General features: G+C 43.6%; 2 long non-coding RNA genes and 1 pseudogene across 14 annotated transcripts; 1 reads left to right on the plus strand and 2 right to left on the minus strand.

The window, feature by feature from the left end:
* Window positions 1-46,078: 46,078 nt before the first annotated feature.
* LOC143682123 (transcription termination factor 1 pseudogene) lies at window positions 46,079-47,235 on the minus strand (annotated as a pseudogene).
* Window positions 47,236-71,410: 24,175 nt separating this feature from the next.
* LOC143683495 (uncharacterized) lies at window positions 71,411-222,683 on the plus strand. 8 transcript variants are annotated; one of them, XR_013175483.1, is made up of 7 exons: window positions 71,411-71,587; window positions 87,276-87,463; window positions 131,579-131,786; window positions 132,162-132,345; window positions 150,038-150,134; window positions 201,744-201,824; window positions 222,086-222,683. It is a non-coding gene; the product is annotated as an uncharacterized LOC143683495 (long non-coding RNA). The 8 variants fall into 8 exon arrangements; XR_013175481.1 differs by lacking the exon at window positions 201,744-201,824 and adding an exon at window positions 214,693-214,841; XR_013175480.1 differs by lacking the exons at window positions 201,744-201,824; window positions 222,086-222,683 and adding exons at window positions 214,693-214,841; window positions 216,255-216,726.
* LOC143683497 (uncharacterized) lies at window positions 146,486-233,462 on the minus strand. 6 transcript variants are annotated; one of them, XR_013175490.1, is made up of 4 exons: window positions 233,064-233,317; window positions 232,581-232,819; window positions 231,130-231,876; window positions 146,486-146,686 (listed from the first exon to the last, which is right to left on the minus strand). It is a non-coding gene; the product is annotated as an uncharacterized LOC143683497 (long non-coding RNA). The 6 variants fall into 6 exon arrangements; XR_013175487.1 differs by lacking the exon at window positions 146,486-146,686 and adding an exon at window positions 233,345-233,462 and having other exon boundaries at window positions 230,099-231,876; window positions 233,064-233,250; XR_013175486.1 differs by lacking the exon at window positions 146,486-146,686 and having other exon boundaries at window positions 230,099-231,264; window positions 231,763-231,876.
* Window positions 233,463-288,358: the final 54,896 nt, after the last annotated feature.

The raw sequence follows: 288,358 nt of genomic DNA on the forward strand, positions 1-288,358 counted from the left end.
CTCTCTTTACCAGAGCACTTACATGACGGTCTTGGGTAGTTAATTCAGGTAGACACTGGGCTTGAGTTTTTATTTATACTAGAAGTGGAGAAAGGGCTTGCCACATTAATTCAGTAAATAGGATTGCAAAGGGACGTTTATGGAGCTTGAGCTCATACTCTTTAAGCTCTTAATGAACACTAATCCACAACCGTACCCTTAACAAGGCATTTAAATAACCCTAACGACTTGTTGAAGCAGTTTCTCTAGGAACATGTTAGAAGGGTTGGGCAACATGCTTTCTATTTTTTTCTGTTTGCCTCCTGTTCTTAAAAACAGAGGATTGTATGGAGCAGCACACACACACACACACACACACACACACACCCCTGAGGTTCCCAAGTTACCCTTGGATTAATGGTATTTTATGATTTTTAAAGCAAGTCATTACATCCCAACGGAGCTGATGTGGAAGTGCAGGACTATAAACTCAAGTGAGTCTCCGGGGCTCAAACTCTTTCAGCAAAAATGTTTCCATGTCCTCGTTGTGTTTTAGCCAGCTGGACCCTCCCAAAGGGTGGCAGGGACTTCGGGTGTAGGAAAACGGGGCATTTAGGGACGATGGATTTAGCTATCAAAGATTATTGCTGAACTTTATTGTTTTTAATGAAAAAAAAACAGCTTTGGAATTTTTGGGGGGACATTCCCATCTTAAAATGTTAGTAACTAACGAACTATATCTCTCTGTCTCTGTTCCATCCCTCCATCATCTATCTGATCTGATCTGTCATCGTGACCTACCATCTTTCTATCTCCTCTCTACCTTTCTTCTTAGCTACATTTATATATAAACGTCAACAAAACGGGCAGGTGGCCCAGACAGAGCACACACACCTGTGGTCTAAGAGAAGGGACGAGGTTGAGGAAAGTGATTTGACTGTTTTTCTTAGCTTAATTCCCATATGACTCCTGTTTTCCACTGCCCGGTGAGGTCATCTTTTGGAAATCAGGCATCCTGACATAACTATTTTAGTTTTTGGTGGGTGTGCCAGTTGGAATGGATTTATGTACCCTAGAAAAGCCAATTTTGTGGGAGCAAGCTTTTCTTCGAATCCCTATTCAGTACTATAGGTTGGAAACTTGATGAGATTATCTCCACGGAGATGTGAGTCACCCAGTTCTGGGTATTAAACTTGCTTAGATGGAGCTGTGACTCCACCCATTCCAGGTGGGTCTTAACTACTCTACTGGAATCCTTTAAAAGAGGAAGCATTTTAGAGAAAGCTTGAGAATGGCAAGAGCAGAGAAACATGAGAACTACAGAGTTCACCAGCCAGCGACCTTTGGAGATGAAAGAGAAAGCCCCAGGGGGAGCTTCATGAAGCAAGAGGCCTGGAGAGGAAGCTAGGAGATGCCGCCATGTTCACCATGTGCCTTTCCAGTTGAGAGAGAAACCCTGAACTTCATCAGCCTTTCTTGAGTGAAAGTAACCCCTTGTTAGTGCCTTAATTTGTACTGTTTTATAGACTTGCTTTAACTGGAACTTTTTCTCAGCCTTAGAACTGTGAACTTGCAGCTTAATAAATTCCCTCTTTAAAAAGCTGCTCTGTTTCTGATGTACTGCATTTCGGCAGCTGGCAAATGGGAGCAGTGGCTGTCGGTTGACTGTGGACAGTGGGTTCACACTCTCCGATGTATGATTCCAGGATAGACGGGCAACCTTCAAAAGAGACTCGCTTCTCAGGCACTTCCCTCTGCGTCTCCTGAGCCACTTCAGGTGTGCTTTTGATTTCCTTTGACAACATCAGCAGGGCTGTTTAGGTTGAGAACAGGATTGCCATGAAGGGAGACGTGGGTGGAGGTGTATATGAATGTAAACGGAAAGGACTTGGTATAAAAGCAGTGGTAGAAATCATTGAAAAAGACTTTAATAGCTTCTTTTGTATTTTAAAGCTTCCGAAGTTGCCTTCGATCATCGTATAAAATATTTGCACCCTTGGATTCAGATTCAGTCAGAAGCTGTGATTTCCAACTCTCTGCTGCCTAATCCTTTTTGTGTGTGTGTGGGGGGGGTGCATGGTCGGGGAATTGAACCCGGGTCTCCCGCATGGAAGGTGGGCATTCTAACTACAACGAACTACCTGTGCACCCTGCCTAATTCTTTTTAAGGCTGGTTGGAAACTGTCATATCCCCCAGAAAGACTATGCTCTTTAATCCTGATGTAATATTGTAGGGTGGAATCTTTTTTATTAAGTTGTTTCTATGGAGACGTGACCTACTGAATTGTGGGTGGGGCTTTTTGATTAGGTGGTTTCCATGGAGACATTCCCTACCCATTCAAGGTGGGTCACTTACTGAAGTCCTTTAAGAGGGAACTATTTTGAAAAAAGCTTCAAAGCAGTTGCAGAGACGTTTGGAGATGCAGGAAAAAAAACACCGCCGGGGAAGCTATTTGAAACCAGGAGCCAAAGGACCAGCAGATGCCAGCCTCATGCTTCCCAGCTGAGACAGGTGTTCATGGCACCATCCACCTTTCTTGAATTGAAGTATCTATTTCTGGATGCCTTGGTTTGGACATTTTTATGGCTTAGAACTGTAAACATGTAACTATAAGTTCCATTTAGAAAGCCAACCCATTTCTGGTATATTGCATTTCCGGCAGCTTTAACACACTCAAGCAGGGAGGAACAGTGTTTAGGGGGAGTTGAAAGGGTTGGAAGGCAGTTCAGTTCTGCAGAGGTGTGAGCTGGGCTGTGTCTCTTGATCACAGGCTTGACAAGAGCTGGCAGCTTTGGGGTCCACACTGCTCCATCCCCTACAGAGTTGCTTTCCCAGGAGTGTCCTCAGGACGCATCATTGCAGAAGCATCCGGCTAAGCCCAGGATGAGGTGACTAGGGATGCTGCTGTGTTCCTTGGAAGCCTTCATAGCATCCACCAGGGCATTTCACCCTGAGCCAGGATCAGCTTTGCTTCATCTAACATTGGGAGAACAGTGTCCTCTTCATGACTTGCTCTAGGGCTTTGAAATTCAGGACCACGTTTTAAATTCTTTTGAATCATGCTTGGGACCTTAGGATGTTGCTTTCTGCTTGCTAAGCTTTCCTCCAGGCACCTAGCACAGTGGCTAAGATGGTGGACTCCAGAGCCAGACAGCTGGTTCAGATGTGGTTGCAGCATGATCTCGAGCACGTCAGGGGCTCTTGAGACCTCAAGAAAAAAAAGTTTCTTTTTTTGCAAAATTAGAGTAAAATGGTACCTTCCTCAAAAGGTCGTGGGTGTTAAATAAGTGCTGTTTATCTGTCCAACTCATTTAATTCCTCACAACTGTTTTCAGAAGTATTCATGATCACAATCCCTATTTTCCAGATGAGAAAACTGAAGCTCAGAAGGGTGAAGTGGCTTTCACAGGGAGCCATGGGAGCTGGATTTGGAGCAAAGTCTTTCTGTCCCCAGAGGGAGAATCTCCTGGTGTAGAGAGAGGCTACAGCCAAGGCGGTTAAGCTCATGTACCCACCAGCAGGAGAACGGATGCACAGTATTCCCGTGTTCATGCAGAGAAACACTAATCAGTGCTGCATAGTAATTGGTTCTCCATGTTTTAACAGTCCATCAAAATATAAGGTCCAATACAGAATTTAAAATTTAATTGCCAGAGCATACCTACAGCAGGATACTTTTATATACAGCTTAAAGTATGCAAAGTGAATCCACGCATATCTATGAATACATAATTGCTTAGTGCTCTAGATAGTAAGCTGCCAGAATGTTATATACCAGAACTGGAACAGCTTTTAAAAAGGGGAATTTAACAAGTTATAAGTTTACAGTTCTAAGCCTATAAAATTGTTCAAACTAAGGCATCCAGGAAAAGATACCTTAATTCAAAAAAGGCTGATGGGTCAGAAACACCTCTGTCAAATGGGAAGTCCCGTGGCTGGCATCCGCCGGTCCCTTGCTCCTGGGCTCTGTCCTTTCAGCCTCTGTCCCTGTGGGGGTTCCTCACTTTGCTTCTCCAGGACTGGCTTTCTCTCTTGGCTTCCCTTGGCTCTCTCCAGGTTCTGGCTTGTTTAACATCTCATGGCGACATCTCCTGGGCACCAGTCATCTCCAAACATCCATGTCTGTCTTCTCCAACTGTTGGCATCTGTGTCAGCTCTGCTTTGAAGTTTCTGTTGGCTCTGTTGTTTCTGTTATTTCTCTCTCCAAAATGTTTCCTCTTTTAATGGATTCCAGTAAACTAATCAAGACCCACCTAGAATGAGTGGAGTCACATCTCCATCTAATAAAAAGCCACACCCATAATTGGGCGTGTCTCATCTCCATGGAGATAATTTAATCAATGTTTCTGCCCTACAATATTGAATTAGGAAAAAGAAATGGCTGCTTCCACAAGTTTGGATAAGGATTAAAACATGGCTTTTCTGGGGTACATAATATTTTCAAAGCAGCACACATAGTAAAAGTATAAAATATAAAATATACATGGAAACAATTCAAGTATCAGGAGAGTGGTTATTTGGGGGAAGGACAGGGAGTGGATGGGATCCTGTGGGGGTTCCCAGGGGATGTTAGTATAAGTTTGAATCTTATTTCTTAAGTTGGGCAATAGGGATGTGAGCATCCCTATATAATTCTCTGTACTGTTTAACCCAATGCATTTCATCATGATAATTTTTAAATACTGAAATACAGCGGTCATGCTGCCATACTTTGTGCAGACACCAAGATAAGAGGATTTTCTGGAGGTGGTCAATGGCAGAAATGTGAATTAACACTTGCCATGGCCTGGGTTAGGGTATAAGGCACATTAGGTGTTCAGACCACTGGGCTGATTTGCAGGGATGGCCCTTCTGGGAGGGCAGGGCTCTCCTTGAAGCAGGTCGAGTGGAGCTGCTGGTGCTGCTTGGCTCTGATAGAATCAGACTGCTGAGAATGCTGTGCTTAAGTGTGCTTAGTGTTCCCAAGTCAAAAAACAGAATCCACACCACATGCCTTGACAGCTCCGGGGGAAAAACCCAGGGAGAACAGTGCTGAGCCTGGGATTAGAGAGTGCCGTTCATTCATTCCTTTCACGTTCGAATACCTACAGTTTGCCAAGAATTCTCCTAGGCACTGCTGATACGGTGGGAGGCAATAGAAATGCGGTTGCTGTTCTGGTGGAAATTATAATTTATGAAAAAATAAAAAGTCAGCACATCTATAAAGACAACAATTGAAAACATTGATATTGTCACAAAAATAAGTGTATTTATTGCAAAGTGAGATTTGATTATAACGAAATAAGTCTCACCAGCAGTCAATCATTTATTAAATATTGAGCACCCACAGTGTGTCAGCTGCTGTGCAAAATACCCGGTGCAGCAAAAATCCCAGGGCAGCCCCTCATTGGCCTGATTAGGGTCAAGGCTCATTCTTGGACCAACCACTGTGACCTGGAGGATGGAATGATACTCTGATTGGCTGAGCCTGCTCTTATGCCCACCCCCAGAGCAAATGGTTCCACCCAAACACCATTGACTGAGAATGGTTTCCTGGAAGGAAAATAAGATTTTATTAACAACAGAGCGAGCATGCTAGATGTTAGGTGATGAGATGCTACCAAAACTGTCTCCCAGATCCCCTCTCTTCCCTGCAGCCCTTCCTTTTGCCTCAGTTGTTCTGGAAACATGTTCTGAATCAGAAATCACCCCTCCATTTGTACTTGCCAAAGTTTGGCTCCTGGCTGGATGGTTCTGGAAACAACCTGCTGCACAGCCTGGACTCACGGGAGAAATAAAATCCACCTTTCCTGGCTGCCAAGTGGTTCCTTTTCATGGGATGGTTACTCATACATGAGCCTGTGCCAGGTCTGTCTCCATGGCAGACAGATGCCCCCTGCCATGGTGCAGGCAGGTGGGATGGAGGCCCCATGCTGTCTCACCTTTAATGTTCCTGACCTGCCAATCGAGTGGCATCTAATCCACATCTGCCGCAACCTCTGCCAGTCTCTCTGCAAATCTGAGCTTATCAATTCTTGAGTCTCCCAGGAGATGGACAAGCGCTGTCACTGGGGTAGAACTGATATTCTCTCTCAGCCTGCACTAGTGTTCTGTTGCTGCTGTGACACAGTGCCACAGACTTAGCAGCTAAAACAGCATGAGGTCACTGTGTCACAGTTCTGTAGCTCAGAAGCCCAACAGGTGTCTCACCAGGCTAAAACCTGGGTGTTGGCAGGATGCTGGAACCTCGAGGAGAGAGTCCATGTCCTGGCTCATCTGCACGGTTGGCAGAAAACAGTCCAGGAGGTCCTGAGACTGAGGAGCCGCTTTCCTGGCTGCCTTTGAACTGAGGTCCCTTCCCAGCGGAGCCAGACCTCGGTCCCAGGCTCCTTCCTCCGACATCAGAGCCAGCAAAAGCAGCTTGAGTCCCTCTGCTGCTTACAGTCATGCCTGCCTCTTTTCTGTTGTCCCATCTCCATCTGACTCTTCTGCTTTCTTCTTCCACTTTTAGGGACCCTTGTGAATTTATTGGGCCCACCTGGATAATTTGGGCTAATTGCACTATCTGAAGTCTCCTAACATTAATTCTGCCTTCAGAGTTCCTTTTGCTGCCTGGTGCAGCCTATTCCCAGGGTCAGGGGATGAGGGTGTCCTTGGGGGGGATGGGGTGCCTGCCACAGAAGCTCCTCAGAAGCTGAAGTTGTGCATGGCTTGTGTTGGGTGAAACCTTGAGGTCATGGGGTCCACCTCTGATCTGACTTCCCGACTCCTGGTCCGCCCATGTGCACCAGGAGTCTGCTGCTGGCACAGAAGGTGCATTTCCACCCCATTCCAGGGGCGATAGAAAGACCGCCAGGGCCACACCCAATTATGGGTGTGCCTTTTTTATTAGCTGGAGATGTGACTCCACTCATTCTAGGTGGGTCTTGATTAGTTCACTGGACTCCATTAAAAGAGGAAACGTTTGGGAGAGAGTCAGAAATGACAGAAACAGCACAGTCAACAGAAACTTCAAAGCAGAGTTAACACGGATGCCCACACTTGGAGAACAGAGATATGGATGTTTGGAGATGCTTGGAGCCCAGGAAATGTGGGTGGTCGCCCTGGCTGGGCAAGGTAGGCAGCGTGGCTTCTTTCTGAATCCTTCCCAAGGCTGGTGTGAGCCAGAGCAGTGTCATGGCTGGGAGCGCCAACTCCGGACTTGGACTGCACAGTTTGGGACCTCAACACCAGCCCACACTCACTGACAGGTTGCTTGGCTTCTCTCCACCTCGGTTTCCTCACCTGCAGCGTGGGCAGGTTCAAGGGCCTCTGGATGTAGCAGTCACCCCACCAGTGGAAAGTGATACAAAGAGTATGAGCCCAGTAATCTGTGATAAAGCTATAAGCAGGCGTGGGGTGGGGGAGGTGAGCCATGTGGAGATCAGATCCAAGAAGGTTTTCTTAAAAGGTAAGGGTTTGGAGCAGAAATTTGAGCAATGCAAAGGAACCAGCCATGGAGAAGTCTACAGAAAGAGAATCCCAGGCAGAGGAAACCATCGTGTGCCAGGGCCTGGAGGCAGGAGCGTTTTATCGGGGTGACCCAGGCTGTGAAAGAGGCTGAGAGTGCAGAAGAGGGACACATGGACTTGGCCTGGGAGGAGGTGAAATTTGACCAGGACCTGCGGGGAGGATTTCACCAGCTGCACTCGGTGGGGTGAGGACCAAAGCACACAAGGGCAGGTCCATCGAGGGGACCAGTGCAGGCTGTGCAAAGGCAAGAGCCCAGGGCTTTGGGAGGCCTGCGTAGGGCCGGGTGGGGCCTGCCAGAGCATTAGCTGAGTAAGTCTGTAGGCGAAGTGGTGTACCTGGTGGCTTTTCAGGAGCACAGTAATAAGATCCTACCTTCGTGGAAAAATCATGGTGGCCGGATAGGGGTAAGTCATTGGTGGGAGTGAGTGAATGCAGAGAGACCGGCCAGGAGATGTGACACCAGTCCAAAGGCAGAAAGGGGAGGCGTGGGAGAGGCTGCGTGCAGCTGCTCTGAGAGGTGGGCGCAGTCGGATCTGGCTGACCAAATGGATCTGGACTGGGAGAGACAGTCCAGAGTGACTCCGAAACTCAGGTTCTGGGTGGATAATGTCATGTTAAATGAGCCAGTGAGAGACCCAATGAGACAGGAGGCAACAGACAGGGAACAGGGCTTTGGTTTAACTTTGGTGGAACTTGCTGTGGGACGTGTCTGTGTGTGTGTACACCTGGGATTCAGGGGGTTGAGTTAAGCAACCCCCTCAGTCAATGGCGTATTATCATAATTAGCCAACACAAACACACTATGATCTCTCTCCTTTTTTTAAATATTTTTATTATAAACAATGAACTGACATACCAGCATTCTTGACGTACATTCTTGACACAGGAAAGGCCTTGACGTGGTATACAATCAGTGGCTCACAATATTATCACATAGTTGGGTATGCATCGCCACAATCATTTTTTTGAACATTTGTATCTCCAGAAAAAGAAAGAAAAAAGAAAAAACTCATACATGCCATACCCCTTACCACTCCCTTTCATCGATCACTAAGCTATGCTCTCTTGTTTCAGTCATTCAGCTATGCATTCATTCATTTTTTTTATACTCATTCTGCATTCCCATTTCCCCCATAGATAACTATTCTCATGCTTTTATGATGTGTGTTTTTGTGTAGATGTTTTTTGTAAAATGTATATTGTTGATTTTTGGGTCTGTATTTGTAATTTGTATTTGTAATTTGCAATCAGGGTGCTTGGAAATGTCTGGATTTTTTTTTGTAAAGCTGTGCTTTGTTCCAGACCCAACAACACCAGGGTCTGTTAGTTGGAAGGAGAGGTGAAATGGATATTGGATAGGCGGTTAGCAGTTATTGATCTATAGAAGGGTATTGATTCATGTATTAGATCCATCTAACATTGGGCTTTTGACACACACCCCTCTTTCCATGGTATAACCATTTCTTCTGACTGCTGCACAGAGCTCCATGGGCCTTACCCCTCAAAAGGGACCCACAAATCACCTCAACGCCATGCTCCCCCAAGTAATGCTGTGATGTGTAGCCTCATACCTTACAGATGTCTGCAAAGACCTATTTAGTGTTTCTCCAGGAACCTTTCTCTGACTGCTTATTGATTAGAACAGCTCTTCAGATTCATCTTAGACTTGTGGGTTTCCCTTTATTTCTATATCCCAGATCCATTTTCCTTTTAGAAACTACTTACCTTTTTTGTTGATTATATAGTCTGGATTTGAATCATTTGTTAGTTATGGATATTTCCTTCTTGGGCCGTATTTCTTACTTGGGTACTTAGAAATTCACCTGGACAGAGCTTTTGTTACCTAGTCATCTTTCTTGACATTTTTAAGTCTTGTGGAATCTCCCATTCTCCTTTCCAGCATCCTTTCTGTGACTATTTAAAGCACTTATTGGGCCAGACACTAGCAACTCTATGCAGTAGGAATATGGCAAAAGGGGACAATCTCTGCATTCGCAGAGCTCACCTCTGGTCATCAAGACAGATATTGAACAAAAAATTTGAACAAGAAATTCTGACTGCTCAGTGAGTCTTCTGGTCTAGCTAAGAGGTCCTGGTGTGATGACAGGAGATTAACAGCTGGCTCCCCGAGGAAAAAGCCAGAATTTGCAGCTTTACCAGGGTCTGCAGTGTAAAATTTCCACCAAGGCTGATCTCAAGCTCCCAGTGAGTTATACCACTGCTTGGGGGTCAGAGAAATTCTGCCTGGAGTTGATGTTTGATTTGAGACCTTAAAGGCCTGGGAAGCAGTTGCCTAAAGCTGCAGGCATCCCCTGCCTGTCCGTGCAGGCAGGACAAAGGAGGAAAGGATGGGGACAAATGAGCGCTCACCAGCCAATCTACACCCCTCTAAGGCTCTTTCCCAAGGGCCCCACCCAGCACCCATTGCCTGCCTCCTGGTGGTGTGGACTGTGATACACGGTCTGTCTTACAATCAGGGTGCTTGGAAATGTCTGGATTCTTTTTTTGTAAAGCTGTGCTTTGTTCCAGACCCAACAACACCAGGGGTCTGTTAGTTGAAAGGAGAGGTGGAATGGCTATTGGACAGGCGGTTAGCAGCTTCTGGGACACAACGTGTGATGGAAAATACGGAGACAGAATCAATTTGTTCAACACATTTGGTGGCAAGGAAACAGTTCTAGGCTAAGAAGCCTATAAGTGGAAAGGGGCTCTAATTCAGATATTGTTTTCTTCTTTCATGAATGTGGAGGGAAAGCTGACCCTTTCTAAAGGATGAAGGAAAGCTCCGAATTCCGGAGTCCTGGAGGAGAAGATTCTGCTATTCTCTGAGAGCCTGAAAGAATTGCTTACTTTTCCTTGTGGGTGTCCAAGAAATCACTTTACAGATTTCCCCATACATATATACAGTACATACATGCATACATAACCTAAAACCGGTTGTCTTCCTACTAGATCTAGCCCATCTAATTGGTTTATATGTAGGTAGTGACTGAATTTGCCTCTTCTACTTTTTACAGTTCCTAAGCAGTGACTTGTGCAGTAAGTGATTTTAAGGAAACTCAAATTAACAGTGTTAATCAACGATAGAAAGTAGACTTTGTGATCCCCTTGTCCTAACTGGAAGATTATTGTTCAGTGACAATTTCACTGAATTCTATACATGGAGTTTTCCATTTATCTCTATTAATTCCATTTTTTTGAAAGCCCCTACCTCTGCAATGATTTAGGTTGACTGCCTCTTGCTGTCGTTTAAACAGTAGACTTGAGGGGTCGCTTAATTAGAAAATAAGGTATTGCATGCTGGTATAATTTATAACCCATATTTTTAAAATCAGATTTTTTTTATTTTGCAAGACTGTGTGTTTTCTGATCCACAAGGCTCTCTGTAAATAACCATCCACACCACCCTCTTTGTGCTGTCTTTATTTCATTCAAACACCAGGACATATGCTGGTAAATTAGCATCATCTGAATCTGCGCTTGTCTCTTTGCTGATGTGTTTCTGGTACTTCGGGGCGGCTGACTGCCTCTCTCTGCATTCCTGGTAGCCGAGCCAGGACTGGCAGCTTGTTAGAACTCATTCAATATTTAGTAGATTGAATTAAATTTGAAATACTGTCTAAGAATTCTTGCATCAACCTTCAGGGTCCTGAGCATTGAAATCTTTTCTTACCATGGCAAAGAACTTGCATTTCATATGAACAAATATATTGGAGCTGTTCTTCTAAATGGAAATAAAGACTTTAACCTGGTCCTTGTGCTCTATTGTGTGCAGATGAAGGAGCTTTCTGCCTGTCCCTTGGGGTTGGGACATCGGGATCAATATCAGGAGCCATTTCTGGGTGGAAAGAGAAATTTTACTAAGCCAGCAAAGTGACCATTTTGAATAGGTGGGGAGCTGGTACAATGAAAGTTTTAACATTTGAAATTTTGCATGGGTCTAAAGTAGAAAGTCAGGTGTTTTTTTTTTTTTCCTGCAAATTTGAGGGAGTCTTGATTATAAACAGGACTGGGAAATAATATCAGAATAATGCAAACCCCATGCTCACAAACTCAAGAATTTCCTCAAAACATTGCTTATCTACATAACCTCTTATGATAACACTCTCCCCTCTCCTTCCTAAATTCTAGCCACACTGACCTTCTGCAATCTCCTGGAATCTCCAAGCTCCTATCTCAAATAGTTTTTTTTCCCTTGTATATTAACAGAAGGCAGTTGGTTTAAGCGTAATGATAATTTAACAATCTCTGTAATTTGTCATTTCCCTTAATTCAAGATGTTTCTTGCTAGGGCTCACCTTGAAACATTGAGCAGGTTGGAAGACTTTCTCACCAGGGGACTCTCTGTGGGATTCAGCCTTTCTAATTACACTTCTACTGCACAGCCCCCCACCTCGTCTTTCTTCAGTTACGGCTGCTTCAAAATATTTTGAAGTTTGTGATAGTCAACTCTTACCCCATGGTGCTCAGTAGCCAGTTACAATTTTGTGCTGGGAAGGAAATGAAGGGGGAAAGGTGAACATTTGTGGCTGGATGAGAAAGGAAGAGTAGGCAAATATTTATAATGTCTCATACAGAATAAACTTGGTAACTCAATTTTGGTGGCTTCATGTTGCAGGAAAAATGCCTCGAGGAGTTAGATTTCATTTTGCAGCAGGACTGGATTGCCAGCTGACATCTTTAAGATCAGATATAATATTTTCATCACTGAGCAGGATAATAAAGCCCTAATAGAATTTGCTGACCATAAGAACCTCAGACCAGGCCACAAAATGGGTTTATTTATTTGCCATCTGTATGTCAATTTCACTTGTGATAATAGATATTATATCAGAAACGTTATTGCAATTAGATCATACAAAATGTACTATAACATTTGAACTAAGCTTCAAAAAAGAAAAGACACACTGTTTGTGCATAAAAAAAAATCTGGATTTTTTTTTTGCTTTCAATAAGAAACCAATCTCAGATTCTGAATCCCATCTGTGAGCTCAACCCAGTGGATGAACTCAGTTAATATAATACAGCAGGCACTCAAAAAGCTGGAAGGTGGCAGCGAACTTTCAGTGGAGAATAAACATCTAGGCTTTACATTATTAGAAGCTCTTAGAATGCAACTACAAAGTATTTTCCCAAACACTCCCTAGCTGTCTATATATATATATATATATATATATACACACATACATATATAAATAAAAAATTCCATCCATGTCTGAAAGATATTTTTGCAGTTAATTATAGCTAGTCATTGAATAGAGAAACACCATACTTTGCTTTTTTATTCTTAAAAAACAGAATTACAGAAGGAAATCAAACAATTGGGATTCAGGTGTGTGGTTGTCACCTAGTTACATAATTAATCCCTGGCAGTAGCGAAAGAGCTAGTGGCTGCCTACTCCTTTTAAGAAATATACATCATACTCCACAAGCTTAGCTTGCCATACAGTTATACTGTTTGAACTTGAGAAAGTGGTAGACTCACTTTGGGTGAGACCAGCACATGAATTAAAGCACCTTCTACATCCCCCTGTGTTTTAATCATTTCTTCCTCATTCCTCCAAAAGTTATCTGGTTTCAGATTGCTAATAGCCTTGGAATTAGTTTCAGTGCTGCTGGCTGTAAGAGATATCTGATCCTGGCTTTAATTTCACAGATGAAGAAATGGAGACTCACTGTTGAAATATCTTCACCTAACCCTCCCAGTTTATAAGTGTTAGAAATGCTTTGACTGCAAGTAAAAGAGAACTCAGGTAATTAAAAGTGATAGTGCTTTATTTTCCTTACTTAGAAATATGTCTGGAAGTAGGCAGCTGCTGGTAACTTCAGTTTTTTTTTTTCAAAAAATCAGATCTGCCATCTCTACGATTGGCTCAGCCTTTCCCTCATGGTCACAGGATGGCTGCCATAGTTCCAGACATCACATCTGTATTCAAGGCAGGAAGAAATGAGGAAGGGGGTGACACTGGTGATATTTGTCTCATTTATTAGGAAACCAAAGGCAGTACTAGAAGACCCTGACAGATACCTGTTTCCGTTTCAGTGGCCCATGATGATTCATGCAAGCACCTGGAAAAATGAGGGGAGGTGAACAAGAAATACTATAATCGGGGATAGGTGTTGGGTTGTAAGCCATCAGTGACTGCCACATTGCTCTTTTTAAATCCTTGCTCTAAATGGCTCCACCGTAAACTTGTCACACTGCTTCTGGGGCTCACTCACTCAAGTGAAGGAATGTAGTATGTGCTAAGTGTGGGGGCCACTGATGAGCCAGATGCTGTGGAAATGACAGATTTTTAAGGGAGGCGTATCGTAAATAACCAATTACATGATTAAGTTGTTTGGTTACAGTTTTGTTATACATGGGGGGACAGGACTGTATGCAATCAGAAAGGGCTTCTCTGAAGAAGCGACACCTGAGCTGCCTGCTGAAGGAGGAATGACATAAGTGTGGTAGGGGGTGGGTCCTGAGGTGGGCAGCACAGGGCAGAGGGAAGCGAGGGAAGGACTGAGCGCAGCTGGTGCCCCCCTCTTGGGGAAGGGCAGTGGTCCTCAGAACACCTGCTGAACACCGACCCCAGGAGGCCAACACTGGCCAGGTTGGCCTCTTGCCTCCCAAACTTGCCAAACATGTTTCTGCAGCCTCAGTGTTTCCAGTCGCTGATGCAGCAAGGTTCTTCTCTTGGATGTGCCTTTGTGGTGGTCCAGGGAATCTCCTGGGACAAAAAGTCTATCCTGTTCTGCAGGAAGGCATTAGGGCAGACACATCAGGGATTTGCTCAGGGTGGGAGTGGGAGGGAGGAGAAGCTCATGATTTTCTGCCTGAGTTCAGGCAGAGTGCCCAGGGGGAAGCAGAAACCGGCAGAACTCCAGGCCAGAGAACCATGTGCACAAGTTGACAATATCCAGGAGGGACAGCTGACGAAGGCTGGCTCCTTCAGGGGCAGGGAAGCAAATACATTGTGTGTGGGACAGACACGTGAGGACTTTCATTTGGGCTCCAGAAGACTCAGAGAAAGTAAGGGAGTGAGACTGTGATTTATGAGCTTAGCTGCCTTGCTAGGGAAGCATGCTTAGGGTCACAGGAGCTGTGGTCCCTGGCCAGGAAGTTCTGAGAGACCTCCTGATCCTTGCTCTGTACAGCAGCTGTCTTCACCTTTGGTGCAGCAGGAGTGATATGCATCTACTGTGCACTGGCAGGGCTGCCCTGGCTCTCCCCAAGCCCGGACTCCTCTCTCTTGGTGTGCAAACGGCCCCTTAGCACACTTCCTGAGTGGCTGCAGAAGGTTCCCCCAGCCCAGGCTTCTCCCAGGGATGCTGTGGACACCCATCCCCAGAGCCAGCAGCTACAGGGATAGAGCAGCACGGGAGGCCGTCTCCACATCCCACCTGGGCTGCTCCTGCCCCAGCTGTCCTCGGTCACCCCCAGCTATGCCAGCTAGTATCAACATGGAATGTCTCCTTGGATGGGGGCAGAGGGGAAGGAAAGAAGCAAGCAGGAAAGAGTGCTGGTTTTGGAGTTGGAAGGTCCAACTTTGAATTTTTAACCCCTCCACCCCTACCTCCCCCTGTGGGTCTCAGAGCTCTCATTGGAAATTAGGGCTGGCCCTATAATAGCCCCACTAAGTGGCAGCCTCGATGGCCAAAGGCTTGTCAGCTACTAAAGCAGAAACAGGATGGTGCCATCGACACAGTGGTGGTGGTGGGGGGCTCTGCCCCGCTGGACACATGCTCTAGAACATTCTCTTCAGTTGTCATCTCAGCAGCAGGGTGGAATGGCTGGCAGCAGGAAGAGCGCAGGTCACCCCTGCTCACGGCTTGCAGACGTTGACTCCGGGGGTCATGCTGTCATCAGTGGAAGGGAGCTACTTGGATCTGGGGGACAACCAGCTCCTGATTCCCATGGGAATCAGCTTTAAGGGAAAGAGCCCAGCAATTGCTCAAGGCACACCCACCAGAGCCGGAGGCAGACATGTTCAGTGGAGGTTGAGGACCATGGGGGAAACCATTCAGTAGAATTTACCAAGATTCCCCAGAAGGAAACACTTCTCTTTTGAAAGATTACTCAGGTGGCTTTTTTTACCCGATACGAGGTCACTGATTGTTGTCTTGCAACAAATGGTCAGAAATTTCTTCCCCCTGCCATTTGGAGAGATTGATGCTCTACCATTAGGGGTTTATGTATTTGGGTTTTGGAAGTGGTTTGACCTTGATACATCCTTTTCTAAATTTCAAAAATTGCTGGGAAGGGTCACCCCCATGTTTGTAGCTGCAGGCTGGGACTCAGCTGTTGCTTCAAAGTTCTCCATGTGGAGGTGGGGGTGGGGATGGGGGCGTGGGTGGATCCCCTCAGCTGGGCACCTCACTTCTTTCACAGTCTATCAGCTACTCCACCTCAGGGCTGCCGGGGTCGGGTACCTCGACCTGGACACTGTAAAGCACAGGACTCCATCCTTCCATGTGCCGGGTGCCCGCCCACCCTGCATGCTGGCCACTCCCTGAGCCCAAGGCTCTCCATTTGCATTAGGTTTAGTGAAGTCCCAGCCCTTCCTGGATGCCCTGAGGCAGCTCCTGGGGACGGGTATGCTGCTCTGACACAGGGTACCCAGCCACCGTTCAAGCTCCATGGGCCCCCTTTTAGGGACCTGGGGAGAAACTGCAGACAGCCAGGCAGTGGCCTCCCCCAGCATTTCCCTGGTGGTCACAGCCCTGCTTCCAAGGAGCCATCTTTGGGGACCAGGCTCTGCCCCCAGTGCCATGCGCTTTTCTCCTGAGGACAGGGAGCTCCCATCACCTCCCTTTCACCATGCGTTCAGTGGTCCAGTCCCCACCTGGCCCTGGAGGCTGCATCTCAGGTGCCACCAGCCCTAGGACTGCCACGGCCTCTTCTGTCCCCACCTGGGGCCCAACCTGGGCTAATTCAGATTACATCTGACACGCACACCTGCCTGTTGGGTTGGAATCCTTAAGGAACCCACATAGGACAGTGAGTCAAAGCTTAAGAGATTTATTGAAGGGGGAAAGCAGGTGGAAGAGGGAGAAAGCAGGTGGGAACCAGCAAAACCTGCCAGCAGAAAGAAAGAAAATATCTCCAGCTCTCTTTCTGAGAGCTGAGCTTTTAAAGGAAAAACCGCCAGAAGGGGAAGGTTATCAAGCAGGAACCAGTCTTGACCACATGCCTGTTTATCATATCTGATCTTGCTTCATTCATCTTCTGATGGGTACAGTGCTGGCATGTCTGATAGTTGTTCATCTTGCTGCCACATCTGGTTCTACTAAGAAAGTCTGAGGGGCCCCTGAGTCAAAAAGTCCCTTTTAAATGTAATGTTCTTTTTCTAAGACCTGACATTCATGCCTTTTTCTTTTAATAAAATTGAATGAAGCTGGGGTTGGGTTTGGATTAGAGCCTTAGCTTAGCTCAAAGCAATTTTTAGAAGGAGCAGGGATATTGTGTTCTTTCTTTGGTTACTTCCTGCTGAGTACAGGCATAGCTGGGAGTGGTGGGTGGGGGATATTGCTTTGAGCTGAGCCAGGGCATTACTAATTGGGTTTTTGGACATCTTCTGTTGGAACAGGCTGATAATGATGTTTTTGTTGTGACAGGAGCAGATTTTCAAATTTCTGTTGTAGCAGGAGTATGTTTTCAGAATTTTGCTGGTTGGTCATCGCTGCTATTGACCTGTGAACAAACTTAGACATTGTAAGAGGCAGGGGACTAGAAGGAAAATCAACAAAAGGATAATTAAGAGTCCAATGAGGGGGAGTAGAATAGCTTGTAAAGGGGTGAAGGAGAATGAAAGAATATTTGAGAGAAAGGTTTCTAGCCAAGATGACTCTACATCTGCATTTGCTAAGTTATTATCTATTATGACACGTTTTCTTTTAGCATTTTTAAATTTTGTTCTACTTGACCTGTATTATCAATGTAAAAATGGCAAGTTTCATTTAGTATTGTGCATGTCCCTCCTTCTATTGCAGTTAGGACATGCGGGGCTGTTCTATTTTGGATAACTATTTCAGCTAAGCTATTTAGATTTTGTTCTTGTTCTTCTAAAGCTTGTATGGCAGCATTCCATGATTGCTGCATCATTTGGGACATGTCTAAGATAGAGACTTCTAGTAGGGGGATGCCAACAAACCAGAAAAAGCTATGGTATATAGCATGACCTAGCCCTGGGTTTTCTAGAATAGGGTTGTGGCTTCCATGGCAGCCTAATGCTGGGTTTTTATATAATTCCCTATAGTTAGGTTTTAGAGGTTTGTTGAGATGTTTCAAGAAAGGATCCAAGGTTGGGAACTTGCCCTGAGGAAGCCATTTCAGAAGGTGTTAAGATTTGGGCTTTAGGGCTAATGTAGTGATAGTACAGGTTCCTGTCCAATCATTGGGAGGTAATAGGTAAGCTGTGTTTCCACATAGGAAATAATATCCCATGCCTATCATAGAAAGAGCTAAAGAGGGTCCTCTAAGCTGAACTTGGTGGGAATTAATAGGAAGGAAGGCAGCTTGGGGGTTGAAGTTATTCCAGCCTGTAAAAAGTTCATCTTCACACAGGGGCAATAGAAGGGCTCACACGGCTGAGATGTCTGATGTACTGGACCTTGACATAGTCCTTTGCAGAAAAGGAGTTGGAGGGCATTGCTTCTCTTTGGTACTCCTATGAATGAGGCGTGAACAGTTGGGTTGGCGGGGCCTTCTGTTACATTACAGGTGTGAGTTTTACTGGTGTGGGAACAGTTAAGAGATGTGACTTGGCATGGTTTTAGCAGGAGGCTTTGACTGTTTGACTGGTTTGGTGTAATCCTTTTATTTCCAGTGGTGTTATGACTGGTTAGATTGGAAAGTGGGCCTGAGCAGGTTCCTAGCCCGAATAACAGGGTGTTATTTATAGAGCCAGGTAATAATAGGATTGTATCTTCTTTGTATTGGCCTGTAGAATTACCTAATTCGGTGCCCCCCAAATAGAATATTAGTTTGGTAAGTTAGTATGGTGAGATTTTTTAGGGTATTGGCTACTCGTTTGAGGTGGGTTGAGTTAAAAATTAGGGTATAATTGCAAAAGGAAGTATTAAGATGTCCTAAATTGGTAGTTTGGAGATTGGAAAAGTAGTGGGAGAGCATAGATAGGGTCTGTCCGTTAGCTAGGGTACTGTTTCAGTAGGACCTGGGCCTTTCAGTTTGGAGTTTTTCTCTGACTTGAGTTCTCTCATACAAAGCTTCTGGGGTTGGGGCAGCTACCTGCTTTAAATTCAGCATTTTGGTGAGCTACTTGTTTGGATTGCTCACTTGTATAAATTAAATTAAAATTGGGTTGGTCATCTTCATAAAGTATTTTAAATCTATAGGATCGGGGAGTTATTGTAGGCAGTGTTTCTAGGCTTACAGTAAAGGCTGAAATAGAAAGAGAAGTGGAGCGTATAGAATTTGGACATATCCGGCAATTTGTTTTGTTAAAGATTGTGACAATACTTTAGATAATGGGTACAAATGGGTGTTAAAGTTGAGAAGATAGTTGTGTTTATTATAAGGAGTGACGCTGTGAGCTAGAAAAGTAACCTGGTGGAAAGACACTAAACAAGCAAGAGATTAGCTACTAGGAGGATGAGAATGAAGGAGTATAAGGTAATTTGATAAGGGCTGTAATCTTGTAAATCTCCCTGAAGCGAAAGTTTGGTAATGAGTTTCAAAAGGGTGTATAGAGTGAGAGGACCTTCAAGGGATGACCAGGCTAGATTGTTAGAGATTATTTGCAGAAATGTGAAAGTGGAAGAAAAATCACTCATGAGGCTAGAGGACTGAATATGCCCTAGTGCTGGAAAGTGGAAGAGGAGTTATTTTGGTGTGGATCTTTCCACCACCAAATTAGGGTAACGTTAGTTTCTGGGAAAGAGCTAAGGTGGATTTCCTCCAGGAGGGCTAAAATTACTATCTGAAGAAGAATTGCAAATGTAAGGATAAAAAATGCTGGATCACAGACACAGCAGGCCAAAATCCTCATCCTATGTTGGGGCTGGTCTCGGAGAACCTAAGTTTAAGTGCTCCAGTAGGCGTGCACAAATATTGTTGGCTGAGGTCTCTTGTCTGGTTGCTGTGGATTTCGGGGTCTGCTTCAGCTAGTTGTTGAGTCTGCTTAAGCCTGGAGAGGTGAACCCGAAATGCTAACCCTGATAATTTAGCTGCTGTTGGGGTGGTGAGTAGACTAGGTATGGTCCTGTCCAAGAGGGGGTTAGAGATCTGGGTTGAAGGATTTTTAGATATACATAGTCACCTGGGGATAAGCGAGGATTAATGAATGGGGCTTTGGGTAGCTTGAGGTAGGTTGGTATTTTCACAATCCCTGAGAGTTGCCAGAATTTGAGTCAAAATGGGGAGACAGTTTCTATAGGAGGAGACTGGGGTAGGGAGGTTGCCAAGTAATAAAGGCCTTCCATACATAATTTCAAAAGGGCTTAACATATGGGGCTTGTGTGGGGCACTTTGAATCTTGAGAAGTGCAATTGGTAAAAGTTAAAGCCATGGTAATTGAGTTTGAGTCCTTATCTTAGTTAAATGCATCTTAATTATGCCATTCATTCATTCTACTTTGCCTGACCACTGGGGTCAGTGTGGGGTATGTAATTGCCAGTGTGTATCCTTAGGGCTTGAGACACTTGATGTGTAATTTGGGAAATAAAGGCTGGGCCATTGTCCAATAGTATAGACATACAGAGGCCAAACCTAGGAATAATGCTTTGCAATTAAACAGTGGTTACTTCAGAAGCCTTTTCTGAGGTGGTAGGGAAGGCTTCAACCCATCCTGAAAAAGCATCTATGAAAACTAAGAGATATTTAAACTTAATTGGTGGAAGATTAGTAAAGTCAATTTGCTAGTCATACCTGGGGATTTGTCTTCTTGCTTGATAGAAAGGATGGGGGCTGGTTTGAGATTGTCCTGCGGGTGGAGTGCTGACAGATGGTGCATATCTTAGTGATAAGCTGGAGCTCCAAGTAAAGGTTAGGATGATTTATGGTTTGAAATAGAAAAGAGGCTAGCGGCTTGGTGCTGCTATGAAACTGGTCATACAGTTCAGATAAAATGTTTCGTGCATGCTATTGGGGCAGGATCACTTTATCATTTAGGTAAAAACATCCCTCACTGAGGTTGGCACCACGCTCAGCCAAGTCTGTTTGCTCTAAGGTGGAGTCAGCAGGTGCTGGTATGGGCATTCCTAGAAGCTGAGTAGGGGTCTGAGCCTGTCTTTTTACTTCTTCATCCACTCTGTTATTACCTATTGAGATGGGATCCTTTCCACTTTGATGACCCTTATAGTGAATAACTGCTACCTGGGCAGGGGTTTGTGCTGCCTCAAGGAGTTTAAGGATGAGAGTTTTATTAATAATCGGAGAATTTTTAGAAGTAAGCTATCCTCTGTCTTTCCATGTAGCTAGAGGTGAATGAATAATATGGAAAGCATATTTGGGGTCAGTATAGACATTAGTGGGGGTATTTGCTGCCAGTTTGAGAGCTTGGGTGAGGGCTGTGAGCTCTGCCTGTGGGGAAGTGGTGCCAGGAGGAGAGGTCTAGACTCAGTTACCTCCTGGGCAAACACTATAGCATATTCTGCCTGCTTGGAGGGGTCTTTAAAAGCACTGCCATCAGTAAACCAAGTATTAGCTGGAGGAGGCAGAGGGGAATACTTTATGCTGGGAAATGGATGAAGGAAATGATCTATAGCTTCTATACAGTGATGCATGGGTTTCTGATGCTTTAGAGGAGTAAAGAATTTTGCTGGGTTAGGAGCTGTGGGTGAATAGGATATTTTAACCTGAGAGTTACAAAGGAGCTGTGCATATGAGCTAAGTATGAGATGGGGGGGGGGCCTAGAAATAGCTTGGAGAGTTAAAAGGGAAGGGACGTCATGAGAAGAGAGGACAGATAATTGAGCATATGGCACAAGTTTAAGAGATTCTTATATGAGAAGTGCTGCAGAAGCTAAGATTCTGAGACAAAGTGGCCACCCTAAAAAAGAGGACTCTAAAGCTTTAGAGAAATAATCAGTTGCACAGGTATCCAGCCCACTTGCTTGGGTTAAAATTGCAAAAGCAGAACCGTCTTGGTTTCTACATACAGTGTGTAAAAAGCTTGCTGGGGTCGGGAAGAGCTGAGGCGGGGGCCTGTTGAGAGCTGTCTTGAGCTACCTAACTGAGTGTTTAATAGCTAAGGGGTCATCTGGGGGTCCTGGGGATCTTCTGCAGTGGCTTGATATATGCTTTTATCCGTAAGCCCCAAATTAGGGAGCCAGGTTTGGAAAAAATTAGCTAAACTGGGGAAGGAAAGAAGCGCTTGTTTGGTCTGGGGGAGAGGAATATTTAAGATTATTTCTTTGCATTGAGTTGTAACACCTTTCTCGGTATGGGAGAGAGAAAGTCCCAAGTAAGTGACTTGAGGCTTACAAAACTGGCCTTTATCTTTGGAGACTTTATATCCCTTTTTCTGTGAATAGTTAAGGAGGGTGACTGTCCTGCAATAAGGCCTCAGAGGGACTGCAGGGTAGGAGGCCATCTACATATTGAAGCAGTTTACTGGGATGCAATTTTAATGTTTATAACTCAGAGGCCAATGCTTGTCCAATAAGTGAGGGCTGTCTGCAAAGCCTTGTGGTAAAACTGTCCATGTTAAGTGCTTACAAGTTCTGGTGATGGGATCTGTCCAAATAAAGGCAAACAGGTCCTGAGAGTTGGGTGAAGTGGAGCACTAAAGAAGCATCTTTAAGGTCGAAGACCATATGGTGTGTAGTAGTTGGGGGGGCTTGGGAGAGTATAGAGCTTGGACTAGGAACTGTAGGGGTGATGGGCTTGGTGGCTTGATGAAACGCCCTAAGATCTTGGACCAGCCATGAAGTGCCATTTGGTTTCTTTATTGCTAAGAATGGTGTATCGGCTGGGGACGCTGCTTCTGCAAGGAGTCTGGAGGTCAATAGCCTCTCGACTATGGGTTTTAGGCCCATGAGGGCTTGTGCGGTGGGAGGATATTGAAGCTTGTTTGGGAATTCTCCAGGTTTTTTGAGAGAAACTTGAACAGGGGCTTGATGTTAAGTAATGGAAGGGGTAGAGGAGTCCCGTACCCGGGGGAGGAGAGTGTTTCTCCTACAGACAGAAGCAGAACGGTTTGAGGCAATTTGTTGGCATTTGTTGGCATATGTTATTTCTGTTAATTGAAAGGTTGCTTTAAGCTTTGTTAAACTATCTCGCCCTAATAAAGGTGTGGGACAGCTAGGAATTATTCAAAGCCTATGAGAAAAGTTATAATTTTCTGTACTGCAGGCTAGGAGTAATGTTTCAAGGGGAACTGAGCATTGACCTATGACCCTATGACTGAAATTGAGACGGGAATGAGCTGCCCCGAATGCTCAGGCAGGACAGAGTACATGGGGACTGTGTCTAAAATGAAAGAAATGGGCTTAGCTGCCACCTGTAAGGGTACTCTGGGTTCCGTGGCAGTGATCACGGTTGGGGCAGTGCCTGAGCTTGGTTGGGCTTATCAGTTGTCTGCAGCTAGTCCGAGGAAGTTGCCCAGCTCTGGGGTGGGTGACACCTGTTCAGGAGGGGGAGGCCGTCCAAACCCAGCGGTCGACCCTGCGGTTGCTGGGTGCATAGTTTGGCCCAGTGGCCCGTTTTGCTGCAACGAAAGCACGATGGGTGGGGCAGCATTTTCTTGCCCCCAAATTTTGGTTTCTATTGCCACGGATTACCCTGGATTGTCTCAAGGCATTGGCAGGGAGCAAATAGCCGACCTCACCTCTGTCCTGTCTGACCCTTTCTCGGGCTGCCTCATTTTCTTCCCTTTCTTTTTCTTTTACTTTTTTGTCCTATTCTTTTTGTTTTTCTGCCTATTCACTTCATTCAAGTCTACTGTTAAACACTCTAAAAGCCACTTTTATAAGTTCTTTCTGGGATGCCTGAGGACCTTGTTCTATTATTTGAAGTTTCTTTCAAATGTCTGGGGCCGATTAGGTGGTAAAATGGATATGAAGGAAAAGCTCTCCTTCTTTGGAGGAAGGGTTAGTATTTGTATATTTTAAGATAGCCTCAGTTAAGTGATTTAGGAAGGAGGCTGGGTTTTCTTCTTTTTTCCTGAGTGATTTCTGAAATTTTATCATAATCAACAGCTTTGAAGCCTGCATTTCTCATTCCTTCAATAATACAAGGAAGAAAATGTTCTGTTTTCTTTTTATCTGGGGTTTGGTCCTGATAGTTCCAATTTGGGTCTGCTGTGGGAACTGCATTTTTTCCTTGCACATCATGGAAAGAAATGGGGATTTCTGCAAAAAGTTTATCAGCATGGGCTGTAGCCGCAGTCCAAATGTGATCTTTTTCTTCTGGGGTTGTAGTGTAAGTCATAATAACATAAAAATCCTGGTAAGTTAAGTCATAAGATTGGGGTAAATATTTAAACTCTTTTGTAAATTTAGTTGGATCTGCTGGGAAGGACCAGAGCTTTTTTCAATCTGGCTTAGGTCTGAAAGAGAAAAAGGAGTGTGAACTCTCATGCCTTCCCATCCTGCTCCCTCTCACAGAGGAAACAGTCACTTCACTGGGGAATTTACTGTAGGTGCCAGACCATGAGATTGGGGAAAAGGAGATGGAAAAGATGGGGGAGTTTGGGTAGAATCTGGGAGAGGGGAGAAAAAGTGGGTGCTAAAGTAGGATAGAGCGTATTGGAGGGAAAGGAGGGGGTGGGGGTGGAAGGGTTTGAGGGAGAGCGAAGGGGAGCAGAGGGGGTTGGGGAGAACTGTGGAGGGGGAGTATATTCAGGAGGGCGGTGGTCAGTGGGGTCAAAGGAGGAGAAGTGATTGGAGGACTCTTCAGCCTCCATAGAGGGAGGGGTCTGCAGTCTGCATAGAGGGAGAGGCTGAAGGCTCAGAAGGTTTTTCATGAAGGAGGAGGATTTGGTTGGAAGAGACAGAGTGGCACAGAGAAGGTTGAGGGTCCAGAAAGCTTGGAAATAGGGGCCTTCAGACCATTTGCCGTTGTGCTGAATAAAATGATCAAGTTTGGTGAGAATTTGCCAATTGAAAGTAACTTTCTCTGGACAGCATTTTTGTTGTTCTAAAGAATATTGTGGCCAAGCCATATTACAGAGAAAAATAAGTTTCTTTGGTCTTATTTCTCCTTCTAATTGGAGTTTATTGAGATTACAGAGTAAACATCTAGAGGAGTACAATGGGGGGGGGGGGGGGAAGAGTAGTTTTTAAGCCACCATGAGGTGATTGGGCGTTACCCATTATTACATGACAATCCAGATCCATGACCCTTCACAGCGACAAAGCGGGTGTCCCTGGTTTGTGATCAGGGACCAGGAAAGTATGTGCACTGTTTCATTCAAGGTGTCCCCCAAACTGCTTTGACAGCTCATGGGGGAAAAACACTCCTGAAGCATTAGAGAGTTTTGACTGAGCACTCAGTTTTTAGGTCAGGAGGCCAGAACACCTCATTAAAGTGGGCCAGGGTGAGCTGAGGTGTCACTGGAACACTGAACAAAGCTCCTGAGTCGAGGGAGGATCTGGACAGAAGGGCCTCACTTACCTGGGGCCAAGTTAGTTGCAGGTGTTTGAGAGCCATGAGTGTGAGCCAGTGTTGCATTAAGATGGTCTGAGCCAATGGACTCAAGCCACTGAGCCTGTGGAAACCTGAATGACTGTGTAGTTTGGGGAACGCAGTTGACTGGAAGGCAAGGGGCCCCGAGGGGCCAGGAAACTCAAGCCCCAGTCTAACCGCTGTTCCTGGGTTTTGGCACCAGATGTTGGGTCACAGTCATTAAGGAATCCACGCTGGACAGCAAGTCAGTGCTTAACAGGTTTTTTGAAGGGAGAAAGCAGGTGGGAGAGGGAGAAAGCAGATGGGAGCCAGCAAAACCTGCCAGTGAAAAGAAAGAAAATGGCTGCAGCTCTTTTTCTGAGAGCTGTGCTTTAAAGGAAAAATCATGCTGGGAGGGTTATCAAGAAGAAACTGGTCTTGACTACATGCCTGTTTATCATATCTGCTCTACTGATGGGTACAGCGCTGGCATGTCTGGTGATTGTTCATCGTGCTGCCACATTGGTTCTGCCAAGAGAAGCTGAGGGGCTCCCAAGTTAAAAAGTCCCTTATAATGTAAAGTTCTTTTTCTGAGACTTGACACTGCCCATTGCAACCCATTCAGCTCTCTGAAGCAGCAGGCGGTCAGGGTTCTGGCACACCAAGGAAACAGGAAATCGATGTGCAGTTAGACACCGGGGCTCCTGCTGCAGGGCGCTGGAACCGGGACAGGGCACTCAGGGTTGAGGGCAGCACTGTTTGCTGCCAGCCTCTCTGCATGTCCCTGTGGAGAGGGGAGCTGCGGTGGGTTTTCTTCAGGGGATCTGCTTAAGCCCCATGTTTTACTTCCTGTTTAGAACCAAATGACTTTATGGATGCTTGTGCCAATCAGCATAGTCAAGGCAGTCACTGATGTAGAGACAAAGGCAGTGAAAATCCGCAACCAAGACCCTGGGATGTCTGGGGGAAATAGATAAATGCAGCCTCTGGACCAGCTCCTCCCTCCCCTGTGGGCACCCAGACCTGCAGTGCAGGAAAGCACCAGCATCCTCTAGGGACAGGGGCGCCTGCAAGACCTGGCGAGACAATGAGGAGTAATCCTGCTTTTAGGAAACAATCCTTCGCAATTTAGCAGGTGATGTCTTCCTTTTAAGCTCATCAGCATAGCTCAGTCATACAGCTTCTGAACGGCTCCTTTACAGGGATGTGCTTTCTCTTCAGGTTTTATTCTTTGTGGCTTTTATACAGAAATGACCTGATTAGATTTGACTTGGCAAAAATTGCCTGAGTTCACATTTATCACAGAGATGTTTCCATAACATTATTTTTTAATTCAGGGTTATTGTTGATATTATATTTGGCAGTGCAGAACTGAGGACTGAAATAGAAAAAGAAATAGGAATGATTTAAGAGGCGAGAGAAGATGCACTTTTTTTATGCATGAAGCAAGGGTGGCACTGGCTGTGGAGTAATTGACTCTTCATGCTTGAATTTAGTGCTTTTACCAGGATTTCACCTGGGTATTGACTCATTACTGAGACTGAAAATATCTCTGGATTTCTGAATATTAAGCCAGGTGAGCTTTACTTTGCTGCTAGATGTTCTTTCTTCTCCAGCTTTAAAGGTTTCACTTAGAGTTTATAGGGTCGAACTTACCCAGGGGCAGGAACAAGTTATCGAGAATAACGTCGTAACAAAGCGTCCTACGAGTAGAACACCTTGTCACCCCGTGTGAAAGCCTTCTACAGAACCTTTTTGTCTTTACTTCCCCTTTTATTAGCACACATCATTTTAGGGGCTGGTAAAGTAGGAAGGCTGACGTGCTACTCTGGAGACCCTTCCCCCTTGCTTGGAAATCTCTGTGGGCTTCCTCTGGCTTCAGTTTTGGGCCATAATCACCATATATCTTGTTATACTGTTGTCTTTTCTTCTTCCCTAGGCCAGACACTCTTTTGTAGGTGGATGTAATGAATGAGATGCTCAGTAAGTGTTTGCTGGGTCAATGAATGAATGAATAAGGAATTGCACAGTGGGCTAGTGGTTGCCTTTTGCAGTGGTGGCGTACAGTGCTGCTACCTTTTTGAGAAGTAAACCTCATTCAGATCTGTCTTCTGCTCCTTTTGAAGTTTTATTTCAAAGGGAAAAACACAACCGAATGTTCTGATCCTTCCTCTTCCAAGCTCCACACTCAGCCATGGCACCTATTGGAAGAGACTTTCGGTGCCTAACCTCGTTTTACCTGTGGCACTTTCAGGAATCTCTGTCTGTTGCAAATACCCAGGGAAGGGTCCTCAAGCCTATAGCATGCTTACAGCTGAAATAATAAGTAGAATACCTGATTAGCAGGAGCCAAAGCAAGCCTAGAGGTGGGTAGGTCTTGGTTGGTTGACTCAGCAGCACAAGCACAGGGTCATCCAGATGCTTTTCATCTCTCCACTTCACCACATTAGGGGTGCTGGCCCCTCATGATCTCAGGATGGCTGCAGCTCCTCCTGTCATCCCAAATTTGCTCAGCTCCTTCAGCAAGAGGGGACATTGTGCTCTTGCATCTCCAACGACTTCTTAGCAGTCTTCCCCTCAGACTTCATTGGTTAACAATGGATCCCTGTTGCCCGGAGCAGAGAGGCTGGGAAAGTGAGTACCTGGCATTGTCTGGCTGTGATATTGTTGACCAACGCTGCTTCCATGGGGGACGAGCAGGGCACTGGCTGCTGGCAGAGCAGCCAGCAGGGCCTTTCACACTCTACTAGGACACTGTCTGGGAGGATTAGAGCTTGATTTTTCCTCCTTTTTTTTTTTTCTAAGTCGGCCCTGTATCACAATAGAAGAATTTTTCTTGGTGTTGGCATTGTTAGCAGGTCAGCTTTGTTTATCCGAGACCACGAAGTGCTATACGAATAAAATCCAACAGAAAATTGGATTAAATTTCTGTTGTAAGTGAGAAGGTTCACAGGTAGACTGGGACCAGGAATGCCTGTACCCAGATGATGAGGCAGTTTCCTTGGTCACCTGTCTCCTTGCCTTCCCTCTGGGTTGGCTTTTTCTCAGGCTGGTTCTATCCTCTGGTAGCAGAATGGCTGCCAGGAGCTCTAGGCATCCATCCTGCTTAGTCAGTCACTTCAGGAATAAAGTTCCTCTTCCCAAGTTGATACAGTGTAAGCCTTGGGGCAAGTCCTCCCTGGCTGCATTTGGGGGAGCTTGGATCAGGTACCCACCCAGAACTGATGGCTATAGCCAACCCCACCAGATCCCTGAGGCTAGGGAGAGGGTTTCTAAGTGGGTAATGGATGCTGATGGGGCAGAAACTGTAACCAGAGCTCTACTGACACCAGAGTCAGCCACAGCCCATTCCAGAGTCGCAGTCTCACCCTGGGAAAGAACTCAGGGATGAGAAGAGGGGAAGGCAAACAGCAAGGCTTATTGAAGGGAGAGCACATGCTAAAGGACTTAGTGCAGATGTGCTCGAGAAACGCCTAGAGTGGCATGGGTTAGCTTGTTGTATAGGGTTTTTTTTTTAAATGTTTTTTTTTAAACATAACAACATAAAACCATGAACATTCCTATCATATGATCACTCCATTCTTGGTATATAAACAATAACTCACAATATCATCACATAGTTGTTTGTGATCCTCTCTCAACATTTGCATCAATCCAGAAAAAGAAATAAAATGAAAAAATTTGTACATACCATACCCCCTCCACCTGCCCTCCCCAATCACCAGCATTTCAATCTACTAAATTTATTTTAACATCTGTTCCCCCTATTATTTATTTATTTTTAATCTATATGTTTTACTTGTCTGTCAATAAGGTAGAAAAAAGGCACAAGGTTTTCACAATCACACAGTCACATTGTGAAAGCTGTATCATTATACAATCATCTTCAAGAAACATGGCTTGGAACACAGCTCTACATTTTCAGGCAGTTCCCTCCAGCCTCTCCATTATGCCTTAAATAAAAAGGTGATATCCATATAATACGTAAGAATAACCTCTAGGATAACCTCTAGGATTACCTCTCGAGTCTGTTTGGAATCTCTCAACCATTGACACTTTATTTTGTCTCATTTCACTCTTCTCCATTTTGGTTGAGAAGGTTTTCTCAGTCCCTTGATGCTAAATCTCAGCTCATTCTAGGGTTTTTCTCAATCCCTTGATGCGGAGTCTCAGCTCATTCTAGGATTTCTGTCCCACATTGCCAGGAAGGTCCACACCCCTGAGAGTCATGTCCCACGTAGACAGGGGGAGGGTGGTGAGTTTGCTTGTTGTGTTGGCTGAGAGAGAGTCCACATCTGAGCAACAGAAGAGGTTCTCTGGGGGTGACTCCTAGGCCTAATTTTAAATAGGCTTGACCTATCCTTTGCAGGGTTCAGCATCATATGAACAAACCCCAAGATTGAGGGCTCAGCCTATTGCTTTGGTTGTCCCCACTGCTTGTGAGAGTATCAGGAATTCTCCACTTGGGGAAGTTGAATTTTTCCTCTTCCTGCCATTCCCCTAGGGGACTTTGCAAATACTTTTTATTCACTGTTCAAATCACTCTGGGATTTATCAAGGCATCACTCTGGACAAACCTACGAGATCTCATGTCCTACTCAAGGTTCCATGTACTTATGGTGTTCAATTAAATAACTGTCTACATGAATTATATTAGGAAATACACTAGTCAAAATATAAATTTTGTGCCAAATAAACATTTTTGCTTTAGTCTCACACATAAGTTAGTGTTAAAATATGAATCTATTTTCAACACCCTACAATATTGACATTCCTTTGTTCTTCCTCATAAAAAACATTTTTAATTTGTACATTTAGTCACTATCATTGTATACACTAGGCATTCCTAGATTATACCAGGTCAGTCTTTATTGTCTGTCTTTCCTTCTGATTTTTTTAACATATAACTGTAAGATTCTGGATTGTATAATTTGGTTGCTGATGCTCTTCAGTAAAGAATTTTAATAGTAACATAAGTCTTGAGTGTCTGGCAGTGCCATGTGCTTTAACCATCAGATGTAAGGATTATTGAACTAATAAAATATGCTGCATAGAGCCTCCGAGTGCAGACATTACTTCTTTAAAAGAAAAAATAAATTATTTTTTTAGTTACAGTCTTACTGTAGGACAAATAATTCAGAGAAAATTAGGAGACAATTATGAATTAGAACATTTAAGAGAGGGAGTCAGGAGCTTGTTATGCAGAAAAAAAGGAAAATGTTTACTCAGTTTGGCTAGATCAATTACTTATAACTGTTTAATTTTTTGCTAGATCAATTACTTATAATTGTTTAATTGTTTTTTGTATACCATATGGGGGGGTCACATTTCATTCTTTTTCAGTGTGACCATCCTGTTATTTCAGCACCATTTGTTGAGTTATTTTATTTTTTGGAAGTGGATGGGGCAGCAGTTGAACCCAGGTCCCCTGATTGGCAGGCAAGTAATTGTTTCATTTTCATGTTATTTTTCTAAGTGTTTTTATGTTTTGAGTTCTTTTTCAAAAAAAAAATTGTTTCATTTCTTAAATCCTCTTTCCCTGGAATTTCCTTTCAATATTTCCTCCCTTCTCTCAAAACGAAAGTTTTCACAGATGCTAAAAAACAAAAACAAAACACATCTTTTCATATTTCAGTTAGGAAAATAATTTTGAAATCCATCTTCAAGCAAACATCTTCAACATACAATTACCATCAAAATCAATTTTGTCCGAATAATGCTAAGTACATAAAATACTTTAGTCAATGCATTTTGAACAGTAATATATAATTTTTAAAAGTATTAATGGAATATATAAGTATTACAATCCCCCCCAAAATGATTTAATCCATGAAGATATTTTGCCTTTACAATTTTGTTAAATTTTTTAGAGGCATATCAGCTTATATATATGTCCACTGCTGTAGGGCACTGAATGAGGGAGAAGCTTGGAGCAAGCTTCACGTTCTTGTATATCAGATATTAAATCAGAGTATTTGAGAGGGATTCCTGAAGCTTTTGCCTTTTGTCACGCCAGGCCTGCTCCTCTATGCCCTTTTAATGCAATCGTAAGGCAGCCTCCTCAGCAGGTGTGGGACATATTAAGCAGACATAGGCTAAAGCCTCTGCTTTTTGACTCAAGAAGAAGTTTTCCTGATTTAATCAATTCCCCAGCAGAATATTTCCTTATAACCATGGTTTTAGTTGCAGGCCAAACAGTGCTGTAAAAGGGTCTTCATGCCAGCCTGACAATTAGCACTTTTGCTAAGAGAGTTAACTGTTGCTTAATGTTTGTCCCTTTGGGCACAACTTTCCAGGGAGTTAGTCTGGGGGAAAGATAAAAAGGCACAGTGCTGAGAGAGTACATGCAGGAAAGTGCACAGTTGCTGACAAACCTGGAAGAGCTGGGGTATGTCGGAGAAAGCAACAGCATTATTATGTTGTAATTAACCCATCCCACAACTCTTACAGTCTTCCTACCACCTCTTTCACATAAGTCCTGAGCATGGGAATTGGAGGTTTTACAGGTTTGCAGCCTGCAGTGTTGAGAAGTGAAGCCACAACTGCGATATAAACAGCAACAAGATAGACAAGTAATTAATGCTGTCAGTGTACCAATAAGGAGAGTATAACTCCAATACAGGGGTAAGGGAGTCAGCCAAGAGGAAAAGGAGTTTACAGGCCACAATGCTTGGATATGGTTTATAGATTTTTGTGAGTGTGCCAAGGCGTTGGTGATATTTGCATCCTCATCAGGCATGCATGAGCAACAAGCAGCTCCAGTCACAACACAAGAGCAACCTTGAGTGGCAGTGGGCACAATTCTAAGATATCTGCTTCCTTTTTTGCCTCAGATAAGAAGAATTTATTTTCTAATTCTGCCTTAAAATAATAAGCCCTGTCCTGATTTAGAGCCATAAAAAGCTGGACATATGGGATTTCAGATTACTTTTTTTCCCTTCCCTTTTGCAAAAAAAATCTAATTGGAGAATGGCATAAAAGCCAAGAGTGCCATTCTGAGGCCATCCTCACCACCTTCCAATTTATATTTTGGCCAAGCAACATTATCATAAGAGATTACTTTCTCTTTTTCAGTTCAGTGGTCAGTAGGTCATTCTAGCTTTTCAGGGTGCAGCCCAGGAAGCTATCAATCAGGATGCTGGATGCCTTACCCATACTTCTGAAAGGCAAGAGACACAAGGATACTCACTCACTGAGGCCCGGCATCCCATTCAGCTGAGGGAATCCCCTGTAACACCTCCTCACCCCAGGGTATCTTGTGGGGTAAAAACCTGAGACTTGGGAGATAAGAGGTGCACTCTTTGACTCCCAGAGGACTCAGAGAGCTGGTAAGCTAGACTTCTCACCTCCATGCTCTGAGACAAGCCTCTGCTCCTTTTCCAACCCTCAGGGTAGGGCATTTTCAGGAAAACTTCACTCAAAACCTGATCAAGAAACACCATAAATGAAGATTTTGAAGGGATGGAGGTCTCATGTTACTTAGACCTTCTTTGGACTCAGGGAGAACTGACTGGATGATCAGTAGACTGACAGAGGTTGCCTACAGGTGTGGCTTCTGGGCCATCTGCCTAGAAGGAAGGAGGAAGTGTGAGAGAATATCCCAGAGAATGTCTTCTGGGCACGACTGTGAGTAAAGTAGGGGACATACGAGGGGAAGACCGAATCAAGACTAGGAAGAAGTGATGGGAGAGAATGTCTGTTAGAACAGACAGGAGGGAAGGACAGAAAATGTGGAGAAGATTCTTGAGACAGGTGACAGGACTAGGCACCATAGACCTGTTACAAAAACTTCCTAGGCTGGATCTGAGTGAGAAGTCCAGGGTGTTCTGCCAAGCCCATCCATCAGGGTCACAGCAAGGAACTACTGTAAGCCAAGAAGTTACAAACATAGAGGTCCCATTTGGTTAAGACCAATAGGCCACTTGCTAAGAAGAATGTATGAGAGGAGCCTTTGAAGAATGGTAGCAGGGGAAAAGTAAGGAGGGACTGGGCAGGGTCAGGGATGACCATCCCCAGCCAGTCAGTAAGGAACGTTCCCTGGGCATTCTCCTTGTACTCATCTACAGGAAGTCTTACGTGTAAGAGTCTTGAAACAAACCCCATAGAGAGTGGGGAGGAAAAGACTGAACAGCAAAGGAGCTGGAGAAAAAGAAGCTGTGAGTCAGAGTAAGGAGAATGGAAGAATAGACGGATAGAATGTGCAGATATTTCTTGTGAGTCTCCATCTGGATTTGGTGCCAATGGGCAGTGAGGGAGAGATGGTAGGCGAGTTAATTCATACAGTGTGGAGTGAACTGTGTGTCGACTGGCACACAAAAAGACAATGGGGGAAGCAAGGACAAGTATAACAGAGGCAAGTGAGAGTAAGACAAGAAGAAATGACCAAGGGAACAGACAGGGTTCAGTGTCGATCAGCAAGACTTACACAGTGCAGATTTTGAGGGCTGGTGTCCTAAGTGGAAGATTCTGCTCTCCTGGCTGGCTCGCCAAAGAGATGTAACCAGAGTCAGCTGAGCCCTGTTCTAGGTTCGCAGTCTCATGGCAAGAAAGAATTTAGGGATGAGAAGAAATGAAGGCAAACAGCAAAAAGTGTACATGAAAAGGCTAATATGAATGTGCTCAAGAGTGAGGTGCACATGGTCCAGTAGCCTTGATTCTTGAAGACGATTGTGTAAAGATATAACTTTTACAATGTGACTGTGTGACTGTGAAAACCTTATGTCTGATGCTCCTTTTGTCCAGGATATAGATAGATGAGTAAAAAAATATGGATACAAAATAAATAAATAATAAGGGGGATAGGAGTAAAATAAATTGAGTAGATTGAAATACTAGTAGTTAATGAGATGGTGGGGTAAGAGATATGGGATGTATAAGTTTTTTTTTTTCTCTTTATTTCTTTTTCTGGAGTGATGCAAATGTTCTAAAAATGATCATGGTGATGACTATACAGCTATGTAATGTTACTATGAGCCATTGAATGTACATCATGTATGAAATGTACATATGTGAAGATTTCTCAATAAAAATACTGTTTAAAAAAGTATTGGAGCTTGAACCATTAAAGAAGAAAAGAGTGAGGCACACCCGCAGTAGAGTGGCATAGATCTAACTTGTTTTATAGGGAGGTTTTGCAGCAGTGATTTTCTATGTTGAACTTTGAACAACAGGCATCATCTTTGCTTCAGGAGGAGATAACTATCAGTTCTTGTGGAGCTCTGTCACATACTTTAAGTTTGTTTTGGGGCACACAGTTTAATCATCTTTGCCCCAGGCTTTCTGTTATTAGCTAGGAATCTGCTTCGGGCTTATGATTTTACAAGCTTTATGTCTTTGGAGGGTTTTGGGCTTTAGGGGAAATTTTTGTCCTGGGAAGTTTGTAGTTGTGTGTTAACTCCTTCAGAGCTAGCTAGGAGCCAGGGCCCACCACCTCCATGCCCTATTCTGTCATGTTTAAAGCTACGTTCACCATAGACTGGTTGAGGCTGATGTTGTGTCAGAAGAGCCCACGTGAGATTTCATGGCTCTCTGCACTTGGTCACTGCCTGGCACATAATGGTGAGACCTGTTCTGTCTGCATAAGAAATATGTTCTGTTGATCAAGTGCAATGTTCTAAAAGGGGAGGAAGGAATCCTTCATTCTCTTTAGATGGGATAAAACATTATTTAAGGGAAAAGAGTATGTAACCAGAGTTATACAAATATGCAATATTCTTGCATTTTGATTCTTGTTTCCCATCATTTCTTCTCCTTTTTATTTCTTATTTGGTCTCTCTTGGGCTATAATAAGTATAAAATTGGCTTTGCTTTTCAGTTACACTTTATGGCCAGCAAATACCTTGGAAAAACTTGTTCCAAAATATGAATTAATTATATCTTTTTATGCTTTTTTGTGTGGCTGTGATGGGGATTGCATAATCTGGTGAGATGCAGGCTCATGGAATGTGTTTGATCACAAACCAGGTGACAGTAAGAATATAGTCTTAAAACAAATAATGGAAAAACAAATAATCTCTGCCTTCTGTAAATCTAAGTGGAATAAAATGTAAATAATATAATGTCTGAACTGCCTAAAACCATGTGAGAAAACTTAAGAAGTAGTGTAAGGAAAGACTTGTTGGTCTCTGTTCAAAGGTCAGAAAAATCTTAATTTAAAACACTTTGATACACTCTCGCTGTGGGAAAATGTGAGTAATGGAGGTAAAAAAGCACACAATAGTGAGTAGTGTTGCCGAAAGAGAAGAGAATAGGAAAAAGACAAGGCTGAACCCCTTCTGCCAGGTAACCGTGGCTGGACCAGAGGAGATGCAGGCCACCTGCTAGATTTGTCACCTGGAGACCTTGGGCCACCAGAGAGCAGGGAAGTAAATTGTTCCTTGAATAACTCTGTCTGTGTCATTGGAAACTAATTCCCTGAGAAAATAGGCTGCCTGTTCTTATGTGGTCAGAAATCGTCATACAGAGCCGGCCCTGACCTACAAGCTGAGATGGAGACTGTGTGAAAAACCTACAGGCGGCTGCACAAAGACACGCGTGGGCTCCCTTGGAGTACAGAAGACAAGCACCGCCTAATATCCATTTCCTTAAGTCGCCACACGCTCCATCCTTCTTTTTTCTTTTTCGTATGCTGTATGGCAGGGTCACATTTCATTCTTTTCCCGTGTAAGTATCCCCTTATTGCAGCACCGTTTGCTGAATTTCTGTTTACTTGCTTTCTCGTTTGTTAGCTGGTTTGTTTGGGAAGTGCCTGGGCCAGGAACCAAACCCGGATCTCCTGCATGGCCGGGGAGAGTTCTACCACTCACACCCCCTCCACTTCTTCTTAATCCCGACTCAAGGTGAAAGTAAAACCACAGCCCAGGGCTCGCAGGGGTGCTCAGTGCTTGAAACTCTGCAACGAATCTTCCAGGACGTTCTATTTGTTTACATTAATTAATCAAGAAAATAAAAGCAGGTTAGTAAAACTAAGATGCCAGGAGAGATGTCATTGTAGGGATGAAACTGCAGCAGACCCAGTGTTTCATTATTTGCATTTACTTAGTTTTTGATGAAATTGAACATCATTGAGTTTTAACTCTGTTTTATAAAAACCATTGTTTTTTCTAATATGATTCTTTATTGCCTTAGCAATCTTTGTGATTTTTATGTCATGAAATCGAGTCATGGATTTCTATAAGGTGGGAACATACTGGAGAAGCAGCGAAGTGGGGCAGGACGGACCCCCTTGGGTGGTTTATCACAGTCTGGCCTCCTGTGTCCCCACCCCTGCCACATCTGCTCCGCTGCTCTCCTCTCTCCGCCCCCACCTCTCTTCAGCAGTCCTTGCTGGAGTCACAATTCATGATGGCCCCTTAGGAGGGCTGGGGCAGGAAAAATGTTACAAGCCACAGAATTATGATTTCCCCTTCGTAGGTCTGACCTTTACGTACGGATTTTATAAACCTCCAATTTCTAGATGTTAGTTTTTAGCCATCTGGGTGCTGTCTTTTAAGCTAGTGTCCCAGATGTTACCTGGGGGTGGGGGCAGGGAGAGGTGCTTGCTGTCCATCCCCCTTCCATACACTGTGTGCACTTCCTGGCACCCAGGTCGGCACGAGCCCATGGCCAGCACCCAGCCACAGTGAGCCCCTCTGGGGTCTGTTTTCTCTGCCACTCAGCCAGTGACACTGTTTCTTCCTGGGTTTCGCGTGGCCCTGACCCAGAGGGCATGTCCTGCGTGCAGGAAATTAAACCTTTCTTTCCACAGACCGCTGAGAAGCAGGGATTGTGTTACTATAGCATGAAAAGCCTGTGCTGATGCAGAGTGTGCAGGAAAAAATGCTTTCGATAGAGCCAACACCTTGGAACAAGAGTGTAGGTCTCCAGGTGACTATTTTGAAGGGAAAGGACTTAATTTGGAGGCCTGATCGGTGTGACTAGATCTTAAAGTGCCTGGTTTGAAGCTGGGAGAAACAACTTATTTGTACATTTTTGTGCAGTTGTCAAAAATGCGTCTTAGGTGCAGCTGCCAGGTCCTGTGATAGTCCATAATAGCCGGCTGAGGGGCCCACGGCTAGCACTCAGCAGACAGAGTGTTTTGCTGACTGCCAAACTGCAGTCTCTCTCCACTCATCTGTCCTGCTGCCAGCTTCCACACTCAGTTGCTCACAACTCTACTTTCACCACGTCGCCGTGGCTTCTTGTCACATATCCCAGCCAGTTTGCATAGTTGTCTTGGACTATTTCAAAGTCCTGTTTAGAATCAGCCTTCTCTCTCAGAATGCAGTGAAGGAGCCAGATGCATAGATGATAAATTGAAATACAAATAAGCTGGTTATCTAAGTGGTTGCAGGAGAAAGGCCAAGTGCAGAGAAACAAAAGATGGAACAGTTAGTTCTGCCTGATGGGATCAGGGAGGGCTTCTCAGAGAAGGTAGCATTTGAGTTGGGTCTTGAAGGATGAGTAGGTGTTCAGCTTTGGGTTTGAACATTATTTCTTCGTGACTTCTCTGTGAGATCAGCACGCGGCATCTCCTTAAATGTGAAGCTTCTTCATAGCATCATAATTTCCTTAAAAAGAGAAGATCCTGGGGCCAGACAAACTCCCCTGGGGTGGGATTCCCTGGCCCCCTCCAGTTCCCCATTGAAACCTCACTGTGAGAACTTGGGCTCTCAACCTTCATCACTGCAACGTCAGCCTCCATGTCCTGGGTGGCCGCACATCCTTTTGGAACCAAAAACATGGAAGTCTTCCATTTCATTAAGCTTTGAACTTGGCTGTGGATTGCCCTACACTTCTCGTCTGTACTCCTGCCTGGGGCACATTGCAGTTCCCAGGGCAACCCTGGAAGCCTGAGGGAAGGGGCTTCCTCCCCAAGGAGCTCACCTGGCTTTGTTTCAGAGGGACCCTTCTGTCCTCTCCGCTCTCAGGTGCCCTCCGCTTCCACTGGGTTCCTGGGCCTTGCTTGATCTCTGACCAACCTCACCCAGGATGGTGTCCAGGGGCTGGAAATGAAACCAATATGCCATTTTTTATGTTCTTTTTCAACGTATCAGGCCAGGGCCTTCTGCCCCCCAGCCTACCCCATTCCTTTCCCTCATTTTACTCTGAACCCCGGGACCCCATCCCTGTACCCACTGCATAGCTCGGCTTCCCCAGGGGACAGGCGCTGCTTCATTTGGGCAGTCATAGCCCCTGTGGGGTTTTGGAGAAAGGGCATGTGTGCCAGTTTGAAATTGCTATGTTCCCCAGAAAAGCCATGTTTTAATCCTGCTCCAATCTTGTAGGGTCAGACCTATTGCTTAGGGTGTGAGACTTTGATTGGATTGTTTCCATGAGATGGGACACACCCAGTTGTGGGTGGGACCTTTTGGTTAGATGGAGATGTGACTCCTCCCATTCAAAGTGGGTCTTAATTAGTTTGCTGGAGTCCTTTAAAAGGGGAAACATTTTGGAGAAAACTCAGTTGTAGATGCTTGGAGGACAGTTGCTTCAGAGCTGACAGAGAAACAGATGCTTGGAAATGCTTGGAGTGTTGACTGAGAGAACAGATGCCTAGACACTGAGAGAGAGAGAGAGAGAGAGAGAGAGAGAGAGAGAGAGAGAGAGATCTTCCCATGAGTTGCTAAGCAACTCCAGAGTTGTGTCCTGGAGGAGCTAAGTGAAGGCCCACAGATGTTTAGAGAGGAAACCGCTGGCTTCAGAAGCCGGAAGCAGTGGAACTGAGATCAAGGACCAGCAGATGCCAGCCACGTGCCTTCCGAGATCAGCCTTCTTTGAGCCAAGGTATCTTTCTCTGGATGCCTTAGTTAGGACATATTTATGGCCTTAGAATTGTAAACTTGTAGCTTATCCTTTTTAAAAGCCATTCCATTTCTGGTGTATTGCATTCCAGCAGCTTTAGCAAACGCAGTACGGCATGGGGGGAAGGGAGGAGCTGGGAGCATCTCCCCTTCTCTCTGCCCGGGTGGCCTCTCTGGCAGTGGCCGCGTCCCCAGGATGCCAGCTCCCACTGGAGTGCCCACCAAAGTCCCGTTCCTCTGAGTCCACGCTGGAAGCTCCCTTTGGCCTCTAGCCCGTGCTCAGAAGTCACCTTCTGTCGTGAATCCCTGGGCTTCCTCACCCTGCTGGTTTGGCTTCTCAGCTCTCACCCCTTATGTAACATTCCCCACATCACATTCCTTCTCTGTTAAATACTTGGGGTGTTGTATTTTCCTGGTTAGAGCCTTGGGGAGTCCTGGAGGAACTGAGAATCCTTTACAACTCTGAAACTTCCTTTTGGTGTAGAGACTTTTGTTGAAGCTTGGACATGGAACCAGCTGGGCCCTCACTTCACAAGATGCTGTGGGAAACCCTCGGGAAAGCCCCTCCATGGGGCCCGAGATGTCCCCCCACCCCCTGCGGTGGAGATTGTTCCCTTTTAAGGGAAGCAAAGGGACGAGCAGATCAGGAACGGCCACTGTCTCTAGCTCCCATTAGGGTTTGCCAGTGCTGCCCCTTCCGAAGTGCCCCTGCAGGGTGAGGACGTGCCAGCGAAGCCTCCTCCTTGTGCCTCCTGCCTTAGAAATGCTGCTTTCTTGTTCTTTTGAGTTGTATCTTTGGGTAGCAGAGAAGTCTGACGCTTCCAAAGGAGGCAGGTGAGGTGGTGAGTGCTCCCTCTAGGATCTGGCATCTGTGCTCCAGGAAGGTAACGGAGGGGTTGGGGTTCAGAGAGGTTTGGTGCCCCACCCTCCCTGTCCTGACCTGGAACAGCCTCCCGGTTTGTCTGCAGGAGTTCGGCTTAGACAAGTCCACCCTGGCTACCAGGAAGGAAGGGCCCGGGGCTGTTGAGAAACATCTTGTCATTTGACTTGTGTTAGCGAGCTCTCCTAGGAGCCAGGCACTGTTACAAGTACTGTGTTTCTTGCCCCCTCTCCGCCTACCCCCAAATAAAAATAGGCCAAAGTGTCTCCCTTTGGTGGAGTTTCTGCTCTGGTGGGAGAGACCAGACAACTAACACAGTGAATAAAGACAGCAGTGTTTAGTGCTTTAGATGGAGCTAAGTGCTCAGGAGAAAAATAAATCAGAGAATGGCAGAGGAGAGTATTGGTGGGAGAATTTTGCCACTTCAGAGGATGAGAACAGGGACTGACTCATTGTGCGAGTATTGCCTCAGTGAAGAAATGGAGAGCAGGAGGGTCAAGTGAGGGTCCAGGGACAAGGGGACGCCCAAGGCACAGGTCCCAAGTGTATATGCTTGGAGCCGGGGGAGCAGAGAGGCTCACTGCATGGCCCCACCCCACGCAGACCACACTGGGACAGCAGCTCCTGCTGGCACAGTCTTGGACTCCAAGACCAAGTACGTTGGAGCCATGGCCCTCCCTCTCTGTCTCAAGAGAAAACATCACATTCCTTGGCATTGTCTGTGTGTCCTTCCTACACCTACCCTGATCACTCTCCCCTGGACATGGCCTGCCATAAAAATGCCAAGAGCACTTAAAATTAGGCCTAAGAGTCACCCCCGAGAGAGCCTCTTTGTTGTTCAGATGTGGCCTCTCTCTCCAGCCAACACAACAAGCAGACTCATCACCCTCCCCCTGTCTACGTGGGACATGACTCCCAGGGGTGTGGACCTTCCTGGCAACATGGGACAGAAATCCTAGAATGAGGTGGGACTCAGCATCAAGGGATTGAGAAAACCTTCTCAATTAAAAGGGGGAAGAGAGAAATGAGACAAAGTGTCAATGGCTGAGAGATTCCAAACAGAGTCCAGAGGTTATCCTGGAGGTTATTTTTATGCATTAAATAGATATCACCTTGTTGTTCAAGATGTTGCGGAGAGGCTGGAGGGAACTGCCTGAAAATGTGGAGCTGTGTTCCAGTAGCCATGTTTCTTGAAGATGATTGTATAATGATATAGCTTTCACAATGTGACTGTGTGATTGTGAAAACCTTGTGTCTGATGCTCCTTTTATCTACCTCATCAACAGATGAGTAAAACATATGGAATAAAGATGAATAATAGGGGGAACAAATGTTGAAATAAATTTGGAGTGAAATGCTGGTGATCGATGAGGGGGAGGGGTGGGGGGTATGGTATGTATGAATTTTTTCTTTTTATTTCTTTCTCTGAATAGAGGCACATGTTCCAAGAAATGATCATGATGATGAATATGCAACTATGTGATGATATTGTGAATTACTGATTATACATGTAGAACAGAATGATCAAAAGTTATAAATGTTTGCATTCAGTGTTTTTTGGTGTTTTTAAAAAAAATTAATAAAAAACAAACAAATGGAAAAATGTCAAGAGCTTCGTCCTTGGAGCTCAACCTCCAGGTTCACACCCCAGCTTTATTACATCCTTGCTCTGAGACCTTAGCCGTGGGTTGTTACCCTCTCTAGCCTCAGTTTTGTCATCATTAAAATTGGAATAAAAATGCCCAAAGTCACAGGTTTCTTGTGAAGATTAAATAAATTAACCCAGAGAAAAAGCTGTCTCTGCCACATCAAAAACGCTCAGCCCACCCTGGTTTCCTTCTCCTCTGCATGGTCTTTGCCTTTGGTTCTTCCGCCTACCAGGCTCATGGGCTTAGGTGGAAGCTCATCACAGCAGCGGCAGCCGGCCTGGTTCCGCATCCACGTTAGCCTCCAGGCTGCTGAGGTTCCCCGCGTGATCTCACTAGGAGAAGGGTCGGGTCCATTTGCCGTCTGGGTGATTCACTCTGGAGTCCAGATGTGCTCAGCTCTGTGATGCTGTGCTGTGCTACTCGCTGGCAGATAAAGTGCACAGCAGTCATTTTATAGAGACGTTCAGCATCTGCAAACGTAATTATAATCACTTGTGGAAAAGAGAGAGACTAAGATCATTTAAATATACTGTAGGCAGGTTTACCCACTGGTCCACTCCAGAGGTTTCTATGACATAGAGAGCCCCAGGGCAGGCGAGGTGGACATGCTCTTCTCCTGCCGATTTCCAGTTTTCCCAAGATGTTCCTGGACCATGCACCTCCCCAAAATGAGTGGGGTTCTGGTGTTTAGAGGATCTGTGTTCTTAGCACATCATGTCTCCAAGATGAGCTTACTTAAGACCAGTGCTCAACAAAAGGAAGTATGATACTTTTCAATAAAAGCTATATATTATGTGCATCATGGCTAAAGGGCTATTCAAAGTTAATTTGCAATAGTGGGCAAATTGTACTTGATATACACTTGGGGACTAAACTCTTTATAAGAGGCAAGCCCATTAGTGCCTTAAGTGAGACTCTTAGAATTTAACACATTTCTTAAAATTCAGGAGGTGGATGCCATTTAACATAAGCTAATACCTATTGGAACTTTAGGTTTCCAATGATGTGTAATCTTCAAGGAGGGACAATAACAAGGTTTTGTGGAGATTGAGGCAAGCCATAGGTCAATTCTCATATAGGTACAACTCTTAGAGACTTAGGTGGAAGCCAAGCCAAGCCAGCTAAAGCTAAGAAACAAAACAAAAGTAGGAAAAAGAAAAAACAGAAAATCTATAATCACTTTCTATCATTTTGCAGGCCCATGGGAGTGCCTTGCATTGATTTAGAAAGCAAAATACCTTCTCCTTTCTAAGTAGACAAGCGGTTATTCTTTATTTTTTTCAGTTGTGAGTTACCTCGAGGCTACTGAAATATGCAGAAGACACTGTGAATACGTCTATTCATTTAGCACATTGCTTTGTCTTGATTCCTATTTTGCCATACTTGTTTCAGAGATTTTCAAAAAGTGAACAAATCATATGACAGGTAGGTTAGTGGTTAATTTTCTTCATGTCAAGAATTAACCCTTCTGCTGCTGCAGTGAAGGTCCGTTTGGAACATATGCAAGGATTGTTCTCAGATTGATTTGTTTTTTCCTTTCCTTCTTCTTGTAGCCCCAAGGACTGGGGAGACCTGTCAGAACTTCCCCACTGTTCTTGGAGAGCCAAGTCAACTTTCAGCAGCCAGCACGCCAGTGGAATAAACCCTCCTGGCTCCTCTGTCTGGTTGTTTTAACTGTATCTCCCCTGCCAACTTAGCACCAGACAGGAGAGATGAGGCTATGTGGAGTCACTGACATTTGGTTTAGGAAATAGAATAGTTACGGAGTTAAAGAGCAGGGCAGTCCCTTTGATCAACCATCCAGGTTCAGCATTTGGTGGGTTCCTCTTCCATCCATTGTACAATCTCCTGCCTCACATCCCTTAGGCTTGTACTGAAGCGAAGCTTGCCACCCTCCTGGGGTCCATACCTGATTGCTCACTTTTGACATGGCCGGGTAATGTCATCTGAGGAGGATGCTTAAAGCTGGGGTGAGTGGCATTGGTGACTCTGAATTTCAAGTAGAGCCGAAGACCTTCTATGTGGAACCCCTTCTACAGTGAACCCCCTTCTACACTTGGCAAAACACCAACTCTACACGTGGCTCAGATCACTCTTGAGGAAGTAGAGCATAACTGCTCCACAGCCTTTGACTTGCTATTGTGTCTGTCCGTCCATCCTTCCAGTGTCTCACTCACCACTGTTGATCTGTACAATCTACTGAAAATGCATCTCGTTTCTTATCTTTAAGAAATATGCCATCTTCCTCCTCTTTGCTCTTGGGCAATACTACTCTAGCATTTCTCCCTTTCAGGGAGGAGACCTTTCACATTCTCTGAGCTTGTAACTATGAGTTGAAAGGGTGAAGCAACTCTGAGATGAGTCCAGGGCTTGGAGTCAGTGCTGTCAGAAAGTGGGGCCAGTCTTGCAGTGCTTGTCGGGAAACTCTGTCCTTCAAGGACAAGGTACTGGCTGCTCACGTACATGTTGCTCACCAAGAGAGAGCTAGAAGATTACTTTAAATCTCATCTTGACTTTCCTCGTAAGAGCCTGACAGTACTGATCCATTTCAAGGGATGCCCTGACACTCATGGTAAATAATAATAGCTGGAAACAAGCTGAACCCCTGACCTGGGGTCGTCTCTGCTAGGGAGCAGGACACTGGTGACTCTGGGGAAGCTGCAACAGTGATGCAGAGTTTGATGCAGAATGCACATGTCTCCTTGGTAAGGTCATTTGCCTCTAGCTTTGGGATTGGAGGAAAAGCAGACCTTAGACCTGGCTTCCCCTGTTGTGTGTCCACACCTGGTTTGAACAACTGATGACTTGAGGCTCTGTTTCAGACCCTCAGAGAGGAGGATGGCATGCTTCATAGACAGTGTCGTCACCATGGCTCCAAGTTGACTTTGTAGTTATTTATAAATGTCTTTACAGAGACGGGACCCCCACATTGTTGGGCTCTGTGACCCTTACATGTCCCATAATCTATCTCCAGACTGGCACGTACAAGAGGCTCAGTGGGCACTGCCAAGTCAGCAGCACTCCATTTTTGAGATTCAGTGTGGTATAAGAGTATGTCAGCCGTCCTTCGTGTTTTGTGGCCTACAGTACACTGGGCAATTTTGCTGTGCTGCAGTGTCTCTTCATATCAGGCACTGGGCTGCCCTGGCATGGCTGGGAATATATTGTCCTGAAATACATTCATGTCATAATTTCTCACTTGGTGACTCTGCAATTCAAGTAGAGCTGAAGCCCTTCTACTGTGTATATATATATATTCTAAGTTCCAGACAAGACTGCAGGGGTGTTAACCCGGGTCTCCAAAGTAGCAGTGAACCTCCAGGGCCCACGGCAACTATTCATTTGCTAAATAACACAGACATGCAGCGGCTTAATTACAGTATTTTGCTGTGAAATAGGATTGTAGTGATTTCCGAATCAGAGTGTCTCATTGATGGGATTTGCTAACTGTTATTGGCAATTTGGGGGGTGGCCTTTTAGATTTTGAATCATTTTCTCCGTTGCTTATGTCATTTGAGAAAGAGGAAAGCTCCTAAACCCTCCCGTGGAGGTGAAACATTAGCACTACAGAAAATTCTCAAGGTTAATTTCTTCCCAGGTGGCAAGACTAGTTGGTGTGAAAAAATCACATCTTTGACATCTCGCTGTGTCTACAAACCATTGGCATCAGAGTATTAACTAAGCATCAGGAATCCAAACATTTGGGTCCTTTCACAGTGTCCAAAGAGCTGAGCACGCTAATGGCAAAGGGTCATACATTGGCATCCTAGCTCGGCCATTAGTGAACTATATGGCTTAGGACAAGAGAACGTAACACTTCTGGGCTCTGGTTTACTTATTTATGACACAATTGGGTTCTCTGGTTGGTGCAGTAAGTAGTTCCTGCATAGTGCAAGGTCAAGACTGGTTCCAGGCAATAGGAAGGTAGCAGCACATGGGTCCAGACAGGGCTTCTGAGTTCCAGGAGGCCACAGTATAGTAGAAAAGACCCACAGCAAGCTCATAACTGAATTCCTAACCGAGATTGTGCAAGCTAGATGCAGTTTGAACAGGTAAATCAAATTGGGTAATTCAACTGAGATGTACCTGGCTGGAGTGGCTGCTGTGGTAAGGATGGCCAGAGAAGGTTTCTCTGAAAGTTCTGACATCTTAGCAGAAATCTGAAAAATAAGAAGGAGCCAGCTTTAGGCATTTTGGAAGAACATCCCAGGCAGGCGAAATAACCATGTCAGAGCCATGACGTCATAGCTCATTGATCTTTTAAAGTGTTATCCAGCAGTAACATTTACTGATTTCCCTCCTAGGCGTTTTCAGAATGTCACATCACATTTCTCCCAGGGTGGTCTGTGACATAGTAGGTTGTCCATCTTCATGGGTTCCGTTTTCTCGTTCTTCCCTATCCTTAGATTTCTAACTGCAGCACCCTTAATAGCACGTGTGTGGGGGCAGGTCTTTTAAACCCCAGTTTCCTGGGCTCCATTTCTATCATTCCTTAGCTGGCATCTCCCCGCCCCTCTTACTAACCCACTGTGATAGTAGAGGAACAAGAAAATCCGTCCATTCAAACTTCTTGAAGATGCCTGTTTCTTGTTTTCCTTCTAATCATGAGTGATTGCCAAGAAAATGGATGAAATAGAAAGGTTATGTTTTGCCTGTTATTTATTTTTTTGCAATAATAAATTTTTAATACTGCACAATACAAATGATCATTTTCAAACTTTTCCTCTGGCCATTGCACATTCTCTAATAAACACCGATACGGGAAACAGCTTTGCTGACACGTGTATATGTACATAAATACAACCAAGCTAAGAAAAAAGAACAAGAAAATGGCCACCGCTGCTTAACTTTTTCATCTGTGGCTTCTCCTTCACTGTTGTCTTCACAATAAAAGATGTCACAAAACAGGAGGACTTGCTTTGGGGCTGCAGGAGTCTGGACTTCAGTGTCTTCTTTCTCCATCTCCTTTTTAAACTTCTCTTTAAGCAAAGGTAGACAGGTCTCATGAAGGTAATCTACAGTTTCTGGAGAAGTCTTTCTCTGCCAAAAGGGAACACAGGTAGCTTTTGGCTTATGAAATTTATTTTGAACATATGATGCAGGAACATCACCCGTGGCACTGGTAAGCTCTTTCCGATCTGTTTCATTAGCATCGTCCGCATTTATTTCATCCCACCTCTCAATAAGGTGGATTTGGGACTGTAGGGCATGATTCCATGGTATCTGTCCCCACCGTTAGTCATTCTCTTAGTGGGAATTTCAGTCCATTAACTTTTACACTGCATCCAATTTCTTGATTCCATTTTAGCTTCTACCCAAGATATACCCTTGTAGAGCCTTTCCCAAACAAGAAAAGGATTTGGGGGGGGGGGGGGCTTAGAATCTATATCCTTTAACTCCTGGGGACATTTCTTCAGAATCACTTCTTCAACAGCCTTGATTAATTTCTGGATTTCTGACTTACTGCAGGTACCACGGTTTCTTTGACAGTTTCTCTGGGAGAATTTCAGGGCAACAAAGAGGCTCCTTTTGGCTACCATCTCACCCATCTTTTTCTAATAATTTCCATGGAGGGAATGGTGCATCTTTAACTTCTCCATACCTCCTTTACTATACCTGCTTTTGTAATTGTTAATATCAAATGTCTTCTTTGCTCTGTGGTATACTGGTTTCCAGTGCTTACCAATGTGCACTCTAACAAGTATTTTCCTTTTAAATCAGTGATTATTGATTTTTCCTCTATGTATCAGTTTATCTGTATTCTCAATTCCTGTCAAGGATAGAAATTCTTCCACATTTTTTTTCCAACTGTTATTCTCTTTTGCCAAAAACTCGCCAAACTTAATAACAACACCTTGTGCTTTAAATTCTTTAAAGCATCCTAAGTCATCCAGATGCATTCGCTCAGTTATAGTGGCAGCGCGTTCCTTTATATCAGAAATAAATTCTTGAGGCTCTTTATGCAGAATCCAAATTCACATTAAAATCATCTGAATCTCTTGAATCTTCAGGTAAATATTTTGTTTCAGAACCTTTAGCCAATTCCACATTGCTCGCTTTTTTAATTTGTAGATTTTAGCTTCTGAGCCTCTGCCTCAGGCTTCTGTTCTGGATACAACTGGGTTTTCTTCTTTTTTGGCCTAGGTTTCTTGCCTTCTTTGGCCAAGGAACCATGTCCTTCCCGTGAATCAAAGACTGTGTCTGCAGAGCTCCAGTCAAGCTCTAATACCACCAACAGAGGCTACAGCACTTTCAGAAGACCTTTGCTTCCTCTTTTTAGACTTTTTTCTTTGTGCTCTCAAATTCTTGATGTCGTTAAGTGCATCTCTGTCTTCTACAGTACCAGTCGCACTAACAACCTGTGTTCTTTCCGAGTTTGCACATTCTCAGGACTCTCAGGCCCAGCCAATGCCTCATATTCCTGGTTATTTGATATTTTTGTCTTCGACTTGTTTTTATCAGCAGATACTGGTAGGTCTGTAATTTCCTCTTCAAGACCCACAGAGAGCAGGGATTCCTGCCCAGGTAATTCTGCCTGGGGCAAGGCAGTGCCTTCATCTGGATTGTCCTGTGTGTCACAGGGTGCTTTGTTCCTCTGTTTTTTTTTTTTTTTCCTTTTTCCCTAACTTTGTTATGCACTTCTTCTGACTTGATTTTACATGACGTGGTCACTGAATGCAATTCATGTGCTTCAGGTGTTTTTCCTGACTTTTGTTCGTTGCCCATATCAACATAAACGACACAGCATCCTTTTTAAAATTCTTTTTTGCCATGTTCTCCGTATTTTCTTTATTCATGTGAACATACATGATGCCTGTTTCATCATCTACTCCCAAAGCACTATTTCTTCTGGTTCAAGTCTTTTTGGATGTGGAAGTGGCCTTTTCTGTCTCTTTAGAGATTTCTGATTTTTTCAAAGGAGAAGAAATCAATTCCTGGACAGTTTCTCTTTCATTTTGCTCTTATTTATTTGAGACTCTTCATCTGCCAGAGCGGAGTCTCTGAAGCTTCCAGTGCAACACTTCTGCTGTCTTTCCTTATCTGTGCAATATTTCCTTTTTTTTTTTTTGTCAGAAAGGTGAGTGTGGATTTCAAATCTGTTAGTTCCACCTTCCATTTTATTCCTATAGAGAAACAGTCAGCTCTTTTTTTTTTTTTTTTTTTGCCTGGATGTAACTTGTAGGTTTGCCGATTGGAGGTTTTTATTCAATTCAGTCTGTGCAGAATTCAAATGCTTGTCTTTCCGAAGCTGCCACCATCTTCCTTCCAACCCAGGAAATGCTGCTGTGTGCCTGTCTGTTATTGTAATGGGATCTGAAGATGGGAAGTGGCAGAGTTAGTTTCCAGCCATCTGAGGATTTCCCTCTGCCTGTCTGTCCACCTTCTCTGAAACTTTGGGTGACACCAGGGCCGTGATGGTGCCTTGCTGCCTTGCCTGGTCCAGGCCAGCACTCGCCTGGTCTTTGGAAGAGCTTGTGCCACATTGTCTAGAAGTTGGGAAAAGCTGTCCCTTCATCCTGGTTGTTTGTCTACTGGCCTTTTAATTGTGGACAGTTTGTTGAGTGATTGATTGATCCATTCATTCATTCATTTATACATTCATACATGTATCTCTTTATCCTTAGTTTCTAATTTCTACCTGTATGAAATGTGGGCACAATATCTACCTTAATAATATACAATATTATGACAACATAATCATACCTGCGCTCTGTATTCAAATCTCTGGCTGGCCTGTCCTTGTCATGCATGTCTCTCAATATATTCTACCCAGAAAGGGCAGGGAAGGGCCCAGCGGCATGCACACATGGTCACACGTTTCCATAAAGTTAGCAAAAGTAAAACATTTTGGTGTCAGGTGATCGAAATCACCATCTCTTCGCCTCTGTCATGCTTGTCCTCTGGTTGAGTGGTGCTGAAGAGGCGGTGCCATTCTGGGGACTTGACTAAGGGGAAGCTGAGTGAGGTATCCACTTACTTAGGATTTAGTGTAGGATGTTTCTGGGGTTGACACACCCTCCTGGGTGTAGCTTAGGGTGTTGCTGGCTGTCCTGAGGGTGGAATGGTCCCCAGGTACTTGCACTGCCCACTGCCCCACGTCATCTGGTGACGGGAATGAAGGTGGATGGCCGGGGTGGGGGTCACAGCATTGACACGCCCCCGCCCACCCCCAGGGATTGGTCCTGGAGGAGAGCAGTGAGGAGGAGAAATGAGGTTGGAGAGAAGGGAGCCAGAGGCTGGTCCGTGGAAAATTCTTCCATAGCTTGCACCATAAAGAAACTTGAGAGCTTGCTCAAATTTGGCAACAGTCTTAGATTTTGCATGATATTACAACTAACAGGTTTTGAAGTCGAAAAAAAGGTGTCTAAATCAACAACAAAATACACATATTCCAATCAGTCCTGCTAGAGAATAGACTGACTCACCATTCCTTTCTCTATATAGAAAAATAAGAAGTTTGTAGTAATGTGAAGAGATTATCAAACACTTACCCAGTCAAAAATATAGGGAAGCAAAAATACTACAGCAAGGTGTCAGATAGTTAATGAATGAAAGTATTTATGGTGGTTTTAAAAATTGTGTATCTATCAGCATTTAAAACTTTGTAATTTGTTGTAATTTTTTTTCCAAATAGGAATAAATATTTATTCCTGTGCTTAATTTTTTTTTTTTTTTTTTGCATGGGCAGGCACCGGAAATCAAACCCAGCTCCGGCATGGTGGGCAAGAACTCTGCCTGCTGAGCCACCGTGGCCCACCCCGTGTTTAATTTTGTATTCATAATTTTATAAGATTTTTCTTAGAGCACCCCACTCTAAAACAATTGTGTAAGTTTCCGGTTTAATAAAACCTTGATTTTCTCTGCCCATTTAGCACTCCAGTAAAGTTCTGCTCAGCCCAGTGCTGTGGGATGGGTAGGGAGCATGTTTTAGGTCTTCCAGCTGCTAAAACACACACCATGCAACAGGTTGGCCAACACGAGGGAAGCTGTTGGGTTACGGATTCACAGATGAGCAGGCAGCTTCCTCCCAGGTGCTGCATCTTCTGGCCGGCGTGCCGTGGGGCTCCTTGGCTTTTCCGTCTCGTGGAGATGCACATGGCAGCATCTTCTCCTTTCCCTTCCGGTTCTGTTGACTTCTGGCTTCCAGCTGTATCCTGTGGCCTCACTCTGTCTGCTTTTCCTTCTGTTTGTGAAGGACTCCAGGAACCGGCTCACAGCCGGGTTGGGCCACTCGGACCACACCTTCTGAAATGGCATCTTCAGAAGGTCTTATGTACAGTGGATCCATAGCCACAGGGCCAGACAGGTGGGGCCCCCAACATGCCTTTCGGCGGGGACCCCGCATGTGTGTGGAGCCCCCCTCCCCTCCCCCAGGGTAGTTGAAGAGCATCGTCAGCAGAACTGTTGTTTCTAGGAGTCCAGGAGAAGCATGCCCAGTGGCCTCTCTGCTCCGTGACGTCTCAGGCAGGAGGCTTTGACGTCTGATCCATTTCCTGAGGCCCATGGAGAGGACTGGGTGACAGAGGCAGGGACCAGAGGCCACCTGCTGGAAATACGTCCAGTTACAGCAGGCACTCTTAAACAAACAAACCTTCCACTCTCATCAGCCCTTCAAAGGGGAAGTAACTTTTTGGTCCATAGGGAGGTCGTCATATGATCAGTCTTAAATTTTGCATGCTATTATGAACCACAGGTCCTGTAGCTAAAAGAAATACGTCCATCCCAACTGCAAAATACACATGGAATGTAGGTGGATGATGCACACGGAGTGGTGGGTGAGCTGCCACTAACCCTGAGACAGTGCTTTCAGTGTCCCTTCTCCCCTTCGCCGTCCCTGACCCCCCCCCCTCCAGCTAGCTGCCCTGCCAAGGCCTCTCTAGACACTCACACTGTTTATGCTTCATCGTGGTGTGGCTCACCTCCAGACCTCTGATACGTTGATCTGTTTGTTTGTTTATGTTCCATTTCGTTGCACAAGAAAGCCATCTCCAGACAACAGGAGCTGCTTCCGTTGCTGCTATCTCTCCGGGGTCTAGAGCAGGGACCGGGTTAGAGTCAGTGGTCAGTAAGTCCTTGGTGAACGAATCAGCCCCTCTTCATGCCTGATTGCATTTCATCACGAGGTGCTGAGAGAGCCGGGGGGGAGGCAGGAGGTAGAAAAGGATTGGAAGCAGTATTTTAGAGTGGCACCTCTCAGACAATGGCCACCTTCAGCTTTTTTTAGTTTTTTAATTTCTTTTAAAGTAAGACCCCAGATATATTAGTTCTGAACACAGTGCAGTACTGTGTGCATGCACACACACACACACACACATACACTCTCATACATGTATTTCTAGATATTTTTACATAGTCATCTTGCCTGTGCCAGCTGAGGTCACTGTTCCCCTGAAAACTCATAGCTACAGGCAGAGTGGAACCTGATTTTGGAGGGCACGAGTTTCCTTTCCTCCATGAGATGGGGGTCAGGAAACCTCCCTGCAGCACTCATGTTCTCTCCCATCGGGGGATCCCTAAGTCACTGCTGGAAAAGAGAGAAGAAGAAGAACAGGTGACCCAGCATGGGTCTCCAGGGTGTTAAAAGACTTACCCATCATTTCTTTGAAATCCTGCAGATGACGTGTTAACATTCTTAGCAATTTAAGATTTTAATTCACTGAAATCAATGACAACCTGTCCACAGGTTCCAATGTGGAAGCTCTTTGCTTTCTTTCCCATCCTGTGTTTTGTTGATGACATGGAGCCAGGTATTCAGATAGGACCCAGGAGCTGTACAGGCTTCTTTAAGTTATTTCATGTAACCCACTGCTTAAGCTTAATAAAGTCAAATTTCTGACGAATGGGTTGATTACAAATCTCCCATAAAAATAAATGAGTTTGCTTCAACCTAAGATGTTATAATTTGCATGAATATGATCTCATGTATTTGCACTAATTTATTTCCACCCTGTGGATTAAGAGTATAAGGCAACTAGGCTGATAATCGCGTGGCAGACTAATAACTGAGAACCAGGGTTGTTTTTTTTTTTTACTTTTTTATTAATGGAAAGAAAAAAAAAACAGAAATTAACACAACATTTAGAAATCATACCGTTCTACATATGCACTCAGTAATTCTTAACATCATCACATAGATGCGTGATCATCGTTTCTTAGTATATTTGCATCGGTTTAGAGGAACTAGCAACACAACAGAAAAAGATATAAAATGTTAATATAGAGAAAAGAAATAAAAGTAGTAATAATAGTAAAAACAAACAAACAAACAAACAAAAAAAAAACCCTATAGCTCAGATGCAGCTTCATTCAGTGTTTTAACATGATTACTTTACAATTAGGTATTATTGTGCTGTCCATTTTTGAGTTTTTGTATCTAGTCCTGTTGCACAGTCTGTATCCCTTCAGCTTCAATTACCCATTGTCTTACCCTGTTTCTAACTCCTGCTGAACTCTGTTACCAATGACATATTTCAAGTTTATTCTCGAATGTCCGTTCACATCAGTGGGACCATACAGTATTTGTCCTTTAGTTTTTGGCTGGATTCACTCAGCATAATATTCTCTAGGTCCATCCATGTTATTACATGGTTCATAAGTTTATCTTGTCTTAGAGCTGCATAATATTCCATCGTATGTATATACCACAGTTTGTTTAGCCATTCTTCTGTTGATGGACATTTTGGCTGTTTCCATCTCTTTGCAATTGTAAATAACGCTGCTATAAACATTGGTGTGCAAATGTCCGTTTGTGTCTTTGCCCTTAAGTCCTTTGAGTAGATACCTAGCAATGGTATTGCTGGGTCGTATGGCAATTCTATATTCAGCTTTTTGAGGAACCGCCAAACTGCCTTCCACAGTGGTTGCACCCTTTGACATTCCCACCAACAGTGGATAAGTGTGCCTCTTTCTCCACATCCTCTCCAGCACTTGTCATTTTCTGTTTTGTTGATAATGGCCATTCTGGTGGGTGTGAGATGATATCTCATTGTGGTTTTGATTTGCATTTCTCTAATGGCCAGGGACATTGAGCATCTCTTCATGTGCCTCGTGGCCATCCGTATTTCCTCTTCTGGTAGGTGTCTGTTCAAGTCTTTTTCCCATTTTGTAATTGGGTTGGCTGTCTTTTTGTTGTTGAGTTGAACAATCTCTTTATAAATTCTGGATACTAGACCTTTATCTGATATGTCGTTTCCAAATATTGTCTCCCATTGTGTAGGCTATCTTTCTACTTTCTTGATGAAGTTCTTTGATGCACAAAAGTGTTTAATTTTGAGGAGCTCCCATTTATTTATTTCCTTCTTCACTGCTCTTGCTTTAGGTTTAAGGTCCATAAAACCGCCTCCAGTTGTAAGATTCATAAGATATCTCCCTACATTTTCCTCTAACTGTTTTATGGTCTTAGACCTAATGTTTAGATCTTTGATCCATTTTGAGTTAATTTTTGTATAAGGTGTGAGATATGGGTCTTCTTTCATTCTTTTACTTATGGATATCCAGTTCTCTAGGCACCATTTATTGAAGAGACTGTTCTGTCCCAGGTGAGTTGGCTTGACTGCCTTATCAAAGATCTAATGTCCATAGATGAGAGGGTCTATATCTGAGCACTCTATTTGATTCCATTGGTCGATATATCTATCTTTGTGCCAATACCATGCTGTTTTGACCACTGTGGCTTCATAATATGCCTTAAAGTCCGGCATCGCTAGACCTCCAGCTTCGTTTTTTTTCCTCAAGATGTTTTTAGCAATTCGGGGCAACCTGCCTTTCCAGATAAATTTGCTTATTGGTTTTTCTAATTCTGAAAAATAAGTTGTTGGGATTTTGATTGGTATTGCATTGAATCTGTAGATGAGTTTAGGTAGGATTACATCTTAATTATATTTAGTCTTCCAATCCATGAACACGGTATGCCCTTCCATCTATTTAGGTCTTCTGTGATTTCTTTTAGCAGTTTTTTGTAGTTTTCTTTATATAGGTTTTTTGTCTCTTTAGTTAAATTTATTCCTAGGTATTTTATTCTTTTAGTTGCAATTGTAAATGGGATTCGTTTCTTGATTTCCCCCTCAACTTGTTCATTACTAGTGTATAGAAATGCTACAGATTTTTGAATGTTGATCTTGTAACCTGCTACTTTGCTGTATTCATTTATTAGCTCTAGTAATTTTGTTGTGGATTTTTCTGGGTTTTCTACGTATAGTATCATATCGTCTGCAAACAGTGATAGTTTTACTTCTTCCTTTCCAATTTTGATGTCTTGTATTTCTTTTTCTTGCCTAATGGCTCTGGCTAGAACTTCCAACACAATGTTGAATAATAGTGGTGATAGTGGACATCCTTGTCTTGTTCCTGATCTTAGGGGGAAAGTTTTCAATTTTTCCCCATTGAGGATGATATTAGCTGTGGGTTTTTCATATATTCCCTCTATCATTTTAAGGAAGTTCCCTTGTATTCCTATCTTTTGAAGTGTTTTCAGCAGGAAAGGATGTTGAATCTTGTCAAATGCCTTCTCTGCATCAATTGAGATGATCATGTGATTTTTCTGCTTTGATTTGTTGATATGGTGTATTACATTAATTGATTTTCTTATGTTGAACCATCCTTGCATACCTGGGATGAATCCTACTTGGTCATGATGTATAATTCTTTTAATGTGTTGTTGGATACGATTTGCTAGAATTTTATTGAGGATTTTTGCATCTGTATTCATTAGAGAGATTGGTCTGTAGTTTTCTTTTTTTGTAATATCTTTGCCTGGTTTTGGTATGAGGGTGATGTTGGCTTCATAGAATGAATTAGGTAGTTTTCCCTCCACTTCAATTATGTTGAAGAGTTTGAGGAGAGTTGGTACTAATTCTTTCTGGAATGTTTGATAGAATTCACATGTGAAGCCGTCTGGTCCTGGACTTTTCTTTTTAGGGAGCTTTTGAATAACTAATTCAATCTCTTTACTTGTGATTGGTTTGTTGAGGTCATCTATTTCTTCTTGAGTCAAAGTTGGTTGTTCATGTCTTTCCAGGAACCTGTCCATTTCATCTAAATTGTTGTATTTATTAGCGTAAAGTTGTTCATAGTATCCTGTTATTCCCTCCTTTATTTCTGTGAGGTCGGTAGTTATGTCTCCTCTTCCATTTCTGATTTATTTATTTGCATCCTCTCTCTTCTTCTTTTTGTCAATCTTGCTAAGGGCCCATCAATCTTGTTGATTTTCTCATAGAACCAACTTCTGGTCTTATTGATTTTCTCTATTGTTTTCATGTTTTCAATTTCATTTATTTCTGCTCTAATCTTTGTTATTTCTTTCCTTTTGCTTGCTTTGGGATTAGTTTGCTGTTCTTTCTCCAGTTCTTCCAAGTGGACAGTTAATTCCTGCATTTTTGCCTTTTCTTCTTTTCTGATAAAGGCATTTAGGGCAATAAATTTCCCTCTTAGCACTGCCTTTGCTGCATCCCATAAGTTTTGATATGTTGTGTCTTCATTTTCATTCGCCTCTAGGTATTTACTAATTTCTCTTGCAATTTCTTCTTTGACCCACTTGTTGTTTAAGAGTGTGTTGTTGAGCCTCCATGTATTTATGAATTTTCTGGCACTCCGCCTATTATTGATTTCCAACTTCATTCCTTTATGATCCGAGAAAGTGTTGTGTATGATTTCAATCTTTTTAAATTTGTTGAGACTTGCTTTGTGACCCAGCATATGGTCTATCTTTGAGAATGATCCATGAGCACTTGAAAAAAAGGTGTATCCTGCTGTTGTGGGATGTAATGTCCTATAAATGTCTGTTAAGTCAAGCTCATTTATAGTAATATTCAGATTCTCTATTTCTTTATTGATCCTCTGTCTAGATATTCTGTCCATTGATGAGAGTGGTGAATTGAAGTCTCCAACTATTATGGTATATGTGTCTATTTCCCTTTTCAGTGTTTGCAGTGTATTCCTCACGTATTTTGGGGCATTCTCGTTTGGTGCGTAAATATTTATGATTGTTATGTCTTCTTGTTTAATTGTTCCTTTTATTAGTAGATAGTGTCCTTCTTTGTCTCTTTTAACTGTTTTACATTTGAAGTCTAATTTGTTGGATATTAGTATAGCCACTCCTGCTCTTTTCTGGTTGTTATTTGCATGAAATATCTTTTCCCAACCTTTCACTTTCAACCTATATTTATCTTTGGGTCTAAGATGTATTTCCTGTAGACAGCATATAGAAGGATCCTGTTTTTTAATCCATTCTGCCAGTCTATGTCTTTTGATTGGGGAATTCAGTCCATTAACATTTAGAGTTATTACTGTTTGGATAATATTTTCCTCTACCATTTTGCCTTTTGCATTATATATATCATATCTGACTTTCCTTCTTTCTACACTTTTCTCCATGCCTCTCTCTTCTGTCTTTTTGTATCTGACTCTAGTGCTTCCTTTAGTATTTCTTGCAGAGCTGGTCTCTTGGTCACAAATTCTCTCAGTGACTTTTTGTCTGAGAATGTTTTAATTTCTCCCTCATTTTTGAAGGACAATTTTGCTGGATATAGGAGCCTTGGCTGGCAGTTTTTCTCTTTTAATAACTTAAATATATCATCCCACTGTCTTCTAGCTTCCAAGAACCAGGGTTTTTAATGGGAAGTTGATATAATTAGAAAGCGCTTCACTTTTTCTCCCACTCTGCATCACAGAATTAGCCAGTGTCCAGAGACCTGTTTTTCAAAATAATTAAATTTCCATATTAGTTTTGGTTTTCAGAACTCTCTGACAGTTATTTCGTGGTTAAAAATGTATAGCTGCGCGTATTTGGAGTCCTGGGAAATTCCATTTTCCCAGGAAAATGGAAAATTTCCATTTTTTCCTGGTGTTCACGGACGCTCCACATGGCAGCAACCAGGACTTCTTATATGCTGAGCCCGGTGTGGTCTGCTGTAGCCAGTTTTAAAATGGGAGGTAGGGAGTGTTCATGTACCCATTTACAGATGAGAAAACAGAGGCGCTAAAAGGTTAAGTTGGTAACGCTGGGGAGCGGATCCATGTTCTCATGCTGTTGACTCTGCTGGCCTGATAAACAGAGATCTAACTAGGTGGCCAGATGGAGGCTGCTTGGTTAGACCTCAGGCGGCCAAAGACAGGCTCCCCGAGTGGACAGAAGGGAGGCAGTGCCCTTTGCCTTCCAGGGTCACGGCTCAGGTCACACCTCCAGGGTTGCAGGTACAAGTTCCACTGTCTCATCTGGCTCCTGAACCTCTGGGTGTCTCTGCTGCTTCCTTCCTAGAAGCTCTTTCTAGAAGACTTCCTTCTGTTTCCTCAACTTTTTTACCCCTAAAAGCAACCCTAAAAGGGGTGCTGTGATAATCTGTGTCTGAGGCAACTGTGGCCTATGGCAGGCATACAACATACTTTTAATAAAGGAAGGAAGAATGGAAAAAAAGAAAAAAGGCCGTGAAGGCAGGACAAAAAACGTCGAGGGGTTACTGTAGCTTCAGGAATGGACACCCAGGTGCTCAGGGAGGGTTGGCGGGACTTTGGTGCCCTCTCATCGCATCTCTGAGCTCTCCTCCCTGTCGGCTTCTCCGTCAGGTGGTCTCCCCAGGTGTGGCAGGCACCCACTGTCACCTGTGGGCTGAGCCATCCAGGAGAAGGTACGTGGCCAGAGCTCTAGGGAGAAGGCAACAGTTGGCGCTGCTCCCGCTGGCCGGGTGGGTCCCACCTCTGAGCTGTATGTAGGGAGCTGCTCCCCCGCTGGCCATAGGCCAGGGCCCCCCCCTGCCCCTCCTGGACTCTCAGGCTGGCGTCTGCCTCATTGAACCCCCAGGTACTGAGAGTGAGACAGGAGCAGTTCTTCAGAGAAAAATCATGATATTTTTGCTGGAACAAGAAGAGGAAAAAGAGTATGTGATGGGTACATAAAAATGAGGGCAATGCTTTACCAAAAGGATTTATCCACGGATGGCTGAAAAGCAAAGATGAGCTAAAGTTGAGTTGCACCCGCATTGTCTATTGGGGTGGGAAGTGGGGGGTAGGGATGGAGGAAAGGAAGGGTTTCCCCAGTGTCCCTGCAATTTGTCACGTATTTGGACTTAGATTTATGGAGGGGGAAGGAAGCCCAGTTTTCAAGGAGCCTGCTTTTCTCTCTGATGCATAACCCCATGGCATGTTTGCCCCTGAAGTATTCTCACATGCAGTTCACCCCTGTAGTGCGGTGCCATCAGTGACATTTTTACTTGGGTTTGCAGTCCAGGATGCTAGACTTTGTAATTCACTTATTTTGATGTGTAATCCTTAAAGAAACCATAAGCAAGTTAAGGAATGCCTGTATATGTTGTACCTTAGAGGGATTTTTTGTTGTTGTTATTTATATAATGTTATGATGTGATTTTACTGTAAAGCTGAAAATAGAATATTGCCCTTAATGAAGGAACAAGATAATATTAAAAAAAATCACAAATCTCTAAATACGGTTTTCAGTTGAGCCCAGCCCAAATTTACTGAGGACCTACTATGTGCCAGCAGTAGCCTAAGCGCTGAGTGTGGTTGGGGGTGGGGGTGTTGCATAAATAGAGGTGGACGAGGGACAATTGCCACCCCCAGTCCCTGTGCCAATAGGGGAGTATGTTAGTTTGATCCTGGGTGAGCAGTGTCCAACTTAAATTATTTTTAAAAATGGGAGAATGCTTTCCTTCCCGGGACCTGAGGAAGGTTTAAACAGCCAAATGGTGGGATGAACAAAAATGGAGCACGGTCTTAGAAATGATTATGGGCCAAGAGTCCATAATCCCTTCAGTACTTTCTCTCTGTCACTGATGTTTGACCTTTGCATGTCGGTTCAATTTTCCCTCTTTGCGGACTGTCTGGTAATAGGCGTGGCTTCTTCCCAGCTTTAAAGCTACTCATGCGATCGATGCAACAAACACGCATGGGAGGATTTGGTTTAGAAGTAACAAAGAGAGAAAAGGTTGATAATCCACAAAGACAAAAGTGTTTACTATAAGTCTAAAAATATCGAAACAAGCCATGTTTGACAGCTTCTCCCATCAGTTCATGCTTGGCCCCAACATTCTGTTTGTCCTGAGTTTTTAAAAAAGTCATGCCAGATTTGGAGCTTGTTGGTTCTTCTTGGAACAGGTGTTTACTCGTGCGGGTATTTCCATGGCTGAAGGGAAAGGTCAGGTAAGAAGAATGTGGCAGCCCCCAGCCCGGCTGCATGGCTGAGCTCAGAGAGTTTCCCACAGAAAGCAGGAGAGTGCTTGCTGCGCCGTCCTGGGCATCCTCCCATCAGGCTGACAAAGTCATACTCCAAAACCTTGAATAAAACACACATGAAGCGTGATGCATGAATTCCGTCAACCCACGTCTCTATCCTTTCCCCAAAACTCTATCTTTTCTTAAATATTTTTATTGTAAAATTTAACATGCAAACATTCTTGACATCCTCTACATGATGTGCAGTCAGTGGCTTACAATCTCATCACACAGCTGCGTATTCATCACCGTGATTGCTTTTTTGTTTTTAACATTTGCATCACTTCAGCAAAAGAAATCAAAAAGAAAAAAGAAAAACTTCATGCATGTCATACCCCTTACCCCTACTACCCCTTACCCCTACCTGTCATTGGCCACTAGTATTTCAATCTACTCAATTGATTATAACCTTTGCAAAATGTTGGCCACAGCTATGACCCTAAGGAATGTTAAAGTAAAAACGAGAGAGAGACTGGGATCGGGCGATCCAGAGACATCAGTCTTCAGACAAGTTAGTTTTCAGCCAAGTACAAAATTATATACTAGCAAGAAAGGTGATAAAGGTTGTTTACATGTAAAAGCTAAAAAATGCAAAAACAAGTTCCAGGAAGTAAATACTTCTAAGGCTAGGATGTTAATTTCCCTAAGCAAGTCTCTTCCACACCTCATTGTGCTTTATCTGCATATCTCAGCTTCTGAAGAAGTTCCAGATCCTGAAAGCTCAAGTCTGCATCTCCTCATAGACTTGTAGTTTGCAAGCTTTAGGTTAAACAACAACCTTTTAACTCCTACATCAAAACACTGTCTTGAGTTCTGTAGTTTAATATTGTCTTAAAATTGAATATCAGGAGCCCTTCAAATTTGTTTTTCTTTTTAAACATAGTTTCGACCACTGTTTTACTTTACATGTCCACATCAGTTTTAAAACGTGTTTGGAGATATCTACAAAAAATACTGCTGGGTTTTTATTTGGATTGTATTTAATCTGTAGACCAAACGGGGAATTGACACTTTAGTACCACTGAGTCTTCCATTTCATGAAAATAATAGATCTCATTTATTGAGATCTTTGAATTCTTTCATTAGTGTTTTGTAATTTTCAACATACATATCGTGCACAAATTTTATTGGATTTATACCTAATTATTTCATTCTTTGGTGCTATTGTAAATTCTTTATTTTTGGTTTCCAACTTTTCATTGTCAGGATATGGAAATAGAATTATTTTTATATATTAACCTTGTATCTTGTGAGTTTGCTAAACTCTTTTACGTTTGAGAAGCTTTTTATTAGACTTTTAGGATGTTCTGTGTAGAGAATCATGTCATCTACAAAAAGAGAACACTTTTTAATTCTTCCTTTCCATCTTTATTTAGGCATTTTATTTCTTTTTCTTGCTTTATTGCACTTACAAGGATTTTCAGTTCACTGTTGCATGGACTTGACAAGAGAATTGACAATTGTCCTCACCTGGTACCTCTCTTAGGGGTTAGACATTCAGTCTTTCTGCATTAAGTAGGATGTTAGCTGTAGGGTTTCTGTATATGTCCTTTAACAGATTAAGGAAATTCCTGTTCTATTTCAACATTGCTGAGAATTTTAATTATGAATAATAAAATTCTGAATTGGGTTGAATGCTTTTTTTCTGCCTCTATTGAGATGTGTATACTTTTTATTCTTATTTAGTCCATAAACATGGTGAATTCCACTGATGGATTTTTAAAATGCTGAGCCAGTCCTGCATTCCTGGGATAAACCTCATTTGGTTGTGTGTTAATATTTTCATATAATACTGGTATTGATTTCCTAGTATTTTTTTTTTGAGTGTTTTAACATAATTGTATTACAGTTAGGTAGTATTGTGCTGTCCATTTCTGAGTTTTTATATTCAGTCCTGTTGCACAATCTGTATCCCTTCAGCTCCAATTACCCAATATCTTACCCTATTTCTATCTCCTGATGGTCTCTGTTACCAACGAAATATTCCAAGTTTATTCACTAATGTCAGTTCATATCAGTGAGACCATACAGTATTTGTCCTTTTGTTTTTGGCTAATCTCACTCAGCATAATGTCCTCAAGGTCCATCCATGTTGTTACATACTTCATAAGTTTATTCTGTCTTACAGCTGCATAATATTCCATCGTATGTATATACCACAGCTTGTTTAGCTACTTGTATGTTGATGGACATTTTGGCTGTTTCCATCTCTTTGTGATTGTAAATAATGCTGCTATAAACATTGGTGTGCAAATGTCCGTTTGTGTTTTTGCCCTTATGTCCTTTGAGTAGATACCTAGCAATGGTATTGCTGGGTCATATGGCACTTCTATATTCAGCTTTTTGAGGAACCACCAAACTGCCTTCCACCGCAGTTGTACAATTTGACATTCCCACCAACAATAAATAAGTGTTCCTCTTTCTCCACATCCTCTCCAGCACTTGTTATTTTCTGATTTGTTGATAATGGCCATTCTGGTGGGTGTGAAATGATATCTCATTGTGGTTTTGATTTGCATTTCTCTAATGGCCAGGGAAGTTGAGCATCTCTTCATGTGCCTTTTGGCCATTTGTATTTCCTCTTCTGAGAAGTGTCTGTTCAAGTCTTTTTCCCTTTTGTAATTGGATTGGCTATCTTTTTGTTGTTGAGTTGAACAATCTCTTTATAAATTCTGGATACTAGACCTTTATTGGATATGTCGTTTCCAAATATTATCTCCCATTGTGTAGGCTGTCTTTCTACTTTCTTGATGAAGTTCTTTGATGCGCAAAAGTGTTTAATTTTGAGGAGTTCCCATTTATTTATTTCTTTATTCAGTGCTCTTGCTTTGGGTGTAAGGTCTATAAAACCACCTCCAAGTATAAGATTTATAAGATATTTCCCTACATTCTCTTCTAACAGTTTTATGGTCTTAGACCTAATGTTTAGGTCTTTGATCCATTTTGAGTTATCTTTTGTATAGGGTGTGAGATATAGGTCCTCTTTCATTCTTTTGCATATGGATATCCAGTTCTCTAGGCACCATTTATTGAAGAGACTGTTCTGTCCCTGGTGAGATGGCTTGACTGCCTTATCAAAGATCGATTGTCCATAGATGAGAGGGTCTATATCTGAACACTCTATTCGATTCCATTGGTCTATATATCTATCTTTATGCCAGTACCATGCTGTTTTGACCATTGTAGCTTCATAATATGCCTGAAAGTCAGGTAGCGAGAGAACTCTGACTTCTTTTTCTCAGGATACTTTTAGCTGTTTGGGGTACCTGCCCTTCCAGATAAATTTGGTTATTGGTTTTGAAAAGTAAGTTGTTGGGATTTTGATTGGCATTGACTTACAGATTACAAATCTGTAAATCAATTTAGGTAGAATTAACATCTTAACTATATTTAGTCTTCAAATCCATGAACATGGTATGCCCTTCCATCTATTTAGGTCTTCTGTGATTTCTTTTAACAATTTCTTGTCATTTTCTTTGTATAGGTCTTTTGTCTCTTTAGTTAAATTTATTCCTAAATATTTTATTCTTTCAGCTGCAATTGTAAATGGAATTTGTTTCTTGATTCCCCCCTCAGATTGTTCATTACTAGTGTATAGAAACACTACACATTTTTGAGTGTTGATCTTGTAACCTGCCACTTTGCTGTACTCAATTATTAGCTGTAGTATTTTTGTTGTGGATTTTTCGGGGGTTTTGACATATAGTATCATATCATCTGCAAACAGTGATAGTTTTACTTCTTCCTTTCCAATTTTGATGCCTTGCATTTCTTTTTCTTGTCTAATTGCTCTGGCTAGAACTTCCAACACAATGTTGAATAACAGTGGTGATAGTGGACATCCTTGTCTTCTTCCTGATCTTAGGGGGAAAGTTTTCAGTTTTTCCCCATTGAGGATGATATTACTTGTGGGTTTTTCATATATTCCCTTTATCATTTTAAGGAAGTTTCCTTCTATTACTATCCTTTGAAGTGTTTTCAAGCAGAAAGGATGTTGAATTTTGTCAAATGTCTTTTCTGCATTAATCAAGATGATCATGTGGTTTTTCTGCTTTCATTTGTTGATATGGTGTATTACATTAATTGATTTTCTTATATTGAACCATCCTTGCATACCTGGGATGAATCCTACTTGGTCATGATGTATAATTCTTTCAATGTGTTGCTGGATTCAGTTTGCTAGAATTTTGTTGAGGATTTTTGCATCTATATTCATTAGAGAGATTGGTCTGTAATTTTCTATTTTTGTAATACCTTTGTCTGACTTTGGTATGAGGGTGATGTTGGCTTTGTAGAATGAATTAGGTAGCTTTCCCTCCTCTTCAATTTTTTTTGAAGAGTTTGAGCAGGATTGGTACTAATTCTTTCTGGAATGTTTGGTAGAATTCACATGTGAAGCCATCTGTTCCTGGACTTTTCTTTTTGGGGAGCTCCTTAATGACTGATTCAGTTTCTTTACTTGTGATTGGTTTGTTGAGGTCATCTATTTCATCTTGAGTCAAAGTTGGTTGTTCATGCCTTTCTAGGAAGTTGTCCATTTCATCTACATTGTTGTATTTATTAGCGTAAAGTTGTTCATAGTATCTTGTCATTACTTTCTTTATTTCTGTTGGGTCAGTGATTATTCTCCTCTTCTGTTTCTGATCTTATTTACTTGCATCCTCTCTCTTCTTTTTGTCAATCTTGCTAAGAGTTCAACAATCTTATTGATTTTCTCATAGAACCAACTTCTGGTTTTATTGATTTTCTCAATTGTTTTCATGTTCTCAATTTCATTTATTTCTGCTCTAATCTTTGTTATTTCTTTCCTTTTGCTTGCTTTGGGGTTAGTTTGCTGTTCTTTCTCCAGTTCTTCCAAGTGGACAGTTAATTCCTCAATTTTTTCCCTTTGTTCTTTTTTGATATAGGCATTTAGGGCAATTAATTTCCCTCTTAGCACTGCCTTTGCTGCATCCCATAAGTTTTGATATGTTGTATTTTCATTTTCATTTGCCTCGAGATATTTACTGATTTCTCTTGTAATTTCTTCCTTGACCCACTGGTTGTTTAAGAGTGTGTTGTTTAGTCTCCACATATTTGTGAATTTTCTGGCACTCTGCCTATTATTGATTTCCAACTTCATTCCTTTATGATCTGAGAAAGTGTTTTGCATGATTTCAATGTTTTTAAATTTATTGAGACTTGCTTTTTGACCCAGCATATGGTCTATCTTTGAGAATGATCCATGAGCACTTGAGAAAAAGGTGTATCCTGCTGTTGTGGGGTGTAATATCCTATAAATGTCTGTTAAGTCTAGCTCATTTATTATAATATTCAAATTCTCTGTTTCTTTATTGATCCGCTGTCTAGATGTTCTGTCCATTGATGAGAGTGGGGAATTGAAGTCACCAAGTATTGTGGTGGATATGTCTATTTCTCTTTTCAGTGTTTTCAGTGTTTGTCACATGTATTTTGGAGCATTCTGGTTTGGTGCATAAATATTTATGATTGTTATGTCTTCGTGCTGAATTGTTGCTTTTATTAATACATAGTATCCTTCTTTGTCTCTTTTAACTGTTTTACATTTGAAGTCTAATTTGTTGTGTATTAGTATAGCTACTCCTGCTCTTTTCTGGTTGTTATGTGCATGGAATATCTTTTCCCAACCTTTCACTTTCAACCTATGCTTATCTTTGGGTCTAAGATGTGTTTCCTGTAGACAGCATATAGATGGGTCCTGTTTTTTAATCCATTCTGCCAGTTTATGTCTTTTGATTGGGGGGTTTAATCCATTAACATTTAGTGTTACTACTGTACAGGCAGTATTTTCTTTACCATTTTGCCTTTTGGATTTTATATGTCATATCTAATTTTCCTTATTTTTACCTTTACTCTTAGTCTTCCTTTCTACACCCTTCTCCATACCTCTCTCTTCTGTCTTTTCATATCTGTTTCTAGTGCTCCCTTTAGTATTTCTTGCAGAGCTGGTCTCTTGGTCACAAATTCTCTCATTGATTTTTTTGTCTGAAAATGTTTTAATTTCTTCCTCATTTTTGAAGGACAGTTTTGCTGGATATAGAATTCTTGGTTGGCAGTTTTTCTTTTTTAGTAATTTAAATATATCATCCCACTGTCTTCTCGCCTCCATGGTTTCTGCTGAGAAATCTATGCATAGACTTATTGGGTTTCCCTTGTATGTGATGGATTGCTTTTCTCTTGCTGTTTTCAAGATTCTCTCTTTCTCTTTGACCTCTGACATTCTGATTAGTAAGTGTCTTGGAGTATGTCTATTTGGATCTATTCTCTTTGGGGTACACTGCACTTCTTGGATCTGCAATTTTAGGTCTTTCATAAGAGTTGGGAAATTTTCAGTGATTATTTCCTCCATTAGTTTTTCTTCTCCTTTTCCGTTCTCTTCTCCTTCTGGGACACCCACTACATGTATATTCGTGCGCTTCATATTGTCATTCAGTTCCCTAAGTCCCTGCTCATATTTTTCCATTTTTTTCCCTATAGTTTCTGCTTCTTGTTGGATTTCAGATGTTTCATCCACCAGTTCACTAATCCTTTCTTCTGCCTCTCAAAATCTACCATTGTAGGTTTCCCTTGTTTTTCTCATCTCTTCCACTGTGCCTTTCATTCCCATAAGTTCTGTGATTCATTTATTCAGACTTTCTATTTCTTCTTTTTGTTCATTCCTTGCCTTCTTTATATCCTCCCTCAATTCATTGATTTGGTTTTTGATGTGGTTTTCCATGTCTGTTCATATATTCTGAATTAATTGCTTCAGCTCCTGTATCTCAGTTGAATTGTTGGTTTGTTCCTTTGACTGGGCCATAGTGTGATTTGTTATTTTTTGCTGGCATCTAGACATTTAATTACCTTAATTAGTTTATTCTGGAGATTGCTTTCACTTTTTTTACCTAGGGTTTTCTTGCTGGATGAATTTGTTGTCTGTCTTTTCTTTGACATTCAGTTCAGCTTTTTCTGGACCTCTAGCTTAGGTTTTGTTTAACAGAGGAGAATTTTTCAGTTCTTGTTTTCTTGTTTCTTGCCCTGCTTGTATGGTGCCTTTCCCCCCACCTCCACCCTTAGGAGGGTCTACATAGGTATTATAGACCCAAGCTGGATTTTCCCAGACCAAACTGGCCTCCTATCAGGAGGAAAGAGTCACTTGCATTGGTTTTTCCTGAGGGTGAGACCCAGCAAGTTGAAAGACTTTCCTCGAAGTCTCTGGACTCTGTTTTTCTTATCCTACCCAGTATGTGGTGCTTCTCTGCCTGCAGGTCCCACCAGCATAAGATGATGCGGTACCTTTAACTTTGGTGGATTCTCCCTGCTGGGGGCGTGACAGAGACAGAGGAGGGGTTGTAGGCTGGTTTTAATGGCTTCAAATTACCAGGCCCTGGTGTCTGAGTTCCTTGAGGGAGGGATTCCATCTGAGTTGGGCTTTCCCCCTCCTCTGGGGAAGGCACAGCCTCCAGACAAGCCCTCAAATGAGCTTGTTTCTCCCTATGCCTGGGGCAGTTGCAGCCTGAGAAGTCTTGCCACTGAATCTAGAGGCAGTCAAGCCTTTGTAGAAACATAGCCACAAAAAAACTCTGTTTATTTTCTCTCTGTATTTTTTCCTTGGCACTGGGGCAAAAATGAGTGACCTCCACTTTGACCAGGTTCACCTGAGCTGGGGGCCTATTTGTAGTAGTTAGAATTTGTTAATTAATCCCACAATGGTGTTTGGTTGGGCTCAGCCCCTGCTGCTGGTAAAGTCTCTTTCCTTTCCCCTCTGGGAAGCAGCTTGAGGGGCAGGGGTGCCAGCCGCCGCGGCTTAGGGAACTCACAGTTCTGGGTGGGCTGACAGCTGGTCCAGCTGGTCCAGACTGGAGTACGCTGTGTGTCCGGTCACTGACGTGGCCCCAGGAGCTGTTCTGTACTGTTTCTGGTTATTTAGTAGTTGTTCTGGAGGACGAACTAAAACGCGTACATTGCTAAGCTGCCATCTTGGCTGAGTCCCTCGATTTCCTAATATTCTTTGAGGACTTTTCTACTTAAGTTCATGAGGAATATTGGTCTGTGGTTTTCTTATAACATTTTTCTAAATTTTTATTAAGATAATGAAAGTTTCGCAAAATGGGTTGCAAAGTTTTCCTGCCTATTCTATTTTCTGAGGTATATTTTCTAGAATCAGTAATACTTATTTCTCAGATGTTTGGTAACATTCACCAGTGAAACTATCATGCCCTGGGGTTTTCTTTGTTAGAAGGTTTTCAACACAAATTCAATTTATTTGATAGGTAGAGATATAGAGCTATTCAGGTTCTCTGTTTCTTCTTCAATGAGTTTGGTAGTTTGTGTCTTTCAGAGAATTGATCCATTTTATCTGGGTTGTCAAGTTTATGAATATAGAAATGTTTGTTGTATCCTTTGTGTTCCTTTAATGTCTGTGATAGCTATGACGCCATCTCCTCTTTCATTACTGGATCCCATAAACATCCCTGCATCCCATAAACACTCTTGCATCCCATAAACACCCCTGCATCCCATAAACACCCCTGCATCTCATAAACACCCCTGCATCCCATAAACATCCCTCCATCCCATAAACACCCCTGCATCCCATAAACACCCCTGCATCCCATAAACATCCCTGCATCCCATAAACATTTCTGCATCCCATAAACACCCCTGCATCCCATAAACACCCCTGCATCCCATAAACATCCCTGTATCCCACACTGTTGCACTGCCATCAGCACCATCCATTACCCAGACATTCACGTGACCTAAAACAGAAGCTCTGTACTGATTTTAACCTAATATCTTTATTTTTAAGTGCGTTTCCTGTAAATAGCATGTAGTTGAGTGTTATTTTTTATTCAATATGATAATCTCTGTATGTTTTAACTGTTATTTTTAGACCATTCTAAGTTAATGTGATAATCAATTTTGTTTGATTAAAATCTATTATCTTGTTAGCTTTAACTTTCTATCCTGTTTTCCTGCCTCCTCCGGTTTCACTTTCACTGAGCATTTTTTATGATTTCATTTTAACTCCTCTATTGAATTATGATTTAAAAATCATAATGGTCACACTAGATTTTATAATATGTGTGTATAATTAACCAGTGTCTACAGTCACATTATTATACCCTCCATGTGTAGGTTAAATCTCTTATTACAGTATATTCTCAATGCTTTCCTGCCATTCTTTATACCTTTTAATTTTGTAAATGCTTTAAACTCACTTTCCCAGGCCTGTCTCTCAAGGGAGGATTTCTGAGGACTCTCTCTGGTCTTTTCTGTGGGTGCCTCTTAGTGTTTGTGGAAATGAATCCTGAAGGTGGTGCAGACTCCCCCAATTCCTGGGGTCACCAGTAGCCCTACCCTCTTGCCAACGTATTCTTGGTCTCCACCAATGTGCCACCCTCCCCCCTCCCAGCTGTACGCTGCTCACCACACCCGGTAGCAACTGCCCCAGCAAAGCCACGGCTCACGTTTTGCCTCTTACACACACCTGCTTCTATTTAGACTTGTGCCCCGTTGTTTGTCCTGTGACCTCAGAGTTCTGATGCATTTTAGGAAAGTCGGTACCTTGTAATGTGCCTGAATTTTCATCATTGCAGTGCAGGCATCATGCTCCTTCCAGTTTTCTCTATTTCCAAGCAGAAGCTGGGGTTACCCTCACTTCCTTTTGAGGAACCAACTTTCCCTTCGCTTCTGTGGTTTTCAAATGGGACCTCGTACGTCCCTGGCCCAAGAGTTGTCATCTGCTCTAGGCCTGGCCACTTTTTTTTTTTTTTTAATTGACAAATCTTCACATACCTACATTCCATATAAGGTGTGCAATCAACAGCTCACAAGATCATCACATAGTTGTGGATTCATCACCATGATCATTTTTAGAACATTTGCATCACTCCTGAAAAAGAAATAAAAAGAAAAAACTCATACAGCCCATACCCCTTACCTCTCCCTATCATTGACCACTAGTATTTCCATCTACTTGATTTATCTTACCCCTTATCTCTTTATTTATTTATCCATATTTTTTTACTTATCTGTCCATAACCTGGATAAAAGAAGCATCGGACACAAGGTTTTCACAATCACACAGTCACATTGTAAAAGTTATATCTTTACACAATCATCTTCAAGAATCAAGGCTACTAGGACTGCAGACAGTTTCAGATACTTCCCTCCAGTCACTCCAGTACACTGTAAACAAAAAAGGGATATCTGTGTAACGCATAAGAATAACTTCCAGGATAACCTCTCGACTCTGTCTGAAATTTCTCAGCCACTGAGACTTTGTTTTGTCTTATTTCTTTCTTCCCCTTTTAATCAAGAAGGCTGGCCACTCATTTTTAATGCCCTGGCTACAGTGTTTCAGTAAAGCATGCCTGGATGACCCAGTTCAACCTGATGGTGCTGTACTGGGGGACTTGTGTTGTGTTTTGGGTGGATTTATTGGCTTTGGGATTGCTATGAAAAGGGCAATATGGGATTAGAGGACCCCCACAGACAGACAGAGATGAAGGACATTATGGAAGTCCAGACGCCAGCTCCACCCACCCTGGAAGATTTCATTACATGAGACAATGTGTGGCCTTTTGTATTAAAAGAATTCTAATTTGGATTTTCTCCATTTGCAACTGAAGATGCTGATAAATTTGAGTTATTTGTAATGGCTCAATGTTATCTATTCTACTCTAAAGTGCTGTACCCTCATTATATATTAAGTCAACAGAGATTTATTTAGGTCCTAAGAGGTGCTAGTCACTAAAGGGATATGTGCCAATATTAAGGAACTCCTGCATATTTAATGCTTTCTACTCTTCAGAACAATTTGGTGTGCATTTTCTTCTGTGATATAGAAGCTCTTGTGATATGATTAGGTGGGTGCATTGGTTGTTGTTTTAGTTTGCTAAAGCTGCCGGAATGCAATGCAGCAGAAATTGAATGGCTTTTAAAAAGGGAATTTATTCAGTTGCAAGTTTATAGTTCTAAGGCCATTAAAATATCCAAACCAAGGCATCCAGAGAAAGATACCTTGACTCAAGAAAGGCCAATGGCTCCAGAACACCTCTGTCAGCTGGGAAGGCACATGGCTGGCATCTGCTAGCATCTCTGGCTTCTTGTTTCAAGGGACTTCCAAGGGGCATTTTCCTTCCACATCTCCAAAGGTCTCTGGCTGTGTAAACTCTGTCAGCACTCAAGATTTTTCCAGAGAGGTTCCCTCTTAAAGGGCTCCAGTAAGCAACTCCACCTTGAACGGATGGAGGAGTGTCTCCATGGAAACCATCTAATCAATAGTTACCACCCACAGTTGGGTGGGCCACATTTCCATGGAAACACTCAAAGAGATCCCATCCAGCAATACTGAATGAGAATTAAAGGACATGGTTTTTCTGGGACGCACAAGTTTCAAACTGACACAGTTGCTATTACTGCTGTAACAAACTGTCACAAATTAGTGACTTCGAATAACATACCTTATCATCTTCGAGTTCTCTGAGTTATAATTCCGACATGGGTCTTACTGGGCTAAAAGCAAAATGGCATCAGGGCTGTGTTCCTCTCAGCAGCTCTGGGGGAGAGAGAATCTGGCTCCTTACTTTTTCTGGCTTCTCGAGCCTGCACCCCCTGCTTCAGAGCCCCCTCCTCCAACTTCACAGTCAGAAGTGGGTCAGGTCCTTTTCAGATCTTCTCACTCTGAGCTCAGTTTCTGTAGCCCTCTTCCACTTTTAAGGGATCTTGTGATTTCATTGGGTCTAGGGGACAAGGCAGGGCAATCCCTCCACCCCATCACAGGGTGAGTCACTTAGCAACCTTAATTCCTCTTTGTCACATCACCTCACACACAAGTGCAAGTTCCAAATACATCATGGCCTTTTGGGGTGGAGGTGGGGCTCTGTCCTGTCTACCCAGTGGGACAGACACAGCACCTGCAAAGCTGCAGACAAACATAACGACAAGGCAATTTGGGTCAAGGACAGAGGCTCACCTGTGCTCCTGTCCCTGTTTTCCTCCCCAGTGTGGACTCCGCTCAAAATGGTGAGCACTATTATTCTGTGCCATCCTTTCAGTAGACACCCTTCAACCACAACTGTTTAATGAAACAGCTGTCTTGGAATCAAGGGGTTTGTGCAGAAGTAAAATGCACATTATTCTTTATTTTATATCCATTTAGCGTTGTGTGCCAGAGTGCTGGAATCAAGAATTCGGTGTCATTTACCATGCCTTACAGCTCTGAGCTGTCATCCATGTTTCCCATAAGATTTTCCTGGGAGGCGGTGAAGCCAAATTTGCTCTGGGAAATATTTTTCAATTGTAGTTTGTAGGCAAGGCAGGGATGGCTACGTAATTCCCCAGCACTAAAATGTGATTTATCTTATCTTTCAGTCACCATGTATGGAAGGCATGCGTGAGTCAAAAATCTCAATTTGTTGGTTAGAGCTGGGACCCCCACAGCCAAATTAAACTTCTATGCAATGCATTGTATAAATAGGATCAGAAATGCAAACTTTCTTTGTTTCTCCTCTACTGTCTGGATTTGTGCTACTGCACCAAGATTTTTTTACAAGCTCTATATTTAAGAGCACTTTCAATTGTTATTAAATTTTGGAGAGCAGGGAACAGCAGGGAGAAATTGTAAATAAGAAATCCTAGCTAACGTCACTTTGAAAATGAGCCATGAGGGTGCATCTCATTTGGGAGATCGGCTCCCTATCTGGAATTACTAATCACTTATAGGGCAGAGAAACAAAATGGTTTGTGTCCTTTGACAATTGAAAAGTTACATTTTCCTCTGGGAGTCTTTTTTTTTCTGCTTTTGTAAGTCAGTCTCCCTAAATGGGAACAGTTGGTCTAAAAGCTCCTTCTCACAGAGGTTGAATTAAGGGAGAAAGCCCCATTTCTTGTCCAATTCAGATGAAATTGAATGGAAGCCCTTCTGTTGCAGCTGTGGGCAGCCTGGAGGTTTGCTCGTTTGCAGCGGGTCCACGCTGGCGCAGCTGCACCAGGCACGAGATTGGGCACTCCTCTGCTTCTAGGTGGGCTTGGGTGCCGCCCGCGTGTCTGAGGGTGACAGTAAGCTCCCGGTCATTTCCTCTCCCCCAGCTCTGAGGACTGCAACTCGGGCAACGCCTTCAGGTGGACCCTCCCTCTCTCTGTCTGTCTGAAGCAAAGGTAGTGTTATCTTTGGATGCCAAGCGTAGTAGCAGGTGAACTTGCTGGGATGTGAACTGAAAGTGGAATTTACTCCTAGACAATTGCCCATGAGTGGGCAGATTTTGGCCTTGCACATACATTTATATAAGTTATAAGAACTGTCGTGAAATCTTTCAACAGCGCCAAAGATACCAAACAAATCACAGTTTAGGGGCATAGAGAATAAATTTAGTGATGGTTCGGATTGGCAGTAAGCGTTCAGGTGATTTCTTCTCGAAAAAAAGGCAAGGAGTCAATTTTAGGATTATAATTGCCTCTGATTTGTTTTTGTTTTTGCTTCATGGCATACTTGCATTCAGATATTTTGTTCCCAGTGCACTCTGGGGTTTGGTGAGCTTTGCAGAATTTTGCAGAGAATCATCAAGTGAGCATTACCTCTTAGATCATATCTGGAAACAGTACCTGAGAACACCTGCTTGGTAAAACTCTTCCCTAAAATCAGGGTGTAGAAAGGTAAGCCTAAGAGTGTTAGTTTAGGAAGAAATCACCTGAATGTGTAGTGCCAGAATGTCCCATAGATGGATTTATATATGAGATGGCTGGACTAGTTAACCGTTAGATATCATTTGGTTTGGCTGAAAGATTCCCCAGAAGCTCTTGTAACTCCATATGCAGCTGGATGTGTATGTTGGAATATTCAGGTACCCAGGAGGGGGTACACCAAGCCTCAATATCCTAAGGTCCTGTACATGTGAATTTGCCTACTCACTAAAATTTATTTGTGATCCCCAAATCGATATTCACAGGACTTGTGTGATCATTCGTGAACATGTGAAGAGTGGTGAAAAATCTGAGACCCCCGATGTTACATTTTCCTATCTGACTCAAGCTCTGCCTTCTCATTTCAGCTCTCATACTGTAAACAAGGGCCCTTTCCTGGTACACTTAGCACCACAGTTTTTCACGCTTCTGGTGTCTTGGTTAGTGATTTTGCTATTTAAAATGGCCCTCAGCATAGCACTGAAGTGCTTCTTGACTTCCTAATGCAAAAAGGCCGAGACATGCTTTATGGAGAAAATATGAGTATTGGATCTGCTTCGTTCAGTTCTGAGTTTTAGAGCTGTTGGCCCTGAGTTCAATGACAATGAATCAAGAATATACATTAAATAAGGAGTCTCATATGGAAATTCACATAATCAGGGTTATGCTTTGATCCTTTGATGAAAATATTGGGACCAGAGGTTCACAGGCATCTAACCCTGTATCTCCTCTGGAGCAGTGGTTCGGTTTTTGCTCAGCGTTGGCGGTGATTTTATAGTCCATAATTGTCATGAGCGGTGAGAATAGGCTGTACACCAAGGGGGTTTTTAGATCACTTTTATCTGACCGCACTGTGCCAAGGGCTTTATGTGTTTAATTTCATTGAATCCTTGAGCAACCTGTGGAGTTTGGCGCTGCTTTTATCCCCAATTTACAGATGTGGAAACTGAAACCTGGAAAGGCTAGGCAACTTGTCCAAGGACACACAGAGGTCATGTATGGGAGGCATGATTTAAACCAAAGCCTGACTTTGTATTACAGTGATATGCTTCTTTCTGGGAGGTGAGATTGTTCCATAGCAGATGATAGTTAGGTTTTCTTCTTGTATTTCCAGCACCTGGCAAGGTTCAGGTTGTATAGTTCATGCTTAAAACTAAATGCCTATTTGCACTTCTGTTCTGGTCATTACAGAATAACTGGGGTCTAGCCCTCCCTCCTGCTAAAAACAATGGAAAAGATAAACTGGATTTATACAGCAGTGCAGTACTATGATACCCGAACGAAGGGAAGCATATAGATGAGCCCTGGCGTTTTGCACTAGAGGCCACTTCCTAACTGCAGTGCAGGGAGGGGAACCCCATTTCCCTGTTGCGTGATGACCTTGGGGAAACTGAGACTGGGGTTTGGAGAAGCTGAGGTCTGGAGGCTTAGCTGACAAAGCCAGGGGAAGCCGTAACACAGGGAATTAAGACCACCAGCTTTGGGGTGGGATGTCTCAGCTTAGAAACCGAGCTCTTTGTGTCTGATGCTCCTTTCATCCAGGGTGTGCTGATTTGAAAGGATGATGCACCCTAGAAAACCCACGTTTTAGCCCTGATCCATCTCATGGAGGCAGCCATTTCTTTTAATCCCTGTTCAGCACTGTAGGTTGGAAACTTGATGAGACTATCTCCACGGAGATGGGCCTCCACCCATTCCAGGTGGGTCTTCATTAGTTTACTGGAATCCCTTAAAAGAGGAAACATTGTAGATAGAGTGAGAGAATCGTGAGAGCCCATGCACCCAGAGACCTTGGGAGATGAAGAAGGAAAATACCCCCGGGGGAGCTTCATGAAACAAGGAGCCTGGAGAGGGAGCTAGCAGACGTCCCCATGTTCGCCATGTGCCCTTCCAGTTGACAGAGAAACCCTGAACATCTTGGCCTTTCTGGAACCAAGGTATCTTTCCCTGGATGCCTTAGATTGGACATTTCTATAGCTTTGTTTTAATTTGGACATTTTCCCAGCTTTAGAACTATAAACTTGCCACTTAATAAATTCCCCTTTTTAAAAGCTGTTCCATTTCTCATATATTGCACTCCGGCAGCTTGCAAACTAGAACACAGGGTATGGATGGATGAGTAAAAGTATATGGATAAAAAGAAAACAAATAATGGGAGGGCATAAGGAGTACAATGAATTGGGTAGATTGAAATACTAATGGTCAGTGGGAGGGAGGGGTAAGGGGTATAGAATGTTTGGTGTTTTTTTTTTATTTTTATTTTTTTTGGAGTGATACAGATGTTCTAGAAATGATCATGGTGATGAGTCCACAGCTGTGTGGTGATATTGTGAGCCATTGATTATGTACCATGTATCGGCTGTATGTGTGAAGATTTGTCAATAACAACAAAAAAGAAGCCCAGCTCTATGCTGCCTTAGCTTAGTGACCCTGGGCAATTTCCTTGACCTCTCTGATCAGCAGTTTCAGACTAGACTAGGGTGAGTAGAGGTGCCTCCCTTCTACTTGCAAGGGTCAGATGTGAGCATGGCAGCAGCCCCCAGCACACACAAGACCCTGACAGGGGGCCCATAAGGGCCAGAGGCCACGCTTGAGAGCCCACGCTCATCTTCTGTCCAAGAGAAAAGCAGAGGTTCCCAAGGGAGTTGTGGCAGAGAGTCTCAAAATTCTCAGTCCATCGCTGTTTTCATGCAAACCATCACATCTCAAGATTTTACCTACCTTCAAGACACTGTTTTGCACCTACCAGCCAAAGTCATGCTCAACAAGAAGGCTTCAGAATAGCTGTTTCTCCTTTTTTGTCCCAACAGAGCCTCCTGTGCAGGGTCACCAAATGCAGGAGTACAGGTTGTACACTGCACAACTATGGAGAGTGGCACTCATCTCATAATCACAGTAATCTGCTCTCCTTCCCTCCTGGGAGCTGTGCAGTCCTCCTGCATGATTGTGAGCTGAGAGCCCTCTTCCCTGAAAACAACATTATTGGGACAATATAAATGCTCATTCTGTATCTCACAGTTAATGGAGTGACTGCACACTTTCTTTTCTGTTTATTGTTCATAACTTATATTGAGTTACAGCTCACATATGGCTCACCCGTATTTGGGTGGTCAGTTCCATTAGCTTTGACAAATGGTACAGTCATGTAAATAAACCCAAATCAAGACGAATGTTTTCCTTCCCTCCAAGCAGTACCTCTGACTCTCGTACGATTTCCTTCCCTTATTCCTAACGTCTGACAACCACCCATCTCATTTCTACCCCAGTAGTTTTGCCTTTTTCAGAAGGATATAGAAAACATCATGTAGTATGTAGCCTTTTGTGTCTAACTTCTTTAGCATAACATAATGCCATTTTAAAAACAGCTTTATTAAGGTATAATTGACATACAATTACCTCCACATGTTTAAAATGTACTGTTTGATACTGCCACCTGTGAAACCATACCACAATCAATATAATGAAAATATCTTATTACATCTTTCACCCCTTCCTGCCTCCCATACTATCCCCAGGAAACCACAAATCTGCTTTTTAGAGATATGTTTGCATTTTTTAGAATTTTGTGTAAAATGGAATCATAAGGTATCAAATATTTTCTTGCAGTCTGTGGTTTGTCTTCTCATTCTTTTAACACTGAATAACAGAATTTCTAATTTTGATAAAGTCCATTTTATGAAGTTGTTCTTTAATGTGTTGTGCTCTTTATATTGTAACTTAGAAATCTCAGCCTAACTCAGGGTCACAAAGGTTTTCTCAGTATGTTTCATTCAAGAAGCTTTTCAGTTTTAGGCTTTACATTTGTGTCTATGATCTATTTTGAGTTAATCTTTGTATTTGAAAGATTGGAACAAGGGTCTTTTTTTTTTTTGCCTATGCCTATTAAATTGCTCCAGTACTATTTGTTGAAAGGAATATCATTTTTCCGCTGAATTGCCATTGCACAGCTGTCAAAAAACAACTGTCAGGCAGTGCGATGGTGTCTCGTGGCAAAGTTCTCACCTGCCCTGCTGGAGACCCGGGTTCGATTCCCAGTGCCTGCCCATGCAAAACAAACAAACAAACACAAACAGTTGTCCATGGCTGCTTATTTTAAATTATACTGAATGTCAAACATTACATAGCTATAGATACTAAAGACAACAGAAACTATTGCTGATCATTTTCATTTTACTCTAAAGGCTATTTCTGACACGAGACCCTCAATACAGCTTAAAATGCCTCCCTACCATCCTTTCTCTGTAAGCATGATTAGTAATAACAGGGGTTTTTGAAACTAAAAAAATGAAAGACAAGTCTCAGATTGTGGAAAAAATAACTGCTGATCATATAGCTAATAAGCAATTTGTATCCAGAATATATAAAGAATCTACAAAACCTGATAAGAAAACAAACAACCCAATTAAAAATGGGTGAAAGGTTTGAACAGCCACTGCACCAAAGAAGATATGTGGATGGCAAATAAAGGTGTGAAAAAGATGCTCAACATTGTAAGTCATTAGGGAAATGTAAATTGCAACCACAGTGAGAGACCACTACCCAGCTATTAGAATGCCCAAAATTACGACTGACCCCGCCAAGTGCTGGTGAGGATTCAGAGGCACCGGAATGCTCATACACAGACATGGCAAATGTAAAATGGTATAACCGCTTTGTAAAATGAATTGGTAGTTTCTTAAAATCCTGGACATAATGGAGTTCAAGAATTTTAAGACTATCATTCTTCTTTACAAAGGACCTCTGGAAATATCAACTCATAATTATCTATTTTAACAGACCCTCCCTCCATTCCAAGACCAACGAAGAAACCACAGCCCAGAAATTCATGTAAAAATGCAGTGTTTCTGCAAACCATGAGAAGAAGGTCATGGATCAAGGAGGATTTGATGGAAGACACCACCATGAAATAGAGTACCAACCTGGTGTATTTATTCCCCTCCACTAAAATCCCCCCATGGTAGCTCGGAGATGGGCCCCTCCACACACACACACAAGTTAAACTGATACCCAGGAGTCACTTCAACCTCTTGGTTCAGGGTTTTGTGCATAGAACTCAAATCAGTTCAAGCGTTATGTTCCTATTTTGCAAAACTTTCCAAACGTAATTAGTGCATCGTGCCACAGTATTGGAGGCGTCGCAACAAAAGCTTAAACTAAGCAAGCTGCCGTCAGAAGTCTCCCTTCTTTCCTCTGAAACCCAGGCTTTCATCACAAGACAGAGTCAGGTTTGAAGACAGGAATTCACAGATGCTGCCAGACATTAGATCCTGCTAATGAGCTGTCTTAAAGCCATGAAACAATATTTGGAGGATGCTGCAGAAGTGAACCAACAAAAACCGAAGCAGCAGCCATTGCAGGGGATGTCGGGAGAGAGATGAAAGACGTGGCTTCCATCGGAGGATTTTAATGGGCCAAATCACAGCTTTGACAGACGCGTCCAAGGACACTATTCTGTCCCCAGTTCTGCAGTGGGAGGAGGGGAGGGGCAAACAGACTTTCCTAAGACCACACGTAACCCAGATCCCGCAACCCAGTGGCCACCTCCATTTCAAAGGCTTGTTGCTCCCCCTTGATTAATTTTTCATTCTCTTGAAGCCTTCTGGCCATCTGATTTATTGACTTGGCTTACTGCCGATTCTAGAGCTGCCTTTAGAGGTTTCCTTTTTAGCTGATCTGTTTCTCAGAGAAAGAACCTTCCTATTTCAGTAAATTTAAGGAGGTCTGCTTTAAATATTGTATTTATTTTACTCAAAGTGGCCTCAGGGAAAACAAAACTGTCCATCAGATGTGCTCCCCGAAGATTCTGGATTAAAGGCAGATGAAGAGCTAAACTTTAGACTGAGGTCCAAGAATTCCTTCCCCTCCGGTTGGGGAAGCATGCTGAATTTTAGTCTTATTATAACTTTGGATTTCATAAGTGAGTCCCTCATACTATCAATAAATTTCATGTTTTACTCACACTATTCTGACTGGGTTTTCTTTTTCTTAAGGTAACAGCTTTCTAGACAAACATCAAAACTATATTCAGACCTACAATCAATATGAACACAAAAAAGCAAATTTCATTATGAAGCAAATTAAAATCCAGGGACCAAGTTAATTATGTTTAAATGTTACCAAGTGTCTTAGTAGCTGTACGTTATTAACTGAAATGGAATGAATTTAAATCTCCCAAAGATAAATTTTATTTCAAAAAGAAATACAAGTAAGGTCTTAGAAAATAATGTTGTATGTTTTACTGGGAAAGAAAAATCAGGTGAGATAAAGAGTTACCTCCCTTGGCTAAATAATTCTGCCAGATTCTCTCACGTAAGACAGGAAGATGGGTTAAGTGAGATGGAGAGAATATGTATCATAAATCAAAATAATTGCATTACTTGCTATCTGGTTGGCTCAGTTTTCTCCTGAGAAATTTTTAAAATTAGGAGACGATTGCTTTTCACTTTGAAACTTTGTATAATTCATTCAGCCCCCTCTAAGTCAAAGTAAAATATATAGCATTCTAAAAAAAGAGGGATATGAAATCAGGTTTGATTTCCAACACAGTGGGAGGCAAAGTGTTCAGGCCATTAAGACATAAATTATCATTTGCATGAGAAGATGAGCGCCGGCTTCTAATAGAGCTGGTATTAAATCAGGATTTAGGATGATGTTTCCTGTCCTGGCATCTTCTTGTGAAAAACTCTCAACACCACATGTGTAGTAAGTTTCCATCAGCCCATCAGCCCACAATGACAATGTCCTGTGAAGTTTGCTTTTATGATGTTCCATGTCAATTGTGTCTCAACACTTGCCCCAAGTCTCTACAAGACATGACATTAAATTTTCAGATTCTAGTCTACCAAGCTTTAAGTAGCAGCAGTTTCTAGATAAAGCGTCCCAGTTGGCATTCAGCCTCTGGATTAAGCTAGTGCATAGGTTATCTAAAACCCCACAACGACCTCCACCACAGCTTCTGCCCCAGCTGCAAAGCCTGCAGGCACCCCCTCCCCAGCACCCCCACCCCGGGCCCCCATCCCGGCTCCCCCCAACCAGGGCAGGCCAAGCCGGGCGCAGGGCATCCTCTCCACCCATTCCTGCAGGTGCCAGGCGCAGGTCCCCCCAACCGGCTGCAAAGTCGGGGCTCCCCCCTACTTCGGGGTCTCGCAGGTCTCGCGGAGAGCACCGTACTAGGATTCGGGCTTTACTACAGTGAAGGAGGCAAAGGAGAAGATACTGAGAAGGTCTTGGCCGCCGCCTCCCATCTCCCACCTGGTGTCAGGGCGCGGCCCCCTCCCGCACAGGGACATGCACCCTCACTCGGGGGGCTCCCCAAGCTTCCAGGTCCCCATGTACACAGGGGGGTTCTCGCCCCCCAGGTGCCACGATGGACTCGGGCCCCTCTGGGGGAGCTGGGCGGGGCTGAAGTGAGGGGTGGAGCCCCACCCCCTGGTCATCTGGTTGACCTCTCAGGTGTGGCCGCCCCACCCCCTGCTCACCTGTTGATCAGATGAGGGTTTGTAGGTCCTACAGGAGTGGGTTAGGGCAGGAGGGCTTTGTTTTGTACTGGGTCAAAGGTCATGAGGTGGGAGGTGGGGGGCTTGATTGGGTATTGGGGCCAGCTGCCTTGATGGGGATTTTAAATTTCAAAAGATGCAAAGGAAACTCAAGAGGGAGTTTCAAAGAGGAGCGCAGGGCTTTGTTTGGCTCTGAGGGGTTCCCTGGGCTTGACACTGCTTTGTCAGTAAGCAGGCGGGGGGTCCTACTGAGGGGGGTGGGGGGCCTGGTAAAGGAAGGCACTGGCATGACTCGACTCCTTCCCGTGGTGAGCACGCCGAGATCCGCCTCACCAGCCCTGCTGGGACGTAGGGTGCACGGCTACTGCTAGCATGCAACGCCCCTTTCCCCACACCTGGCTGGAGGCCGGTGGATTTTGTCTCCAGGTGTTTGGAAGCTGTTTGCTGAGCAGGGTCAGTCTGGGGAGCAGGTCCCCGGGAGCGCTAGTGCACGTCGCCGAGGTAAGCGAGCGCTCAGCAACTTTCACCCAAGTCTTGACTGATGCCTTAGAAAGAGGACTTGTCAGTTGTGCAGTTCACTTGGGGTTGTGTTTGTACTCCAAGAATCGGGCTCAAGTGATTGGTGTGCGGTTTCTAAACTATCTTTCACAGGGTGCTCTTAGGCTTCGACTGAAAGTCTCCTGCTAGGTTTCTCCACCCCGCTGGCTTTGGCTTCTTAGGAACCACTGCCCTTTGATTGGTGAGACAGCCATGCTATAAGGAAGTGTGCTGGGCAGATAGCTGGGAAAATCATTAGAAGGGTGATAAATAAAAATTTAATTTCGTTGAGGCTAAGAGTTGAAGCTTGACGTTTTGCTGTTGAGCGTCATTAGTTAGAATTGTCCTCCATATGTGTAACAAACCATCGCACCAAAACCAAAATGATGCTAGGAGAGCTGCTGCGACTTAAAACATCCCGTGACCTGAGTGTGGTTTGCAGAGGCCCCTCCCTTCTTAATCAGCCTATTAGGCTTAATCACCACTCTCAGCTGGTGAGATGTAATCATGTTTTGAATGTGAGTTATTGTCGTGTATTAGGAATAAATGGCCTGGCTTTCCAGCTGAGAAATGACTGAGATTGCACAGTAGCTTGTTACCCTGTGATGTAAAAACCAGCCTGGCCGGCCCTGTGGGAGAGGGGCGCAGCGGTCGCCATGCAGTGTTCAGTCAGTTTTGGAGATGGCCGGATTCTGTTTGCTAAACCTGGTTTGGGGGCTGCTGTTTGTCTTGGAAGACACTCTCACTGGACATGTCCAGGGCTGGGGGGTGCAACGTGACTTTGGGGTCCAGCCTTGACGCTCTGAACCCATCCTTCCTGGGAAATCATGAGCCCTGGCACCTGCCTGGTTGCACTCAAGAGGAGGGCACCGCCAACTTGTTAGCCAAGAGCCCAAATTTGGTTTTAAAATTCCCAGAGATGTGTCGTTGGTGTTTGGAGACTGGCACTTGAAAGTTGAGGCTGGTTGTATTCTGCAGGAACACGCAAAAATAAAGGTTGGAATTAAGTCATTTTGCTCCTCTGTGTTTTGTTTTTGTTTGCGCACCCACGTGGGAATCGATAATGACGAGAGTTTGGGATTGGGAGCAGGAGGTCTGGAATGGAGGTGGCACCCAAGAGATGTAAAGTCAGAGTTACTTTGTCCTGCCCTTGGGAAACCTCTTCCACGATGGTTCTGACTCGGGTAAAACTTGCGCTGAACGGGCCTTGGGTTAGAGAGACAGGCCAGGAAAGAATTTAGTGTCACAGTATTCTGGTCTGTTTTAGGGAGATTTGCTTACTTTTTTTTTTTTTTCCTTTTAGTTTGCACCTGGAAATTGTAGGGTAGTTTAGACTGCAGAATTGTGAACACCTGAAGTTTTGCTCTGCCCAAAGGAGCCGAAACAATATCTGTGACATTCTAGATCAGAGATGTAATAATTGTCACCTCCTCTTGATTGTCAGTGGATGAAGAAGCTCCCGTGAAGAGTGGTCCACGAGCGGGGAGAGGTGGCACATCCCCATTCTCAAAAATAAACTGCGCGTGGAAGGGGGGACCATGAGAGATGAACCGGTGATTGCTTTGCAGGATTGCAGGTCTTTATTTTTTTCTGTAGTGGCAGAAAAATGGACCCAGGATGGGTGCAGTTCGAGTGTAGAGGCAGGATGGTTTAGTAGAAAGGACGTGAATTTCACTCAACTTTTCTAAGCTTGATTTATCATGTGTAATTTGACAGTAATTCCAGCTTCCTCAGAGGATAATTTTGAGATAAAAATGAGAAAGGCAGCTGGCCCAGGTACTGGGAGGGGACTCAGAGGGTCGTTAGTTTAAATCCCCCAGTCTCAGGGTGGTGCTTCAGAATAATAACCTACCCTTGACTCAGGAATTTTGTGGACAGCACTCTGGAGTTATTTAAGTAGTTGAAATGTGTCTTGTTTTTAATTTATGCTAACGGTCAACCAGAGGGTGGTAAGGTCTCTGCAGCCAGAGGGGGTGCAAAGTTGAGACTGCTGTCTGGAAAAAGTGGTTGTTGCTTGAATTGCATGGTGTTTCACCCAAAGCACTCCACCGCTGATTGTCAGAGTCTCCTAGGAGCACCTGCAGAAGGGGTCATAGAGCAGCCGTATCTTCCTCCCCAGCCTCCTGCTCACCTCTCGGCTCCTGCGTTTTTGTGTATGGGGATGTGTGAGGATGTGTTTGCCTGCGAGTGCAGGGTGCTTATGAGTGCAAGGTGTCTGTGTGTGCCTGTGAGTGCAGGGTGCTTGTCGTTCGTGCATGTGTGCATGTGAGTGCAGGATGCTTCGTGTGTGTGTGAGTGCAGGGTGCTTGGTGTTCATGCATGTGTGCATGTGAGTGCAGGGTGCTTGTGTGTGCCTGTGAGTGCAGGGTGCTTGTGTGTGCCTGTGAGTGCAGGGTGCTTGGTGTTCATGCATGTGTGCATGTGAGTGCAGGATGCTTCGTGTGTGTGTGAGTGCAGGATGCTTGGTATTCATGCATGTGTGCATGTGAGTGCAGGGTGCTTGTGTGTGCATGTGAGTGCAGGGTGCTTGTCGTTCATGCATGTGTGCATGTGAGTGCAGGATGCTTCATGTGTGTGAGTGCAGGGTGCTTGGTGTTCATGCATGTGTACATGTGAGTGCAGGATATTTGTGTGTCCTTCCCCCTCAGAGAAGCTTCCCTTCACTGCTACATCTAAATTATCCTTTTCTCCTTCCCTCCACCCTTTGTTGATCTTTGCCTTTGCGTTATCTCTGTATTAGTCTTACTAGACTAGATTCTGCTGAGGTATTGGACAGCCTTAAAGGCTCAGTGGCTTTAAATGACAAGGATTTATTTCTCACGCCCCATGGGCCTCTCAGATCAGCGGGGGTCTGGGATCCCCAGAGTCCCACGGGGAATGAGGCTCAAGTGGCATCTGCCATTTTGAATGTCCCTGGGCCTTGGAGGTCTTGCATTGCCAACGACATGCTCGTGCCTGCAGGTGCGACACGGCACTTCTGTGCATAAACTAGGCAGAGAACCAGCCGCCGAGCCTCACCCAGCCACAGGGGGCCAGAAAGCGCAGTGCCACCTGCTGCCGAGAAGCCTGAAAGCTGGAGGTCGGTGGGGGAGGCCCTCGTGGCTGCTCCGTTCACCGTCTGCTAAGGAGCCCATTTATGTTTGCTTTCTTGTTACTTATCTCCTCCCACTGGAAGGAGGAGGATGCTCAGGTACTAGAACATTCTAAGACCCCTTACTTGCTTTTTGACTCAAATAGCATTCAGAATGCCCATTTGTGAGCTAATCATTACCCCCGGGTAGATTTGTAGGGCTCCCAGGGCTGGGGCCCCGTTTAGATTTGTCTTTGTAATTCCACTGCATTTGCATCAAACTTATGCTCAAGACGCGCACTTTGAACTACATTTTCTCAGTAGTTCACTTGTGTGCGTTCTCATACATGTCTATGTATATATGTATGTGCCAGTTTAAATTTGTTGTGCACCCCAGAAAAGCCAAGCTCTTTGGTCCTCATTCAGTGTTGCTTGGTGGGAACTTTTTTATTGTTTCCATGGAGGTGTGACCCACCGGTTGGGGGTGGTAACTGTTGATTAGATGGTTTCCATGAAGATGTGTCCCCACCCATTCAAGGTGGGATTGCTTACTGGAGCCCTTTAAGAGGGAACCATTTTGGAAAAGGCTTTAGGGCCAACAGAATGGACAGAGCCCCAGGGAACCCATTGAAGAAGTCTGGAGAAAAAGCTAGCAGATGTCACCTTGTGCCTTTCCAACTGAGAGAGAAAAACCCTGGACAGCATTGGCCTTCTCGAACCAAGGTATCTTTCCATGGATGCCTTAATTTGGATATTTTCATAGCCTTACCTTAATTTGGACATTTTCACTGCCTTAGAACTGTAAACTGGCAACTTAATAAATTCCTCTTTTTAAAAGCTATTCCGTTTCTGTTATATCACATTCTGACAGCTTGCAAACTAAAGCAATATGTATGTAATATAATTCCTTTCTTTAACTAGTGGGATTGAAATAATCACTGGTGATTATGGTGTTTTTAAAGGTCTGTGTGCTCTGACTTGCTTGGAGAAAGCTGGTGGTTCCTGTCACTTGTGGATACTCACTGGGCTTTAAAGATTTGTCATCACTCCGTGTTGCTACTGAGTCCTCTAAAACATGACAAGCCTTTCCAGTCTTAGCATGTGGCCACTGCCTTGCTGATGGACCCTCATTCTTGGTCATTTTGTCTTGGCTGTGATACTCCTTCCAGGCTTACATGGACCACTAAAACTTTTGAGATTAATCGGGGGTCCAGAGTGGGGGCAGTGGAGTGAGCAGACGGATGCCAGCACATGACAGTGAACAGGTGTGGTCAGGGCTAGAGAGGATCTCGGGACCCAGCTTGACCCGTGGGTGTCAGTGAGAGCCTTGGCTCCTACCTGAATGAGAACTTTGAGGAAGTGACATTCTAGCAGGCCACTCGGCTGCTACATGGAGAGAAGAGAGCAGGGTGCCTGTGGGGCAAAAGGAGAAGCCTGGAGACCGTGTGGGAAGCAACTAGGTAATTCAGGTTAGATGTGGACAAGGTGCAAGGCGGTCCCAGGCCTTTCGTGAATGAGATGGAATTCTCCGACCACACAGTTCCCCTGTTTAAAATATGCAGTTCAGTGGCTTTCTGTCTGTTCACAGAGTTGTGCATCTATTGCCACAATCAATTTTGGAATACTGGTGCTACCCTTGTTGTGGTTTGCTAAAGCTGCCAAAATGCAATACACCAGAAATGGAACAGCTTCTATATAGGGAATTTATTAAGTTGTAGATTTACAGCTCTAAGGCTATAAAAATGTCCAAACTAAGGCATCCGGAAAAGATATCTTGATTCAAGGATGGCCAATGGGTCCAGAACGCCTCTGTCAGCTGGGAAGGCATGTGGTGGCATCTGCTGGGGTCTTTGGCTCCTGGTTTCAAACAGCTTCCCTGGGAGCATTTTCTTTCTTCATCCCCAAATGTCTCTCTCTGTGTCAGCGCTGAAGCTTTTTCCAAAATCATTCCCTCTGCAGGGGCTCTAGTAAGTAGAATTAGACCCACCTTGAATGGGTGGAGACACATCTCCATGGAAACCACTCAACCAAAAGATCTCATCCCCAACAGAGTGAGTCACATCTGCATGGGGACGATAAAAAAGATCCCACCCAGCAATAATGAAACAGTATTAAAGAATGTGGCTTTTCTGGGACACACAATAGTTTCAACTGGCACAACCCCCCAAAAAAAATCATGCATCTTTAGCTGTCATTTCCCTATGAACCCTCCCCCAGCTTATCTACTTTGTGTCTCTGTGGCCCTGTGTATTCTGGGCACTTCGTGTAAATGGAATCACACAACACGTGGGCCTTTGTGTGTGGCCACCTCTGCCACTGAATGTTCTTGAGTTCCATCCAAGTTGTAGTACTTAATAACTTTTTATTGCCTAATAATATTCCATTGTGTGGAAAGCCCACCTTTTGTTTGTCCATCAGCCGATGGACATCCGGTTTGTTTCCACATTTTGGGTATTAATAATGCTGCTGTGGACATTCGTGCGACAAGTGTTTGCGTGAACAAATGTGGACTATCTGGGAGGGAGTTGCTCAGACATATGCTAAGTCTGTGTGTTCCAAAGTGGCTGCACCATTCTCCATTCTGTCCCGCAGTGTTCAAGGGCTCCAGTTTCTCCACATCCTCACCAACACTTGCTGTTGTCTGTATTTTAGACAATAACCTTATTACTGGGTGTGAATTGATATCTCGTTGTGGTTTCCACTTGCATTTTCCTCATGACCATTATGTTGAGCATCCTTTCATAGGCTTATTGTCTATTTGTATATCTTCTTCTTTGGAGAAGTGTCTCTTGAGATGTTATGCCCATTTTTAATTTGGGTTTCTTGTATTTTTATTATTGGATTGTATTAGTTATATATTTTAGGCATAAGTCTCTTATCAGATATGACTTGTAAAAATTGTCTTGCATTCTATGCGTTGTATCAATAGGCTTCCAGGCATGTTTTCTGGGTAAAACTGACAAGGTTTCCTGAAAGACTGAATGAGCTCCATCTCTTTGTCCCACCATGGTGAATTCATCTGGGCAATTCCAGCAGCGCATCTGTGGTTTTGGTCATTGAGCAGGCCCCAGGTCCAGCACTCTGCAGCCAGCCCGTGTGCGCCCTGATCTTTGCTAGGTAGGTCAGCAAAGCCTGTGACAGCCTCCTAAGCAGACCCCAGAGGCCACCATTTGTGCAGGCGGAGGTGCAGGCAGGGCAGGGCTGTCTTGGCATTAGCCTCGGCTGCAGTGGGTAGTGTCTGCTGATAAACTGCCGCTGGCAGGTGGCTGGAATTCTGGCTGCCCTCCATTGTCCGAGAAACCAGCTCACCAGTATAAACAGGGTGTGAGCCCAGCGTCCTGCCTCATTTGCACCTGTCCTTATCTGGACATTCGCACCTGTCCTCACTGTCGGCTCTCCAGGTGATGAAACCACCCTCGCTGTGACTGTCCTCCTAAGGCAGGAGTCTCTTAGCCCTGCCCAGCCCTCAGGGTCTGCCTCACGTGGAGCAGGCACATCCTGAGATGCCAAGGGCTCCATGCATGGCCCTCTTCTTTGGTTCCCTTTTTGTATGTGCCTCCACGTCTGACCCCACACCAGGCAATAGGTAAAGGGGAGAGCTAATGAATCAGTGAGACAGAGAGTTGTATTCAGTTTCTGGGGTCCTCAGAGCAGGCGGTGGACCCTGACTCCTCCAGTCGATAAGTGTTGGATCCCCCCACGCCTGATTTCCTTCTGTCCTTAAGACTGTTGAGCTGTCCCTGGCTCTCCTTGGGGACAAGTGGTAGGCTTGCACGGCTGCCACCTGGTGGTCACACAGGGTAGGTGCCAGCTCTGGTTAGAGCACTGGGGGGCCAGTGCCCAGAACGTCCCCGTCTCTCCCGTTTGGGCCGCAGATGAGGTGGAATGCACGGAGGATGCTATCTGTGCAGAATGGGCAAGAAGGAACACGCACAGACATTCGCCTGTAGGTGCACTGACTGTGGTTGGCAGGTTAGTAAAGGACCCACGCGTGACAGTGTAACCGAGAAATCAGGATTTAAGGGACGATTTTGATTACTGAACCATTATATAGATAGTCCTTTTTGCTTTCTGGTGTATTGGAGTAGACAGAGGAAATTCCTGATCTCTAAATGGTAACCCAGCTGCCTTGATCTCTGATAATGATGTACAGCCCTTATCTTCTGCCCTGTGATTATCAAAACCTTGTGTCTGACCTTCATTTGTGCCCAGTTATCCAGTTTTTCAACGTTAGAGTCTTGTAATTACTAAAGACAGCCCCTAATGTTTATTAATGAAGAGTCCTGGGTCAGCCCAGAACTAACCCACCCCAAGTCCGAAGTTATCTTGATAACCGAGACTGGATCTAACCGAAGTGAGATGACACGCCCGACACGCGCAGTGGCTGAGACTTTAGCCACAAGTCACCTGTACCTCATTCTACCATTTTCTCACACACATTCCATGACTAAGCAGGCCATCAATCTGCACATGCGCAATAATTAGATCACCTCTAATTACATCACCTGGGGCCACTGTGCTCATTATCCTAAACCCTGCCCATCTTTTCTCTAATAAAACGATCAGAATCACTGCAGCTCAGGGAGGCAGATTTTGGGCCGCCTGGCCATCTGCTCTCCTACTCCACGCTTAGCAATAAACCCTTTCTCTCTTCGACACCGTGGGGTCTCAGGAACGGGTTATTGAGTGCACGGGGCAGAGAAGTCCATGGTCCTTGTTCACTAACAACAGGAAGGGGAGGTGTTGGGAGGCCCCATGGCGCAGACTGTTCACACTCTGCCATCTTATGCTTTCAGAGCCTTGAGCCCTGAGAACGTATTATTTGTTCAAAACAGCAGCATGAGAGTGACTCAGTCAGAGTGCAGAGTCCTCACTGTGGTTCAGGCAACGGGTCCAGGGGCCGGGAGAGAAGTGTCTAAGGTACCTGTTGGCCGGGGTGTCACCAGTGCCCGCCACGTTTTTTTAAGTCAGTGAGCATGGGTTTCTCTTTTAACCTTTATGTTGTATTTAAAGATCAATGGGAGATGATTTCCGTGCCTTCATTTCCTGGGTGGGTAGGGGGCAGGTGTTGAGATGTTGTCAGCGAAATAGAGAGAAAGAAGGAATCGGGTCAACTGTTTTAGCCCCGTTCCGAAAATGGTGATTTCCACAAAATCAAATGAGCTGGCCGTTGGAATGCAGGTGAATTGCTAGAATGACAAATAATTGTACATTGGGCAGCGGAGAAAACAGAACTACTTAAAATGTTGGCTCATTATCCAGAGCTTTTGTTTTCGCCTCAGGGGAAATACTGGCTAAGCAAAAGTAAGGTCAAGGAAACCTGTTGACGTAACTTTAACAGAAAATGAAAATAGGGAGAAGGATAAAGTAATTCAATATAATTTTCCTGTGGTGGGTAAAATGGGGTTGGTGAGTTGGCTTCACTGTTGTAAGTTGGATTAGGAATCCAATTGGGAACTTTTTGGAGCATATCTGATTAAAAAAAATATATATATATATGTGGTTGAGCTGAAAACCCAGCAGTACAGTCTGCTAAACCAGAGAGAGTTGAGCTTGCAGCTTTCTGTTTTTTAAATACATCATTTTCAATTTACAGAGAAGTCTAGATTATACAAGTGACCATGAACCTATCACTCAATTTGCCAACTCTTAATATTTTACCACATTTCCTGCAATTTATTTAAAAGCTAGACGACTTGACAGATGGCAGCTGAAGCCTTAATGTACCCATTACCAGATTCCATTCTCTTTTCTACCTTACCTGAGGCAGCTATTTTCCTCAGTTTGGTGTTTTTCATTTCTAGGAACGGGTTTATATTCTTATTATATAAACGTGCATCCTTAAACTGTGTATGTTCACGTGTGTGTGTGTATGCGTGTGTCTAGACAGATAGCTACAGATAAACTGTGAATGTATTTAGCCTTTGTATAATGGTAGATTACTGTGAAGATCCATTGCAAATAGCTTTCTCCTTCAAATTTTGTATTCGCATGTGTGTGCACATGTACACATCCATTATTAAATTACACATATGTACACACGTGTGCACACACTTATACATAAGCCTGGCATAGAATGCCTGCTGTGAGGGGCAGACAGAGCTTCAACATTACTAAATATAGCTAGATTGGTCTCCAAAGAGCTACATCAATTTACATTCCCAGCAGCAATGCATGAGGGTTTTTGTCTCTGTGTAGCTTCTCCAGCACTGCTTGATATTTTCGGCTGGGCCCTGTTTGCAGTGGACTCCCTTTAGTGGAACATTTTCAGGGCGTCATGGCAAACCTTGTGCATAGATAAGCTTCCCAAGAAAGGCCCATCGGGTGCCAGTTCTGGTGAGTGGGAGCTACTCAGCCTCAGACCTGGGGAGATTGTCCCTGCGCCCCGGAAGCTCGGCCCATCAGCTGCTGGTTGAGACTCTCTCTTGTTAGGTTATCTGAAGGCTTAGCTCGTAGCACTGGAAACTGCTTGTGTTGACCCTCGTTAGGCCCCGGGGCTGCTAGGGGACGCAGCCAGGAGGGACAGAGCTGCGTGGCCTGGGAGGCAGCGCCCAGACCCTGGCGCAGTCCCGGGAGCTGCGGGGAGAGCACGGGGTGCCAAGAGGCAAAGTCTGTGTATGAGCTTAGCCCACCATTCAACTAGAGATCTTGAAACCAAAAGGCCAGACACACACACACACACACACACACACACACAAAGATTAAAAACACGTTATCTTTCAAAATTTGGGGGAAAAGAAAACAAAAAAGGCAATGCTCTTGGAAAATCTGTAGGCTCCTGGAATCTTGAGTTTTGCATGGCCTGCAGCAAAAAGAGAATTAGATTTGATTAAATGACTGTCTGAAGGCTTCAAACAAAACCCACCATAGGCACTTGTTTAATTTGTTTGTAAGGGTGTGTCTGTATACCCATATTTGTTGAACGTTTCTCATTTGCCCTTGTGTGGTTGTAAAACAAGGCATGGGAGGTTCTGTCTTATGACACTGACCTTCCATAGAAGAAAACAAATAGACAACCAGAGGTCTTTTGCCATGGCAGTAGGGGAAGGCGACTCAAACGGGTCATGGGACAGAGGGTGCTGGTAAGGGGCTGCTGTTGGCCAGGCCCCTCCCTAACGGGCTGGCGTTTTCACTGGGAAGTCAATGGAGAGAACAGCCATGGCATGTTCTGGAGAAGGTGCATTCCAGACAGCAGGAACAGCATTTTGCTTTCAGTAGAATGGAGCTGAGTTTGTACGAGCAGCAGAGGAAGGCAGGAGGGGCTGGAATGGAGTGAGCAAGGAGGAGAGAGGCAGGAAATGAGATTGGAGAGGAAAGCGGGATCAGATTACATGAGCAGCCTTGCAGCTACGTAAGTAACTACCATTTATTGGGGTCTTCAGTCTTCCAGACACTGTTCTTAGTGACATCAGCTCGCTGAAATCTCCCCAACCACTCTATAAGAAAAGGCCCATGTATAACCCCATTTTATAGATGAAGAAACTGAGGCACAAACAGGACAGGCAGCTTGCCCCACACTTGTCACTAGTGCAGAGCTGGGTTTGAAACCCAGACAGCCTGCTGCCCCCCCAAATCTTTCCACCTCATAGAGCCCAGGGTTGTCACGTTTTGTGTGTCGCAGGTTCCCTGGCAGCCAGGTGAGGCTGATGGACTCCTTCTTTGAATAATGTCTTTAAATTCATAAAATAAAATTATTCCATTAGTCTGCAAATAAATTATATTGCAACAATAAAATCAGAATTTTTTTTATAAAAGCAAGTTATGGTATAATAACGTGTGTCTCTATTAATGCTTTATATTATAAGATGCTGTGCTGTATCTAATAACTGCATACTTTTGAAGTAGTAATACATGGAAATAGTATTTCCAGTTATCAGCACCACCTTAATGCGACATATTACTAGGATTACATTGTGTGTGAGTGTTTGTCCTCCATTGACTTATTAATTGAAATACATTTCAGGCACAGGGGGGCAAAGATATATATATATATCCAGGTAGACAGAACCCCTGGCTCTGTAGCCCAGGTGAGGCACATCTGCTCCTCCCTGTTCTGGAGCCTGCAGTTACTTTAATGTGAGAAGCAGCAAGGTCTGATGTGCCTCCAAGTACAGCAGGGAAGTTGACACTGAGCTGGCCCCCTTGGGTGGCCCCTTCAACAGCTGTTCACTGACCACCAACTGCTTTCCAGGCACTTGGGCCTGGTGCTGGGGTGAAGAGTTCAGGCCAGCCTGGCCTCAAACCTCCCCCGTCCAGCTGGGAGACGTAAGCTTGCTGGAAGATTCGCCACACAGCTCGGGCAGGAAGGTGGCCAGGCTTCCACGGGGCAGGTGGGCCTTTCACACCCTCCCGTGGGTCTCCACGCCGCCGCCCGTGAGCGAGTCCACGCCGCCCCTTCCCTCCTGTTGGCCATCATGGCCTCTGAAGTTCTCTCCACGTTCTACCCGCACCAGCCACAGCCCCTCTCCAAGAAGCAGGACAATCTTCTGAAAACAGAAATCAGACTGTGTCCCTTCTCTGTGTGAGCCTCCAGTGGTTCCTGTTGGGATAAACGGAATATAATTCAGCTTTACCTTGCTTACTTCCCCAAGTTCCACAAGAAAACCCCTGCTCAACCCTCCTCACCTCCCCTCTTCACTCACCCCCTTTCTCTCTGCTCCAGGCTATTTCCCACCCCAGGATCTTTCATTCCTCAGATGCAAACGACTGCCTGTCATTCCCTTGGCCACACATGGAAAACATTCCCAGATCCCATGTATGACATGGAATTAGGGAACTGGGGGCTTAGCTGACAGGAATATTAGAGCAGCTGTGGTGGGCAGGGTGAGGCAATTTCCCTTTTTTCCCTCAATATGTGACCTCACTAGTTCCTGCGTGACAAGCAGGAGAGGGCTCTGAGTTTGGCTTAATAATTTACAAACACAGGTGCTGGTAGAGAAGCATTGACTACCAGCTGTAACCTCAGCTGGTAGGAACGAGGATTCCCAAATCAGACCGGGTCACATTTTGGCCCTGCTACGAGCAGGCCACCGAACATCTCTGATTCGTGCTTTTTTGTGTTGTCTAAGAAACACTATCCTTAGGTGAGTTTGCAAAACATCTCTTCTGTAGTTTCTCCTAGAAACTTGTGGTCCGTGCATGTTATGTTTCCTGCTCGGGGCTGAGGAAAGATGATGTTCACCTTTTAGACAGATAGGCAGGGGTTCAGCACCATTTGCTGAAAAGGCTTCCCTCGGCACCCTAAATTAGGCTTCCCTCAGCACCCTTGCCAGTGCCAATCAAGACCTCACTGGTGTGGAATTGTTCCTGAAATCTGTCCTGTCCCAATGATGATTATATCTACTTTTGTGTAAATGCAAATTTACAAAATTCACTGTAAACTGAAAGTAAGTCTTGAAGTTAGGTAAATTAATTAACAAAGTTAATTCTTCTAACTTTGTTCTTTCTAAAGATGGTTTTAGTCATTCTGTATCGTCTTTTGTGTTTCACTGAAAACTATAGGATCAGTTTGTCAGTTTCTATAAGCAATCTCTTGGAGTTTTGATAGGAATTGCATTGAATTTATATGTCAACTTAGAGAGAACAGACATCTTAAAAATACTGAGTTTTCCAGTCTATGAGCTTAGACTTCTGTTTATTTAAGACTTCTTTAATTTCTTTGAGGAATGTTTTATTGTTTTCAGTGTACAGGTCTTAGACATTTTGTTATTCTTAGGTTAGGGTTTGATGTTTTTGGTTTTACTGTATGTTTTTAAATTTCATTTTCCACTTGGTTGCCATCTGTAAGAATCAAATTGATTAATTGCTTTTTGAACATTGTTATCTTACAACCTTGGTAAATTCCCTTTTTCACTCCAGTAATTGTTTTGTAGTGTCCCCGCAGTTTTTATTATTGTTCAGTAATTATGAACAACTGATGTTTTCCTTTCTGCTTTTTTAGGGCCCTGCCCCCTTATTTTACCGCAGTGGCTAAGCGCTTTGGAACAATGCTGAGTAAGTGCAGCGAGAATGGACTCTCTCCTTGTTTCACGTCACAGGGAGAGACAGTTCAGTTTTACATGTGGGCCCTTTATCATTTCAGAAGGTTCAAATAGGGAAGCAAATATCCCTGTTTGCTGAGAGTTTGTATTACAAATGGGTCCAGAATAGGGACATTTCTAAGAAACCAAGAGAAGGGTCACATTGATTTCCAGGCATATCTCCAGACTTTCAAATTTCCCTAGAATCATCTCTAGCTCTGGAAATTGTCCACCCTTGGTTGATGCAGCAGCCCATTCATAGGTGATGAGCTAAGAGCCTATCTTCTCTCCAGGGGAGGGAGCTTATGAATGGAGGCAGCAAATTAACACAAAGAACTGCCAAGGCAGCGGCAAACCTAATGGGACAGAGCATGGCCTAATTTCCTAGGAGAGATGTGCCTCTACCTTTAGATCTCATGTCCACATCAGAACCTGCCTTCGAGTTTTGCTTTAGTGCTTCACTATTCACGTTTCCGGGGTGGCGGTGTAATGCCATTGTAAATTCTCTTTGGCTGTGGCTTGGCCGTGTGTGATAGGCTGAGCATGCTGCCCGATTTAAGGCTGACCTTAAACTTGTACCCCTCCCACCTTCATGGGTTCCAGGAGACAGGGCTGCCACCAGGTGACGTCGTACTGGCTTTTGTCTTTGTCACACCGTGTGGGCAAAACACTGCACGTGCAGTGATGTGCCTGCAGTACAGCAAAGCTGACATTCGCTCCAGAGAGTGAGGCTCTCCAGGGAGGATTTGACACTCTGAATTTCCAAATTGTAAAAGGGTAGAAAACTCAAGGGGGTCAGAGTCCCGGTTTTGTGGGTGTTAGTTTCGCCCTCTGTGCCATCAGTTCTCGAGGGGGCAGCTGAGGCCAGTGTTTGCAAAACTCTGAAGGTACCCCACGCAGGGCCGCAGGAGCAGCAGCCGGGGGGCCTGTGACATTCCCTGAGCACTAGGTGGGTTGTGCAGCTGAGCTGGCCCCAGGACGTGGAGCACAGTCCTGCCTCGGGGTCCCGCTCCTGGGCTCCCGCTGACGTCTCCACGTGGAAATGGGCATCTGGTAGTGCCACAACCTTTTGTTTCCCCAAAACAAGTCAAAATTGATTGGCCATTTTTTTTTATCATTTTTATTTTATATTTATTTTTTTATGAAACATAGTGACATGCAAACACAGTCTTCCCATATGATCTCCATTCTTGTTATATAACCAAGAACTCACAATCTCATCACATAGTTGTATATTTATCATCATGATCATTTCTTAGAACATTTGCATCAATTCAGAAAAAGAAATAAAAACACAGAAAAAAAATTCATACAGACTGTACCCCTCACCCCTCCCTTTCATTGATCGGTAGCATTTCATGATGCATTTTAACATTTGTTCCCCCTATTATTTATTCATTTATTGTGAAATCTCTCTCCTCTTTTAAAATATTAACTTCAACAGACATCCAAGGAGCTCTGCAACCTCTGAGGGTTGTGGTAGTCAATGACACCCCTCTTGGAGGGCAAGGACTATGCTTTGTTGTTTTCCTCTCTGCAGCTCCCCAGCCTGCCATCGTGCAGGGGCGAGTGAGCAGTGAGTTGGGACCCCTGTGCGCTGCTGAGCTGTGCCGACAGCGGTGGCCAACGTGCTGTGTGGCCCTGAGCCTCCCATGTGGGCAAACTCTGGGTTGGCTCAATGTATTGATTTACTAAAGCTACTGTAATGCAATAAACCAGAAACGGAACAGCTTTTATAAAGGGGATTTATTAAGTTAACTTGACAGTTCTAAGGCATAAATATGTCCTTAGGCATCCAGAGAAAGTATCTTGATTCAAGGAAGGCCAAACTTGGAGGGCACGTGGCTGGTGTCTGCTGGTCCTTGCTCTCAGTTCTGTTGCTTCCAGCTTCTGATACCAGTGGTTTCCTCTCTAAGCCTCCATGGGCCTCCACGTAGTTCCTCTCGGACATGGCTCTGGGTTCTGACTTGCTTAGCATGTCATGGGAAGACACATGGAGACGTCTGCTGGGCTCTGCCTGTGTGTAGGCCTCTGCCTGCTCTGTCGGCACTCCAAGCACCTCCAAACATCTGTGTCTCTAACAGCTCTGAAGCTGTTAGAGACACAGATGTAAAGGACTCTAGTAAAGTAATCAAGACCCACCTTGAATGAGTGGATGAGATCACATCTTGATCTCATTAAAAGGCCACACCCACAATTGGGCAGATCATATCTCTGTGGGGATAATCTAATCAAAAGTTTCCACCCTATAATATTGAATCAAGATTAAAAGAAACGGCTGCACCCTCACGATTGGATCAGGATTAAAACATGGCTTTTCCGGAGTGCATACTAGTTTCCCAGCAGCACAGTGGGGCATTGAGGGTCAGTCACCCCTGCCGACAGAGCTGTTGAAGGAGGCAGCTGAGCTGGCCCACAGTGAGCTGAAAGGAAGGTATAAAATGTCCCTAAATCCCAAAAAGGCACGGGTGACCCAGAGCCTGCTATGACATGTCAAGCAACACTGAATGTGAGCTGCCTCCTTCCTGCCTGGCAGCTTGCCTGGCTCAGTTTGGGGTGGTAGCAGGGAAATCACATGAGGGACCAGGAACCTGAGGTGGGGTGACAGAGAATGGAGACAGGGCTTCCCTGATGTCGGACCTCAACAAAGCATCTAGCTGGCACTTTGACAAGCCCTCCATGACTGTGCACTTTGATACACTTTTAGAACCTCAATCAGTACTTCTCGACCAGGGGTGATTTGGGGAAAATGTCTGGAGGTGTTTTTGGTTGTCTCAAATAGGGGCAGCTGCTACTGCTGTCTAGACGGTGGAGGCCAGGGAACTGCCAAGAGTGCATAGCAGCCACCAATGCTCCGGCCCAAAACGGCACCCCTTCCGAGGCTGAGAAGGTCTGCCCTGTGGAAAAAACCTTGCACTGCGCTGGGGTCACTCTGCCTCATTTGTGTATGGTGGCCTTGGGCAGTTTGTTGAGATTTTCAGCCAGAACTTGATGAACAGACGTTGGTGAAATCCTTGGATAAGAGACTTTTGGGATCGTTTTCAATGTCTCCCAACCAGAATCCACCTGTGGACACTCCATTTACATCTGCTGCCTTGTGCCTTCTTTTTCACCCAAGGGCAGAGTTTCCCGACTCTACTTCCTCCATAGGGTCAAGATGGCTTAAGTTAAGCAATAACTCCTTTTGCTCTCTAGGACAGTGGGTGCTGGTGACCCAGTCTTGGTCCTGCTGGTTGTGGCAGCTCCCATCTGGCCAGCCCTTGAGGGACTGTTTGTTCAGCTAGTCCAGCTAAATGCAGAGCCTTTTCCTGTCATATACGAGCACAGACCCTAAAGCTAGACTAACTGGATTCCAATATCAGCTCTATAACCTATGAGGTTTCTAGCATAGGAAAACCTACTTGGTACTGGTGCATCAGTTTCCACATCCGTAGAATGGGCTCACCATGAGCACCCAGTTCACAGGTTATAAGAGTTAAATGATTCAGTCTAAGTAGGTGCTTAACATACTGCTGACAACTGCATAGTTTATCCTATTGATTTATCATCACTCTTTTCTTCTAAAGACAGGTACTTTAACAGAGGAATTATTTGAGAATAGCCAAATCATGCCATAGTTCAAGCCCTAATTGTAGCTTTTTTTGGACTTCTCACCATTGTTGGAGAGGATCTCAGGCATCTTCCAGGGAAGACTGCAGGGAAAAGGCTCTTTATTCACTGCTGGTCTAACACAAGAAGGATTAATGTTTGTAGAGTGCCACAAGGAAGGCCATGGCCTATTGGACACATGGCATGCTTTGGGGGGGGAGGAAGGAAGCGTTCCTTCCCCTTTCTAACATCAATTCTACCACCTCCTACTGAAAAGTATGGACTTAGGACATAGTTTTAGGAAAAACTTCTGTCAAAGAGACCGCCTCTTAAAATCCAGTTAATAGTGTTAACCCTTTTCGCTAAGTCCTATAGGACACAGTAGGGCCATCACGCACGCCTGGGAGGGACTCGGGAGAAGGGTTTGGTGCTGTTTCTGCCTCAGTGTGCTGGGGACCAGTACCTGTTCATACAGCAATTAGAGAACCACTGGAAGCTGAGAGCTAGAAAGTGAGAACTCTTTTTTTTTAATCTTGATTTTTGCTATTTTGGCATTGAACTCTGCTTAGTACCAAACTTGAACCCACCGATTTAATGAGAAGGCTCCATCACGATTATTTTTAGTGCTCTCTAGATATAGATGACTTTGAAGATGATAAAGAGCATTTCCTTGGCAGCAGCCACTGAATGAAGCACTTCCCGTACCTTAAAGAGAGAGTGTTTGGATTTTTCAAGTTGCAAGGAGGGCCATTTCTTAAAATGTGAAAAATGTTGAGGGTTTATTGAAAGGTAATAAAAGCCAGCAATGCCTCTGCTTCTTTCTGTTCTCCTCACCTCCCAACTCCCCAGGGAGACTCAGACTGATTGAGTGTGCTGCTCGCTACCATCTCCTAACCCATTCGTTCATTTGTTCATCCTTTTTTTCATTCATTCATTGTTGGATCAATTTACTGCCACACCACCACGCCCCAGCATGCCCCGTGGCATGGAGAGCAGTGCAGAAGGGATCTTGGCTCTCATGGAACTAACACTGGTGAGGGAGACAGGAAATGCATGAATAAACAGCACTCAGGTCATTTCCTAAGAGCTAAGTGCCATAAGAAAATAAGAATTGGGGGTCAGCGGGGAGCGAGAAGGGCACAGTCTAGAGTCACGGAAGGCCGTTCAAGGGAGCTAAGACTCATGAGAAGTGACTGTCCATGAGTGGATCTGGGGGGAGAAGTTTCCAGAAAGGCTGATAAGCAAGGGCAGGAAAGACCTTTGCCTGTTTGAGGAATAGAAAGAAGGGGACTGAGGCTGGAGGATGAGGATCTTCTAGGAACAGCACGCCCAGCCTCTTTCCCACCGTATCCTCGATGACACCAGCCTGGGCTCCTTTGACAGATGAGAACCCGGAGACCCATAGAGGCTAAAGCTCCCCCAGTGATACCTGCTTAATTTCAAATGCACATACCCTTTGGCCCAGTAGTTCTTTCTCTAGGGATTTATTCCACAAATATTTAGCAAATGGTGCACCCACTCATATGTGCAAGGATAGTCTTCGCAGCATTGTAGTAGCTTGTAGTAGCAAAAGGATGCTCCTCCCAGAATGTCCTTTAGTAGAGACCCCTACGTGAGATGGGGGGCAGCTGGCCTGAGAGGAGAGTACAGATATTCCTTAAGCAGAGGGAGGCATCTCTTTGTCTTGATGTACAGATGTGTTGTTAATTGTAAACATCAAGATACAGAATACTGTTTATTTCTGTATAAGAGGTATTCACATGCGTGTGTTTGTGGACTCTGTATGCAAGCAAATGGAGAGGGAACTGGAGAAATGGGCTCAAGACTGAAAACGACATTTTAAGAATAAGAATTTCACATATGTATTCTATTTCTTAATATATGTTGAAAGACCATAGATATTCACTTCAATGTTTTTCCTTTCAACATATAGGAGCTTATTTTTTACTAGTGCCCTTTCCTCTGAGAACTCTGAACCTTTTTTTTAAAAAAAAAAACATGTGCAAATATTACCACACAAAAAGTTTGAAAAGCATATCCCAGACAATATGGTACCAGGAAAGATCCTTTCCAACAGTGACTCACAGGTGTCATTTAGACCAGCCTCTCTGTCACCCCGTTCCTGTGGAGCCAGGCTGCCCTCCCGAGGAGCCCAGGCATCTGTCATTACCGTGGCCTCCAGCCCTCCGTGATGGGTGAGCTGCCCTGGGCGTGGGCCCAGGAATGAGCATTGTCCCTGCTGGCGAAGAGGCTCGTGAGTCATGGCTTCAGGTCTAATGGTGCCCATGGTGGATGACACTTGGCATCTCTTCCCCAATTTTTATTTCCAAATGAATTAAGGAGCTGAAAGACAGAAGACCTTGGAACAACACACTTGGGTCCTCGGAAGCTGTCACGTTCCCTAGCAGGCAGCAGATAGGCGAGCTCTGCACTGGCCAGAACCGTCCTAGGAGCTCCCAGCGGGAGGGCAGTGAGAATGGGGAAGCTGCCCAGCACTCCCATTGGATGTGTTTTGAGTCAGCTCACCGTGTTTAAGTTAAACTCGGTTTCTGCATGCAGCACGTGGTGTGTACAAACCCAAACAGAGATGTCTGTAGGGAAACAGCAGCTTCTGCTTCCCCCTTAGCAGGAGCAGGGCAGCCCCAGCTCCCTCCAGCTCAGTTGTTTCTTCCCTGGCTGAAGGCAGAGGGGGACACAGGGACAGAAGGCTCCTGCCTGGGGCTGCTGGGAACTGGGAGGGGACCTCTGATCTGGTGTCATCTGGCCACTGTGTGCCTCTGTGCACGGCGGGACAGAGAGTAGATATGCTGCATGGAAAGCAGAGGGACGCAGGAGCACAACAGATGAGATTATATCTGGGTCCAGGTGGAACCAGCTGCAAACCTGACTTGCCACCTAGAGGCTGTGCACCCCGGGCCTGTCTCTGGAGTTCCCTGGTTTCCGTATCCCCTTCAGACGAGCAGGGACAGCCCTGCCTGGGGGTGGTAAGCAGATAAGTGTGGAAGGCGCAGTTGTTCTTACCACAGATGCCTGTCTCGCTGCATGTGACACGGGCAGTTTCAGATGCTCGGCTAGAGACACCCCGCAGATGCGTTGCATCTGGTCCCCCAGCTAGTTCTACATCTCATGATCTTGTCGAGATCTGAGTTTAGGAATTTTATTTGATGTTGAGATTTTTGAGTTATCTTGAGATGTTTGAGGATCTGCCACCTCTGGGCCTGTTGCCCACCGAGTCCCCAGCTGGGCCAGGAAGTCTCCTGAATAAGGCATCGGCTCTCGGGACACGAGGACACGATGCTCACAGCTGGTCCTTAGTGACCATGTACCCTACTGTGAGCCTCCTGGAGGGTTCCAGCGACTTCATCAGGTTGGAACGAGTGTGCCCCTTGTACAGGTGAGGACAAGGAGGCACAGAGAGGAAAGGTGACTTGCCTGGGGTCAGACATCCAGGAAGGGACAGAGCTGTGCCTGGACTCCTGACCTCACGTCTCCCAGCAGCCCCAGAGCAGCCTCCTGCCCCCCAGCTTCACTCATTCACCTGCCTGGCTCTCCTTTGCATTCGAGTATCTCTGGCTCGTACAGTAGTGTCTCAATGGCCATAATTTCACAGATGGTATTTGGTTTGACAGCAACCTTGGAGATCGTCCAATCGAGTTCAGCCTAACAGGGAAAACTAGGGTTTGTTGGGGAGGTGGCTTTTCCCTTGACAGTTATCTGGCTTGTTCTCTCCCTGGTTTATAATCAGGCAGGGGTTGGACTGACCTGGAAGCCACATTCCTAGAATTCTGGCTCTTTCCTGGAAAAAGTGTGGCCTGGTGGCAGGGAAGGGAAGGGGCATGAGGAGGACAGATGAGTGGGGTGGGGGTGGGACAGGTGAGTGGGGGGGACAGGTGAGTGGGGGGACAGGTGAGTACTAGGAGGCTGGCCTCTGTTCACAAGCCCTCACTGCCTGTAGTGAAATGGCCACTGTTGTGTCCAAGTCAGGCAGGATACACGACCACCCTTGTGGCAGGCCAGAATGTTGATTCATTTGGGGGGAAGCTGTGTGTGTGTTCTCCCCAGAGGCTCATTCTCATTTTACTGCCAGTTGGTTAAATTTTCTCTTTCCAGCCCATGTGCCAACAACCCGGTAACTCTCATAAGCGGTCCTGCTCCGAGGGCATCCTTTGGAACTCAGAACAAACTTCTCACAGGTTGATCTTCCGGTTCATTAACTGGACGGGCTGCACCGAGCTTGCGTTTTAGAGTGTACTGCATCCTTTAACTGGCAGCTTAAATCGTGAGGGGCCTCTGTGTTAGTTAGATTCAGTTGTCAACTTGGCCAGGTGAGCATACCTAGTTTTGTTGCTGCAGACATAAGCCAATGGTACGTGAACCTCATTTGTTGCCAATTACATCTGCAGTCAGCTAGGAGGCATGTCTGCTGCAATGAGTGACGTTTTACTTACTTGGCTGGTGCTTAAATGAGAGAACGCAATGTAGCACAGCCAAGCAGCTCGGCATTCCTCATCTCAGCACTTGCAGCTCAGCCCAGGCCTTTGGAGATGGAGAAAGAAGTCACCCCGGGGAAAGTTGTTGGAACCCAGGGGCCTGGAGAGAAGACCAGCAGAGACCATCCTGTGCCTTCCACGTAAGAAAGAACCTCAGTGGAAAGTTGGCTGCCTTTCCTCCGAAGAACCAACAAAATAAATCCCCTTTTATTAAAAGCCAATCCGTCTCTGGTGTGTTGCACTCCGGCAGCTGGCAAACCAGAACAGCCTCTCTGCAGTGGTCGCATGGTCTGCAGCGCTGCTCCCTTTCAGCCCCAGCTTGGCATATGGTACAAATACCTGCACAGTCGCTCTGGTCACAAAGACGGGCATCAACTCGGAAGGCTTTCTTTGACTTTACTACCCTCTCGAGTCCGTTAGCAAGTCTTGGCGGCCCTAACCAGCCTTAAAACCTAGCCAGGCTTCCCCCATTTGTCTCCATCCACTGCCGCTGTGCTAGCCCAACCCACCATCAGCTCCCACAGCGCATGGCTCAGCGTCCTGTTGCTAGTTTTAAGAATAAAACTAATGCCCTTAACCTCACTAAAACACAAAACAAACCATGGAGGGTTTTAGAAACATCTGTACTGAAAATCCTTCTACAGCCTGTTGTCTGCAGCGCGGGAAGACACCGCATCAGTGTGTGGGGAGCTGCACTGCCCTTAGTGGAGGAGGAGACACAGAATTCTAATTTGATTCTCGTGTTTGTCATGTGTGCTATTTGTAGGATGTCTTTTTCCCCAAATTCTCCTGAACATTCAGGTACCTCAATAACAAATATGTGGCATCCTTCTGAGTGCATTGATCCTCGCCATCATTCTGATTACATGTGGCTTGGGGCTTCCTAATCCCATCATTTGGCTTAAATCCTTCCTGCAGAGTTTTTATTCTTCTATTTTGTCCCGTGATCCTTTATCGTAATGGGCAAACCTTAATAGAGGGTGTGCCAGGCTGAGTCTGTTGTAGACCCCAGAAAGCCAAGGTCTTTGATCCTTATTCAGTAATGCTGTGGGGGATCTTTTGATTGTTTCCATGGAGATGTGACCCACCTTTTTGATTAGATGGTTTCCATGGAGATATGTCTCCACCCATTTGAGATGGGCTTCCTTACTGGAGACCTTTAAGAGGGAACCGTTTTTGGGAAAAAGCTCAGAGCCAACAGAGCCCACCCAGACACATGAAGAAGGAAAACACCCCCTACCCTCACCCCCGGGAAGCCTTATGAAATGTGAAGCCAGGAGAAAAAGCTAGCACGCATTGCCATGTGACTTCCCGGCTGACAAAGGTGCTCTTGAGCCATCAGTCTTTCTTGAATCAAGGTATCTTCTCCTGGATGCCTTAGTTTGAACATTTTCACAGCTTTCGAACTATGAATTTGCAACTCAATAAATTCCCCTTTTTTAACAAACCACTTCATTTCTGGTATATTGCATTCCAGCAGCTTCCCAAACTAAAACAGGGGCTTGAATTTCTTGAGGGAAGGGTTCCACTAGAGTTGGGCCCCACTTGTCTCTTAGGGAAAAGACACTGTTTAGGGAATTAGCTCCTTTCACCTGACTAGTTGCTTTGTCTCTCAGACAAGCTTAATTCCATTCTTGCCTGGAGCAGTGCTGGAGCCTGAGAAGGCTGCCACTTCTATCTAATGAGCTGTTAGGGGATAGAAACAGAGGGGGAGGGATCCTTCTCAGAGCGCAACCTCACTCCTCAGGTTTGTCAATGAAGAGCTAAAGTTGGTATGTGGCTCTGTCTGTCTCCAGGCTCTGTGTGCCCCCTCTTCTTGGGGTCCAGACTTTTTGCGGTATTTTGTGCTTTCTGACTCAGAAGTCTCAGGTGTTTGTTTGTTTTTTCATCAGCCCCACCCACTCTCTGCCAGGCCAAAAACTCTCAGTACCTTTAGCACTTACTCCAGGTTTTTCTGTGCTGGGGGCTTATTTTCAGTAGTCATAATTTGTTAATTCCCCAATCGAAGCTTGGCTGAGCTAAGTCCTTGCTGCTAGTAAAGCCTGTTTCCTTCCCCTTGGGAAGCCAGCTGCAGGGGAGGGGCACAGGCCTCTGCAGTTTGGGGGATTCACGGTTCTGGGGGAGCTCACAGCCGGTCCAGCTTGTCCAGACTGAGGTACGCTGTGTGTCCGATCACTGATGTGGCCTTAGCAGTTGTTCTGGCTATTTACTAGCTGCTTTGGAGGATGAACTAAATTCTACACCTTACTAAGCCATCTTGCCCTGCCTCTTCCATAATTGAATATTTGAAGGAAATACTCAATTTTAGCTAGAGATTCATGAACATAGAAATATTAATTTTTTTTCTACCCAAGGTGTATTAGTTAGGGTTCTCTAGAGAAACAGAATCAATAGGGAATGCTCACAAATATAAAATTTATAAAAGTGTCTCACGTGACCGTGGGAACACAGAATCTAAAATCTGCAGGGCAGACTGTGAAGCCGACGATTCCGATGGAGGGGCTGGATGAACTCCGCAGGAGAGGCTCACTGGCTGAAGCAGGAAGAGAGCCTGTCTCTTCTGAATCCTCCTTAAAAGGCTTCCAGTGATTAGATTGAGCGTCCCTCATTGCAGTAGACACTCCCCTTGGCTGATTACAAATGGAATCAGCTGTGGATGCAGCTGGCATGATCATGATTTAATTGTATGAAATGTCCTCATTGCGACAGAGAGGCCAGCACTTGCCCAACCAGACAAACAGGTACCACCACTTGGACAAATTGACACATGAACCTGACCATGACACAAAGCAATCCTTCCTTGGACCCCAAGTGCCTTTAGGTTAAGAACTCTAGGCTTATGTGAAGGCACAGTAGATAGACCAAAAAATAAATCTCTATGATGGCAGGAGGTTCTAAATGCTCCACGTCCAAACGAGGCAGGAAGAGGGGCGGGTGACAGAGGTGATGGTGCTGCTTCAGGTAGGGGGCCTGGGAAGACCCTCAGTTCAGGTTGCATTTGAGCAGAGAGCTGAAGGAAGGGAAGCACTCAGGGATGCTTTCACCTGTTAGAGAATCTTTTCCAGGGGCGGGAATAGCATGTGCAAAGGTCCTGAGGTAGGGGTGTGCTTGGGGACCAGGAAGACACTTGTGGTCATGGTGGAGTGAGTGAGGCAGGGAGTAGTAGGAGATGTGATCAGTGTTTCCCACAGTGCTGGGCAAAAGGTGTGGACTTAGTGCGTGGAGGCACAGTAAGGTTTAATGCAATTCAATGCGCTGTTTTGCTTTTATGATATTTTATGATATGATACTTTGGCTTCAATTTAATGCATGGTTTTGCTTTTATGATACTCCTTTTCAAGTTTGTTTCTATTTGTAACAAGCAATATTAATTTTCATTTGTGCAACAGCAAGCTTCCTTTAAAAACAAAAAGATAGAAGGTAAAATAAAAGTGGGATAATCCTAAAGCCATGTGAGGTAAAGAATAGACAGGCAGCCACGATCATAAAGGAAGCTGTAGGGGGTGCGGGAAGGGAGTGGTTGGGAAGCCCCGCCCTGGGCAGTAGGGGGCCAGCAGAGGGTCTTGGGCACAGATGCTACCTGTCCTTTAGGTGCTGCCTGCTCAGGAGAGGCAGGATCTGGCCTGCGCAGCTTCCCCAGCCGCACCTCCAGGGCTGCCTGGGCACAATCTCAGTCTGCTCCAGCGCTTTCCCTCCGGGCCTCCTGCCCTTAGAGCAGAGCCCGCCGAGGTACCATGGTGATGCTGGGCTCCGCCTTCCAGCTTCTCAGCCCCTCCCAACCCAGCGCAAGTTGGGAATCTCTGCAGGGCCTCACTCAAAGGCCACACTCCATCCGCTGAAGTGCCGCGGGGACGCTGGGTGGGGGTCAGAGGTCCATCCTGGAAAGGCGCCCATGGCACAGCAGGGGGAGCCCCAGAGGTCTCTGGTTCCGGGGTCCTGGTGCGGGGAGGTGCCCCCGAAGCAGCCTGGGAGGGAGGCTCTCCTTCTCTTCCAACCAAGGTCCAGCATTGCTGCTTCCAGGGAGGAACTCTACCTTGTCAATCTCGCCTCCCTCAGAGCCTCAGTTTCCCCTTCTGTGTTTGAGACCGAGCCAGATGGTTTCTTTCTTTCCATTTGTTATTTTGGTTACCCCCATTTTTCTACACCTCCCCCAAATTCACGGTACCTCCCGCCGTGAGTGTCCATCTGTCGTTTTCTTCCTGTGTGTACGAATTCTGCAGTATGGATGTGTGTATATGTAAATATGTTCATGCATATGCATATGTCTATGCAATTGACACTGCAAACATTTCGGTGGCCATCTCCAGCCTGCATGATGCAGCATTCCAATGGAAATAGAAGCATATATGTATACAGGGGTCCATGTTTGTTATTGTGATTTCATTTTGATTTTTATGGGAATGGGTTCATTCTATACTCATTTATTTACAGTTTCCATTCCTCACTTACAGCACTCACTGACACCCCACTAGAGGTCAATAATGAACCTAAATCATCCTTCTGACCAAGAGGTTTATGGTACTTTATAATTTGGATGTAACTTATTCAACTATTCCCTCCTAGTTGGACATTTAGACACTTTCCAGGATTTTCTTGGGTCATTGTTTTGTTTTGCTATTTTCTGGTTCTTTGGTCGTCTGTAAACGATGATACAACAAACCACCTTTTACACGGTTCCTTATTACGTGCGCTAGTATTTCTGTCACTCTTAGAAATTGTGTGGCTGGGCCCACAGGTAAATGGATTTTAATCATAAATGATATTGCCAGATCAGCGTTCCCATCAGCAGCTTGCGAGAGCCGGATCCCTTCCCACCCTGCCTGGTAAATCATCACTCTGAAAATTTTGCCAGCCTGGTGGCTGGGTGGCTATAAAAAGCCCCACTTATGGGGCCTCTCAGGGCTCCAGAGTGCTGTGGTGCTTTGCGGGCAAATTCATGCTCTTGGGGGGGTGGGGGGGGGGTGGCCGGGCGTCTCGCTGAGCTACCCTTCGAGTGCAGGCTGGAGGAGGCGAGCCGCGCATCGCCCGGAGCCAGCAGGGGAGAGTGCCGAGGGCGACCCCTGGGGCAGAAGCTGGGCAGTGGCGCAGAAGGTGGTGGCGCAGGGGCGGCCCGTGGCACGGGGGAGGGGGGCGATTTGCAGGGTGGGGCCGTGGCGCAGAGAGAGAGAGCATTATGAAAGGGAAGACAACACTGATACAAGACTGTTTGGTAACATGCAGAGGCCATTCCAACGTCACCAGTTATTCAGCTCAGGTGCCTTTTCTGCTCCAAGGTCCGGTCCAGGATCCCACCTTGCCTTTAGTTACCGCGTGTCTTTAGTCTCCTCCAATCTAAGACAGTTCCTAGATCTTCCTTTATCTTTTTGTTGCTTTAACAGTTTTGAAAAATAGTGGCCAGTTATTTTCTATAGTGTTTCCCGATTTTGGTCTGTCTCATTAGAGACGGTTACGCGCATGGAGCAGTGACTCGGCCGAGCGAACCTTCTGCTCGGCGCCCCACGCAGCGGCACATCGCGTCCCGCGTCTTACTGCCTGGGAGGCTAATCCTGATGACTGGGCTCAGGTGACATCTCCTGGGTTTATTCACGCTGTGGTTACCATTTTCCCTCTTCATTAACAAATACCTTGGAAGCGCGCCTTTGAAACTTTGCAGATAACCCTGTTTCTCCACGAATTTTACCCCGCTAATTTTAGCATCCATCAGTGCATCTTGCCTGCGACTGTAATTATTGTATAACTCTACTGGGGATGTTTTATTTCTCTCATTCCTCCCACATTTAATGATGAGAACGTTTCTGTAAGGAAGAACTGTCCCTTCTCACACCTCTATTTCTCCAGTTACTTTTTACGTCAGTATGGACTGGAGTGTATTCATTTTATTTTATAAATTATAATCAAGTCCTAATGGGCCTTTGTCTTTGCTCAGCTTGTTATACTTGGGTCCCTGCGAGGGACGGGGCGTGACTGGCAGCTGAACTGGGTGAGAAATGGGTCCCGGCTGCACAGTAGACGCAGGGTGGGGGGGTAGGGTGGGGGGATGGGGGAGGTGGGGGAGGTGGGGGCACTGCGTCGGCCTTTAGTGAAGCTGACAAGCTCAGTGAGGAATCAGCTGGGGTTAGCCCAGGGCCGGCAATGTCTTCTCCCTGTGTCTGCTGTCCAACACAATGACAGACCAGACCACGTGAGTGATTCCGATGGCAATGAGCCATTGAGAACAACATGGGGCTTCCACACTTCACTTTGAATTCTCTTCCTGCCAATATTTTTTTAGCTGTGTAACCTTGAACAGTACCCATGGCCTCTCCGTCACCATGAGCAAAATGAGGAGAGTGGGGACGATGCTAGAAACACAGGTGGCTAGGGCAGTAGGAAGCTGTCTTGTGCTTCTTAGCCGCATGCCGGTGTTGAGCCATCCAGAGGCACACAGGACCTGGGTGCCGGTGGATGGAGCTCTGGGTGCCAGGCAGCACTTCTAGAGCTGGAGGGTGGGGGTGGGGGGCTTCGGCTTCAACCAGAAGACATGCCGAGGGGCTGGGGTGGGGTTTGAGTCAGGGCTGGGGGGACTGCTCGCAGCCTATTCGACATGAATTCTTATGCGGCCATAGTTATGTGGTGAACGCTTCTTTCTGAGACCACGGGTTACTCATTGTCCCCCTTTGGGTTATTTAATGACCCCTCCAAGAGTCAATATTTAGCACCGCCATTGAAAGTCAGTCGCACATTTCATCATGACATATAAATGTGCAAACGAGATTAATTCCTGTGTCGACGAGCTGCCTGGTCATTATTATACAGTCTGAATTACAGCCTTCAGTGCCTCTGAAGTCATGCCTCACCGGCTTTCCCAGTGTCAGAACCAACCGCAGCATCCATGAGGGTGTGCGGGCAATAGGAGCAGCTCGGATCAAAGGAGTAAACTTGCCCGCCTGGAGTGCCGCATCTGGTCGGAATTGATGGTAATTGGTATCTGAGCTGCACACATGACGGAAATCACCGAACTGCGTTTAACACCCTGCTCCCACTTAACTATAAGCATGTCTCATTTTCCTTCCCCACGGGAGATGGAACTTCACCCAAGCATTCCCCCCCTCTGAGTTTTTAGGAAGTGACCACCCCGCGTGGCAATGAGCAGGGTTTTTATACAAGACATATGTGTCATCCCTTCCACCCTGTAGACCCTGCTTCCAGGGGTGTCGCTTACAGAGGAGAATATAATTGGCAACATTTAAAGGAAGAGAGTCATTTCTTGGGAACTGCTAAATTAACAGCCTGTTTTGTTTTGGTTTTTCCCCCCAGATGGAAGTTAGGTGGGCCTCCTCTTCCAGGGCAGAATCTTTGACAGCAGTGATGAAGCTGTTACGACTGCCCAGGGTTTGTGAGGTGCCCCATGGCTTTGATTCCTAGTGAGAGAAAAAGAGGCATCCGCGTTGCACAGTCATTTCATATTTTAAAAGTCCTTCCTAAAAACAAAAAACCAAACCAACCAGCAAATGCAAAGAGTCTCTCCTACTAGGGAGGGATTAAAGAATGAGAAATATTGAGCTTTTCCTTCAATGAAAGCAAGTGACAACGCTGTGTGGTTTTCTAAAATGCAGGGACTTCTCATTTCCACTGTGACTTTCTGTGATCCCGAGAAACGAGTCAACTCGCATATGACGTCCCTGTCCGGTACAAGGGCCACCAGCCACAGTTGCTACTTAAATATAAATGATGCCTCAGTCATCCCCGCTGCATCTCAAGTGCTTGGTGGCCATGTGGGGCCCATATCAGCCCAGGTTATAGGACAATGCAGCACGGCGGGAAGTTCTCTAGGACAGCTCTGCTCTCGAAGACTTAGGTAGAGAAATAATGGACCTGAACTTGATGTACTGCCTGACAACAAAAATAGCTTTGCAGCAGGCAGTTTCATTAATATGCATTTCTGCCCTGAAATGTTATGCACAAATGCTGGGAAAATATATCAGAATTGCTTTGAATTACAATAATTTAGCAAAGCATCTAACTTTTATATTAATCGAGTGTAATAGATTTATGTTGCTTTATTCCTTCAGCTGAAGAAAAAGTTGGTGAATAACTTGTCAAATAGAAAAATATCAATTGCCATCATCAGTCTCATAATTTATTTTTTTTAAATGAGACTGTGGAAGCATGGATTCTTGCAGGTTCCTCCTGACTCGCTCACGCTTACTTACAGTGAGGGCACGGTGGAAGAGGTGGAAAACAGAATATAATTTTCTTAAAATCCTGATGCTTGCTATTTCCATATCTGAAAGGTAGTAATTCGATTCATGTGGGGGAAACCAAAGCAATAAACCCTCCTTATGTGTCTTTATTCTTTTCTTTTCATTTTTTAAAAGTCAGCCCATAATTCAATTCCCAGTCCATGCAGTTCCTAAAAAAACAAACAAAACAAGCAAAACGAACGATCAAACATTCAACAAATGGAGCTGCAATAATGCAATGCTCTCATGGGAAAATAGTGAAATGTGACCCTGCCATTCAGCATCCAACAAAAAAAAAAATTCAAAGAAAAAGTCAAGCCGTGAATTTGTCTGCACTAGACACACTCTTCTCAGGTATGTCTTGGGTGAACATGGCAGGTCCAGGTTGAGTTGAGGGGCTGCCAGGTTGGCTGTGTTCCAGATGCAGGTCTGTGAGAGATGAGCCTTTGCTAGGATATTTTATCTATCTGTCCAGCTAACTATATAATCATCTGTTTATCTGATCTCTCTATCACTTTGCTTTGTTTCCATGCAATCTCTCTGTCCCAGGCTCCACATTGAGTTTTGGGAATAAAAGTCCATTTAGACCTCCCCTTTAACTTGAAGGCGCTCCCCTTACAGTGGAAGGACAGACAGATGTGGAGCCTGAACGAGGGACGGAGCCGTCACCCCAAGAGCCCCGGGCAGCGCTCGGTGTCACACACACCAGTCTGGCACCCGCTCCTGTCTCTCTCCACAGCACAGGGAGGTGTGTGTATTCACTTTTAAATAAAGTCATGATTTCAGGCTTGATTTCTAACCGTTGGATGCTTTTTCCTCTGGAGTGCTTCTCTCTGGAGTGCCATCTAATCAAGTTTAGGTTTTAATTAAGCGGCTGTCATTTGCTTGTTAGTCCTGTGGCAACCTGATGTTTTATTAAAGTTTAATTGCACTGGAGCTGGGTAAGAAGATTTCCTCCGACAAGCAAGTGGCTGTGATGGTCTCTGCTGACGTGCTAATAGAGTCAGGGAGAGGGAGGGAGTTCAGCACAAGCATGGGCGTCCTCAGTGCTAAGTGTTGGAGCAGTGGGGGGGGGGGGGGCGCCCTGGATAGGAGGGGCGTCCTGGATGGGGGGGGGGGGCCAGGGCAGAAAGCCGCGGCTCCCCACACCCTAGTCCAAACTCGGTGCTGTCTGCCTTGTCTTTTTCTCCTTTGACTGCATTCTCTCTCTCCCCCTCTATCTGCCTCTAGGCTTATGTTCCCCACCCTGTCCTCTCCTTCCTTCTTTTTCCTTTCTCTCTCTCTCTTTCTCTCTGCTTCTTACCTCCCTCCAGTTATGTGTCTAGTTAAGATTCTCTCCTTCATCCCTTCTGTTTTAATCTCTCTGCCACCTGTTTTTGCCTCTAGTTAAGCTTGTGTGTCCTCTGTCTGTCTGTTTCCAGCCCTCTGTCTGATTGCCTCTATGTCTCTCATTTCTTCTTCTTCTCTCCCACCCAGAGAAGAGACCCGGTGCTTCATCTCATGCCTTGTCTACCTCAACAGCGCGGGCTGAGCCCTGCGTGGGGTTTGTACAAGTGTCTTCGCTTTCCCTATTTTCTTGCAACAATGCACTTCTGCCCGGTCACGGCAGGGTTGTCTGCAGAGAGGAGCCCACCAGCTGTCCCATGCGTTGGGGACCAGTGCTTGCTCTGGCATTGGCATCTCGGGGTGGGAATTCAACCCCAGCTGCTTGCACATCATGCAACCCTGGGCAGGTGGCTTCGGGACCCTGGCCTCTGTTTCTTCTTCTGAAAAATGGGTTCAATAATAGTCATTTTTGGACACTTCTGCCTTGGCCTCAGTGCCTACCTGGCCTGGTCTTCTCATACTCTCCCCTGGTGGGCCCTGCTCCCGCCGGCGCCCCACCCTGAATATTCCCTCCCTCCCCCATTCCACGGGGCCATGATTTTTCAAACTCTTGGTTAGTGATAATTCCAAAGAACTTTTCCTCCTTGGAAGACTGGGGCTTCCACTTTCACGGGTGACGGGTGGAGAGAAGTGGCTGCTGGCCCAGAGTCCCCCGGGAAGTGTGCAGCGACACTGAGCCTTCACCCACGTCTCCTGGCCCTGCTCCCGGTGATGCGTCTGCAGCCTGGAGGTGTGGGGTGCAGGCGGCTGTGCGTCTCTCGCTGACAGAGTGAAATGTGTGTGCAAGGGGGGGGAGCTTAGGGGCTCTGGGGTAACTGAACAGCGGGATGCCTTTAGAGCTGCTAAAACACTTTGGTTGGGACACTTCTGGGTGACTGTGAGTGAAGCCCCTTGGGGCTAGCCTGAGCGCAAAAGGGCATTTGCTGTAACGGCAGCACGCCCGGAAACTCGAGGGCAGGGATGCCACACGGAGCGCTCCCCGTCTCCTTTTAGCTGCTTTTGTGTCATGTTCTGCAGGGTGAGTTGGCAAATGACGGTCCATGGGGCCAGATCCAACTCGTGGCTTGCTTCTGTAAAGGAAATTGTTAGAACACATCCGCACCCATCTGTGCATGGAGCGCCTGTGGCCCATTTCACGCCACGTGCCGTCAGAGCTGAGTGCCGGCCACAGCCTGAGAGGATCACAGAGGTTACAGTGCCTGTCGGCCCTGTAAAGAACCGTATCTATGTATTTATTGGGCCGTTTTCCTCTTATTGGCAATTTAGTTCATCTCTAGCCATCTTATCATCTAGAGGTGGATTTGGGGACCCTCCGGTTTCTCCCTCCCTCCTCTTCCTGTTGAGCTCCCTCGTGCCCCCCCCCCTCCGTGTCCTATCCTGTGAGATGAGGTGCACGTGGCTCTGCAGTGACAAAGTGCACCTTTCTGGGCTGCCCTTCGCAGTGTCATAGCGGTCCCGGGGAGGACCCGAGATGGCCGGGGCCATCCTGCACAGGGTGCAACCCCCAGCAGGTTTTCACTCTGAGATGTCCCTTCTCGCTGCCACCGCTGCCGCCTCTTCCGTATGGCACAGCAGCGTGAGCACGGCACACGGCACTCAAGACTGGGGCTGCCCTTTTCCCCTTGGTTCTTCGTCTTGCCCTAGGAGTGCAGTTCGGGCCTTGGAATTTGCCTCAGTTTCCCCAAATTTCAGTAGGAGTCTTTGCTTCCTACTCTCTTGCAGTTGGTGTCTGGACCCAGCAATCTCCTGTAGTTCTCTCCAGCTCTGACACCTCTCAGGGAGCCAAGAGGCGTGCTATTGTTTGAAGACTGATTACCCTGAGGAGAAAGGAAGGCACGCTGCTGGGGCTGAGGGCTGCTGGGCGGGACGGATTCCTCTGTGTGCCTGCAGCACGAGGCGCTTTAGTTTTCTTTCTCCTGCTAAAGGTTTACCTGGTCGTTAACGGTGCTGAAGCCACACCATGGTAGCTCATCAGTGCAGCCGAGATTCTGGACCTGCAGGACACTTTCTCTTTGGGCCTCCCCTTGGGTCGCCCCTGTGCACTGTCCCAGCAGAGGAGGGGCCCCTGCTCGCCTGCGTGCCCCCTCTTCCCGCGCTTTCAGAGGCGCAGACGCATGCTTCCCAGCCATTCTGGCTGGCATGCCATCTGGATGGGGACCTAAATGCACATAAATATGCTTTCGACGCCTAAAGCTCAGGGACGGCACCCTGTGAAGAGCTGGATAAAGTCTTGTCCTTTGATCGACGCCGAGTCCTTAGCAGCTTCTGGCCCCAGTTGGTAACGTAAATGCAACTCGTGACATGGATGAGTAACCCCCCTAGCATCAGAGGCAGAGCAGCATTGCTCTTGGGATGTTTGAGGAGTGGTTAGTGGAAGCGAGAAAAGGCAGGCGCAGATATTGTGGAAAAGCTTATGGAGATAATTATTGTCGCAAAGAAACGTATAGTTTTTCAGAAAATCACAAGCTTTGGGAAGTTTCATAGGACATTTTGCAAAGTCAATTCTCTCCTGTTTGAGACTCGATCTGCCGGGGCTGAGGATGGCTCTCCTGTCACCATGCCGTACTGGGTGCAATGCCAGCTTGCTGATGAAGATGCCAGCTTTCTCTGCAGATCTAAAGGCTCAAACCTTCGAGCTGTCCCTTTCCAGTCCTGGAGCCTGTCTGGCTGAGCCCCCCAAGCTCATTCCTGGGGTCAGGAGCAACTGCAAAAGAGGGGTGCAGTGCAGGGACTGCTTCCCTCTGCCTGCGGTAATAATCCTGAAATAACCCTCTCATGAGATGAAATCTCCCAAAGTGGATTCACTCCCCTTCTTTGGAGTTGCTGCCAACCTCACATAACGCCTATACCTTCAGGTATTTTTTTTTTCTTTACATTAATTCACGTTTTAGACTTTAAAAACTAACTTTAGGCACGTTTCTAAGTCTACCATCCGTGAAATCATAAGTATTGTGTGTTATATTTCTTAGAACTCATCAGGGTGGTAAAAGCAAAAAATAAAATCTTCTATGCACCGCCTAAAATAATCTTAAGTATTAATAGTAGTATAACAAATTCCACAGTTTGAAAAACCTCCCATAGAGCATTTTTTCTTGAACTCCAAATCCGCTGTTTCTTTGTGTTTTTAGCACACCAGTTGGGGTTTTCCTTTTGTGGCAGAGCCCATAATATCTGCACCTGTTTCGGGAGAAATATTTGAATTTTCAGTGCCTGCCTTTCACCTTTCAATTGCTAAAAAAAAATCTTTTAAGTCCAATCTATTCATTTATTTTTTGCAAAAAAAAAATGGAGAACAATATTGAGTTCCCGCTTTACACAGATTTTCCACCAGCTTCCACAGAGAGGTTGAATTTGAATGTATTTTAATCATAGCATCTGTAAGGTAGAAAGAAAAGCCCTTTAAGTTTTTCCTAGAGCAGAAAATTCCTGAGAGAAGTTATTTCATATTGTAACCGATTGCCTGGTATGGAGCCTTTTTTTTTTTTTTAACTTTTTTATTGTAGAGTATAACATACAAAAGCAAATAAAAACAAAAAAGCAATAGGTTTTTAAGCACTCTTCAACAAGTAGTTACAGGACAGATTCCAGAGTTTGTCATGGGCTACCGTACCATCCTCTCTAGTTTTTCCTTCTCACTGCTCCAGAATATAGGAGGCTAGAAGGCAGAAATATTTCTTTATCATCACGATTGACTGTTTTTTTCTTTCTTTGTGAAAAATTAAAAAAAAGTTATAAATTTCGAAGCACAGCACCACAATTAGTCGTAGAAGGTATTTCAGAGTTTGGCATGAGTTACAATTCCACAGCTTTAGGTTTTCACTTCTAGCTGCTCTAGGATACTGGAGATTAGAAGAGATATCAATTTAATGATTCAGCATTCATATTCATTTGTTAAATCCTGTCTTCTCTGTATAACTCCACCATCACCTTTGATCTTTCTATCCCTCTCTTTAGGAGTATTTGGCTATGACCATTCTAACTTTTTCATGTTGGAAGGGGCTGTCAATAATATAGAGTAGAGAGACTCATCCCTGGGAGTCATCTCTCACATCACCAGGGAGACTTTCAACCATGGATGTCACGTCCCACATAGGGGGGAGGGCAGTGGTTTCACTTGCAGGGTTGGTCTTAGAGAGAGTGAGGCCATATCTGAGCAACAAAAGAGGTCCTCCGGAAGTAACTCTTAGGCACACCTGTAGGTAGGCTAAGCCTCTCTGCTACCTACATAAGCTTCACAAGAGCAAGCTTCAAGATCAAGGGCATGGCCTATTGATTTGGGTGGCCCTAAAGTTTGACACAATATTTGTGTTGGTATGGAGGCTTGAAGGTGGCTGTGGCTTAGACCAGGACAATTTTGATAAAGAATAAATGATGTAAACAAAAATGCATCCTTGCAAAACCACAATTTGGTATTTCCTGTTTTCTGATTCTTGGGAAACTAAATTTTACAAAAACATCCCTGAATGGAGATAATTTGCAATTAGGATTGTCAATAAAATAAAGGCGGCTCAGCGCTCACTTTAATTTCAATTTCAGATGAATAAGGAAAGCATTCTTAGTATATGTCCCAAATATTGCACGGAACATACTTAGAAAAAAATGATCACTTGCTGTTCATCTGAAATTCAAATTTCACTGGGCACCCTTCATTTTTATTTCCCAAACCTGGCAACCCTACCTGCACTCCTTGTACTCTATGTACAAGTTTTCATTAAATACATGTTATCAGCTTCACCTTAGGGCTTGGAAAGTCATACATGCTCATCTGCAGAGGAACTAAAAATGTTGTTGGGGCATGTCTGAAGATGGCCTTTGACAATACAGATTCTTTGTTGTTCACAAAAACCTCCTGGTTACAGAGAGGGAGACCAGAAAAATCATGTTAAAGGAGATTGGCACGTGTGGTTTGAGCCCTGCATAGGCCCATACGATAGCTCACCTCCAAGGGTCTCTAAACCTTCCCTTCCCCTCCGGAGCATGGAGGGCGTCTCCCAGGCATGTCCCAGGGGGCTGGGTTCATGATCCATGATTGCGTTATGCTTGAAGGTTCTCCTTCCCACACCTGTACTGAAAATGTCCACTTCCAGCCTGATAGAGAAATCACTTTTGCAGCCAGCATTTCTGTGCTCCCGGGTCCTTGCAGCTGTTGGAAGCTGGCGCCTTCTTCCCAGCGTGCGGGGAAAGGGGTTATAGTTCTGCCTGAGGATCGGGGCAGCAGCCTGCAGGGAGGTGCTGCTCGCAGCTGTTCCAACATGCTTCGGAGCAGAGCTGGGGCCTGCAGTGCGTCGGGACCTGGGTAAAACAGGAGAATATAATCAATTCGTTGTGATGCGCTTGCCTGAGTTTAGAAGTGCAGAGATAGGTTCTATCCACAGAGTACATTATAATCTCTGAGGTGGACCCCGAGTCCCCCACCCAGCTGTGGCATTCTTCACGGCAACATCCGCTTCCATCCCGAGGCCAGCTTCAGAGGGGCAGAGCCCTCGGGAGAATCCTGTGCCTCCAGCCTGCCTGCGACACCCTCAGTCCCCAAGGACGCAGAGAACTGAGTGCAGGTGGACACACGGAGGCCGTAAAGAGCCTGTGGGCTGCAGAACGTGCAGGCATGATGGGGCCCGGGGACCCCGCTTTACCTAAGACAGGGAGCGTGCGTTGTAGGGAAATTTATATTGTGGTAATCCAAAACCAACATTAGGTAGCTTCTTTGTTTCCCAGAATTGCACCAACCTTAGACAATGGAATGAAGTGTTTGCTAGAATCCAAAATCGGCAGGAACAGGAGAATGCAGGGTGATAAAAAATTTTGATAGGCATTTTGAGCCTAATCAAGCAAGGTTATAAAAACATAACCAGAAAGTTCTGTATTCAGGTCTAAAATAAATAAGTGAGTAAAACACCTTCACATATGGCGGGTTCGGGAAATACAGCTTAAAGGCAGTGTATTTGTGGAAAATCCAGTGACATCTTTATCAGTTTTGGGCTTCATACGTGTCACTTGTTTGATGAAGCTGCCCGAAAGGCTTATGTGATGTTTGATGGCAGCGAGTGATGGATATTTTCTATAACAGAGGTCAAAGTTATGTAAGCCGCTGATTGCAAGCCACACTGGCACGTGTGTGTGCGCACGCGTGCACACATGCACACCTGCGTGTTTTGGTTTGTTCCCTTGAACTCCTGGCCAGTGTTTATGGATGCACAATCTCAGTAGGAAACTGGACCCCAGCGACCCGTAAGACGTTTGGGTAGAGGCACATTTCCACGTGGCCGCGGGCCCCGGGGCTGGCTGCTCATGGACCCTGCTCTACAGAGCCCGTGAAATCCCATCGATGACAGCCCCTGCCCCTCTCGTCTCGGTGACGCTGGTGCCGAGGGACTCCTGTGCTGCTGGATTTCAGCAGTTGAGGTAGGAAGAAAGTAGGGAGTCTCTCCTCTGTGATCTGTCCACACCGGGCGGCAGACGACGGACCTGCCTCTGTCCTCCCTGATGGAGAACACTGCTCCGTGCAAGGCCATGGGAGGAGCCCTGGAAGATGGGAGCACGTTCTGCAGAGAGTTTCTGGGCCTGGGCAGGGAGGGCCAATTTCACCTCGCTGTAGAGAAAGACATTTGGGAAGCAGTGTTTTTTCAGACATTGGTGCAAATGTGGCTTCACCACCTTCTAACTACTTGACCTTTGGGCATTTGACCTATGTTAACTCTGGGTGCCTTGATTTCCTATGCGGAGAATGGAGATGACAGTGTCCAGTGGAACTGAACCTTACCAAGAAATCGGTTGTAAATCAGAATCCAACAGGCAATAATCAAATAACCCTTCCAAAGTTCCCCAAGGCAAGCTTCAAGCTCAAGGACTTAGACTCTTTGAAATTCAATAGCCAAGAATTAATTTTCTTTTTCCTCCTTGCATTTGAGTTTAGCTAGTTTCCATGGCGCCATATAGGCCAAGGCCTAGTTTTAAAGGGTGTTAGGGGAGTCACAGGTAAGTCTGATTTTTCTCTCACTTTTATTCTGAGCATACATAATTGAATGGTCCATGTTAAATGTGCATACATAACTCAATTCCATTTCAGGGAGGATAAAATAAGCGCGTATTCTTAAAAGGGCCTGACAATGTTTGACCAGTAACATTTCAATGAATATTGCACAAGTATATGTAGACATCTATATGTTTTAATCCCACTTACCACTTGGTTGGAAGTTTCACGGGTTCCAGGGCAATGTCTGTTTTATTAAACAATGGATTGGCATATCTTAGCGGAGTGCCTGGGACGCTGTAAGTACTCAGTGAATATAGTTGGAGGAAAGAAAGAGGGTGGGAGAGAGGGGAAGAGAGAGTGCAGGGCAGGAGAGGAAGGGACAAAGGAATCAACAGAGAGAGGGGGATTCAGAGACAGTCAGTTGTTGCCTGTGTTGGTTTTTGTGGTTATATATCCATTGCTGACCAGTCTTGGCTGCAGCGTATAGGTGGATTTCCTTTCGGTGGGAAAGATCCAGGAAAGATGGAGCCTTTAAGTCAAGTCAGTTTTCACGCGGTGGAGACTTGGGCCTGAGTCCTTAATTCCTCTGCAGTTTTCTTTTGTTCTCACGGAGTGATTTTAGTGCACAAATCTTCACTGGACATCTGCCCTGTGCAGTGTAAGGCTCACAGAGGGCAGGGAGCTACCGAATGGAACGCAGGGGGCTTCTGCCCTTAGGAGTTTACGGTGTTGACAGTGAATATTAATAGCTTACCTTGCTTATCGATTGGGCACTATTATCAGCCTCCTAGCAGTACTGACCTATTTAGATTTTAAATAAAACTTTAAGGTATATAATGAAAGTACCTAAATCGCGTGGACAAGGAAACAGCCCGATAGGAGCACCTGCTGGTGGGCGGCAGAGCAGGGTTTCCACCCCAGCGGCCTGGCTCCAAGCTGCGCTCACAGCTCCTGTGCGCCGCTCTGTAGTAATTCTCTGAGGATGGGCAGGGCGTGGAGGGTGTGTTTTATTCGTAGCAACGTAGCACCCCACTGCCTCTCATTGGAGAAATGAGCAGCTGATAATAAGCTGCAAAACACCATTATTTTCAACTACATCATGAAAGGCATATTTTTTCTTCATTATGAAGTTTCTTTGAAGGTCTTCACTGAAAGAAGGACAAATGGGTTTCCCAAGGGGTGATCTTTTTACATTCTTCTACCTGACTAAATGATGGGCTTATGCTTTTGGTAAGCTAATAATTCTATGATTTGCCCATGCCTTGTGGCTTGCAGCGCCCCAGATGTGACGTCATACAACATGAGCAGACACTGAACTCTTTTCATTCTTAAATAGAAATATAAAGAAACCCATGCTGGCTCACCAATTTAACTCTGCAATAGTTAAGTGTTCAGGCTTCTGGTATCAGCCAGACCAGGCAATGATGAGATGCTAAAGAGCTAATTAAATGACATTAATATTTTTAAGTCTTCCCTGCCCCAGGGAAGCATTTTTATATCAAAAACCTGGCTTATGAATGCTTAATGCACTGCATCTTCTGATGGATGATCTGTCCATATGGAAATTAAAAGGTGTCCTGCTGCTTGTTTAGGAGGATGTAGGAGGCTGGCTCCTCTGTAGAGAAAATCGCTGGCTTTGAAGGAACATCTGCATTTCCTGGGTAAATGTGCAACAGCTACAAAAGAGCTCTATGACCAAGGTTTCCCAAAGGGGTTGGATTTACAGACAAGATCAGATGGCAGGTGGTGTGTTTTTTGAATGGGATGCTCTCGAGAGGACCCTTGAGCTTCCATAACTAAGCCACAGGCATCATGAAAGGTTCAGGGGGAGGAGAGGTGCAAAGGCATGGTCCGTGTAGGGATCAGGTAGACTCTTCTAGTTACACAGGACGGAGATTCAGATCAAACTTTCTTATCCTCAAAAAGGAAATAAATTAAATTTTGTACCTGAAAAGCTTGTTGCAAAGTTGGATCCAGGTTTCCTTAGGAAATGGTTTCTTTCCACTCCTCAGTACTTATTTCTTCATTCCTAGCCAGCCTCTTTCTGTGTGGTGGCCCCGAAGAGTTTCTGGACTTGCATCAACTCTAGAGAGTCTTGGTTCCCAGCCATTTCCCTCGGTTGAGCAGACCTGGGTCGAGCCCCCCGTCCTGAATCGGGAGCACTGTGGCATAAGGGCGAATATGCCAGCTGGCCACACCTATGCCGTGTGTTCCACATGGAGAGCTGGGAGTGAGGGGGCCAATTCCATCTCAGCTGTAGGGTCCTGTGCTTAGGGAGGATACGTTCCTCAGGGGAAACGGAGAAAGCAGCACATGTAGTCTGGACAGGAAAGATCAGCAGGTAGCCATTCAATTCCCCATGAATGAAGCTTCCCTGCATAGATTCCTCACCTCATTTTAGGAAGCCTACAATCTGGAAGGCACCACGGCAGATCCCTAGAGGAGTGTGCCAGCTATTTGAGGAACACTTTGTCACCAAATAGATATTGAGTATCTAACTGTCTTAGTTATCCATTGCTGTGTAACAACCACAAAACTTAGCACAGATGAACATTTTATCATCTCAGAGTTGCTTTGCGTGAAGACCCTGGGATTGGCTGACTGGGTCAGGGTCAGGGTCTCTCCTGACGGTGCACCCATTTCGAGGGTCTTCTGGAGCTGGAGGATCCACTCTGAAATGGTTGGTTCACATGGCTGTTAAGTTCATGCTGGTTCTTTGCAGGAGCCTCAGTTCCTCAGTACACAGAGCTCTTTATAGGACCATCTAAATTCTCCCATTCATGCAGCAGCTGGATTTCCCCAGAACCAGTGAGGTAAGAGATAGAGAACAAGTAGGAAGTCTTCTAGATATGGATATCCAGTTCTTCTAGCACCATTTGTTGAAGAGGCTCTTCTGCCCCAGTTGAGTGGACTTGAGAGCCTTGGCAAAGATCAATTAACCAAAAGTTTTTTTTAAAAAAATCAATTGGCCATAGATCTGAAGATCTGTTTCTTAACTCTCAATTTGATTCTATTGATCAGTACATCTATCTTTATGTCAGTACCATACTGTTTTGATCAGTGTAGCTTTCTAATGTGCTTTAAAGTCAGGAAGCATGAGTCGTCCAACTTCTTTCTTCTTTTCCAATATGCTTTTGGCTATTAGATGCACTTTCCCTTCCAAATAAATGTGATAAGTAGCTTTTTCATTTTTGCAAAGTAGGCTGTTGGAATTTTGGTTGGTATTGCATTGAATCTATAGATCATTTTGGGTAGAATTGGCATCTTAATGACATTTAGCCTTCTGATTCATGAACACAGATTGTCCTTCCATTTATTTAGGTCTTCTTGGATTTCTTTTAGCAATGTTTTGTCATTTTCTGTGTATAGGTTCTTAATATGCTTGTTAAAGCTTATTCCTGGATACTTGATTCTTTGGGTTGCTATTGTTAATGGAATTATTTTCTTGACAGCCTCCTCAGCATAGCTTATTACTAAGGTATCGAAACATTACTGACTTTTGCATGCTCAATTTTTTGGAAGAATTTGAGTAGGATTAGTATTTATTCTTCTTGTAATGATTGGTAGAATTCAGCTGTGAAGCCAACCGGTCCTGCGCTTTGCGTTGTTGGGAAATTTTTGATGACTGATTCAATCTTTTTACTTGAGATTGGTTCATTGAGGCTTTCTATTTCTTCTTAAGAAGTGTAGGTTGTTCGTGTGTTTCTAGGAAATTGTCTGTGTCACCTAAGCTGTGTAGTTTGCTGGCGTATAGTTATTCATAGTATCTTTTCATGAACTTTTTTATTTCTATGGGCTCTGTAGTAATGATCCCGTCTCATTTCTGATTTTATTTGCATCTTCTTTCTTTCTGTCTTTCTCAGTCTAACTAAGGGTTGTTAATTTTATGGCTCTTCTCAAAGAACCAACTTTTGTTTATTAATTCTCTCTATTGTTCTTTTTGTTTCCAATTTCATTTATTTCCACTCTAATTTTTGTTTTATCTTTCCTTCTCCTTGCTTTGGAATTAGCTTGCTGTTCTTTCTCTGTTTTCCCAGAGAAAGGTCTTTGAGTTGATCTCTTTTATCCTTTTTAATGTAGGCATTTAGTGCTATAAATTTCCATCTAAGCATTGCCTTCACTGCATGTCATGAGATTTGGTATGTTGTGTTCTCGTTCTCATTTGACTTGAGATATTTACGTATTTGTTTTGCAGTTTTGTTCTTTGACCCACTGAAGAATTTGTTGTTTAACCTTCATATATATGTGAATTTTCCAGTTCTCTGGCTGTTATTGAGTCACGGTTTCATTCCATTATGACCAGAGGAAATGCTTTGAATAATTTAAATCATTCAAATTTTAGTAATATATGTTTTGTGCCCCAACATGTGGTCTTTCCTGAAGAATGTTCCATGAATACCTACAAAGAATGTAGATTCTGCTGTTCAGTGTTTTATATATATATATATATATATATATATATATATGTCTTTTAGGTCTAATTTATTTTGGTTCCCTGTTTCCTTATTGATCCTTTGTTGGTAGAGATGCCTATTACTCCCTTCAGTCTTGCCAGCATTTCTTCATGTGCTTTGGGGCACCTTTATTAGGTGCATTGATATTTATGATTGTTATTTCTTCTTGATGAATTGCCCCTTTTATTAATATATAATGTCTGTTCTAATTTGCTAGCTGCTGGAATGCAATATACCAGAAATAGAATGGCTTTTAAAAAGGGGAATTTAATAAGTTGCTAGTTTATAGTTCTAAGGCTGAGAAAATGTCCCAATTAAAACAAGTCTATAGAAATGTCCAATCTAAGACATCCAGGGAATGATACCTTGGTTCAAGAAGGCCGATGAAGTTCAGGGTTTCTCTCTCAAGTGGAAGGGCACATGGCAAACACAGTGAGAGTTTCTTTCTCATCTGAGAAGACACATGGTGAACATGGTCAGGGTTCCTCTCTCATCTGGAAGGGCACATGGTGAACACAGTGAGAGTTCCTCTCTCATCTGGAAGGGCACATGGTGAACACGGCATCATCTGCTAGCTTTCTCTCTGGGCTTCCTGTTTCATGAAGCTCCCTGGAGGCATTTTCCTTCTTCATCTCCAAAGGTCACTGGCTGGTGGGCTCTGCTTCTCATGGCTATGTTGTTCTGCTCTGCTCTCTCTGAATCTCTCATTCTCCAAAATGTTTCCTCTTTTATAGGACTTCAGAAACTAATCAAGACCCACCCAAATGTGGAGATGTGCCTCCAGCTAATCCAGTTTAACAACCACTCTTGATTAAACCATGTCTCCAGGGAGATGATCTAATTACAGTTTCAAACATACAATACTGAACAGGGATTAGAGGAAATGGCTGCCTTTCCAAAATGGGATTAGGATTAAAACATGGCTTTTCTAGGGTACATACATCATTCAAACCAGCACAATGTCCTTCTCTGTTTCATAACGTTTTTACATTTAAAGTGTTTTTTTGTCTGATGTTGGTATAGCTACCCCAGCTTTTTTTATTGTTACTGCTTGTGTGGATTTTCTTTTTCCATCCTTTCACTTTCAACCTATTTGTATCTTTGGGTGTAAAATGAGTCTCTTGTAAACAATGATAGGCGAATCATTTTTAAAATCTGTTCTGCCAATCTTTGTCTTTTGATTGGGTAGTTTAATCCATTCATATTTCAGTGTTCTTACTATAAAAGCATGCCTTACTTCAACCGTTTTATCCATTGGCTTTTATTTGTCAGATTTAGTTTTTCTCTCTTTTTATCTTTTTTGATTCCCATACTGATAATTTTAAATTTCTGTACCCTCCTCTAAGCCTCCCTCTCCTGTCTACTTTTCAGCCAGCAGAACTCCCTTTAGTAGTTCTTCTAAGCAATTCTCTTGCTAATGAACTCTCCCAGTTTCGTTTTTCTGTGAATATTTTAAAGTCTCCCTCATTTTTGAAGGACGGCTTTGCTGGATAATAAATTCTTTGCTGGCAATTTATCCCTTTAAATATCTTAAGTATATTATACATTGTTTTCTCTGTGAATGATGAGGAATTAGCACATCGTCTTATTTAGCTTCCTTTTGCTGTTTTCAGAGTTCTCTCTTTCTCTTTGGCATTTGACAGTTTGACTAGCATCCGGTTTGGAGTGGGTCTGTTTGGACTTATTCTGTTTGCAGTACATTGGGCTTATTGGATTTGTATCTTTATGTGTTTTATAAGGGTAGGAACATTTTCAGCCATTATTTCCTCAAATATTTTTTCTTGACCCTTTCCCCTTGTCTTCTCCTCCCGGGACTCCCACGGTGCATATATTGTGTGCATCATGTTGTCAATCACTTCCCTGAGAGCCAGCTCAACTTATTCCATTGCTTTCTCCATTTCTTCTTTTATCTGCCTTCTAGCTCACCAAATCGTGTTTCTGCCTCTTCACATCTGCTCTTGTGTTTCTCTGATGTATTTTTTATTTCATCTATCGTGCCTTTCATTTCCATGAGGTCTGCACTTCTTCTAGTGGATTCTGCCCAATTCTTTATGCTCACCCAGTGTCTTCTGAATATCCTTTATCTCTTTAGCCATCTTGTTGAATCAGTTTAGGAGATTTGTTTGAACGTCTTTGACTAATTGCTGCAGACACTGTGTCTCCTCCGACTTTTTAATCTCTTCCTTTGACACAGCCGAATCTTCCTGGGTATTAGTATGCCTTGTGATTTTTTGCTGGTGTCTTGTCATCTGATTATCTTGAAGGGCTTATGCTGAAAGTCAGGTTGCCTCTTTTGTCTAGGATTTTGTTGTTGATTGGGTTTATAATAAGGCTCCTCTTTGGCAGGTGGATCATCAGGTAGCCTGCAGGGGCACAGAGCAGATGCAGGGTGCCCTGGGAAAGATCTGCAGAGACCCCCCAAAGCCCTTTCTCCCTGCTATTTCCGACCTGCCCAGCAGATGGCACTCTTAGGCCACCTGTCCCCTCAGCCCTGTGAGGACCCGTGAAGGTGGGGTTTTATGCCTGTTTGCCAACTTTACCTCTAACGCAGTTGCAACAGTGGTGCCTGGAGCCCTTGACCGGTAGGGGCTGTAACTATGGGGCCCCCATGTTCTCACCTCATGGCCAGTATCCGGCTCAGCCTTGGTCTGTGTCCCCCTCTGTCCTTGGGGTAGGGGACTTCCACAGCCGCCCCCCAGGCAAGGATGGGGCTGCTCCCCTCAAGGGTGGGGGGAGGGCTCCAGGAGCTGCGGACGAATGACTTACAGTCTCCCACCATGGTTTCTCCTTCTCTGTGTACTGCCCTGGGTGCTGTACTGTCCTCTCCTGGTCCCAGGTTTCCTGACGGCATTTTCAGTTCCTGCCTGGCTGCTCACTGCTTTTGGGTGAGAAGCCGGTTCTCTTCCGCCCCAGTCCTCCGTTCTAGACGCTCCTCCTGGGACCTTCAGTGCGCAGCACGTGGGTTCTGCCCTGGGCTTCTGGACGTGGTCCCTGTGTCTGGATGTGCTGGGAATCTAGCCACTGCCGGCAGTGACCTTCCAGCTGCGTCCCCATAAACGATCCCAGCCGCTGCCTCTGAGCACTCCCCGAGCCGCATGGGACAGAGAAAGGGGGAAGGAAGAGGACCGGCTGGCCCAGGACAGGAATTCCCTAGCCAGTATTTTTCCTTTTTTTGATTCAGCTGTGGCAGGATCCTTCTCCAGTCTCTACCTTTCTCCAGAGTTGTAAGCAAGCGAGGTTAGTCCTTTCATTTGCTGAACCTCTGGAGAGATTTTTCCAGGGGGTGTCTTACGTTGCCTTGTTGATGATGCCACCTCTCCCTTTCTTTTCATTTCTCTGCCTCACTGAAGGATTGTGCTAACCTACTTATCCCCCAGACAGATGCCTGAGTTAATGAATAGTCTTTGTACATTACTGACTACCCCAGGCCAAGTTTCCCATGCCCCACATGATTTCCATTTTTTCAAATTTAATTCTTAACCCCCAAGCACTATCCAATAAAAGTCCATTTTTTTATGCTTTGGCCTGCCAACAGCCGTTATTATTAACCATAGGTTTCAACCCTGTCATTCCCCCAGTATGTACGTTACCAAGCACAAAGCAGTAAATCAGATGTTTTACAACAGCCTTTGATTACATCCTTCATTGAATAGACGGGTTACAGTCTCAGTGTATTTTCTTTTGAATACAGATGTGCTGACAAAGTACTAGGAAGCTATTAGCTGCACATTCTCTGTGCCTGAAAATATATGGGGGGGGGGGGTTGTGAATTTCCCATATTCCTTATTAAAAGCCTCATAGGGTGGGGTGGTGAGATGGTGGCTCAGTGGCAGAGTGCTCGCCTGCCATACCAGAGACCCGGGTTCGATTCCCGGTGCCTGCCCATGCTCCCCCCCAAATATACAAATATATATATTTGGAAAAGCCTTGTAGGGTAATGACGATGATGCCAAGAATAGCCTCACATTTGATCAGCATGATTCCGCAGTCCCTTTCCCAACGCTACAACGAGGGCAGAAGGCGCTGTTGTCCGGCACGCTGGGTTGGTGCCAGAGACTTTTGAGTGTATAAATAAGATAGGGACACAGGGCGGTATATTTAAAACACCCACTACAGCCTCTGACACATGGTGAGTCATAAATAAATGTTATAGTCATGATGATTATACTTGGTTCTTAGCGGTACTCCAGTGGTTTTCATGTGGACGTGTTTTGTTTATAAAGGGATGCTGGGGAAAACCCCACCGCTTTGGATGTGAGGACATCAAGCTGCCCCCTTCTGCTCTGCAACTCTGATGGTACATGACATTGGCAAATCACTCGGCATCTCTGGCTTCAGTTTATCCTGCCACATAATTATGGTTTGTCTCTGACCCACCTGTCCCCCACAGATGAATTCCTGTGACTCCTGACGATCTTTAAAATGTCAAGGAGGATCCCTCTTGCCACACATGAATACGTGCTGCCAAGAGAGATTGTTATAACCGCACATCATCAGAGCATCAGCCTTAGTGTCAGAAAGCAGGGGCCGTGCCTGGCATGTTTTTCCATCTCCTGTAGCAAAGTACCAGGCCCATGTTATATATTCAGAAACTTATAGCCAATGGAAAATTTCTCTCATTTGCTTGTGCAGAGTGACTTATTTTAAAATTCCCAGTTTCCCTATTTATTTTCTGACTGTTTCCCCTACCCCCAATCAGAATAGAAGGGAATGGAGACGCGTATTTGTTGACTGCCTCCTAGATGCCTGGCACCCTCCTAGAATGCCCTGCAGGGGTTATTCCACATCAAGATCTCGCTAGGCCTTTATTATGAGGGATATCATCTCGGTTTTATCATCACAGAGAACGTTTAGGGAGGTGAGGTGTCCGAAGGGAAATGGGTCTTGAGTTTGATCCCTCTTACTCTGGAATAGGTGTCCCGTTGGCTGCAGGACAATGAATACTGGGCATGATGTATTCTGTATAGTTCAGGAGATATAGAGAATTGTCTATTCAAGACTCAAGGATTTTTTTTTTTTCACATGGGCAGGCACCGGGAATCGAACCCGGGTCCTCTGGCATGGCAGGCAAGCATTCTTGCCTGCTGAGCCACCGTGGCCCGCCCTCAAGGATTTTTAATTGCAGCGGGGTGTCTTTGGGCAGGGCAGATCAGAGTGTGGGGGGCTTGCCAGTTTGAGCTGAGGGGCAGTTTCACGCTGGAGGTTCTAGCATGAGAATTTGGTTCTCTATATAAGACTAGGAAATAGCAAACACCTATGTTAGTCCACATCAAGAAATTAAAGTTGTCTCCGTGCAGAAGTTACATTTTACTGTTTTCCTCAATAGGAAGTACACAGACAAAAAGCACTGGCCAGGGGCCTTTGATTCCCCCTTCAGGGCAAATTGCTGGGAGTGTCCTTGTGGCCTCATTTGTTCACTGATTCATTGAAAAAAACAGTGTTATCTACTGATCTGTAGAACTGTAGGGAACCAGGCCTGTACAACCACACAAAGGCTGCAGGTCTCAGGAAAGTAAACATTCCTCTTACCAAAGAAGGTGCTGTTTAAGGTTAAATCAATAGGCCTGCATTTCTAGTCTGAATTAAACATGAATCTTACGGACTTATTTCAGAAAGCCAGGTCTAAAGGGTCCAATAGTGCCAATTTTTAACTGTAAAGATGGGGCCATAACAACTACAAGAGTAGGAACAAAATTAAGAGTGAAGAAAAGTGCATTTTACACCTGTTCCGACATCGAAAATGTGCAAATGATAATCAGTTTTACTTGATGAGGATGAAAATCAAAAACTGTCTCCTATGTGTATTGAAGGCATCACAGTAACGGTCCAGTCCTTATAAAATGTATTCCCCTCCATCGGGAGAATAGGGTGTTCAGCCTCCGGGCACAGCATTCAGATTTAGAGGTGAAAGTGAATTAATCCACTTTCCTGGTAATAAGTCACAAGGCGTCTCTAACTCAACCTCCCCAAACAGGGGTAAAGAGGATTTTATTCATTCTCAAAAGGAGATGGCAGAAAGTTTCAGCCTTCGGGGGAGACTTACAAGGATCAGTGTCAGGATACTTTTCTTTCCACTGTTTTTTATTTTTCCCGTGAACTTCTCCATTAATCTGGGATTGAGGCTGAGCGCAGATCTAGGCTCGCCCTCTCTATAGCCTTGTAATCAGACAAGAATATGATTGTTCTTACCTGGTTCAGTTCAAACGCTCAGGTGAGCTTGGGTTGCCACCCATCTCCTCAGCTGGGAGGGGCGTGCCGAGGGATTGAGGGCTCCTGTTTGGGTTCTTTGGGCAGCGGCCCATGACAGACGGCGAGAAGAGAGAGGGTAGCTTTGCGGTCACTGAAGATGTGGACCCTTCTGCAAAGGTTTTGGGTCTAGAGAGTTGGTTTAGAGATGTTCAGGATTCTAGGCTATTGCCACACTTAACCATTGTGTTGGGGCATCTGGAAGGTTGGGCGTTTATTCTAAGTTGCCCGGACCTTCTTTCAGAACTCGGGATGGGAAGAGAAGGAAGCTCAACACAGAGTCACTAAAACCCCATTTCAGCGAGCTGGGGAAAGCCTGAATGTCGTCTTGATGCTTATGGAGGAATTCTCCAGGCAGTTGATGAAAACACAGTTCCCCCTGGCAGGAGGAGCAGCCGCACAAAAGCGCCGACTGAGACAGCTGTTCCCCCCAAGCCAGGGAGTTTAAGATTTTATCTTATGCTCCTTGCAGAAGCGTTGGGGGGGCCTTAATTGGGGAGGACTTTTACGTTAGCTAAAAATAAGTGAAGTTTTGGCAACTGTTCTAGTCTGCTAGCTGCCGGAACGCAATATACCAGAAACGGAACAGCTTTTAATAAGGGGATTTAATAAGTTGCAAGTTTACAGTTCTAAGGCTGAGAAAATGTCCCAATTAAAACAAGTCTATAGAAATGTCCAATCAAAGGCATCCAGGGAAAGGTACCTTGGTTCAAGAAGGCCAATGAAGTTCAGGGTTTCTCTGTCAAGTGAGAAGACACATGGCGAACACAGTCAGAGTTTCTCTCTGATCTGGAAGGGCACATGGTGAACACGGTCAGGGTTCCTCTCTCAGCTGGAAGGGCACATGGCGAATATGGCATCATCCGCTAGTTTTCTCTCCTGGCTTCTGGTTTCATGAAGCTCCCCGGGAGGCATTTTCCTTCTTCATCTCCAAAGGTCACTGGCTGGTGGACTCTCTGCTTCGTGGTGCTGCAGCATTCTCTGCTCTCTCTGAATCTCTCATTCACCAAAATATTTCCTCTTTTATAGGACTTCAGAAACTAATCAAGACCCACTCAAATGAGTGGAGACATGTCATTCCCTAATCCAGATTAACAACCATTCTTGACTAAATCACATCATCCAGGGAGATTATCTCATTACAGTTTCAAACATACAGTATTGAATAGAGATTATTCTACCTTTATGAAATGGGATTTATATTAAAACATGGCTTTTCTTAGGGGGCACACTTCCTTTCAAACCAGCACAGCAACATTGTAGGGGGATGGTTTGGAGAGAATTGCTCCTTGAAAGGTCTCTTCCCTCTATCTAAGGAACAGAAATTGGAACTCTTAAGTGGTGAACCAAAAAAATGTATTTGAGATATCCGAGAGTCGTATTGTAAGCTGAAGTTTTAAAGTCCTAGCAGAAAAGGAGTCACAGTACTGCCCCAAGTCCTTGCTTTCCTTAGCTCTACCATCGCCAACAAGCCCCATGCATGACCGAATCTCACCTGCCACCATGGCCACCTCCGTTCCAGTCCGTGTCCATCCCATTCCCAAAAGTTGTGTAGGGTCTGAGATTGGACCCTACTTGCCAGCTAGTGATTTATTCTGCCATGGTTTCATCGCTGCCAGCAGGAGACCTGAGGCTCCGGGGTCAGAGACAAAAAGACATTACACCTCCCTGACCATCAGGGCACGAGCTGCTTGTCTTCGCCGGTCGCCTTGGCCCCTCCCCAGCCGTGCAGGGGGATGCAGCCGCGCCCAGGTGACTGCTGGGTCACAGCTCGGAAACCCCGAACTTAGGGGACGCAAAACTTACTCATAAGAGGTTACAAGTTGAAGACGTTATCTTTATTTTCCTGGACAGCCAGAAGACCTGCTGAGAGCCAAAGACAGAAACGCAAGCTATCTTCCAGCCTCTTCATTACAAAACATCCTTGAACAGACAGTCCAGGAGAGACGCTGTCAGAACCTCTGCTCACAAGCTGTGCAAACATGTGAAAGGCCCTGGGAGACTTGTGTCCCCACACCCGTTGCCTTGTTTGATCTCTGTCCTACATTCATCACTGGCTCAGGTGACTTTATTTGCTCCCGGGGTAGAGTGGGGACCCCATAAAAGAAAGGGCTGGACCCGTCTCAGTCATGGCTATATCCACAAGGCCTGTCGTGGTCCCTGACCCTTGGAGGGCACTTGGCACACAGTCATCACACAGAGGCCTAGACGATTAACCCTTTGCCTGCTTATTCACTGATTTATTCACAGAATCATCCATTCGATCATTTATTCAATGCAGCTTTTAATATTCAGTGCATTCGTTTGAACTTTTCTCTATTTTCTGTTCCAGTTTCCACATCATGATTTTAAAGGTCATGGTGTCCACACTCTTAAGCAGAAGCTGCAAATGACTGGACCGGTGCTGGTGAGTGACCCAGTTGTGGTTTCCTTCCAGAAGCCCCTGTGATGCAATTGGCACACTTCAGGAGCATCACCCTGCAGGACTCACTCCTTCTGGGAAGTGAACAAAGAAAGCAGAGAAATATCAGCTGTAACAAGGATTTGGCCAGAAGTAAAGAGAATGCTCAGGAGCGTAAGATTGACCGATGTGGGGTGCGGCTTCTGCCCACGCAGCTGAGGTACAGCCCCCAACACAGGGGCCCCCAGGGCTGTGCCTCAGACCTTATTGGGCGGGGGTGGGGGGGCACGGCTACAGCTCAGTGAAGGCAGGGAAGGTGCAGTGGTGCCCTTCTGGGGGAATACAGCATCTGGAATTTGCTGGAAACCTCCCCCTTGGGGCCCATGGAAAGCCAGTTCAGGCGAGGCGTCCCACTGGAGGCAGAGTGGGTAATGGGGGAAGCTGCTGGGTGCCACTGGCCACCGTGTGCTGTAGGAGCTGGGTTCCGGAGCTCTGCAGAAAGCTGCTGAGAGCACACAGGAATCAGGAAGCAGCATGCCTTCTCTCTGCAATGTCACTCTCCCCTGCCCTCTACTGACAAAGCCAAACTTTGTACAGGCTAGCAATGGAAAAATATTTAAAAGGCCTGTATGCATTTTCCAAAGGAGAGGACAAGAGTGGATTTGGAGATGAGAAGAAATAAATGGTACAAATGACCCACCTCTCAAAGACCTGTTTGGGAGCCAGATGAGATTGTACCGTGTTCTCCAAAGTGAGCTGAAAAGATTTCAGAGGATGCTGAAGTCAAACTTTTATCGTTGTTCAATATCTGAGTATTGGTTTAAATATCCATGAAAACTATAAAGCTAGCAGGTAAAACATGCACATTGATTAAATGATTAAATGGGCGTTTTTAGCATGAGGTTAAGTAAAAAGGAGAAATGTCAATTTAAGCAAATTATTAAACGTATTATGGCAATAGTACTAAAGGTGGTATGTGCGTAGGTCGAAAATCTCGGATACCACACAAATGGCTAAAGTTTAGGAACCACGAAGATAATGTATATGGAACAGCTTTGAAAAGTGCTGGGCTGCACCAAGGACAGTTATTTCCCTTCTATCGTAATTTCGGTTATCACTGTGGTAAAGGAGAGGTACGGCGAAGTACGGAAGTGAGAGTCTAGCACTATTTTAGCAACCTCAGACACTGCGGTGGGAAATCAAGTTTTGCACCGAGGTGGACTCCATGAGAGTGTGGGGGACGGCGGTGCTTCCTCGGCGGTTCTCCTTTGATGCTTTTGAAACAGCTAAACGGGGCCCTGCTGGGTAAAGCCAGAGGAAACCTGGAACCCCCAGTCCGGAGCCCAGGCCGAGGGTGGGCAGCTGCCCCCTAAGGAGCTCTGCCCCTGGGTTCTGAAGGCTGGCATCTAAGGGCATCGGTCAGCCGTCGAGCAGGCGGCGTGGGTGGCCTACTCGGACAAGGATGTCCAGGTGTCCTGAGACATGGGGGTCCGATGTTAAGAATAATTACTGTGACTCGAATGGCACTGCTAAGAAAGGAGACAGTCCATAACCAACCCTATCTGGAAAGGGCGAATGGAGGCTTCTGAGGCTGGGTTCCAGTTAAATCAGATCGGCGGTGTCAGTACTTAGGGCAAAGAACTGCGTGTCCCACCATCCGTGTGAGTTACCTCCGTGATGCTTGCTAAGGATGACTGTATTTCTAGGGCTTCTGTTTAATCATCCGTACAATAGGCGTCCTAAAATAAATGGCATCTTCAGCACGATCAGTGAATCATCCGTGTGAAGTGTCAGCAGACCCCTTCAGATGGGCACATGATGTGCTTACGAGAAACAAATCCCTTAAATCATTATTTCCCCAAGCATGGCATCCATGCCACTTGATCGTCTGTAAAAAGGATTCTAGTGGGTTGGAAACAAGCTTTTCTTTCTGGTTAATATGGTGAGTTTATTTCAGTGTTGATTAAAAAATAAAGATAACGTGAAGCCAATAATTTCACGGTTGCTGTTGCCTGACTTATAGGTGTGGGGTCAGCTGTGCTCATAAATGTTAAACTTTGGAAATCGAACCTCACCTTTGCCCCAAGTGGTTGGAGGGATGGAGAGACCAGATTTTACAAATTACCACGAGGGTTTCTCCTTTTCTCCTCTTAAACCACCTTGCTGTGCTTTCTTCTTTTCCTTGACCTATAAAAACTGTAATTTGTGGAATGCGAACATGGCGGAAATGGCGAACGTGCCACATGAGTCACTGAAGTTTGGGAAAATGTATTCTAAGGGATGCCATTGATTGACACCTTTGTGTAGTAGAAAGTAATTACATCATTTATCCATTTGTGCATTCTCTCAACAGACAGGATCTTTTGCTGTGCTAAATGCTCGGGATACATAGGTAATTAAGACACGGATTACGACCGTTAGTGGTACACAAATGTGCTGGAATTTGAATTTAATATTTAGGCCCAAAGTGGTGGAGGGAAGACATACATGCCACTAGGTACTAGCACTTGCCCATGGCAGACATCACTAAGCGATCCCAGCACTTTCCTCTTTCCTGCTAGAACCTCTTCCTTCTCAAGACAGCCCTCCTCTGAGCAACTGCTACTACTTGGTGCAACTTGGTGGATGAGCTGAAACCTCTTTCCTATTTCTGGTGGTGTAATTTTTGTTTGCTCCTTTTATAAGGGTTAGGGCCAAGACCTGTAACCGCAGAGATTTTTGTTTTTGGTATTTGCTTACCTACCTTAATTGGTCTCTTGAAATGTTTTTTAAGGGTGGTCCTGAAACAATTGTGGATAGGTGGCAGTTATGTAAGTCAAATTATATTATAGATTAGATAAAATCATGGCAATTTCATTACTCCTGCAATTCCAGGTTTTCTCGTACTAGAGGTTTTCTAAGTAAGAGATTCTTAAATTTTGTTAGGGGCAGATAAGTCCTCAGAAAAAGGTTTTTTAGATCCTGGGATTCCAACCAGTTCTTCTAATGGCAGATGAAATTGAAATGAGGGATTTATAATAATCCTTTCATTTTCTTTACATAAAAAGAACCTTAAAATGTCTAGAGCTGAGTTTACTTCCAGGTGGTGGGATATACCTTAAAATGCCTTGAATCGAGAGTTTGGAGGAAGGCAATAGACAAGGAATATTCAAGGTTGATCAAGGATCATCAGTGTTTACAAATGGACTGCTTTTGAGAATATTGCAGTGGGTTGTAGGAAAGGGAACATTCTAGAAAGAAATGATGAGAGCCCGGGAAAGAGGGGAAGTGAGGGGTGGAACTCCTGTCATCCGTTCTTGCACTCTCTTCTTGGACAGAAATCTTTACACGGTTGCATGGGAGTGTGTGCTGCTGGCAGGAGGACGCTCGGAGCCCCAGCGTCTGGGCAGGGACGTGACCCGGTGCTGGGCTCTGAGAGGAGGTGAGAGGCTTCCGTAAGGGTAGCCACCCTCTCCCTACGGCACCTGAAACAATGGCTTCTGGGCTTGGCAGCGTGTTGGCTTCACACTTTTATGGGAAGGAGAAAATGGTCAGCTGTTCTGTTTCCAGTTCTTATGGAAGCTCCTGTTGTCATCTTCTCTTTACAGCCCTGGGCACACTCGTGAGGTTTTAAACCCTTCAGACCTGCTCCGAAGGCCAGTTTAAAGCTTGTTGGTGAGGCCTTTTGGGCACAGCATGTTTTTTGTGGTGGTCATTTTCCTCCTCCCTTTAGAAACAGCAGCAGTTAAGGAGAGGGATGGGAGAGGTAGGGGGATATGTTTTAGTGGCGATATGAGAGGTTCATGCATGCTTCTTGAAAAAGCTCCCGCCCAACGCCTTTTGGTGTTTAAAAGACCAGACCAGGTTTAATTTGATTGTACAGTGTGTTGTGGAGACCTTTCTTTTCCAAAGTAGGTAAATACTTGTCCTGAACTAGGTTACATCATTAACCTCAGTAATTTGTCACCAATTATCCCTTTTACTTAAAATGAAGGCTCAGTTCTTACTTTACATGAAGACTCAGTTCTCTCTTAAGGAGCCTCTGATAATCAGAGACACTGGATCTCTCTGTTTTGATAACTAATATTTGGAGAGCTGTGCAACATTCCATATTCAGCAAGGTGCTTCTGAGCCCATTGTAAGGTATCATGCTTGAGGGTAATAATTCATTTTTGTCATTTGTCTTTTAATAAAGATTGGAGATTGTAAAAATCTCAAGTAAAAGGCCAATCAGGTCAAAAAAGGTTAAATAGCTCTGAAAAGCCAAAATAATCTTGAGAAAGAAGAACAAACTTGGAGGGAGTCATAGTTCCTGATTTTAAAACATGTTACAAAGTCAAAAATCAAAACTGCATGGTAGGGTAGGCACGTGGCTGGAGACCAGGTTCGATTCCCGGTGCTTGACCATGTTCAAAAAACAACGCATGGTACTAGCAAAAGGACAGACATATAGGCCAATGGAATCAAACTGAGCGTTCAGAAATCAACCTTCATACCTTTGGGCCAGTTGATATTTGACAAGGTCCAGGTCCCTTCAGTTGGGAAAGAATAGTCTCTTCAACCACGGGTGTTTGGAGAAGTGGATTGCCATGTGCAAAAGAGTGAAGGAGAGCTTCTACCTCAATCCATATTAAAAAATTAGCTCCAAGTAGATCAAAGGCTAAATAAAAGGAACAAATATATAAGCCTTCTGGGAGGAAACATAGGGAGGTCTCTCGAGGACCTGTGTCTGGTGTGCGTTTGGTATACCAAAAACAAGAGCAATAAAAGAAAAAACAGATTACAGATCAATGTGACTTTAATTTCTAATCAAAATTAGAAAATCTTTGTGCATCCAAGGACTTTGTCATGAAAGTAAAAATAACCTACAGAATGGGAAAATATTTGAAACCACAATAAGGGTCTAATGTCTAGAATATATAAGAATTCCTACAATTCAGCAAGAAAAAGGTGAAGAACCCAATATAAAATGGGAAAGAAAACTGAATAGATGTTTCTTCAAAGTAGATATTCAAATGGCCAGAAAGCACATGAAAAGGTACTCAATGTCATTAGCCATCAGAGAAATGCAAATGAAAACCACAATGAGATAGTACTTCATACCCATTAGAATGGCCACTATTTAAAACCAAACTAGTAATGAACAAGTGTTGGAGAGGCTGTTTACAAGTAGAAACACTCATTCATTGTTGGTGGGAATGGACGCTGTGGAAAACGATTTGGCATTTTCTCAAAAAACGAAACATGGAACAACCATATGACTCGTAAATTTTACTTCTTGGTATATTCACAAAAGAATGAAAGCACGACTCGAACTGATATTTGCACACTGATGTTCATGGCAGCATTATACCCAATTTCTAAAAGGTGGCGACAACCTAAGCGTCCATTGACACAGATGAATGGATAATCCAAATGTGGTATATACCGTCAACAGAATATTATTTGGCTGTCAAAAGGATGAAGTACTTGCTACAACATGAGTTCACCTTGAAGACATCATGTTGAATGGACTAAGCCAAAAACAGAAGGACATATACTATGTGATCTCACATACGAAATGAACATAAACTGCAGTTGCATAAATTCAGAAATTAAAATACAAGTTACCCAGGCTGGGCAGCGTTGGATGATTGGCATTGAGTTTCTGTTTGCAGTGATACAAGAGTTTTGGGGTTAGATAATGGTGACAGAGGCACAGCTTTGTCAAAGTAGTTAACAGCACTGAATTGTTAATGAAAATGAATAAAAAGGAAACTCTAGGTTGTATATAAGTTACTACCAAAAGAAAAAAATCACTATAGAACTATACCACACAAACAGTGAGTAGTGGGCTAACATTAATAGTGTCACTATAATATTGTTTCACCAATTGTAAAAAAAAGTACCGTACTAATCCAAAATGTTAACAATGGGGAAAACTGTGGTTGAGAAGGGGGTATGTGGGAACCCTGTACTTTTTGCACGATTTCTCTGTAAACCTATATGTAACTGCTCCAGTGGAAGAAATTAGACCTCTAGTAGCTTTAGTCAATTTGATGACCCATGGATTTTAGCACCTGTGCCACTCCTGGAGTTATGTTAATTTATTGTCTTATCTTATTCTCAAATTCCTGCACGTACCTTTCTCACAAGCTTCCAAAGGAGAAGGAGCAGATTCTAACTTCCTCCAGTGTCAGGGTCGCAGACCCACTCCTGGAGGATCAACACTGAGCAGAGATTATAAAAGCAGATGCACAGGAGCGAGGCAGGTAGCACAAATAGGTCAACGTAAGAGACCGGTGCTTTGTTTTATTTCAGCATATTAAACTTTAAGACATACCCTTTGCTTTTGCAAAGTACAATGATGGTCCTACTTTTTTCTTCTAAAACGTATTCTGTTATGGCCACCTCTCCTTTCCCTGAGTTGGAGAGAGGCATGGACACAGGGCGGGCCTGGTGACAGGTCCATCGGGAGGCGTCATGAGAAGCTGCAGGTAGCACAGCAAGTGCTTTGTGCCCTGGGAGTGGCTGGGACAGAGTCACGTCCCAGCCACGTGGTGCCACGTGGATTGTTGGTTCACTGTCTCCAATGAGTCTGTTCCCCACCCCCCACCCGCCCGAGAGGTTAACAGTTTGAGTTAAGTGAAAGCTGCCAATCATAAAATTGTGGCTTGAGTCCTTTTGAGTTACACGGGGAAACAAAACCCTTCGGGCAGCCAAACACTGTAGACTACCCTTTGCCAACCTCGGGAACTGATGCTGGGCTGAACGTACCATTACATGTCTGTGCTTATGGAAGCACCTGGGTGTGTGGAATTTCATCTTGAACAGATGTCCTATTCCATTTTTAGCTTACGATAGCACCGGGATAATGTATTAAGTATATATTTAATATATTCATTTGACATATACAAGACATATCAAGACAGGTGACTCAGACATTTAAGACATGGAAAGGCTCATTCGTTTGTATTTGCGATACATACTGTGTGACTGTCTGTCTGACACAGACTGTATATGCTGTGTCAACATAGAAGTTAATTTGGGTCGTGGTCATTCCCCAAGAATAAAGGATGATTAGATGGTTTACTTAGGTTTAGTGAGGATAGAAAATGCAAAGTTATGACCTGTTGTTAGAAAGATTCTCGTCCCCCTTGCTGATTTGCTTCTTCTCGTTAGCGCTTGTCAGCACGTCACTCATTTAATCCTTCTGTTGCCTGTGTCCCCTGCGGGAATCTCGGCTTCATGAAGGGAGAAGCTTTTCTCCTTGTCATTTGCTGTGTAGCCCAAGTGCCCGGAATCGAATCTGTCATCCTACTGGGCTCAATGAAAAAGTGTTGAATCATTTGCAGCCTCTTGGTGGGAAAGCCAGGAGTGGACACAATCTGCTCCTTTTTAGGTGATGGTGAGGATGGATCACCTCCCCTAGGGAAAGCAGGCCCAGGTCCCACCACCTGCCCTGCGGGTGTGGCCTCATCCGTTCACGGGACCTTTGAAGACATTACTGGTTAAGCTGCCCAAACTGAAGGAGGGTGGCCCTCTGTATGGGTGAGGTCCCCACGTGCAAAGGAAAGTGGACATGGCGGGAGAAGCTGCGGGGAGCGGTCAGGGGCTGGAACTCAGTGGAACCCAGAGGAGAACGGAGCTGCCAGCACGTGGGCTGCCATGCGATGGAACAGCCAAGGAACCCAAGGACCGTCCGCCAACCGGAAGATAGGGACCCCCGGAGCATGCCAGCCTTGCCGCCTCTGACACCCGGAGCCAGTTGCTTCCCATTGTGAGGCTTAGCAGCTGAGGAGCAAGAGCAGGAAGCTGACATCCAGTTGCCCGGTTTGTGTTGCTGGATTACAGTAAGACGTGTGAGGCTTGGTGAGGGGGCCGAGGGCCTCCTGCACAGCAGGCGGGGGTGGTGCTCACACCCACAGTCTCCCAGCTCCTTTCTGGAGGTGACCTGGACGTGGGTGCCTGCACCCTGCCCACGACAGAACGTGCTTGCCCTGCCACCCCCAGCGGGAGTGAGGCCGAGCCAAGCCAGCTGCCCAGAGCAGGAGGTGCTGCCAGCAGAAGACGTTGTGCTGGGCCAGCTTGGTTCTCTGGGCCTGGCATGCATTCATGGTGCACCCACTTTATTCTCGGATCTCTGAGAGTGTGCAGAGATGAAATTGGTTTGCAGTATCTCCTTCCCAAACTCTGCTAGGGATTTCGAAAGGTGATGTAGCATGGAAAGAGCTGTAATAGAGAGTATCCCTGGGGTGGCAACTGTGCTCCTGGGAAGGGCGGAAGTGGATGAGGAGAAAGCAGTGACTTGCTTTATAATTTGGTTTTTATTTTGTCAGTGCCCAATTTTTATTGTAAAATCACCTATAACCCTACAACCCAGAAGTAACCACTTTTTGCATCCCAATATGTACATGTCTAGAACTTCTTCTGTGCAAAGTGGTGGTTCTCCTTTTACTTAACAGTAGGTCTCATGACTGCTTATCAGTGGTTAAATTTTCTTTTCATTCTTTTAAATAGTAGTCCATCATTTGGATTTTCTCATACTGTTTTAACCCGTCCTCTAAGAGTTAGACATTTGTTTTCAGTTTCCCGTTTTCCTCTGAAAAGAATGCTGCCATGGACTTCCCTGAGCTACACTTTGTCTAAATCATATCTGTTTCCTTATGTTTCCTTAAACTACATTATTTTTCTTTGTTTTTATGATTTATTGCTATATTAGTGTTAAAGCACAAAAATGAGAAGTGTGGGACTCAAGAAATGATTACAAATTCAACACCCATGTATGATCCCCTCTCGGATACGGAATGAACACATTCCCGGCACCCCCCAAATTCTCCCTGTCCCAATTATGCATTATTCCTACCCAGAAGAAATGTTAGGCTCAATATTTAGATGTGAAATTATTATGTCACAAAGGCTAAAGGTTTTTGAAACACACTGCAAATGTCTTCTCAAAAAAGCTCTGTCTATTTACCTAATCTTTCTTCACTTGCCCCAAACGCAATTGCTGGAAACCGTATTTCATTGTCAATTTGATAAATGATGACCCATTAGTGTCTAATGTGCATTTCTTCAGTTACTAATGAGATTAAATGGTTTGCCGTATGATTGAAAGTGCTTTGTATTTCCTCTTTGATGAATGCCTATCCCTTTGCTTTGTGTGTGTGCCGATGCGTTTCTTGGTTCCTTGTTCATTTTTCCCACAGAGCCTTCCCCTGAGGCTGGGGTAGAACTTCTGCGTTTGGATGGGGAGAGTGCAAACGCCAGAAATGAACCTGACCTGCCTAGAATCGTTCCTCAGAAAATCCCTGGGCTGTAGCTGTGTGTATCCGAGTTCCTAACTGAAAGTCATTCTGATGTACAATTTCATTTGGCCTTCCAATCAATGGCCTTGATCAATCATGCTTAAAGATTTCTAAAGACATTTGTGATGCTGCAAATTGAGTATGACAGGGAGTTTAATGTATGTCGCATTTTTGGTGAGTAGGGGCAGGGACAGTTTTTAGAATCGTGTAAATTGCATTCCTCTCTGTCCTTTTTTGGTTAAATAGCACTTTCAAGGTACATGCACATACCACTTGAAGCGTATGAGACAACAGTTTTTGGTACGTTCACAGAGCTTTGCACCCATCACAATAGTCGATTTTAGAGCATTTGAATTACTCTTAAGAGAAACTCTACATCCTTTGTAAGTCACTCCTCATTTTCCCCCAGCTTACCCCCAAACCTAGGCCACCACTCATCTCCTCTGTGTCCCTCTGATTTGCCTGTTGTGGATATTTGATATAAATGGAACCATCCAATACATGGTCTTTTTGTGACTGCCTTTTCTTCTTAGAGTAATTGTTTCAAGGTCTAACCATGCTGTAGTATGTGACATAACTTAATTACCTTTTTATGGCTGAGTGATACTCTCTGCGTGGGTATGCCACGTTTTATTCATCCATCCATTGGCTGGCGGACTCGTGGGTTATCTCCATCTCTCGGCTGTTAGCAATAATGGCGCTATGAGCATTGCTGTACAGGTTTTTGGGTGAAGGTACGTTTTCATTTCTTCCCGGTAGGTGTCTAGGAGAGGAGTTGCTGGGTTATATGGGATGTGTTTCACCTTTGAGCAACATGCCTGATTGTTTCTCCAACTGGCTGCACCAGAGATGGTGAAATGCGAGCACATTCCCTCTGACAGGGTATGAGGGTGCCAGGTGCGCCCCCTTCTCTCCCACAGTTGTCATCTCTCTCTTTTTTATTATAACCATCATGTTGCATGTGAAGTGTTATCACGATGTGGTTTAGGTTTGCATTTTCCTGATGTCTACTAAGGTAGCACCTTTTTTTTCCCCATCTGTGTCAGCCATTGGTGTATATTCTTTGGAGAGGTGCATTATTCATGTAGTTTGCCCATTTTTAACCGTGTTGTTTGTCCTTTATTATTGACTTGTAGCACCTTGTCTTTGATTTCGCTCCAGGAGGTGGTGGTGGGGTGAAGGCAGAACGGCAGGGCTGGGCGTATTTTCCTCTCTGGTTTCTCCTCCTTGTAAGAGGGGTCCCTGCCCACCCTGCATGGGGAACAGCTCCAGGAGCCAGTGGCTGCAGCCCCTAAGAGGCCCCCTCCAGGGACCCTCGTGCCTGCTCGCCTGTCTCCTGTATTGGGGCTCCCCGCCTGGCCGGCAGCGGCAGCTGGGTGTAGGGTCCCTGGCAGAGGATGCGCAGGTGTCGGGAGGTGACCCCCACAGCTCCCCCCAGAGGGAAGGATGAGGGGGCTCCCGTGCAAGTGCCACAGCGAGGCTGTTGGAGACGGCACCTCCAACGGGCTCCCCTCCTCCGCTGCAAATCCCTAGGGTAGGAGCCACGTTGCGGCAATCTCATGGCTTCCAAGTTTGGGGATTTTAGTATTTTATAGCGCCTACTACAATTGGTTACTTTGAGCGTGGAAATGCATCTGGAGTATTGTACCCCAGATAAACCTCAGTTATAAACATAAGTGACTCATGGCTTTTTCCTAGGCTTGTTTTCCTTAATTATATGCGTGAATTTTACAGGTGATAAATGTAACAGCGGCTCCTTATTTTCAAAATGTGACTGTTACACCGATGCCTTTTAAAAACTTACTTGTAATGCACTTCCCCCTCCAAAAATATATATTTTCAACAGATGGTGCTGTAATAGCAGGAAAGTCACATGGAAAAAGAATGAAACGTATCCCCAACCTACAGCATAGAAAAAAAAAACAAACAAAAAAAGTAAAAACTTACATGTACGCATACATTTCTAGAGATGCATATGAAACAGGCAAATGTCCACTAGAAATATTTAAATTACTAATTTTTTTTGTTTTGATTTTGTTTTTACTCATTGTACATTGCATGGATAAGTAGATTTTCACCCCTCCCTGCTGCGTGTGGCCTCAGTCTCTCCCTCATGAGCCGCCCTTGGGCATGGGCTAACAGTTTTTCTGAGAATGTCTTCACTTCAGTCTAAATGATTTTATCCGCAGCATTGTTTTGCTTTAAGACTGTTCGGTGCTGTAATTGGAAATCATATTGAAGAATCAAGGCGCCTTTACACACACACACACACACACACACACCCAATAGTAGGAGCTCCCAGTTTAACTGTACGTGAATATTTATGATCATCACAATATAACTCTTTTCTGTGTTGCTTCTTAAATATATATTTTTTACATTGATGCACAATATTTGTAATTATGAGATTATATCTCATGGGGAAAAGTACTAAATCCAAGTCAATTTTATTTGCCTGATTATTTTTTTGCCAAACTATAAATATCGAAACGAGCACTGGGGTGGGGTTCTGGCAGACCTGTGTGTCTCCTGCAGACGTTGCTTGCCGTGTGGGTAAAAAGCGAAGGGAGAGAGCTGTGCGGGCTGCGCCGCTGTGTCCTGCAGTCCCGGGGTTCCCAGCCCAGCGCTGCAGTGGGGAGGGGCTGGCAGACCCTCAGGCCACCCCCACAGTGGGTGTGAGCGATCTGCACTTGGATGCAGGTGGCTGTGACTCCGCCCATGGTTAACGGGAGGGACCCTGCTCAGGTGGGGTGCAGGGCAGGGGTGCAGAGCTGCCACTAAGCAATTTCATGAGCTGCAGTTACTCATCTTCCCTGAGCCTCAATCATCTCATCTAAAAATGGGAATCACAACAGTTCCCGCCTCCCAGGGCTGCTCTGAGAAGGGCTTAATGGTGGCATGGCAAAAAGCACCAGCGTGCCTCAGTGATTAGGCGTCAGTGTCTGTCTTCCTGTTCCTTGTCATCCAGTATGACTGTTTCCTGGATGCCCCACCTGTAACACTGATGATATTTATTACGCAGCGTGAGATTAAAAGTGTGGGCTAGACCACACCCGATTTGGCCCTTTTGGCGGTGAGACTTGAGTAAAGTCATTCATCTCTTTCCTCAGTTTCCCCATCTACAGATTGGGAATGAGCAGCCTTCCTGGAGTTGGTCTGGACGTACAGCGTGATGGTGTGTGTAACACACTTAGAGCCATGCACGTTGGAAACATAGCACATCTTATTGCCCTGGCTGAAGTCACGGAGGGCTGTAAGAACCAGGACCCAGGGGACATAGGGTTTCAGACAGAGAGGACGTTCGTTTCTTCCTCACGCTGAAGCGCAGAGCCCCGGGGCAGCTCTCCCCTGGGGGGATTCAGGGCCGCAGCTGGCCATGGCCTCGGAATCTCACGGCACCTGCTCCAGCTGGCAGAGGAAAGAAGGGAGCCTGGGGGAGGCAGGGCACTTGGCAGCAGCCTTGCCCTGGAAGTGGGCATGCCTTTTTCCCTCCCGTGTTCCCAGCCAGAACCTTGCACACGGCCCTGCCTGGGTGCAGGGGGGTTGGGAAGAGTCAGCTGGGACTGGTCAGCAGCTTCCTGGCTGGACCCTGTGGAGAAGGGATGCTGGAGAACGGCTGGCTGCCTCCCCCAAGTTCCTTTTGTGAGAATCTCTGACAATTCTGAAACTTGGGGTCCTTATTTGAAAAGTGTGTCCCCTGGTTTTGGGTCAGGAGGAACACACCAGCCCCCTGAGGCCTCGGAGGTCCTCTGAGCTCTGGGAAGAAGGTGGGAACCCAGCCTGCCGAGAACCGCTGGGTGAAATGCAGTACATTCCTGTAAGAATCCGTAGGCCAGAGCCAGCCTCCAGGACCTGGGGTGCCCTGTCCTCCAGTTTCGGCTGAGCCCACAGTGGGGGGCTTGAGCAATAGTCTAGTTTCTGCAGGAAACAGAAGCCAGAAGCAAACCTGGGAAGCCACGAGAAAGTTGCAGCCTTGTGGGTGTCAGCATGAGTCACTGGCAAAAACTTCAGGGGCTGGGGAAAAAGATAAAGCGCAAATCACAGGATCGGATGCTTTCACAGTGGATTTGGAATCATTCAGCAACTTTGCCTCAGGAAAAATATATCAGTGACATACCTCAGAAAATATTTTTGCTACTTAGACTGAGGAGACGTTTTTTTCCTTGAAGAGGAAGCTTTTGTGGATGATGTTATCCATCTGATCTGATCTGATCCTAATGAGGCCAGGAGAGTACTTTATCTGTGTGCCCTGAAACTGAGGTGTTAAGGAACGTAACCTGTGTGCTGGAAGAGGGAAGGAAAAATAGGTCTTTGATTTTTTTAAGTTGCCGCTTAAGTTTCTGTGACAAAAATATATATATAAACATACATTGAGGCATCTTGTTTTTACCCCGTCTATCCCCATACCTCCTATGTGAAAGGAAACCATTCTGTGGATTGACTAATCCTTCCTTTGTTTTATTATGCAAATATAAGCTAATGGGAGTATATGTTTGCTTAGGTCCCCTCTCTCCATCTTCCCCTGAACTTTAGGGAAAATGTAGCCATCCTGGGTGTTGCTTGTTTCCTCCTGAGTGATATATCTTGGGGATGGGTCCATAGCGCCTCATACGCTTTCGCAGCTCGTGGTATTCCAGTGTGCAATATGCTGCAGTTGGCTCGTGATTTTCTTTTCCTTTTTATGCTTTTGACTGTAGTAACATATATACACCTCAAGATTTCCTACTTTTGATACCAAACAAAAGTGAGGTTCTCTGCGTGATGCACGTAACAGCCAATCTATGACCCTGGGGTTTCGAGGAGAGAAAGAGTTACTGCTAAGCATGAAGCAGGAGAACAGGTGGCTGAATGGCCCCAAAATTTGTCTCCCCTGGTGTAAGGGTTCAGAGTTTTTGGAGTCAAATAAGAGGAGATGAAGTTGTTACCGTTAAAATCGTAAGTCTACCGGGGCTGAGACCAGGCTAGAGACTATCACAATAGCAAGTATTAACATGCTTAGACTAGCTGAGCTTCAGTAATATTAGGTATTAACTTCTGGTTATTCTATGATATGCTAGAGAGAGAAAAAATCTATATAATGATTCAGGAGTCATAATCATTTTTTAATTCTTAATTTCTCAGTTACAATTCCTCCTTTTTGTTTTTGTTCATTCTTCAATCTTGAGGGAAGTCTGGGTGATGACTGTTCTAACTTTTTCATACTGAAAAGGGGTGTCAGCATTATGGGGTAGAGGAAAGAAACTGGCTGCGGTTCTTGGAGAGACTGATACCTCTGGGTTTCAGAACTTGGAGGCTCTGAAAAATAAATGGAATTGAATTGAAAAGTATAGCTTTAAGTAAAGGAATAGAAGTTTTATAATTAGATTATTTAAAACTGTATTACATAGGAGAATAATATTTTATAGATTTTAGATGGAGGGAGAGAGAGATTTTCAGGGGGTGACTCTTAAGCATTACAGAAGTAAGTTTTCCTTTCATTAGGCAAGACTCATACACTTTAGAGTAAATTAGGAGCCCCTATTGCTTGAGTGAATAGGAGGAGTGCCCCAGGGGGCCAGGAATTTATACTTCCATATTTTCTTTCCCCAGTCCCTCAAGGGAACTTGCAAATACTTTTTCATTTTATGCCCCAAAATGCATCAGGGAATTACATCGACTTGTACAGAATACTAAGATCTCATCCCCTATTCTAGGTTTCTCTATGCCATATAAAGCTGAATCAGGTTGATGAAATAAATTGACCAGACAGGTCAATTTTCTATGTACCATAGAAAATTTAAATTTTGGACAAAATTAACATCTCTTCCTTTAGTCCACACAGAAATTACAATACAGACAATATCGTCTTTTACCCTGTATTCTGATTTACCTTAGTCCTAACCAGGTCAGCCCCTTTCATGTCCCTGATGGAAGTATCATCTTTTTTCAGCTTCTTTAACAGTTGCTATATGGAGTAGTGCTGCTTCTTTAGTACTTCCAGAAGTGGAGAGCTTTGATTTTGAGTTTCAGGGAGTTACCAGGTTATACACAAATAACAAAGCATCTCAGAATGAGAGAAGCATTTTCTAAATGAAGCTAATTTCCCAAGATGAAAATATTTGACAATGGACTTATATTGGGGTGAATTGCAAACGGTACCAGAAGCTTTGTCCCATCTCACCTTTATATTGTTACTAGGGTCATGGTAGTTAACAGGTAGGACATAATTTACATGCTTGCCTTGTCTCACTTTTAAAGTCCCTTTTTGTTGAAGATGAAGTTCTCACTTGCAGCTGAGAAGCCTTAAGGTAGCGTAACTGACAAGGAAATCTGTCCATTTTCGGGATCTTTAACGTTCTAATGATAATAATGAAAACCACGACTAAAAGCATAACACTGCTGTCTAACATCACACAGGTCAGTATCAGGATATGATATGGATGGTGAGAACACTGTCACATCTGTAAGAGTTTTAGACAACTTCTAAAATAAATGAAGAACATTTCACCCATACAAATTTAACCTACAGCAGTTCAGAAAATCCCTTTTAATTTTGATAACGCTTCCCAATCACTCCTCATGTAATATGTTAAACTGTTTTTAGCATCTCTCTTTTACATGGTGGAAGAATAACTCCCTTGAAACAGTTTGAAATAAAAAAGATACCCATTAGGGTTTGATTTGGGGGAGGAGGAAAGGTCAAAAGTTGTTAGGTTTGAACGTTATGTTAAACAGGGAAATGGGTTGCTGTGAAACAATATTTGGTTTCTTATTTACCAAAGTGACAACAAAAAGTAAAAGAGTTAATAAGTTTGTAAGAAAAAGAGTTGGTGAGAAGACATCTTCTAAAATAAAGGATGATAAGGTCACCATAACATTAAGAAGGCTATTATTCTGAAACGACATAGAATCTTTCTCTTCTGGATAAGATAAATCAGGTGGCGAAGAAAAACTCTTTATAATCTTTCATTAAGAGCAGACCAACAATTTGCACGATTTTAACTGAGCGTTAACTAAAATTCAATGTGAATACAGTTTGGCACAAAACTTTTAAAAATATCATAAACAAGCCTATCAAATTTTTGGGCAGCATCAACCATGACAGAATTAACTTTCTCAAACACTCACAACTTTCCCCATCCACCCAGGCCTTGTCCTTACACATTCTCGAGGACAAAACTACACACTTTTCCTTAAAAAAGCACATCCTATAAATTTTACATACCACATACCTTAAGTCACCAAAAAGACCTTTGATTCTGTCTTTAAATATCCTACAAAACATAATTATTTTTAAAAATAGTTTGTGAAACTATTTTAATTTCATTAAACACAAACTTAAATTTTTTTACCATCTTACGGATGTAATAAATATAATGCTAGCTTAAAATTTTATCAGTATGCTCGTGTAAATTTAGGGAAAACAAACCCAAGGAAAATAACATTGTATTTGTTTGGCTCAAAAGTTGTCGTAAAAACTGGAAGAGGACTAGATTTTGTCACTGATCTTTATTTCTTTTTTTTTGCAGTTGTATTTGCTTTGTTATTCCATTGGAGGTTAAAAAAAGTCCCTTTATATATGTTAAACTTATGAACAACCTCAAATGTATACTGACTAACAAGGTCCAGAAAATATACTACAATTGTTCAATTTGTCCCAAGCATAAATGCAGAAAAACTTTTCCATAACTCTCAAAGACATTTTCCTTTACTTACTGCAATTTAACAATTCGGTCTTACTCAATTGCCCCCATTCCAGGGTTATTTATGTTTTAATAATGATTTATTGTGTTTACCATTGCAAAGGTTATCACTGGGAGAAAATACATGTAAGCGGGGCGTTCTCGCAGGACAACAGGACCTGTTCTGCAGCATTTCCCCCGTGCCTGCCATCGCCAGTCTCCAGGGGCAGTAGGAAGGATGCTGAAGCCAGCGTGCACCTCTCCCATCTCTCTGCACCCAAGTCTCCTCCCATCGCTGCCGTACCTGGTTCCTTCACCTGTGGACAGGTGGGAAGGGCCTCGGGGCACAGAGCCAGAAAGAATGAGGCCTGGTCAGTTGAATTCGATTTTCAAAGGTTTAAAAGAGGCTGGTGGGATTTAAGACCCATAAGGTGGCCGTGGTTGTGATGAGTATTTCTATGCCCTTCTTTTCATTGTTTTCAATTAGTACATCCATTTTGCCTAAAGCTGTGACACGGACCATTGGAAAAGCTTTTGCCGTTTCCCCAGGTGGTGGTCTCTCCCTTCTGCGACTCTCAGGGGATGCTTTCGTTTAATGCCCACGTTTTTCCTTTTTTCCAGTAATAAGCCCACTTTGGGTTACAGGCTGGTAAGGAGTAACTAAGCCTTCATGTAATTTGAGTCTTCACTCTAGAATGGGGTGTTATTTTCCCAGTTGCAGAAATCTGACGTGGAGAGTGGTGTGTGCACACGTGCGGAGCCCAGAGCCTCCCTGCTTGTCGCCCCCCTCTGCTAGGAGAAGACGATGAGCTGGTGGCTTAGAGGGCGGCCCTGGCCTGACGGAGGACCACAGCGGGTACTGGAGGGACAGACCATTCCTATCTCAGGCCCTTCACCTCTGGTGAATCTAGTAAAGGGACAGATGGAGGAGGAGGTAGGGCAGCATCTCCTTTCCCGATCTTTTGCTCCTATTTATGTGTTAAAGGGCAGAGGTGGGGCAGATGGAGGACTCAGAAGTTCCAATGGAGCCTCCGGATATGACCCAGGCAGGATATTTTTCCTTTCTCCACCAATATTTGCAGGTAAGATTGTGTATTTTCTCACTAATGTTGACTTTAAATTTTCTTTCATTGTAGCTGTATTGAGATATGCTCGCAAAGCCATCCAGCCCATTCAAAGTATACAATCGTGGCTCGTTTAATCACATCATTTGTCCATTCATCACCACAATACATTTTAGAATACTTTTCTTATTAAAAAAAAAAAACCCTAGAAACATCCCATACCCCTTGTCCCCCTATCATTGAGCCTGAGCATTTGTGTGGTGCATTTGTTACTGCTGAGGAAATACTTTTGTAGCGTGAAAACCAGGAACGAGGCTGCAGGTTAGAACAGGCTGAGACTAAGGATCCGTAGTTTCGGGAAGCAGGTTTTATTTGCTATGGCCATAGGGCTCAGCGAGTAACCTCTGAAAGTCTGAGCTCCGAACAAAAGGCAACCTTAGCTTTTATAGACTCTCTGACATGTTAAAGACAAGGCAAACAATTGGCTGATTTAAGCTGAGAATGGCCCAGAGCTGAACCGTTGAGGGGCCCCCACCCCAGGGATGACTTCTCTTGCCTACGTGCATCTTCACCAGTTCCTGAAGGCTGGAGGAGGGGGTTTCTGTACCAGGAAATGTGCCTTATCTCGCGTACCTGCAAGGAGAGGGGGTTTGGGGATTTTCCTCAGAGAGCACAGCTAAACCAGAAAGAATGGAAGGCCTGCCTGCTACGCTTTTAAAGATATTGCTGGTAACTAGAGTCCCTAATGTGCAATGGGTGCATTTTTTTGCACACCACTCTAATATTAGCTACTTGTACTAGTGACACACATTTGTTTTAGCTCATGAAATAATGTTTTATATTTGTGCTGTTATTCACAAGAAAAATACCCACCACAAGATTATCATCACATTTATTGCTTTTATATGTTATATTTCACAATACAAAATATAACATAAAAATAGCAATAAATTTCAAAGTACGTTATGACCAGTTGTATGTAATAGAACAGATTTCAAAATTTGGTGTGGTTACAGTTCCACAATTTCAGGTTTTTTCCTTCTGGAGACTAAAATATCAGTATAGCAGTAGAGCCGTCACACTCATTTCTTAAATCCTATCTTCTCTGTTACAACTCGTCCTCCTCCCACTCTTTAGGGGTGTTTGTGCTAAATCCATTTAATCTTTTCATGTTAAAAAGGGGGTGTCAACGATATGGGATAGGGTTTGGAAAAAGTTGATGTTCTTGGAGAGGTTGGCCCCTCTGGGTTTCTGGACATATCTGGCCTGTGAACCATATAGAGGTTGGTGGTTCTGAAAAATAATCTTAGCGTGTGAAACTTCTGTAGAATGTCACATAGAGAGCCCTAGGTGTTCTTCAGAGTTTACAGGAAATGTGTTGGTTGAGGGTTGTAAACCTCTGCAATTAGCACTATCTAGCTGAAGCGTGCATAAGAATAGCCTCCAGAATAGCCTCTCGGCTCTATTTGAACTCTCTTTCCACTGATGCCTTATGTTATTACATTTCTTTTCCCTCTTTTGGTCAGGAAGGCATTGTCGGTCCCACGGTGCCAGGGCCAGGTTCACCCCTGGATGTCATGTCCCACGTAGGGGAGAGGGCAAAGAGTTTCCTTGCAGAGTTGGGCTTTGAGAGAGGCCGCATCTGAACAACAGAAGAGGTTCTCTGGAAGTAGCTCTTAGACTTAATTACAGGTAGGCTTAGCTTCTCCCCTGTGAAATAAGTAGAGCAAGCATCAAGATCAAGGGCTTGGCCTGTCTCTCTAATGTCTGAGACAGCATCAGGTGTTTCCCCTGTGGGAAAGTTTGCTAGTTCTATCTTTTTTCTCCCGTCTGTCAAGGGAGTTTGCCAATACTTTTTGATTACCTGCCCAACATACTCTTGGATTATCTGGGTATTGCATTAAGCTATACAGAATTACCAGCCCTCGTTCCCACTCCGGGGCCCATGCGTTTGGGTTGTTTACATCAGCTATCCAGAGAGGTTGAGCTAGATTATGTACTTCAGACATAATTTTGGACAAAATTAACCTTTTGCTTTGGTCTCATACAGTAGATGAATTTCTAAAATACAGACCATATCATCCTTTACCCTGCATTCTGATTTACCTTGGTCCTGACCGGATCAGCTTCATTCTTATCACCAGTTGAAGCCTGATCTCTTTTTCGGTTCTTTAACAGTTGTATGCAGCAACACTGAACTGCAGAGCTGCAGGACTCTAACTCTGAGTCTCAGGTGTCACACAGGTGCCCGCAGTTCCAGGGAATACCAAGTTAGGCACAGATAGCACAGCTTCTCAGAATCTAAAAATAGCATTTGCAGCTCCAGACTAAATGTCACTGCTATAAAAGCTTTCAATCTAGGCCCCAATTATCTTTTAAGTCTTTTCTGAAAGAGACCATACAATATTTGTGCTTTTGTTTCTGGCTTTATCTTACATCACATAATGTCCCCACGGTCCGTTCACCTCATGGTATGGCTCGTGACTTCATTCCTTTCTGAAGCCGCGTTAATATTCCATCATATGTGTACACCAGAGTTCGCCTTTCTGATTCTCAGGGCATCCCTTAGCCATCTTCATCCACTGGGCATCATGTATAATGTCCAAAGTCAACAGTGTATGTCGCACATTATCCTCACTTAGTTGTGCAGTCAACGTTCTCAATTTTAGACACATTTCATTGCTCCAAAGACAAAAATAACAGAGAAACACTCTCTCACCAAATAGAAAATCCCAACCTCCCCTTAACTCTTGTCCCACCACCCCAATTATATACCCATGGTTTTGCTGTGGTACTGTTGATGTCTTCCTATTAAATATAGGCCATAGCATGCTATAGGAGTTTTCCCCCATGCCCCTCTATAATTGACCCTTCGTACAAGAGCAAACCTTTGCAGTAGTTCATGAACAAACTCATTTATATCTGTAGTGTTAATCCATGCTCATACATGGTTCTATACAACCTCTTTCAATCATGTCTGCCTTCAATATGACAATGTTTACTCACTGTATTAGTTCATAGGCTGCTGGAATGGTATATACCAGAAATGGAATGGCTTTTAAAATGGGAATTTAATAAGTTAGAAGTTTACAGTGCTAAGGAAGTGAGAATGTCCAAATTAAGGCACCAGCAAGAGTTACCTTGCATCTGCTGATCCCTTGCTCCTAGGCTCCATTGCTTTCAGCCTCTGTTCCTGTGGGGGTTCCTCAATTTGCATCTCTAGGGCTGGCTTTCACCTCTTGGCTTCCTTTGGCTCTCTCCAGGTTCTGGCTTGGTTAATATCTCACGGTGCTATCTGCTGGGCTCCAAGCATCTCCAAACATCCATGTCTCTGTTCTCCAAGCATCGATACCTGCTGTCTGTCAGCTCTGAGGCTTTTCTTGTTTCTGTCATTTCCAATTCTCTCTAAAATGTTTCCTCTTTTAAAAGACTTCAGGAAACTAATCAAGACCCACCTGAAATGAGTGGAGTCACATCTCCATCGAATCAAAAGGTCACAGCCACAATTGAGTGGGTCCCATCTCTGTGGAGATAATCTGATCAAAAGTTTCCAACTTGCAGTATTAAATAAGGATTAAAACAAATGACTGCCTTGGCAAGGTTGAATCAGGATTAAAACATGGCTTTTCTGGGATACATATTACTTTCAAACTGGCACGTTCATAAACCCACTAAGGGACTGTCCTCATTTCTATCCATTCCTTTACACTTAAGTTCAATCTCATTAGCTAACTGTTCACTTATCTCTAGCTTCTGTGTATCTCTAGGTCCCTGATATTCGACATTATAAGCCTCTGAGTTTACCTTTACCAAGGTTGTAATAGTGAAATCATACTGTACCTTGTCCTTTTGCATCCGGCTTATTTTGCTCAGCATTATGTCCTCAAGGCTCATCCATCTCGTCATTCCTTCAGGACATCATTTCTTCTTACTGCTGCATAATACTCCATCCTATGTCTATACCATACGATGGTATACCCCCTCGTCTGTTGATGGGTACTGAGATTGTCTTCATTTTTTGGCAATTGTGAATAATGCTGCTATGAACATCGGTGTGCAAATGCCTGTTTTGGGTCACTGCTTTCAGCTCTTTGGGGCACATACCGAGTAGTGCTATTGCCAGGTCATAGGGCAACTAGATATGTAGTTTTCTGAGTAATTGCCAAGCTGTCTTCCACAACAGCTGCACCACTATTCATTCCCACCAGCAGTGAATAAGAATTCCAATGTTTCCAATCCTCTCCAACATGTGTAGTTACTTGTTTGCTTAAAAGTGGCCATTCTTACAGGTGTGAGGTGCTATCTCGTTATAGTCATGATTTGCATTTCCCTCTTAGCTATTCTGCTCTTCATGTGCTTTTAAGTTATTTGTATTTGCTCTTGGGAAAACTTGTCTATTCATATCCTTTGCCCATTTTATAAATTGGATTGTTTGCTCTTTTGTTTTGGAGTTGTATAACTTCTTGATGTACACAGGATATCAAATCTTTGTCTCATACGTAGTTTCCGAAAATTTTCTTCCATTGAGTTCGCTGCTGCTTCATCTTTTTGATGGAGTCCTTTGAGGCACACAGAAGCTTTTGATTTTTGAGGAGTTTCCATTTATCTATCTTTATCCTTTCGTTGTTTGTGCTTTAGGTTGAAAGTTTAAGAAACTACCTCCTATTCCTAGGTCTTGAAGATGTCTCCCTATATTTTCTTCTCATAGTTGTATGGTACTGTGTCTTATATTGAAGTCTTTGATCCATTTTGAGTTAATTTCCATATAGGGCATAAGGTAGGGGTTCTCTTTCATTCTTTTCGCCCTTGAGATCACGTTCTCCCGTGTTCATGTACTGAAAAGACTGTTCTGTCCCTGTTCGGGGGATTTGGGGGGCTTTGTCAAACATCAGTTGACCATAGATTTGGTGGTCTATCTTGGCACTTGCAATTTGATTCCATTAGTCAATATTTCTATCTGTGTGCAAGTACCATGCTGTTTTGACCACTGTGGCTTTAAAATAAGGTTTAAAATCAGGAAGAGTCAGTCCTACGACTGCTTTCTTTTTTTTTTAAGGATATTTTTAGCTTTCCAAGGTTTCTTTTCCTTCAAAACAAATTTGATAACTAGTTTTTCCAAGTCATCAAAGTAGGTTGTTGGAATTTTGATTGCTATTCCATTGAATTTATAGATGAACTTGACATCGTAACGATATTCAACCTTCCTATCTATGAGCCCAGAGTGTCTTTCCATCTCTTTCTTTCTTTCTTCTTTGATTTCTTTAAGCATTGTTTTGTATTTTCTGTGTACAGGTTCTTAACATCTCTGGTTAAGTTTATTCCTAGACACTTAATTGTTTTAGTTGCTATTTTGAATGGATTTTTCCCTTTAATTAGCTCCTCAGTTAGATTATTACTTGTGTGTAGAAACATCACTGATTTTTGTACATTAATCTTGTATCCTGGCCACTTTGCTGAAATCATTAGCTGAGGTAGCTTTGCCATAGATTTCTCTGAATTTTCCAAATATAAAACTATGTCATCTGCAAATAGTAGAGGTTTTACTTCTTCCTTTCTTATTTGGATACCATTTATTCCTTTCTCCTGCCTGATGGCTCTAGCTACAACAGCTAGTACAATGTTGAATAACAGCAGTGACCGGGGGCATCCCTGTCTGCCTCCTGATCTGTAAGGGAACCTTTCAATCTCTCACCGTTGAATGTGAGGCTGACTATGGGTTTTCAAATGTACCCTTTAACATGCTGAGGAAGCGTCCTTTAGTTCCCGCCTCTGAAAGTGTTTCATCAGAAGAGGATGCTGAATTTTGACGAACACTTTTTCAGCATCAGTTGATATGATCATGTGATTTTTCCCTTTTGATTTGTTGTTGTGCTGTATTTCATTGATTCATTTTCTTATGTTGAACCACCCCTGCATTTGTGGCATAAACCCCACTTGGTAGTGATGTATACTTCTTTTAATGTGTTGAATTTTTTTTGCTATTATTTTGTTAAGAGTTTCTGAATCGATGTAAATTGGGGAGATCGGCCTGTGGTTTTCCTTTCTTTTAGCATCTTTACCTGGTTTTGGTATTAGAGTGATGTTAGAGTCATAAAATGAGTTAGGTAGTGTTCCTTGTTCCTCATTTTTCAGGAATATTTTGAGCAGGATTGGTGTTAGTTTTTGGGGGGAATGTTTGATAAAATTCCCCTGCAAAGCCATCTGGCCCTGGGCTTGTCTGTGTGGGACCGTTTGATGACTTGGTTATTGGTTTGTTGAGATCTTCTATTTCCTCTCAGATCAGTGTAAGTAGTTCTCGTGCTTATAGGAATTTATCCATCTCATCTAAGCTGTCTAGTTTGTTGACTTATAGTTATTCATAATATTTTCTTATGATTTTTTTTATTTCTTCAGGTCTGTGGTAACGACCCCCCCCCCACTCTCATTTCTGATTTTGTTTGTTTGCAACCTCTGTCGTTTTTTCTTTGTCAGCCTTGCTAGTGGTCGGTGGATTTTACTGATTTTTCTCAAAGAACCAACTTTTGGTTGTGTTGATTCTTTGTTATTTTTTTTTGTGATCCCATTCATTTATTTCTGCTTTGCTCTTTGTTATTTTTCAATTTCTTTGGGGTTAGTTTGCTGTTTTTTTCTCACGTTCCTCCAGGTGTGCAGTTAAGTCCTCGACTTTTGTTCTTTCTTTTTGTCAACATAGGCTTTTAGGGCAATAAATTTTCCTCTCAGCACTGCCTTTTCCACATCCCATAAATTCTGACATGTTGTACTCTCATTTTCATTCATCTCCAGATACTTATTTATTTCTCTAGTAATTTCTCCTTTGACCCACTCATTGTTTTGGAGAAATTATTTAATCTCCATATATTTATGAAAACCCTGATTCTATGGTGGTTAGTAATTTCCAGCTTCCTTCTGTTGTTGTGGGAGAAAGTGCTTTGAATAATTTCAACCTTATCAAATTTATAAAGCCCTGTTTTGTGAACCAGCATATGCTTGATCCTGGAAAACGTTTCATGAGCTCCAGAGAAGAATATGGAACCTGCTATATGAGGCAGAATGATTTGTATATGTCTGTGAGCTACAATTCCTTTATCACATTGAGTTCTCTATTCTTGTTGATCCTCTGTCTGCATCTGTATGTACAGAGGGAAGTGGTGTATTGATGTGTCCCACTGGTTTTGTTGAATTCTCTGTAGTACCCTTTGGTTTTGCCAATGTTTGTCTTATATTCTTTGGTGCTTCTTAGTTGGGAGTATAGAAATTTTTGTTATTTCTTCTTGGTGAATTGTCCCTTTTATTAATATTTAGTGCCCTTCCTTGTCTCTTATAATGTCTTTACGTTCTACTTTATCTGATCTGATATTAGTTCTACAGCTTGCATGGATGATCTTTTTCCATCCTTTCACTTTCAATCCCTCTGTATACCTGGGTCTGAGTCTCTTATAAGCAGCATATATCTGGATCATGTTTTTTAATCCATTCTGCCAATCTGTATCTTTTAATGTGTAAGTTTAGAATGTTAACCTTTAAAGTTATTACTGTAAAAGCAGTTCTTGAATCTACTATCTTATTCTTTAGTTTTTATTTGTCAGATCTAGATATTCTTTTCCCTCTCTTTCTTTTTATCCTTTAAGTTACCCTTACTGATACTTTTCAATTCTGTGCCCTTCTCAAGACCTCCCTCTCCTATCTCTCTTTTTTTTTAACCCAGCAGAACTCCATTTACTATTTCTTGTACTGTATGCCTCCTGTTGACAAAGTTTCTTAGCCTTTGTCTGAGAAGATTTTTATTCTTACCCTCAAGGTTGAAGGACAACTTGGCTGGATAAAGAATTCTTCACTGGAAGCCTTTCTCTTTCGGGATCTTTGAAGCTATCATACCATGGCCTTCTCATCTTCTTGGCATCCGTTGAGTAGTCCGAACTTAGTCCTATGTGATTTCCCTTGCATGTGGTGAACCATTTTTCTCTTGCTGCTTCACTGCTTTCAACATCTGACAATCTGATTAGTATGTGTCTTGGGGGAGTTCTATTTGCATTTATTCTGTTTGAGGTTCATTGAACCTCTTTGATTTTCGTATTTACATCTTTGATAATAGTTGGGAAATTCTCCCCAGCTACCTCTTCAGCTAATCTTCCTAGTCCTTCCTAGTCCTGCTTCCTAGTCTTCTCCTTCCAGGACACTGATGATAGTTACATTGGTGTTGTCAGTCATTTCCCTGAAATCCTGTTCTATTTTTCTAGCTTTCTTGCTGTTTGATCTTTGTATGCTTGAGTTCATTTATCCTGTCTTCTAGCTCACTTATTCTTTCTTCTGCCTTTTCAAATCTACTGTTGAGTTTCTCTAGTATATTTTTAGTTTGGTCTACAGTATCTTTCATTTCAGTGAAATTTGCTCTTTTTGTATTCATTCTTTCAAATTTGTTTTGCTCTTCCCATGTATTCTTGATATCCTTTACGTCCTTATGAACCTTCTTGAGTAAATATTCCAAATTCTCTGTCCCCTCCGGTGTTTTAATGTGGTCATTTGGCTAGGCCATATCTTCCTGAATCCTCGCATGGTTTGTGATTTTCTGTTGCTTTCCGTGCATTTGATTACCTTAATAAGGTTGTTTTGCAAGTTCGTTTTCTTCACCTAAGGTTTTGTGTTTGCTGAGGTTTGTGTTGAAGCCCCCCTTTTGTACTTGGTTTGTCAGTAATTCCCTGCCAAACTGAGGCCCAGATCTCATGGGTAGTGTGTTAGTTTGTTAAGCTGCCAGAACGCAATGCACGAGAAATGGAATGGCTTTTAAAAAGGGAATTTTAAAAATTGCATGTTTACAGTTCTAAGACTGTGAAAATGTCCAAATTAAGTCACTACCAAGAGGTTACCTTCACTCAAGCAAGGGCGATGCTGTCTGGAATACCTTGTCAGCTGGGAAGGCATGTGCTTGGCATCTGTGGTCTTTGTTCCCAGTTCCATTGTCTGTGGTTTCCTCTCTAAGCTCCTGTGAGCCTTCATTGAGCTCTGCCAGGACACCGCTCTAGGTTCCGGCTTGCTTAGCATCTCATGGGAAGGCACATGGTGACATCTGCTGGGCTCTGCCTCTCCAAACTTCTCGGTTTCCTGTTGCCTCTGTCACTTCTGCTCTCCAAGCTTCTGCATCAGCTGTGAACTTTCTCCAAAATGTCCTTTTAAAGGACTCCAGTAAACTGATTAAGACCCACCATGAATGGGCAGAGTCAGAACTTCATGGAGAATATTTCATTAAAAGGTCATCCCCACAACTGTACATGCTACTTCTATGTAGAGATAACACAATCTAAAGGGTTTCCACCCTACAATATTGAATCAGTATTAAAGGACATGGCTTTTCTGGGGTATAGACAGGCACAAGGGAATGCAATTCTAAACGCTCCTGAGCCAAGTCTTCCTCCTCAGGCCTGTCTCTCCCCAAGTGCTGCAGCTGTCAGAACAAGATGGAGACCCACCGTAATTGTAGCCAGGGACTGTGAGTCTTGGAGCATGCTGAGAGCCGCCAACCCCAGGGCTGGGGGGTGAACACTGTGCCCCTCAGTGGAGGCTCCACTTGCAGACCTGATGGTCAGGTGGTCCCCAGGTTCCTGTTTGGGATGAACTTGGGCTGTGGGGCTGGGTATTTCAGTTGCCCCTGCCCACAGCCAACCCAGAAATGCCTGGCACTTCTGGTCCTGGTCTTTTTGATCTGTCCCTTCTCTCATTGATCCACAGAGCAGGGGTGAACTCACCCTATCCTATTCCATCCTCTTCCCAGAAGGTTTTGGTGCTATAACTTTTATTTAGCCCTTTGATCTATTTTGAGTTCATTTTTATATAGTATGTGAGATAGAGGTCCGCTTTCATTCTTTTGGCTATCGATATCCAATGCTTCTAGCACCATTTATTGAAGAGATTGTTCTGTCCCAGTTGGGTGGACTTGGCAGCCTTGTGAAAAATCAATTGACCATAGATCTGAGGTCTGTACTGTTTTGATCACTGTAGCTTTGTAATATGCTGTAAGGCCATGGAACATGAATCCTCCCATTTCGTTCTTCTTTTTCAGGATATTTTTGGCTATGCAAGGGCCTTTACCCTTCCAAATAAATTTCATAATTAGGTTTTCCATTTCTGCAAAGTAGGCTGTTGGAATTTTGATGGGTATTGCATTGAATATGTAGATCAATTTAGGTAGAATTGACATCTTCACCATATCTAACCTTTAAATCTATGAACACAGAATGCCCTTCCATTTATTTAGGTCGTCTTTGATTTTTTTTTTAAGCAATGTTTATGGTTGTCCATGGACAAGTTCTTTCTGTCCTTGGTTAAGTTTATTCTTATATGATTGATTCTTTTAGTTGCTATTGTAAATTGATTTTTGCTTTTTTTTTTTTTTTTTTTTTTTTACATGGGCAGGCACTGGGAAACGAACCCGGGTCCTCAGGCATGGCAGGCAAGCACTCTTACCTGCTGAGCCACTGTGGCCCGCCCTGATTTTTGCTTCTTGATTACCTCATTGGATAGGTCATTACTAGTGTATAGAAACATTACTGATTTTTGCACCTCGTTCTAGCACCCTGCCGCTTTGCTGAACTCAGTTATTAGCACCAGTAGCTTTGTTATAGTTTTTCAGGACTTTCTAAATACCAGATCATATCGTCTGCAAAAAGGGAAAGTTTGACTTCTTCTTTTCTGATTTGGATGCATTTTATTTCTTTTTCTTGCCTAATTGCTATTACCAAGAATCTCTAGCACAATATTGAACAACAGCAGTAACAGCAGGCATCCTTATCTGGTTTCCGGTCTTAGAGGGAAAGCTTTCAGTCTCCCACTGTTGAATGATGTAAGCTCTGTGTATGCCATTCATCATATTGAGGACGTTCCTTTCTATTCCTAATTTTAAAAATATTTATGAAGAAAGGATGCTGGATTTTGTTAAATGACTTTTCTGCATCAGTGAAGAGCATGTGAAAGAAAAAAAATCATGTGGGTTTTTTTTCCTTGGATTTGCATATTCTCACGTTGTCCCAGCTTTGCATACCTGGACTAAAACCCAGTTGTCATGGTGTGTAATTCTTGTAACGTGCTGTCGGATTTGACTTGCAAGGATTTTGTTGAGGATTTTTGCATGAAGGTTCATTGTAGCCATCAGTCTCTGGTTTTCTTTTTGAAGTATGTTTAGCAGGTTTTGATATTAGGGTGATGTTGGCTTCATAGAATGAGTAAGTTGCTCTTCCCTTTGAATTTTTTTTTGAAGAGTTGGGGCAGGATTGGTATTGTTCTTAGAATGATTGGTAAAATTCACTTGAGAAGTCATGGGGTCCTGGGCTTTTTTCTTTGTTGGGAGGTTTTTGAACATTGATTCAATCTCTACTTGTGACTGGCTTGCTGGTCTTCTGTTTGTTTTCGAGTCAGTGTAGGTTGTTTGTGTCTTTCTAGGAAATTGTCCATTTCTTCTAAGTTTTGTAATTTGTTGGCTTACAGGTGTTTAGAGTATTGCCTAGTTATTTTTTCAATGTCCGTGGTAATGACCCCTCATTATTTTTTATTTTCACATTCTCTCATTTAGTCTTTTTCAGTCTAGCTAAGCTTTTGCCAGTTTTATTCATCTTCTGAAAGAATTAACTTTTGATTTTAATGATTGTCTCTATCGCTTTCAATTTCATTTATTTCTGCTCTAATCTTTGTAATTTCTATCCTTCTGTTTGCTTTGGGATTAGTTTGTTGTTCTTTCTCTGGCCCCTCCTTTACACTATGCTGTCTGATTTTAGCTCTTTTCCCTTTTTAAGGTAGTCTCTTAGGGCTATAAATTTCCCTGTCGCCACTGCCTTCCCATCATCCCATAAGTTTTGCTATTTTGTGTTCTTTTTTTTTTTTTTCATTCATCTTGAGATACTTACTGATTTCTCTTGCAATATCTTCTTTGGGCCATTGACTTTCAGAGTGTGTTATTTAACTTCCTTATGTTTGTGAATTTGCCAGTTCTCTGGCTATATTATGAATTCCATAATTCATTCAATTATGATCAGAGAAAGTGCTTTGTATAATTTCAATCTTAAAAAAAAAATACCTGAAGGCCTGTTTTGTGCTCAAGCATGTGCTCGATCCTAGAGAAGGGTCCATGAGCACTGAAGTATGTAGATTGTGCTGCTTTAAGTGCAGTGTTCTATATTTTTAGGTCTAATTCATTATCATGTTATTTAGGTTCTCTGCTTCCTTAGAACATCTAAACAGTGCTGGGAATATAGTAGAGAACAAACAGGTAAAGCACCAATGTTCTAGTTTGCTAGCTGCTGGGGTGCAATATACCAGAAACAGAATGACTTTTTAAAAAGGGAATTTAGTAAGTTGGTAGTATACAGTTCTAAGGCCTGGAAAATGACCCAATTAAATCACGTCTATAGAAATGTCCAATCTAAGGCATCCAGAGAGAGATACCTTGGTTTAGAATCATCTAAACAGAAGATTGATATCTATCGAAGAGAGTGGCGAGTTGGTGTCCCACATCTCTAACTCCCTTCAGTTTTGCCAGTGTTTGCCTCATACATTGGAGTACTTTGATTAGATGCATAGATATTTATGATTGTTATTTCTTAATTTTCCCTTTTATTAATATTTAATGTCCTTCTTTGTGTAATATTTATGCATCTAAAGTCTTTTTCTAGGTATTAGAAAAGCTATACCAGCATTTTTTTTTTTTGAGTACTGCTTGCATGGAATATCTTTTTCCATCCTTCCACTTTGCGCCTATTTGTATCCTTGGGATTAAAATGAGTCTCTTGTAAGCAGCTTGTACATGGATCATAGTTTTTTATCCATTCTCCTAATCTGTGTTGCTTGATAGGGGAGCTTAATCCATTAAGTTTCAATGTCATTACTATAAAAGCTGTCCTTACTTTAACCATTTTATCCTTTTAGTGGTGAGGTCTGTATTTTCTCTCTCTCCATCCTTTTAGTTCATTCCCCTTACTTCCAATCTTCATTTCTGTCCTCTCCTCCAGGCCTCTCCTGTCTTTTTGGCTGGAAGGACTCTCTTTAGGAGTTCTTGTAGGGCAGGTCTCTTGTTCACCAGCTCTCTCAGCTTCTGTTTATTTGTGAATATTTTAAATTCTCCCTCATTTTTGAAGGACAGCTTTATCAGATAAAGAATTCTTGGCTGGTAAGTTTTCCTTTTCAGTATCTTAAATATGGTACTACTGCCTTCTCACCTCCATGGTTTTTGATGAGAAATCAGTACTTAGTCTTAAGTGGCTTTCCTTGTATGTGATGAATCATCTCTCCCTTGCCGCTTTCAGAATTCTCTCATCTGGTTACTGTGCGTCTTGGACCGGGTCTAGTCACATGTATTGTGTTTGGCATATGTGGCACTTCTTAGATTTGCTTATTTACATCTTTTACAAGGGTTGGGGATTTTTCAGCCATCATTTCCTTAGCTATTCTTCCTGGCCCTTTTCCCTTCTCTTCTCTCTCCTGGACAGCCATGATGCATAGTTCTGCATGCTCAGTGTCTCAGCCCTTTCCCTGATGGCCGGCTCAAATTTTTCCTTTTTTTCTCCATTTGTTCTTTTGTCTGTTCAAATTTGGTTGCTGCCTCCAGCTCACTTGTTCTTTCTTCTGCCTCTTCAAAACTGCCCTTGTGGGTCTCCAGTTTATCTTTTATTTCATCCATAGGATCTTTTGTTCCCATAAGATCTGCTGTTTTTCTATGAGTACTTGTTTGTGCTCACCCAGTGTTTTCTTTATATCCTTTACGTTGTTAACCATCTCATTAAATTTGTTCAGGGAATTTGTTTGGACACCTTCGATTAGTTATTCCCGACTCTGCGTCTCCTCTGACTTTTTAATTACTTCCTTTGACTGGGCCATAGCTCCCTGTGTTTTGGGATTTCTTTTGCCGATATCTGGTTAACTGGTTATCGTGATGGGTTTATTCTGAAAGTCAGTTTCTCTCTGGGCCAGGGTTTTGTTGTTGCTTGCATTTGTATTAAGGCTGTTCCTTAAAGATTGGATCATCGGTATTTCCTGGGCCTGGGATATAGACCAGCTCCAGTGGGCCCCGGGATGGGATCTGGACAGACTCCCCAAAGCCCTTTTTTCCTGTACTTTCTGGCCTGTCCGGAAGATGGGAATGTCCAGCTGCCTTGGTTACCTCTGAACAGTTGAAACAGTATTCAGTGTTCCATCAGTGCCTGACTGGGCAGGGCTGAAACCATGGGGATCCTATATTCTCACTTTGCCAGCCAAAATGGTGCAGTGCTGGGCTGTGTCCCCCTCTGTACTTGGGGTGGAGGATGGGTCCCAGAGTCTAGGATGGAAGTGTAGCCTCTGCCTGCATTCTCTCAGTTTCTTCATTCTGTCATTGAGATATCATCCCTTGACCCCAGGCTCCCAGACAGTTGATTCGGGCCTGGTTGCTTTTGGGAGAGAAGTAAGTTCTGCTACACCCTCCCCAATCCTCTATTACAGAGGTTTCCCCTGGGGCCCCTCTGTAGGCGGCACTCCCCAGCAGCTTGTGCTCTGCCCTGGGTCACTGTCTCGTGGGTCCCGACTCGCTGCTGTGTGGCCTTGTAGTGTGTGTGCTGGGTGGGAGGTGCAAGGCTGGCCACTGCCTCTCATCCCTGCCCAGGCTCCACGGGACTGAGTAAGGGGAAGCTGGAGGATGGGCTGGGCCAGGAAAGAAGTCTCCTCCCTGATGTTTTTCTTTTTCTTTCATTCAGCTTTTGCAGGATCCTTCTGTCTCTACTTTCCTCCAGACTTCTAAGCAAGTGAGATTTGTCCCCTTTCATTGCTGAATCTCTGGGGAGGTTTTCCAGGGGATGTGTTAGGTCACCCTGTTGATGTCATCACTGCAGACACTGAACTTTTAGATGAACAAATAAAGGATCGACTGCGTACTTTACTTTCTTTTGCAGAACAAGTTTAATTGTAATACAGTGTTTTTTCTATAGAGTCATTCTCAAGTTGTTTCTCTCTTACTTCTAAATCATTTTGAGACCTGACCATATTAGAGAAATAAACTATTTTTTTCATAGGCTCATAACTAAAATTTTTCCAGGTCTTCAAAATACAGCCAAAGAGCTATATTCAGGAATTCTATTAGAATCTCTCATTTTAAAAAATTTCATTAATCATAACCAATGAGAAACACTTGAACAATACAAATGCAGTAGCACACTGTGGTAGTTAGATTCAGGTGTCAACTTGGCCAGGTGAAGGCACCTAGTTCTGTTGCTGTGGCCATGAGGCAATGGTACGTGAACCTCATCTGTTGCTCATTACGTCTGCCATCAGCTAGGAGGCGTGTCTGCTGCAGTGAAAGGTGTTTGATTGGCTGGTGCTAAAATGAGGGAGCTCAACGTAGCACAGCCCAAGCAGCTCAAGAAACCTCATCTCAGCACTCGCAGCTCAGCACAGGCCTTTGGAGATGTAAAAAGAATCACCCTGGGGAAAGGAGTTGGAACCCAGAGGCCTGGAGAGAAGGCCAGCAGAGATGGCCCTGTGCCTGCCTTAGAAAGAAAGAACCTCAGTAAGAAAGTTAGCTGCCTTTCCTCTGAAGTATAAGTTAACTAAATAAATCCCCTTTTATTGAAAGCCAATGCATCTCTGGTGTGTTGCATTCTGGCAGCTAGCAAACTAGAACACACCCCAACCAACAATTTCAATAGACACTGTACACTTAATATAAATTAAAGTAATGCACCAATGAAAGGAGACTGAGCAGACCCATTAATGATTAAACAGGCATCAAACACTCATTTGATTTCATTAAACACCAGTTAATTATTGGATGACTTATCTTCCAGGAGTAAACTCAACAAACTGAGGTCAGAGCCTCAAACCCTGTACGAAAATGGTCTCCAGAAAACAGAAAGGTTATATAGCAGTCAGAGCAAAGGGGGTCCTTCTGGAAACAGGATCCAGCCTCAAAACACAGGTCCAGTGACTGGACCCTGCATGGAACTTCCTGATCCACGCTTCCCTTGCGTGACCCACTCATCCAGTCCAACGTCTGGAAGTGGAAATGGTTTGTCTCTTTGAAGTTCTGAGGGGCCGAGGGCCTGGAGTGCTGGCAGAGCTGAAGAAAATCCAGTGGCCGAGCATCTGGATTAAAAGACTCAATTACTGTGATGACTTGTCCTGCCAGGACTGCAGAACTTTGGGCAGTTGGGCTCTTGTTTCTTAGGGACCCAAGCCCCCCAGTGTCACCAAACTGGTACTGGCCTAAGACAGGGCCCTCTGCCCCATGCACACAACAGCCCGTCTCTGACGCCGGGGCTTCAGAGAGAGAGAGAGCTGAATGCTGCACGCAAAGCAGGAGAGCAGATGGCCTGTTGGCCCCCAGATCTGTCTCCCCAAGTCTAATGAGCTCAGGGTGTTTACAGATTCACATATGGGGGATGGAGTTGTTACCGTTACAATATCACGTGTAAGCAGGGCTGTGGCTCATAGGGCCTCGGTAATTTCAGGGATTAATTTGGCTATTCTATAATATACTAGAAGGAAAAAGAAACCTAGATAATGATTCAACAATCCTTTGTTAACTCTTCATTTCTTGGTTGTGCTTTAACCTCTTTGGCGTGCACAGTTCGGTGGTCCCAAGTTCATGTGTAATACTGTGCTGCCATTGGGAGTTGATTCTGCTCTGCCATGTCTGCCCTGTGGACTAGGCTGCTTCAAGCAGGGCAGGACCTGGAATATGCTTAGCAATGACCTACTTTTGAAGTCCTTCTCAGTCCAGGCTTAGAACAGCTCTGCGAAGACCTGCGTGAACATCTGCCCTCACACATCCCTCTGGGGGAGCGGCTCTGACAGCTAATGCGCCCCCGGGGCCAGCGTCTGCCCCACCCCACACCCAGGAACTTAATTTGATGTTTACTGCTGGATCCCCAACTCTCAGGAACTTGATTCTGGGTCCTTTTCAAGTCAACATTTCCATTAAAACAGAATGAGTATGAAACCAGACTGCCCGGGTGGATTATCAAGTAGTAATGGTGAATTTGCAAAAACCTGTCACATTGGGATACCCAAGGATTCAAAGGAATGGGGAAAGTGGAAGAAATCTGTCCTGATTCAGCTAATGTAGGGTAATGCATCTGAATTCTACATTCGTATGAAAATTGTTTGAACTGTGCCCCACAAGTCTGTCAACCCCCTAGAAATACTGCTGACACCCAGCAGGTCTCTAGGTAACTATCTCTTGAGTGAGTCAACAAATTTCATGACAGGGCTGGGGCACGGGGTTCAAAAGGAGAAAGCAGGGCTTTTTGGGTCACACAGAAGAATGCCTGATGGCACTCAGGTGCCACCACCAGCACCGAGTTCCGGGGTCCCTTGTCCTCCCTGTCCTGTAGACTCACCAGCATCCTGTCCACCCAAAAAAAGACACAGAGCCCAGCAGATGTTTCCTCCTACAGTCCAGTAAGGGCCGTATTAGAACTGCTTGGCTGTGTGTCTCTCTCTGTAGTCATTATACCCAGAACCTGCAAAAGAAAGTGAGCATCCAGGGTTAGAGCACAGAAGGCCTGACGATGCCTCATAGCAGAGGTCGGAGCCAGGTGGCCATGGTTTGTCTCCATTCCAAAGTTACATGGATGATTGGGAGCATTTCTTTTTCCATAATGCTCCTGTACAGAGACATTTGCAGCAATGCAGACGACTTCATTGGTGAATTAATTAGGTTTGAGCACCTCTAGATACCAGGCCAGGCAGGTGAGACTAAAGGCCAGCATGCGGCACCATCCGTGGAGCCTGTGTCCACAGCAGAGATGTACAAATGAGCAGGACACACTCTCTGCCCGGCACTATTGCTATTACTACTACTATTGCATTTCCAAATGTTGGTTAATTCAATTCCAGGACATCGCTATATATGGATACCATCTATAGTATTAGATGCTTAATTTCTTTCTAACGTTCATTAATTTACTGAAATGTAACCATCAATCATTACAACAAATAGACCACCAGTATGATTTTTCCATGAATTAGGGAAGCCAAAAAAACAGAATCATAATATGGAATTACATCTGCGTACTGCTGCCCAGTCTGTCTCCTATTTCTGGTACCTGATGGAAGCAGCAGCGAGGGCTAGCAGACAACTTAGCACCCAGTAGGGCTTTTTTTCCTGGTCACACTCAGAAGGACTAATAGGGAACGCTTCGCTCCAGCGCTGTGAGCGTCGATGCTATTAGCTCTGGGTCCCTGTACCACCTAAAATCGTCCCCCAGGCGTGCCCCTGTCCTTTGGAAAGCCTTGTGTGACCGCTTAGTGCGTGTCCAAGTCTCCGCGTCCCAATTAAACGGTCCCTAAAGCTTTCTGGGCGGCTCTGCGGTGCACTATGAAGAGGGGGGGATTGGGTGCTGGGGCGGCCGTACAGCCACCTCTGCCCTTGACACGCCGGGTGGGCCGCGCGGCGAGCCTCTTGGGGCCACGGTTTCCCCTGGGAAACGGGGCGCTCACCGGGGGCTCAGAAGCTGACTGCGCTTGGGGAGAACCAGGGCAGGGAAGCTCGGTCTCGTCGGGAAGTGCCTTTTCAAACGCATGGTTTCAAAGTTGGCGATAAAACAGGTTACAGCAGCCACAATTCACTTTTATATCAACTTTTTTTTATTTTTACGACTAGCGTATCAGAGCTTCTATAAAAGAGAGGCGCATTGTAAACACATTGGGAATAAGAGGAAAAGAAAAGCTTTCCCAGACACCATCAAAAGCAAGTGTTTGGGGTTTTTTTTTTTTTTTTTTTTGGCTTCTTTTATTTAGTTTTGGAAATCGTTATCTGCTCAAGAAATCAAGTGTCTTGAAGCAATGAATTCCCAGCACGGGGCATGATGAGAGAAAGGATGTCTGCCTCGGGCTGAATATCTGATTCTTAGAGGCAGAAGAAAACCTGGAAGGGGGGAGAGAACGTCCCCTGTTGTACACCTACAGGTGAATTAAATGGAGGCGTGTTTATGTTGAATAATGTCCTCAACTCTGCACGTGGAGGTGCTATCTGAGAAGATGGATTGTGCCGCTGATGGCAGCTCTGCGCCTCTCCCCTCTCAGCAGCTGCCCAGCTCATAAAGGGCAGGAGAGGAGGCGGTTCAGCGACGGCTTACCTGCCTCTTTGAGGGATGACTCTGCTGCCGTTGGTGTGTGTCCTGACTAGGAAGTCAGGGCAGTGATGAGAAAGGCTGAGTCTCCCACAAGTGCCCACACACCCTTTCTGGGCATTCTGTTTGTCCTTATTTAATTACTCACCACACCAGTCCCAGGCTACAGGTCTCCATCAGCCCCGGTCTGCAGTTAAGGGATCTGGTGCTGGTAGCGGAGCTGTCTTGCCCAAGTTCGTTGGTTGTAAGAGGAACAGGCAGGACGTGAGGACAAGCACAAGGGGTCTGGAATCACCTGGCTCTGTCCCGTGCCAATGGGCCTCTTTGCAGGGAGAACAGACGCTCATTCCTGAGCTCCTCGTCCTCCATGACATTTTCGTTCCTTCTTACTTCTGGTTCTAATGTTTCTCTATCTGGGTTCCCCCAGGCATACAGAAAATGGCACCTGACTTTGGTTAAGCCTTGTCTGAAGTTGTCTTCTACTCAGGATGTCCGCTGGGGAGCAACCAGCGTAGGTGCAGCCCCCTCTCGAGGGTGGCATTCCACACGAGGACTCGTTTTGTCTCTAAACTCTATCTGGGGATGCTCATGATCAACATAACGCATTTTGAGGAAAACTGTCTGAATAGGTTAGGATTTGAGATGGAAGGGAATCTAACCCAAATCAGCCTAAGGGGTTAAAGAGATTCGCTGCTCATGTCACCACACTGGACTTGGGTGAGCAAGGACTCATGCCTCAGGACAGCTAATAGAGCCTTCCGCCTCAGCCCCAGTGCCCATCTCTGGACAGTTGCATGGACTGGAGAGTGGACTTCTGCACATGGCCCTGGCATGCTGGGTGGTGAGGGCTCTGTGTGTGTGTGTATCGGTTCCCTATGGCCGCTATGACAGATGGCCTCGGGCTCAGTGCCTTAAAATAGCACCAATGTGTTCTCTTGTGGTTCTAGAGGCCGTAAGTCTGTGATGGGTCTATCTGGGCTAAAACCTAGAAGTTGACAGGGCCGCATTCTCCAGGGGAGGATCCATTTCTCACCTTTCAAGCTTCTGGAAGCTTCCTGTGATCCTTGGCTATGGTCCTTTCCTCTGCCTTAAAGGACAAGAGTGCAGCATCTTCTACTATCTTTCTGACTCATGCCACCTGCTTTGACTTTCCCATGTCCATCTCCTCACTTATGAGAGCTCTCATGGTTACATGCAGCCCACCTTGATAATCCAGGATAATCTCTCCATCCCAGACCCTTGACTTAGTCACATCTGCAAGTCCCTTTTCACCATGGAAGGTGTTAATTCTGTTTCCAGGATTAGGACATGGCTATCTTGGTGGGGGTGGGGAACGGAAGGCAGTATTCTGCCTCTCACAGCCTGCCACTAGAGGATAGAAGAGAAGGTGCTGCCAGCTCCACACATCAAGGGCTCCTCACCTGTAGACTCGGTCCGTAGTCTTGGGATCTGCGGACAATCGCGTGAGTGTTTTCATCACCTCCTTTCTTGCACCAGACATGTTCTCTATTTGTGTTAAATATAAGCCTCTTATAAAGGCAGGGATTGCATAGGGACTAATATTTGCAGCAGGGCTGGAAGGACAGCCATGGCTTAGATTTTTTAAAATGGTTCTCCAGGCAGGAACCCTGTGGTTTGAGGAGAAACCAGAGCCCTTCTTGCAGTGTCAGTACATAAAGTGACCGATCAAGGATGACTGCTGCTACAACGGGGCCCCTAACGTTCTCCTCACTTTCAAATGTTAGGCTGTGCCTCAGTCCCCTGGCTCTTCAAACAAATATCCACAACAGGCTGGCTTAAACAACGGGGATTTATCGGCTGGGGCTGGCTGTGGGTGATCCTTGGTCCTTGGTTTTCCTGGAACATGGCAAAGCACGTGACGGCATCTTCCCCTTTATGCTCCGATCTGTATGGACTTAGCGTGGAGGAAAAGCTACAGGAAGAAGTCTGTCTGTTGGTAAAGGACTGCGGTAATCTGGATTAGCGCCCAGCCTGATTCCGTTGGCTACATCTTTAACACGTCCAAGAGATCACATTTAGAATGGGTGTGCAGGCACTAGCAGGCAGGCCAAGATGGTGCCCAGACCGGGGTCCGCCATTCAGTCCACTCAGCTTGTTTCCCCTCTGTGAAGTGATCCAGAGGCTTGAATGTAGAAAGACAATTTTAAGAAGCACATCCATAATGAGACAGTTTTGATGATGCCAAGTTTGAAATTTGGCCTTGAAAACCTTGGGTCCAATTCATTTGCTTGTTCATTGTGCATCTCCTCAACAAAACATTAGCTCGCTGCACGAGAGCAGGGACATGTCTTATGTATCACTGTATCAGCTCCTACCACACTGCCTGGTCAGCAGTCGGTACACGGTAAACGGTTGTCAACAGATAAAGGAATGCTCTGCTTTCGCTGATGAGATGGTTGAAGTCCAGAGATGATAAATATTTCTCCAAACTAATAAATGGTAGAATTTGTATTAAAATCTATTTTTCTGATTTCCTAGTTCTGTGTCCTTTCCACTGTACTAATGGTTTTCCAACTTTTTTGACCAGCCCCTAATAAAAAATTTATTTCACTTCTGACATAAGACTTTGGTTTAACTTTGTATATTAGTAGACAATAAGTACCCTTAGTGGACTAAAATAATTTAACTGTAATAACAAATATGATTTTATTAATGTTGAAATATATCACGCTATTCTATTTCATTGCTTTAATTTGATGGCTATGACCCATTAAATCAACTCTATGACCCACTAATTATTTGCAACTCACAGTTTAAAACACTGTATCGTTTCTTTGAAATGATATGAAAGGTGCAAAATGAACTGTGATCTATACATCTCTAATCCTTTCCTAACGTAAGTATTAGCTAGGATTGACCTTTGTCACATTACCTTATGCAAAGGGTTACAAAATTCTGTTATTCCATCCCCGAAATATCTTCTGAATCCACCTCCTGCTTTCCTGTCCTGTTCACAACCACAGTTTCAGTTTAGAGCAGAGATTAGCAACCCTCAGTCTCCTGTTTCCTGCACAAGAGGCCAAACCTGCTGCCGTGTCGCCTGGTTTCAAGGCACTTGGGAAGAACCGTGCCTTGTCCTCCACTGCCAGTCCCCTGCATCGGGCATTGGTAGCAATGGCAGCATGTCTGAAGGATTCTAACTGCTCCACCTCTCCTAAAGTCCGGCCTGCCCTCAAATCTCTTTCCTATTTCCTCCAGAGTAAATTCTCCCAATTAGAAATCTTATTATACCATTTCCTTGCTTAATGGCCTGCAGTCCATTTCCAGTGCATTAGCCTCCAAACTGTGGCCTCTGTAAACCTCTCCCAAGTAGACCACACTATGTCTCTCTTCCTGGGTCTTTCACACGCGGTTCCCTTTCCTGGAGTGACCTCCCCACCTGTCTGCCTGGTAGATTCCTTGTTATCTTTTATGCTGGAGCCAGAATACCTACTGTAGCTGTTGCTGCTGCTTCTAGCTCTGTGTCCTTGGTCAAGACACTTAATTTCTGTGTGCCTCAGTTTCCTCATCTGTAAAATGGAGCTGATAGCAGTATCTCCACCCAGGGGCTCTTGTGAGGATTAAATGACACAGCACACGTTAGTGCCTTGCCTGCTGCATGGTAAATGCAGCGTAAAGGTTTCCCGTAAATATCATCTCCTAAGCCTCGGCTTGGGAGTCAAGTCTTCTGGGAAGCCCTTCCTGGTTCTCCAAGCCTTTGGTGAGTCATATAGAACCTCGATGGAATTCTATTCAAGCTCTTATCACATCCTTAACAGCCAGAGCTGGACTTCACTGAGCTCTTACTGTATGCCAGGTGTTACGCACTTTACATTGCCAATTCACACATGCAACAGAAGACCCATGAAAGAGGTCAGGACCATCTCTTTGTGCTGATAAGGAAAATGACCCTGCCAGGATTGCAGACCTGGGCGGCCCGGAGGCTGGATTCTCTCTCTCCCTGCAGCCTGTGGAGAGGAGACAAAAGAGCCCCCTTCTCAACAGCAGCAGCCCAGGATGTTCTTCAAGGCCAGGACAGATGAGTCTCCCAGAGGCTCCTGTGTCTCCTGGTCAGTTGAGACCACGTTCTTTATTTTCATTCCCTGCAAAGAAGATCCCTTGAGCACTTGCAGTGAGGAGATATGATTCCTTAAGCTTCATCCTGCCACTTATCCAGTGCATCTTGTCTCTGAGAAAAGTATTCCACGGGTAGGGTAGGGTTCCTCTTCCATGCTGTTATCCACTATGCCGGTTTGAAGCTGTTGTGTACCCAGAAAAGCCATGCCCTTTTTCCTGATCCAATCTTCGGGGGGGGGGGGGGGCAGCCATGTTTCTTTTAATCCTGATTCAGTATTGTGGTTGGATTACTTCCGTGGATATGTGACTTTACCCATTCCAGGGGAGGTCTTGATTGTTTACTGGAATCCTCTATAAGAGAAACATTTAGGAGAAACCTCAGATGCAGATGCTTAGAGAACAGTTGCTTCAGAGCTGACAGAGACACAGATGTGTACAGATACTCGGAGTACTGAAAGAGAGAGAGAGAGAGAGAGAGAGAGAGTGAGTGAGAGAGACGTCACCATGTGCCTTTCCATGGGATGCTAAGCAAGCCAGAACTCGGAGTCGTGCCTCACAGGCACCAAGTGAGGGCCCACAAATGCTTAGAGAGGAAACTACTGGCATTGGAAGCTGGAAGCAAAGGAATAGAAAACAAGGACTAGCAGATGCCAGCCACATCCCCTTCCAAGAGATGGCCATCAGCCTTTCTTGAGTCAAGGTATCTTTACCTGGATGCCTTAGTTCGGCCATTTTTGTGGGCTTAGAACTGTAAACTTGCAACCTAATAAATTCTGCTTTTAAAAGCCATTCCATTTCTGGTACGTTGCATTCTGCCAGCTTTATAAAACCCAAACACCCACCTACCAAAGATCCATCTGCCTTTCCAGAGGGCTTCTCTAGGCTAGTCCGTCCACTGCTAGATCACAATGGAAGGATTGGGTTTCCCCACTTTTGTCAGAATAGATGGCTTCTGGTGCTTGGAAATTCAAATTCAGCTACTTGAACAAGCAGAACAAGTAGGCTCCAAGTCACTGTAGATTTAGTGTTATAATTTTCAACTCTAAACTCCCTTCCATCTTCAGATGTTAAGCAAATGATTTTAAAAAGAAGCCAGGGCCACCATATCTTCCAAGCATACCAGTCTCCCACACTGGATCTCCGAGGTCCTTCAGGCCAACCCTTAGTGGTTTCGTCAGGAGCCGCCCCCTGGCTCTTCCAGGCTTCGGCATGCTTTTTCTAATACAAAGTGGAAAAACGTCAGGCTATTCTTAGAAGGGTTTGCTTTACATGTGTGTTTTTGTTCAGTGGAATTTACCACGTTGGATACCCATTTTGATTTGGGTGCCTCCTCTTTTATGCACTTCACTGTTTGGTGTATCCCAAAACTACATGTATCCTCATGCTTTCTTTTCTTCTTTAAAGATTCTTGTATTATTGAACAGTGCTGCTTTCTTTTTATCTACACGTTTTATTGTAAACACAGTTGGCAAGCCCAGTACCGGGACAGCGGGACTGCAGCAGAGTCGTGAGAAAGCAGTACACATACGTTCACAGCTAAGTATAGAAATCTCATAATGTCTGCATGCATTCTGTCTCAAATCTGTCCCCATGTCAAACTCGGGAGCATAGATGATTCTTTAAACATTATACTCCAACTTGAAGTTCAAAAGAATTGTGATTTTAAACATCACTTGTAGAGGTTCCAAAATTAACATCAAACAGATTTAATAAGAAAACTCAGAAACACGAAAATTCTGAGGAACAGTCACTGCTTGCTTCTCAGCTCTCAGTATCTGCATTTATAAATACGTAGCTGGTTTTCATACCATCCCAAGTCACTGGTAGACTGAGCACAGGAGAACAACTTTCCCTCAACCTCCCAAGGAAATACACCTGGGTGTTTTAGTAAAAGATTGCTTGCTAAGACTCTGGTACTAAGACCTTAATTTTTAAAAACCCTTAATACATTGTTAGTGATAATTGTCTTCTTGCAGCTTTTCTTTGTATGTAACTGCAGAAGTTTGGGAAAAGATATACTTTTGTCCTCTGACATCTGGAAAAATTATGGGGAAATAGTGGGGCATATTCCAGGGAAGAAAATAAAGTTTCAATTAAAGCAGCTGGATTTAACATATTTTACTATCCAAACTGAACTCAAAAATTATTATCAATGGGTGCAAAGGGGAAATTGCCTGGGAAATAACTTCATATCTAAGTTGCCAATGTACCACAGAAAAAGAATAATGGTTCCATTTACCTGTGTTTAGAAATCCATCTATAGATGATCAGAAAACAACTGTGATTCTGGAAAGGATAAATCTTTCTCACAGATTGCGCCCAGAGGGAAGAAAAAATAGCAATGGGTATTTTCAAAACAGTTAGAAAACATAAATGGCTCTTCCAAAGCCCAAGAAAAAGCTGTTGTTGAAAAACACAGAGAATGGAAATTCAGAGTCCAAGAGAAAAAAGACATTTCACAATCTGTGCTAAATGCTTAAATAGAAAATATTTTTGAAAGAATAACATAAATGGTCTTAAGCAAGATAAGGATTCTAGAAGAGGAGTATGATATAAGATGCCGTATTACATTACATGCATAAGATGCATCTTACGCTGTGTAAGATGGCAGAGCTGTTAAAACAAGCCCTGGTCTGGAATGGCTCACAGTGGGCTCTGCTGAGCCCTGGGTGTCAGAGGAGGAAGGTGAGGGTGCAGGAGGTGGAAGGAACCTCTGGGTCAGTCGTGTGACTCCAAAAGGCTGCGTGCTGCAGGGTTCAGCCGCCCTCTAATAGTACATTCTCATAGATGTGGGCCCCACATGCCAGCCTCCTCCTGAGTTTTATCTTACCGACAGCCGAGAAGTTACCCATTTTCTCTGGTTCATGGGATTACCATGTGTTTGTAAACCAGGTGACAATCGAGGCTCCTAAAGCCTAAAAGTGTCCTTTCGATTTGACCACACCAGCAGGCCTCGATCCAGGGCCATCTCCCCTGCCCCATGGGTCACTTCGTAACGTCTGGTCATGTTTTTTGATTGTCAGAACTCAGGGGGCTGGGGTGCTACAGGCATCTAGGGGGTAGAGGCCAGCGTTGCTGCCAGAGAACAGCTTCCCACCTGCAACTCTGCCTCTGCCCCATGAAGAAAAAGAATTATCTGGGCCCATATAGCAGTAGCACGAGATTGAGAAAGCCTGGGCTACAGGACAAAGCCAGGAGAGGTACATGCTTTTCCAAAATGGAGAGGTGGCCCACAGCCGACAGGGACGGGCCACAGAGAGGAGCATGCTTGCTCACTGCAGCAGAGTTACTCCAAACGACACCTGCCGTTTCCAAAAGATTATTGTCAGTGTTCTCCCTCGTTTAAACCCTCAATAGTGGGTAAAGGTGTTCTGGAGACCCAGTTTGCAATTAAAGCAGCCAAGCAGATGAGGGGGGCCCAGTCACACCCCGAGCAGACATCCAGGCCCTAGAAACGGGGAGGTCCCTCAAGGGGGCTAGGGTGTGTGACAGCACCTGCCACAAAGCAGCAGCAGTGGGTACAATAGTGACTGTGGCATGCACTGGGCACTCGGTGGGGTGTGGGCAGCCCCAGAACATTGAAATATTCCAAGCTGGTGTAGCAAGCAGGATTTGCAGCAGGCCTCTCCCCCCACCCCCCACCCCCTTCTTCTTCTGGTTCAGCTGCCTCCTCTGTGGAAAATCCCCAGACCCCCTCCCCTAGCCTCCAGGAATGGGTGAAACTGCAAGTAGGCAAGATAAGACACATTCCTGGGATAGGGACCCCTCCCTTAACGGCTCATATGCTTCTGTAACCCAGCTTCGTGCCCTGCTCAACTTAAACCAGCCAATCGTTTACCTTGTCTTTAACATGTCATCCTGTCTATAAAAACTGATGTTAACCTTTTGCTTGGGGCTCAGACTTTCAGAGGCTACTCGGCTGAGCCCTATGGCCATAGACAATAAAAAACCTACTTCCTGCAACTTCGGAGCCTCGGCCCCCGTTTGTTCTGTTTCTGTGTAACAGTCCAGGAGGCTCGAAGCCTTGTCCCTGTTTCATGCAACACTGGGAAATGTGCTACTGCCCAAGATGGCTCTGTGGAAGGAGCATCCCTGGAAAGGCAAGACTTGAGAAGAGCCAGACTGATCTCAGCACAACCTTTTTCTTATCACCATGTTGTAAACTCGGTCAGTCCGATGAGAAGAAACACACAGAAGGGCAAGAGAGCAAATAGAAAAGTGAGTGGGAAACAAGGATCCTTATAACTAGTCTTGGGTTCAGCATGGGTAATAATCAAACAGAAAGTCATTTAACACTTGTCTACTCTAATTGTCTCTGGCTAATTAGGCAGCATGAGTTGTATCCATTCTCCCTAAACCCCCCATTTCAACTTCAAACAAGCAGCATCTGAGCTGAAGTGGGAAGAAAAGAAAGGTCGTTAACACGGTTCGCTGCAAATCATAGCTTATGTGCCTAAATTAATCCCAATAACTGATCTGAAAATCAACGTGATCCCCCCCTAAAATGTGTAGGTGACCACGGCTTCTCCTGTCCAGAGGTGCATCCCCAGAGAATAAAGCACAGGGTCCGAGACGCAGTGGCTACGGAAAAGGGCTAGAATGTAAATCCCTCAGTATGTGAAATTGGAGAGAGAGCTAGGTGGAGAAAGTGCTTGGTGTTCCTCCGTCTCAGGGACGGGCAGTACTAATTGCACACCTCAGAAGATGCCACGTGGAACTGTCTTTCCAGGTCAGGCGGAACCTTAGGGTTGCAGCAAAGGCTGCATCTGGCAGAAGAGAAGGACTCACTCCTAGAGCAACGAAACAACCGAAGGCACTGTCCAGTGGACTCCACACATAACTGAGACAAAATCTTCCCCCATCTGATAATTCTTTCCACCATTCTCTGTGTGGACACAGGGTACTGGGTTATTGAGCCAAGCAACTCCAGCCTCCTGTAAAATCACCCTATATGACATAATACCTGTCAGCTGTTGCACAAAAAGCAGAAATGGTATTTTAAATGAATGTCGGCAAGTTATGCTAAAATCTGAATTCTAGAGTTCTGTGGATGTAATGTAGAGAATATACAGAAATGCTGAAAAGTGCCCTGGAATAGAAATCTTTAAAGAAAAGCACGCAGAGGTAAGACGGCCGAAGGCTGGCTGGGTTCCCCGAGGCATTTAGGGCATTTGGAACGGCGTTTCCGCAGATCTCATCCACCGCTGCTGTCTCTGTCCTAGGCATTGGCTCTCCTTGGCTTTTGTCATTTTGTTATTGTTGGTTTTATTCCAGATCAGGCTGAAGTCATGATCAACCTAGAATCTTTGCATCCATGGTTTCATTTCCCCACTGCATCTTCTTCCTGACCTTTCCGTAACCAGCTCCACTTAATCACCCAGCTCCTAACTGAAGGATCCCAAATCGTGGGGCCTTCCCAGGCAGCACCCACCCCACCTACCCCATAGCCCATTCGCAGGCCACGTTTTCTTCTCTGCATTTAGTACTAGTTGAAATAATGTAGCATTTTTATAAAAATAAAATGTACAGTTAATATATTTCTACAATATGCATTATCTACTAATATATAATTACACCTTGTAGCATATACTATTTATGTAATATACACTGTAAATTATAACACCATACATCAGCACATGTATAGTGCACATATATTTCACTGTCTTCAAAAAATAAATAAAAACATTAAGCACTATTGGATGCTAAGATAAAAAAAAAAACAAACATGTAAAAGTAGGCATTTTGTCTTGCCAAACACTGACTATAACTTTGCCAAATGGATTGAACCTGAGTCTTTTCCAACCTCAAGATTCAGCTGGCAATTTGGAGGGAAAACAAAACACAGTAATCTTCAGGGATCCTCTCAGCCAAAGGGAAGAAGTCCTTCAACAGATAAGTATAAGGAAATGAAAGGGATGGAGGAAAAATCTACAGAGGAGGAGAGAGTTAAGAGATATCCAATTAAAACAAAATACACAGAAACTAAATTATCAGGAATTAAGAATGCATAATGGGTGATAAACTATAAGAAGAAAAAAAAGTAAAGGGAATGACTGCTATGAAAGTACAGGTAGGACTTCCTGGTTACATGGTGCCCTCTGACAGCTTGTTCTGGAGTGACCGGTAAAATTCGATCACATGACCTGGGTACACTTCACTTTTTGAAAATTTATTAAGCCAAACGCAAAGCGTGCGTTTTTCTACATCTGTTTTTGTAACAATTAAATTAAACAAAACGTTCAAGGGTCTGCTACATTTCTATTTACTAACAACAAGATGCAGGACAATGCAGCGAAAACTACCAAGTATTTCTTAAGGCAATTGAGTAAGTCTAAGTAAATGGAAAGGTAGAGGGTTCATGGATTGAAAGATTCAATATATAATGATGTCAGTTCTTCTCAAATTGATTTATGTTCTCATAGTCAAAATTACAAAAGACTTTTTAATTGTGAAATATATATACAAAGAAAAGAATAAAAAAGCAGTGCTTTTCAAAGTACACCTCAACTAGTAGTTACAGGACAGATTTCAGACTTTGGTATGTGTGCTGGTTTGAAAGGAAGTATGCCCCCTAGAAAAGCCATGTTTTAATCAAAATCCCATTTCATAAAGGTAGAATCATCCCTATTCAATACTGTATGCTTGAAACTGTAATCAGATCATCTCCCTGGATGATGTAATTTAGTCAAGAGTGGTTGTTAAACTGGGTTAGGTGACGACATGTCTCCACCCATTTGGGTGGGTCTTGATTGGTTTACTGGAGTCCTATAAAAGAGGAAACATTTTGAAGACTGGGAGAGTCAGAGAGAGCAGAGAATGATGCAGCACCATGAAGCAGAGAGTCCACAAGTCAGCGACCTTTGGAGATGAAGAAGGAAAATGCCTCCTGAGGAGCTTCACGAAACTGGAAGCCAGGAGAGAAAGCTAGCTGACGCTGTGTTCACCACGTGGCCTTCCACATGAGAGAGAAGCCCTGACTGTGTTCACCATGTGTCCTTCCATTTGAGAGAGAAACCCTGAACTTCATCGGCCTTCTTGAACCAAGGTATCTTTCCCTGAATGCCTTTGATTGGATATTTCCATAGACTTGTTTTAATTGGGACATTTTCTCGGCCTTAGAATTGGAAACTTGCAACTTATTAAATTCCCCTTTTAAAAAGCCATTCTGTTCCTAGTATATTGCATTCTGGCAGCTAGTAAACTAGAGCAGTACAGGTTACCATTCCAGTGTTTCAGATTTTTCTTTCGAGCTGCTCCAAAACACTGGAGGCTAAAAGAAATATCATATAGTGATTCAGCATTCATACACATTTGTTAAATCCTAGTTTCTCTGTTATACCTCCTCCTCCTCTGATCCCTCTCCCAGTCTATAGGGATCTTTGGCCAGTACCCATTCTGACTTTATCAGGGTCAGAAGTTCTGACTTTATCAGGGTTGAGAAGGGGGTTTCGACAACTAAAGGATAGGTGGATGTGATTAGTTGATTATCTTGAAGAGGCTGGTCACTCTGCATTTCAAGGTTTATCTGGCCTAGGAACCCTCTAGTAGTTACAGTTTCTGGAAAAGTAAACTTAGTACATGAAACGTTTGTAGAGTCTTATTTCAAGCCCTAGGTATTCTTAAGAGTTGAGTGGAGTGATATGGGTTGGGGTTTAGCGAATCATGGTGGTCTGCAGTATCTAACTGAAGCTTGCATAAGAGTAGCCTCCAGAATACCTCTTCACTGCATTTGGTCTCTCTTAGCCGCCGATGACTCACTTTATTATACTTCTTTTCCCCCTTTTGGTCAGGAAGGTGTTGTCGATCACACAGTACCAGGGCCAGACTCATCCCGAGGAGTCACACCCCACGTTGTCAGGGAGACTTGCACCCCTGATTGTCATGTCTCATATAGCGGGGAGGGTAATGATTTTCCTTGCGGAGTTGGGCTGAGAGCGAGAGGGGCCACATCTGAGCAACAAAAGAGGCTTCTTGGAACCAGCTCTTAGGCCTCATTGTAGGTTGTCTTACCTTCTCCACTACAGAGATAAGTTTCCTATGGGCAAGCCTCAAAATCCAGGGCTTGACCTGTTTTCCTGGGAGACCCTAGCGGTTGAGAGGGTACCTGGGGTTTCCCAGATGGGAGAGTTTAATAGATCCATATTTTTTCCTCTGTCCCTCAAGAGACTCTACGAATTCTTTTTACTTACTGTAGTCGGAGATGTGTCCTGGTATTACATGAAGCTGTACAGCATTACAAGACCTCATTCCTGTTCTGGGCTCCAGGAGTTTGGGTTGTTTAAATAAGCTACCCCGACAGGTTGATTTAGATGGTGTATTACAGAAAATTTAGGTTCTAGACACAATAAACCTCTTTGACTTTGGTCTCATGCAGTAGATGAAGATCTAGAATATAAACACTATCACCTTTTATCCTGTATTCTGATTTACCTTAGTCCCAGCCAGATTAACTTCATTTTTATCTCTAATTGAAGCCTGATCTCTTTTTCGTTTAGTTGTTATTATAGGTAGCTATGCTGATTTTCAGGGGTGCAGAATTCCATTTGTGGATCTTAGGTGTCACAGAGTTACTCCTGTTCCAGGGAAATACCAGCTGATACACATAGAGCTCAGGGTCTCAGAATCTAGAAAAACACTTACAACTTCAGACTGAGTGTGGCTGCTAGAAGGGCTTACAACCTAGGCTCCCATTTTCTTATAAGTATTTTCTGAAAGAGACCTTAGCATATTGTTGTTTGGTTTCTGGCTTATTTTGCACCACACGTTGTCCCCAAGGTTCTTTCAGTTCATTGCATGCCTCGTGATGTCATCCCTTTTTGTCACTGCGCCATATTCCATCATATATATATATATATACACACACACACATATATCACAGTTCACCATTCAGCTTCTCAGTCATTGTACCCTCCAGCCCCTTCCATCTATTGGACAAAAACCATGTCTTACAGTGTCCTCACTTGATGGTACAACACACAGCATTGTTAATTTTAGACAATTTTCATTAGTCCATAGAGACAAAGAACCAACAAGCACAACCACAACAATTATCAAATAAAAACTTCCCCTTCTCTGTTGTACCTCCTGTACCACAGACCTTTGTAGAAATGAGAAAGCCAATCCTAAAATGTATATGTAAATACAAAGGAACTGGAATAGCTTAAACAATATTAAGAACTAAAGTGGAATATTTACTTGATTTTTAGATTTATTTTGAAGCAACAATGAGGACAATATAGTATTCCTGTGTCAACAGATAACTAGATCAAGTAAACAGGTGCATTAACACGGTCAGCTGAATTTTAAGAAAGGTGATGAAGCAATTCAGTGGTGGCAGGAGGTGTCTTCAGGAAATAGGCTGGAACAAGTGGAAATTCATGTGGAAAAAGCTGAACTGCAACATAATGCATCTTATTTACAAAAACTAAACTGAGATGGATTCTAGAACTAAATATAAATGTAAAACTATAAAGCTTCTAGAAAACCACATAAGAATTTTGTCACCTTGGGGTCAGCAAAGCGATTCTAAATGAGTTACAGATTCAGTTACAACAAAATTTTAAAAACAAATCGAATGTCATGAACATTTAAATTTCAGCTCCTCAGAGTACACTAGTATGAAAATAAAGAGGAAATCCACTTGGAGGAAATATTTGCATTATGCGTATCTGACAAAGGAATAGTATCCAGAATATAAAAACTCCTTTAACTCAGTAATTAAAAGGCCAACTGTCATTTTAAACATGAAGATGACCCAAAGGCTCAAGAAAACGACTCAACATCGTCAGTCATTGGGGAAAATTCACAAGAAAACACGGAGGAGAGACCACACATCCAGCGTGGCTGAGATTAAGATGCAGGGATGGTCCCAGACGTTGGGAGGTTGCCTAGCAACCAGAACCATGCCCAGGTGTGCAGCCTCAGGCTGCAGTGGCGTCATCTATCTTTTCCCATCCTGGCACTCGAATGTTACTTTCTCTGTGTCCTGGCAAGAGAACGTTCGGGCAGCAGTTATCTTTCCACCTGTCCTCCACCTTCCTCTTCTAACTCGTGGTGCACCCTGGTTGCCAGGCGCTTGTTTGACTTCTGAGCGGAGCTCTCCAAGGGCTCCGTGGGGTGTGGGGTGGCCTGCCTGGGTCCTGGCACCCAGAGGCAAGTCCACGGTGTTCTTTGGCACTGACCACCATACCTGTCACTTTCGGCTCGTCCTGGAGAAGCTGGCTGGACGTTGGCAGTGTTGCCCAGAGACTTGTAAGAACTGAGAGTCCCTGGGAGACGGTGATGACCACTGTTACGATTCTGTTACAATCAAAAGCCAACTTGATATAAGGAAGGAAGAAGAGATAGCTGACAGGTTGTCTGCCCATAGTAAAGAATGTCATGATCTTGGAGACAAACCTGGCCTGATGTCAAAAGCCTATGGAAATCTCAAGACATCTTCACTGGAAGCCAGACCTCCGAAGAAGTTATAACTTCTGAGGTTGGCAGCAAGAAATAGAAATGTGAACAAATCCACCTCTTAAATGAGAGGAAATAAGCTTTGGAAAGAAGAGCTAAAAACCGAACTCCTAACCCTTTCATTTCAAGGTGTGGTGATGGCTCATAGGCAAAGCCAAATCCTATCCCTGGAGAGAAAAGTCCTTGAACCCCAAGAGTCTGAAGCCCAAAAACCCTTCAAAACACCTCAGAAAAGTGAAGAACATACTTTAGAAACAGCTAGTGAATAGTTTGTATGAAAATCCTGATTGTCTTTTTTCATTTTATTTTTACTGAGAAATCTTCACACACATACAGTCCATACTTGGTGTATAATCATTGGCTCACAATATCATCACATACTTGTGTACTCATCACTGTGACCACTTTCAGAACATTTGCATTACTTCAGAAAAAGAAATAAAAGAAAACACTCATCCATCCCATACCTTTTACCCTACCATGTCATTGACCTCTAATATTTCAATCTACTTAATTCATTTTACCCCTTATCCCTTATTCTTTATTTTTTTACCCATTTTTATTTCACTCATCTCTCCATAACGTGAATAAAAGGAACATCAGACAAAGGTTTTCACAATCACATAGTCACACTGTAAAATCATTATACTGTAGATCATTATACAATCATCTTCAAGAAACAGGGCTACTGGAATCAGCTCAACAGTTTCAGTTACTTCCCTCCAGCTACTCCAAAACACCATAAACTAAAAAGGAATATCTCCACAATGTAATAGAATAACCTCCAGGATAACCCCTCGACTCCGTTTGAAATCTCTCAGCCACTGAAACTTTATTTTTGCCTCATTTCTCTCTTCCCCCTTTTGGTCAAGAAGGTTTTCTCAATCCCATGATGCCAGGTCCTGGCTCATCCCAGGAGTCCTGTCCCACATTGCTAGGGAGATTTACACCCCTGGGAGTCATGTCCCAATGTAAGGCGGGGAGGGCAGTGAGTTCGCCTGCCAAGTTGGCTTGGAGAGAGAAGCCACATCTGAGCAACAAAAGAGGTTCTCTGGAGGTGACTCTTAGGCACAATTATCAGTAGGCTTAGCTTCTCCTTTGTAGGAATAAGTTTCATAGGGCCAAACCCCAAGATCGAGGGCCCAACCTACTGATTTGGTTGTCCCCACTGCTTGTGAGAATATCAGGAATTTCTCAGATGTGGAAGTTGAATATTTCCCCCTTTCCCCCCAGTCCCTCAAAGGGACTCTGAAAATAGTTTTTTACTTACTGCCTAAATTACTCTGGGATATACTGAGGCATCACACCAACCTGGACAAACCAACAAGATCTCATGCCCTATTCAATATTCCACGTGTTTATGGTATTCAACTAAACTGGCCATACAAGCTAAATTAGGTAATACACTACCCAAAACATAAATATTATACCAAATAAACATCTCTTCCTTTGGTGTCACACCAAAGTTGATGTTTAAAAATAGAGACCGTATCGTCCTTGACCCTGTATTTGGATTTACCTTCGTCCCACCCTCATCAGCTTCATTCAGTATCTCTAGTGGAAGTCTGACCCCTTTTTCAAAAGTTCCTATATGGAAACCCCAATTTTCTTGACAGTCAAAAACTACTTTCTCAAGATGCTAAAACATGGAAGGAACGATTGAGGGAACTGGATGAACAGGGAGAACAAAAAGCATAAAACCTTGAAAACCTTAATACACACAGAATCAAGTTCTAAATAAGAAGGGTCAGTCCAGGTCTCAGATAGAGAAAGCTTGCTGAAGATGACATATTTAGAAAATGTCCTTTAGAAGACAATATAACAAGTGGTAATATGGAGTGGAATATAAATAGCGAATCAGAAAATGAAAATAACCTGCCTGAGTAGGCAAATGTTGCTTTGAAGAAACAATTTATGCAGCTAAGTTAAATGCTGCTTTAAACCACCTAAAAAGATTATTATTTGCATATGGATAGCCAAATGTTCCTTTCATTTGCTGGAAATACTTTTCTCATTGAATTGCTTGAAAACTTAGTAAAAATAAAAAACAATTGACTATGTATCTATAGATCTATATATGGATTCTCTTTTGAATAAAGCCTACTTTGTTCCATTAATCAATGTGTCTATACTTACACCAATACCAAATTGTCTTGAGGCCAGTAGCTTTATGTTAAGTTCTGAAATTATTTAAGGAAGTGAACTCATTTTGATTTTCTATTGTCAGAATTAGTTTGGAATTCAAGGACCTTTGCTATTTTATATAAATGTTAGCTTCAGCTTATCAGTCTCTAAAAAAAAACACACACACACAGCTGTAATTTTAATTGGGATGGTGCTAAATTTGTAAATCAATTTGGAGAGAATGGACATCTTAGCACCACTGAATATTCAGATTTGTGGATAAACATTGCATCTCTCCATTCCTAAAGGAAAAGTATCTCTCCTTTACTTTGTGTTCACGGTGTTTTGTAGCTTCTAGCGTATAACTTTTGAACATATTTTGTTGGATTTGCTCCTAAGTATTTCATGATTTTTGATGCTGTGGGAAATGATGTGTTATTTTGATTTCCAATTGTTCCTTGCTTGTGTACAGAAAAAACATTGGATGTTTGCTTATCTTCCTTGTAATTTGCAATACTGCTAAACTCATTTATTAGTTTTAGCACTTTTTGGTAGATTCTTTGAAATTTTCTCCCCAGACAACCACGCCATTGTATATAGAAACAGATTTATTCCTTCCTTTCCAATCTGAATATCTTTTATTTCTTCTTATCACCTTATTACATTTTCTGGGTCATCTGGTCCAATGTGGAATAGAAGAGGTGAAACCATGCATCCTTGTGTTTTCTCCCACATGTAGAGGAAATGATTTCATCTTTCTCCATTAAGTATAATGCTAATTGCAGATTTTTCTTAGTCAGCCAAGTAAGTTACTTCTAAACATAGTTGACTCAGAGCCTTTATATGAATGGATATTGAGATTTGTCAAATCTTTTTCTGTATTTACTGTTATTTTCAGCTTTGAATCACTCTTGCCTTCATGGCATAAAGCTCCTTTGGTCTTAATGTAGGATCCTTTTATATATTGCTGGGATCCCTTTATATATGTAGAAGATAGATTAGATAGGCAGATACAGATAAGATCTGCTGGTGTTAATATTGGGAATTTTGTAGCTTTGCTAGTGAGGGTTGTTGGTATGTACTGTTATTTTTCTGTAATACTTTCGTCTATTTTGGGTATCAAGGTAATATTGGCCTCATAAAATCCACTGAGATTTAATCTCTCTTTTTCTTTTTATTGACAGAATTGGTAATAAATTGTTTTGAGAGTTTGGTAGAATTCATCAGTAAAGTCACCTGAGTCTAGGGTTTTCTTTGTGGGAAGTTTAACTTTGAATTTGATATCCTTAATGGGATATAATTAATTTGACTTTTCAATTATCAGTTTATCTTCCATAGGGTTTTTAATAGTTTGTGTTTCCAAGGAATTCTTCCCTTTCTTCAAACATGTTGAATTTATTGCCATTAGTTTGGTAATTAAATTTTTATTTTATGAACCTCACTAGCATAGCTATAAAATTCCAAATATTAACATTAGAAAATCTATCTATCTTCTATATTTACAAAGGGATCCTAGCAATATATTTATAATACCGTTCACTATTTCATTCCAAATATTGGTGATTTGTATTTCCTTTTTCAGTTTGGCTAGAGATATCTTCGGAGCTTTTTGCTTTTCTCTGGTTTTTGTTTTTGTGTGTGGTTGATTTTCTACATCATGGATGTGCGCTCTACATTTCTTTTTTCCTTCTGTCTTGTCTTGGGTTTAATTTTCTCTTCTTTTTCTAGTTTCTAAAATGACCCTTATTCTACTATAATATTAGTTAGCATTTGATGCTATAAATATTCCTCCAAATATTTTCTTAGCTGCCTCCAGATTTTTTTAATTAAAATATTTTTATTTCCCAAATGCATTGCTCTGTTACTTTTGTAAAAATCAATTTATCATAAATGTCTTCTATTTTGTTTCATTAATTTAAATGCCTATTTTTTAGCCATTACCAAACTATCTTGATTCTACAGCTTTAGGGAAATTCTTATACTCATATAGGGAAAATCTCCCCAAGATTTTTTTTAATTGATTTCTGTGTCATAGAGGTCTGTTATATTTCCACAAAAAATTTAGAGTCAGCTTGTCGATTGCTACAAAATAAAGCCTGCTGGCAATTATAGTTCAACCTGGAGACATGGCATCTTAACAATAGTCTAGCAGCCAATATATGGGATATATTTCTCCATTTATTTATGTATTTTAAAATCTCTCTTAGCAATGTCTTATAGTTTTATCATAAAATTCACTGACATTCATTTTGTTAGATTTATTACTGATTCTATTATATATTTTTTAATTGCATTTAAAAAACATTTTCCAAGTATGAAAATACAATTATTGATTTTTATATTTAACACTGTATCTTGTGATCTTGCTAAATTCACATTTTAGTTCTGTTCTTTTGTAAGCCCTTTTATTTTCAGTATATACATCATATCATTGCCAATTAGGTGCAGTTTTAGTTCTTTCTGATCTTTACTGACTTTATTTTTCTTGCCTTACAGCACTGGATAGCACTTTTATCTAGATTATTTTTTCCAAGTTAAAGGGGAAAGGATCCAACATTCTACTGTTAAGTGTGTTATTAGCAGTAGTTTGGGTTTTTGTTGTTGTTTTTAGAGAAGCTGTGGGCTTAAGGAACAATCATGCATAAAATGCAGGATTCCTATATACTACCCTGTTACTAACACCTCACATCGGTGTGGTACATTTGTTACAACTGATAAAAGCACATTTTTATAATGGTACTACTGACTATAATCCATGGCTTAACTTAAGGTTCGCTGTGTAGTGCAGTTCCACACATTCCCGTTTTTATAAAAACTTTTATTCTCTTATCATACATGGAACCTAAAATTCCCCCCTTTTAACCACATTGAGATAATACATTCCAGTGCCGTTAGATTTACCATTACTTATGTATTTCCACCCACTGCCTTCTTGCCGCCATGATTTCTGATGAGAAATTGGCACTCAGTCTAACTGGAGCTCCCTTTTATGCAACACGGTGCTTTTCTCTTGCAGCTTTCAGAACTTTCTCCTCGCCCTTTGCATTTGATAGTATGATCAATATATGATGGAGTGTACGTTTATCCTGTTGGCTGTTCTCTGGTTTTCTTAGATGTGCATACACACGGCTTTCGCTATGTCCGGGAAGTTCTCTGATTCTCTGTTCTGCCAGCTCCAATCTGCTCCTGACGCCCTCCTAGGGATTTTTCATTTCAGTTATGATGGTCCTCAACTCCAGTGGTTCTGTTTGGTCCCTTTTTAAAATTTCTGTCTCTTTACTAAGATGCTCATATTCCTCAGTCATTGTTTTTCTGATATCCTTTAGTGCTTTTGCTTTATTTTCTTTCATCTCTTGAAGCATTTTTTATGATCTTTTTTTTTTTTTTTTTTTACATGGGCAGGCACTGGGAATCGAACACGGGTCATCTGGCATGGCAGGCAAGCGTCCTTGCCTGCTGAGCCACTGTGGCCCACCCTATGATCATTTTTAAGTCTTCATTTGGTATTCCACATTCTGTTCCTCTCCCTTGGAGTTTTCTGTATTTGTATCCTCTTCCTTCAGACGGACTGTCATTTCTGGTTTCTTTGAACTCTTTTGTTGCAACTATACATTGTAATGTTTTAAAACGTTGATTCTGGGATTTACTTCCTGAAATCTCTCTTTTTATTTCCTACCAGGAAAGTCTTCCCAAGGCACATGCAGTGTGGAGGGTCCCCCTTGTTTTTCTCTTGTCCGGCACTTGGACTTGCTGGTTCCTTTGGAGACGCCCTGGTCATAGAAGCTTGAAAGCCTCCTCTACCTCCCAGGAGGCAGACCTCCCTGTCACGGGAGACAAGGCAGGCAAGCCTTAAATCCACTCAGTTCCTTGTCTCCAGCTGCAAGGCAAATTGTGTGTGCTGGGGCACACCAGAGGGGACTCCCCAAAGTCCGTCTTTCACAGCCACCACAGGGCCGGGCAGGGTGCTCAGACCAGCTGCATGCTGCCCTGGGAAGGGGATCAGGAAGGACAGCTGGAGCTCCTTCCCAGCCGCCCCAAAGCTCAGCTTTCTTGACCTGCTGAGAATACACAGCCCCCCAACTAACTGCGCCCCGCAGCCCCCCAGGAGACACAGCTGTCTGTCCTCAACGTGCCATTGTCCATCGCAGATTGTTAAGCAATAAAAAATTATTTTACTAAGAATTCTTTCCAGCTCTCCTAAGTGGAGAGTACACATTTGTTCTATGTAAATACTTTCACCTTCAGCCACTCAAGCACCGGAAGGTAGAAGCTGGGTTGTTCCAAGAATCTAATGATTCTACAGCACGATGTTCCATTTCTAGTTATGGACACTGAGACCGACTTGCGCAGTTTGGGAAAATGTGGCCTCAGTGGGTAAACCGGTTGTCATTCACCCCAGAGGAAGATATAAAACGACTGCATTCTCAGAGTCCTTTGTCTTCGATCATGTATTTTTACCAACTTCTGGGATGAAAAATGGAGGAGGCTTTTAAGAAACCCTCTTCATGTATGACTCTGAAAATTACATTTATTTTTGGGAGTACATAATAAAAGCAAGCATAGTTTTTATTTCTCATATATGAAGGAAAGTCATTTTTAATCATCAGAGTGCCCATATTTTTACCTTAAGATTAATTTGTATTTTACTTAGAAACGTGAACTCAGGACAATACTTAAGCCAGGAGCAAATGGCTCTTTCTGCTCTGTCTGGTTTGCTGGACATTAGCAGGTGGTAACCCACTCGATACCTCATGTAGGCCCCTTCCCTAACTTGGCTGCAGAAGGAATGGTGTTCTTTATGTTTCTGTGTCTGTGGGTAGAGCTGCAGCTGCTGAGTATGCTAATTTTTGCTTACTTGCAAATAGGCTTGTGTTTATTTTGTGCCTCACCAGCTGTCAGTGGAGACATTTCGGGAATAATTCCCATATTTAGGGACAGATTTTTATTCTAGTGCCCTACTGTGGGCCTCCCCAGCGAGAGGCCCATAGAGGTTTGCGTGGAGATCTCTGTCCCTTTCCTCCCTGAGTGGGCTCTGCAGGAGCCTGACAGCTTGCTGGGTTTCTTGAGAGAACCTTGAACTTATGCTCTACTGGGCTTTTCAAAGGCGAGGAAATGGCTTCATTTTAGAGTGGTGAAAGTAATGAATTTTCCCCTGCTTTGCAATGGATATTGGAAATTCTAACAATCTTCAGAGATCCTCCTGTAGTAAGCAGGAGTCATGCCCCCCGCCCCACCCCGGAAGCTTTGAAATGCTTTTTCCCCAAGCAATCAGAATGGAAAGCAAATGTCATCTTTAACCAAATCCTGATGTTTGTGATCTTATCTTACGGTTATATTCCATTTATATGTTATAGTCTTTGTTTCTTTTTAGTTCTGATTAGCTTTTGTAATTCACTATGACTTCAGATGAAACAGGGAAATGTCACAAAATTCAAGCATTGAATTTTCTTTATTTTTGGGGGGATATCCTTGCCATCTCTCTGCTCGGCCATCTTTTTACTTGATGAATTCATATGAAATCATTCATGAATATAGGAGACACGGCGACACTCTTCTTAATATCACTGTAAAGGTGAGACGTGCTGGATCCCTCAGTTAAGTGCTCTTCTCAGTGAGGCAGCAGAGAGCATCCATGGACTCCACGTCAATTTCTTCAAACCACAGTGCGAGTAGAAGAAAGAAAACTACATGCTTAGGGCTTGTTTCCTTGAGTGAAAACACAGAATCCCCAAACCGTCAGCACACCGACAGACCTAGAGACTGCCTTCGGGGATGATTTTAATTGCTGAACACCCTCTTTCTTCCACGAAGCTCCCGTCCCATCCCACTTGGGAGAGACATTAACACAAAGATGCCAGTTCTTACCAGCTCATTACACTGGTTTAATACAATTCTAATCAAAATCCCAGCAAATATTTTGTAGATATACACAGAACTATACTGAAAGTGATACGGAAAAGCAGAGGAACTAGAATAACTAAAAGTTCACAAAGAAAAAACAGAGAGAGGAATCACTCTACCTGACTGCAGAAGTTATAGACGTACACTAATCCAGGCTGGCTGGCCTTGGTGGGGGAATGGACACGTAGCGTGGTGGGTCAGAGGGGAGAGCAGAAGAAAAAATTCAGTGGAGAAAACAAAGCATTTCCAACAGATGGTGCTAGAACAACTACACTTACATTGGTGAAAAAAAAAATCTTGATCAAAAGGTAACTCAAAATGGATCATAGACTTATATATAAAATGTAAAAACTATAAAACTTGTAGAAAAAAAAGAGTCGAGAAAATCTTCAGGATCTTGGGGCAGCCGAAGCGTTCTTAGAGGACACCAAGAAGGATCAAACGGGCCTCATCAGAATCAAAGGACACGAAAAGAGAAGCTACAGACTGGGAGAGAAGGTTCGCAAACCACATTTTTGCGAACAAAGGACTAGCACCTGGTAAACAGCTGGAATTTCCAAAACTCAGTGGTAAAAAGGCAATATATCTAATTAGAAAATGGGCAGAACACACAAAAAGACATTTAAACCAAGGACACCTAATTGGCCCATGAAAAGATCTCCCATGAGGGAAATGTCAGTACAGAAATGCATGCTGTCACTGCACGCCTGCAACACCCAGTACTGCTGAGGATGCAGAGGATGGAGACTGACGGACACACTCCTGCTTTGCTGGGGGGCACGTGAAATGCGTCAGCCTCTCTGGAAGACAATTTGGCAGTTTCTTTTAAAACTAAATATTCATTTATCACACAGCCCAGCAATTCCACTCCTGGTCATTTACCTCAGAGCAATGAAACCTCATGTTGATGGGGGAAAAAACCAACAACTTATAAATAAATGTTTCTAGCAGCTTTATTCATAATAGTCCCAAACTGGAGAAAACCTAGATAGCCTTCAACAGGGAAATGGTTACACAAACTATGGTACATCCATACATCACGGATTACAACTCAGCAGCAAAAAGGAATGAACCATAACACACACACGCAACAGTTTGGATGAATTTCAAGGGCATTGTGCTGCGTGAACAGACCCATCTGAAAAGGTCACATGCCGCGTGATTCAATTTATAACATACTTGAAATGATAAAATTATAGAGATGGAGAACAGGTCAGTGGTTGCCAGGCATTTGGGAGGGTTTGGGTATAAGAGAGGTGTGGCTATAAAAAGCCAACATGAAGGAATCGTATGGACATGGAAATGTTTTGTATCTTAACTGAATTCTGGCCAATATTCTGGTTGTGATTTGTACTGTAGTTTTGCGAGATGTTACATTTGGAGAAACTGAACAAAGGTTTCATGAGCCCTCTCCATGTTATAGCTACATGTAAATCTACAATTATTTCTAAAAACTGGAAACATCCCAAATGAACATCTACTGGTGCATACATAAACCAGTAGTGGTACAGCCACACCATACAATGCTACTCAGCAATATAAAGGAATGGACTATTCATACATGCAACATAGACGAACCTTGAAAGAATTATGCTAAGGGCCTAAAGCAAAAGGCTATGTACTGTATGCTTCCATTAATATGGCATTCTGGAAAAAACAAAACTATAGGGACAGAAAGGAGAAATAATGTTGTCAAGAGTTGGGAGTTAGAAGTTGGAGTTTGACCACAAATGGGCACAAAGGAACTTTTTCAGTTGGAAACGTTCTGTATGTTGATTATGGTGGTAGTTAGATGACTCTATACATCTGTCAAACTCATAACTATATAACTACAAAAGAATTTTAATGTAGGAAAATTATATCTCAAGAAGCCTGAGTTTAGCAAAAATTTACAAGTCAGATTAAAATCTTGCTTTCCCTGGGACATAATTCCACACTTCTCTTCTTGAAACAACACTATGAAAACGACTAATTTCATGCACATTTCAAAAATGGAATGCATTATTAAAGAACAATTGTTTCTAAGTTATAAAAAAGAAGTCTTGGATAAACCAGGATCCATCAGGACTTTGTGCTCATCTTTCTCCGTGTCCGCCTCGGTGCTTTTCTACAGTATTTTAATGCCTGACTCCTTAAGTGGTTTCATAAGCCTTCTGAAATTACGATGCTAAAAAATTAGATCATAAACAGATCTATTACACTGTAACTCTGGGGGTTAATTTCAACACGTGTTTAAGCTTTTCCTTTGTTTTCTTCCTGCTTCATATATTTCTCACTATTCTTAAACCTCATTCTTCTGGACAGGAAGACAGGTGACATGATGGTGTGTCCTGGGACACGTGGGTTCCTTGCTTTATCTTTTTGTACACTAACCACACTCCAATGAGATACCCACTGCTACTACGGAAAGATAAAAGAGAGAAAGGAAATGGGCTTTTAGAGGTGGTGTAGCTCGACTTCAAAAACGTAATTCTTAAGCTGGTGCTCCAGCAGCTTACTGACACTATCCTTCCAGGCATGTAATTTGAGGTTAGAGCATTCTCAACCTCAGTTTACCCAGTTTAAAATAACCTAATAGTAAACCCTTGCTCTGCCTGCCACCTGAAGTTACTCTCAGGTTACAAAGGCCACTAAAGAAGAAAGCATTTTAGAAGCTGTATAACACTGTACAAAAGTGAAAAGTCAGAATTATTCCTTCCTCCTAAAAAAAAAAAATCAGAATTTTAATCCAAAGTCCAAACATTTTAGACCTAAGCATATATGATCAATTGTTTTTTATGTTTTATTTTGTATGCTGTACGGTGGGTGTTCCAGTTTGCTAGCTGCTGGAATGCAATATACCAGGAACGGAATGGCTTTTAAAAAGAGGAATTTATTCAGTTGCTAGTTTATAGTTCTAAGGCCGAGATAATGTCCCAATTAAAGCAAGTCTTCAGAAATGTCCAATCAAAGGCATCCATCCAGAGAAAGATACCTCGGTTCAAGAAGGCCGATGAAGTTAAGGGTTTCTCTCTCCAGTGAGAAGACAGTGGCGAATACAGTCATGGTTTCTCTCTCAGCTGGAAGGACACGGTGTCATCTGGCAGCTTTCTCTCCTGGCTTCCTGTTTCATGAAGCTCCCTGGGAGGCATTTTCCTTCTTCATCTCCAAAGGTCGCTGGCTGGTGGACTCTGCTTCTCATGGCTGTGTCATTCTCTGCTCTCTCAGAAATCTCTCGCATTCTCCAAAATGTTTCCTCTTTTACTGGATTCTAGTAAACAAATCAAGACCCACCCAAATGGGTGGAGACATATCTCCACCTAATCCAGCTTAACAACCACTCTTGATTGAGTCACATCTCCAGGGACATGATCTAATTACAGTTTCAAACATACAGTACTGAATAGGGATTAGAAGAAATGGCTGCCTTTACAAAATGGGATTAGGATTAAAACATGGCTTTTCAAGGATACATACAGTCTTTCAAACCAGCACAGTGGTGGTCACGTTTTTTTCTTTTTTCATGTAACTGTCCTGTAATTGCAGCACCATTTGAAATTTTTTGGGGGGGTGGGGGGGGTGCAGTGGGCAGAGGCAGGGAGTGCACAGGCCAGGAATCAAAGCCGGGTCTCCCACATGGCAGGTGAGAATTCTACCACTGAACTACCCTTGCACCCCCATTCAATTGGTTATTCACACACAAACATACAAAACACACACACACACACACACACACACAGAAACTTAATAGCTAAAGGATACTATTTACAACAATTTGTGCTGTAACAATTGTACATTCTTATTCAAAGAAACCTCACCCTTATCTCCTACGAGAAAGGGAATAGAAGAGATCTGAGATCAACTTGTTTTGTGCGGGTTGCTGGCTTTGGAATGGCAAGCTTGCTTGAGTTCTAACTTCAAAAAATAGTCCATAATTATCCACTTTTCCTCACAGCTAGTCTAAGTCACTGTATTTTCTCCCCATGTCCCAAGTGTTTTTGATCCCACACTTGAATCCCTTATTAACCCACTGTCACATGTCATCTGAGAGGAAGACCCTTTATTCCAGTGTTCTCTCCTCCCACTTAGCTCATAATCCAAGCCTTTGTCCCAGTGGGATGGGATAAGGCACAACAGAACCTTAGCCTTCTCTGGTACTGTATCTTACTACTACAAATCCTCCATTTGCTCCTTTCCAGTTACATAGGCTTCTGGCTGTTTCTCAAATATACAGGCAGTTTCCTGCCCCAGGACCTTTGCATTAGCTGTTCCCTCAGTCTGGAATGCCTATACACTTGCCCCTTACTTCGTTCAGGTCTTTACTCAAAAGGACCTGTTTTATAATAACATCCTCTGCAGTATCCTCACTCCGCTTTCTTTTGCTTTGTAGCACTTAATACTATCCACTTCTAAACTCTATGTTCACTTGATTATGTGTGCATTGCCTGCATCCCTCCACCAGATTATGAACCCAGCCTATCTTACTGGCCTTGTACACGTGGATTCTCAAGCTGTACTTGTTCTCAAGTAAGGGAACAAAGGAGTGCCTGTGAAGGTGATAACAATGGTGATGATGATGAATTTCAAGGAGTGTAGCCAGGGTAGGTCTCAACACAGTCCATCCCCAAGATGCAGTCTGAAGGTTGGCACATCACCTCCTGCACCTCCACTGCCATCCAGACACCAATGGGGGTTAGATTTCTCCTGAGCTGCTGAAATGGCATTTTGATTTGTGGTCAGCAAAGTTGTGGGGTCCAGGCCTCCCGAATACATGAAGGTGGCCATTTGTACCAACAGTGAGGAGAACCATCACCTGTGCTCCAGCGTCAGGCTAATGTGGGGTGTTTCTCATTCAGGCAGAGTCAGAATGAGGTGTTTTTTTTTTTTTGCATGGGCAGGCTCCAGGAAGCAAACGTGGGTCTCCAGCTCAGCAGGAGAGAATTCTTGCCACTGGGTCACCATTGCACTGCCCGAAAATGACTATTTTGCATCCAGTGTATTCTTTCTTCCTAGCACAGAGTTCCTTGACTCAGTCTCTCTCCAGGATGAAACTTCATCATCTTCAACAAGTAGCTTTAAGTTTGTTGTCTTCATATGAGACTAATAGGACAAGGGTTAAGAGATCAGAGAAATTTGCCTGGGACATTTTCAGGGTCCAGGACTGGATATGACATGTACCAATTCTGCTTTCATTCTGCTATTTGACACTCAGGTATACGGCCACACATAACTGCAAGGGAGGCTAGAAAATGGCACCTAGCTATGTTTTCAGCAAGAAAAGTAAGCAAGTTTGGGAAACCACTCGCCCATCTTTGCCATGTGTCCCCTGAATGGGTAGGGATGGTCTCTGGCCTTGGCAGTGCATACCTTCCTTGCTCGGGGCTGATTCTACTTCTCTCCATTGTCTTCTCATTTTAGCTTCCTAAGACTTTAAGACAAACGCTGTTTGTTTACTGTTCCGATTTACAAATACTGAAACTTGAGGCTTAGCCACATCAACTCAGATGCTCAAGTTCTCCAAGATAGAAGTTGGCAGAGGGAGTATACACATGAAAATCTTACTCCAAAAGCCCAGTTAGCTCTGCAGCACTCCTTTGTATAACTACTGAACCAAACCTCTTCTAAGTAAGATCCATGATTCCCTTTATTCTGTGAGTTGATGAGGAGGTTCTCTGCACCTTCCTAAACTCAGGGACACTTGTTTTTCCTCTGTATTTTGTTTCCATATGCTATGCCTCATCAAGGCTCAATGCACTATTGATCCACTGGCCTGTGGGTTTCACAGCGGCCAGGTACTCTTGGCTCTGACTATAATCTCCTTTATAACCCACCAATTGTCTACAAAAAGAATGGAAGTTGTACTTATTAGGGATTCTTGGGGAAGGCTCAGTTCATAACATTTCTAAGCTGCTAAATGTATTTAGGAAACCGGATCTGATCTTAACTCTTGGCAGGCAACCCTCCTTTTAAAAGCTCACACACCTACTCTAAAATCCCGCCCTCCCCGTTACACATGTCCAGGGACCAGGGGGTGGCCTTCATGGAGTTGTGATGGGAAAGTTAATCACGCTCCCTGCCATGCTCAGAGGAGGGTGCGGACCTTGCCTGCATCCTTCGCTGGAACCTAACCCACGGTATTCTGGGCTGTATGGACATTTCCCTTGAGGACACATTACGGCATCCTATAAGCCTGTACACACTCTAACCATTTCTTGATGGTCCCTAACCAGAAACTGTAAGGTAAAAGGCCATTAAGGAGGTTTGATTCTGGTATCAGATGTCCAAGTTTTATACCCCAGTTCTCCTTTGTAGCTGACTTTATAACAACAGGCAATTACCTGAGCTCCTCATTCACGCCTTGCATTACTTAATTTAAGAATGGGGTTAATAATATTATGTATTGCTCATAGGGTTGTTTGCGATTAAATGAAATAATGCCTGTAGAGCAGAAAGAACAAGAATTCACACGTTAAGGGTTCACATCTAGCAGTGAAGCAGTATAATAAGAAACAGACACTTATAGAAAAGCTATGGATAGAGAAGATATTTAAAAACCATGAATAATTACTCAGGAGGAAATTAGCTCAAAAGGGAATAAAGTATAACTTTCCTTCACTGATTTTACAGAAAGAGAAAAAAAGAAATGCTTCAAATACTAATCTTCAGAACTCTACAAATAGCCAGGTTTTATAAAACAAGCAGCAGCAGGAACTGATGTCATCAACATGGCAGCATAAGACATCCCAGGAAAAGAATCCCCTAAGAAACAACTAATGGAAGGAAAAATCCACCAGGCCTAGAACTAAGGAAGACGATAGGGACTGTATAAGAACTTCACGAATGCTGAACAGAAGAAAAAAGAAAAGAAAAACACCCAAAAAGCATAGGAGATCTTCGACCCAGACCCACCACTCTGGACCCCACCCCCCACTGGTCCCACATCCTGGAGGGTCACACGGAGGCCTCACCGCCCAGGTCCCTCAGACACCCACGCAGAAGGTAGAGCCACTCACAGCAGGAGCTAGGACCCCACACACATGCAGGGAAACTGGGACCCAGCTCCGCAGAGACCCAGGGCACACAGCAAAGGCTGATGACCACATACAAACAAAAAAGGGCCCCAGGAAATGAAAGAGACACGACAGAACTGTTGACAGGAGGTGCACATGCTCTTCCCAGTCTCTGATTGCTCCATCACCAACAAAACAAAGCAAAACAAATCACAGGACTTTTGGGGATTGATCGCAACTATCTCCCCAGGGTAGGATATGCTAATGAGGAAGCAACTGGAGGCAGAAAAGGGGGCACTGAACTGCTTTAACATAGGATGGGTCCCAGCACAGAAAGGGGGGCACTGAATGAGGGGGAGAAGTGACATATATCAAAGGAGCCAGGGAGAAAATTCAACACAAAAACAAACAGAATAGGTCAGGATTCCTGGAGAAAGTACAGAAGAAAGGAAGATTTCTCCTGGAGGTGGAACAGTTGCACTCAAAGGAGGCAATTTAAAAGCTGTACTGCATATCCAGGGCAAGACCTGAGAAAATTTGAAACGTTAAAACAAGCTAATCAAGCATCAAAGGAAAAACCTCTGTTCATACCCAATCTATAATAAAATGCTAGGCAAGTGGGAGAAAATCAAAATAACAAGTATCTTCTAGAAACCTAGATATCAGCAAAAAAAAACAATAACAAGCTATATTAAGAAACAGGTAGATACGGCTCAATCAAGGGAACAAATTAAAACTTCAGAAGAGACACAGAATTTGGAACAACCAATCAAAAAAGTTCAAGCAAATTCCCTAAATCAATTCAAGGAGAAGAAGGAAAATATGAATTAAAAATAAACTAAACATGGATTTAGAACTAAAGGATATTAAGAAGACAATGTGTGAGCAAAACGGCACAATAATGGAGACTTAAAATACATTAGAGGCATAGGACATCAGATGTGAACAGGCAGGAGAAAGAATCAGCAAACAAGACAGGACAATCAAAATAATACAGTCAGAAAAACAGATAAAGAATAGAAAAATTGGGCATTGTCTCAGGGACATGTGTGACAGCATGAACCATGCAAAAAATACATACACATCATGGTGTCCCAGAAGGGAAAGAGAAGGGAAAAGGTGCAGAAAGAACATCTGAGGAAATAATGCCCAAATATTTCCCAACTCTTATGAAAAACATAAATATATATTGCCAAGAAATGCAACAGAATAAACCCTAATAGATGTACTCTGAGACACATACTAATGAGAATATCAAATGTCAAAGATAAATAGAGAATTCTGAAAACAAGAGAAAAGTGCCATCACATACAAGGGGTCCTCAATAAAACTAAGTGCCAATTTCTCATTAGAAACAATGGAGGTGAGAAGCAATGCTATGATATATTAAAGGTATTGAGAGAGAAAAACTTCCAACCCAACATTCATTATCCACTAACATTGTCCTTCAAAAAGGAGGGAGAGTTTAAAATATTCACAGCCAAACAGAAACTGAAAGAGTTCACGAACAGAAAACCTGCTTTACAATATTTGGTAAAGATTCAGGTGAAAGGAAAAGACAGGAGAGAGGGGTTTGTAGTAGTGTGAACAAGGGAAAATCTTCAATAAAGGTAACTAAATTGGTAAATACAAAACTCAATAGCACCATGTCTTCAACTCTATTCTTTAATTATGGTAAGAGTTACACTATGATTGAATAGAAAATAGTCATATTCCCTGGTATAGACCCACAATATAAAAAGAAAGAAGGTAGAACTAAAACAACATAAAGTGGGGAAACACAGATAATGAAGCAGAGAACATGTATGCTACTGAAGTTAATTTGGTATCTTTTAAAATTAGTAGGTTATAAACAGAGATTGTGTAATTCACCTCCATGGCAACCACAAAGAAAATATTTTTAAAATATAGAGAAATGGAAATGAGACAGGGACAAGTAAGATACTTCAAAAAAAGCTCAAATATACAAAAAAAGGAGGTTGCAATAAGGGAAAAGAGAGACAAAAATGTTATAAGACACAGAAAATCAAAGACATAATGGCTGAAGTAAGTACTGCTTTTATAGCAATAACTTTGAATGTTAATAGATTAAATTCCCCAATTAAAAGATACATATTGGCAGAATGGATAAAACCATGATCCATCTATGTGCTATTTACAAGAGACTCATTTTAGACCCAAAGATACAAATAGGTTGAAAGTGAAAGGATGGAAAAAGATATTCCACACAAGCAATGCCCCCAAAAATGCTGGGGTAGTTATATCAGACAAAATAGGCTTTAAATGCAAAATGTTATAAGAGACAAAGAAAAATATTATACATTAATAAAGGATGCAATTAACCAAGAAGAAATAGTGAAAATACATAAAATCAAAAATGAGGGTGTGGGGTCCTTACCACAGACCTCAAAGAAGTAAACACGATCATAAGAGGATACTATGAACTGTACACCAAAAGCTAGACAAGGTAGATGAAATGGATAAGTTCCTAGAAACACGTGAACCAACTATGCTGGCTCAAGAAGAAATAGAAAACCTCACCAAACCAATGACAAGTACAGAGATCGAATTAGTCATCAATAACCTCCCAACAAAGAAAAGCCAAGGACCAGACAGCTTCACAGGGAAATTTTACCAAGCATTCCAAGAAGAATTAATACAATTCTGCTCAAACTCATCCAAGAAATGGACTGCTTCTTAACCCACTGTATGAAGCCAACATCACCCTACTACCAAAGCCTGATGAAGACACTATAAGAAAAATAAATGTACAGACCAATCTCTCCCATGAATATAGATGCAAAATGCCCCCCAAAATACTTGCAAATCAGTTCTAACAGCACATTAAGAGAATTATACACTATGAGCAGGTGGGTTTTATTCTGGATTTGCAAGGGTGGTTCAATACAAGAAAATCTGGCTAATCTCACTCAGCATAATGTCCTCAAGGTCCATCCATGTTGTTACATACCTCATAACTTTATTGTGTCTTACAGCTCTATAACAACAAAAGGACAACTACTGTATGGTCTCACTGATATGAACTAACATTAGTGAATGAACTTGGAGAATTTCAGGTAAGACCAGAGACCATCAGGAGATAGAAATAGGGTAGACATTGGGTAATTGGTGCTGAAGGGATACAGATTGTACAACAGAACTGATTGCAAAAATGCAGAAAATGATAGCACAGTACTACCTAACTATAATACAACAATGTTAGTATACTGAATGAAGTTGAATGTAAGAATGATAGAGGGATGAGGGCTGGGGCACAAATGAGATCAGAAGGAAAGATAGATGATAAAGACTGAGATGGTATAATCTAAAAAAAAAAACAAGAAATTTCATTAACAGAATATACCACGTTAACAAACAAGTGAAGATCCACATGATCAACTTGATGGATTCAGAAAAGGCATTTGACAAAATCCATCATCCTTTCTTGATAAAAACACTTTGAAATGGAGGAACTGAAACTTCCTTAACATGATAAAGGGGTTTGAATCTGTTGTGTACCCCAGAAAAGCCAAATTCTTTCATCCTCATTGAATTGCTGGGTGGGGTCTTTTTTATTGTCCCCATGGAGATGTGACCCATCCAATTATGCGTGGTAACTTTTGATTAGGTGGTCTCCATGGAGATGTGTCTCCACCGATTCAAGGTGTGGTTGCTTACTGGGGCCCTTTAAGAGGGAACCATTTTGGAAAAAAGCTTTAGAGCCACCAGAACCAACAGAGCCAACAGAGTGAGCAAAAGCCTGGGAAAGCTATTGAAGATTTCTGGAGAGAAACCTAGCAGACAGCACCATGTGCCTTTCCAGCTGAGAGAGAAACCATGAATGTCATTGGCCTTCTTGTACCAAGGTATCTTTCCCTGGATGCTTTCATTTGGACATTTTCATAGCCGAGCCTTAATTTGGACAGTTTCCCAGCCTTAGAACTATAAACTTGCAACTTAAATAAATTCCTCCTTTTAAAAACCATTCCATTTCAGGTATAACACATTCCAGCAGCTTGCAAACTAGAACAAGGGGATATATGCAAAACCCACAGCTAACATGGTAAAACCTTGAAAACTTTCCCTCTAACAAGACATGAAACAAGACACAGATGGATGCCCACTTTTATCACTGTTATTCAATATTTTGGTAGAAGTTCTAGTTAGAGCAATTAGGCAAGAAAACTAAAAGGCATCCAAATCAGAAAGGAAGAAGTAAAACTTTCACTCTTTGCAGATGGGATGACCCTATGTTTAGAAACTCCCGAAGAGTCCACAACAAAGCTACTGGATCCAATAATGAGTTCAGCAACGTGGCAGAATACAAGGCCAATATAAAAATCAGTAGTAATGAGCAATCTGAGGAATTAATCCAAAAAAAAAATCCATTTACAATAGCAACTAAAAGAATCACATATATAAGAATAAACTTAACCAAGGATGTAAAAGACCTGTACACAGAAAACTGCAAACATTGCTAAAATAAATCAAAGAAGGCCTAAATAAATGGAAATACATTCCATGTTTATGGGTTGGAAGCTAAATGTCATTTAAGTATAAGTTCTGCCCAAACTGATCTACAGATTCAATGCCATACCAATCAAATTCCAATGCCCCACTTTGAAGAGATGGAAAGCTAATTATTGATTTATTTGGAATGATAAGGGGCCCCAAACAGCCAAAAAAAAAATCTTGGAAAAGAAGAATGAAGAAAAAGGACTCATGCTTCCTGACTTTAAAGCATATTAATAATGCCACAGTAGTCAAAACAGCATGGTACTGGCATAAAGATAGACACATTTATTGATCAACAGAATTGAATTAAGAGTTCAGAAATAGACCCACAGATCTATGATCAGTTGATTTTTGACAAGGCTTCCAAGTCCACTCAACTGGAACGTATAGTCTCTTCAATAAATGGCGCCTGGAGAACTGGATATGCATATCCACAGAATGAAAGAGGACCCCTATCTCACTCCCTATACAAAAATTAACTTAAATGGATCAAGACCTAAATTGAAGAACCATTACCATAAAACTCCTAGAAGAAAATGCAGGAAAGCATCTTCAGGATCTAGTGATAGGTGGTAGCATTTTAAACTTTAAACCCAAAGCACATGAACAAAATAAGAAATAGATAAATGGAACTTCCTCAAATTAAATATTTCTGTCCTTCAAAGGACTTTTCAAAAGGGTGAAAAGATAGCCAAGTAAATGCAAGAAAATATTTGGAAACCACATATCCCCAACTAAGGATTTGATATTTGGAATATAAAAGAAATCCTACAACTCAACAATTAAAAGACAAATGACCTGATTTTAAAATGGCCAAATGTCATGAATAGACATTTTTCCAAAGAAGAAATACAAATGGCTAAAACACACATGAAAAGATGCTCATCTTCACTAGCTATTAGAGGAATGCAAATCAAAAACACGAGATATCATTTCACACCTAATAGAATGACCACCATTAAACTAAGAGGAAACTATAAGTGTTAGAGAGGATGTGGAGAAATAAGAACACTTATTCACTGCCCATAGGAATGTAAACTGGCAGAGCCACTGTGGAAGGTGGTTTTATGGTTCCTCAGAAAGCTAAATATAGAGTTATCTTTGGATCCATCAATCCCAGTACTCAGCATATACCCAGAGGAACTGAAAGCAGGGGTGCAGACAGACATTTGCACACCAATGTTAATAGTGGCATTATTCACAATTGTCAAAAGATGGAGACAACCCAAGTGTCCATCAACCAATGAATGGATAGACAAAATGTAGTATATACATAGACTGGTATAGGCATAAATTCAGCAGTAAGGAGGATTGAAGTCCTGAAGCATACAACAACATGGGTGAAACTTGAGGACATTATGCTGAGTGAAATGTCAGTCAGGAAAGGACAAATATCATATGATCTCACTACTATGAACTAATTATAATATGTAAAATCATAGATACAGGTCCTAGAATGTAAGTAACCAGGAGATAAAATGAGCATACAAAGTGGTGAGTGGCTACTTAATATGTGCAGAATTTTTAACTAGGCTGAATTTAAATGGAAATAGAGGTTATGGTAGCTCACTTTTTCTAAATAAAATTAACAGTGACGAACTATGTGTGAATATGGCTGATAGGGGAAGTTTAGATTCATGTATGTCACCAGAAGGAAAACAAGAGGTTAACACACAGGCGGATAAGGACTGTGATTACAGTAGAAATATAATTTCTTCCGTGAACTAGAACAATTCTACAACATATTACAAGGAATTATTAATAGAGTGGTATATGGAAAAAATGCTGTGGAGTAGAGTTAACAGTAATAACTTAATATTCTCTTTATCAGTAGTAACAAATGTATCGACACCCATACTAGGTAGGGATCAATGATAGGGGAGGATAAGAGGTATGATATGTTTTGGGTTTTCTCTTTTCTTGGAGTAATGAAAATTTTCTAAAATGGGTTGTGTTGATGAATGCACAACTATGTGATGACCCTGTGAGCCACTGATTGTATACTTTGGATAGACTGTATGCTGGGTGAATATATCTTAATAAAATTACATTTAAAGAAAAAGAAAAAAGAGAGCAGGAATAGCTATACTAATAGAGAAAACAGAGTAAGTCAAAAACAGTTTCAGGGCAGGCAACGGTGGCTCAGTGGCAGAGTTCTCGCCTGCCATGCCGGAGACCTGGGTTCAATTCCCGGTGCCTGCCCATGTTGGGGGAAAGAAAAAAAAAAAAGTTCAGAGGGGCAAAGACAGTCATTATATACTAATAAAGGGATCAATCTTCCTAGAAGAAATAACAGTCATAAAAATGTATGTACCCTTCCATTGTACCCAAAATACTCAAGGCAAATAATGGCAAAATGGAAGGGAGAAACAGTTGGATATTTCAATAGATCTCTTTCATCAGCAGATAGAACATGAAGAGAAGAACAATAAGGAAACAGAGAACTTAAAGAAAATGACCCAGACCTAATAGACATGTACAGAACACCGCCCCCCAAAATAGCAGGAAACATACTCTTCTGAAGTGCACACGGGCCATTCTCCAAGACAGACCATATATAGGGTTACAAATGAAGTCTCAATAAATTTAAAAATATTGAAATCCTACAAAGATCTTCTCTGATCACTGTGGAATGAAGCTAAAAATCAACAACAGGCAGAAAATGGGAAAATCCACAAGTGTATGGAAATTAAATAACACTCTGAAATGATGGCTCAAAGAAGAAATCATAAAGGAAATATGAAAACAAGAACAAGGCATATCAAAACTTATGGGATGCAGCAAAAGCAGTGCTGAGAGTATTATCTATAAGCCTAAATGCTCACAATACAAAATAAGGAAGCACTAAATCCAAGACATAACTATATACCTGGAGGAAGTAGAAAAGAACAAGCAAACTAAACTCAAAGCAAGCAGGAGGAAAGAAAGATTAGAGAATAAATACATGAAATAGAGAATTTAAAAAAAAAATAGAGAGCATTAAGAAAACGAAAAGTTGGTTCTTTGAAAAGATCAATAAAACTGATAAACTCTTATCTAGACTGACACAGAAATAATGAGAGGATGTAAATAAATAAAATTGGAAATGAGAGGGAGGACATTACTAATGACTTTATAGAGATAAAAAGGATCTTAAGAGGTTAGTATGAATAATTGTTTGCCAACAATTTAGATAGCTCGCGTGAAATGGACAAAATATAAGAAACACACACAATACCTACCCTGACTCTAGAAGAAATAGAAAATCTCAGCACACCAATTACAAGAAAGAAATTGAATCAGTCATCTAAAACCTCCCAATATAGAAATGTCCATGAAGAAATTGCTTCGCAAGTAAATCCTACCAAACCTTTCAAGAAGAGTTCATTCCAATCCTGCTCAAACTCTTCCAAAAAAAAACCCCTGAAGATTAGGGAACACTTCCTAACTCTTTCCATTAGGCCAACATCAATCACCCTCATACCAAAGCCAGGTAAAGATACTATAAGGCATGAGAATTACTCTTATGAGTATAGGTGCAAAAATCCTCAGCAAAATACTATCATACTGAATCCAACAGCATATTAACAGAATTAAACACTGTGACCAAGAAGGTTTTTCAACTCAGATATGCAAGTGTGGTTCAACATAAGACCAATCCAGTAATACACCACATTAATAGAATAACGAGGAAAAAACACACAATTATCTCAATTGATGCAGAAAAGGCATCTGACAAAATCCAGTATGTTTTCTTGATAAAAACATTTTGAATACTAGGAATAGAAAGAAACTTCCTCAACATGATATAGGGCATATGAAAAACCCTCTGCTAACATCATTTTCAATGGTGAAAGACTGAAAGCTTTCTCTATAAGATTGGGAACAAGACAAGGATGCCCACTGTCATTACTGTTATTCCATATTGCACTGAAAGTTCTAGCCAGAGCAATTAAGCAAGAAAACGAAATAAAATGCATCTATCCAAGTTAGAAAGGAAGAAGTAAAACTTGTCCTATTTGAAGATGACATGCTCACATATAAAGCCCCCCTTTATCTACAACAAAACTACTAGTGCTAATAACGAATTCAGCAAAGTCGTGTGGTACAATAGCAACATACTAAAAATCTGTAGTGTTTCTATATACTAGTAATAAACAATCTGAGGAGGAAATCAATGAAAAAATTCCAGTTACGATAGCAAGTCAAAGAATCAAATGTCTAAGAATAAATTTAACTGAGGATTTAAAAGATTTATACATGGAAAACTATAGAATGTTGCTAAAAGAATTCCAAGAAAATCTAAATAAATGGGATGATCTTTCCAAAATTGTTGATTTTCCAGTGTTCTGCCTGGGTGGATTGGAAGACTAAATGTTGTTAAGATATCAATTCTACCCAATGTAATTTACCAATTCAATCCCAATCAAGACTCCAACAACTTCTTTGCAGAAATGGAAAAGCCAATCACCAAAATTTATTAGGAAGGTTAAGGTGTCCGAAATAGCCAAAAGTATCTTGAAAAAGAATAAAGTTGGAGGACTCACATTTCCTGATTTTAAAACTTCTGACATTGCTATAGTGCTCAAAACTGCATGGCATTGGCAAAAATATAGATATATAGACCAATAGAATATACAAAAAAGAATAATATTAAGTTATATATTACTGCTTTTGAGGTAATTTTAAATTCTTGTATTTCATAAAAATATTTAAGAACAGAGGTGCTTACAATATGCTGTTTGAAAAAGAGTCCATTAAAAAAATGCAGAAAACTAAAATCCATGTTTTAAAGCCCACAGACATTATTCATGGATACAGGCCTAAAAGATATAGTAGGGGGTGGGCCACGGTGGCTCAACAGGCAAGAATGCTTGCCTGCCATGCCAGAGGACCTGGGTTCGATTCCCGGTGCCTGCCCATGTTAAAAAAAAAAAAAAAAAAAAAAAAAAAAAAAACTAAGATATAGTAGGAATACAGAAATCAAAATCTTAGTCAGTATTTCTTTTCAGATTAGAGATGACTTTTTGCTTTTAATTTTCTAAAATTTCAAGTGTTTCTACAATAAACATCTAGTAGAATTATAATACTTTCAATAGTAAGTAAAATAGTTAAGACTGTTGACAGATGATAATGCAGAAATGTAGTTCGCACTTTAAAACGGCCATCCGCACATCGGCTGTATTTTAGATTGTTTTAGAACACTTCCAGGCCACAGGAGTGGCAGGAGAAAGATGCACAATTTAAGTGAGGTACAGCATCATCTCCTCTTCCCGAGGTACCACTGACAAAATCATCACGTTCCCAATTTCTTTTCCTAACCATTTAATTTTAGATCAGAACACTCAGGCCCAGCTTATCAGAATCCCTTTATTACTGATTAGTAGAACATCAGATGATGAGAGGATACGCATTTGCACTTGCTTTGTGAGCAACGGTTATTTAGCTGATGCTGCATTTCCTCTCTTCTCGTCATCTGCAGCTCAAAGGTTTGTCTCTGTGACTCACAGATGCCAGATGCTCTAATTAGTACTGCAAGCTCCACAGTGACATTTTCCAAACGATGTACGTCATCCTCCAATGTGAGGGCCCTGACCCCCTCTCCAACCCGAGCTCCATGACACCCTTTTCTTCTGTCCTGCGCAGCTGCAGGCTTCTTGGACCAGGGCTTGAGAGGCTATTTTTGGTATCTCCTATTAGACGCAGGGTTGCAATGAGTGCAAATTGTAGCTACGTGAGTGGCAAGGTCCAGGGACCCTAAGGATAAAGCATGCAAGTGTCTCCCTGGTTCTCCCTCCACCATCCTTATTCGTCAATAAGAAGCTCTCCTTCTAAGACAGAGGAAAAGAGATGCCTATGGAGCAGCTTCTCCGAGGAGCCAGGACACCATTCTTAGTGGAGGGGAAGCAGTGTGATGGTTTTCAGGGTTTTCCACGCATATCCTGTCTTTCCTTCCGGACATCTGCCCACCAGCTCGAAGGCAGGTGGAGCCTTGTGCCTTGTCTGTACTTGAGCAACAGGAGCGCGTCGCCTGGGAGCGGACGCTCAGGGTTGTCTGGCCCACGCCGCCACAGTGACCAGCCTCGTCCCAGGACGGCTCAGCCCTCAGCCCGGGCCCCGGAGGGACGGCGAGGCAGGGCAGCGCCCGGGACCACCAGCGTTCACGAGTCACACGTGTCCACGGTATAGGGCACCCGGTAAAGTCCGGAGAGGCTGCCGGGGGCCCCGCGCTAGCGGCAGGGCGAGAGGCTCTTAGAAGGCCCCGGAGAGGCTGCCGGACTTGTCAGGCGGGGAGCGCGCCCAGCTCCCGTCTGCCTCGTGAAGTGTCCCCAACTGGAGACACTGGGCGCCAGGGCCGAGAGGCTGCGTGTGACCGGAGAGGCGGGAAAGGGCCCCCGCCCCGCTGGCCTCTGCACCGGCTTTCTCCCTCCCGCCCCTTCAACCCGCTTCTATCCCCGCTCGGCCCAGGCAGCGTGCCAGGGTGGGAAATCACGCTATTTCCTCTTGAAAAGGGAATTCTTTGTCCCGGGGAAAATGTGTCGTTCCTGCTGGCCGACATCGGTAAGTGATAACGCTCAAAGAAACTTTTCACAACTATGATATTCCACTTCAGACCCTCGCGGAAAGCGCGGGTGGGCCCTGCCCCTGCCTCTTCTGCGCCTGCGCCCCAGCTCTGGCTCGGCCCCTCCCCGCCCGGCCTCCGCTCTGCGCCTGCGCTCAGGATCCTCCCAGGCCGCTTGCAGAGGGCCCCGCCCACCCTGACTCCCGCCACAGAGCGCTGCCTCTGCGCCTGCGCGGGGCCGCCTCTGCTCTTCCGTGGGCGTCGCCGCGTGGCGACGCTGTCCGCAAACGCCTTGGCCTCCACCTCGCTCCTCTCAAGGACGCGCGAACAGAAGTCAACCAAGCCAGACTCAGCCCATCATGAGTGGGTGTGGCCTGACTCTCGAAAACACACGTGAGCCCCAGGGCTGGCAGGGCCCCGGGGAGACCGAGGCTGCGTGTTCCCACCAGGTCACCTTCCCCAGGAGTGACCGCAGGAAACTGGGTGCTCAGACCAGTCCTGCATCCCCCTCGCCTGCTTCCCAGTGAGGCCCTCCCACCCCCACGCTTTCCGAGGCACCGCTGGGAGCCACTAGACACAGCCTCTCTCCCCACAGTGGGTGGCCCTTCTCTCACCCCACCTTCAGGGGTCCATCTGCTGCGCACTCCGCTGCGCGCCCGAACGCACGGGGAGCCACGCTGGGCCAGGCGCTTAACCCAGACCTCTACATGCATGTGGTCCAGGCAGGAACAAATCCTCAAGCCGGGTGAAATGAGCCCCCAGTTAATGAGCTCTTCTGCATACAATCCCCCTTATGAGGAAAAGGATGTTCTCACGATGGGGGAAGAGGAAAAGGATGTTCTCACGATGGGGGAAGAATGACTTCTGAATGTCTTTGTTATCACTGGTTCCTGATGTTTCTCCACCCCACTGTTCCATGACTGCCATCATCCGGGGTCCTCCTGGGAGACCTCATTGCTATTTGAGCTGAAGCCTTTTTGGGGAATTTATAAAAAATTATCAGCATGCGGTGGTTCTAGAAGATGGACAGTCTGGAATGAGATTTTTAAAAACACGTTCTCCCATGATGACTTCTTAGCAGAAGTGCACTTCATCCTATACCTGGAAATGTGACAATATTTATTTGATATATTTAGCTTTGCCAAAGCAAAGAACTTTAAATTGTATATACAGGCATGTGCGCATACACACACTGAGTATTTACACGTACATGACATATATGTACTGTCCACCTTCATTACTGATGTAGTCTCTATTTCTGAATTTGTCTACTCACTAAGATGTATTTGCAACTCCATAATCAGTACTCAAGGTACTTTTAAGGTCATTCGCGAACATTTGCAGAGCAGCTGAATAAATTGGGTCGTTTGATGCCTCGATTCCCAGCTTAGACTGAATAGCATGATGCAGTGCCTTCTCGTGTTAGCTCTCCTACTGTAAGCAGATTTTCATTTCGTGATCCCTTAGTGCCACATTCTTTGTGGTTTTTGTGTTCTGAACTGGTGATTTTGCCGTTTGTGATGGCGCCCAAGCACAGGGCTGAAGTGTTCCTAAGCGCAGAAAGGCTGTGCTGTGCCTATTGGATAAGCTTCATTTGGGCATGAGCTGTAGTGCTGTTGCTCGTGAGTTCAATGTTAATGAATCAACCATACGGTGCATTCGGAAGAAGGAAGAGGAAATTCACCGGTCTGTAAGTGAGGCTCCTCCAGAAAGTGCTAAAGTGACGTCTATAGTGCGCGATGAAGCCATGGAAAAGATGGAAAATTGGCTAAGTTTGTGGATTCATGAGATGATGACTGGTTTGAAAAAGCACAGTAGATGGCATTGTTGTGAGACCGAAAGCCCAGGGTCAGAAAGATGTTAAACCCTTGAACTCGCATGTGAACCAGGTTCTGCACATCAGTAGGCTGCGGAAGAATTTTAAAAATACCGGCTAAGTATCATGCAGAGAAAGTTCTACGTGGAGAGCAGGTTTTCAATGCTGATGAGACTGGTTTGTTTTACAAGGATGTTGGCAAATGAACTCACAGAATGCAGATGGCCTCCAAAGCCATTGGCTTTAAATCATTCAGAGGCTGTGCAGCCTTGCTACTGTGCACCAATGCCAAGGGCGACTTTAAGTGCAAACCCCTAATGGTGTACAGAGCCCAAAACCACGAGCACTAAAAGGGAAAAACCTGAACTGTATGACAGTTCTTTGCAGATGGAACAAGAAGGCATGGATGATGTCTGAAATATTCTAGGATTGGTTCCACGACTGCTTCATCCCAGAAGTTGAACTCTATCTCCAGGGTAAAAACCTTGCCTTCAAGGTTTTATAAATTTAGGATAATGCCCCAGTCCATTGTTGGAAGAACTCAAAAATGCCCACCCCAATGTAGAAGTTCTTTTCATGCCCCCAAACACTGCCTCTCTCATCCAACCCCTTGATCAGGGCACGGTGAAAGCTTTCAGGGCACACTACATAAGGGAGCTTTATAGCAAGGCTTGCAAGGCTTTTGACCCCAACAGGGAAACCACCATGATGGACTATTGGAAATCAATCACAATATGCAATGTTATTGATTATGCTGGCACAGCTTGGGACAGCATCAAGCAGGCTACAATCAACAACTGTTGGAAAAATGTTTGGCCAGAACCGTGTGAAAGGTTTTGAAGGCTTTGAAGCTGTTACAAAACATATCAAGAGCATTGTCAAAGACCTAATGCGCCTTACATGGCAGATAAGTGGAAAAGGCTTTGATAACATGAAGGAGGAAGATGTGGGAGAAATTTTGGCAGAGAAGGTGGTAGAACCCACCAATGTAGACCTGGATGAGATGGTGAAACAAGGCATCATATTCACTGGTGATGACGATAGTGATGAAAGTCAGCTAAGTCTCCAAGAACTGTCCCACCCACAGCAGCCGAAGTATTAGAATGGAAGTCTACCTTGGAAAACATTTTCAATGACATGGAAGAATGTGACCCAATTTGAACACAGCCTCAAATGTAAGCGCCTGACCTCCACTGCATTCACTCTTTATTCTGAGATGCTACAAGATTTCAAGCGAAGAGCCCAACAGACAAGGCTGATGCAGTTTTTAGACCCAGTCCAGGAGGGGAACTTGCTGGCACCAACAACAAGTCACAAGAGCCGAACTCCTGAGGGAGAACTGCCGGACGGTGGCATGCCACCTGCATCGACATCTTTCTCTTCTGCAGCATAAGTTCCACCAACCTTTTCCCATGGTTTTCACAGAGCACACCAAGGTCGAGAGGTTTAACCCCCCTAGGCATCAACCCCTCACACCTCCATCAAAAGTAGATTTCAGTTAATGTGTTATGAACCTTTACATGCTTAATTTGTTTAGGACTTTATTTGCATTACTATACAGTATACAGTATTATGTTCACAGTACTGTTTACTGTATGCGAGTATATATGGCTGAGTGAAAGTTAAAATACTATCATGATGCAGTAGAGTATGTTACACACAAGAAAGGCTGTAACTGAAATAATATTTATCATAAAGAAATAGTGCATGTAATTATTTGTAGGAAATATAAAGGAAGGTGTCTTTAAACAGAAACACACAGTGGACAAGGTATGTATTGATCAGTTCAGGACAACGCTGTGACCAGAGACTCACAGAAATCTAACCCTGCATCTCTCCTAGGAACAGTGGTTCTCTATCCGCTAACTCAGTGTCCACAGTAACTTTATAGACCATAATTACTATGAATACTGAGAATCGACTCTAAGTGTAATAGGTGTGCACATATGCCTAGAGAGCCTTCATGGAGCAGAAATGCTGGACATACCAAATACTTGCAGTAAAATAATTTTCAGGTACTTTCAAATTGCTATTTAAAAAAATGTTTCACAGAGAGGCTGGAGAGAACTGCCTGAAAATGTAGAGCTGTGTTCCCATAGCCATGTTTCTTGGAGATGATTGTATAATGATACAGCTTTTGCAATGTGACTGTGTGATTGTGAAAAAAAAATGTTTCACTTAAAGATAAAGCTATAATGCCTAGTGTGACCGAATTATTTCTCCCTACTTATGCCAAATACACTATTTTTTTCTTACTCAAAAGGTAAATTTTATTATTTGGCACCAATAGTGCATTCCAATTTAACCAAGACAATACCCAGAAAAACAATAATAGTTGGTCCTGGTTACCAAGTAGCTTTGCTTCCTTAAATCTATAGACCTTCCTTTATATACTATCTGTTGGAGAGATTGTGAAATAGTAACCTAGAAGCATACAAAATCTTGGGCTGGCACCAGGAACAGGCTACTCAAGCACATATTAGCACAGTGACTGACTAGCTCAAAGAATTGCAAACCCTGATGGGCAGAAATGAAGAGCCCATTTATTCCTTGTGTTGCTCAGCCTATCCCCCCATTATCCAGCAATTAAAAAGAAACAGTGCTGGGATGCCCACAGCAGGACTATGAGTGAAAGAACTTCAGAATGTATTGCTGTGCATCCACAGAATTTATGGGTCACTCCCCTGGTCAAGACATGCTGGGTATCTTCTCCTTAACTCTGGAGGGGAGAGAAAGCTCACAAAATTCAACTGAGACTCATCACATCACTGGGACACACCCAGGTTGAGTTAAGCCATCAGGGAGCTGCAGCAGTCCTCTCTTCTCTCTTATACCTAGCAGAGGCCCATGAATCTTTCATTTCTCAGGGTTTAAGTCTCTTCCTCTATCCTCAGTGTCTCGCACCTTTTCTGGAACATGGTGCATTCCTGATAAGTAATCATTGAAACATACATCATTACCCTGTGCCGGGCATTATGGGGAATGGAAGACAGGATTGTCCACTAAATATTTAAGAAAAGAATAAACTCATTTTCTGCTTCTTCCCAACCTCCACTCTCTCCTCCATAAACAGGCACTCAGAGCCTATTCATGAGTGAGGGCTGGACATCCACACACAGCTCACCGCATGCCAGGTGCCGGACAGGGCCAGCATTATTAGCCAGAGTGCCATGACTAACCAGAACCATGGACTAATTCCGTGTTTTCAGAAGAGAGGCATTTGTAAGTATACAGGATGACGTCAGGTGACGTGGTTGAAAGAGAATTGGGGGAATAAGGGTTCAGGACAGTGATTTGATCTCTGTTACTTTCTGCAGTCCTGGGAGATGAGAAGGGAGCTCTTTCAAAAGGATGGCCAAGGGTTATCAGCGAAAGAGCAAGTTACAACCCTCTACTTCCTACCATAAGAGATGGACTCATTTAATTTAAACTGTAGTTCATTAAGAAGACTTTTCTGCCTAATTCATTTTTAACTCAATGGAACACACCCTTCCGTGAAATTTCACTGATTTCAAATTAACTGCAATGCTCAAACATAAAACAGCCCCCCACTTTTAACATACTGTTCTTAAGAGACAAAGCTGATAGTCCTCTCATAGACATGTGGAGGGAAGGAGAGTCATCATTTCACTCGGAGATTAAAAACAGAACTTCATTGTTTAAAATCTGTGTAACCGGGAGCAGTTTCATTTCCCTGAATTTCTATTTCCTCAACAGTAATGTGGAACTTAATCTCTGTATCCACAAAATTGTTGTGGGTCTACAAAGAGTTAATATCAGAGTGTTTAAGTAACTCCAAAGTACAATAAAAATGCAAAGGATTATTATGGATCAACTGTTTGAATCTGCCACTTACCTAACGGTGTGGGTTGCATGTAGCATAAAACAACAATAAATGGTACACTGAACTATCTGCCAATAGTGTTTGTGGTAGTTAACACAAAACTCATTTAAATATAAACAAGTAAATAAAAACAAATATCCCCGATAGGTAGGTGTTACTGTCTCATTTCACAATTAGGAAACAGTCACAGAGATGATAAGTGACTTTTCTTACCCACGTCACACAATTAATTAATGAATGGTTGAACTGGAATTCAAGCTTGTATAGTCTGGCTCTGCCATCCAGTCTCCTAGTGAAAAATGAACATCTGTGTTCACTGATAAGGGACCCAAATACTGTCATTAACCCATGTTGATTATGGCTAAAGCAATATGAGTAAGGTATTATTATTATTGTTATATGTAATTTTTACATAACTGACCATGAAGAAATCACTCATGTATTTTGATCAATATGTATCCTCTTTTCCAATAAGTCATCACATATACATCTCATTCATGAATACATAGGAAGATCGCCTGGTGATCAAAACAGTGTATTTGTTGAGATGTCCTGACATCAGTAATTAACCAAATAGAAAGCATCTACTCCCTCCACATTGAGCATTTATAAAACCAGACTCCCATGGAACCTGATTTCAAAGCAGAGAGCCAGACCTCTTGGAACCTGGCTCCTGCAGAGATCCACGTGAGGGTAGAGACCGAAGTGAGGCCCACTCTGGAGTGAGAGGTGAACAGCAGATGTTACCTGAGAAGTTCATTTGACTTGTCATGTGTTGTTTTGTTTGCCAGGAACAGAACTCGCTCCAGTTTGCGAAAGCACATGGGGGTGGAATGACATGGATTTATTGGGAAAAGACAAGAGTATAGCATGCATTCTAAAAATAAAAATGCAAATGGATTTCACAAGGGCCTGGAATCAAAAGGGATACTTCACAATAAACCAGCACAAATCCCGTCTCCATCTCCTTTCTTTACTCCAACTTTGGCTTCTCCACCATTCTCCTTTCCACTGTCCAACAGAGACCGAGTAGAAAACCTGGGTCCCAAGTCCAGATTCTCAGGAGAGAGACTCATTGGCCCACCTCTGCCAATGGTTCACTTTGACTGAATCTGCATGACACCAGACCAGCGTCACTAGACCCACTGCCCGCTCAGTAAGGCGTAGCATAGCAGGCTTTCTGAGGGCAGCCGAGGTAAGAAAGGCGAGTGGGATCATTTTAAAAGGGTGCGATACTTAGACCACTCTGCCCATTTCCAACTCTGCAGGGCCTTAGGCCCTTGATTAACACAAAATGCTATACAAGGCCCTTTAAGCTTGAACTCAGATGTGGGACTTCAGTGACTTGAAGACCCTAAGGAGAAGTTCAGGGAACATTGTTTAGCCTCCAGTATGGCATCTGAAGATGGCACCACGCTCAGGAGAGAAAGGGTTAGTCACTGGCTTCTGGAAATTTAAACTTACTTTGTGCTGATTTTTAAGAAGAGGCCAACAAAGGATTTATTGGTCTGGTACTTAATATGCCTCCTTTATACCCTCAAAATTTAGATACTTTGGTGTATGAAGTACCCACCTGGCCTTATCTTATGCTTCCTGGTCATGACTATAAAATCAATGGTAAGCATTTATTGTTCTCTTGTTGTATCTACTCACAACAAATCTGGAGGCAAGGTGTTCAGCTCACAACTAATAACACAAAAAGGTAAATTGATCAGCCCCTCAAATTTCAAAAGGAATCCTAATAAGTGATTTCACAAATGCTGATTGAGAACCTACTATGTTCAAAGGAACCCTGGAATAAACATTACTGAGCAAACAGATGTGAATAATAAGCTATTCTTCCTAGAGCTTAGGATCCGGAAGGAATTAAGTATTCATATAACTAATTCTAACACAAGGCAGAGTGTGGTATATGGTACAGTTGAAAGACAAAGCACCATGGAAAAACTGAAAAAGAGAAAACAGTTCTGTCTTGTGGTATCTGGAAAGCTCTTATCTGTTCATTCATTATTTCAACAAAAATGTATTCAATTGAAAGCATGAACAACCAAGGAAACATAAATTGGACTTTAGCCAAATGAAAAGCACATGTATATCTAAGGAATGAAGTAAAAAGATAACCAGCAGAATGGGAGAAAATATTTAGAAACCATATATATGATCAAGGTTTGATATTCAAAATATATAAAGAATACCTACAATTCAACAAAAATGGACAAATGACTTAAAAAGACATGTCTCCAAAGAAGCTATAGAAATGGCCTCTAAGTACATGAAAAGATGGTGAACATCATTAGCCCATTAGATAAATGCAAATCAAAACCACAATAAGTACCACCTCACAGCCACTGAATGGCTATTGATAAAAAACAATGAAAGGAAAATAAGTGCTGGCAGAGAAATAGGAATCTTAGTACGTTGTTGGTGGGAATGTAAAATCATGCAGCTGTGTGGAAAATAGTTTGGCGGTTCTTGAAAAAATGAAACTTTGTATATAGAATGACAAGATAAGGTGGCATTCCAATTTATAGGTATATACTAAAAAAAAAAATGAGAGCAGGGACTCAGGCAGGTATTTGTATACACTGTTCATAGCAGCATTACTCACGTTAGCCAAAAAGTAGAAACAACCCAAGTGCCCATCAATGGATAGATGGACTAACAAAATGTGATTTATCCCCACAATGGAATATTATTCAGCCATCAAAAGGAATGAAATTCTGATACTGCCACAGCATGGATGGACCTTTAAGTCATCACAGTGGATGAAATAATCCAAACACAAAGAGATAGATGTTGTATGATTCTACCTTTATGAAAGAGCTAGAATTTGCAAGTTCATAGAGACACAAAAAGTAGAATACAGGTTATGGGGTGGGGCGGGGAAGGGAGAGTTAATGCATAATGGGGATTGGGTTTCCATTTGGGGTTCTGGGAAAGTTCTACTAATGGACAGAGGTGACGGTACCTCAACCCTGTGATCACAATTAATCCTGCTGAGTGGCAGACTTCAGAGTGCTTGAGATAGGAAACACTTTCACAGTTTATTTTGTAGATATGTTTCTACATTCTAAAAACAAAAATAGCAATTAAAAACACTGACAGGGTGGGCCACGGTGGCTCACCACGCAATGTTCTTGCCTGCCATGCCAGAGACCCAGGTTCGATTCCTGGTGCCTGCCAGGAATTAACAAATTAAAACAAACAAACAAAAAAACACAGCGACAATTAAATGCAATCCCTGATCCTCTACTGGGTCTAATGATGGAGGAGGAAAAGGTTCAAAAGGGTATTATGGGTACATATTTTTGAATACTGGAATATAGGCTATAAGTTTTAAATTGCTTTAAGTCAGCAACTGTTCTTAAGGTGGTTACATAATTGAATATCCTTGTTCTAAGAAAATGTACATGAAAGTTTTAAGTGTCCGAGAGCATGAAGTATGCAGCCTACTCTCAAATGTTTAGAAGATGATAGGCAGATAGGAAAAACGGTGTGGGAAAATGTTCAAACTGGTGGATCTGAGTATCTGAGTGATGGGGAGGAGGCGATGTTGGAATTTTCTGTATGCATCTTATTTTTGCAACTGTCTTGTAAATCTGAAGTTATTTCAAAATAAAAAGTTTAAGACAAACAAAACACAACAGTGTATCCTGCATCTTCTGGCACTGTACTAAAAACAAAATATTGATACTTAAGTGAAGAACCTGATCGTAGCATGACAGGGACCCTGCATGGGGAAACATACATTTATGGAGCGAGCCAGAGCTGGTAGTTCCCCTAACTCTAAAATTCATTTTAAGCCCAGGCTCACTGAGTCTTTCCTTGGTTGTATAAACATACTTCCCTTTTCCCCTGGAAAGTACCAACAGCATTAAGAACCAGTCTGAATAACAACAAAAATTATGTCATTTACCCCAGTGAAAATGATATACCACACACAAAGAAATACTAAGGTAGTTTTAACAATCTGCATTTACATTCTTTTAAAAAGTATGTCAGAATACAAATAATTTAATCATGCAATCAGGACTGGCACCATTTTTAATTTCACCACCCTGGCCGTGTTTTGGACTGCAAACACATCTTTAAATACAAATATCTGTTCCAAAAACTACAGTGTCCTGGGGTCTGGTGGTTACTGATTTTGAACTTCTCCCTGACACCTGTCAAAAAGGTGCCATCATGTCCCGAGAAGAGTTGGGGGAGTGGGGGGGGGGTCTGGCCCGGATGCCGATGGCTACCCATGGCTCTACTAGCTCTTCCAGTCAGTGCATCTTTTTCAGCCCACACCCGTGGCTCAATCATTTGCAGACCCCAGACTAGGGAAATGATTTCTATTCTATTTGCTGTTAATTTTCTTATGGCTTGTTTCAAATGGAGTTGCAAACTGTTTTGAATGGTTTGGTATTACATTGCAGAGAGGTGCCACATCATTACTGAACACTCAAGTTTAATAAGGTTATTAAGACAGTGACAATATAAATTACCATAGCGACCAGCGCAGATTCACAGCCCGATTTGCTCCCTGGGTACTGGAGTAGTTACAGCTCTTGGAAGCTCAGGCACAAAGCAGATCAGACAATTAGCTGCCGAGAAACTCAGAGTTCCAATATCCATCCCCTCTGATTGGGCTTGAATCATGGGGAATGGTCCGTGATAAGCAGCACAGGTCATCCCTTTTGAACCGTCCTGCTGGCGAGAGGCCCAGGTGTGTGCACGCTACAGGAAGTTCCCCGGCGTGAATTGCCCCCATGTCTGTCGTAAACAGGCTGCATTTTGAGAATTGATTGTCTGGGCAGGAGAACTTGTCACCCTTGAAAATGATGGTCTCCCTTGCTTGTAAATTTCTTTAAGTCTTGCCCATAGCAGGACATCTTTGTCTCCGAGTAATTAATGTGCATGGACGAAAGCAGAGTGAAAAGGCAGTGACTGAAAAAAGGGGCTATCACCAACCAATAAAAAATACGTAACTAAAAATATGGGGAAAATATGTGAGGCCCGAGGAGGAGACGCTTTATCTTGCCCTTGCTTGACAGGCACATAAATCTCTTGTTGCTTCCCGCATGCAAAGCCGAGAGCTAAAAATATGAGGCAACACCTGTGTTCGTAAACAGTGTTTTATGACAGTAACAGCTTCCAAGGGAACACGTGTATTTTTGGTTGAGCTACTCTGGTGTCCCTTGAGACCAGAGAAAACTCAGGAAAATCTAGATTTCATTCCAACTGGAAAACTTCTTCCAGGGCACGTCCTGAGCGCCATCCTCCCCATATGTGATTCCGTACCAAGTCATAGTACAAATTATTCTTTTGAATGGCTCTTTCCCCGAAATTTACTCTGCATCTGTGGCCCCAATCTCTTGGTACCTGACAACCAGGCAAATGGAAGTTTAAAATGTCAGCCACCCCTGGCTCTCAAATGTGCAAATGCTCGGGAATCTTTTTGGCAGGGTTGTTTTGTTAGTTTATTCTAATTAATAATAATAATAATAAAATAATCTTATTTCTCTCCATTTTAGAAGAAAAAGCTTCAAAGTGATATGCTTTATAAAGGATTCAATTATTCATTCATCAAATATGTTTTAAGCTGTTGTATGCCAGCACTGTTCTGGGAAGTGGGGAAAGAGAGGGGAACAAACCCAAGTCTGCCCTCACGATGCTTACATTCTTATAAAGAGACTAATAGCAGAAGTCGGGAAGTGGGCAGGAGGCTGCTGTGACCTCCCAGCTGAGAGGCATCACAGTGAACCAGGTGGCATGGCTGTGCTGGGACCTGGTCAGGATTGGGTTGTTTGAAGTTCAGGCCAACAGGGTTTGCTGAGGGACTGGATGTGGGTTATGGGAGAAAGACAGGCGTCAAGGACATTCCGAGGGTTTTGGCCTGAGCACCTGGATGAATGACTGTTATCTGGTGAGATAAGGAAAGCTGGAGGAGAAGATGAGGGTTAATTTTAAGCATGTTCGGTTTGAGAAATCTTTACGTCTAACAAGAGAAGAAGTTAAGTGGGAATTTGGACATAAGTCTCTGGAGGCAGAGGGAAGAGTCCAGCTGGAGATTTTTGTTTGAGTCACTAGCACACAGGTACTATTTAAAACTACAAGACTCGAAATTACCTGGGGAGGGGGTGCAGGTGAAGGAGAGACCTCAGGCTGAGCTCAGGGCTTCTCTGGCTTTAGGAGCTGGGAGAAGGAAAAGAAAGCATTAGAAGGGAATGAGGAGGGAGCCAGGAGCAAACCCTGATCAGGTGGGATGGATGAGATGTGTCTGCAGGTGGGAGCCTGACGTGTCCTTGCGGTGATGTCACAGCGGCGTGTGTGCAGGTAATAGCACAGACAGAGCAGCAGGCTCGGAAAAAGGTTGTCACATTCAGGCAAGTAAGTGTACTTCCATGAACTGTTAATTTCCGTGACTGAAAGGCTGCCAGCTAACAACAACACAAAACAATTAAATCTCAGACCGGCATAACCACTTCCTTTGTGTGTGCGTCCACTCAGTTTGTGAATATAACATATCTAAAAACACACGGCCCATGTGATGGGGTCATTTCTGAAATATTTACCTGTGTAAGGAGTCTTCTACATTTAGGAACCAGTTGGGACATTTTATGTTTTTTTGTTACAGGGAAAGGAAGACACCACAGAAGGAGAAAACCAGAAGTAGTCACCTGGCTTTGGCGTTCCAAATTCTATACTCTCCATGGGGCACAAAAATGAGATAATCGAAAAAATCTATTTCTATCGTAATTGAAAAAAAAATTGACTAGAACTGAAAGACACCTGACGAGGGGTTTGGGGAGCTCAGGGAAGCTGCAATAGACCTTACGGTCACTAGGAAAGGGACATCCTGGGTCCTCAGGGGGCCAATTATAGGACCTCAGCCAGGTCTGGAGGGATCGGCCTCGGGTCCATGCTTGGGAGAAGCAGCAGGATGGCAGCTCAATGGTTTCTTGGGGGGTCTAAGAAAATGACCAGAAGAAAGACCGAGAGCTCTGCCATGGCAGGGAGAGTGAAAGGGGCAGCGGATAAATCCCTGCAGCTCGGGGGACAGTGGAGAAGGCATGCAGTGGGCCCCACCCAGTGCCTGTGACCATGGGGCAGTGGAGAGACTGCACACCCCGAGGAAAGCCAGCCCCCCACGGCCCCACGGGGGTGGCTCGGGCAGTGACCTGTGCAAGGGAGGATACCCCCGAGTGGACAGCCTCCACACTAATGCCTCTGAACCTCAGAACCCCTGGGGGGTCTAAAATGAACAGGGACGTAGGGGTCTCCCCAGGGAATCTGACGAGCTGGCCTGGGGGCCGGGTCCCCAGAGCTTTCCCCTAGCCCCCAGGGCTTTTAAAGCTCTACAGGTCATTCTACTCTGTTACCCAGCACAAGTAACGCTTTTTACACTTACTAAAATGCCACTGGGGCATTCTAGCACTTCCCTCTGGGTCTCAGAAGGGGCTATTCCTGGCCCTCTAACCCTCTCGGTTCCCTGCAGATGTTTGCTCTGCTGAAGACTCAGGGGAGCTGCCTATCTCCAGGCTTCTGTGCCGCTCCCCTCCTGTGAACTGCAGCCAGTTTATCTGCTGGGGCTCTCAGCTTCCTGTCCTCAAGAGAGGGGAGCTCCCAGGTCCCCCTCTGAAAACTCCCCAGAGGCAGCGAGGCACCCACAGGCCACACCTCATTTGTTCCCCGCATCTCAGGGTCACTGTCTTCGGTTGTCTGAAGTCTTCAAAACTGTTGTTCCATATGGTTTGTCCGTCTTGTATAGTTGTTATTTCAGGGGAGTAAATCTAGTCCTTGTTACCCTGTCTTGGACAGAAACGAAAATCGAGCTCATTCTTTTTGCTGGCACGCAATGCTCCATCGTGTGAGTATACATTGGTGTTGATTGCAGTAAGGGCTCTTGTGACTAAGTCTGCTGGGACGCTCCTGTCCTCTGGGAGACAGATGCACTCTTGTCTCTTGGAGCGTAACTGCTGGGCCCCAGGGCAAGTGACCCCAGGGTAAGTGTAGCTTTAGTTTTCATAGACACTGCCCAAGACAGTTCTGCCCGTAGGTGGCTGCATGTGAGCACACCGTTGCCTGTAGCTCACCAAGAGAGTTTATTCCTGAAAGTTGCTTTTTCCTGGCATTCGGCTGCAGTGGGACTGCACGGCGCCCCAGGCACCCTCCACCCTGCACGGGTCGGGGGAGGGAAGCCCACCCGTCCCCTCCTCGTGGTTCTCTCACCGCAAACCCGGTCACTCTGCGTTTGTGTTTCGCTTTCTGTCCCTCCCCAACATCCACTCTCCCGTCCTCTGCTTTGCAATGGAGAATTGAACCCTCAAATAAAGAAATAAAGGAAAAGGAAAACCTGCAGGCACACAGGGTCCGGGTTGCAGCCCTTACACCTTGCCCATTCATGAACTCGCTGTGGAAACCCAGACAACCCGCTCTCACCTGGCCCAGGGTCTGTGCATTTCAGGTACCTGCTTTCCTTGAGGGTTTGCACTTCCCGAAAGGGCCCCGCCTGTGCTCACCTGCACATCACGTGGCACAGGGGAAGGTGGGCACCCACAGGTGCATGTTGGCTGACAGCAGGGACTCAACTAGTTCTAAACAGCCAGGTTAAGGATGTGGAGAGTCTTCCCTGCTAGGGATCAGCCGAAACACTCTCACAGGAGCATGGAAAAGACCCTCGGGGCAAAATAAATGCTAACAGAGAATCAATATTCCCTGCAAATAGCTCATATTCGCCTTTGCTTCTGACGCTCCACAGAGAAACACGTCACCCCGGCTTGACCGCGGCCGCAGCCTGTCGGTTCTTTGCGCTCACAGAGCAGACGCTGGCACGTGGTTAGCCGCACGGGGCTGCGGACGCCAGCGGGGGGCTGGCTCTGGGGTGGGGGGCGTCCACTGGTGGGGACTGGAGGACGCTAGCTTCAGCGCTGGGACGCGTGGCTGCTGATTTAAGAGCAACCCCCAGGCAGGCTCGAGGCGGGGACCGGGGGGACGGTCCAGACACAGGGCACGGTGCCAGCCACTGAAGCCCGCATGCGAACCCGTCTGCTTGTTGTCCACTGGGGAGCCTCTCAAAGAATAACATGTAGTTTTTAAAGATGACATTAGACAAGCCTCTCCCTCCCTCTTCCAGGTTGTCCGTTATAAGCGAGGGTGCTTGAATCACGTCGCGGGGATGAAAACCTCTCAGAGTGCGCACGCTGCGGGGTGGGGTGGGGGCTCGGCTGGGCAGGCAGCACATCGCTTGGCGTCCAGACGCTGAGGACGGGCGGGGAGAAGCGGCCCTTACAGTTTCCGCTCTCGTCCTCTTGTTCCACCGATGGTGACCTCGAATGACCTTCGTGATGGGGAACGAGTGACTCACACAGGCTGTTGGCGTCGTCAGGGAAAGACGCAGGACAAGTCTCCGGCCGTTGCAGCCCCGGCTGGCCACGGAAAGGACGGGCTGCAGCCGAAGCCTCTAGGAAGGGAGGGACACAGGGACACAGGCACGCGTCCCCCGCTGCCGGACACCTCTGCCAGCGCCTCACCAGGGCCGCTCTGGCCGGGGGCTTCCATCAGCCTCGGGGTGAACCGTCGTCAGCTGCCAAGCGCCCCCGCCCGTCCTCAGGAGCCCGGCAAGCCTGGGAGCATGTGTCTGAGTGTCACCGGGGACATGGGTGGGGACAGGGCAGCGTGAGCCAAGCAAGTCGTCGGGGCGGGGGAGAGGGGAGAGGAGGTCCTACAGCAGGGTTGGCCGCTTTGGCCCCGGGGCTTCGGGGGGTGCTGAGAACCTGCCGGGCTCTCAGGTGAGCGTGGAGAGAAGGACTCACCCCTGCAATCTGTGCCCTTTCCAAACGGCGCTGGGGACCTGAGGTCACACTGTCCCCAGGGACACTCGCTCCTCACGGCCCCCCACGATGGCAGCGCGGGCAGGAGGCTGCATAGGGGGAGGTCCTCACTGCCAGCACAGACGGCAAAGTGTCCCCACTGACAGCCCCATGTGCTGGCCAGCTCTGGGCACAGCAGGCGAGGGCCGGGCCCTGCTGTCACATCCTGCCCGGCGGACGCTGCTGCAGCCCTGAACTCACATGTCCTGGGCCGGCCCTGCCACGCCCTGGCCAGAGGCACGTTCAGCCAGTCGAACCGGTCACGAGCTCGTCTCTGTCCCTCTAACCGCCACCACATACTTAACAGAGCCACCTCCAAGGCTGCGAGCTCAGCCAGCAGGGTCCCCCTGTCTGGATGGGGTCCCCAGGACTTGGCACGCATGTGCTGGGATCATTATAGATATCAGACAATAGACGTCTCCTCCAGCAGCTTGTAGGTGAATGAGAATAGCGAGACATGACGGGGCCCCAGGTGACACAGAAAGGACTGAGGCATTCGGAGGAGAGCGAATGAGCGGTCAGGGAGCTGACCGGAGAGCCTAAGAGCAGCGGGTTTCCTGGCCAGTCCAGTGAGATGCCCAAGACGGGCACCAGGTATTCCAGGTCACGGAAGGAGCTGCTTGACCCCCAGGTGGGATGTAAGAAGGCGCGAGCCTGCTTCTCTAGCTTCAGCCCACCCCCTCCTGGCGGCGACATCAGAGGTTCAAGGAGCACTTTGCAGAGAGTCATCGACGTGCCCATGCCACGTGGAGGTGCACAGGGCGCTGGCGCATGTCTTCCAGAGCCAGGAGAATGGACAGGCCACTGTGCGCCCACCAGGGGAGGGCCAGAGGCCGCCCTCCTGGCCCTGACTGAGGGGGCCACTTGGGGCAGGCTGCAGCCCTCCCGCGGGGTGCCAGCGTGTGTGTCCTGGGGCTGCAGGACCGAGCTGTCCAAGGCCGGCTTCAGGGGACGTAGCAGGGAGGATCACCCGGAGGCAGCAGGAGAAGGCACTGCCCCAAACACAGGAACAGAGGGCTGGGGTCCCCAGCCAGGGCTCCCCAAGGAATGCAAGAAAGCACACCACCGTAGACCACAAAACTGAACTAGTCTGTTGGAACATCTGCTATACCCTGGCTTGTTGTATTACAATCAGGCCAATTAAATACCCCTTCTCCTGCCGCTCCCCTCTCATGGGATGTGACCAGGAAGCTGCCCCACACACCCCAAGCTCCCTCCCCACTACGGGCAGCCCGAGTCCCAGCCTGGCCATCTGAGCATCCACTTCCCCAGGCAGGCACGTGACCAGGCTGCGCCATGGAAACTCGGTTCCAGAATGTTCCTGGAATCTCAGAACTGAAAATCTCTGGGACTAAAAGATTCTTGGCACTGAAATCGCAAGTAGTGCCTTCAGCCCTGAACTCGAAGATATTTAAAGACTCTTCCTGCATTTAATGTGCCAGTCACTCCGTCTTAGTCCTCATTTTATGGAACACTTTGTTATGTGGTCAAATGGAACAAAAAGATTCCATTTTGTCACAGGAATTGCTCTTTGAGCCAAGAGATGAAAGCCAGCCCTGGAGAAGCAAAGTGAGGAACCCCCACAGGGACAGAGGCTGAAAGCACAGAGCCCAGGAGCAAGGGACCAGCAGATGCCAGCCACGGGACTTCCCAACTGACAGAGGTGCTCCTGACCCATCAGCCTCCCTTGAATTAAGGTCTCTTTCCCTGGATGTCTTAGTTTGGACATTTTATAGGCTTAGAACTGTAAACTTGTAACTTACTAAATTCTGTTTTTAAAAGCCATTCCAGTTCTGGTATATTATATTCCAGCAGCTTAACACACTAAAATAGCTGTAGAGCCATTCTCCCCCATGGAAGTCACACTATTTAGGATTGTGAACATAAGGGAAGGATAAGACCTGACAGATAAAGTGACTAAATCAAATGAAGCGCGGATCATGGTCAGTGGAATTATTAATTCTGGGAAGACAGTCGGGTGTTGTGGAAATCCTCTAAACCTTTGGTCTATGAAACGTGGAAGGCTATCTGAACACTTTTAGAATTTCTGATGAATCCCACTAGGAACTTTCCCCTTCTTATTGGCAGTCATTGTTTGGGCAATCCTAGCATTGACTAAGGAGGAGCTGGCATTCCAGCACCCCCTTTTCATGCAAAGGGAAGGTCAGCTCGGGCCTTGCATCTAGCAGCATGGGTCAGCTCAGAGATGGCGCCAGCACCTGCAGTCTCTCCCACGCCTGGGAAGCAGCTCCAGGACACCCCTGGCTTCTGTAGCCCCTTCCTGTCCAGAAGTGGACGGATGAGCTGCCCCAAAAGGACCCATGAATGCGTTTCAGATCGGCGACCCACCGCCTTGCTTCCCTGCCTTTTCTTTAATTAAAGGGTCCTAAGAACTACCTGCCCGCCTGCTGGCTGGGGATGCTGCCATCGCTGCTAAGGACGAGACAGAAATGCCCTCAGTGTGTCCCTCCCTTTTCTCCTCCAAGGACAACAGGTTGGCAAGAGGCAGGAAGAAGAGGCCTTGCTGTTGTTTCTTTTCTTGGAAAAAAAAAACAAACAAAAAAAACTGTATGTTCAAGCACCCCAAATGAAAAGTCTTCTGCCATCTGTAAGCACTGAGAAAAATGAAAGCTTTCCATCTAACGTTAATAGCACTCTTCCTCGCGCTGCTGCAGACAGGAGGCAGACGCAAAATCAGTATTTCTGAGCCGAGCTAGGGTTCTGCTCCAAAGGGAGGAAATGGTTTCTTCAATTGCTTCAACATTTTATTTATTTCCATAATAGAGCCAAACGATACACAGAGAACGATTCGTCTGGCCCCTGCACACCCCACTTCGTTTCTCTGGAGCTTGCACACCCTCGGCTTTTGATTCGGATCACAGGTGGCCCCAAATTACTTTCCAATTTCACCTTCCAAACCCGTGCTCGTAACGCGTGTCCAGCTGCTGGCCCCGTGGCAGTAGCCACTTCCCCTTTGTTAGTGCCCCGTGATTTTCTTAGGGGAGCGACGGCCCTTCCCCACCCACCCACCCCCACCCGGCTCCCTGGGGGTCGCCCCCACCGCCACGTGCACCCCAGGCTGCAGGGACGCCGCCCCTCCCCAGGCCTGGCCGGTCACCGCCCCGCAGCCCGCTGGCTGGAATGACCCACTGCGGGGCCAGCACAGGAGCCACCTGAGACTGTCCCCAGGACCACTGCAGAAGAGACGCTTTCCATCACGCAGGCGTCTTCGCCCCTCGGAAGGGTGCTGCCATGGGAAGCCTTGCCCGGCCCCGCTGGGGAGAAGAGGCCAACAGAGAAGAAAGCAGAGTGTCCTGCTGCCTCCCAGCCCCGGTCCCTTTGGCAGGAGGCATGCTTCCCATGAGGCCCTTTTGGGTTTGAGCTCGGTCGTTTGCAACCAGAAGAGTCCTGACCAACGCTCTCCCCTCGCTCTGCCTCTCCCCACCTCCTGCCAGTGTGTCACCTTCCCCCAACGCCCACCCCTGTCCCAGCCTGCTGAGTCCTCGCCACTGTTCCAGGCACAGCGGGCTCCTGCACGGCTTCCCTCCCCAGGGACCCCGAGGGCCCCGCTCAGGCCTCGCCACCGGCGGCCCACTGCAGGGGGGCGGGTTGCAGAGTCACCCCGATCCCCGCACAGGCTCGGCCACTGTAGCTTGATGCAAGTTTTCCCGGGCGCACAGAGGTGGCCCCAGGATTTTCTTTGCCGTCTTTTCTTTCCTCCAGGGTCCTGTTGGCTCCCTGTGGGCCCTTCTCCCGCGGACCCTCCTGAGGAGGTGGCAGAGCCGACCGGGTCCCTCAGCCCTGGCCGGGGAGGGGCAGCACCTCAGCACACCAGCAGGGACGGGGACAGGTCAAGCGCTGCCTCTCTTGATTTGGCTGACTCGCAGGCACTGCCACATTACAGCCCTCCTGCGGACCCTCTCGGGCCTTGGCCAGCACGGAGCTGTTGAGCAGAAGAGGTGCGGGCAGATCTCAGCAGTGCCCGCCACAAGCACCCACCGCACCACCTCCCCACCCCACCCCGAGTGCCCTTAGAAACACCAAGCCCACCCGCCATTAGGGAGAGGCAGGTGAGCGGTTTGGGAGGCAGCCTGGGGTGTCCTCACAGGAAGGGCACAGAGCCAAGTTGCTTGGGACAGTTCAGCAGGACGGAGGATCCTAAGTGGCTGCTGTGGTCCCAGGAGCCGAGTCTCCCCTTCACCCTCTGAAACTCAAAGGGGCTGACTCCTAAACCTACTGGTCACAGTTCTCAGGGGAGCTTTTCAGAAGTCACATTCCAGCTTCCAGGTCAGACTCTTCATTTCAACTTAGTTGTTGTTATTTCTAGACAAGTCCCTGGCCCAAGCCCGGGCTCCATGCATCCCCTGTGGGCAGGTTGGCATGCCTATGGTAGCATGCATGAGAGCCGATTCAGTGCGGCAAGTAAAGGCTCTGCCCCTGCCCGCTGTGCAACCTTGAACAAGTTACTTAACCTCTCTGAGCCCCACATTCTCACCTGGGAAACGGAGATGACAGTGATATCTTCTTGCTGTGATGGTAAAGAATAAAGGAGTGGGTGATACAGAGGGCATCCCCTGCTCACTTAGGCCTATCACCCTGAAGTCCAGGCTGAGGTGACTCTGCTCTTTGGGGTCCAGCTCCATTTCTGGCTTATACTGTACCCAGGGCACAGCATTCAGCCCAGAGATCATGCTCCAGGAATATTTGATGACTCGATAAATGTTAAGATGCATACATCTATGGGTCTATACTGGTCTAGATAAATGACTGAATAGGAGAGGAGAGAAAAGCCTGCCTTGCAGAAGAATTCAAAATAATATTTGCAAATACCGTGCCGTCAAGCGGGGCAGGTAAAACTCACCACTCCCTAAGCATGAGCTGTCCACGGCGGCTCCCTCCCAAAGAGCACAGGATGGAAAGGAGGAGTGAGTGTTCCCTTTGTAGCAGATGAAGCTTACCAGCGCGACACCTCAGCCAGGTGGTCAGGGTCATATCAGCGGGGATGTGTCATGTCGACAGTACGTCCCCTTAACATGGCGTGACAAAACTAGCATCCCACCTCCCTACAGCCCGTAAGCCTAGTCTGATCACGAGAGAGAGAGCAGGAAAACCAAAATCCAGGAATATTCCACAAAATGCCTGGCTAGTCGTTCTCAAGGCTGGCGAGGTCATCAGAAACAAGGATGAAATCTGAGAAACCATCACAGCTAACAGGAGTCTAGAGGACACGAAGGTTGGTGTGGGGTCCTGGATGGGGGCCTGGAACAGGAAAAGGATACTAGCGAGAAGCCAGGACATCTGAACAAAGAATGGGTTTGGCTGGTAATTGTGTAGCAGTATGGGTTCATCAGGTATTGATTTATCACATTACATTCACACCAAGATGCTTAACGATAGGGAAATAATAATAGGGAAACCACATTCAGGGTACAGGGGCCCTTGTGTCCCATCAGAACGTGTTCCGTGGTTGAAAGATGCAGGCCGGGAGGTCAGCGCCTTCCCACAGGGCCTTGGCTAAGAGTAGCCCCTCCCTGGACCTGAACCTAAATTGCCAGCGTCGCAGCAATTCCCTCGACATACTTTCCTCATCTGGATCCCATGAGTCAACCCAGTTTCTCTGAGAAGGACCAGGGGGTCAACATTTTAGGCTTTGAGAGTCGAACGTTCCATGTCACCACCCCTCACCCCTGTCACTGCGGTGTGAAAGCACCAAAGGACAAGCGCCGACGCTCTCTCTTCACAGCCAGCAGGCCTTGAGTAACTTTTGTGGGGCACAGCCTGGACATAAAATTTCTGAAAAGCTCCCTACCTGATTTCAGAGGATCTGAGAGGATCTGATGGGTGTGACACGAGACCAATCACCCGCAGCTCGGGAAGCAGATTTTCTTGTGGGTCAAAGTGAATTAGAACTGGAATGCTGAGTGTTTTAAAAATGGTCCACTTCCTGTTTGTATTAACACCCCAAATTAAAGCTGATTCTTGAATTACCCAATCCTGACTCTTCACATCTTCACTATTCAGGGAAAGTCTCTAGTGATGACAATTTTCACTCCCACCCCCAGCAGCAACCCCAGCAGACAGTATCCCTTTTCTAAAATCAGTTGCAGATGCCCCTAACAGGGACAAACTCTCCTGGAATATGTCACTCCCTCGGAATATTAAATTTGAATTCTCGGCGGCATTACAATCCAGACATCCTGCGGATAATTTTCGTTTACTGCACATCACTTGCCATCAGCTTTCCATTTTTGCTTTATGCTTCTGGAAAACACTTTGGGAGGTTTTCCCATGTTCAGTGGTTCCTTCTTCTCAATAACTTGAAGTTAATTCTCAAGTTAAAAAAAAAGAAAAAACTACCTTTACCAGCCTCCCGACAACTAGAAAATCCATAACACACTTTTGATCCAGTAGTTATAAGCAGAGGTTGTTTGGAGAGACTTACTGGGGAAGCTCTTTACAGGCTGCTCATATCAGCTGGCTTGTTTTCGTCCTTTGCCATGTCTCCTCTGATCTGGACTGTGGGTGTGATGCCAGGAATGGAGTGGTTATCCTGTGGCTATGAGGAAACAAGCAAAGGGGAAAGCTCAAGATGACAGAGGGAGGAAAAAAAACAGCCTCCTGTAGCATCAAGCAACCATCACATCAGCCCGCACCTCTTGGTTCTCCCTTGGAACTGGGGACCTTCTCATGCGTTGAAGTTTTGTTTACCAGATCTCTATAATTTATGCAAAGCTAAATACCATTTTACCTCTAAATTAGCATTTTTTCCTAATGAGGCTGTGAGTTCCTGGAGACAACTGTTGCAGCCCCAGCAGTGTCTCACACGAGCTAGAACACAACAGGTGCCTGATGTTAATCTATGTATTTCTGTGCTAAGGTGGAATAGGGGATTTGGATGAGATCGGACTCTATCCCAATAGGACTGTTCTCAGCAGCTTTGGGGCCCCCTCTCTATGATGAGCCACGTCCCTCCTGTTACCACGGCCAGAAGATATGTCTTTGCTTCTGCAGTTCCCCCTTAAAATTTTCATTGAGCAATGATCATTCAGATGCTATCTCCTTGCACCTCTCTGGCAAAAAGGGAATGAATTGAGGATCAGACTTGTGATATCCTCATTCACACGTCCTTTTTCTGATATTTCCAGAAAATTATTTCCCAGATTAATTTGCAGGAGAAAATTGAAAATGCATCCACCATGCCCCTGAGGAACTATGTTTGAGAATTTGAGGATCCTGCATCTAACGGGAAAACACGTGTACCTCGAGGGCCTCCAGGGACAGAGGGCCCATCCCGACAGACGGCTATCATGGTCAGGAAGCAAATGGGAGGCGGCTCGTCCAGACAGCTGGATGGACACACGGCACCGTGACCGCTCGTAGCTACCTCGAAAGGAAGGGAAGGACTGCAGTCCAGGAGGGAATCCCAGACATCCAAGATGCGTTCCCGTCTGTTCTGAAGACTTCTCTGGCATGCTAAGGAGCCAGTGCACACTCACAGCCTATAGGAAAGGAAACCGGCCAGTCCCCAGGACGCTGCTGTTTCCCTTCATGAAGGGTGTGGTGGCAGCTTCTAAGCGGGCCCCCAGACCCCCACCTCCTGGGCTTCACCCCCTCATGGAATCTGCTCCCCTCCAGTGTGGACCTGACCTAATGACTCACTGCTAGCAAGCAGAACGTGGCAAGAGTGACAGATGTCACCTCCAAGGTCAGGTTAGGAGACGCTGCAGCTTCCTTCTTACTCACCCTCTCCTGCGCTCTCCTGGGCCAGCTTTGTGGGGAGCCTCTCCCCTGCTGAGCGCTCCCTGACACCCAGGCCCTGTGCCTGGAGTCGAGGCCACCCGGCAACATGCGATCGGGAGCACATCTTCAGCCGTCGAGTCACAGATGGGGCGCCACAGTGTACCCTCACTTCAGCCAGGATCCCCAGAAACTGTGAGAAAAGAATAGCTTGTTCTTTTATGCTGTTCGATTTTGGAGTAATTTGTCACAAAGCAATGGAGAACAGACACAAAGGGGAAGGTGACCTGGCACTTGAAATATAAATCCACTCCTGTTTGTTCCAGAAGAATACACTGGGGGAAGAGCCCATTGTTCCGGCAGTCGGGCTGACCGTTATCTTTAGGAAACACAAAACCCACATGAGATAGAAGCTCAGTGCTGCGGCTGGTGGCTGTTCAGCTCAGCTGTGGAAAGCATGAGCTAGTTCAGAATGTGCCACTTGGCCGCCATTTGGGGGAAAGTGACAACTTTAAATCTATGTTATGAAATTTCTCTGGCAGAGTACGTGACTGTGAAGTGACTTTACCAAAATATGCACCCTAATTGTGGCAGAGGTGAAAAGGTGTGTTTGCATCTGCTGAATGATACCATTTAGAAGTGCACATGCATTTCAACCTGCAGACAAAAAAAAAGAGGAAAACTGATTTTGGCTTTCTTGAAGAATGGTGGCAGCTTCCTGAGCTCTCTGGAATAGGATATTAATCTGGAATATGTCACCACGTCATACTGAGGAAAGGAAAGACCCGCTGGGATGCCCTGTCATAACCTCTACTTCCTGAGAACATCTGATTCCAAGCAAAGCCTTGCTTCCTTGAACCCCCCAAATCCTCTAAGAAGTCTTTTCTGTCATTCTCGTGTTGAGTCACCCCTCCGTATCCAGGCACCTGTCACCCTTATTGCAGCAAGTCAATAAACACATCCGCTCAAGTGGTGGCCTCTGGCTGGGCGACACTGACAACTGCCATCGCTCAAAGTAGACGACAGGCAGGATACTTGGGGACAGAGTGTGCTTATTCTAACAGGAGAGCTGGAAGAATCACGGAAGAATGAAGGAGAATGAAAATGACAAAGTTCAAAGACTGTTTATGTTTCGTTTCCAGTGATTAAATAAGAAGTTCCTTTATTTACTTATTTGGCCACATACAAAAGTTAAATGGCTCCCATCTTCTTTTTTTCCTATTTTAACCCAAACCCCAAACGAAGTTATGGGGAGCATAAAATACTATTGTAATTCAATTATCATCACAGCTGCTAGTGATACGTTAGTAATTATTATAATAAATACTCTTTACAACTGGCGCTTAGTCAATCAATTATCAGACACTTAAATGTAATCTCTTCTCTTCCTCTAGAAAACATACCAGGTGATAATATTTTTTTTTGGGGGGGGGTGGAATTACTGATTCTGATTTATATGGAAAGTAAATAATCTCCAAACTTTAGCACTCCAGTATAGTATAGCAAGCAGCTCTTGCTTTATTATTGTTTTCTTTTCTACCCATGATCTTGACCCCCTTCCTTGAAATTTGAAACCTCGGATTTCCTCGGGAGGAATTCTCTCTCCTCGCACCCATCACGGTCAGCCTTGGGGGTGTGTCACAGAGGACAGGAAGGGGGCGCAGGCCAGGGGGTCAGACTCTCCATAGAGTGTGAGTGACCAGCGGACGGTCTTGTCAGTCAAAGATGACGGAGCTGCTTCCTCCAGGCAATCTTCTCTGAAACTACCAGTTACGTGGTCCTTCCTGATATCTTCTGAGATTTTCCTCTAATGCCATAAACTCATATACTCTCATGAGGTGTGGCTGCTCCACTAAGCCAGAGTCTGGTACTAGCTGACACCCTCAGAAAAGGTATTCACAATAATATTTTAATTATTAAATAATTAATAATTATTTAATTAATTATTTAATTAAATAGGCACAGCTCTTGTCTGAACACAGCAAACCAATGTATCGAAAAACATACAAAATCTATACACTCAGGAATCATTTACGTAAAACATCTAGAAGTTTTCTATCTCCAGAGGTGGGTTATGATATCTTTCTTGGGCCACAACTCCTCACTCATGCGTTCATTCATTCGTTCATTCATTCAGCACAGAACAGGCATCATTTCAGGGTCTGGAAATGGCCCACAAGCTAGGCCATGCCCTCCTGCATCTTCCTCTGTGTTGGGTGCAGACAGAAAAACAAGCAAGTAAACCACAGAAAGGGTATGGCCAGTTTCACTGTGAAAAAGAGAGGAGGATAAGGGACGATGGGGGAGAACCGACATTTACAAAGTTTGTTCATGGAGCATTAATAAAGTAACATTTGCGCAGAGACCTGAAAACGTGGTGCCGTGAAACCTGAGGCTCTTTTACGGTTCTGAAGATGCAAAGAGTTGGGGGGAGGGGCAACCCGGAGACGAGAGCATGCCTGGGGAGCTGAAGGTCAGCCAAGGACATGGCTGGATCCCAGCGAGCAGGAGGAGGCTGGGAAGAGGCTGCCAGGTGGCCCAGGGCTGTGTCAATGATGGAGAGAGCTGGGCTCCTGCTCCTCGTGAGATGGGAGCTGTTGGAGTGTTCAAAACACTGGAATGGCACCACCAACTCGGACTTCACCAGGATTATTCTGGCTACTGTGCCGAGCGTGGGCAAAGGACAGAGCAAGGACGGAGGCAGAGGGACCAGTCATGCAGGTATTGAGATAATCCAGAGGAGAGAGAAGTGTGGTGTGGTGCACAGGCAGAGTGGGTGTAGAGTTAAGAAGGGGTCTTATATATATCCTGAATATTTGGAAAGATTCATGGATGGTATATGGGGAGGAAGAGAAGAGGAGGAGTCAGGGGTGATGCTGAGCTCTGGGCCCCAGCTGTTGGAAGAACAGAATTATCATTTACAGAGATGGGGAAATGTTCGGGTGGAGTAGATTAGTGGGGAAATTCGAAGTTGGTCTTGAGTGTTCACCAGGCAAGGAGAGGTGTTAAATACTCAGCTGGCCATGGCCGTCCATATCCCATCAGAGAGATGGTGGCTAGAGATGGACACTCAGGCATCATCACGTGTTTGAATCCATGGCTCTGGATTAGGTTGCCCAGAAGCAAAGAGGAGCTCCAAAGGATGGCTGTCTGGGCTTCCCAACAGCTAGAGTCATGGGCGATAGAAAGAGTAGTGGTGGAGGCTGATGAAGAGTAGCCAAGGAGCTAGGATGAAAACCAAAAGTGATTAGTGTCTAAGCAGCCTAATGAAGAGTTTCAAGAAGGAAGTGGTCACTGGGGCCAAATGCAGCTAAGAAGTCAAGTAACGGGACAAATCAAGCCAAAGGGCCATCCTGCCGAAGCTCGTTTAGGAAGTAGGATGTGTTGGGGAGATTTATGGGACGGAAGTGCCCTGAGTCTCCATCCTGACCCAGGACAACGTCTATTACTAGACTCCCCAAAATCTTCATGTTGCAAACATTCTTTTGATACATTCATTCTTTCAACAGCAGAAAGAGGTTTGTGAACTATAATGTACAGAGCTGAGAATAAGCCTGAAACTAAATTAAATCCTTTGTACGAGAGTGAGAGAACAGCTAAGAAATTACATTTCTTATCTTTTGGTCCCGCTGGTCATCCCTGATTTACCAAGTCCATTTGGGTCTTGTTAAAAGGACCCTGGTTTATGTCAGCATTTGAGAGCCAAAGCTGACCTGTGGATACCAAATTTACTCTTAGAAATTACCCGGACATTCAGATGATGCCATTTACAAGGAAAACTAAACAAAGTCTATTTTTAAATAATAAAAATAAAACAGCTTTTTGAGAACGAGGAGAGAGCCACAGAAGCACAACAAAGCAATGAGAGAACCTCAGAGCCCACCAGCCAGCGACCTTTGGAGATGAAGAAGGAAAACACCTCCCAGGGAGCTTCATGAAGCAAGAGTCCTGGAGAAGAATCTAGGAGACGCTGTGATGTTCCCCATGTGCCCTTCCAGCTGAGAGAGAAACCCTGAATTTCATCGGCCTTCTTGAACCAAGGTATCTTTCCCGGAACGCCTTAGATTGGACAGTTCTACAGACTTGTTTTCATTTCAACAATTTCACAGCCTTAGAACAGTAAACTAGCAACTTATTAAATTCTCCTTTTTAAAAGCCATAAACTCGATAACTAAATAAACAAACTGCGTCTATCTCAGGCATGCAACACAACCACACAGGCAGCTGAACTACTTCTGAGGCTGCAGGCAGGAAACTTTTACACGGAGATCCCCATAGAATAGGGAAGTCAAAGGTTCGTTCCTCCGGGCAAAGGTGCAGAAGTTCTCCTACAGACAATGGAAAGCATCAGCTCCCTCCCCAACACACACCTTGGGTGCCTTTACAGACAACCAGCCTCCCCTATCCAGTCCCCAGCAGCTGCGGATGTTTTTAACCCTCGAGTCAGGCTCTTTTCACGATGTCGTATATATGTATGCATGCTTGTACATATTCGTACATGCCACAGCTTTTGAGCCTGGCTTCATTCGCTTAGTGTAAGTCATTGGAGATGCACGTCCGGTGTTGTCTATAATTATTTCTTTTTCCGGCTGAGTAGGATTCCGTTTTATAGATGCACCACCGCATAGTCACAATTCACTCACAGCTGGAACATTTCCAGTTTTGGGCATTTTGAATTAACCCACTGTAAGTATTCATGCCCAGGTTTTAATAGGAACCTAAGTTTGTATTTCTTTTGGGTAAATATGTAGGACTCGAAGTGCTGGGCCCCTGGCTGAGACTTGCCTGACTTGCTAGGAAACTCCCAAACTGCTTTCCTGAGTGCCATACCACTTCACATTCCCGCCAGCAATGCAAGAGATTTCCATCTGAGAAGTCTTTTCCTTCTTTCAATATTAACCATTCTAATGGCTGTGTACTGGCAGCTCATTGTAAAATTATTTTTTATTTCTCTGGTGACTGGTGCTGTTGACTGATGGCTTATTTGCATCAGCATAATTAGTATATATCCTTCAGCAATATATCTTTTTAAATCTTTTGCCTATTTTGTAAGTAGATTATTTACTTTCTTATTGAATTGGAGGCTTCTAAGTCAGTGTCTTGTCTTATTCTCTTAATAGTGCCTTTAGAAGAGCAGAATATTTCTTTAATTTAATGAAGTCAAATTTATACTTTTTATGGCTCATGGTTTTGGTGTCATATCTAAGAAATCTTTGCCTCCCCCAAGATCACAAATATTTTTCTTGTTTTCCTTCTATAAGGAAAAAGCTTTATGTTTTTTACATTTAGATCTATGACCTGTTTTGAGTTTTACTGAATATGGTATAAGGTAACCTTTGAGATAGTTTTTGCATACAAATATCCACTTGTTCTTAAACTATTCAATGAAAAGGCTAATCTATATATTTGAATTGCAGAATATAACAGAAATCAGTTACCACCTGTGAGGGTTTTTTGTTGTTTTTTTTTTTTTTGCCTGGGCTGGCACCGGGAATCGAACCCAGGTCTCCAGCATGGCAGGCCTGTGAGTCATTTTGACTCTCTTCTGTTCCACTCTCCTAAGTGTGTATTATTATTCCTTTTTTTTTTTTTTTCAAATACCATTGTCTTGATTATTATAGCTTCAAGATAAGTCTTAAAATCAGACTGCGTGTGTCTACCAACATTTTTAGCCTTTTAAAAATGGCTTTACCAATTCTATTTTATTTGCCTTTGTAATATAAATTTTAGAGTCATCTTGTTGAGTTCCCCTAAAACACCATGCTGTTATATTGATTGTGATTTACCTTGAGTCCATGGGTTATGCTGAACAGAACTAACTGACCTTACAAATTTATTTCCAGGAATATTTCTAATTTATATTTTCATGAATGACCGAAATTATATGCACAAGAATATTTCTCGCTGCATAATTTGAAGGGGAATATACTCGGAACAGCTGTATTAATCAAGCAACAATAGCCGTCCAGTAGGAACAATGCATGCTTCCTTGTGTATTAAGGACAGCCTTGCTCATTCATTTAACATCTATTTTTTGAGGGGCTCTTAGGAGCCAGGAGTTCCTCAGGGCAGAACACTGCACAAGGCACACGTGGTCCCCTCTCTCTTGATGTGTATCTCATAGTGGGCGGGATATATAGAATACGCACGGAGCAAAGAAAGAGAGGCCATATTTTGAGAGATAAGAAGTAAGAAGTGATAGAGAATGGCTGCACAGGACACATTATCCTGGAAGACTGCTAAGATCGTTCTTCAGAGGGGCAGCCTCACACCAAGGAGGAGTCAGCCATGCCAAGATCCAGGGAAAGAGGAGTCCTGACAAAGAGAATCAGAGTCAGTGCAAGGGCCCAGGGGCAGGGGGACAGAGAGGGGCCAGCGAGCTGCTGAAGCACAAGAGCCAGACGCTGCTCTGGTCAATCTCAGGGAAAAGAGCAAAGAAAGGACACATCAAGGCACAATTATAGGGATGCCATGCGTACTTTTTCAGTCTGGCTTAGTAGCTCCAAGGAAGCCCTGCCTGGGTTAGGATCTTAGAAGTAGCATTGTGCTACTTTAGCCTACAAATCTGTGGTCATCTGCAGCACAGAGGGTGTGAGCGGAAAGGGCTATGCACATGCCGAATGCCAGGAGGAGCCACATCGATGCCAGTGAGTAGCTGGCGAGGTCTGGGGAGGAGTCCTAGGGGCGGCACTGCTCACTAGGAAAGGGACTCTCCGTGCTGTGCTCGGCAGGAGACCGCGGACCGTGGCTCCACTCCATGCTGGTAAACATGGTCACAGCAGAGGGTGCAAAGCCAAGTTCAACACCATTGGAAAGCAAAGAGGAGCATGTCTACCCTTAGCCTTTTCTGACCTTTAAAGCACCATTGGCACGTGTTTATCTAAATATCACTGGTGAGGCCAGAAAGTTATTCATAAGATTGGATGGATCCTCAAGGCTTTGCTTAAAATCCCCAGGACCTAAGGCATAAAATAATAATGGTATTCCATTCATGACCTTTTGTTCTTTCTCCAGTATTTTTTTTTCCTTTTAAACTATTGCAGTCCTGGCAGAGCTAATTTCTTCCCAATTTGAAAAGTCCCTAAATGAGGAGAGGCCTCCAAAAGGGGAGCCTGGGAGAAAGGCAGTCTCTCCTTTACCTCTAAATATCTTTGCCTCCTTCAGTCCCACATTTCTGCTGCCCTGGGTTGCAAAATGGAAAGCCTGCGTGGCCCAGGCAGGAAATGTAAAGGAATTCTGTGTGCTTGGCTCCAGCAAACAAGAGGAAGGTGCGGTGGGGGAAAACCAGCTACACACCCATCCCAGTGTCAGAGGCGTGGCAGGGGAAGCCTGTGTCAACCCTCAATGTGCTCTGGTCTCATCATGCTCTGCTCAAACCCTCCAGCTACCTCTCAGGGCAGCGAGGTCTGCTCAGGTCCTCCCAAAGCCGCCAGTGAGCCTGGCCGCGGCCCTTGGCGCTCCTCTGGCCTCCTCCTGATGCCCCAGCGCCGCCCACCACTCACTGGCCTGACACACTGGCCACGAGCAATGTCCCCGGGACGTGCCTAAGCATCCCCACCTCCGGCCACTGTGCCTGCCCTTGTCTCTGTCCGGCACCCGTGTCCACACAGATAGCCACCTTGCTCTGTCTCCTGCTGCCTTCAGGCCTCTGGACAAATCTGAATCTTGCCCTTGTTTTTCTCTCTTCCCCATTTTATTATTCTTTTCTTAGCACCTGCTAACACCCATACATTGTTTACGTAGTCAGTGCCCTCTGGGACGTCAGCCTCAGGGGGTTAGGGATCCTCGTGTGTACTGCTTCATCCCCGGTGGCCAGACGCCTGCCTGGCCCCAAGAGGTGCCCAGGGAGCACTCGTAAATGAGTGAGTAAATGAATGAGTGATTACGGAGATTGTACAGAGCTGGGCAAGGCGCACCAGCTACAAGGGGCCGCGTACAACGCTTGCAGATCAAATGAAACGAAGCCTGTGGTTTGAGGCAGCCCTAGGGCTGCCTGCTTACAGAGTCTGCATCAGCATGTCAGGGACACACGCGACCCCTAGATCAGCAAGCAGCACCTGTGGACCTCCTGTGATTTGCCCTGCCTGGGTTGGGGGGGGGCAGTGGCGCATAGGTGGAGGGAGGGAAAATGCACAGAGGCACTTTAGAAGCCACTGTCAGCCTTAAGGAGCTCACTCTCTACCAAGATTCACCAGGAAGAAACTGCAGGCTGCCAAATCAGAGATGGCACGGAGGTGGCTGCACGGCTGATTTCTATCAAGGGGAAAGTCTTATTGAGCCCATGTAGGATTAAAAAAATTCAGACAGATGGAGACAGGTGGTGATAGGTAGATGTGGATGGATGGATGGATAGATCAAAGATAGTAGGTAACTCTTTTAGAACTGAGATTTCACATTAAAACATCCACACTCTAACTTCTCTTGAAAACTGAGAGCCCTGCCTCGGGGGCCTGCATTTCCACAGGGCAGCACTGGCTGGACAGGAGTGACTGCCCTAAGCTTAGAGCATCTACTGGGCCCCTGCAGGCCCTGGAACTCACAACCCGGGATGACCAAGGGTTTTTCCAATATGAGGCATCTTCCCTGAAGGGGAAGCCGGCATGGTCTGATGTGGTCTGCAGGAGGACTTCCTGCAGGAGGAAACAATGCAGCAAGCACGGCTCTGCCTGGAAGAGAGGGGAGGAGCCTACAGACATCACCAGGTATAAGGATCCTAGTTTTTAGCCAGTCAGAAAGCTAGAATTTTGACTCAGAAATGCTTGTAATGAACTGGAAATGTCATTTTTAAACCTGATTTTTTTTAAACTCAGTTATTTGTAAGTGGCCTATTGACTATAAATTAAACTTATAAATTGCCATACAGTGGGCCCACATTGTGCCTAATCTTTTTTTCCTACTTGCATTTGCATTTCCATTGATCCCAATGATACCTTGTGCCAAATTTTCCAACATAATTATTATTTAATCTCATGAACTCTCTTGCAAATATTATTGCGTATCAGACCCAGTCCTACAGAGACATAATGAGCCACAATAAAAAAATAATAATAGCATGTGGTCCCCGAGCTGAATGAGTGCACAAGCAAGGGCAGAGTCAGGCATTAAACAAACAATCGATTGCCTCTAGAAGGAACTTATCATTGCAGAGGCCAATCCGGGCAGGATAATGCCAATAGAAATCTCTCTTTGGTTAATGACCTTCAATGTGGGGAGTGGGACAGCTGGGGTGTGGGTGGGGTGGGGGCAGGTAGAGCGAGAGCCCCAGACAAGAGGGCTGGACCCAATAAAAAAACATACTAGAGGCACACAACACCAGATATGAAGAGACGGAAGAAAGAATAAGTCATATAGAGGACAGGATAACTGACTTCAAACACTCAAAACAGCAAATGGCAAAAATGATGGAAAATTTTGAATTGGATCTGAGGGAAATGACAGACAAAACAAAACGCACAAATATAAGAATCATTGATGTTCTAGAAAAAGAGAAAAGTAAATGGCTAGGAAGAGTAATTGAGGATAAAATTGGGGAAAACATCCCAACCCTTATAAAGGACATAAATATACAAAAGTCAAAGAAGCCCAACAAACTCCAAACAGTATAACTCCAAATAGGCTTTCCCCAAAACACATACTAATCAGACTGTAAAAAGTTGAAGAGAAGCAGAAAATCCTGAAAGTGGCAAGAGAAAAACAATGTGCTACATACAAGGGAAACCACATCAGGCTGAGTTCAGACTACTCCACTGGCACCATGGAGGTGAGAAGGCAGTGGTATGATATATTCAAGATCTTGAAAGAGAAAGACTTCCAGCCAAGAATCCTGTACACAGCCAAATTGTCCTTCAAAACTGACGGAGAGATTTAAATATTCACAGAAAACAAATCCTGAAGGGATTTGTCAATGAGACTGACCCTACAAGAAATACTAAAGGGAGTTCTGCCAGTTGAAAAAAAGAAAGACAGGTGAGGGAGGTCTGGAGGGCACAGAATTGAAGAGTACCAGTAAAGGTAACTTAAAGGATAAAAAGAGAAAGAGGGAAAAGAATATATAGATCAGACAAAATTAAAAAGATAAGAAAGTGGATACAAGAAATGCTTTTTCTGTAATGACTTTGAATGTTAATGGACTAAACTTACCAACTAAAAGTTACAGATTGGCAGAATGGATTAAGACGTATCCAACTATAAGCTGCTTACAAGAGACTCATCTTAGACATAAGGATACAAATAGATCGAAAGTAAAAGGGTGGAAAAACATTTTCCACACAAGTTGTACTCAAAAGAAAGCAGGAATAGCTATGCTAATAGCAGACAAAAAAGACTTTAAATTGTAAAGACATCAAAAGAGACAAAGAAGGACACTATATATTAAATAAAAGGGACAATTCACCAAGAAAATACAACAATCATAAATGTATATGCTCCCAATCAAGGAGCTCCAAAGAACATGAGAAAGAAACTGGCAAAACTGAAGGGAGCAATAGATGTTTTGACAATAGTAGTAGGAGATTTCAATATGCCACTCTCCTCTGTAGATAGAGCAACCAGAGAGAAGATCAACAAGGAAACAGAGAAGGTAAGCAAGTTGATAAATGAATTAGACCTAAAAGATATACATAGACCATTGTTTCCCAAAATGCAGGGATATACATTTTTCTCTAGTGCTCATGGAACATTCTCCAGGATAGATCATATGCTGGGGCACAAAACAGGTCTTTATACATTTTTAAAACACCAAAAGTATTCAAAGCACCTTCTCTGATCACAGTGGAATGAAGCTAGATCTCAATAACTGTCAAAGAATGAGAACATTCACAAATATATGGAGAGAAAATAAGATACTCTTAAACAACCAATGGGTCAAAGAAGAAATTGCTAGAGAAATCAGTAGCTATCTGGAGACAAATGAAAATGAGAACACAACTTATCAGAACTTATGGGATGCAGTAAAGGCTGTGCTGAGAGGGAAATTTATTGCCCTAAATGCCTATATTAAAAAACAAGGAAGAGCAAAAAATCAAAGACTTAAGTTTCTGGAGGAACTTGAGAAAGAACAGCAAACTAATCCCAACACAAACAGAGCAAAAGAAGTAACAAAGATTAAAGCAGAGTTGAATGAATGGGAGAATGAAAGAACAATAGAAAGAATCAATAAAACCAAAAGTTAGTTCTTTGAGAAAATCAATGAAATCAATGAGCCACTAGCAAGACCGACAAAGAAAAAAAAAAGAAAGGATGCAAATAAACAAAATCAGAAATGAGAAGGGGTGCATTAACACAGACCCTGAAGAAATAAAAGAAATCATAAGAGGATACTATAAACAACTATGCCAATAAACTAGACAACATAAATGAAATGGACAAATTCCTGGAGACACACAAACAAGCTACACGGACTCAAGAAGAAATAGAAAATCTCAACAAACTTATCACAAGGAAAGAGATTCAATCAGTCATCAAAAATCTTCCTACGAAGAAAAGCCCAGGGCCAGATGGCTTCATAGGGGTATTTTATCAAACATTCCAGAAAGAACTAACAGCAATCCTGCTCAAACTTTTCCAAAAAATTGAGGAAAAAGGAACGCTACCTAACTCATTTTATGAAGCTAATATCATTTTAGTACCAGGTAAAGGTGCTATAAGAAAGGAAAACTACAGGCCAATCTCCCTAATGAACATAGATGCAAAAATTCTCAAGGAAATTTTAGCAAATCAAATCCAACAACACATTCAAAGAATTATACACCATGAACAAGTGGGGTTTATACCGGGAATTCAAGGATGGTTCAACACAAAAAAAATCAATTTAGGTGATACAGCACATTAACAAATTAAAAGGGAAAAATCACATGATCATCTCAATTGATGCTGAAAAAGCATTTGACAAAATTCAACATCCTTTTTGATAAAAAACACTTCAAAGGATATAATCAAAGATAACTACCTCAGTATAACAAAGGGAATATATGAAAAACCAATAGCCAGCATTGTACTCAATGGAGAGAGACTGAAAGCTCTCTCCCTAAGATCAGGAATGAGACAAGGATGCCCACTGTCACTACTATTATTCAACATTGTGCTAGAAGTTCTAGCTAGAGCAATCAAGCAGGACAAAGCAATTAAAGGTATCCAAACTGGAAAGGAAGAAGTAAAACTTGTATTATTTGCAGATGACCTGATACTGTACTTGGAAAATCCTGAGACATCTACAGCAAAGTTACTTGAGCTAATAAACAAATTCAGCAAGGTGGCAGGATATAAAATTAATGTACGATAATCAGTAACATTTCTATACACAAGCAATGACCTAGCTGAGGAGACAGTCAAGGAAAAAAATCCATTCAAAATAGCAACTAAAAGAATCAAGTAGGTGGGCCACAGTGGCTCAGCAAGCAGAGTTCTCGCCTGCCATGCTGGAGACCCAGGCTCAATTCCCAGTGCCTACCCATGTGGGGGAAAAAAAGGAATCAAGTACTTAGAAATGAATCTAACTAGGGATGTGAAGGACTTGTACACAGAAAATTGCATAACATTGCTAAAGAAATCAAAGACAACCTAAACAGGTGGAAAGTCACCCCTTGCTCATGGATAAGAAGGCTAAATATAGTTAAGATGTCAATTCTCCCCAGAGACATCTACAGATTCAACACAGTACCAATCAAAATTCGAACAACCTACTTTGAAAATTTGGAAAAGCTAGTTACTAAATTCATCTGGAAGGGAAAGAGACCCCAAATAGCTAAAAGCATCCTAAAAAAGAAGGACAAAGTGGGAGGATTAACACTCCCTGACTTTAAAACCTATTATAAAGCCACAGTGGTCAAAACAGCATGGTGCTGGCACAAAGACAGAAGCATTGACCAATGGAATCAAATTGAGAATGCAGAAATAGACTACCAACTCTATAGTCAACTGATTTTTGACAACGCCCCCCAAATCCTCAGAACTAGGGCAAAATAGTCTTTTCAATAAATGGGTGTGGAAGAACTGGATATAAATAGCCTAGAGAATGAAAGAGGACCCCTATCTTATACCCTCACAAAAATTAACTCAGAATGGATCAAACACCTAAATATAAGAACTAGCATCATGAAACTTCTAGAAGAAAATGTAGGACACTATAGTAACAAGAGGTATCTTCCTAAATGTTACACCCAAAGCATAAGCAACAAAAGGAAAAATAGACAAAAGGGAAGTCCTCAAAATCAAATGATTCTGCACCTCAAAAGACTTTGTCAAGAAAGTGAGGATGCAGCCAACTCAATGGGAGAAAATATTTGGAAATCACATATCAGACAAAGGTTTGATTTCCTGTATATACAAAGAAACCATACAACTCAACAACAAAAGAACAAACAACCCAATTACAAAATGGGCTAAAGATATGAATAGGCATTTTTCGGAAGAACAAATACAGATGGCTCAAAAGCACATGAAGAGATGCTCATTTTCACTGGTTATCAGGGAAATGCAGATCAAGACTACAATGAGATACCACTTCACACCTGTAAAAATGGCTGCTACTAAACAAACAGGAAACTATAAATGTTGGAGAGGATGTGGAGAAACTTACATGCTGCTGGTGGGAATGTATAATAGTGCAGCCACTATGGAAGTTTCATTAGGTAACTAAATATTGAGTTGTCCTATGATGCAGCAGTAGCACTACTTGGTATATACCCAGAAGAGCTGAAAGCAACAACACAGACATTTGCACAGTGATGTTCATAGCAGCATTAGTCACAATCGCCAAGAGATGGAAACAAACCAAATGTCCGTCTGACATTGGAGTGGATCAACAAAATGTGGTATATACATATGATGGAATATTATGCAGGAGTAAGACGAAATGACGTCCTGAAGCACATGACAAGATGGATGAGCCTTGAGGACATAATGCTGAGTGAAATAAGCCAAACACAAAAGGATAGATACTGTGTCGATTCCACTTTTATGACCATGGAAAAGGTGGCTGAAGGATGCACTGACTGAGAAGTAGATTGGCAAACGATGGTGCATACTTATAAATGAAGGTTGTGCTGCTACAAAAAAGGAAGAAAGTTGTGAGGCATGCAATGATGTGAATGCACATATAAGACATTTGGTGAGGCAAAATAAGCCAGAAACAAAAGAACAACAATGGAATGGTCTCCTTTAGAAAATTACAAGAAAACACAGGCCTAGGTTGTAAGCTTTTATAGCAGACACATTTAGTCTGGAATGGTAACTATTATTTCTGGATTTTGAGAGGCTGCTTATATATATATGAATATGTTTATATGAATACATATATATACATAAATGAATCAGAGGGAGTCTGGACCCCCTCTTTGCCATAACTTACAGGGGCAGGGTAGGAATAAACAATCATGATATCACTTTTCATTCCACTGATGTCCTGGTACCCAACGTGGAATGAAAGTTTCAGGAGAGCCTCTAAGTCAATTAATAGGGAATTATTTATATTAGCAGCTGCTGCAAAGTGTTTTGCTCATGTCCTTTCATAGGAAACATGCAGTGCTTTTCAAATTTTTCCCTAGGCCCATGGAAGGGACCAAATTCAGCATCAGAATGAGCAGGGTTTCCTTTTCACTCTTCCCATTTTAAAGAGGGCAACACGCAGAGCCCCTCTGCCTAGAAAGCTCCTGCCTAGCCTTAGTTGCAGGCTCACAAGTCAGGACGCTCCCCTGCCGTGGTCTTCCCTGCCAGACCTGGTCTCATTTGGAAACCCAAGAGATGGCTTCTGCCACCACAAAGGGTGGACACAGGTGAGGGCCAGCCGTGGGTTCGGAGAAGTCCCAGGTACTACCCCTCACAAACCCAGCAGCCTCCCTTCCTTTCTGAAATACACACTTTCATATTAGCAAGGCCAAGCTGTACTAGGAAGGAAAATAATACCACCTTCCAAAGGAATTAGCTGATGTTTGGGGGGCCTCTCTTTTGATTCCTTCCTCCATGTAGATGTGCTCGTTCGCTGCCGTATTCCCTCACCACCCCTCTCCTCCGCTCCCACGATGAGAGCTCGGGAACAGATAAAGACACTTGGGATAGTATGCTCAGCGGTTGTCGATGACAGATTCCGTGTTCAGATGGCAGTGTTTCAGAACTGGGAAATTCTATTGGGAATTCATAAAGGAACCGCGAGGAGACACCTTGAGAAAGCCCCACAAAGGTGGCCTGACACTGCCTGGCAGTGGCGGGCAGGAGGCAGTAGTCCTGACTTGGGGAGTGGTTTCCAGTGTCACAGATTATTGTATTCCCACTAAATAAGGCCTTCCAAAGCTTTCTCTCCTTCCTCGCCCTTACGCTGTGTGAGAGTGCTGAGTAGGGGGGAAGAGGAAGAGGCTGGCGGATGGGTGATGCTTCCTTAGCCATCCTGGGGGACTTCAGATCTGAGAGCTAAGGCACAGCTGCCTGGGGAACTGAAAACCACTTTCAGAACACACGGAAGCCACACACATGCATGCACACATGCGGCAAGGGCACGCACACCACACTGCTCCCTCATGCCTTCCTCCTGGGACTCTCCGTCACCCGCCTGCCTGGGGCGTCCCTGTCTCTGCATCCCCACTCTTCTTTGCAAACCGCCCCCCCCCCCGTCTACCACCCACTGCCCAGGAGCAGAGCTGAGCTGACAGGTGTCAACAGCAGCCGACCAAGAGGACAAGCCAAAATGGTAAGCAAGGGGCTTTCCCTGAGAAAGCATTAAGGGCCTCCCTGTGCCAGGTGGGCTGGCATGGCTGGGTGAGGGTCAGATGGGCCAGCGCAGGTGGGGGGCCTTGTCATGGATGAGGGAGCCTCCACCAAAAGTCTCCTGCTTTGATGGACTCGGGCGGGGAGGAGGGAGCTGGCAGTGAGAAAGTTCTGAGCACCGGGTCAGGGTGCAGGAAAGCACCTTCCAGGCACTGCCCGGCCCTGACGGGGGCTCAGGGGCAACCTGGGCTTGCAAGGCAGAGAAGGGTGAGAGCCTGAGCTGCCCATGCGGCCTGAACCCACAGCTGCGCCTCCCTGCAGAGCCGGCCGGGCACTGGCCGGACACTACACGGCTGGGCTGGACAGTGCCCCACCAAACAAGCCGTAGGTTGGGCCTGAAGGCTACACTCGGGACGTCTGGCCTGGAGCCCCGGCAGGACAGAGATGGTCCCCTAACCGCAGCCCACTGTCCAGTGTGGACACCAGCGGCCCCAGAGCAGTCCTCTCCTCCAGCACCTGCTCAGGCATCCCTGTTCTGTTTCTCTCCCCCAGCCTTACCACTTAACATCCTAGACCGTGTCCTACCCTGGTTGGAACGGAAGTCCAGAGAGACCAGGAATGGCAGGCACCACCGCAAGCCTGGGCTGCCCAGTAACAATCCTCACACTTTAGGACATGCCGGCGTCCTCCAGAGACCTTGGCAGAACTGAGCTCTCTGGTCTCACCCTCAGAGTTTCAGATACAAGGTCACGTGCAGTGCCTGAGACTGCACATTTCTGGCATGTTCCCAGGGGGTTGCTGCTGCTGCTGCTCCAGGCGCCACTTTCTGAGAACCCCTGGGCTTGAGTAACACCTGACACATAGCAGGGGCTCAGGGACAGTCGTGGAAGGAAGGAAGGAATGCCTTAAGGTGCCTCCTACCAATTGCCAAACCTTTGGGGACACACCCAGGAGACGAGACCCTTGTTGTCATGCCCACCCTCGGCCCAGCAGTTGCATCTCATGGACGGGACCAAAGGCGCCTTCCACCCCAACTCTGTCTACTCCCGATGGGTAGGGCTGAGACGAGCCTTTTCATGCCATCATCAAAGTCCCCTCAAGGAGCACTCTCTCTTTTATGTTCAAAAAGGAACGTCATCGCCCTGCGCATAATAATGAAAAACAAGAAACATCCCAAGTATGCAAGAATAGAGAAATCGTTAAGTAAGCGATGGTGCCGCCATATGCGGGAATAGCACTCGGCCATAAAAATTAGGTTTACACAGATTGTTTTAATAGCTGCAGTAAGATGGCTTTTATACAGTGCCATAAAGTATAAAGCTGGAATAATGCCCTGCGTGGCAGCGTGCTTGAGCTGGGGAAGGGGGAGGCCAGCTCCGCAGGCCGCCCGTGAGCGTGCGTGCGCTGCGGGTCTGCCTTTGTCACCAGAGGAGGCTGTTTGTTGTGTGTTTGAGGGACGGGGGAGAGGTAGGGTAAGTGTAGGGAGGGGTCTCTCGAGTGGACTTTCGTTTCTCTATCTGGAGGGGAGAGGACCACTTTTTAAATAAGATGGTAATAATAATTAACATTTATTGAGCCCTAATCAAACGTGGCAGGATTGTGGGGGGCTAAGCCTCCGTGTTTGTATATGTCCTTGTATATGTGTGTGCATGTGATTGTGTGCACACGCCCGTGTGTGGCATAAATTCCAAGTAATACTTGGCCTAGGAAAAGTATAAGAGAAGATAATGACCCACCAAACAGAACTCATATTTATAGTCCTTATCGCTGGAGGGAAGATTGTAGGTAATCTGTATTATATTTTTTGACAGTTTTCTAAACAATGTACAGCTTGCTATATGAAAGGCATTCTCTAAGAATAACATTTTTTCACAGGGCCACATGGAAAAATAGATGTTAGATTATGGCTCTGCTATTCACCAGCTGAGCCACTACAAGCAGCATCAATATTCTCCTAACAAGGGGAGTTATTTAAGGATTAAGTGAGGTAACAGCTGTGTAGCATTTAGGAATGGTTTTAGCTGCAGGAAATAAAAGCTGACAATAGTATTATTAATGAGGTTTATTTTCCTTATGTACCTTACAGGTACCCTGTAACAGAGGACTTTAACTTTGGTTTAGAAGCTCAACGATGTTTGGGCCACATGTTTTGATTTTCTGGAATTTTGTCTTGTGACTCTTGGTCACAAGCAGCTGTTGCCGCTCCAGCCATCATAGCTGTGTTCTAAGCTAGGAGGAGAAAGACAGAAGAGGAGGGGGTGATGATCAGACAAGCAAAGGTGTTTTCAGAATCTGCTGGCTGACTTCGCCTTCTACCTCGTAGACTAGAATTTGGCCACTGTAGTAGAAAAGATATCAAGGAGAAGGGAGTCAGATGGATGCTGCATTCTCCAATAACCATTTTTTCCATCCTGAAAGCAGCAAGCACTGTGCCAGGTACAAGGAAGGCAAGTTTTAAATGCTGTCTATTATTATTACTATTATTATATTAATTATTATTATTATTATTATTATTACAGGGTGGCTTCTAAGAGTTGTCTTTTCTCTCCTTTACGTTTTTGGGCTGCTATGTTCTAGGAAGAGTGGTCTCCTTAAGCACTGCCAAGGCAGCTTATTGCCACTATTATTTTCCAGTCATCAACACGTGATAATGGGTTGGCTTGTCTTCCTTCTGTGCCCATTGCAACTGTCATCAGCTAACGCCATTTTCCCAAGCTGAGCTGGGCTGCACTGCTAAGCTGGGCATGTTTAGGGTTAATTTGGTAGAGGTCAAAAGGTTACCGAGGGCACCCCAAAGAGAAAAAAGGCCCACCCCCTATCACCTGGAAGGCAGACAGACCCAGGAGCAGCAGCTGGGACAGATTAAATATGTGTGGAAATGCACAATTGGCTTCTCTGTCCCCGTCCCTCTGCCCTGGCCCCACCCTGACCCAAACCACCCTTTTCTCGTACCTGGACAATTATGAGAGCCCCCTGGTCTGCCTCTCTGCCTTCCTCTCATGCCAGTGCAGGAGCAACTGTCTTAAATTCTAAACCAGACCATGCCACACTCTGCTTTAAAAGTGTTTGATGATTGCATTAAGGATCACATTTTTAGGGAAACGTCCCAAGTGGGTGGAGAAGGCCCTGCAGGGTCCAACCCCAGCCCACTGACCCCGCTTCACCCCGAGTCACTCCCGCTCCCCTGCCCTGTGCACCCGACTCCTGGGGCCTCTTAGTGGATGCACAGCCACCTGTGGTTTCAAGAACGGGATCTAGTTTTTAGACATGTTCACGTAATAAGGCCTAAGATCCTGAGTAGCCAGGCTTGACTGACACTGCCGACTTTGAGAAGAAAGTCAAGTTGATGGAGAAAGTCTGTTTGGGGCCATTTCGGGAAGACACACCAGCGGGTGTCTGCAGGGGCACAGCACTGCCAGGCACCGAGCTGCAACATTTCTAAGCAATTCATCAATCTTGTCAGCAGGGCCTGATGTCGACTGAGTAGGTAAGGCAGACACGGGTGACAGACGCCCTCGTGCCTTTCCCTTAGCAGTGTCTTTTGTCTAGATGCCAGGCAGGAAGCATCTGCCTGCACAGGCCATGCCGACGCTGCTCCTTGGCCAGGGAACAAATGGCAAACAGATGAAGGCACTCCCTTTAGGGCTGTTCTCTTCCTTACCCTCATCCATGATTCAAAATTCAGAGGGATAAACAGGGAAGCTTCTTAAGCGGCGTATACCTGGGGACAGGTACGCAGCATCAAGTGGAGGCTGTTTAAAAGCCGAGACAGTGCAGCTAGAGCAGAGAGGAGCACTCGGCCACCTAGGTGACTCCCGGGCTGCCAGGAGGTCTCCGTCACCTGCCCTTTCCCCTCTGCAGGTTTACCAGCCTGGAGAGTGACCAGCACCTGCCTCGCCCTTCAGACTTCTGGTGCCACATGCCCACTGCCAAAGCCAAAAGAGAAAGTGCTGATTGGGTATAAGGACATGAGATTACTTATTTATACAACCATTCGGCATGCTTCTGCTAAGCATCTGTTAGCTGACCAGCAATGGGAATATAGCAACAGCAAAGTAAACATAACCTCTGCCTTCCTGCAGCTTAATTCTTATTGGGAGGCTAGAGAAGAAAAAACAGACAATCATGATACTTTAATTCTCCAAATAAAGGTGCACAAAGAAAACAGAGGCAAAAGAGAGGGAGAAGGAAAAAGAGGGGGAAGGAGAGAGAGGAGAGGGACAGATAAAGCTAAGTGGGCATACCTGTGGGTAAGAAAAAGCCCAGCAATGCTCAGAAGAATCATGTAGGCTGAGGAGAATCTAATAGCAATGGTCTTATCCTCTGCTCCAACACAGAGCATTATTCCTTGAGGAGAGACAGGGTCCCAGGCCCCTTGCAGGAGATTTAACCAAGGGTCTCCCATTACATTCTGCCTGGAGAATTGTGAGTTTTCTATGGGTTTGTTTTCCTTCTTCAGTTACCCTGCCAACCAGAGACTATGTTTTGTAAGACTGTTTACTCTCTCTGATGCTCTGATTGGTGGCCTGTATGTAGATCATGTTTAATAGATGCCTGCTAATTGACTGACATTTCTAAAGGTCCACAGGGAGGTGCTTCTTAGCTTAGGTATGTGACACACTAGCAGGGTAGGTTAGTTTAGCAGCAGAAAATATGTTTCTAGTAAGGCGGTATCCAGAGGGCTTTAGGAAGAAGTGAGCTAGAGCCAGAAGGAAAAAACTGTAAACCATAATGTTATACCCAGCCCAACTACCCTTCACAAAGAAGAAATTGAGACATTCCCAGATTTAAAAAAATCAACAGGTAGAATTCAACACCAGCAGAAAGTCTTTATAAGAAATACTAAAGAGAGATCTCTGGGATGACATGGAAGGGCAGCAAACAATAACTTGAATTCACAAAAAGAAATAAAACCTCTGGCAAAGGTAACTAGAAAGGTAAATATAAAAGCATTTTTGCTTGTAACTCTTCTCCTATCTGGTTTAAGCTATAACTTTAAATAGTTATATTTAAAAACTGTGTTGATTTTTTTTATAATGTATACAGCAGTAAGTCGTATGACAATCACAGTACTGAGGAGTGGGGAGGGAGGAGAGCTACACTGAAGCAAAGCTTTTGAGCTCTATTGTAATTGAGTTCGTATTAACCCAAATCAGATTATTTTCAATTGACATGTTAACTGTAACCTCCAGGTCAACAAATAAGAAAATAACTCAAAAACAGATCAGGGACTTTTGGAGACGATGGCGGCTTAGTAAGATGCGCAGATCTTAGTTTCTCCTCCAGGACAGCTACTAGGGGAGTAGAAACGACACAGAACAGCTCCCAAAGCCACGACAGAGATAAAAAAGACAGCGTACCCCATCCTGGAATGGCTGGCTGGCTGGCTGAGAGAACCCGCTCTGGTGAGATCGCCAAGGGGGGCGGGCTTCACCGGGCAGGGCGCCAAGCGGCCGGAGTCACTCCATTCCCCCTTCCCGGGCCGGCTGGGAGAATTGGAGAGGCAGTCCCCTCAAACCGCGGCGACAGGCACCCACACCACGCACGGCGCCCCGGACCAACTGAGAGAATTGGATCGGAAATCCCCAGGCCACAGAGAACGGTGACGGGGGGGGGCCCTTCCAAACCCGTGACTCCCCGGGAACGTGCACTCTCCCGGGCGGGCCGCTGCGGCTGGTGCCCTCCCGCTATGCTTGGCGCCCCGGACCGACTAGGAAATTCGGACGGGCGCTTTCCCGGGCTGCGGCAGCCAGCGACCCTCCCCGCATTCAGACCCCGGGCCGGCTGGCACTCTTCCAAGCCGCTTCGGCTAGCGAAACTCCCGGACGGCGAGAGTTTTCAAAAGTTAAAGGACCCACAGCACCTTTTACTGGTGGGACCCGCAGACAAACGTGTGGCACAAGCGCCACCTACTGGGCAGGATAAGAAAAACAGAACCCAGAGATTTCACAGAAAAATCTTACAACCTTGTTGGGTCCGACACCCAGGGAAATCTGACTAAATGCCCAGACGCCAGCAGCAGAAGATAACTGTCCACGCACAGAAGATTGAGAATATGGCCCAGTCAAAGGAACAAACCAATAGTTCAAATGAGATACAAGAGCTGAGACAACTAATGCTGAATATACGAACAGAAATGGAAAACCTCTTCAAAAATGAAATCGACAAATTGAGGGAGGACATGAAGAGGACATGGGCTGAAAATAAAGAAGAAATAGAAAAACTGAAAAAACAAATCACAGAACTTATGGAAGTGAAGGATAAAGTAGAAAAGATGGAAAAACAATGGATACCTACAATGATAGATTTAAAGAGACAGAAGATAGAATTAGTGATTTGGAGGATGGAACATCTGAATTCCAAAAAGAAACAGAAACTATCCGGAAAAGAATGGAAAAATTTGAACACGGTATCAGGGAACTCAAGGACAATATGATATGAACCGCACAAATATACGTGTTGTGGGTGTCCCAGAAGGAGAAGAGAAGGGAAAAGGAGGAGAAAAACTAATGGAAGAAATTATCACTGAAAATTTCCCAACTCTTATGAAAGACCTAAAATTACAGATCCAAGAAGTGCAGCGCACCCCAAAGAGATTAGACACAAATAGGCATTCTCCAAGACACTTACTAGTTAGAATGTCAGAGGTCAAAGAGAAAGAGAGGATCTTGAAAGCAGCGAGAGAGAAGCAATCCATCACATACAAGGGAAACCCAATAAGACTATGTGTAGATTTCTCAGCAGAAACCATGGAAGCTAGAAGACAGTGGGATGATATATTTAAGTTAATAAAAGAGAAAAATTGCCAACCAAGACTCCTATATGCAGCAAAATTGTCCTTCAAAAATGAGGGAAAAATTAAAACATTCTCAGACAAAAAGTCACTGAGAGAATTTGTGACCAAGAGACCAGCTCTGCAAGAAATACTAAAGGGAGCACTAGAGTCAGATACAAAAAGACAGAAGAGAGAGGTATGGAGAAGAGTGTAGAAGGAAGGAAAATCAGATATGATACATATAATACAAAAGACAAAATGTTAGAGGAAAATATTATCCAAACAGTAATAACACTAAATGTCAATGGACTGAATTCCCCAATCAAAAGGCATAGATTGGCAGAATGGATTAAAAAACAGGATCCTTCTATATGCTGTCTACAGGAAACACATCTTAGACCCAAAGATAAACATAGGTTGAAAGTGAAAGGTTGGGAAAAGATATTTCATGCAAATAACAACCAGAAAAGAGCAGGAGTGGCTACACTAATATCCAACAAATTAGACTTCAAATGTAAAACAGTTAAAAGAGACAAAGAAGGACACTATATACTAATAAAAGGAACAATTAAACAAGAAGACATAACAATCATAAATATTTACGCACCGAACCAGAATGCCCCAAAATACGTGAGGAATACACTGCAAACACTGAAAAGGGAAATAGACTCATATACCATAATAGTTGGAGACTTCAATTCACCACTCTCATCAATGGACAGAACATCTAGACAGAGGATCAATAAAGAAATAGAGAATCTGAATATTACTATAAATGAGCTAGACTTAACAGACATTTATAGGACATTACATCCCACAACAGCAGGATACACCTTTTTCTCAAGTGCTCATGGATCATTCTCAAAGATAGACCATATGCTGGGTCACAAAGCAAGTCTTAACAAATTTAAAAAGATTGAAATCATACACAACACTTTCTCGGATCATAAAGGAATGAAGTTGGAAATCAATAATAGGCGGAGTGCCAGAAAATTCACAAATACGTGGAGGCTCAACAACACACTCCTAAACAACGAGTGGGTCAAAGAAGAAATTGCTAGAGAAATTAGCAAATACCTCGAGGCGAATGAAAATGAAAACACAACATATCAAAACTTATGGGACGCAGCAAAGGCAGTGCTAAGAGGGAAATTTATTGCCCTAAATGCCTATATCAGAAAAGAAGAAAAGGCAAAAATTCAGGAATTAACTATCCATTTGGAAGAACTGGAGAAAGAACAGCAAACTAACCCCAAAGCAAGCAAAAGGAAAGAAATAACAAAGATTAGAGCAGAAATAAATGAAATTGAAAACATGAAAACAATAGAGAAAATCAACAAGGCCAGAAGTTGGTTCTATGAGAAAATCAATAAGATTCATAGGCCCTTAGCAAGATTGACAAAAAGAAGAACAGAGAGGATGCAAATAAATAAGATCAGAAATGGAAGAGGAGACATAACTACTGACCTCACAGAAATAAAGGAGGTAATAACAGGATACTATGAACAACTTTACACTAATAAATACAACAATTTAGAGGATATGGACGGGTTCCTGGAAAGACATGAACAACCAACTTTGACTCAAGAAGACATAGATGACCTCAACAAACCAATCACAAGTAAAGAAATTGAATCAGTCATTCAAAAGCTTCCCAAAAAGAAAAGTCCAGGACCAGACGGCTTCACATCTGAATTCTATCAAACATTCCAGAAAGAATTAGTACCAACTCTCCTCAAACTCTTCAAAAAAATCGAAGTGGAGGGAAAACTACCTAATTCATTCTATGAAGCCAACATCACCCTCATACCAAAACCAGGCAAAGATATTACAAAAAAAGAAAACTACAGGCCAATCTCTCTAATGAATATAGATGCAAAAATCCTCAATAAAATTCTAGCAAATCGTATCCAACAACACATTAAAAGAATTATACATCATGACCAAGTAGGATTCATCCCAGGTATGCAAGGATGGTTCAACATAAGAAAATCAATTAATGTAATACACCATATCAACAAATCAAAGCAGAAAAATCACATGATCATCTCAATTGATGCAGAGAAGGCATTTGACAAGATTCAACATCCTTTCCTGTTGAAAACACTTCAAAAGATAGGAATACAAGGGAACTTCCTTAAAATGATAGAGGGAATATATGAAAAACCCACAGCTAATATCATCCTCAATGGGGAAAAATTGAAAACTTTCCCCCTAAGATCAGGAACAAGACAAGGATGTCCACTATCACCACTATTATTCAACATTGTGTTGGGGGTTCTAGCCAGAGCAATAAGACAAGAAAAAGAAATACAAGGCATCAAAATAGGAAAGGAAGAAGTAAAACTATCACTGTTTGCAGACGATATGATACTATACGTCGAAAACCCGGAAAAATCCACAACAAAACTACTAGAGCTAATAAATGAGTACAGCAAAGTAGCAGGTTACAAGATCAACATTCAAAAATCTGTAGCATTTCTATACACTAGCAATGAACAAGCTGAGGGGGAAATCAAGAAACGAATCCCATTTACAATTGCAACTAAAAGAATAAAATACCTAGGAATAAATTTAACTAAAGAGACAAAAAACCTATATAAAGAAAACTACAAAAAACTGCTAAAAGAAATCACAGAAGACCTAAATAGATGGAAGGGCATACTGTGTTCATGGATTGGAAGACTAAATATAGTTAAGATGTCAATCCTACCTAAATTGATTTACAGATTCAATGCAATACCAATCAAAATCCCAACAACTTATTTTTCAGAAATAGAAAAACCAATAAGCAAATTTATCTGGAAGGGCAGGGTGCCCCGAATTGCTAAAAACATCTTGAGAAAAAAAAACGAAGCTAGAGGTCTTGCACTGCCTGACTTTAAGGCATATTATGAAGCCACAGTGGTCAAAACAGCATGGTATTGGCATAAAGATAGATATATCGACCAATGGAATTGAATAGAGTGCTCAGATATAGACCCTCTCATCTATGGACATTTGATCTTTGATAAGGCAGTCAAGCCAACTCACCTGGGCCAAAACAGTCTCTTCAATAAATGGTGCCTAGAGAACTGGATATCCATATGCAAAAGAATGAAAGAAGACCCATATCTCACACCCTACACAAAAGTTAACTCAAAATGGATCAAAGATCTAAACATTAGGTCTAAGACCATAAAACAGTTAAAGGAAAATGTAGGGAGATATCTTATGAATCTTACAATTGGAGGCAGTTTTATGGACCTTAAACCTAAAGCAAGAGCACTGAAGAAGGAAATAAATAAATGGGAACTCCTCAAAATTAAACACTTTTGTGCATCAAAGAACTTCATCAAGAAAGTAGAAAGACAGCCTACACAATGGGAATCAATATTTGGAAACGACATATCAGATAAAGGTCTAGTATCCACAATTTATAATGAGATTGTTCAACTCAACAACAAAAAGACAGCCAACCCAATTACAAAATGGGAAAAAGACTTGAATAGACACCTCTCAGAGGAGGAAATACAAATGGCCAAAAGGCACATGAAGAGATGCTCAATGTCCCTGGCCATTAGAGAAATGCAAATCAAATCCACAATGAGATATCATCTCACACCCACCAGAATGGCCATTATCAACAAAACAGAAAATGACAAGTGCTGGAGAGGATGCGGTGAAAGAGGCACACTTATCCACTGTTGGTGGGAATGTCAAAGGGTGCAACCACTGTGGAAGGCAGTTTGGCGGTTCCTCAAAAACCGGAATATAGAATTGCCATATGACCCAGCAATACCATTGCTGGGAATCTACTCAAAGGAATTAAGGGCAAAAACTCAAACGGACATTTGCACACCAATGTTTATAGCAGCATTATTTACAATTGCAAAGAGATGGAAACAGCCAAAATGTCCATCAACAGACGAGTGGTTAAACAAACTGTGGTATATACATACGATGGAATATTATGCAGCTTTAAGGCAGGATAAACTTATGAAGCATGTAATAACATGGATGGACCTAGAGAACATTATGCTGAGTGAGTCTAGCCAAAAACTAAAAGACAAATACTGTATGGTCCCAATGATGTGAATCAACACTCGAGAATAAACTTGGAATATGTCATTGGTAACAGAGTTCAGCAGGAGTTAGAAACAGGGTAAGATAACGGGTAATTGGAGCTGATGGGATACAGACTGTGCAATAGGACTAGATACAAAAACTCAAAAATGGACAGCACAATAATACCTAATTGTAAAGTAATCATGTTAAAACACTGAATGAAGCTGCATCCGAGCTATAGGTTTTTGTTTTGTTTTGTTTTGTTTTGTTTTGTTTTGTTCTTACTATTATTACTTTTATTTTTTTTCTCTATATTAACATTCTATATCTTTTTCGGTTATATTGCTAGTTCTTCTAAACTGATGCAAATGTACTAAGAAACGATGATCATGCATCTATGTGATGATGTTAAGAATTACTGATTGCATATGTAGAATGGTATGATTTCTAAAAAAAAAAAAAAAAGGATAGCAAAATACTACCTAATTGTAATGTAATTATGTTAAAACACTGAATGAAGCTGCATCTGAGCTATAGTTTTTTTTTCCTTATATATTTTTGTATTTTTTATTTTTATTTTTAGTTTTTCTCTATATTATCATTTTATTTCTTTTTCTGTTGTCTTGCTATTTCTTTTTCTAAATCGATGCATATGTACTAAGAAATGATGATCATACATCTATGTGATGATATTAAGAATTACTGATTGCATATGTAGAATGGAATGATTTCTAAATGTTGTGTTAGTTAATTTTTTTAATTAATAAAAAAGAAAAAACAGATCAGAAAGAAATAACCTGGGAATTAAAATGGTATATGAAAAAATATCTCTTCAACATAGCAGGCAGCAATGGAGGAAGAGAGGAACAAAGAAAATATATAAGACGTAGAGACAGCAAATACCAGCATGGCAGCTGTGACTCTCGATCAGTAATTGTATTAAATAAATAAGGGCTAAATACTGCAATCAAAAGGCACATATTCGAATAATGGATTTAGAAAACTTGATCCAACTACATGCTATCTTCAGAAGACACATTTGAGATTCAAATACAGAAATGGGCTGAAAATAAAAGGTTGGAAAATATTTGCCACGGAAACAATACTCAAATGAGAACTAGAGGAACTATTTTAATATCAGACAAATAGACTTTAAGATTAAAAAATGTTACTAGAGACAAACAAGGATATTTTATAATGATAATTTTAGCAGGATAAATTCATTCTAAACATATATACACAGTAGAGCCCCTCATGACATAAAGCAAAAACTGAATAAAATTGAATGGAGATATAAAGAATTAAAAAATAATTGTTAGAAACTTCAATCCCCACTTTAAATATGAGAAAGAACAACTAGACTGAAGGTGGAGGACATAATGTACTTGAATAACATTATAAACAAGCAATTCCTAAAGGACAACTACAGAACGGGCCACCCAAGAGGAATACAATACACATTATCCCCAAGAGCGCATGGAATAACCCCCGGGGAAGCAACATGTCAGGCCATACAACAAGTCTCAATGACTTAAAAGTATTTTCTCTTACCAAAATGGAGTGAAATTAGAAAACAAAATCAGAAGGAAACTTGGAAAATTCACAAAAATGTGGAACTTAAGAATGCATTCCTAAATAACCAATGGGTCAAAGAAGAAATCACAAATGAAATAAAATAATCTCAATATATTGAGATGAGCAAAAACAAAAACATAACATACCAAAACTTAGCAGACACAGCTAAGAGTGTGCTCAGTAGGAAATCTGTAACTGTAACCCACCAAACACAGCTGAACAATTTTACATTCTCACCAGCTGAGTATGAGGGCTCTAGACGCTCCCCAAACTCGCCAACACTCATTGACCTTTTGTGTTTCTTCTCTGGAGAAATTTCTATTTATATCCTTTGCTCATTTTCAGTTGGGTTATTTGTCCCGTAATTGTTGAACCATAAAAATTCTTTATATATTCTGGGTATAACAGATATATTTTAACAGATAACGGAAAAGTGAAAACAGATACATTTTCTCTCATTCTGTGGGTAGACTTTTTACTTCGATGGCATCCTTTAAAGCACAGACATTTTTAAGTTGGATGAAGTCCAATTAACTTCTTATTTTACAGCTTATGTTTCCCGGTGTTGTTATATGTTGAAAAGACTATTCATCAAAAAACTAAACATAAAATTCCCATATGACTCAGCAATTCTGTATATACGCTTAATAGAACTGCAAACATATGTCCACGCAAAAAAAAAAACATAAATATCCATAGCAGCATTATTCATAACAGCCAAGAAGTAGAAACCAAATATCACTCAACTGATAAGTTCACAAACAAAATGTGGTATATCCACAACAACACAACATTATTTGGCCACACAAAGGAATGAAGCACTGAAACATGCTAGAACAGGGATGAAAAGTGAAAACATGATGCTAAGTGAAAGTAGCCAGACACAAAAGGCCCCGTACTGTATGATTTCACTTCTGTAAACCATCCGTAACAGGAAAGCTCATACGGAGGGGTTAGCAGTTGTTAGGGGCTGCCGGGGGAGTCAGGGGATAGAGGACGACTGCTTTGGATGCAGGATTTCTTTTTGGGATAATGAAAGCACTATGGAATTAGTCAGTGATGCTGGTTGCACACCATTGTGAATGCACTAAAATCAATGAATTGCACACCTGCAAAGTGTTTTGATACGTGCACTATAACTCAAAAAAGCTGTCATAAAAAAAACACTTAACTACATACCTGATACATATTTTTTCACTTTAATTTTTTAAAGTTTATTTAGAGAATCGTGTAAGTTTGTAGAAAAGCCAAGCAGAAAGTACAGGGCTCCGATGTATAGTTTTGAACTCACCATAAGTTTTCTTAAAAACCACGCCCCTTCTTCATTGTGAGTCCGCTAAGTTTCTACACATCACAGTCAGGCCAGGTCCGGGAACCCCCAGGCGGGCAGAGTGGGTAAGTGAAGAGGAGCTGGTTATCTCAGTGTAGTCTCGCATAGCCCCAGGCCCTCCCACAGGGAAACTGGTGCTCTGGCAACTCGGCTTCATTTTGTCCACTGTTCAAATTAACACAGAGGGGTGACTTCCTCTCCCGTGCCCCGTCAGGACTTTGACCTCAGAACATTTATCATCAGAAATACAGCTCCCGGGACCTAGTGCTGCAGAGCTGACACGCACACCCCAATGCCCGCCACAGATGGTCACAGCCGCGCATGTCTCAGGTTTTCTGTCACTGTCGCACCTCAGCACAGAAGCAGTCCGACGTCCCTCAGGGTGTGGCGCTGCCTGACCTGAATTCCAATCCCGAGATGACTCTCCCTTGGAAAGATTTCAGCAGCGATCCCCTAAGCCTCAGCTCAGGGTGTGAGCCCTAAGCATCCGAAAAAGCTTTTTCATAGCACTATCGATGGGGTCTCATCTCAGGACAATTGAACCCATACCTTGGCGGGTGGGGCTGGGCGTGATTCCTTTGAAAAGCTCCTAGGAGATGACCCCTGTGTGCCACCGGGATTGAAATCGTTAATTAGGCCAAAGCAAGATCAACTGAAAGCTAATTCCAGCATTAGGTGGATTCGTTTCATAAGGAAGATGCATATTTCAAAGCCTTATTTTCCCGTGGCTGCCAGCTATGCCCGCCGACGTCGTTCCCCCGACTGTGAATTAGTGTGGAAAGCAAGGCCACTCACTAGGGCCTCTTTGGCTTTTGCCTCTTGCAGGAGCTCCAGAAACGCAAAGATAAAGCATCAGGCTGCCGGGCTCAGGGGTGCCCAGTGCCACTGCCCTGCTGGTCTGTTCTCTCTGTGTGCCATCTTCCAAGAGGACCTCGTGGGCTCCACATGTCTGCCAATGCCAGGAAAGGCAAGCAATGCATGTATCTTCTGCTGAGCACCAACAAAAGGGCCAGCATCCCCAGATAGCAGCTCTTCCCTTCGTTAGACTCAACCGAAGGAGCCCCCTCCCACCCTCCCGGGAAGACAAGAGCGCGTCCTGGCTAAGGGACAGCAGCTCGGGCACATCCTGCTGGGAGGCTCCGTGTGCAGAGGGACAGAGCAGCCGGTTGTCCTGTTACCCCAAAAATGGCATCCCCTGATCCTCAAGAGCAACCTGGCCCTCCTATGAGCCTGCTGCCATGGGTAAGGCCACCCACATCCCACGTGCCCCCCGTTCGGCTCTCTGTTCCGCGGGGGTGCCTGACGTCTCCAGCACGGAGGGTTATGTCAGAAGATTTTGGGGATCTGGGTGGCTTGAGGCTGGTGTGTCTTGATTATTTTATTTAACTCATGTCTTTTGTGGCAAAAAGTCCACGGGCATTAACATTCTATCCTGCATCCTTTGGGCAGGTGGGGGATGGTATTGGGGGGGGGGGCTTTCCCTATACTTTTTTTCCATGGAGAGCCATATTAAACTCCCCCATGTTCCCATAAAGGCCTGTAGAACTCTGCCTTCTCTGGATTGTAGTATAAAAATAAGGTCTTAGAGATGTGTTCTATTATTTACTTATTTAGTGGGAATAAACTGAATTGTGAAGACATATATGAATATCCTTCCAGATAGTACAATCTGCCCTCACCCCTTGCTTAATCGCTTGTGTAGACTCTGTTTTCCCTGGAAGGGGTGGGAAAAATAATTTCGATTGAGCCTGCAACGTATTATCTCATTTAATTGCCATCATGACCCCACAGCTCTTCTCTTGCAAACATAGAAGGTGAAAGTTTTCCTATTTTTTTCTTGTCAAAAAATTTATTATTTTTATCTTACCCACCCATAAATGTTGCAGATATTTTAATGGGTCATAAATTTCTCAAGATAAAGTTCATTTCTATCATAATTACTTAATGTGTAAAACTGAACACATGTGGTTAAAGATGTTTATATAACAGGCCTTTCTTTTCCATGGCAAAACACAGGTATGTGTTAAGAAAATGTCTAATAACCCTGATTTGCATATACCATCGTTGCTGAACTAATTAGGCAATCACACAATGACAACTGCCCCAAACGCATTTTTCTTCTTGTGGTCACTAGGTGTTTTAGTTTGTTAAATCTGCCAGAATGCAATATACCAGAAATGAAACAGGCTTTTAAAAGGGGAATGTAGTAGCTTGCAAGTTTACAATGCTAAAGCCATGAAAATGTCCAAATTAAGTCACCAACAAGAGGTTACCTTCACTCAGGAAGGGCTGAGGCTGTCCAGAACACCTCTGTCTACTGGGAAGGCATGTGGCTGGTGTCTGCTGTGGCCTCTGGCTTCTGGACACCTCTGTCAGTTGGGAAGGCACATGCCAAGGTCTGTGGGCTTTCTCTCCTGGCTTTTTGTTTCACAAGCCTCCCCCGGGGATGTTTTCCTCCTGCATCTCCAAAGATCTCTGGCTGTGTGAGCTCTGTTGGCTCTTTCCAAATGCTTCCCTCTCAAAGGACTTTAGTGAGCAACCCCACAGTGAATGGATGGAGACACATCTGCATGGAAAGAAGCTAATCAAAAGGTCCCACCCACAACTGAGTGGGTCACAATGCCATGGAAACAACTTCATCAAGAAGATTCCACCCAACAATATATTGAAACAAGACTAAAGAACATGGCTTTTCTGGGGTACACAGCAGTTTCAAAGCAGCATATTGGGGTTCAACGTTGGTCCTCCTAATCCTTCAGCAGCTTGGAACTTGCATACGCCCACATCCTCCAGGCTTGCAAAGGAATCCCCCAGATGATCTACTTGATCCCTCTAGATGCGGACCCAGCAGCGGAGCCCTCCTGCCTCCACCAGACAGGGAGAGGTGGGGAGCCTCACCTGGTGTGCTAAAACTGAGATGAAGGAAGCCACCTCCAGGTGATCCCACCAGCTCAGCAGCATGTTGTCCAGCTGGAAGAGGGAGTACACATGGAACGCCATGTCTTTAACATTTAATATGGGCATTCGGATTCGATGTAAGACCAGGGCTGTCTTTACAGATAAGTTTGGCTTCTATTGACAGATACGTTCAATTACCATCTTGCTTTGATCATCCATCATTTTGCACATCTCATGACTGATTGTGTCCAAGTAGCCTCTGCCTTCACGGGGACTGAATGGAGATGGCTGGCCCCTCTGCCTTTTGGGTTGGGCAATGAAAGCAAAAATAAAGATGTTGCAGGGACAAGAAAATCAAAATTAACTCCTCTTTTCCCTTTTTGCACAGACATTTCCATGCTCCTGGTATTTAATCCTTCTGCTTCTCTATATACACACAAATGCACTGCTCTAAATTTGTGTACGTGTGTGAACAGCAAGAGAGAGAGAAAACACTTGACCATCTGCTATAAAGAGTAAAATAAAGCTATGACATCACACATCACTGGGAATCCTAACGGTGAGAGTTCAGTTGTAACCCCCTGCCAGGGGGCGCAAGGAAGAGGAAAGTGGCACATGGCGGCAGGGCATGAGCGGCGCGTCCACCAAGGGCCGCAGCCAGCGTGTGCGTTTGGGGCATTGCACATGGCCTCTGTGAGATGGACATGGCCTGGGGCATTCAGAACAAATGCCACCCATGGAAATGGCCTGGCCAGAGGGCAAAGGAACTGGAGCAAATGGAGTCTCTGGGGAGAGGCCACCGGAAGCTCGGGGTTGGGGCAGAAGGGAGGGTGGACAGAGCAGGGCCAGTGCCATGGTGAGAAGAGCAGTGGGCAGCGTCCAGGGGCCAGCAAAGGCCCCGTGGGAGCAAGGACCGGGCACCATGCCGCTGCCCCAACCCACGTGAGCACAGGCCCTTCCTCTAACCCCCCCTGCTCCCGGGCCTGACCCTGGAGGAGTCCCAAAGGCAGCAAATAATTGGAAGAGAGCGGGGAGGAGGAGAAAATCTCATGGAGAGAGAGAATCAAGGCTGACCATGGTTTGGAGTGAGGGAAAGGATTTGGTACTGGATGGGGGTGAAGGTGGTCCAGCACCATCAGTGCCATTACCACTGACTGGTGCATTTGAATGCGGCTAAAAGGGGAAATCTTAGGTTGATAGATATTATAAGAATATTTTTTAAAAACCCACAGGACCACAACACAAATGGTGAATCCTGATGTAGGCTATGGATTACAGTTAATAGTCTAATTATAATATATGGCTTCATCAAATATGGCGTTGTTACCACACTTGTACAAATAATAGGAAAAGCAGCATATGTGAGGGGAGGATATGGAAATTCTGTATTTTCTGCATGATTTTCCTGCAAACCTACAACTTCTTTAATTAAAAAAAAAAAAAAAAAGCTTTTTGAAAACTGACCACTCCACTGCCTGTACCTTAAACCTGGCTCAAACTCAAGTGGGAGAGGACAGAAGATGGATGAGCTTTGGAATTCTTATTACTTTGGAATAGACATTTTAATTACAGCAATGAGACTTTTCATATGAGTCAGGTAGGATTTACCCTTTTCACCTAGAGGTGGGGAGGAGTGAGTCCTTGTCAGGGCAAGTGTGAAGGGCAGCCAGGTGCCATGCATGGCTGTGCAGGTTGTGCACGGAGCAACCACAGAGTTGATTTTAGTCGGTATCTAGCTCGTGCTCTACTCACCAGACCATGTGCTAAGCTGGGTCTGGGTCTTCCCCGAGCTGCAGTTCTCTTTTCTCTTTCCCTTCTTTTTTTTAAATATATTTTTTCTATATATTTTTATTAGTAATAAAATTGGTTTTATTTTTATATATTTTATATGTTTATTAATTATTTTTATTTCTTATTTTATGTATTATTTTAATCTATTTTATTTCAGTTATTTCTATTATTAATTTTTTTCTTAAATTTTCCCTCCCTTTGGTGGCCACAAGTATGAGTACACTCCCAATATGTCTTGGGGTGTCTCTTGACTTGGAATCCTACTACTATTGAGGTGTGTTTTGTTGTTGTCCCTGTTGTTTTTTCATTTTTAAAATATTCCTATTTTAGTTTATTAATACTTTCATTTCTTCTTTTTTGGGGGGTGCTTGGGCCAGGAATCAAGCCCTGGTCTCCCATGTGATTGATGGGCATTCTACCACTGAAGTACCTGTGCACACTGGCCTAGCTTCTAATAGACCCTCAAGTTGAATTGTATCCCACACATGAGACCTGGCCCCCAGTATGGAGGGGGAATAACTGACAAACCAAGTGCAAAAGGAAACGTTCAATGCAAAACCAAGTAAATATGAAACTTTAGATGAGTAAAGGGAACCAACTTCCAAAAGGACCATATTAAGATTATCCAGTGCCCCAAACAGTGCAGAAAATCACAAAGGATGTGGGTACCCAAGCATAAATGACCTAGCCAAACAACCAAATCAAAGTTCCAGATGGGACACAGAATATGAAACAACTACTCAAGGATATTTATAAAGAAATAAAGGATATGAGGAAAATACTAGAAGAGCTTAAAGATTTTGAAAGAGTAAATAGAAAAATGGCAGATCTCACAGAAATGAAAGATACAGTAGACCAAATTAGAAACATACTACCGATACATGATAGCAGATTCAAAGAAGCAGAAGGAAGAATAAGTGAGCTTGATGATGGAACAGAACCAGATGAACCAGAGCACACAAAAGAACAAATGGCAAGAAAGAAAAAAATCTAACTAGATATTAGGGAAATGATAGACAACAAGAGGCATGTAAATATAAGAATCATTGGTGTTACAGAAGGAGAAGAGAAGAGTAGAGAATTGGGAAAGTTAGTTGAAGATATAATCAGGAAAACTTCCCAACCCTTACAAAAGACATAAATACACAAATCAAAGAGGCCCAACAAACTCCAAATGGAAAAAATCTGCATAGACCCACTCCAAGACACATACTAGTCAGACTGTCAATGTTGAAGAGAAACAGAAAGTCCCAAAAGCAGCATGAGAAAAGCAATCTACTACATACCAGGAAAAACATACAAGATTGACTTCACACTACCCAACAGGCATTATGGAGGCAAGAGGGCAATGGTATGATATATTTAAGACCCTGAATGAGAAAGACTTGCTTACAGCCAGGAATTCTTTATCCAGCCAACTCCTACTTCAAAATTGAGGGACAGAGAAAAATCTTGAAAGACAAAGATTGAGAGAGCCTGCCCTACAAGAAATGATAAAGGGATTCCTATCAGCTGGGAAAAAAAAAAAAACATAGGAGAGAGAGATCAGAGGCAGACACAGAATTGCAGAATACGAGTAATGGTAATTTAAAGGATAAAAAGTGAATGAAGGAAAGCAATGTATAGACCTACAAATAAAAACTAAAAGATAAATGGTAGACTAAAGAACTGCTCTTATAGTAATTAGTTTGAACATTAATGGACTAAATTCACCAATTAAAAGATACAAACTAGCAGAATTGATTAAAAAACATAACCCATCTATATGCTATTTACAAGAGACACATTTTGGACACAAGGACACCATTAGATTGAAAGTGAAAGGATGGAAAAAGATGTTCTATGCAAGCTAGAACCAAACGAAAGCAGGAGTAGCTATAGTAATATCACATAACATAGACTTTAAATATAAAGACATCATAAGAGATAAAAAAAGGACACTACATATTAATAAAAGGGACAATTCACCAAGACAAAATAACAATCATAAATGCATACACTCCCAATCAAGAGCTCCAAAGTACCTGAAGCAAATACTGGCAAAAATGAAGGGAGCTATAGACATTTCAACAATAATAGTGAGAGACTTCAATACACCTATCTCCACTATAGCCAGAACAACTAGACAGAGGATCAGCAAGGAAATAGAGAATCTAAACAATGGGATAAATGAATTAGACCTAATAGACATATATAGATTATTACACCCCAAAACACCAACATATACATTTTCCTCTAGTGCACATGGAATATTCTCCAGGATAGATCATATGCTGGAAAACAAACTGAGTATAAATTTACTAAGATTGAAATTATCTAAAGCACTTTATCTGACCACAATGGAATGAAGCTGGAAATTAATAATCACCAAAGATCTAGAGCTTTCACAAATATATGGGGATTAAACAACACTGTTAAATAATCAGTGGGTCAAGGAAGAAATTTCTAGAGAAATAAATAAATATCTGGAGATGAATGAATGATAATGAGAATACACCACATCGAAAGTAATGGATGTGGCCAAGGCATTGCTGAAAGGGAAAATGTATTGCACTAAGTGCCTATATTAAAAAACTAGAACAATCAAAACCTGAGGATCTAACTGCTCACCAGGAGAATTTAAAGAAATAACAGCAAACTAAACCCAATTAAATAGAAGAAGAGAAATAAAAAAGATTAAAGAAGAATAAAACAATAGAAAGAATCAACATAGCCAAAAGTTGTTTGTTTGGTTTTTTTGAGAAAAATCAATAAAACAGATGGACCCCTAGCTATCTTAACAAGATTAAAAAAAAAGAGAGAGGGTGCAAATAAACAAAATCAGAAGTGGCGGATCATGAAAAAATTTTAGAAAGAATATTATGAACAACCATAGGCCAACACACTAGACAGCTTAGATGAAATGGACAAATTCCTAGAAATACATGAATTACCTATACTGACCCAAGAAGAAACAGAAGATCTCAACAAAGTAATTATAAGCAAAGACATTCAGTCAGTCATCAAAATCTTCCCACAAAGAAAAGCCCAAAACCAGATGGCTTCACAGGTGAATTTTATCAAGCATTCCAGAAAGAACTAACACCAATCCTGCTCAAACTTTTCAAACAATGGAGGAAAACGGAATGCTATCTAACTCATTTTATGAAGCTAACATCACTCTAATACCAAAACAGATAAAGACACTACAAGAATGGAAAACTACAGACCAATCTCCTTAATGAACGTGGATGCAAAAATTCTCAACAAAATACTAGCAAATTGAATCCAATGACACATTAAAAGAATTATACATAATGATCAGGTGGGATTTATACCAGGAATGCAAGGGTGATTCAACACAAGAAAATCAATCAACGTAATATGGCACATCAACAAATAGAAAAGGAAAAATCACATGATTGTATCAATTGATGTTGAAACAACATATGACACTTCAAAAGTTAGGAATTGAAGGAAACTTTCTCAATATCATAAAGGGCATATATGAAAAACCCATAGCCAGCATTATACTTAATGGTGAGAAAATGAAACATTCCCCCTAACATTGGAAACGAGACAAGGATGCCCACTGTCACCACTATTATTCAACATTGTACTAGAAGTCATAGCTGGAGCAATTAGACAGGAGAAAGAAATAAAAGTCATCCAAACTGGAAAGGAAGAAGTAAAACTTATATCATTTACTGATGAAATGACCCTATGCTTAGAAAAACCTGAGAAATCTATGGCAAAACTACTTTAGCTAATAAACAAATTCAGCAAGTGGCAGGATACAAGATTAATGTATAGAAATCAGTAATGCTTCTATATACAAGCAGTGACCTCTCTGAGGGGACAATTAATGGAAAAAATCCATTCAAAATTATAACCAAAAGAATTAGGTATCTGAGAATAAGCCTAACTAAGAAGTCAAAGACCCCTCCCCCTGCACAAAGACACACCCATGCCCTGTCCTCCGTGCCCCAACCTCTGAGCCACCTACCTTACACCCTGATACCCACGACCTCCACCCATGCTCCAGGTGCCCACCCAATCCTACCTGCCCATGAGATCCCGTGCATCCACACAGCCTCCTCATCTCCCTCCCACAGCACTCTTCCTCCCTGCTCCTGCACTCCAACATCTGCCTGAGCTATACCCCAATACCCATGGCCCCTGTACCACATCTCTATGACCCCACAACCCACACCCAATGCTCACAGGCACCAACATAGCATCCACAACCCATGTCTATACCTGCGCTGCAATGCCTCACTGCACTGTTGTGATGTGCCCCACACCCCAAATTCTGCTCCACACCTGAAAATACAAAGTTTTAGACACTAAAGGAAATCCACTTCCAATGTAAACCTATCAAGATATTTACATGCTTTGAAGAAAACAGAAGATCGCTAAGCTAATCAAAATGCAGACAGATATAGCCCAGCCTAATAACCAAATTAAAACAACAGAGGAGACACAGACTTTGGAACAATTAATCAAAGGTGTTCACATATACTACTAAATAACATAAATGGGATGGCTAATGACATAAAGAAGATCAAGAGGACAGTAGAAGAGCACAAAGAGAAATTTGACAAAACAAAAAGAAAAACAAGCAGATATCACAGAGATTAAATGTGCTATAGACCAAACAAAAAACATACTAGTGACACATAGCAGATTTGAAGCGGCAGAAGAAAGAATAAGTGAGCTAGGGGACAGGACAACTGATTTTGAAAACTCAAACAGCAAATGGCAAAAAAAGATGGAAAATTTTGAATTGGATCTCAGGGAAATGATGGACAAAACAAAGCAGACATAAATAATCATCGGCATCCCAGAAGGAGAAGAGAGGAGTGAAGGGCTAGGAAGAATAGTTGAGGATATAATGGGGGAAGATTTCCCAACCTTTATACAGGACATAAATATGCAAATCAATGAAGCCCAATGAACTTCAAATAGAATAAATCCAAATAGGCCTTCCCCAAGACACATACTAATGAGTCAGTCAAATATTGAAGAGAAGCAGAAAATCCTTAAATAACAGGAGAAAACCAATATACTACATACAAGGGAAACCACATAAAACTGAGTTCAGACTACTCAATGGGCACTATGGAGGCGAGAAAGCTGTGGTATGATATATTTAAGATCCTGAAAAAGAAAGATTTCCAATTGAATACTTCTCTGTTCACAACCAAATTATCTTTCAAAGCCAAGGGAGAGATTAAAATTTTCACAGACAAACAAATCCTGAAATAATCTGTCAATAAGAGACTGGCCAGACAAGAAATACTAAAGGGAGTTCTGCCAGTAGGAAAAAAAAGACAGGAGAGAGGGCTCTGGAGGAGGCCACAGAATTGAAGAGTACCAGTAAGAGTAACTTAAAGGATATAAAGAAATAGAGGGAAAAGAATATATAGAGCTGACAAACAAAATCCAAAGGATATGATGGTGGATTCAAGAAATGCCTTTTCAGTAATAACTTTTAATGTTAACAGACTAAACACACCAATTAAAAGATATAGATTGGCAGAATAGATTAAGAAATATGATATAGCTATATGCTGCTTACAAGAGATTCATCTTAGACACAAAGATACAAACAGATTGAAAGTCAAAGGATGGAAAAAGATGTTCCATGCAAGTTGTAACCAAAAGAAAGCAGGAGTAGCTGTAATAGTATCACATAAAATAGACTTTAAATGTAAATTCATCCTAAGAGACAAAGAAGGACACTATACATTAATAAAAGGGACAATTCACCAAGAAAAAATAACAATCATAAATGTTTATGCTCCCAATGAAGGACCTTCAAAGTATATGAGAGAGTCATTGGCAAAACTGAAAGGAGCAATAGATGTTTTAATAATAATAGTAGGAGACTTCGATTCACCACCCTCCATAGCTAGAACAACCAGACAGAGGATCAAAGGGGAAGTTAAACAGCTTGATAAATGAATTAGACCTAACAGACATAGGTAGGTCATTGCATCTCAAGAGACAAGGATATACATTCTTCTCTAGTAGTCATGGAACATTCTCCAGGACAGACCATATACTGGGGCACAAAATGGGTCTTTATACATTTAAAAATATCAAAATTATGCAAAGCACCTTCTCTGATCACAATGGAATGAAATTGGATATCAGTACTACCAAAGATTGAGGACTTTCATAAACATATAGAGATTAAAATAACACACTCTTAAACAACCAGTGGGTCAAAGAAGAAATTGCTAGAGAAATCAGTAACTGGAGACAAATGAAAATGAGATTATAACGTATCAGACCTCATGGGATGCAGCAAAGGCTGAGCTGCAGGGGAAATTTATTGCCCTAAATGCCTATATTAAAAAACAAGGAAGAGCAAAAATTGAAGACTTAACCAGTCACCTGGAACTTGAGAAAGAACAGCAAGTGAACCCCAAAGCAACTAGAAGAAGAGAAATAACAAAGATTAAAGCAGACTGTAAATGAATGGAAGAGCAAAAGAACAATCGAAAGAATCAATAAAACCAAAAGTTGCTTCTTTGAGAAAATCAATAAAATCTATGTGCCACTAGCAAGGCAGATAAAAAGAGAGGATGCAAATAAACAAAATCAGAAATGAGAGAGGGGTCATTACCACAGATCCTGAAGAAATAAGAGAAATCACAAGAGGATATTATGAACAACTATATGCCAATAAACTAGACAACTTAGGTGAAATGAACAAATTCCTGGAAACACACAAACAAGCTACACTGACTCAGGAAGAAATAGAAGATCTCAACAAACCAATCACAAGGAAAGAGATCAATCAGTCATCAAAAATCTTCCTACAAAGAAAAGCCCAGGGCCAGATGGCTTCACAAGGGAATTTTATCAAACATTCCAAAAAGAAATAACACTAATCCTGCTCAAACCTTCCTAAAAAACTGAGGAAAAAAAGAACACTATCCAACTCATTTTATGAAGCTCACATTACTTTAAAACCCAAACTGGATAAAGATGCTATAAGGAAGGAAAACTACAGGCCAATCTCCCTAATGAACATACATACAAAAATTCTCAACAAAATGCTAGCAGATTGAATCCAACAACAAATTCAAAGAATTATATACCATGACCAAGTGGGGTTTATACCAGGAATGCAAGGATGGTTCAACACAAGAAACTCAATTAATGTAATACAGCACATTAAAAACTGAAATGGAAAAATCACATGTCATCTTGATTGATGCTGAAAAAGCACTCAACAAAAATTCAACATCCTTTTCTGATAAAGGCACTTCAAAAGATAGGAATCAAAGGCAACTTCCTCAATATTATAAAGGGCATATACAAAAAAACCACAGCCAGCACCATTCTCAATGGAGAGAGATTGAAAGCTTTCCCCCTAAGGTCAGAAGTGAGACAAGGTTGCCATCTGTCACTACTATTTTTCAACATTTTACTAGAAGTTCTAGCTACAGGAATCAGGCAGGAAAAAGAAAAGTCATCCAAACTGGAAAGGAAGAAGTAAAAGTTTCACTATTTGCAAATGACATGATACTATTCTTGGAAAATCTAGAGAAATCTACAATGTTACTTGAAATAATAAGCAAATTTAGCAAATTGGGGGGGTATAAAGTTAATGTGCAAAAATCAGTAATGGTTCTATACACAAGCAATGACCTACCTGAGGAGTCAGTTAAGGAAAAAATCCATTCAAAACAGCAACCAACGAATCAAATACCAGGAATGTACTTCACTGGGAACATAAAGGACTTGTATACAAAAGAACTATGTAACAACGCTAAAAGAAACCAAAGATCTAAAAAGGTGGAAAGACATTCCTGGCTTATCAATAGGAAGGTTAAATATAGTTAAGATGTCAATTCTACCCAAATTGATCTTTAGATTCAATGCAATACCAATTAAAATTCCAACAACCTACTCTGAAGACTTGGAAGAGCTAGTTACCAACTTCATCTGGAAGGGAAAGAGACTCCAAATAGCTAAAAGCATCCTAAAAAAGTAGAACAAAGTGGGAGGATTAACACTTCTTGATTTTAAAATTTATTTAAAGTTTTAAAATCAGCATGGTACTGGCACAAAGACAGAAGTACTGACCAATGAAATTGAGTTGAGAGCACCGAAATAGACCACCAAATCTATGGTCAAATGATTTTTGACAAGGTCCCCAAATCCACTGATGGGACAAAATAGTCTTTTCAATAATTTGGGCGTGGAAGAACTGGATATCAGTTGCCAAAAGAATGAAAGAGTATCCTTAGCTCACACACTATACAAAAATTAACTCAAAGTTGATCAAACACCTAAATATAAGAACTGGGACCATAAAGCTTCTAGAAGAAAATAGAGGGAAACATCTTCAAGAACTAGTAATAGAAGGTAGCTTCCTAAATCTTACACCCAAAGCACAAGCAACAAAAGAAAAAATAGATAAATGAGAAGTCCTCAAAATCAAATGCTTCTGCACCTCAAAAGACTGTCAAAAAGTTGAAGGGGCAGCCAACTCAATGGGAGAAACTATTTGGAAATCACACATCAGACAAAGGTTTGATATTCTGTATACAGAAAGAAAGTATACCACTTAACAACAAAAGAACACACAATCCAATTATAAAATGAACTAAAGATATGAATAGGCATTTTTTGAAGAGCAAATACAGATGGCTCAAAAGCACATGAAGAAATATTCATTTTCATTATCTATAATGGAAATGCAGATCAAGACTACAATGAGATACATCTCACACCTGTAAGAATGGCTGTTATTTACAAGCAGACAACTACAAATGTTGGAGAGAATGTGGAGAAATAGCAACACTTATTTACTGCTGGTGGGAATGTAAATGGTACAGCTGCTATGAAAGACTGTTTGGTGGTTCCTTAAGAAACTAAATATCGATTTTCCCTATGACCCAGCAATGGCAGTACTCACTATATACCCAGAAGAGCTGAAAGAAATGATACAAACAGACATTTGCCCACCAATGTTCATAGCAGCATTATTCACAATCACTAAAAGTTGGAAATAATCCAAGGGCCCATCAACAGACAAATGGATTAACAAAATATGCTGTAAACACACTGTATTAGTTAGGGTTCTCTAGAGAAACAGAATCAACAGGGAACACTTGCGAATATAAAATTTATGAAAGTGTCTCACGTGACCATAGGAATGCAGAGTCCAAAATCCACAGGGCAGGCTGTGAAGCCGATGACTCCAATGGATGGCCTGGACGAACTCCACAGGAGAGGTTCACCAGCCAAAGCAGGAATGGAACCTGTCTCCTCTGAGTCCTCCTTAAAAGGCTTCTCATGATTGGATTTAGCATCACTAATTGCAGAAGACACTCCCCTTTGGCTGATTACAAATGGAATCAGCTCTGGATGTAGCTAACGTGATCATGACCTAATCCTATGAAATGTCCTCATTGCAACAGACAGGCCAGCGCTTGCCCAATCAGATGAACAGGTACCACAACTTGGCCAAGTTGACACCTGTCCCTAACCATGACACACACAATGGAATATTATGAGGCGGTAAGGCCAAAATGAAGTGCTGACACACATGACAAGAAGGGTGAGCCTTGAGGATATCACGTTGAGTGAAATAAGCAAGACAGAAAAGCATAGATACTATATGACTCTACTTTTATAAAAAAAAAGTCGGAGACTTATAATACATAATATAGGGGACATAGATATACATAGAAGCTAGAGATGGGTGAATGGTTAATTAATGTAAGGGACTAGATAGAAGTGAAGACAGTTTACTAGTGGGTCTATAAGTAATATAACCATATTGAAGGTAAACATGATTGAAGGGAGATGTGCAGACCTAGGTGTCCCACTGATTGACACTACAAATATAAATAAGTTCTTTCATGAACTACTTCGAAGATATGATTCTTGTACAGAGTGTTTAAGTTCAGGGTACAGGGGGAAAGCTGCTATTGCATGCTATGGGCTATGTTTAACAGGAAACATCAGCAGTACCACAGCAACAGCAGGGGTAAATAGTGAGGGGAGGGACAAGGGTTAAGGGGTAGTTTAGAGTTCCTATTTGGTAAGGGTGTATTTATTGGTTATCTTTCTTGTGGGAACAATGAAATTATCTCAAACGGAGACTGTTGATGGACTGTGGACTTTGGACATGCTACATGATGCCTGATGAATGCAGGTGGCTGAAGGATGCACTGACTGAGAAGGAGATTGGCGAATGATGGTGTGTACATATGATCAAATACTGTACTGCTACAAAAAGGAATGAAGTTGTGAGGCATGCAACATTGGGCATGAACCTGTGAGACATTTGGTGAGGCTAAATAAGCCAGATACAAAAGAACAATTATTGCATGGTCTCATTTAGAAAACACTTATAAGAAAACAGGGGCCTAGATTGTAAGCTCTTTTAGCAGTCACATTTACTCCAGAGTGGTAATATTATTCCTGGATTTTGAGAGGCTGTTTTATGCATGTATAACCTGGTATTCAGAGAGAAGAATGAAGCTGAACAGGTCAAGATTAAGATAATTCAGAACACAGGGGTAAAGAAGACAGTGTCTACATTTTAGAACCTCACCTACTCTTTGAGACCAAAGAAAGAAAGATTTATTTTGTCCAAAACTTAAATTTTCTGTAGCACATAATCTAACACAACCTGTCTGGATACCACATTGAGCAACTGAAACACAGGGAACCCAGAATAAGAATGAGGGCCTTTAATCCTGTAGAGCTTAATGTAATTCCTGGATACAGCCCAGAACATATTAAACAGATAATCAAAAAGTATTGGCAAAGTCCCTTGAGGGATAGGAGAAAAAATATGAAACTATGAAATTTTACCACCAGGGAAATCCCTGATACTGTGTCAAACATTAGGAACACCCATCAGTAAGCCTAGCCCTTACTTTTGAAGCTTACTCTTATGAAGCTTATATATATAGCATAGAAGCTTACTTCTAGAGGACCTCTTTTGTTGTTCAGATGTGGCCTCACTCTCTCTAAGCCCAACTTTGCAAGTGAAATTGTTGCCCTCCCCACCACATGGGACATGACATCCAGGGGTGAAAGGCTCCCTGGTGATGTGGGAGATGACTCCCTGGGATGAGTCCAGCCCTGGTACCCTGGGATCAACAATGCCATCCTGACCAGAATGGGGAAAAGAAGTTTAAGAGATAAGGTATCAGTGGCAGAGAGAGTTCAAATAGAGTTGAGAGGCTACTCTAGAGGTCACTCTTATATGAGCTTCAGTTAGACATTGCTACTTATCATAACTTGCCAAATCCCAAGCAAAACCATTCCAGCCAATCATAAAGAACTCCTAGGGCAATATATAAGATTCTACAAAGGTTACATGTACTAGGGTAACTTTCTAGAAATCTACAACCTCCAGATGGGTCCTGGACCAGATAAATCCTGAAACCGAGAGGGGCCAACCTTTCCAGAACATCAGCTAGGTCCATCTCCTGACCCCTTATTATCATCAGCCCCTTCCAACATGAGAAAGTTAGAATGGGCAGAGCCCAAATCCCCCTAAAGAGTGAAGGAAGATCAAAGGTGATGGTGGAGTTCTACAGAGAAGGTCGGGTTTAACAAATGAAAATGATTGCTGAATCATTATATTGATATTTCTTTTGTCTCCAGTAACCTAGCGCAGCTAGAAGTAAAAACCTAAAACTGTGGAATTGCAACCCATATCAAACTCTGAAATCTGTTCTACAACTAACTGTTGTGCTGTGCTTTGACATTTATTGCTTTTTTGTATATATATTATTTTCACAAAAAATATTTTAAATTGACGATAAAATACATATTTTTTCCTTCTATTCTCCAATGTTCTGGAGCAACTAGAAGGAAAAATCTGGGAATATGATATGGTGACCCATAAAAACCTCTGGGATCCTGTCCTATAACTACTTGTTAAAGAGTGCTTTGAAAAGTATTGCTTTTTTTCTTTCTTTGCTTTGTTTATATGTTATATTATACAATTAAAAAAAGTTTTTAAAAAAAAGCACATGAAGAGATGCTCATTTTCATTCGCTATAAGGGAAATGCAAATGAAGACAACAATGAGATATCACTTCACACCCTTAAAAATGGCTGCTATTAAATGAACAGACAACTACAAACGGGGAGAATGTGGAGAAACAGCAACACTTATTCGCCATTGGTGGGAATGTATAATGATGCAGCAGCTGTAGAAGACAGTTTGGCAGGCAGTTCCTCAGAAGACTAAATGTTGAGTTGCCCTGTGACCCGGCAATACCAATACTCGGCATATACCCAGAAGAGCCGAGGGCAGTGACACAAGCAGATGTTTGCACACCGATGTTCATAGAAGCACTATTCACAATTGCCTAAATATGGAAATAATCCAAGTGCCCACCAACAGAAGAGTAGATTAACAAAATATTGTATATTCACACGACGAAATATTAAGCTTCAGTAAGATGAAGAGAGGTCGGGAAGCATATGTCAACATAGAGGAACCTTGAGGGCATAATGCTGAGGGCAATATGTCAGGCACAAATGGATAGATACTGCATGATTTTGCTAATATGACACTAGTAAAGGTGATCTCTGAGAATGTAGAATGTAGCAGGCCTAGAGGTACACAGAAGCTAGAAATGGAGGAAGGGCTACCCAAAGAGGTTGAGCCTAAATGTAGGAGAATGGATGGAAGTGGTGATAACTAATTAGGTTTATAAATAACATTGACACATTGAACGTGAATGTGATGGAAAGGAAATGTACAGTGCCATGTATCCCACTGATTAAATTCACTACTTGAAATTCTATTTTCTAAAAAAGCAGGACAGAAGGGAAGCACAGAGGGAGGGCATGGGAGCTGGTGGGAACAGCTTGGAGAGTCACAGAACGCCTGGCTGACATCAGAGGCATCGTCGTGTTCCTCAGTGTCTCCGCGTGCCTCTGCCAGCCCCGTGAGAAGACAGGACGCAGCTACCTCACTCGTCCAAGGAAGACGAGAAATAGGTGCAGTAGGCCAGGCCCAACCTGCCCTCCAGCAGAAAACAGGCCAGTTCCCAGCCAACCTGCAGATGCATGTGCCAAATAAATGCTTGTGGCTGCATGTCCAGGTACCTCTGGTGGTCGCAGTAGGTAAATCCTTTGCAGCTCTTCCCGTTGGTAGGGCACCTGCTGCAGCCGGCTGGCCTACAGCCTCTGCACTGACCATGGAATGTGGTACATTTGCCACTGTGCAGCCCCGAGGCGAAGTCTCAAGCAGCTCTGCAGCTCCCCAGGTGGAACCCCGACCCAGCACCCCGAATCAGCCCAGGACAGGCTGCTGAGTGTCACCTGACCTCGTCATCCCCTGCCCCAGGAGAAAGCCAGTCAACCAGCAGACATGTACAGGTGACCCCCCAAAACCAGTCGGAATCTCGTCTGGGTAAGACTGGCTGACGTACGCTAATGTAAAGGCATGAGGCATTCGCATTCCTCAGTCTCCTTTCCTTGTCACAAAATCAAAACCTACTGAATAAAATCACATGCACTTTTTCATCTTATACCTTTAGCTAAACATTTGACAGAAACGCTGGCTGACTTTGCAGTAAGTTCTTAAAACCCTTACTCCTTTGCCTTGTTTGTAGCAGGTAACCTTAGTGCTGAAATAGTGAAAAATAAAGGTTGAACTCACAGTGCGATGCTTTTATTCCAGTCACATTTGTTTATTTTAATACATGAAAAAGAAATCTTCAGCTCCTGATAAAAATTGCCTTAATTAGAATGGCTTCTACTGAAGCCCATGATGAGTAACAATTTAAATCTAATCAATTGCAGGGCCAAGTTAACTGTTTCTGAGCTTTGAACTAAAATTGAGACATAGAAATATATTGATGTGATCACAACTCATGCCGATACTGAAAACCAATCAACAAAGGGAGGTCAAAGTTCCTTGGACTTCCGCTAAGGATGTGACTTGAGTCTTGTCATGCAAATAATACTTCTCAGAGGACTATATGCTTTGAGTTAAGAATGAAAAAAAAGTAATACCAAATGTAGCAGGTATTTCTTGCTTGTTTATTTATTTCACCTCATGTCTTTCTGGCACAGTTTCTCTTTCCTAACAATACCCTACTTTTTAAAAATTGGAATTTCATTTTCACATTGGATGGACTCTATTTGGTAGCTAGTTAAGCCAAGCTAGAACAATCAGACACCTCCTATAGAACAAAACACAAACAACTGAAAATAGCTTGTGTTCCATTGCATTTAAGAGGCCGCTTTTTTACTAGCCTTTTTCTGCCAAGAGAGCCCGATGAGATTCCTCCTTCCCATCACGCTGGGCTGCCGTCCTAGACCATCCCTCGATGGGCTCCCAGCTTTCCCGCAATCCCAGGAACCCCCTCCCACCAATCTCCATAGAATATATGACCTTCTGCTTGAGTTACCCCAAGTTGGCTCCTTCTTCGCTTGCAAAGAAAGAATTGTAACCAATTTAACCACCTATTTTTAAGAAAATGTTTGTTTAACAATATATCCATTGGGTACCAAAGGAGTGCCCAGACTTTAAAAGATGGGCAGAGTCCCTGCCCCAGGAACATCCAAAGAGAGTTCTAGAATGAGTAAGGTGTGCGGCTCAGGTACACGGAGTCGGATCAATGATGACACAGAATCCCACCGATTGGCTGCAAAGCAAATCTCGAGGCCAATCCTGACACTGTGGGCGGTGGTTAAAAGGTTATTCCTGGGAAGGAAAAGAGATATTAGTAGTACATCTGGGGTTTCTGATAGGGTTTGATTATTCTGACAGACACACTCCTCCTACAATGCCACACTGAAGGAGACGCTGAGAAAAAGAGGCTAAGGAGGCCACTTAGATCAGTGCCCTGGGACAGCTGGGGGGTAGTGACTGGACGTCTTCCTCGGGTGATCCTTGCTAAAATGTGCTCTGCCTCATTTCTAGCCCGGGGATGAACATCTGCCAGGCAGGGAAGCAGCCCCAACAATGACAGACGCGAATCCCGACAGCACTGTCATGGGCGGGACAGAGATCCTGCTTCCCAACATCTGGTGTTTGGCCCTTGGCTTGAAAGAAAGTAGGGATAATTTCTTAACGTATTATTTACCCTAAAAAACAAAAAATCACCTCAGGCAGAAACAAATCCACATTTCATGCAAGTACAGCAGTTCATGGTAGCATTTTTAGAGCAAATGTTCCCTGCCCTCTCCACATCTCTAACTTCATGGGTGGCGCCATTCTCAAGTTCAGTAGCTTTGCTAACAAAACTCAAGGAATTAAGATTCTGTTTAATTTACAATGCGAGTCTTCCCTCTTGAATCCAGAAATTCATTTTAGAGTAGTATATTAGAATGTCTACATCTTGGCCATACTGTTTTTATAATAATGGGACCATTTTTATCTGTATCTTCCAGTCTTACCTCACTTCAGAAGTATTCCTGTTTAAATAATAGCTATACTTGGAAATGTGCAGTTCTGAGCTAAGATCTGATGTCTAACCTAAATCTTCCAATGTTAAGATTCATATGATGTTATAATTTACTTTCAGATACCTCACAGAATTTGAACTTTTCATGCAACATCGCTTTCTTTCCACATTGTTAGACTGAACTGTAGAAGACATTTGGATGTGAGCTAAGACCTACATTGAGGCCCAATATTATCAACTTGCCTTGGCATCTGGGGAAAACCAGGAGGGCCTGGGAGCCTAATTTCAAGTTCCCCTCCCTACTCTGCTCCCCAAAATAAGGTCCCCTAATCAAACAAGCCTACTTATCTAAGAGACCAGGTCCAGTTCCTGCTTATCCCTGAGTTGTCCCAGGGTCTCAGTTCCCTGCCAGCCCATGGAATTGTTCAGACAAGCCAATCACATCCTCCTGTGGGAGCCGGGGCACCCACCCTCTCATTATTGGAAAGCCTACTTCCCACCACCCCTGAGTTTTCACTCTCTTCCCGAGTGTAGCCCCTATGTGGACCTCCTCCCCAGACTTGGGGTGCCCTCCAACCACAAGCTGGAAGTATACGTGACTAATAAACTGCTGTCCAGCTCATCCATCCAATGCAGGCATCATGTGCCCAGCCATCCCATAACCCTAGGGTGGGAAGTCCTCCCTCACTAATGGGGCAAAAGGAAAGCAATCAAATCAGTGGACCACACAGCAAATGACCAACTACTGGAGCAGGATAAAACAGGGCATCTGAGCTATGGACACTAGTCCTCCACTCCATCCTGAAAGAATAAGTTTCACCACCAGCACCCCAGGATGAATTAAGATGTGACTTCTTTACTAGCTCCAGCTCAAAGGTTGCAAACCAGTTTCCTCTCAGGCCAACAGAAAGAACTCTTTGAAACAAAGTGATATGCACTAACAAGAAGCCAAAAGTGCAGGTGGTAATAAAGTCTTTTCAAACAATACGAACCAACAATCAAGGGGCAAAAATTTCAAAACATAATTACTGTGGCTAAAGCCCCTACAAAACCAACTGACGCTACCCATCCAGCTTGTGACTTCTCTTGAGTGTGTCTGTGCTAATCCCCTTAGCGTGCACCCTCCCTTCAGTAAAACCTTGCTGTTTGCTTTCACTCATATCCTTGAATTCTTTCTTGTGGCGAGACTCTGAACCCGGGGCAGACCTCGGCTCTGGTGCTGGTGGAACTCCAGTTACGCTACCATTTGGGATTCTCATTGTTTTTGCTATTTGCCATAAAGCTTGGTTTTCTTGAAGATGAAACAATCACAGGTGGTTTGTCCTAAAGTGATGCCAGGGCAGTGATTGTTTGAGGGTCTGTGCTGCAGTGGACTGTGAGAATCCAAAATAATCCAGTCTGCTCACTGGAATTACTCATACCATTAAGTTGGCGTCAAGAAGGAGAGAGGAGCTGTTGTTGCCAGATATCGCTTTCATTGAGTAATTAGTTATAAACCTGCAAGGATAGAGTAGTCTAATGTAGTGTTTGGAGCATGGGGTCTGTTACCAGCAGACTTGGGTTCAAATGCCAATGCTTCCACTTGGCAATTAAGTGACTCTTGTCACATTGCTTACACTTCTTAGATTCAGCACTCTGATCTCTCTCTAAAATGCACAGAAAAATAGCATCTTTATCTAACTGCGTGTTCATTAAATTAACAACAAGAAATTTGAGTGGGCATTATTTGTAGGTATGTCCTGATTTTTTCATTTTAGGAACTGCCTCTGTCCAGTGCCCTGTGCTCCTGTGGGGACCCTGAGACCTGTGACTGTTAATTGTTGGATACTTTGCAGGGCCCACTATATGCTAGGCACTAGTCTAAATCCTGCGCAAACAAATGGCTCATTTAATTCTCAAAACAACACTATCGGGTAGATATTATTGGTATCCATTTTACAGATAAAGAAGCTTAGACATAGAAAGTTAGATGACTTGCTGGATCCTTTTAGTACCACGTGGCTGTGCAGGGATTTGAATCCAGGCAGTCTGCTCCAGAGACCCACCATGCCCACCAGCACAGGGTGAGCCTAATTCCCCATGCCCCTAAAAATAGTGACTCATCTCGAGTGGACCCATGACTGCAGGGCCAAATATCTCAATTCAAGGACTAATCTACTGCTGGGGGAGAGAATGCCACTCTCTTTTCTCTAAGATTGCTGATTTTCTGGAAGATGTAAACTGGGAGGTGCTGAGAACTCTCTTTTAAGCTCATGGAGAAAAGCTGCCTGAGACTGAAGCCAATGCAAAAGAAGCTAAGCAAAGAGAATGAGAAAAAAAATAGAGAGGCTTGGCAACTGTCTCTGAACTCCTGAATCCAGCGAAGCCTGAATCCCAACCACATGCACTAATACATTCCTTTTTATCTGTAAGCTGCTGTGATGTGGCATTATGGGACTTGACCCTTTGAGAGATGTGATAAATAAAACTACAAAGTATTGGTAAGAAACATAGAAAGTCCTCAAATGTTAAACATTTAAAAGTAATTGCACATATACACAGATGTGTATACATAGGTTAGAGATATTCAAATAAGAGGGTGGAAGATTTTACCAACTCAAGCCAAATACATCTAAAGAAAATCCACTGATAAACTATATATAAACCAACATGGTAAATATGATAGACTTTGAGAAACACCAGAACAGTCTGCCACTAAATACTACCTAGCACATGCCTGTCTGTATCAGTTAAGGATTTTTGCTACAAAAGTTAAAAATCTAGGCTTTTAATACACCTCATACTACTCAGTACACAAGATCAAAGCAGTTTTCAGAACACGAAGATCATGGCCTGTCACAGGATGTATATAAAATACCTAATGTGAAAACAGTCAGAGAGCTCATCCTTAGTTAACTGATCTATCTGGTCATCAACTCATGTCTTAACCTGTAGATGACAGAGAAAACAAAAATACATTGGAAGCGTTTGGGTTCCAACTCAAGGTATTAGTCCCCAAAACCAGTTTCAAGTCAGTTGTGTTTCTTTCATTTGTGGGATCTGCTTGATATAGGGTTGTGTCAATGTACAGTCTTGTTTGTATGCACTGAGAATATATGCAGTTAGTGTGATATGGATGTTTGCATATATACAAGATATGCACTCTCATTTATATACATAGAGAAGTGTGCGGTTGGTGAGATGTGGATGTTTGCATATATACAGGATGTGCAGTCTTGTGTGCATGCTGCAGGATATACACATTAGGGCGAGAGGACAGTCTTACTATACGCAGACGTATGCACAGCCCTTTCAGCGTGTTTACTTTGGCGGCATTCTCCATTTTATCTCCTGTCCGTGTTTCTTACAGACAGACATTCACATAGCTGGAACCACTTAAATACTGGCATGATCACGTGCCTCACTGCCAGCCGCACCTCCCTTCCTTACCAGGAAGGCAAGCATTCAGTTCCAATGCCGATGTCTCTCCTCTTTCATTTTATTCAATGCTTATGGAATTTCCAAAGCATGAAAATGGAGTTCCCCTTACAGAGTGAAGCAGAGGCCTGAAAAAAAAAATAGATCTTTCCCTGTTTGCTAGATATGATTTTTTTCCACCCCTGCTGATTTCAGAACCAGTAGCAGATTCTTAATTCAGGTAAAACATTTTAAAATATGGTCTGGATGGGGAAAAGTGCCAGTCTTTATGTTTTGTCTAAATAGATGCTCTTTGTTAGTTTTTGATTTTCACTCATGTCAAACATTTCAATACTGGCCTATTCTAAATGTCCATGTTCAATAGTTTGTCTGGTGAACGATATTTGCCTTAAAAATTCTTCCTCCGTGTCATATTGATGGACACTTTGGAAAGATCCTCATTAGTTAATTTTTTAAAAAATATCTTCCTCCGTTTGGCAGTTCCTCAAAAAGCTGAATATAGAATTGCCATATGACCCAGCAATACCATTGCTAGGTATCTACTCAGAGGACTTAAGGACAAAGACACAAACGGACATTTGCACACCAATGTTTATAGCAGCATTATTTACAATTGCAAGGAGATGGAAACAGCCAAAATGTCCATCAACAGACGAGTGGCTAAACAAACTGTGGTATATACATACTATGGAATATTATGCAGCTTTAAGACAAGATAAACTTATGAAGTATGTAACAACATGGATGGACCTTGAGAACATTATGCTGAGTCTAGCCAAAAACTAAAGGACAAATACTGTATGGTCCCACTGATATGAACCGACATTAGTGAATAAACTTGGAATATGTCATTGGTAACAGAGACCATCAGGAGATAGAAATAGGGTAAGATAGTGGGTAGTTGGAGCTGAAGGGATATGGACTGTGCAACAGGACTGGATACAAAAACTCAGAAATGGACAGCACAATACTACCTAACTGTAATGTAATTATGTTAAAACACTGAATGAAGCTGCATGTGAGAATGATAGAGGGAGGAGGGCTGGGGACATAAATGAAATCAGAAAGAAAGATAGATGTTAAAGATCGAGATGGTATAATCTAGGAATGCCTAGAGTGTATAATAATAGTGAAATGTACAAGGTACAATTTAAAAAATGTTTTTGCATGAGGAAGAACAAAGGATTGTCATTATTGCAGGGTGCTGAAAATAGATGATAACTAATACTTTAAAAAGTCACATTATGTGTGAGACTAAAGCAAAAAATGTTTATTTGTTACAAAATTTAGATTTTGACTATAGCATTTCCTAATATAACTCATGTAGATAGTTTGAGTGAATGTCATAAGTACTTGGAATCTCAGGTAACAGATGAGATTTTGTTGGTTTGTCCAGAGTGATGCCCCGATGAATCCCAGAGTGATTTGATCAGTGACTGGAAAAGTATCTGCAAAGCCCCCTTCGGGGAATGGTGAGAACGGGGAGAAATTCAACTTCCCCAAGTTGAATTCTTGATATTCTCACAAGCAGTGTGGACAACCAAAGCTATAGGCTGAGCCCCCAGTCTTGGGGTTTGTTCACATGAAACTTAACCCCACAAAGGATAGGTCAAGTCTATTTAAAATTTAGGCCTAAGAGTCACCCCCAAGAGAGCCTCTTTTGTTGCTCAGATGTGGCCCCTCTCTCTAGCCAACACGACGAGCAGTCTCACCACCCTCCCCCTCTCTGCGTGGGACATGACTCCCAGGGGTGTGAACCTTCCTGGCAATGTGGGACAGAGATCCTGGAATGAGCTGAGACTCAGCATCAAAGGACTGAGAAAAACCCTAGAATGAGCTGAGAATTAACATCAAAAGACTGAAAGAACCTTCTGGACCAAAAGGGGGAAGAGTAAAATGAGACAAAGTGTCAATGGCTGAGAGATTCCAAACAAAGTCGAGAGGTTATCCTGGAGGTTATTCTTATGCATTAAGTAGATATCACCTTGTTGTTCAAGATGTAGTGGAGAGGTTGGAGGGAACTGCCTGAAAATGTAGAGCTGTGTTCCAGTAGCCATGTTTCTTGATGATGATTGAACAATGATATGGCTTTCACAATGAGACTCTGTGAATGTGAAAACCTTATGTCTGATACTCCTTTTAGCTACTGTATCAACAGAAGAGTAGAACATATGGAATAAAAATAAATAATAGGGGGAACAAATGTTAAAATAAATTCAGTTTGAAATAGTGGTAAATGAAAGCGAGGGGTAAGGGATATGGTATGTATAGTTTTTTTTTCTCTATTATCATTTTATTTCTTTTTCTGTTGTCTTTTTATTTCTTTCTCTAAATAGATGCAAATGTACTAAGAAATGATGAATATGCAACTATATGA

Source organism: Tamandua tetradactyla, chromosome 5 (assembly GCF_023851605.1).
Source record: "Tamandua tetradactyla isolate mTamTet1 chromosome 5, mTamTet1.pri, whole genome shotgun sequence".
Lineage (NCBI taxonomy): Eukaryota > Metazoa > Chordata > Mammalia > Pilosa > Myrmecophagidae > Tamandua > Tamandua tetradactyla.